The 288,358-nt window shown below is 45.4% G+C and overlaps 5 protein-coding genes across 6 annotated transcripts; 3 read left to right on the forward strand and 2 right to left on the reverse strand.

Annotated features, from left to right (window-relative positions):
• The first annotated feature begins 15,726 nt into the window (after nucleotides 1-15,726).
• Nucleotides 15,727-187,643, forward strand: LOC141198613 (uncharacterized). Its single transcript, XM_073663046.1, is given in 7 exon segments — nucleotides 15,727-15,787; nucleotides 36,617-36,766; nucleotides 36,896-37,075; nucleotides 180,511-180,634; nucleotides 180,718-180,815; nucleotides 180,962-181,052; nucleotides 185,211-187,643. Coding segments are annotated over 6 exon segments (2,034 nt in total). The 5' UTR covers nucleotides 15,727-15,787; nucleotides 36,617-36,688; the 3' UTR covers nucleotides 186,674-187,643.
• Nucleotides 38,240-52,400, forward strand: LOC141198627 (uncharacterized). Of its 2 annotated transcripts, none has more exons than XM_073663065.1 (2): nucleotides 38,240-38,575; nucleotides 47,818-52,400. In XM_073663065.1, exon 2 carries the CDS (start codon nucleotides 47,847-47,849, stop codon nucleotides 48,927-48,929), a length of 1,083 nt encoding a protein of 360 aa, XP_073519166.1. In that variant the 5' UTR covers nucleotides 38,240-38,575; nucleotides 47,818-47,846; the 3' UTR covers nucleotides 48,930-52,400. The 2 variants fall into 2 exon arrangements, with proteins under 2 accessions (XP_073519166.1, XP_073519167.1); XM_073663066.1 differs by having other exon boundaries at nucleotides 47,821-52,400.
• On the reverse strand, nucleotides 82,107-103,267 carry LOC141198602 (uncharacterized). The gene is made up of 8 exons (XM_073663026.1): nucleotides 103,182-103,267; nucleotides 94,972-95,068; nucleotides 92,636-92,785; nucleotides 92,327-92,506; nucleotides 92,121-92,244; nucleotides 91,940-92,037; nucleotides 91,651-91,741; nucleotides 82,107-86,424 (listed from the first exon to the last, which is right to left on the reverse strand). Exons 3-8 carry the CDS (start codon nucleotides 92,711-92,713, stop codon nucleotides 85,163-85,165), a joined length of 1,833 nt encoding a protein of 610 aa, XP_073519127.1. The 5' UTR covers nucleotides 92,714-92,785; nucleotides 94,972-95,068; nucleotides 103,182-103,267; the 3' UTR covers nucleotides 82,107-85,162.
• LOC141198563 (uncharacterized) lies at nucleotides 92,742-115,834 on the reverse strand. The gene is made up of 4 exons (XM_073662991.1): nucleotides 115,740-115,834; nucleotides 115,409-115,623; nucleotides 114,633-115,007; nucleotides 92,742-92,785 (listed from the first exon to the last, which is right to left on the reverse strand). The coding sequence occupies exons 2-4, from the start codon at nucleotides 115,602-115,604 to the stop codon at nucleotides 92,742-92,744; spliced, it is 615 nt and encodes a 204-aa protein (XP_073519092.1). The 5' UTR covers nucleotides 115,605-115,623; nucleotides 115,740-115,834.
• Nucleotides 187,644-240,240: 52,597 nt separating the features above from the next.
• LOC141198615 (uncharacterized) lies at nucleotides 240,241-263,280 on the forward strand. Its single transcript, XM_073663048.1, has 7 exons — nucleotides 240,241-240,299; nucleotides 249,241-249,381; nucleotides 249,511-249,615; nucleotides 249,705-249,828; nucleotides 249,912-250,000; nucleotides 250,197-250,287; nucleotides 260,764-263,280. The coding sequence occupies exons 2-7, from the start codon at nucleotides 249,313-249,315 to the stop codon at nucleotides 262,290-262,292; spliced, it is 2,007 nt and encodes a 668-aa protein (XP_073519149.1). The 5' UTR covers nucleotides 240,241-240,299; nucleotides 249,241-249,312; the 3' UTR covers nucleotides 262,293-263,280.
• Nucleotides 263,281-288,358: the final 25,078 nt, after the last annotated feature.

A 288,358-nucleotide genomic window follows, 5' to 3' on the forward strand; every position in this document is an offset into this window, starting at 1 on the left:
CCTAAAAGTGTGCCCATCAGAAGTGATCCTTGCCGCATCAGAAGATGCAGCCTTGCAACTATCCCCGTGCAAGTCCTTGTTCCAGGGCAGTGTTCAATTGTACCTCCCCCATTCCTTGCAATGCAAGCGTAAATATGCAGCCAACCACCCACCCAACCGCAGGCTGCAATACTATACTGCTAGCTTGCACTTGAAAAGGGGCCTTTTAGTTTGGAGGAGGCCAAAGCTGGCCACTTCCTCATGGCTGCGTCGGCGGCAAGGTCTCCATACTCAGTCCCCAGCCACCACTATTTGTCCCGGGAACCTTCCCCACACTTTTCTTAGCCTGGCCTGCTTTAGGGCAGCTTTGGACGAGCCCACCAGACAACCAGAGACTCCTCCGGTGGGCCCTAACTTCTCCATCAGGGGAGTTGAGAGTGCCAAGGTGAGGAGCATGATGATGATGAAAGTTAGCATCTGCTTTGTTTTCTTGGAATGCAAGCATAAGTGTGCAGCCTAACACCAACCCACCCCCAGGCTGCAATACCATACTGCTAGCTTGCACTTGAAATGGGGCCTTTTCACAGCTGTCCACAACTCACAAGCAGGTGAGGTTTATCACCTAAGCTTATGAGTTTCAGCACAATCTGTTGCCGCTTGGCGGAGGAAGTACTGCAGTGCTTCCAGCTTATAACTGATGTGGTTATATGAGATAGAGGCTGAACACGAGGAGGAGGATGATGCTCAGGAGCTGTACACTGTGGGGGCAACTCTGACTGACATAGGGCCTGCAATCCTCGGTGTGGGGAGGATGTGTTCCGTCCCAAGGTCCGACTGGGTCCCGGCTTCCACTATGTTTACCCAGTGTGCCGTCAGGGAGATGTACCGTCCCTGGCCACTAGCACTTGTCCACGTGTCCATTGTCAGGTGGACTCTCCCAGTAACTGCATTGTTGAGGGCACAGATGTTTTGGAACATGTGCTTGTGTAGTGCGGGGATGGCACACCGGGCAAAATAGTGTCTGAGTACCGAGGGACGGCCACCGCCATAAGGTTGCGGAAGGATTCCGTCTCCACCAGCCTAAAAGGCAGCATTTCCAACGCAAGCAGTCATGAAATGTGCGAATTGAGGACTGTGGCCTGTGGGGCGTTGGCTGCGAATTTGCGCTTTCGTTCAAAGGTCTGGGATATGGACAACTGAACGCTGTGGTGGGATGTGGACGTTGATGCTGTTTCTTGAGAAACTGCCATAACAAGTGAAGACTGAGAAGAGGGGGCATTTTTGCATGCAGTATGGACAGGGGATTGCCTTGCACGCACAACCGGGGGTTCTCTTACACGCACAACAGCGGAAGAAGCAGTGGTGACACCCGCTGACACTGGTCGTGGACCCTGGGGTTCGCCCCACAAAGTCGGGTGCTTTGCTGACATGTGCCTGATCATGCTGGTGGTGGTCAGGCTGGTAGTTTTGTCACCCCTGCTGATGCTGGCCTGGCAGGTGGTACAAATGGCCTTTTTGGGGTTATCAGCAGAGTCTTTAAAAAAATTCCAGACTCTGGAAGACCTACCGCTTGTACTGGCAACGTCCCTCGTGTTGGTGTTACGGAGAGCTGTTGCCCGCCTTCTGTCTGCGGCCACCACACTGCTTCTTCCTGCTGGTTGGAGTGCTCTGCCTCCCTCCCCCTGGGTGCTGCTGGCCTCGCTCTGCGTGTCCTCCTGCCACGTTGGGTCAGTTACTAGATCATCCACCACCTCCTCCTCTTCCGCACCACGGTCCTCCTCCTCACTTCGTGGCAATTGTGTCTCGTCATCGTCCACCTCTTGTGACAAATTGCCAGCGTCGCCTTCCTGTGGCCGTGGCTGTTCAAATATTTGGCCATCGCTACATGGGATCTCCTCTTCCACCACTTCAAGCGGAACAGGTGAGGGGCCCAAATATGGAAATGGACCAGTGAACAGCTCTTTAGAGTGTCCAACTGTGGGATCAGTTGCTGTCTGATGACACTCGGCATGGTGGGAGGAAGGAGCATCAGGGTGAGGAGGAGTATGCGGTCGAGACTCACGGCTACTAACACTTGACCGTGTGGAAGACAGAGCGGAGGTGGTGGTGCCCAGGTGACTGGAAGTATTATCTGCTATCCCACTGATAACCTGTTCACACTGATCAGTTCGCAATAGTGGTGCTGTTGTGTGCTTCCCAAGTAATTCGGTCAAGAACTGGGAGCAGAGCAGGCGAGGGGCCCAAATATGGAAATGGACCAGTGAACAGCTCTTCAGAGTGTCCAACTGTGGGATCAGTTGCTGTCTGACGACACTCGGCATAGTGGGAGGAAGGAGCATCAGGGTGAGGAGGAGTATGCGGTCGAGACTCACGGCTACTAACACTTGACCATGTGGAAGACAGAGAGGAGGGTGTGGTGCCCAGGTGACTGGAAGTATTATCTGCTATCCAACTGATAACCTGTTCACACTGATAGTTCGCAATGGTGGTGCTGTTGTGTGCTTCCCTAGTAATTCGGTCAAGAACTGGGTTTGAGAACATGTGGCTGTTGGTTGTGGCACATTTTCACCTTGGCCACGGCCCCGTCCTCTGCACGCACCATCACCAGAACGTCCAGTTCCACGTCCCTTGCCACGCGCCTTGTCCATTGTAAATGAAGTAAAATAGCTTACACTCGCACTATCAATGGCAAAAGGGTAATAAAAAGGAGATTAGAACCGTGGAAGAGGAAAACCACAGTTCTAATTTCCTGGCCTACACCAGACTTTTTTAAATAGATATATTTGTGTCTGAACAGTCAGTGAGACACTCAAACGTTTTTTTTTTATGGAAAAAAGGCAAAAAAGTGGATAATGCAGAGATTTGAACCGTGGAACTGCAAAACCACAATTCTAGTTATCGGGCCGAAACCAGACTCTTTTAAACAGATATATTTGTGTCTGAACGCTCACAGACACACTCAATTTTTTTTTTGGGGGGGGAATACCAAAAGGTTAATAAGACTGGTTTCTGTACAGTCTGACTGAGGGAAAAAAAAAAAAAAAAGGATTTAGATGAAAAAAAAAAGGATTTTTCCTGAGACCTGGGGCTAAGTCTAGCAATTTGAGCAGCAGCAGCACCCAGGACTGTAATGGAGTGTTTGTTGGCATAACCACTGCGTTTCCTATACAGCCTGCCTGATATCTGGGCTGGATATTGGTCCTCAGAATTACTATTTGCTTGATTTTGCAGGGTTTAGAGACCCTACACTACCTATTTCGCAGTATAAATCTTTCCGTAGCTCAGCAGCACTCTCCTTACACTGTCTGATATGGAGCGACTGTGTCCAAGATGGCGGCGCCCGGTTTTAAATACTCGAGGTGACGCTGTGCGGCCAGCCAATCACTGTAATGCCCACAACCAACATGGCTGCTGCATTACAGTGACAGGCTGGCAATCCCTGCATGTTCATTGGCTCTGTAAAGAGCGGCAAACATGCAGGGCGGAGACCCGAGCTCCCGCCCTAGTAACCCGAAAATGCTCGGTGCTCGCTGAACATCCCGAGTAGTGAGATGCTCGGGCGAGTATTGAGCAGTGTCGAGCATGCTCGCTCAACACTAGAAACAACATATTTTCTACATTAAATATGGTGGGGTCAGTGCAAATAGCTGGAATGTAAGGGGTCTTTCTTTTAGTGTTAAAAGACAGGTGATCTTTCAGTATCTTTAAAAGGAAAAACCTGCTCTTATTTGTCTGCAAGAAACACATCTAAACTCTGAGAAACTTCATCTACTAAACAAGAAGAGGTTACAGTTGACCATCACTCCACGCACTCTCCATACTCTCGGGGAGTCAGAATATTAGTACACCCTAGTGCACAATGTGAGCGTCTTACAGTGATAATAGATACAGAGGGTCACTAGATATGTTTGATCTGTAAGTTAATTACTAAATCTCTATTAATAATCTATTTGCATACCACCACCATATTCCAGTAGAGTCATACATAAAATTCTCACTATTATTTCCGGCTTTTCACAAATCCCCTATAATATACCTGACTCTCACTGGGATAGAGGAAGGTATGAGGCTAACAGAGCAGAAGGCAATTGTATGGCTTCCTGCATGAATGCCCACATTCATGCAGGAAGCCATTATTATGGTGTTACTTAAACAAGGCAAGGACCCTAGCTTGCCGGCATCCTATAGACCCATCTCTCTTTTAACAGTAAAGTCAACTTCTTCCCAAGCTGCTAACCATGGCCGGCGTCAGCCCTGAGCCAGCGGGGCGGGCCCACTCACAGTCAGGGACATTGGCGCTCTATGGGGCCAGTGAGTCGGGGGAGCCCAGTGCCAATGCCCGCGAGTCGGCCCCCGCGCTTGCTCGGGGTGCCGGCACTTGGCTTACCTTTCCCTGTTCCCCGCAGCTCTTGCTTCTTCCGCGTCTGCTGACTTGTGACGTCTCAAGTCAGAGGGAGCAATGACATCAGCGCACCCTCTGCTATGAGCATCACAGGGCAGAGAGTAGGAAGATGGCGACGCTGAAGAGTCCGGAGCTGCAGCCAGCAAGGAATGAGGAGAGGGAAGTATTTGATTTTTTTTTCATGTACACAGCATTATATGGGGCCCATCTTGCATGGAACATTATATGGGGCCCATCATGTATATAGCATTATATTGTGCCTATCTTGTATGGAGCATGATATGGGGCCCATCATGTAGGGAGCATTATATGGGGCCTATTCTGTATGGAGCATTATATGGGGCCAATTTTTCTGTATGGAGCAATATATGTGGCCCATTATTCTGTATTTAGTATTATATAGGGTTCATTATTCTGTATGGAGCATTATATGGGGTCCATTATTCTGTATGGAGCATTATATTATGCCCATTATTCCGTATGGAGCAATACATGGGGTCCATTATTCTGTATGGGGCATTATATGGGGTCCATTATTCTGTATGGAGCAATATATGGGGTCCATTATTCTGTATGGAGCATTATATGAGGTCCATTATTCTGTATGGAGCATTATATGCGCCCATTATTCTGTATGGAGCAATATATGGGGTCCATTATTCTCTATGGAGCATTATATCGGGTCCATTATTCTGTATGGAGCATTATATCGGGTCCATTATTCTGTATGGAGCAATATATGGGGTCCATTATTCTGTATGGAGCAATATATGGGGTACATTATTCTGTATGGAGCATTATATTATGCCCATTATTCTGTATGGAGCAATACATGGGGTCCATTATTCTGTATAGGGCATTATATGGGGTCCATTATTCTGTATGGAGCAATATATGGGGTCCATTATTCCGCATGGAGCAATATATGGGGTCCATTATTCCGCATGGAGCAATATATAGGGTCCGTTATTCTGTTTGGAGCATTATATGAGGCCCATTATTCTGTATGGAGCATTATATGGGTCCATTATTCTGTAAGGAACAATATTTGGGGTCCATTCTGTAAGGAACAATATTTGGGGTCCATTAGTCTGTATGGAGCATTATATGAGCCCCATTATTCTGTATGGAGCATTATATGGGGTACATTATTCTGTATGGAGCATTATATGGGGTACATTATTCTGTATGGAGTATTATGTGGGTCCATTATTCTGCATGGAGCAATATATGGGGTCCATTATTCTGTATGGAGCATTATATGGGGTCCGTTATTCTGTATGGAGCATTATATCAGGCCCATTATTCTGTATGGAGCATTGTGTGGGTCCATTATTGTGTAAGGAGCAATATTTGGGGTCCATTAGTCTGTATGGAGCATTATATGAGGCCCATTATTCTGTATGAAGCATTATATGGGGCTCATTATTCTGTATGGAGCATTATATAAGGCCTATTATTCTGTATGGGGCATTATATGGAGTCCATTATTCTGTATGGAGCATTATATGTAGTCCATTATTCTGTATAGAGCATTATATGGGACCCATTATTCTGTATGGAGTACTATATGGGGCATTATATGGGGGTCCATTATTCTGTATGGAGCATTATATAGGGTCCGTTATTCTGTTTGGAGCATTATATGAGGCCCATTATTCTGTATGGAGCATTATGTGGGTCGATTATTCTGTAAGGAACAATATTTGGGGTCCATTATACTATATGGAGGATTATATTGTCCGGTCTAAAATGAAAACGTTTGACTCCCCCCAGGGCACACACTGTGCGCTACGAGGATTTGCCGGTTTCGAGATATTGTAGAATTTACAATAAATATCACACATGTAATGTAAGAAGTGAAATCTTTGGCAGTGTACTATATTTATATTTCTTATCTGTGTATCATGAATTGTCGTATGTGTTAAAGGGGCCCACCGAGACTCTTGCGCCCCGGGACCCACGAAAACCTGGAGGCGACCCTGGTACTAGCAAACAGACTTTGAAAAGTGATCTCAATAATACATCCGGGTCAGTCTGGGTTTATGCCCAATATGTCCACCACGATCAATCTCGGAAAACTTTATATTAATATGCAAGCAAGGGCTGATAATATTGGTCAAAGGGTGATCCTGTCTTTGGACGCCACTAAGGCCTTTGACAGTGTAGAATGGCAATACTTGTGGGCTACTCTGAGGCAGATGGGCTTTGGTGACAAATTTATATAATGGGTGCAATTGCTTTATTCAGACCCAAAGACCAAAATAAGAGCGAATGGCTCTATCACTAATCAATTTTTGTTGCACAGAGGTACAAGACAAGGATGCCCCCTGTCTTCCTTACTGTTTGCAATAGCAATTGAAGTTCTTGCTGCAGTAATTAGTAAAACGTCTTAGATAAATTTATTTAAATATGGGACCCATTGTATGCCGTTGATCTACTCTTATACCTACGGTATGCTCGGGGGTCTCTGGACAGCACAATGGTGACTATCTCTAGCTGACTTATTCCTTCCAAAGATGCTAAGGACTAGTGGGCACTCATTACGGGTGGCAGGATGATCATTCCGGCAAACAGGAAAGGGCTCTTTATAGTTAGAGCAGTCAGACTGTGGAACGCTTTACTATAAGAGGTGGTAATGGCAGACACTATAACAACATTTAAAAAAGAGCTGGATGATTTCCTCAGTACACATAACATTGTGGGTTATAGATAATTTAGTGACAACATATGTATAATTGGTGGAAAAAGGTTGAGCTTGATGGACTTAGGTCTTTTTTCAACATACAGCACAGACCAAAAGTTTTGACACACCTTCTCATTTAAAGATTTTTCTGTATTTTCATGACTATGAAAATTGTACATTCACACTGAAGGCATCAAAACTGTTGAATTAACACATGTGGAATTATATACTTAACAAAAATGTGTGAAACAACTGAAAATATGTCTTATATTCTAGGTTCCTCAAAGTAGCCACCTTTTGCTTTGATGACTGCTTTGCACACTCTCGGCATTCTCTTGATGAGCTTCAAGAGGTAGTCACCGGAAATGGTTTTCACTTCACAGGTGTGCCCTGTCAGGTTTAATAAGTGGGATTTCTTGCCTTATAAATGGGGTTGGGACCATCAGTTGTGTTGTGCAGAAGCCTGGTGGATACACAGCTGATAGTCCTACTGAATAGACTGTTAGAATTTGTATTATGGCAAGAAAAAAGCAGCTAAGTAAAGAAAAACGAGTGGCCATCATTACTTTAAGAAATGAAGGCCAGTAGTTCGAAAAATTGGGCAAACTTTGAAAGTGTCCCCAAGTGGAGTTGCAAAAACCATCAAGCGCTACAAAGAAACTTGCTCACATGAGGACCGCCCCAGGAAAGGAAGACTAAGAGTCACCCCTGCTTCTGAGGATAAGTTTATCCGAGTCACCAGCCTCAGAAATTGCAGGTTAACAGCAGCTCAGATTAGAGACCAGGTCAATGCCACACAGAGTTCTAGCAGCAGACTCATCTCTACAACAACTGTTAAGAGGAGACTTTGTGCAGCAGGCCTTCATGGTAAAATAGCTGCTAGGAAACCACTGCTAAGGACAGGCAACAAGCAGAAGAGACTTGTTTGGGCCAAAGAACACAAGGAATGGACATTAGACCAGTGGAAATCTGTGCTTTGGTCTGATGAGTCCAAATTTGAGATCTTTGGTTCCAACCACCGTGTCTTTGTGAGACGCAGAAAAGGTGAATGGATGGACTCTACATGCCTGGTTCCCACCGTGAAGCATGGAGGAGGAGGTGTGATCGTGTGGGGGTGCTTTGCTGGTGACACTGTTGGGGATTTATTCAAAATTGAAGGCATACTGAACCAGCATGGCTACCGCAGCATCTTGCAGCGGCATGCTATTCCATCCGGTTTGCGTTTAGTTGGACCATCATTTATTTTTCAACAGGACAATAACCCCAAACACACCTTCAGGCTGTGTAAGGGCTATTTGACCAAGAAGGAGAGTGATGGGGTGCTACGCCAGATGACCTGGCCTCGACAGTCACCAGACCTGAACCCAATCGAGATGGTTTGGGGTGAGCTGGACCGCAGAGTGAAGGCAAAAGGGCCAACAAGTGCTAAGCATCTCTGGGAACTCCTTCAAGATTGTTGGAAGACCATTTCCGGTGACTACTTCTTGAAGCTCATGAAGAGAAGGCCAAGAGTGTGCAAAGAAGTCATCAAAGCAAAAGGTGGCTACTTTGAAGAACTTAGAATATAAAACATATTTTCAGTTGTTTCACACTTTTTTGTTAAGTATATAATTCCACATGTGTTAATTCATAGTTTTGATGCCTTCAGTGTGATTGTACAATTTTCATAGTCAAGAAAATACAGAAAAATCTTTAAATGAGAAGGTGTGTCCAAACTTTTGGTCTGTACTGTATGTAACATCCCCAACTTTCTGTATAGCGATCTCCACCGTAGGACATTCAGAACTTATCTTATAAAATACACCAAAATGGGGATGAAAACCATAATTGCAAAAAACAGTGAGGTTTCAATGGACTGATTGATCTGACTCTTAAAGGCGAAATCAGCAATAGGTAAGAATGAAGACCAGTCCTCCTGCCGAGCCGCAACAAAACACCTTAAAATTTGTTCCAAAGATTGATTTATCCTTTCTGTCTGACCATTGGTTTTAGGGTGGTAGGCACAGGAACATGACAAGTCGATCCCCAGTGTTTTACAAAACGCTCTCCAGAATTTGGAAGAAAATTGCACTCCCCTATCAGAAACAATGTTAAGAGGAATGCCATGCAATCTCACAACATGACGAATAAACAACCTGGAGAGGGTCTCAGCATTAGGTAACCCTGACAAAGGAACAAAATGAGCCTGTTTACTGAATCAGTCAACCACCACCCAAATAACAGTCTTCTCACCACACAGAGGCAAATCCATGATGAAATCCATGGACAGATGAGTTCACTGTCTTCCAGGAATTAGCAATGGAGCCAATTACCGGCCGGCCAGTTATGACAGACTTTAGCGTGTGCACAAACTTCACAAGCGGATACAAAACCTTTAATATCATTATTCATAGATAGCCACCTGTAAGGCAGCGCTCGTCATCATACTGGGGGTAACTCGCTTCGCTGCGTCAATCAATGCACACGTGCAATGTCTTTACGTTTTTCACACAGTGTTGCAGTTTATTATGGCACTTCATAAACCGCTGTTCACACACAGTTCATCTTAGTCCGCCACCGGCAGGTTTACACACAAACAATTCATGAGCCAAGTGGCACACCGGCCCACTTGCTCCAGGGTACAGCTTACGGCAAGGTAATAAAGTAGCAATGTTCATATCACAATGTCCATATAGCACCGGGTATTACCTTTGCTGTCTCAGTCCGTTACTCTGCCACCACTGTGGCTCTGCGGCTTCCCAGGTGGGGGTCTCCAGCCGTCGTTCCCTCAAAGGCCACTGACATCCACACAGGATCCAGGCTCTGCCTTTCAGGACTCTTACTCAAGCCGGCTCTCCCTCAAAGGCCACTGACATCCACACAGGATCCAGGCTCGACCTTTCAGGTACCAGGCTTCACTTCAAAGCCGCTGCCTTGCAAGGCCACTAGCATCCACACAGGATCAAGTCTCGACCTTTCAGGCTGCCAGGCTTCACGGTATCACGGTATCCCACACACATGGGGAACAGGCCTCACGCCTCTCACACCTGTCTCAAATTAAGCAGGGTTTATATATGCCGTGCACAGACAGCCACATACTGACAAGACCTTGCTGATGTCACAGTCATGTGATCAGTCAGCTGTGTGTATAGGTCCTGTGTGCTGTCCCAGTCACGTGTACAGAGCATTACTGTGCATAAAGGACCTATGTGATGTCACAGTCATGTGACCAGTCAGTTAAAGGGGAAGATATATGGTCCGGTAAACACATCCTGGACCATTTACAGTAATGCTAGCCAGCTGCTGCATTACATATCCCCCCCCTCTGTTCAAACTTGTGGGGGGTTGAACACATAATATACACCATAACATTATAACCCCCAGCTCACAGAGACCATGAACTTTACAATTGTGCTACTCAGCCCCTGTAACCTTAGTCAATGACATTAGCCCATTCCTTAGGGACCTACCATTTGTCACTGTCACTGAATTCGTCAGGTCACCTTTCCAGGTCGTAACTTTGTCAGGTCTCCTCCGCTCCCAGCGGTCAGTTGTAACCTTGTCAGGTCTTCCCCGCTCCCAGCTGTCAATACAGCAGCGTGACTCACATGCCCTGGTATCTAAGGTCCGGTTCGACTCCGTACTGTCCCGTCCTCTATTGGGTCGTTTGTATGGGCTGCTCAAACCTGAGTTACTGGAGGTCTCACTACCTCTAAACCCACGCCCACTACTCTCAGGACATCTTGAAAGGTCCCTAACTTCAGCTGTAGCTGTTCTGTTATTTAGGGGGCCCTTTCTCTGTCGGGTCTCACTATTTCTAGACGGCTTCCATCTTCTGCTGCTCAGATGATGCGGTCTATCTACTCGCAGTCTAGCGAGATTCAATTGTTCTACCTCCTGCAGGTAGGTCACTCGGTACTCAATCAGCATGCGTATATATTCTAGGCTTTCTTCTGTTCCTACAGTGGAGAAGGACACCATGCCGTCTTCGTCTGGTATCCAGTCCCGATGATCACGTGGACTGCTTACTTTCACCACACCAGACTTCTTGACCATCATCTGCATGGCTCGACCGCTTCTCCCAATGAGCTTTCTCACCAGAACATGAGGCACCCGGATGACCTCTTCACGCATACTGTGAGCTTTTCTCCTAAGCTCCAGTTGCCTAACGGCTTGTTCCGTCTTCAACCGGAGAAACCGCTTCGTGCGAATACATCGCCAGTGCATGTCACTTAGGATAGCCACCCTCTTCACTGTGACTTCGGTCGTGGACAGGACCACCAGCTGTTTAGCTTCTGAGGTCAGGTACACCTTACAGGCTCCCACGGCTTTCTTAAACTCCTCATCCACGAACTCACGGGTGCATTCTTCCCTCAAGTCTTCGGGTACATCTACGAGGCACTTGTACCGAGACGTTTCGGTCTCACCAGTGGTTTCCAGACGATCAACCAGCTCAGGTTTCAGGGACAACTGATTTCCAGCTTCTTCACCCTGGATGCTTCCCCTGAGCTGACTTACAGCTACCACTTCACAACTTTTCATCTTGACCACCTCCACTTCACCTTTATCTTCCAACACCATACTCTTAGCTCTCCTCAGGTCCACCTTCTCATGGTCTAAGGGAGTAAGTGCAACTTGTTTGCCTTTTCCCTTCTCCAAGGAGACCTCGTTCACCATGTGACACTTTTCCAGGCAACCTTTGAGCTCTAAAACTTCTCCTTCCAGCTCAGTTACTCGCCTCTCAGCGGCCCGTCTCTGAAGCTCTTCCTGCTTCAAATGCTCTTCCAGCAGCAGAGCTCTCTCAGACCTCTCCATCTCCAATGTGCCCACTCGGCTCTCAATAGCCAGTCTCTCACGCTTCTCTTGCATCCACTGGGTTTGTAGAAACTCCTTGAGCTCCCTGATCTCGGCTCTTACTTCCACCGAATCATCCAAGCTCGCATCACTCGAGGAGGTATCTGCTTCACACCTCCCCTCACCAGCGGCCAACTCCTGGCCCCGGTCTGTGGCTTCTCCGACGGACTCCTCCATCTTTTCCCGCTCAGCTTCCATCTTGCTGACTGTTTCTTTAAGGCACGTCTCCGCTCTCTGGAGAGTATCACAGGAGATCTGTAGCTCCTTCACCTGAGCTTCCAGATCTAGGGTCTTTCCCCGAGACCATCATTCTCCTCACGGGTGTCTTGCAAAGTGGTCTCAACCACTTGGCGCACTTGCTCTGCACCCGCCTTATCCTCCTCTAATTTTTCCTTCACCTTGAGGAGATCCTCATAATCTCTCTTACTCTGTTGCAGTTCCCTACTGCGTTCAAACACACACCTTCTTGGAGTCACACAGCTCCTGGTTGAGCTGTTTGCGCAGTCGTTCTAAGATTTGTTCGCGTTCAGAAACACCATTCTGCCGCGCCTCCTTCTCAAGCTTCAACTGCAAAACCTCTTCCTGGATTTTGCGGCGGTCCTCCTTAATTGCGTAGAACATTTCCTTCCACTGGTTAATTTCCTCGTTGTAAGTTCTTCACAAGCTGGAGTATTTTCTGCTGTTCAGACTCCAGGATCAACTGGTCTGAGGAGGACACGTTCCCCAGGTTTCTACATAATTGCTGCCCGTCACTCTGACCCTGCTGGCCGATAGGTTCCAGCTCTTGGTCACGATTGGCCGCCTCCCCTTTCAGGGCTGTCAGATCCTTCTGACTCTGTACCGTACCGGAAGTTGCTACTGGCAACGTCACCTCCTCTTCCACCTCTAATGGAGGATCCACACAGTACTACCCTCTCTTTATTTTTATTTTCAGTTTTCTACACTCCACACTCTTGTGAAAACCTGCCTTTTTTAGACTCCGCCCCCTTTTTAACAACCACAGCGGCAGGGTAATTTTTACACAAAAAATCAGCAGTAGTCTTAGGACTCAGTTCACAACATCTCTTACCACCTCCCCGGGCACTCTGGGACAACACTGGCGCCCCCGGAGAGTCCATAGAATGGTCCACTGCCACCATTCCATATGGTGCCCACAGCTCCTGCGGTTCCTGCACCATGTCCAGTAAAAGTTTCCCAAATACCTGCTCCGGTCCCAACCGGCCCTTCAACCGCTCAACAGCTCCAGACAGATCTGCTGCTTTGCTCACAGCCATCGCGGTACGCTGTTCACACTAGCACTTCACCGCTCTCCCGGAAAAATTTTCGTGGCCCCACCAAGCCCCCGCAAAAACCGGATTTGAGTGCGATGAGAATCTTCACAACCCCGCCGAGTTGCCGCAAGATGCTTTATACTTCGTGAGCCCCGCCGAGCCACAGCAAACCAGGTTCGAGTGCGACGCCAATCTTCACAACCCCGCCAAGTTGCCGCAAGATGCTTTATCCACACTCGTCATCCTGTGCCGTTGCCCTTAGCAACCGGGGTGTCGTTGCCGCTAGCAACCGGGCTGCCATTGCCCGCATTCTCCACCATATGTAAGGCAGCGCTCGTCATCATACTGGGGGTAACTCGCTTCGCTGCGTCAATCAATGCACACGTGCAATGTCTTTACGTTTTTCACACAGTGTTGCAGTTTATTATGGCACTTCATAAACCGCTGTTCACACACAGTTCATCTTAGTCCGCCACCGGCAGGTTTACACACAAACAATTCATGAGCCAAGTGGCACACCGGCCCACTTGCTCCAGTGTACAGCTTACGGCAAGGTAATAAAGTAGCAATGTTCATATCACAATGTCCATATAGCACCGGGTATTACCTTTGCTGTCTCAGTCCGTTACTCTGCCACCACTGTGGCTCTGCGGCTTCCCAGGTGGGGGTCTCCAGCCGTCGTTCCCTCAAAGGCCACTGACATCCACACAGGATCCAGGCTCTGCCTTTCAGGACTCTTACTCAAACCGGCTCTCCCTCAAAGGCCACTCACATCCACACAGGATCCAGGCTCGACCTTTCAGGTACCAGGCTTCACTACAAAGCCGCTGCCTTCCAAGGCCACTAGCATCCACACAGGATCAAGTCTCGACCTTTCAGGCTGCCAGGCTTCACGGTATCACACACACATGGGGAACAGGCCTCACGCCTCTCACACCTGTCTCAAATTAAGCAGGGTTTATATATGCCGTGCACAGACAGCCACATACTGACAGGACCTTGCTGATGTCACAGTCATGTGATCAGTCAGCTGTGTGTATAGGTCCTGTCTGCTGTCCCAGTCACGTGTACAGAGCTTTACTGTGCATACAGGACCTGTATGATGTCACAGTCATGTGACCAGTCAGTTAAAGGGGAAGATACATGGTCCGGTAAACACATCCTGGACCATTTACAGTAATGCTAGCCAGCTGCTGCATTACACCACCAAAAAGCCTAGCAATAACTTTCTGCATAGCTGTGACCCCAGGATGATCACTCAAGATGGAATCATGAAACTACTGCAACAGACGCAATCTTAGATACACAGCTACAAATAATTTGGACCCAGAAGTGGTGGAAGGAGCCAACAACAGGACTTTATGGATCTCAGTTTCCAACTCCAAGGATACGACAGAAACCACAATGCCTTTAGGTAGAATGGAGGATATAAGTTCTGGAGGAGAAACACGGACATGTTCCTGGTGAGAATCCAAATCACGAGAAAAAAATATATATAATCAAGATAAATCACAAGAAATCTCCCAATGTAATCAGAGAAATATCATTCAGAGAGTTGTGAAATCCTGTTGGTGCATTGGAGAATCCGAATGGCAGAACAAGATTATCGAATATAGCCCCAGACGATAAAAACGCTGTTTTCCACTCATCACCCTTCTTGGTACAAATCAAATTGTAATAAGCCCCTCTAAGGTGAAGGTTAGTAAACCATTTAGCCCCCAAAAGCTGATTATAATCACGGCTCCACTCCGCACACACACAGCTCCGCTCCATACACCTCGTACACACGCGGCTCCGTACACACACTGCTCCGCTCCGTACACACATGGCTACGCTCCGCACGCCTCGTACACACACGACTCTGCTCCGTACGCCTCGTACACACACGGCTCTTCTCCGTACACACAGGGCTACGCTCCATACACCTCGTACACACACGGCTCCTCTCCGTACACAAACGGCAACGCTCCGCACGCCTCGTACACACACGACTCTGCTCCGTACGCCTCGTACACGCGCAGCTCCTCTCCGTACGCCTCGTACACGCGCGGCTCCGCTCCGTACGCCTCGTACACGCGTGGCTCCGCTCCGTACGCCTCGTACACGCGCGGCTCCGCTCCGTACACCTAGTACATGCGCGGCTTCGCTCCGTACACCTCCTACACACGCGGCTCCGCTCCGTACGCCTCGTACACACACGGCTCTGCTCCGTACACCTCGTACACACACGGCTCCGCTCCGTACGCCTCATACACACACAGCTCCGCTCTGTACGCCTCGTACACACACGGCTCTGTTCCGTACACCTCGTACACACACGGCTCTGCTTCGTACACCTCGTACACAAACGGCTCTGCTCCGTACACCTCGTACACACACGGCTCTGCTCCGTACACTTCGTACACACGCGGCTCTGCTACATCCACACTGTAAACCCCTCCTGACCCCACACATAAACTTCAGCTCATCCAGCACCATGACAACCAGCACAGCAGAGTCCTGCATCCACTGAGGCCCCTGATCATGTGACCCCTGACTCCTCCCCTCCTGTGACCTCATCACAGGTCCTGTGCGCACAGAGCAGCCATATATGTGGTGGCGGCTCTGCAGGTGGAGGTATGTGGAGACCCCATTACATAAGGTTGTTGTTCTGTTTCCTGTAATAGATACAGACGACCCAACTATGGAGACAGGAAGGGAGGAAACGTATTGTTCTCATAGTACAGGACCCCTTTACTGCCCCACAGTGTAATGCCCCCATTATGCCCCTTATGCAGGATGTATGATGCCCCCACAGTGTAATGCCCCCATTATGCCCCTTTGCAGGATGTATGATGCCCCCACAGTGTAATGCCCCCATTATGCCCCTTATGCAGGATGTATGATGCCCCCCACACAGTGTAATGCCCCCATTATGCCCCTTATGCAGGATGTATGATGCCCCCACAGTGTAATGCCCCCATTATGCCCCTTATGCAGGATGTATGATGCCCCCACACAGTGTAATGCCCCCATTATGCCTCTAATGTAGGATGTATGATGCCCCCACACATTGTAATGCCCCCATTATGCCTCTAATGCAGGATGTATGATGCCCCCACAGTGTAATGCCCCCATTATACCCCTTATGCAGGATGTATGATGCCCCCACACACAGTGTAATGCCCCCATTATGCCTCTAATGCAGGATGTATGATGCCCCCACAGTGTAATGCCCCCATTATGCCTCTAATGCAGGATGTATGATGCCCCCACAGTGTTATGCCTCTAATGCAGGATGTATGATGCCCCCACACAGTGTAATGCTCCCATTATGCCCCTTATGCAGTATGTATGATGCCCCCACACAGTGTAATGCCCCCATTATGCCCCTTATGTTGTATGTATGATACCCCCACACAGTGTAATGCCCCCATTATGCCCCTTATGTTGTATGTATGATGCCCCCACACAGTGTAATGCCCCCATTATGCCCCTTATGCAGTATGTATGATGCCCCCACACAGTGTAATGCCCCTTATGCAGTATGTATGATGCCCCCACACAGTGTAATGCCCCCATTATGCCTCTTATGCAGTATGTATGATGCCCCCACACAGTGTAATGCACCCATTGGGACCCTTATGCAGGATGTATGATGCCCCCACACAGTGTAATGCCCCTTATGCAGTATGTATGATTCCCCCCACAGTGTAATGCCCCTTATGCAGTATGTATGAGACTCTCCTCCAGACCCGGGTACCATAGAACCTGTAAAAAAAAGAATAAAATAAATGTTATATTTACCTTCTGACGGCCCCCGCTGCGCTCGTCCTCCCTTGCCGAAAGATTGCGGTGGACTGAAGGACCTGCGCTGACGTCATAGTCATGTGACGGGTCACGCGATGCTGACGTTTGCATGGATTTATATAGTGTGACCAAGTTGACAAGCACTTTCCAAGTGATGCACCTGAGGAAACAGAGGAATGGAAGCATGTGACCCACAGAAGCAGGAGGATCGAGAGGCAGTCAGCACCCATACTGCTCAGGAACCAGTACCAGGCTCTCTCGCAGGAGAACCATGAAGAAATACAGCAAGATATGACTTTGCCAGCAATGAATAACCTTGTAAGCCCTCAGAATCCTCCTGGATGGAGAAAGAAGAATGTTGTGAAGAAAAAACGGAGAGTGGTGGTCATGGGGGATTCCCTGTTAAGAGGAACAGAGGCCGCTATCTGCAGACCAGACATAACCTCAAGAGAAATGTGCTGTCTTCTAGGAGCAAAAATTAAAGATGTGTCTGACAGGATATCAAGACTTTTCAGACCTACAGATCACTACCCATTCCTGCTAATCCATGTGGGGACAAATGACACCGCAGGAAAGGACCTGGAAACCATCTGCAGTGACTTTGAAGACTTAGGCAAGAAAGTGAAAGAATTGGGAGCGCAGGTGGTCTTCTCATCCATCCTCCCAGTGGATGGCCATGGAACAATGAGGTGGAATAAGATTCTACAGGTGAACAACTGGCTACGTCGATGGTGCCGTCAAGGATTTGGATTTCTGGATCACGGAATGAATTACCTATACGATGGACTACTTGCTAGAGATGGGGTGCACCTTACGAAGACTGGAAAACGTATTTGGAAGTCGCCTTGCTACACTCATCAGGAGAGCTTTAAACTAGAACAATGTGGGAAGGGAAGCAAAAGGCCAGAAAAAGCCATACAGCTGACAAATACTATTGAGATCTCTGCTACTGGAAGTGGAAAGGAAGAACAAAGACAAAACAATTTAAATAATAAAAATATGGGAGGAAGAGAAGCCAATCACAAACTAAAATGTTTTTATACAAATGCACAAAGCATGGGCAACAAACAAGGAGAATTGGAACTACTAACGCAGGAAAAGGAATATGATGTCATTGGAATCACTGAAACTTGGTGGGACGATACACATGATTGGAATAAAAGGCTAAAAGGATACAACTTATTTGCAAGAAACAGACTTGATAAACGAGGAGGAGGTGTCACATTGTATGTTAGAAAAGCGTATATCTGCACAGAGATTGAAGCTTCAGAGACTGGGAGTTCTGTGGAAACTGTTTGGGTAAGAATACAAGGAGAGAACAACGGAAAGGACACCATTGTAGGCATTTACTACAGGCCACCTGGGCAAGCTGAAGATATGGATGAACTCCTTATGCATCAAATGACCAAGTTCTCCAAAAAATATGACGTAGTGGTCATGGGAGATTTCAACTATCCAGACATTTGTTGGGAATCTCTCTCAAGTAAAACTAACAGGTCAAGCAAATTCTTATCCTCTCTTGCTGACAACTTTATCTTCCAAAAGGTAGGGGAGAAAACAAGGGGATCTGCTATTTTGGATCTAATCCTTATAAACAGGGAGGAAATGGTTGAGGAGGTAAAGGTGGCTGGGACCCTAGGAGGCAGCGATCATACTATTATAGAATTTTGGATAACTAGAGGAGGAAGACATGTGAAGACTCAAACTTCAAGGTTAGATTTTAGAAAGGCAGATTTTAAGAGACTCAGAAAGAGAATAGGAGGGATCCAATGGCTGGATGTCCTTAAGGACAAAAATGTCCAGGAAGGATGGGAAATTTTTAAAAATGAGATTCTCAAAGCACAATCGTTAACAATCCCGAAAAGTAGGAAGAATGGGAAGCATTTAAGGAAACCAGGATGGATGAACACAGAACTTAAACACATGCTAAAAAGAAAGAAAGAAATGTTTATTAAATGGAAAGAGGGAGGCATATCTAAAGAAGATTATAATGCAGTCTGCAGATCCTGCAGGGCACGTATCAGGTTAGCTAAAGCTGACAATGAATTAAGGCTTGCAAGAGATGTCAAAAGCAATAAAAAAGGATTTTGGGGGTATGTCAAAAGTAAAAGAAAAGTCAAAGATGCTATAGGATTTTTACAGGATGAAAATGGAGAAATGGTAAGAGAGGATGTTGAGAAGGCCGAACTTTTTAATTCCTATTTTGCATCTGTTTTCTCTCAGAAAGAAAATGTAACATCAACTGATCTTCACTGTCCTTTTAAAGGAATAGAAGAATCCAAGTTATCTGTAAACAGAAAGATTGTGAGGGAATATTTAGCTAACATAAATGAGTTCAAGTCTCCAGGTCCAGATGAATTACACCCCAGAGTACTGAAGGAGATCGTAGAAGAAATTTTAGAACCACTCTCCATAATCTTTGAAAATTCTTGGAGAACAGGAGAAGTCCCAGAAGACTGGAGAAGAGCAAATGTTGTTCCTATCTTCAAAAAGGGGAAGAAGGTGGACCCAGGGAACTATAGGCCGGTGAGTCTGACTTCTATACCAGGAAAGATCTTTGAACAAATTATTAAACAACATGTATGTAAGTACATGGATAAGAATGAAGTGATTAACCAGAGTCAGCATGGGTTTGTAACTAACAAGTCATGTCAGACTAACTTAATTTCCTTCTATGACAGAATCACTGACTGGGTGGATCAGGGAAATGCTGTAGATATAGTATATCTTGACTTCAGCAAAGCATTTTACAAAGTATCTCACACCATCCTTATTGAAAAAATGACCAAGTATGCAATGGACCAGGCAACTGTTAGGTGGATTCATAACTGGCTTAGTGATCGGACTCAAAGGGTGGTTGTAAATGGCTTCACATCCAGCTGGATGAATGTCTCAAGTGGGGTACCACAGGGCTCCGTCCTGGGATCAGTATTGTTCAACATCTTTATCAATGATTTAGATGAAGGAATTGAGGGTAAACTGATTAAATTTGCTGATGACACAAAGCTAGGAGGGATAGCTAATACTAGAGAAGAGAGAGAGAGGATTCAAAAAGACCTAAATAAACTGGAGCAGTGGGCAGCAACCAACAGAATGGTTTTTAACAGGGAAAAATGCAAAGTACTACATCTGGGCAATAAAAATGAAAAAAACATATACAGAATGGGAGAAATAGAGCTAAGCAACAGTATATGTGAAAAAGACTTAGGTATACTAATAGATCATAGACTGAACATGAGTCAACAGTGTGATGCAGCAGCAAAAAAGGCAAATACAATTCTGGGATGTATTAACAGAAGCATACAGTCTAGATCACGTGAAGTCATTATCGGTCTTTACTCCTCTTTGGTCAGACCTCATCTGGAATACTGTGTACAGTTTTGGGCACCACATTTTAAAAAAGACATAGACAAACTGGAGCAAGTTCAGAGAAGAGCGACCAGAGTGGTGACTGGTCTGCAAACCATGTCCTATGAGGAACGGTTGCAGGATTTGGGAATGTTTAGCTTGCAAAAAAGAAGACTGAGAGGAGACTTAATAGCTGTCTACAAATATCTCAAGGGCTGTCACATTGTAGAAGGATCATCTTTATTCTCAGTTGCACAAGGAAAGACTAGAAGCAATGGGATGAAACTAAATGGGAGGAGACACAGATTAGATATTAGAAAAAACTTTTTGACAGTTAGGGTGATTAATGAGTGGAACAGGCTGCCACGAGAGGTGGTGAGTTCCCCTTCAATGGACGTCTTCAAACAGAGGCTGGACAGACATCTGTCTGAGATGATTTAGTGAATCCTGCTTTGAGCAGGGGGTTGGACCAGATGACCCAGGAGGTCCCTTCCAACTCTAGCATTCTATGATTCTATGATGCTAAAATCGCTTGGAAAGCGCTTGTCAACCCGCATGCGGAAATGCATGTAAAGAACGCTTCACATGCACATGTCCCTGGGAGGAAAAACGCATGTACAATCCGCATGCTTTTTTTCTGCCAGGGGAGATGCAGAAACACTCAGGAAAAATCCTTAGCATTTCTGCATCGTGGTCACATAGCCTTACTCATAACTTCTTCCTTTTTGACAGGAAGTACTTCCCCCGAGCTCAGCGGTACTGTGATGGGGTGCCCCTGTGTACCCTCGTATGCTAACCTATTTCTGGGCTGGTGGGAGGAAACCACAATATTCAGGGATGATCATAAGTGGTGGCATCCATATACTGGGGCATAGTATAGATATATTGACGACATTTTTATCATCTGGTCAGAGACGAGTGAAAAGTTTCTTGAATTTGTCAGAGAACTCAACATCAATAGAGTGGGCCTGAGATTTATATCAGAGTTTAATTATGACAGTTGCCTTTCCTGGATGTTCTAATTAAGAAAGAAGGGGATGGGACCCTAGGGACACTCATCTACAAAAAACCTACAAGCACTAATAAACTATTGAAGTGGGAAAGCCACAACCCCATCCTCCAAATAAAAAAATTAAAAAAAACATATCCACGGGCCAATTTTTATGGTTGAGAAAAAACTGCTCTAATGTCTCAGATTTTAATATACCGTAAATAGACATGAACACCAGATTCATGGAAAAAGTATACAGACACTCCTTCATACCTAACCAAGAGACCAAGAAAAAGCTGGGATAACACAAGTAATAGGAACTTAGGACAATCAGAATGACCATATCTTTAATATCCTCAGAAAACACTAGGGTGTACTTGTAGTCAACCCGGACCTGGGGGTGCTGTGTGATCTACTCACACAATAACTTTCAGAAAGGGTCGGTCAGTTAGGGACCGTTTAGTGCAAGGGGACTTGGTTGGATAGAAGAATCTGCTGTTTCTTTAAATGTGGAGGATATTGTACATAGATTTACATGGTCTCATCCAATTTCATCTCGAGTTCCTCTACAGGTAAAACCTTTTTCCAGAGCTAGAGGGATTATTTCAACTGAAAAACTTCAGGACTTGTATATGTGGCCACATGCACCTGCCCCCTAGATTATGTATGCATGACCAAGAGGCAATCTAGGAGGAGGGTGGGGAGCACTTGGGAGATATACTCCATGGTCTAGACACCCCATTAGTGAGACACATAAACAGTGCACATTGAGGTAAAACCAGAGACCTCTCCATTTGTATCATTGAGTTTAAACCCAATGTGAGAGGAGGTGATCTCAATAGATGTGTCCTCAAAAAGGAAAGTAAGTGAATTTCCAGACTTGATTCATAAACCCCTAAGGGACTCAATAAACAAATTTCCTGTGCCTGTTTTGTGTGAATACAGTCCCATTCTGGATTACATTTTTGGGTTTTATACTCTAACCATTGCTACTCCGTTCCCTGTGAATGGGGTTTACATATTGTTGTACTTCATCGAGATATCTGAGCTTCTATATCAGAATTATTTCTCATCAGTTATATCCTATATATACTATTTAGTAATTAACAAGTGTGGTGATCCTTGTAGATCTCTAATTATGCAATAGGGGTCAAATTTGACCATTTAGGAATATACTGTGGGCTATCATCATCTCATATTTTGTGTAGTGATGAAATAGATCTACATGCCTATTGCATGATGGGAGAATGTGCAATACTTGTGTGACGATACAGCGTAAAATCTTAATTAGCCAGACGATTAGATTTGTTAATCCAAGACAAATACATTATTGTGTTTTATTAGAGATTGCTGGCTGTGTTTTACTAATGTTCTGCTTGCTCGTCAGTTTATGTACACTAATTTAACTTGTAAAGTGTCCAGTATTCCACTAATCTTATTATTATCTCAGTAGCCTCTAACCATTGTTCAAGAAATTGTCCAGGCCCATTGTGTAAGTGTTGAAAGAAGATCCGGTGGAGCCTTTACCTCAGGGAGTCTCACATGTAGACCCAGTTGATGAGGTCACCTGAGAAAGATACCTCCACTAATACACACTTAGCTTGGGGGGGGGGGGGAGGGTGAGAGCAGTTCTGCCATTCAGGGGGCTGAGCCCAGAGAAGCAGAAGGGACATGTGTTTCTGTAGCAGTCACACTTGAAACAGAGATTGGAGAAAGACTTTACAAAGAGAATGAGAGACATCCTTCAGGACAGCAGATGGGTTGCATGGCATTATCCAAAGAGGCACAGCGTTCTATTCTAAATGATTCTATTCTAACGGTATCGGCCCTGACTGGAAAGATACAGATCTCCTCCATTTGACCATCAGAGAGACCATGGATACGTTTTGGGGAGACCAGGAGAGGACAAAGAAATCACCTGGCCCCATGGATATATTGTTTGGGGTTGGCAGGAGGGACCCACCAGTGTCTTCGCAACTTGTTTTTAGTCTCCCATGATGCTGATCTCAGAGAGAGGATTTTTCAGAGATGGAATACAGTCCAATACCATATGTGCTCCGGTGTGGAACGCAGACATCCGGGCATACGCAATCGCAGACAATGATCCTAGATATGTTCCGGCGTAGAACGCATAACTATGGGAATGCGCAGTCACAGATACCAGTGGGGCGGTGGCAATCAGTTTATTTGGTGTTTCAGTGTAAAGCACGTCACTTCCCGACATGCACACTAGGGGATGGACATTATCGGACCTCTAGTGCATGAGAAGTAGCGCAGGCGCAGTACATTATTGTTGCCAGACTCCATTCTATATATCCTATGACAATTCACCTCTAGGAATGGGAATGGGTCTCCTAGTCTGGGAGGTGTTTTGGATGAATTGGGATATTTATACATGGACACCTGGCTATTAGGCACACTATGCTGAACATCATGAATTATCATCCCTGTATTAAGCCTCCTGATGAACCTGTTGGGGAAACGCGTTGAGGCGGATTATTGAAACATTCTGTGTACCATACCATTTCCTTTATATATACCTTGATACGTATCTGGTTCTATTTAATGTATCAGTGTATTATATACAGTTGAAACCACAAGTTTACATACACTATATAAAAAGACACATCTGCATGTTTTTCTCAATATCTGACATGAAATCAGAATAAACCTTTCCCGTTTTAGGTCAATTAGGATTATCATAATTTTTAATATTTGCCAAATGCCAAAATAATGAGAGAGAGAGAATGTTTTAAGGCATCTTTATTACTTACTGCAAAGTCAAAAGTTTACATACATTTAATTAGTATTTGGTACCATTGCCGTTAACCCCTTTGTAGCCCAAGGTATACTAATACGTATCTGTGCCCTGGGACTTAAGAGCCTAATACATATTAGTATGTCCTAGCTTTAATGCGGTCCCTCGACCAAAGTCGCGGTGATCGCATTAAATCTCCGGCGCCATCTTACTTCAGGGTATATGGCGCCGTCATCCCGGGGTGTTTGCGCCGCCCCCCCCCCCACCCACACACGATCGCTGTGATTGGCTGTTCAGAATTGAACAGCCAATCACAGCATTTCTCACTGTTTCCGGCAATCAGATTGCTGGAAACAGTGATGTGCAGCCTAGGATCGGTGTTCATAAGAGCATCGATCCTAGGCTGTTGCTAAGAGACCCCAGCCCTCTCCCCAACCCGCTATGATCGGTGTGATCGCCAGTCACATCGATCGCACCGATCATACCGCGACCGTGCGGTGACTGGGCGGTCACGGGGCGGTGACCAGCTTGTGATCTACCTGTCACCGCCCCATGACCCCTTGTGATGTCAGCAGAGGCCCCAGAGAGCTCTGATTGGAGCGATCGATGATGACATCGATCGCTTCAATCAGAGTACCTGAACACAGGTGAAAAGGCGGTCACAGGGCGGTGACCGGCTTGTCACCTGCCTGTCACCTCCCTGTGACCCCCTGTGATGCTGCCCAGGCCTTAGCCATCTCTGATTGGTGCGATCAATGTCATCATCGATCGCGCCAACCAGAGTGCCTGACCCGGAGGTGACCGGCTGGTGACATACAGAGCGGTCACGTTTGATCACCTCTGTGCTGGGCCTTGTGTTACCACAGGAGCACCTGTGACACCACAAGACCTTCTTCTCACCTGCTCCAGTTGCAGCTGCTCCGGCGTTCTGCTGCGGTCTCCTGGGTCCTGGGTCTCCTGCGTCCTGGGTCTCCTGCTGCTGCAGATCTTGCTCCAGAACCTGCTGCTGAAAGAAGAACAGAGAAGACTTTGGTAAGTCCATCCCTGTTCTCCCCTCATCCACCCCAACCCCCCTCCCCCTTTTTACCCACCCTGCCCCCTTTTTTTTTATTTTTTGTGCGTTCTGCAGCGGCCGAGCGCTGACCAGTGACTACGTCACTGATCAATGTCGTGCTTGCTGCTTTTCAATTAATTTTTTTCATCCCTGTCAATTCTTTCTCCGCCCCCCCCCCTCCCCTCACTTTGTACCACCTCTGTGCGTACATCCAGCAGCCACCGAGAGTTGATCGGTGACGCAATTCACTGATCAGCACTCGTGCTCCCTACTTTGCCTTTTTTTCAACTAACCTTTTTTCTTTTCTAGAGGGCGGTCGCACTGTCCGATTTTGCGCCGTGCTGGGCCACAGAAGCCTGTGACACCACAATCGCCGCTCCTGCTCCAGAAGACATCTTACAGAAGACATCTGATAGACGACATCTGAAAGTCGACAACTGTAAGTAGGATTTTTTGATCCCTTCTCATCCACCCCAATCCCCCTGTCACCCTTCCCATCCCCCTTTCTGCCACCAAGTGCTGATCATCACTTCATCGCTCGACTGTTGTCCGTTTTTGTTTTTTTTGCGCTTCCTGCAGCAGCCGAGCGCTGATCAGTGACCACAGATCACTGATCAGCACTCGTGCTCGGTGTTTTACGCAACCTCGTCCTTTGCACCACATCCGCGCGCACACCCAGCAGCTGCCGAGAGTTGATTGGTGACATAGTTCACCGATCCACACTAGTGCTCGCTGTTTGCACCACCTACGGTAGTTCCTTTTTTCTCTTTTTTTTTTCAGAAAAAAAAGTTCACACCAAGCACATTGACACACATACACACACTCTAAATAAAGTACTGACACACAGGCACCACATACATAACTAAAAAAAAAATGTCCCGCTCATCCCAAACTCACTATTCAGCGGAGGAGGCATACCCTTTTCTTGCCTCCGACACTGACAGCGAGGGCGAGGATCCCACCTTTCTTTATTTTTCTGACTCCTCATTATCCTCCTCTTCCTCCTCCTCTTCCACTTCCTTCTCAGGTCAAATAAATAGAAAATGAAAAACCAGCACTTATTCCAATCGCATACCTTTGTGCAGTCCAGTGAGCGTCAGTCACAAATAGCCAGGGATCGCTAATCATCAGGTGCTCTGCCCAAAGAAAGATTTTTCCTTTGATATCCTGTTATCAGATAGAAGGTGGCACTCCAGCCAGCCATTGAATATGAAGATCCTTTATTCTTTATTCACAATTTTAAAACATGGAGTCGGGAAAGCGGGAGTCCTTCAGGTTCTGCTGAACCGCCACTCAGACGACCCAGGAGAAAAGATGAACCAGTGCCCCCCCCACTACTGACCCCATGTGGATCTCGGCCCCCAAAAATTATGAGCCACTGATTCCTGATTTTGTGGCGGAATCAGGAATCAAGTTTGACACCACCGGCCTCACAGAACTAGACTTTTTCAAAGTCTTTTTCTCTGAGGATCTTGTAAACCTCTTGGTGGGCCAAACTAAATATACACTCATCAATTTTTGGAACAAAACCCCTCTTCATCATTTTCTAACTGGTCTCCTGTAGATGCAGTAGAAATAATGACGTTTTGGGGCCTGGTCTTCATATGGGGATCCTGAAGAAGCCAGAACTTTGGCGATATTGGAGTTTGACGTTTTCTATAACACTCCAGTGTTACAAATGATCATGACCCGGAAACGTTTTCAGGCCATCCACAAGTTCTTGCATTACATCGATAATGCAAGGTGTCCGGCACGCAATGACCCGAACTTTGATCATCTTTTCAAAGTTCGACCGGTCATCGTCCACTTCAACAACAAGTTTGCTTGGGACATCTGCGTGGATGAGTCCTTAATGGCTTTTATGGAGCGGCTTGGATTCCGGCAGTACCTGCCCAGTAAGAAGGCCAGGTATGGAATCAAGCTGTATAAACTTTGTGAGAGTACCTCAGGGTACACTCACAAGTTTAGCGTTTATGAACGGAAGGACTCTCGGATTGAATCCCCTGAATGCCCCCCTGTTCTGGGAGTGAGTGGGAAAATTGTGTGGGACTTGGTGCACCCACTGCTGGATAAAGGTTATCACTTGTACGTGGATAACTTTTATACCAGTGTCCCTCTCTTCAAGTCCCTCTCTGCACGACGTACCGCAGCCTCCAATACTGTCTGCAAAAATAGAGAGGCCTCCCAAAGATGCTAATTGGGAAGCTGCTCAGAAGGGGTGAGAGCAGTTCCCAATGTTTCGACCAACCTCTGGTGGTCAAGGACAAGAGGGATGTCCTTTTCTTGACCACCATACATGGTGATGGCAGCACCCTCAGCACTGTACAAGGTTCCACTACACAGGTCATCAAACCAGACTGTGTAGTGGGGTACAACAAGTACATGGGGGGGAGTTGATCTCTCTGATCAAGTCCTCCAGCCGTACAGTAGTACTTTAAGAAAGGCCAAGGTGTGGTACAGGAAGTTGGCCGTGCACATTGTACAGATGGCAATGCACAACGCTTTCCTTCTGTCACAATGTGCAGGCCAGACTTCTACGTTGTACCTTCAGTTCCAGGAGGTAGTTATCAAGGCCCTGATATTTTGCACTGGTGACGGAGCGGGCCCCAGTACTTCCGGAACTGAAGGTCCTAGAATTGTATCAGACCAGCATTTCCCTGGGCAGATACCTTTTTTTCCTCTGTGAGGGAAGTAAAAAAAGAAGTGCTGAGTGTGTTTATAAAAGGTGAATACGCAAGGACACCATTTATCAATGTGACACCTTCCCCGACAAACCTGGCCTGTGCATGAAAAAATGCTTCAAAAGGTACCATACTTCCATGGACTACTAAATTAATTTCTGACGTATGACAACCTGACGAACACTACACAACTGACAGAGTTCGTCAGGTTGTCATACATCAGTTGTGTAGTGTTCGTCAGGTTGTCCTACACAACTGACGTATGACACTACATTATAACATTCACAAATCGGGTATCCGTTCCAAAAGGGGGCACTTGTTGGCCATTTCCACTGTTTAGGCACATCAGGGGCTCTGAGAACGTGACATGACGCCCTCAGACCATTCCATCAAAGTCTGCATTCCAAAGTGTCACTCCTTCCCTTCCGAGCCCTGCAGTGCACCCAAACAGTAGTTTTCTCCAACACATGGGGTATCAGCGTACTCGGGAGAAATTGCACAATAACTTTTGGTTTCCAATTTCTCCTGGTACACGTGTGAAAATAAAAAAAAATTGGGGGTTAAACTAAAATTTTAGTGAAAAGGAGTTAAATGTTCATTTTTTCCTTTCACGTTCAATTAATTGCTGTGAAGCACGTGAAGGGTTAATAAAGTTCTTGAATGTGGTTTTGAGCACCTTGAGGGATGTAGTTTTTAGAATGGTGTCACTTTTGGGTATTTTCTGTCATAAAGACCCCTCGAAGTGACTTCAAATGTGATGTGGCCCCTAAAAAATGGTTTTGTAAATTTTATTGTAAAAATGAGAAATCGCTGGTCAACTTTTAACCCTTATAGCTCCCTAACAAAAAAAAAAAATTGTTTCCAAAATCGTGCTGATGTAAAGTAGACATATGGGAAATGTTATTTATTAACTATTTTGTGTAACATATTTCTCTGATGTAAGGGCATGAAAATTCAAAGTTTGAAAATTGTGAAATTTTCAAAACTTTCCCCAAATTTCCATTTTTTTTCACAAATAAACGCAAGTGATATAGAAGAAATTTTACCACTGTCATGAAGTACAATATGTCATGAAAAAACAATCTCTTAATCAGGGAGTTCTTACCTCATAAAGTGACAGTGGTCAGAATTGTAAAAATTGGCCTGGTCATTAACGTGCAAACCACCCTGGAAGGTATAGGGGTTAAACTGAATGATTTGGGTCAAGCATTTGGGATATCCTTGCACAAGCTTCTTACATTAGTTCGGTTGGAATTTGGGCCCTTTCCTCCTGACAAAACTGGTGTAACTGATCCAGGTTTGTAGGTCGCCTTGCTCGCACCTGCCTTTTCAGCTTTGCCCATAAATTTTCAATAGGATTGAGATCAGGGTTTGTGATGGCTACTCCAAAACATTGACTTTGGCAGCCACTTTGTTACCATTTTGGCAGTATGCTTCGGGTCATTGTCCATTTGGAAGACCCTTTTTCGCCCAAGCTTTAACTTCCTGGCTAATGTCTTGAGATGTTGCTTCAGTATTGTCAAATTATATTTTGTTCTCATGATGCCATCTATTTTGTGATGTGCATCAGTCCATCCTGCAGCAAAACAACTCCACAACATGATGCTGTCACCCCCGTGTTTCACAGTTGGGATGGTGTTCTTAGGCTTCTCAGCTTCTCCCTTTTTCCTCCAAATGTAACAATGGTAATTATGCCCAAATTTTAGTTTAATCAAACCACAGGACATGCCTCCAAAAATTAAGGTATTTGTTCCTGTGTGCATTTGCCAACATTAATATGTCTTTTTTATGTTTCTTTTGGAGTAATGGCTTCTTCCTGGCAGAGTGGCCTTTCAGCCAATGTTGATACAGCACTCGTTTCACTGTGGATATTGACACAGTCATACCAGCTTCCGCCATCATCTTCACAAGGTCGCTTGCTTTTGTCCTTTGGTTGATATGCACATATCAGACCAAAAGCACGTTCATCTCTGGGACACAGAACCCGCCTACTTCCTGAGCGGTATGATGGCTGGACATTCCCATCTTGTTTGTACTTGCGTATATTTGTTTGTACAGATGAACGAGGCACCCTCAGGTATCTTGAAATTGTACCCAAGGATGAGCTGGACTTGTGCAAGTCCACAATTCTCTTCCTGATATCTTGGCTCATGATGCTACACAAAGAAGCAGTGTGTTTCAGGTGTGCATTAAAATACATCCACGGGTGTGTCTCTAAATAACTAAGATGTTGCCAAAAAACCTATTGGAAGCTTCCAAACACATGATATATGTAGCATCGGCATCTCTGGTTCCTGCCCGGCAGAGACGTCGATCCACTCACCACCGCGGCTACAGTCCGGTGCCCCCTGCTCCCTCCCTCTGAAAGGGGCCGCATGCCCCGTCCTAAAAAGTCCCCGGCCAATGGCCAGAAGACTGCCCCTATTTAAGGCACCTCCTCCAAAATGGACGTGCCTGTGCAAAGTTGTGGTTTGTGTTCTAAACACTCTCTCCAGCCCTCAGATCCCAGTGCTGCCTGCCTATCAGCCGTGTCCGCCTGTCAGTCTGCCAGCCAAGCCTGCCCATTTACCTGCATTGTATGTCAGCCATGCTCCTCTCTCGTGCCTGTCGGCTTTGGCTATCAGTCCCGTGCGAGTTGCCTGCTCTCACTCGAGGTCGGTCCCAGTGTGGCACCTGGTCCACCTTCCTGGTCCCTCCTTGGTTCACGGAGTCGATTAAGCCACCGTGTAGCCAGGGTCGGTCCGGTTAGGCACTTAGTTACGCCCCTCTGGTCCCTCCTCGTATCTCAGCACAGAGGTTCCACCACCTGGACCCGTAACAATATGATCATATGGGCAGTCCAGAATTGTTTAAAGGCATAGTAATATTAGTGTATGTAAACTTTTGACTTTGCAGCAAGTAATAATTATGCCTTAAAACATTCTCTCTCATTATTCTGGCATTTGACAAATATTAAAAATTATGGTAATACTAATTGACCTAAAACAGGAAAGGTTTATTCTGATTTCATTTCAGATATTGAGAAAAACATGCATACAGAGAAGGAAATAATTATTTGATCCCTTGCTGTTTTTGTAAGTTTGCCCACTGACAAAGACATGAACAGTCTGTAATTTTAAGGGTAGGTTAATTTTAACATTGAGAGATAGAATATCCAATAAAAATCACATTGTATAAATTAGAAACATTTATTTTCATTTTGTAGTGACAAATAAGTATTTGGTTCCTCTTGCAAACAACACTTAGTACTTGGTGGCAAAACCCTTGTTGGCAAGCACAGCAGTCATACTTTTTTTGTAGTTGATGATGAGGTTTGCGCACATGTAAGGAGGAATTTTGGTCCACTCCTCTTTCTAGATCATCTCTAAATCATTCAGATTTTGAGGCTGTCACTTGGCAACTCGGAGCGTCAACTCCCTCCATAAGTTCTCAATGAGATTAAGGTCTGGAGACTGGCTAGGCCACTCCATGACCTTAATGTGCTTCTTTTTAAGCCACTCCTTTGTTGCCTTGGCTGTATGTTTTGGGTCATTGTCTTGATGGAAGACCCAGCCACGACCCATTTTTAATGTCCTGGCAGAGGGAAAGAGGTTGTCACTCAGGATTTTATGGCACATGGCTTCATCCATTCTCCCATTGATGCGGTGAAGTCGTCCTGTGCCCTTAGCAGAGAAACACCCCCAAAACACCTCCATGCTTGACAGTGGGGACGGTGTTCTTTGGGTCATAGGCAGAATTTCTCTTCCTCCAAACACACCGAGTTGAGTTAATGCCAAGGAGCTCAATTTTTGTCTCATCTGACCACAGCACCTTCTCCCAATAACTCAGAATCATCCAGGTGTTCATTGTGCAGGCCTGTCTGAAGTTTGCCATGTGCCTCCTTGAGCAGGGGGACCTTGCGGGCGCTGCTAGATTTTAAACCTTTAAGGCGTAATGTGTTACCAATGGTTTTCTTGGAGATCATTAACAAGTTCACCTGTGTAGTTTTAGGATGATTTCTCACCTTCCTCATGATCAAGGATACCCCACGAGGTGAGATTTTGAATGGTGCCCCAGATAGATGTCGATTGAGAGTCATTTTGTATTTCTTCCATTTTCTTACTATTGCACCAACAGTTGTCTCCTTCTCACCCAGCATCTTACTTACGGTTTTGTAGCCCATTCCAGCTTTCTGCAGGTCTATGATCTTGTCCCTGACATCCTTAGAAAGCTCGTTGGTCTTGCCCATGTTGTAGAGGTTAGAGTCTGACTGATTGAGTCTGTGGACAGGAGTCTTTTATACATGTGACTATGTTAGACAGCTGTTTTTAATGCAGGTAACGAGTTGATTAGGAGCGTCTAACTGGCCTGTAGGAGCCAGAACTCATAATGGTTTGTAGGGGATCAAATACTTATTTCTCACTGCAAAATGCAAATAAATTTATCTAATTTATACAATGTGATTTTCTTGACTTTTTTTTGGATATTCTATCTGTCAATGTTAAAATTAACCTACCCTTAAAATTATAGACTGTTCATGTCTTTGTCAGTGGGCAAACTTACAAAAACAGCAAGTGATCACAAGGGCTTCTGTGGTACAGTCACCAGTGAGCGGGGTCACCATTGTTGAGGGTGCCAACCTCGTCAGCTAGGCAGTATAAGCTTAGTTTAGGTACAGGATAGGGTTAGGTAGTGACTGTATCAATTATTCAGCAGCATCATTGTTTAGATCTGTTTATATACATCCACAACAAGCCATTCAGCTTGTAATTTTGCTAGTTTTAAGAACATATGTGCTGTTAGTCCAGTTTTTAATGAATATATTTAATAAATGTTTAAGATTTTACTTTAGGGAGGTTTTCCCATAGTACTGCCCCCTACACCCACAATATTGTTTCATCCACTCCACCGACTACCCCAGGGCTGATTAATAAATATTCACTTAGCCCCATTCTTGGTGCAGATACTAATAAATCCAGAACCTTTGAGATTTTTACTACATCGTAGTTGTATAGTTAGAGGCGTATTATCCATAGCGGCAGCCCACCCGGCCACTATGGTGCCCATGAGAAAAACAAGAATTTGAGCTTGGTTTAAATTGGTATACATGCAGCACATAAAAAATGCATGTTTACAATAGACATTAATCAGAAAAAAACTACAAGAAGAAAAATGATCATAAACCCTGCTGTAAAGAAATAAATAAATAAAAAGCAAAAGTGCATTTAAATAAAATAGGGTTCTTAGTAACACTGTTTTTGATGATCAAAAATAGCATGAAAGCTACCATGGCAAGGTGAACCTATTCGGGATAGTCCTACTTTGTCTAATATTAAAAACTTTACCATGTGTCAAAGCCTCAAACTTCTGTGTGTGAATCATACGTGAGATCTAATGTGATGGAAGATTACAGTGCAGGGAAGACGGGAAACATTCATATAGACGACCGGTGGTGATGTAGTCAGTGAAGCACTCTGGCTAAATATGTTTCTAGAGCTGTAGCAGAAGATGAAGATGTCATCCTCATCATGAAGTAGTTATTTCTCATGTCACGTGTAATGAATATCTCCTGCAGTATTGATAATGTCCATTCCAGTGTCGGTAAATGAGACGAGAATTAGCTTTATGGAAGATGAGTCTTTGAGAAACGTGTTCAGCTGCAGACTCCGAGGAAGAAACTACTTGTTGTCTGTGGCCTAAAATATATAGGTTTTTTTACTAGACGTAAAGAAGAAAACTAAATACCGTATTTTTCGGACTATAAGATGCACTTTTTTCCTCCAAAGTTTTGGAGGAAAATGAAAGGTGCGTCTTATAGTCCGAATGTTGGGGGATGAGGGGGGCATATATATGATGTGTGGGGGGGAGCGGTAGCGGCGGAGGAGTGGGGCACAGGAGGCAGCAGCCGCCTGCTGCAGCCTACACTGTCCCCGCTGCTAAAGAAAATGAATATTCAGTGCTCCCCACGCCCATGGGAGCATGAATGAATATTTAACCTCTCTCTATGCTCATGGTCGTGGGGAGGGGGTGAATATTCATGCCCTTTAATAGTGGGCACTCGCGATCTCCCAGCAGGAGCCGCGCTGCAGCTGTGTGCCGGCTATTAAGGAGCATGAAGTCACTGCTCCTCGCTCACACAGTCCTGGCATGGGGAGCAGTGACTTCCGGCAGCTGATGTCTCCTTGTGAGCCGCGCATGGTAGTGATGGCAGGCGTGGCTCACATGGTAAGATCAGTGGGGCAGACAGGACACAGCGCTGGAGGAGAGAAGAAAGGTGAGTAGGAGTGTTTATTTTATTTTTTTATGTGCAGCATGATGGGGATTAGGGGGACCATGCATACCAGGATAAGGATGAGGGGGCCATACATACCAGGATAAGGATGAGGGGGCCATACATACCAGGATAAGGATGAGGGGGCCATACATACCAGGATAAGGATGAGGGGGCCATACATACCAGGATAAGGATGAGGGGGCCATACATAACAGGATAAAGATGAGGGGGCCATACATAACAGGATAAAGATGAGGGGGCCATACATAACAGGATAAAGATGAGTTGGCCATACATAACAGGATAAAGATGAGGGGGCCATACATAACAGGATTAAGATGAGGGAGCCATACATAACAGGATTAAGATGAGGGGGCCATACATAACAGGATTAAGATGAGGGGGCCATACATAACAGGATTAAGATGAGGGGGCCATACATAACAAGATAAGGCTGAGAGGGCCATACATACCAGGATAAGGATGAGGGGGCCATACATACCAGGATAAGGATGAGGGGGCCATACTTACCAGGATAAGGATGAGGGGGCCATACTTACCAGGATAAGGATGAGGGGCTATACATTCCAGGATAAGGATGAGGGGTGCCATGCATGGCAGGAAAGGAATGGAGGGTGCCATGCATGGCAGGACAGGGATGAGTGGTGCCATGCATATCAGGACAGGGATGAGGGGTGCCATGCATACCAGGACAGGGATGAGGGGGGTACCATTCATACCAGGACAGGGATGAGGGGGGTGCCATGCATACCAGGACAGGGATGGGGGGTGCCATGCATGCCAGGACAGGGATGGGGGATGCCATGCATGCCAGAATAGGGATGGGGGGTATCATGCATGCCAGGACAGGGATGGAGGGTGCCATGCATGCCAGGACAGGGATGGGGGGTGCCATGCATGCCAGGACAGGGATGGCGGGTGCCATGCATGCCAGGATAGGGATGAGGGGTGCCATGCATACCAGGACAGGGATGGGGGATGCCATGCATGCCAGAATAGGGATGGGGGGTATCATGCATGCCAGGACAGGGATGGAGGGTGCCATGCATGCCAGGACAGGGATGGGGGGTGCCATGCATGCCAGGACAGGGATGGGGGGTGCCATGCATGCCAGGATAGGGATGAGGGGTGCCATGCATACCAGGATGGAGGGGTGCCATGCATACCAGGATGTGGATGGGGGCCACGTATAAAAGGAAGGGGGGCATATATACCAAGATGGGGGATATTGTTAGAATTGGGGGACATTACCCCTATACCAGTGTCAGCAATGTCAACACATTTTTTGCTTACATTTTTTTTCTATTTTCTTCCTCTAAAACTTAGGTGCATCTTATAGTCCGAAAAATACGGTACTGTAAAATAATATATCTCCTCATATGTTTCTGTGGCATCCCGGTACACGTTCTGCTGCTAAATGAGACAGTTGTAGTGCGATAGTAGACTTGTTCCAGTGTGGGCACTGTGAGTTAGCAGATATAATACATTGCATTGTAAATTGGACTTTCCTGCCATCTACTGGCCAATGTGTGTATATGAAAGTTAAGTGATTCTCCTCACAATAAGCTGCCATAGAAATGGCTGTGAGGAGTCTCCCAGCTCAGGGCTCACACACTGACTGAGCACTGGTACAAATCAGTAGTGGGGGGTTCAAGCTGCCTAATGAAGATACAGGAGACAGACACTATTTCTCACAGAAGAGTTTCCATGCCAGTCCACGCTGGGGGGACATTTTTCTCCACATAATCTCCTTCACAAAAGACAAGCCTCTTCCAGTCAGGAGAGATAACGCTGTTTGTGTGCTCTCTCTCCTGTACGCTGGTTATCCTGTTTGCTTCTAGCCGGGACTAGATCCACGTGGCTGCCACACCACCGACTTTTTGTTTAAACCTACCCCCTGCGAAAGGGAACGGTGGGCTAAAAACTGTGAGCACACCCAGACTTTAGTGTGTTTCCACGGAGAGCCAATCTGTGAAGGTCCCTCCATCAGTGTAATATTTCTTAGACTGCGCATAGCATTTCCTCTACTAGCAAGTGAAGAGGACTCTGCTCCAGCCGCCCTGAGAGGCCATAACCTCGCTTGTCTCATGAGGAGAGAACCATTACTTTCATATGCACAAAATACTGTAAACTTTGCCTTCAAGAGAGACTGTACCCCGTTACCTCCTTCAGTAAAATTGTTATGTTTACAAGTTCACCTGCGTGTCTGGCTGCTTTTGATTGCACAAACATCACGGGCACTCCAAACTTACACCCAGACACCACAACTACAGGAGTGCCCCCTGGGGGTCCTATCCCATCCACAAGTGCCACCTCCCGCTTTTGACAATTTTTGTGGACACTAGGGAAGTGTTTAGGGGTCCAGCGACCCCCTTCAACTACTGTGACATCATTATCTGCTGCCTTTGAGACTACATACCCCAGCTGGCCCTTCTGCAACATCTGGCGCCTCCCCAGTGGCCCACCACATTTCCACTTATTATCTCCAGTAATTGTATTATTACACAGGATTTTTATGATGTTACATCGGCTCATCATCTTCTCATTCAGGTCCCTACAATATCGGATCCTCTCAGTGAAGATCTTCTATATAAGAGAATTATCCTTATTGACCCATCAAAGATGGATATGGACAGAGACAAGATGGCAGAGAGGATATTACACCTCACCCTAGAGATCCTCTTCCGGATTACTGGAGAGGTGAGAGATTCTGATGACGTCCCATTACATCATTCTTATCTATGGGAATAACAGATGGACAGAACTGGAGAGGTGAGGACTCTGGAAATGTCTGGAGGGAGATTTATTAATGTGTCTCTCCATAACCAGGATTACACAGTAGTGAAGAAGACCTCTAGTGAGCGCTGTCAGGACCCTGTGTCTGAGGGATGGAAAAGACCCCTGAGCCCAATCACAGGACCTCCATCTCACCCCCTGATACATGAGGACATCAATGACCAGAAGATCCTAGAACTCGCCTACAAGATGATTGAGCTGCTGACTGGAGAGGTGACACTGCTGGGAATGCTGGGACATTATACAGTAACAATATGAAGGGATCGGGGGATGACATTATCATTGTATGTGTCAGGTTCCTTTAAGATGTCAGGATGTCGCTGTCTATTTTTCCATGGAGGAGTGGGAGTATTTAGAAGGACACAAAGATCTGTACAAGGACGTCATGATGGAGGTTCCCCAGCCCCTCACATCACCAGGTAATAGACAGGACTAAATACACACGGCCTATAATTATCTGTATGTAAAGAATGAATTCAGTCCCTGTATGTGTTTCCTCCAGATTTATCCAGTAAGAGAACAACACCAGAGAGATGTCCCCGTCCTCTTCTTCCACAGGACTGTAAACAAGAAGACCCCAATGTTCCTCAGGATCATCAGGTAGATGGAGAGAAGGTGTCATGAGATCTCCCCTATGATGTGTAGACTGCTGTGAAGGTCTTGTGCTCAGTCTTGTTTTATCCACCAGTATTATATGTTTTATACTAGCTATTGAACCCATTCTACGCCCAGGTGGTGAGCATTTTTATTGGTATATGGTCTCCCATGCTGGTATGTGCTGCCCCCCTCTTGGTATTTGTGCTGCCCCCATCCTGTCCCCACCATCCTATCCTGGTATGCATGGCACCCCTCACCCACAAATCCTTGTATGCATGGCACCCCTCACCCCCACATCCTGGGCGTGATACCCCTCACCCCCCAATCCTGGTATGCATGGTCCCCTCACCCTGCAATCCTGGTATGTGTGGTACCCCTCATCCTGGTATGCAAGGTCCCCTCACCCCCCAATCCTGATATGTGTGGCCCCCTCACCCCCCAATCCTGATATGTGTGGCCCCCTCATTCCTTTCACACTGTACACACATACAAAAAAATAAACAGTTATACTCACCTTTCTTCTCTGTGCTCCAGCTCTTCTGCGCCCTGTTCTGCCGGAGGCCGGGGGAGGAGTGTGTCACCGGAGCACTGCGTTGTCTGGCGCCATTTTGCTGAACGCACACTGTAAATGTGTCTTCAGTAAAATGGCGCCGGATAGCACTACGCTCATGCGCCAATCCGACGCCTCACTCCAGCCCCATCTCCAAAGAAGAGAGGCGCTGCAGCAACGCTCCTCCCGATCAGGTAAGTATGGCGCCGGAGATTGTGGTATGTGTTCAGTGCCTACGCATATCGCGATCTCCGGAGCCATACACTCCTCTTACCTGTAACGGCTGGATGCCTGATTCTGTCTGGAGCCAGACTGCGCGTCGCGCATGCGCAGTCTATCGAGGCTTAAGACAGAGATACGCATCCCCGGTTATATTATAGACTATTGTAATGAGAACGGTGGAGATGGCAGGATTAGAGCTAATCATAGATGGGACTTCTCCATCTGTCTGTGACTTTTCCAATATTTGTTTCAGGGTGAAGATCTGACCCATATTAATACTACAGAGACATATGTGAGGGGTGATGAGCGGTGTAAAGAGGAGATTCCTACATATGACTACCCAGGTGAGTAGTAACCACTAAATGCAGAGAAGTCACAGATTCTTCTCAGTCACCGGCTGTGGCTGCTTTATCGGTGGTGTAGTCCGGCCGTATCACAATCGTGTGATCACCATTTTGCCTCTAGGCCACAACATTCTCCTCCACCCTAAACTGTTCAAATCATTTTGGACATTGAAAGCCCTTTTCTATAGAACTTACAACCTCGACAATCCACCTACCCCCTGGGATTAGGAGACGCTGACCGTGACCTGCGCAGATCTGTAAACTACAAAAAATAAATAAATAAAAAGATTATTATTATTAACTACAAAGCCAAATGACAGCATATGAAGAATGTGCTGACAAGTTAGAAAATCACTTGAAGAAAAATATTATGATGGGCCTGTAAGAGAAAGTGGAGGGTAATGATGGTGTTGGCTTCCTAGATCCCTGATATCTTATTGGATGAATCTACCTTCTCTCCCTTCTGTCCTGCTGAATGTCCTCATATGGTTCCTACAAGACCAGGTCCAGTCTTTCTGGCCAAACGTCACTTTTATGATCTACAACATTAAATGTGCAGTGAGGGCCAAGTGTGAATTTCTGTACAATAACAGTAGAGTCTCCCTTTATATTGAGTTTTCAATTTCTTCTAAAACGGACTAACTTCAAACAGGATTGTGATAAACTATACAGAAAACATTACATCTGTGCATGATATATCTCTAAGCTGTGTGTGGCTGATGGCTGTAATATACATTTATTCCCGCCTGCAGGAGATATGTTGGCTCGAGTCCTGGTTTCATGGATTCACTCCACGTCATAAATTACATTATATTTTCAATCCTAAGGAATTCAGATTACTGCACAATCTCTCCTGAAATTGGGGCGCTAATACTTTCTCTACTCTTCTGGTCAGGACTCATAGTAGCTCCAATGGTCCACCACAAATGAGTGCAACTCCAGTTTAGTTTGTAGTTCTCCTCTCATACATACATTGTTGTTGAGGATGTAACATAGAATAAAAAAATAAGTTATTTTTTTCCAGGTTCATTCTGTATGATAGTTTGATTGTGGTGGGATCGTCCGGCCTCACTTACTTCAGTCTGTAACTCCTTGGTAGCCTTTAAAAAAAAGGTCTCCATTGACTCTCCCAGATGCCCGAGATCTAAAATTAAGACATTTTCAGCTCTGCACTATTATAAATAGTTCTCTTTAATAAAAGTATATTTTTTTCTTTAATCTCATGTGATAGAAAATATTTATTAGACCTTACAATAATTTAGATGGCCAAGAGCCACCAAGCCGCATACTATAATTACCCCAGAGAGGTTTCACCATTAGTTACTCATTTTTTACTGATGAAGACTCTTGAGTTTGATCATTTCAGGAGATGTGTTATTGTCTATACTCACAGTTTTGCTCATCACCCTTTAACCCCCTCTACATGGATCTGGCGTTACACAGAGACCCCTAGGCTTGGGCCACAGTGTTACCTGCTGTTCTGTGGAGTGAGATGGGATGAAGAATAGTCAGGTAGCCGGGTCAGAACCAGGAGAGCAGAGAAAATACAAAATCAGAAGACACAAGAGTAGTCAGTAAACGGGCCGAGGTCACAACAGGAAACAAATACACAAGCTGGGAGCTGAGCACAGAGGACTGAACCAGAGGAGAACAAGGCTGTATCTGGCAGCTTCCGGCAATATGCTTCCAGCTTTAGTAGGGTGCGGTGCTTTCCAGTTGGCTGAAGCAGGGAGCAGATTACTCCAGCTGGACAGCACACACTCATACTGCCAGACTGGATGGTACTACAGGTCCCAGGCACCCTAATCTTAGTGGCTGGACAGAGCCTTCGCCATACAGAGCTTCTGGTTCTGACGTCTCCTCCATCACCAGCGCCGCCTGCAGGATGAATAAGGCGGCTTCTGGTGAGAGAAGCAGACGTCGGGGAGCAGATCCCAGAGGAGATGGGACACACCATTTGCAGAAGCCCTAATATGACGTAATAACAGAAAACCAGAGCAGTAATAATCTTTATTTTCTTTATATATATATATATATATAGCGCCAACATATTCCTCAGCGATTTACATACATTATCATCGCTGTCCCCATTGGGGCTCACAATCTAAATTCCCTATCAGTAGTATGTCTTTGAAGTGTGGGAGGAAACCAGAGAAACACGGGGAGAACATACAAACTCCTTGCAGATGTTGTCCTTGGTGGCATTTGAGCCCAGGACCCCAGGCTGCAGTACGAAGCACTGAGCTATCGTGCTGCCCTAAGCAGGGCAGCACAGTGAAATCCACATAAAGTGACTCCATTGCTCCATTGTGTAATTTTTAATCCTCAGGGAATTAATCTAAAGGGGTAGTGACTATTTTGATTCTACTGGCACTTTCCGGATATTAGAATGCAGTGGATGTTGGAGAGTGAAAATTGCAATTATGCCATTTTATTGCCCAACACATAGTGCCCAGATTGTGCTCCAGGAGACACACACCGTAAATTAAGTGGGTTCTTCTCACTATAGTAATGTCAAATACATAGATGCTAAATGTGGTTTGGGCGCACTGCAAGGCTCAGAAGCAAGGGGGAGATTTGACTTTGGGAGATCGGATATTGCTGGATTGGGTTATGGAAGCCATGTTGCTTTTCAAGAGCCTTTATGGAAACCTCTGTTTTTTTTCCCTTTTTCACCACCTGAGAGAGGGTATCCGCCCACCAAGGGTACACGCGGGAGTGCAGTGGTATTATGCACCCTGTGGCTAAGCGCGCTGGCAAGTGGGACTTCCGGGGTTGTGCACATGCAGGGCACGTGTCAAGAGGTTCCGGGGCGCCCTGCTAACGTAGCGTGCCGGGACCAGGACTACACACACGCAGAGCGCATGTTAGTTTCCGGCGCACCCTGCTGACGTTGCGCGCCGGAATGCTGGTCCATGGGGCTGCGCACACGCAGGGCGTGTGTCAGGAAGTGAAGCGCCCTGCGGCAAGAGCCGCAGTCACCAGAGCAGAAGCAGCAGAAGCCACCAAAGCAGCCTCAGCAGCAACAGCAGCTCCATCAAGGCCACAGCAGTGTCAGTCAGACAAGCGGCAGCAAGACCAGCCAGAGGAGCAGGGCAGGTCGCGAGTCCACCACCTCCAGCCGGGAGCGATCATATGAATTGATCCAGCCTCAATCTCCGGTACCCTGAACGGCAGAGTAGTGAGTGATCTATGTGAAAGTTCACCATAGTAGATGGGTCCCTTTTTTCTATGTATTTTTTCTACTAGGAAAAACCCAAAAAGTGTAGTGCCAAGAGGAATAACATGGAGTGTGCGCTGTGCAGGGTTAATTTTCCCAACACTTATACTAAAAAGCTTAGCCCGAGTTGTATCCAAGAAACCATATCAGAGGAAACACCTAATTTTGCTATGGATTTAAAATCTTTAATCCAGACGGAGGTTAGGGACTCCCTAAAGACGTTGGTTATACGTAAAAAGAGTAGGAAGCTGAGATGTCATACATCAGACTCAGAAATTCTGTAGTATTCCAGGGCAAGGGGAAGTCTGTTTCCTCTCCTACCTACTCGTCATCCTCATCATCATCATCTTCCTCAGATAGCAATACAGGAGGTAGGCCATGTTTTCCAGTGCAAACCACGGATAAGCTGATTAAAGCCATCAGAACAACTATGGGCATAGCCGATACCAAGACCCCTAGTACTGTTCAGGACATCATGATTGGGGGTCTGGATCAGAAGAAGAGGCGCACATTCCCTGTCAATGAGAGGATCGTTTATCGACAGGGAATAGAAAAGACCTGATGGGAGAGGGCAGTTACCATCACCTTCAAAGAGAAGATACCCGTTTGAGGAAGAAGAATCAACCAGGTGAGATAAAACCCCAAAAATTGACGTGACAGTATCAAAATTCTCTAAAAAAAATCCACCCTGCCGTTTGAGGATTTAGGAGCTTTCAAGGATCCTCTTGATAAAAAAAGCGGAAACCTTATTAAAACAAACCTGGGAGGGACCAGCGGGAGCATTGAAACCGGAAGTCGCAGCCACTTGCACAGCCAGGTCAATGATGGTCTGGTTTCAGCATCTAGAAGACCAGATTAAAGGGGACATTCCAAGGGAAAAAATCCTGGCCAGTCTTCCGCTAATGCAGGGGGCGGCTGCTTTCCTCGCGGACGCGTCGGCAGATTCAGTAAGGCTGGCCGCCAGATCAGCGAATTTATCCATCGCAGCTCGCAGAGCTCTGTGGCTCAAGAGCTGGTCAGGTGATGTACAGTCTAAGATGAAACTGTTCAATCTCGTGTGAAGGGGAGTTTCTTTTTGGCAAAGCTCTGGATGACATACTGGATAAAGCCACAGATAAGAAACACAGGTTTTCCAGTGTGTTGATGCCTCAGTACAAGACTTCCTTTTGTAAAAGGAGGTATAGCATAGGTAAATTTTTCAGAGACCAGGGCAGATGAAAGGACAAGGAGTGAAGGCTTCATGTTCGGAGGTCCTTCCTCTGAGAACAGAAAAACCCCTAAGTGATGGGCCTCCCCAGGTAGGAGGAAGACTGTCCCACTTCTGCCTACCTGGGAAAAAATTACATTCAGTGCCTGGATATTAGGGATTATAAAGACAGGACTGAGACTGGAATTCAGATCCATTCCCCTGCAGACCTTCAGGATTTCGTCTCCCAGGAGGCCCAGAGAGCAAACATCCCTGGAGCAAGAGGTATTAAAACCAGTGGAAAAGAAGGTTCTGAGAGAGACTGATAAGCAAGCAGGGCAAAGGATTCTATTCGCCCCTGTTTCTGATAAAGAAGCCGGATGGCTCCTTTAGAACCATAATCAACTTGAAGGGCCTAAACAACTTTCTAATCTACAGACCCTTCAAAATGGAATCTATAATATTAGCCATAAAGGTGTTGTTCCCGGGTTGTTATGAGTGTCCTCGACCTGAAGGACGCCTATTACCACTTCCCAATCCATACAGGATACCAGCAGTATCTGAGAGTAGCTGTATATATCATCAATCGTGTGAGGCAATTTCAGTTCACAGCTCTGCCCTTTGGCCTCTCCATGGCGCCGAGAATCTTTACGAAGATCATTCTGGAGGTCATGGCGCATGACCTCCAGAATGTCCCTTATCTGGACGACTTCCTGGTAGTATGCAGATCAAGAGAGCATTGAAAACTCGCATTGACAAGAGTCAGAGCCAGCCTGATCAATCTTGGATGGATACTGAATCTAGAGAAGTCAAGCCTGGAGCGTCGGAAGGTTCCGTCTTTTTTAGGGCTTATCTTGGACTCAGAGGGATAGACTTGTCTGCTACCAGAAGACAAGAAAAACAGAATTATGTCCTTAGACTAAGGAGTAGTCAGGAATCCATCCATGACCCTAAGGAAAGCAATGTCTCTTTTAGGTACAATGACATCATGTATCCCAGCAGTCCAGTGGGCTCAGATACACTCCCGATATCTGCAGCAAGATATCCTAGCAGCGGAGAAACAACTCAGGGGACACTTGGACAGGAAGATGACACTTTCCAATACAGCCATCAGCTCAATCGCATGGTGGCTGGATCGGGAGAACCTGTCACAGAGAGTTCCCTGGTCGTATCAGGTCAGGGACATAATTACAGCGGACTCAAGCTCAGATGACTGGGAGCACATCTGGGAGATCGTGTAATACAAGGAATCTGGTCGGACAGTGAGAAAGCCTTCTCAAAACATGAAGTAGCTGTCGGCGATAAAGAATGCAGTGATGAAGTTCAGTTCCCAACTACAGGGACAACACATCCTAATTATGTCAGACAACAGTACAACAGTCGCTTATGTAAATCATCAGGGGGGCACGAGATCCTGACCTCTCCTGTTAGTGAAAGAGCAGATTCTGTAGTTTGCAGAACAACATCAATTTATGCTCTCGGCTCTGCATATAAGAGGCAAAGAAAACTAAAGATCAGATTTTCTGAGTCAGAATATACTGAATCAGGGCGAATGGGAGCTGAATCCAACAGTATTCCAGCAAATTGTGGATCGCTGGGGTCAATCAGAAATAGATCTTTTCGCAAACAAACGAAACAGAAAAACAAGGATCTTCTGCTCCTTAAATCCAAAAGAAAGACCCTATGCATTAGATGCATTACAAATACCCTGGAGCTTTGGCCTAGCCTATGCTTTCCCCCCACTAATGTTAATGCCAACGATTTTGAGGAAGATCCGAGAGGAGCAGGCAAGGGTCATACTAATCGCCCCATTCTGGCCCAAGAGACCCTGGTTCACCTGGATAAAGAGGATGTCCCAGTCAGATCCATGGGTCCTTCCAGATACTCCAGATCTCCTCAAGCAAGGCCCAGGCTTCCATCATCAGAGGTTGGGCATTTGATGGCCTGGAGTTTGAAAGGTCGTTACTAATCCAGGAAGGTTTTCCCTAGGTCTAGTAACTACTCTGCTCAAAAGCAGTGTGACGACTAAGATCTATTGTAGGACATGGTCAAAATTCCTATCTATTTCGGCGCAGTGAGCTAAGGTTAAAATTCCTATAAAGCTATTCTGGAATTTCTTCAAAGGGTCTTAGATATGGGGTTGGCTACCAGTACCCTTTAGGTGCAAGTATCAGCGCTTAGAGCTTTATATAACTATAATTTGGCAGCAGGCGTGCAATAGATCCAGACCTATTGCTACCCCGAGAATGCCTCCCTGGGATCTAAACCTGGTCCTGGAAGCCCTGACTAAGTCTCCTTTTTGAGCACTTAGGAAGCGTGACAGAAAGAACTCTCACTCTGAACACAGTGATACTGATAGCGCTAACATCAGCCCGTAGAGTTAGTGACTTACAAGCTCTGTCAGTAAATCATCCTTTTACACAGGTCACTGTAGATGGAGTTACATTAATACCAGACCCAGCCTATTTTCCGAAGGTGGCCTCCAAATTCCACAGAACACAGGAGATCATTCTCCCCTCATTGTATCCTAACCCAACAGATTTAGGGGAACAGAGGCTTCATACTCTAGATGTTAGACTGGTTTTGGTTCAGTATTTGGAGGTAACAAGGCCTTGGAGAAGTGATGCCTTATTTGTCTCCTTCCAGGGAGCTTAAAGTTACAAGGGGAACTATAGTTAGCTGGATCAGGGACGCCGTTAGCTTAGCATATTTCCCTAGTAATGTGCCAGTTTCAGAGAACCTGAAGGGCCATTCCACAGAGCTAGTGCAGCTTCATGGGCTGAGAAGGCAGAAGTGTCCATTGATAACATATGTAAGGCAGCAACATGGTAATCTCCTTCTACCTTTTATAACCATTACCGGCTTGATCTTTCTTCATCTGCTGATCTATCCTTTGGGAGAAAGGTGTTGCAAGTGGTGATCCATCCCTAAGGTGTCTGTTCTATATAAATCTCTCAGGTGGTGCTATCATAGGAGAAGGGGAAAAAAATCATAGTTACCTACCGGTAACGGGATTTTACAGAGCCCATAACAGCACCCTTATATGCCCCCCCTTTTTTATCACTTATGGTGTTCTCTATATATGGGTGTATAGTGAGAAATGTTTTATTGGTGGTAGTTGTGTACTAACATACTGTCTGGAGGTTCTCTCATGCTCTAAAACAAAACTGATGTGGAGGAGAGATACCGCCTTTTTTATTCAGCAGGTTTCCTGTCCTGGGTGGGCGGATACCATCTCTCAGGTGGTGCTATCATGGGCTCTGTAAAATCCTGTTACCGGTATCTATGATTTTTTTTCCATTTACAGACGATGGACCTGAGTGGGGCTTGTTGTTTGTGAGATGAGTAGAAGTTTTAATTGGTATTATTGTTGCCTACATAACTTGGTGGCTTTTTATTCCATATTTGAGAGGCAGAATGAACAGTTGAAAACCACGCTCTACTGGTTCATCCTATGAGGTTTTCTATTAGATTTTGAAATGTCAGTGTCTTGGTGAATAATTAATTCAATGTATTTTTCGGACTATAAGACGCACTTTTTTCCTCCTTTTTTTCTCCTATGCCCGCTGTTAAAGGGCATGAATATTCAACCTCTCTCCACGCCCATGGGCATGGGGAAGGGGTTAATATTCATTCCCTTTAATGAGCGGGCACAGGAGATAGCCAGCAGCCGCAGCGCGGCTCCGCTATGTGCCGGCTATGAAGGAGAGTGAATTCACTGCTCCCCGCGCACACAGTCCCGGCGTGGGAAGCAGTGACTTCCAGCAGCTAATCTCTCCTTGTGAGCCGTGCATGGCAGTGACGTCATGCACGGCTCACATGGAGAGATCAGTGCAGGCAGACAGGACGCAGCGCTGGAGGAGAGAGAAGAGAGGTGAGTAGGAGTGTTTATTTTTTTTTAATGTGCAGCATGATGGGGATTAGGGGTGCCATGCATATTTGGGCAGGGATTAAGGGTGCCATGCATACCTGGACAGGGATTGGGGGTGCCATGCATACCAGGACAGGGATGAGGGGTGCCATGCATACCAGGACAGGGATGAGGGGTGCCATGCATACCAGGATAGGGATTAGGGGTGCCATGCATACCAGGACAGGGATGAGGGGTTCCATGCATACTAGGACAGGGATGAGGGGTGCCATGCATGCCAAGACAGGGATGAGGGGTGCCATGCATACCAGGACAGGGATGAGGGGTGCCATGCATACCAGGACCGGGATGAAGGGTGCCATGCATACCAGGATAGGGATGATGGGTGCCATGCATACCAGGATAGGGATGATGGGTGCCATGCATACCAGGACAGGGATGAAGGGTGCCTTGCATACCAGGACAGGGATGAGGGGTGCCTTGCATACCAGGACAGGGATGAGGGGTACCATGCATACTAGGACAGGGATGAGGGGTGCCATGCATATCAGGATAGGGATGAGGGGTGCCATGCATACCAGGATAAGGATGAGGGGTGCCATGCATACCAGGATGGAGGGATGCCAGGCATACCAGGATGGGGATGGGGACCACGTATAAAAGGAAGGGGCGGCATATATACCAGGATGGGGGATATTGTCAGAATTGGGGGACATTACCCCTGTACCAGTGTCAGCAGAAGACCCCCCCTCCCCCTTAAAAGTGCATCATGACCACATTTTATGCTTAAATTTTTATTTTTTTATTTTCCTCCTTAAAACCTAGGTGCGTCTTATGGTCCGTTGCGTCTTATAGTCCGAAAAATACGGTACATAACTTGCCATTATTATAGACAGTTTAAGTAGAAATGTAAAAAAATAAAATCCAAGGATATTTTATTGAAAAATAATAGATTTTTATCTTAGCAGATAACTGTACCTGGAGATCAGAGGTAATGCTGACATCTTCAATTTTTAAATCAGAAGATCTAGAGATCCCACAGGATACAATTGAATTGAATGCCATTACTCCAGATATACCATCATCCCTTCACAGCAAAGATTTGTCATCTGATCCTTTGAAACAGGTCCTGTCTTCTGATTCATTACCAACTACTAAGGAAAATTATAGTCACAAATTAAGCATTAAAAAACAAACTGCTCCTAAAGCAAAGAAGACATTTTTAGAATATGGAAATAGTTTTCCTCTCGAAAAATCTTTTCCTAACCATCAAAAAATTCACACAGCCGAGAATAGATTTTCTTGTTCCAAGTGTGGGAAATATTTTAACAAGAAATCAGATCTTGTTAAACACCAGGGAACCCACACAGGGGAGAAGCCTTTTTCATGTTCAGAATGTGGGAAATGTTTTACACGAAAAGCAGCTCTTAATAAACATCAGAGAAGTCACACAGGGGAGAAGCCTTTTTCATGTTCAGAATGTGGTAAACATTTTAAACAGAAATACGGTCTTGTTATACACCAGATAACTCATACAGAGGAGAAGCCTTTTTCATGTTCAGAATGTGGGAAATATTTTACACGAAAATCAGCTCTTAATAAACATCAGAGAAGTCACACAGGGGAGAAGCCTTTTTCATGTTCAGAATGTGGTAAACATTTTAAACAGAAATACAGTCTTGTTATACACCTGAGAACTCACACAGGGGAGAAGCCTTTTTCATGTTCAGAATGTGGTAAACATTTTAAATTGAAATACAGTCTTGTTATACACCAGAGAACTCACACAGGGGAGAAGCCTTTTTCATGTTCAGAATGTGGTAAACATTTTAAATTGAAATACAGTCTTGTTATACACCAGAGAACTCACACATGGGAGAAGCCTTTTTCATGTTCAGAATGTGGTAAACATTTTAAACAGAAATGCAATCTTGTTGAACACTACAGAACTCACACAGGGGAGAAGCCTTTTTCATGTTCAGAATGTGGGAAATATTTTACGCGGAAAGTAACTCTTAATAAACATCAGAGAAGTCACACAGGGGAGAAGCCTTTTTCAAAATTCAATTTTTATTGAAAGGTTAAATAATTTTCAATTACAAAAATACAAAAAAAAAATAAAAAATGAATAACCAGGACAATATCAGCATCAATATATCATAGAATATAAGTATAACGTCCAATAAAACATCAAGTTATAGCAAGAAAAAGGAAGGAAGAAAACATTTTAGGCCATCAGTATTACAATTATGAAGTTACTAAAATCCCATGGAAACCATACGTAGTGCAGCCAGGCCCGAACCAATGCAGAGCACAATCCGGACAGAGAAGAAACGCACCAGAGAAAAGGGTGGGTCACATCAGTGTGATGTAAGACTGTAGGCATCGGATTCCTGGAATTCAATCCAGTCTCTCCAAGACTCACAATCAGTGGGGGATCGGGCAATCAAATGTTCCATCCTATTTAGAAGAGCTATGTCACAGAACCACTCCTCCAGAGTAGGTGGAGAAGTACTTTTCCATTGACGAGGAATGATATTCTTAGCAGCCTGTATAAGGTAGCTTACTAAAGACCTTTTGTAATTGGTGAGACTAGTTGGGATCATAAAGAGCAAAAGAGATTCAGGAGAGTCGGGCAGAGAAGCCATTTTCATGTTCAAAATTTGGGAAATCTTTTAACCAGAAAGCGCATCTTGATAGCCACCAGAGTACCCACACAGGGAAGAATGCCGCAACTACACCCAATTGGTCTCTGTACAGACAGGTCCTAGCTAACTAAAAATAACACCTCAGACCTAACTCCCTAATAGGCAGTTGAGGAGTTTCTCTTACCTCCTGAGGAATCAGAGGGGGGGGGGGGGCAGCAATACACTGTCAACAAGGGGAAAGAAAAGTGTGAAGATATGAAAACCCTGAGTGAGAAACTAAGACACATTCATATAGGGCAAAGAAGGCAAGCTAATGAGAACCAAAAATAAAAGGAACAAGTATAACTTCCCAGAAACCTAAGCGTGGTAGAAAGAAAAGGTACCGGGAGGGAAAGTAAACAGACAAGGAGGATTGTTTCACCTTTGTGGTGAAACTTACAAAATTCATCCTCACCCACAATTATTTGAATTTGATAACATTTATCTACAGGAGACTGGTACAGAAATGGGAAGTAAAATGGCTCCACAGTACGCAAATCTTTTTGTGGCCAAGCTTTATAGTGACTTCTTGTCCTCATGTCCCATCAGGCCTCTTGCCTACTACCGTTACATTGACGATATCTTAATCATCTGGACAGAATCTCAGCAACAGCTTAAGACGTTCCATGAACACTTTAATCAATTTCATCCCACCATCAACTTAACACTCAACTACTCCTGTACTGAAATCAACACCTTGGTGGCCTCAGAAAGGCCTTTTTGAACGAGGACTACCATACAAGAACAATTGTAAACCAGATTGCAAGAGCCACCAGAATATTATGGAATCATCTCCTACATTTCAAAACTAAACAAGAAAGCAATCTGGAGTCTCTAGTAGCCACCTACAATCCAAATCTGGAGATGCTAATGGGAGCTGCATGGAAATTACAACCATTATTACAAAAAGATGCTGATTACAATCTATATTTCCAGACCCCCCACTTCTGTGATTTAGGCAGCCCCCAAATCTAAGAAGCATCATTATCAGAAACTCCCTGTCCTTTCCAACAGCTACAGGAACTTTTCCCTGCAGCCAGAAAAAATGTAAAACCTGTCTATTTATAATGACCACTGGCAAGATAAAGATTCCCAACTCACATCAGGACCACAAGATCCCAAGTACTTTCAGCTGCATCACATCTAATGTAGTGTACTTAATTATATGTACCAAATGTCCAGCTGGGGGTCTGTACATAGGGGAGACAGGGCAAAAACTTAGAACAAGGATGAATTCTCATCGCCACACAATAAAAGAAAAAAGAATAGATCTACCTGTGGCCAAACATTTTTTATCCCTGATCACAGCATCATGGACATGAAATTACTTGTATTAAAAGGTAACTTCAAATTTCAGAGGGACAGAAAAATGTGGAATTACAAACTTATGACAATCTTTGACACACTCACAGATCAGGAGTTAATGTGTCGCATGGATTTATGTCTTTCTACATTAACTAAGGAATGTTCTCCTCAGACCGTTTGGGGGCATCACAATCATGGACCAGACCTCAATCACAGGACAATAAAACTTTCACACTCCTTATCAATGAACTGTTCCAATATTCATGGCCACAACTGCTTCTCCCTCTCCCATACTAATAGTTCTGCTTCACGCCACTTGTCTTATCTATTGCATTATTCCTGTGCCCTGTTGTGTATAAATATGTGACACGTCAGATTTTGTGTTATACTATGTCTAAAGAAGAGACCTGAGTAGTCTCGAAAGCTTGTAATTTGTTACCATCTTTTCAGTTAGCCAAAGGTATCAACCACTGAAGACTCTCATATTTTTCTCCAAACAGCAATTTTAAGATTTCTCCACAGGTGTTCAATGGGATTTAGATCCGAGCTCATTGGCGGTCACTTCACAACTCTGCAGCACTTTGTTTCCATACATTTCTGGGTGCTTCTTGATGTATGTTTGGGGTCATTGCCATGCTGGCAACCCATGACCTAGAACGCAAACCCAGCTTTCTGACACTAGGCACTACATTGCCACACAAAATCCTTTGGTAATCTTCAGATTTCATGATGCCTTGCACACAGTGAAGGCACCCAATACCAGAGGCCTCAAAACAACTCCAAAACATCTTTGAACCTCCACCATATTCCACTGTAGTTACTGTGATTTTTTCTTGGTAGGCTTCATTCTGTTTAAACAGTAGAACGATTTGCTTTACCGAAAAGCTCTATATTGGTCTCCTCTGTCCACAAGGCGCTTCCCCAGAAGGGTTTTAGCTTACTCATGTGCATCTTGGCAAACTGCAGTGTAGCTTTTTTATGCCTCTGTGTCAGCAGTGGGGTCCGCCTTATTCTCCTGACATAGCGTTTCATTTAATTCAAATGTTGACGGATGGTTCACGCTGGCACTGATGCACCCTGAGCATTCAAGACAGCTTGAATTTCTTTGGAACTTTGGTGGGGCTACTTATTCACCATCTGGACTACACTTTCGTCAATTTTTCCCTTCTGTCCACATCCAGGGAGATTAGCTACAGTGACATGGGTTGTAAATGTATTGATTATGTTGTGCACCATGGACAAAGGAACATTCGGATCTCTGGAGATGGACTTGAAAAATATCAAGAATTTCAAGATTAGAACAATTTTGGTTCTCAAGTCCTCAAACAGTTCTTTTCTTCTCTTTCTGTTCTCCATGCTTAGTGTGGCACAAGCATGCACACAATGCAAAGATTGAATCAACTTCTCCCTTTTTATCTGGTTTCAGGTGTGATTTTCATGTTGCTCACACCTGTTACTTGCCACAATTGAGTTTGAATGAGTTTCACATGCTTGAAACGAAGTTGTTTACCCACACCCCACAATTTTGACAAAAAGTGCCAACAATTTTGACCTGCCCAGTTTTGGTGGTTTTGTGTGAAATTATGTTCACTTTGCCTCTTTTTATCTGTTTTTTTTTTATGTTGTTCCCATATATATATAAAGGAAATAAACATTTATAACAAAATATGTGTAATTGCAATAATTTTCTGGGAGAATTACTTCATTTTCTGGAACAATTTCAAGGGAGCCAACACTTTAACCATGACTTGTTTTTGTTACAGCATTTCATCCTCTACATGTTCAGCTTTATTAGAAGGCAAACTCCAATTAGCAGCGTTACATTATTGGCATTTCCATGTACGTTTACCCATACTGATTCTACACTGTCGAAGCTCCCCTCCAATGTCGTCAGTGAGCACAGGTCTTAAGTTGGATTTAATGAAAATACCCACCCCTCTACCTTTTTTTCTTTCCTAACCGTTTGAATGTAGTGTAACCCTCTATGTTTGTCACTCAGTCATGGCTTTCCAGCCAGGTTTCCGTAATGCCCACCACATCGTAATCTGTGGCTGACATTAGTCTCTTAATTCATTAATTTTGTTTGCAAGACCTCTTGCATTTGCCAGCAGACGTTTAATACTATTAATTATTTATTACTCCTTCTTGCCTCCTTACTTTTCTTGAATGTCCCAGCCCCCTAAATTCTCATTGACCCCTACTCTCTCTCTCTCTCTGTCTACTCTATCCCCTTATTTGTACAACTAACCTCCCTCCCCCCAGATCCTAGTTTAAAAGCTCCTCCATCCATCTGACCATTTTTCACTGCAGCACATCTGCACCCTCCCAGTTGAGGTGCAGTCTGTCCCTATCGTAGAGCCTGTAGCCGACAGAAGTAGGCCCAGTTGCTGGAAAACGGGAAAAATTTCCAAGTGCGGTGAAATTGCAAAAAAAATGCAATTCCACAGTTTTTTTGGGGTCCTTTTTTTACCATGTTCAGTTAATGCTAAAACTAACCTGCCATCATTATTCTCCAGGTCATTACGAGTTCGAAGACACCAAACATGTATAGGTTCTTTTTTATTTAAGTGGTGAAAAAAAAATCCAAAGTTTGCTAAAAAAAAAAAAAAAAATGACGCCATTTTCCAAGACCCGTAGTGTCTCTATTTTTTGGGATCTGGGGCCAGGTGAGGGCTTATTTTTTGCACGCCGGGCTGACGTTTATATTGATACTATTTTGGGGTAGATCCGATGCTTTGATCACCCGTTATTGCATTTTATTGCAATGTTGCAGCAACCAAAAAATTGTAAATCTGGCGTTTAGAATTTTTTTCTCATTACGTCGTTTACCGATCGGATTAATTCTTCCACTAGCAACAGGCTGGCTGTCACAGGAATCCAGTGATGACAGACACAGGGATCTTCAGTGATCAAGTCACGGGTGCGCCAATGAAGAGATGGAATGGCGCACCCCCTGCTGGCGCACATTAAATGCCGCTGTCACAGACTGATAGCAAGATTTAATAGGCTAACTGTCGTGGGCAGAGCTCCGCTCAACCTGCGACTGTTAGAGGCATATGATTACTGAATAACACAGCCATCATCTGCCGAGAAAGATGCAGACTCGGCATGTGAGCCTGCAAGAAATGCTTGGAGCAGAATTATGACGGATATAGTCCTTCATAAGTTAAGATGCATTTCTTAGTTAAAGAGTGACCGTCATTAACTGTATTTTCTAGACTATATGACGCACTTTTTAACAACAAAAAATCTTGCTCAGTATTGTGTGCGTCCTATAGACCAGAAGCAGCGTCCTATCAAGTATGCTTATCATGTGTCTGGTACCTGCCGGAGCAGATTTCAGCTGATCGTGGGGGTGCCAGGTGTCAGACCCTCCGATCTCATACTGATGAGCGATCTTACAGGTAGGTCATCAATTCTTAAGTCCCAAATAACCCTTTAAGGGGACTAGAAATGAAATCACCACCAAGGCACCAACAGAATAATAAATATGTCCTTGTATAAACTGTTGGTTCATTATAAGCTCATTTTCTACACAATGCAGAAATGAATGATTTATACAGGGGCATCTTTATAAACTCATTACACAGTGGTATTTCACAATGATGGTGGTTTAGGGGCCTGAAATGAAGTGATGGGTTACCTTTAATACATCCATGAACATTCACACACATACACACTCACCTCAACACACACATACATACACACAGACACAAATACACACTCACCTCTATACACATACAATAAACACACGTGCACACACCCTTTCAGTGCTGCAGTGCTCGGTAGACAAACACACAGACCAGGGACACACAAACCATCACACAGCCACCCCGTTATTGATGGGGTCACAGACACACACATCTTCAGTGCTGGGGTCACAGACACACATCCCTTTGGTGCTGAGGTCACACAAACAGACACAGACAAACACCTTCAGTGCTGGAGCCACACACACAGCCCTTCAGTGCTGCATTTCAGGGGACATGTACACATGTGCCAAACACACGTGCACACACCCCTTCAGTGTTGCAGTGATGAGGAAACAAGCACACACCCCATTAGTGCAGGGACACGCAAACCATCACACAGCCTCCCCGTTATTGATGGGGCCATAGAGACACACATCTTTATTGCTGGGGTCACAGACACACATCCCTTTGGTGCTGAGGTCACACAAACAGACACAGGCGCACACCTTCAGTGCTGGGGCCACACACACAGCCCTTCATTGCTGCATTTCAGGGAACAAGTACACGAGTGCCAAACACACGTGCACACACCCCTTCAGTGTTGCAGTGATGAGGAAACAAGCACACACCCCATTAGTGCAGGGACTCGCAAACCATCACACAGCCTCCCCGTTATTGATGGGGCCATAGAGACACACATTTTTATTGCTGGGGTCACAGACACACATCCCTTTGGTGCTGAGGTCACACAAACTGACACAGACACACACCGTCAGTGCTGGGGCCACACACACAGCCCTTCAGTGCTGCATTTCAGGGCACATGTACACGTGTGCCAAACACGCGAGCACAAACCCCTTCAGTGCTGCAGTGTTGAGGAAACAAGCACACACCCCATTAGTGCAGGGACACGCAAACCATCACACAGCCACCCCTTTATTGATGGGGCCATAGAGACACAACTCCTTCATTGCTGGGTCACAGACACATCCCTTTGGTGCTGAGGTCACACAAACAGACACACACCTTCAGTGCTGGGGCCACACACACAGCCCTTCAGTGCTGCATTTCAGGGGACATGTACACATGTGCCAAACACACGTGCACACACCCCTTCAGTGCTGCAGTGTTGAGGACACAAACACACACCCCATTAGTGCAGGGACACACAAACCATCACACAACCACCCCTTTATTGATGGGGCCATAGAGACACAGCCCTTCATTGCTGGGGTCACAGACACACATCCCTTTGGTGCTGAGGTCACACAAACTGACACAGACACACACCGTCAGTGCTGGGGCCACACACACAGCCCTTCAGTGCTGCATTTCAGGGGACATGTACACGTGTGCCAAACACGAGAGCACAAACCCCTTCAGTGCTGCAGTGTTGAGGACACAAACACACACCCCATTAGTGCAGGTACACGCAAACCATCACACAGCCTCCCCGATATTGATGGGGCCATAGAGACACACATCTTTACTGCTGGGGTCACAGACACACATCCCTTTGGTGCTGAGGTCACACAAACAGACACAGACACACACCTTCAGTGCTGGGGCCACACACACAGCCCTTCAGTGCTGCATTTCAGGGGAAATGTGCACGTGTGCCAAACACACGTGCACACATCCCTTCAGTGCTGCAGTGTTGAGGACACAAACACACACCCCATTAGTGCAGGGACACACAAACCATCACACAGCCACCCCTTTATTGATGGGGCCATAGAGACACAGCCCTTCATTGCTGGGGTCACAGACACACATCCCTTTGGTGCTGAGGTCACACAAACAGACACAGACACACACCTTCAGTGCTGAGGCCACACACACAGCCCTTCAGTGCTGCATTTCAGGGGACATGTACACGTGTACCAAACACATGTGTACACACCCCTTCAGTGTTGCAGTGTTGAGGACACAAACACACACCCCATTAGTGCAGGGACACGCAAACCATCACACAGCCTCCCCGATATTGATGGGGCCATAGAGACACACATCTTTACTGCTGGGGTCACAGACACACATCCCTTTGGTGCTGAGGTCACACAAACAGACACAGACACACACCTTCAGTGCTGGAGCCACACACACAGCCCTTCAGTGCTGCATTTCAGAGGACATGTACATGTGTGCCAAACACACGTGCACACACCCCTTCAGTGTTGCAGTGATGAGGAAACAAGCACACACCCCATTAGTGCAGGGACACGCAGACCATCAGACAGCCTCCCCGTTATTGATGGGGCCATAGAGACACACATCTTTATTGCTGGGGTCAAAGACACACATCCCTTTGGTGCTGAGGTCACACAGACACACACCTTCAGTGCTGGGGCCACACACACAGCCCTTCAGCGCTGCATTTCATGAGACATGTACACTTGTGCCAAACACACGTGCACACACCCCTTCTGTGCTGCAGTGTTGAGGAAACAAGCACACACCCCATTAGTGCAGGGACACGCAAACCATCACACATCCACCCCTTTATTGATGGGGTCACAGAGACACCCCTTCATTTCTGGGATCACAGACACACATCCCTTTGGTGCTGAGGTCACACAAACAGACACAGACACACACTTTCAGTGCTGGGGCCACACACACAGCCCTTCAGTGTTGCATTTCTGGAGACATGTACATGTGTGCCAAACACACGTGCACACACCCCTTCAGTGCTGCAGTGTTGAGGACACAAACACACACCCCATTAGTGCAGGGACACACAAACCATCACACAGCCACCCCTTTATTGATGGGGCCATAGAGACACAGCCCTTCATTGCTGGAGTCACAGACACACATCCCTTTGGTGCTGAGGTCACACAAACAGACACAGACAAACACCTTCAGTGCTGGGGCCACACACACAGCCCTTCAGCGCTGCATTTCAGGGGAAATGTACACTTGTGCCAAACACACGTGCACACACCCCTTCAGTGCTGCAGTGTTGAGGACACAAACACACACCCCATTAGTGCAGGGACACACAAACCATCACACAACCACCCCTTTTATTGATGGGGCCATAGAGACACACCCCTTCATTGCTGGGGTCACAGATACACATCCCTTTGGTGCTGAGGTCACACAAACAGACACAGACACACACCTTCAGTGCTGGAGCCACACACACAGCCCTTCAGTGCTGCATTTCAGGGGACATGTAGACGTGTGCCAAACACACGTGCACACACCCCTTCAGTGTTGCAGTGATGAGGAAACAAGCACACACCCCATTAGTGCAGGGACACGCAAACCATCACACAGCCTCCCCGTAATTGATGGGGCCATAGAGACACACATCTTTATTGCTGGGGTCACAGACACACATCCCTTTGGTGCTGAGGTCACACAAACAGACACAGACACACACCTTCAGTGCTGGGGCCACACACACAGCCCTTCAGCGCTGCATTTCATGAGACATGTACACTTGTGCCAAACACACGTGCACACACCCCTTCAGTGCTGCAGTGTTGAGGACACAAACACCCACCCCATTAGTGCAGGGACACACAAACAAGACTAGAGGAGGAAGACATGTGAAGACTCAAACTTCAAGGTTAGATTTCAGAAAGGCAGATTTTAAGCGACTCAGAAAGAGAATATGAGGGATCCAATGGCTGGATGTCCTTAAGGACAAAAATGTCCAGGAAGGATGGGAAATTTTTAAAAATGAGATTCTCAAAGCACAATCGTTAACAATCCCGAAAAGTAGGAAGAATGGGAAGCATTTAAGGAAACCAGGATGGATGAACACAGAACTTAAACATATGCTAAAAAGAAAGAAAGAAATGTTTATCAAAGTTTATCAAATGGAAAGAGGGAGGCATATCTAAAGAAGATTATAATGCAGTCTGCAGAACCTGTAGGGCACGTATCAGGTTAGCTAAAGCTGACAATGAATTAAGGCTTGCAAGAGATGTCAAAAGCAATAAAAAGGGATTTTGGGGGTATGTCAAAAGTAAAAGAAAAGTCAAAGATGCTATAGGATTTTTACAGGATGAAAATGGTGAAATAGTAAGAAAGGATGTTGAGAAGGTCAAACTTTTTAATTCATATTTTGCATCTGTTTTCTCTCAGAAAGAAAATGTAACATCAACTGATCTTCACTGTCCTATTAAAGGAATAGAAGAATCCAGGTTATCTGTAAACAGAAAGATTGTGAGGGAATATTTAGCTAACATAAATGAGTTCAAGTCTCCAGGTCCAGATGAATTACACCCCAGAGTACTGAAGGAGATCGTAGAAGAAATTTTAGAACCACTCTCCATAATCTTTGAAAATTCTTGGAGAACAGGAGAAGTCCCAGACGACTGGAGAAGAGCAAATGTTGTTCCTATCTTCAAAAAGGGGAAGGATGTGGACCCAGGGAACTATAATACCAGGAAAGATCTTTGAACAAATTATTAAACAACAGGTATGTAAATACCTGGATAAGAATGAAGTGATTAACCAGAGTCAGCATGGGTTTGTAACTAACAAGTCATGTCAGACTAACTTAATTTCCTTCTATGACAGAATCACTAACTGGGTGGATCAGGGAAATGCTGTAGAAATAGTATATCTTGACTTCAGCAAAGCATTTGACAAAGTATCTCACGCCATCCTTATTGAAAAAATGACCAAGTATGGAATGGACAAGGCAACTGTTAGGTGGATTCATAACTGGTTTAGTGATCGGATTCAAAGAGTGGTCGTAAATGTCTCAAGTGGGGTACCACAGGGCTCTGTCCTGGGACCTGTATTGCTCAACATCTTTATCAATGATTTAGATGAAGGAATTGAGGGTAAACTGATTAAATTTGCTGATGACACAAAGCTAGGAGGGATAGCTAATACTAGAGAAGAGAGAGAGAGGAGTCAAAAAGACCTAAATAAACTGGAGCAGTGGGAAGCAACTAACAGAATGGTTTTTAACAGGGAAAAATGCAAAGTACTACATCTGGGCAATAAAAATGAAAAAAGCATATACAAAATGGGAGGAATAGAGCTAAGCAACAGTACATGTGAAAAAGACTTAGGTATACTAATAGATCACTGACTGAACAGGTGTCATCAGTGTGATGCAGCTGCAAAAAAGGCAAATACAATTCTGGGATGTATTAACAGAAGCATACAGTCTAGATCACGTGAAGTCATTATCAGACTTTACTCCTCTTTGGTCAGACCTCATTTGGAATACTGTGTACAGTTTTGGGCACCACATTTTAAAAAAGACATCGACAAACTAGAGCAAGTTCAGAGAAGAGCGACCAGAATGGTGACCGGTCTGCAAACCATGTCCTATGAGGAACGGTTGCAGGATTTGGGAATGTTTAGCTTGCAAAAAAGAAGACTGAGAGGAGACTTAATAGCTGTCTACAAATATGTCAAGGGCTGTCACATTGTAGAAGGATCATCTTTATTCTCATTTGCACAAGGAAAGACTAGAAGCAATGGGATGAAACTGAATGGGAGGAGACACAGATTAGATATTAGAAAAAACTTTTTCACTGTTAGGGTGATCAATGAGTGGAACAGGCAGCTACGAGAGGTGGTGAGTTCCCCTTCAATGGATGTCTTCAAACAGAGGCTGGACAGACATCTGACTGAGATGATTTAGTGAATCCTGCTTTGAGCAGGGGGTTGGACCAGATGACCCAGGAGGTCCCCTCCAACTCTACCATTCTATGATTATGATTCTATGATTATGATACTATGATAGGTTTGTTAACAAAACAACTAAAAGAAGCTGAGATTGTATTTAGACATGAACAAGGTCATTTAAATGATATTGAACATGAATGGACAAGTATGTCAGCCTCATCTTGTTGGAGGAATCTAGGATGATCAGTAACTAGTTGGTCACAGTCTTCAGTGAAAATGGCAGCAGGAAATGTATTAACAAATCCAATTATAATCATATTTATTTTGATCTTGCTGTATATCATTTATCGGATTTTAATAATGTGTAAAATTAAGAAAATATAAAAAAAGATAATGACAGAAATGAAAAAGGAGGATGATATTTTAAGAGAAATGCTAAAAAGAAAAAAATGTACTTTTTGAGTGAATTTTTATTTTTATTTTTTAATTTAGAAGTTTTTGAGAACTCAGATGACGTTCAATACAGATGTTGATACAAGGTTTTCAGAATAAAGAATGAATGTGATACGAATGGTGAGAGAATGAGTTTAGGATTGATTATGATATTTCTTAAATCATAATCAGGGGGGACTGTAAAATATTAATCTCTTATGATAAAAATAATACATAATAAGAAACTTTGAAGCTCTGGTTCGAACCACATTTAGTTTTAAATATTTTTAGAGAAAGACTGAGGGGTTATTTTGAAGATCTTGGCAGGGACCCCTGTTCTGTACGTCAAACCTATAGGGCCTTTGTCAATATGGGTTATTTGGAGATAACTAATGATCCTTTTTAAGGTCATTAGACATATGCCAACATGAGGTAATTGTGCACGTAGTCAAAATACATATTCCATTACTAGGTCTACCTTAATATGGAGAAGCTACGAATATATTAGCAAGTCGCCATATTGGGTTATGAAACTGTTAAAATAATCTTCAATGTATGTGTTAGGCGTTGGTCTGGTGCTGGATTCAAAATGGGTCCAGGACCTTCTGTGGTCTCCCATTTCAGTCCAGCCAGGGATGATGCTGCTCAGCATCACCATCAGCCCCAACGCCAAGCTGGTCCGCAAGCCCTGTTTGTCTCCCAGGTAGTTGTGCCTAGCAATGTTAAGCCTGGGTTGAAGAGTGAGACAGGGCTTGTGGGATCTAAGTCCAGGATTTGCCGCACTGAGCATGTCCGTGACCTAGCGGATCATGATTGGTGGGTTGGCACCCACCTGACCCGGTGACCTGGCACCGCCTGATTGGTTCACGGGTAACGTCACCAATAGCGCGTCGGTGGGCAGGGCTTAATCTTTAAAAGGCCCGCCCACAAAGATGGCGACGCACTCAGATCATTTGAGCTGGCTGCATGTGGTGTGCACGCTTACTCTTGGGCTCCTCGAAGAGCCATAGCTTTAGATAGGCAGATTAGAAAAAGTAGGCAGGTAGCTTCTCCTTGCAGACTGGCTCTAACCAGGGGGTTCGCCTTACACCCCGAGCCGCCTGTGAGCTATATAGAGCGGGTTTGCTCAGTCCGGTAGCACGCCAGCTGAGTGCTCGAATACCCGGCGGGAATCACACCCGCACGCTAGCGCCGTCTCCTATAGCGTAGCGCCTGTATCGAAGACAGGGCTACTGCTCCTAGTCTGGTCACACATCTCCCTGCGGTTCTTAGAGACTGTGTGAACCGCTTTAGCACCAATCCCCATAGCGTAGCGCCTGTATCAAAGACAGGGCTACTGCTTTTCCCACGGTCGCACGTCTCCCTGCGGTTCTTGGAGATTGTGCGAACCGTCTTACTCTTCCGTGTGCTTTAACACGAAGGGCTAAGATTGTTGTTAGGTGTGTCGCCAGTCGCTCTCCCTCCGTGCAGCTAACGGAGATAGAGCGTACCGCTTTACCCGTTCCTGTGTGAAGTAATACGGAAGGGTTTTACATTTAAGTTGTCGTTTGCCTTTCCACCTGGAAAGTGTTCGGCAGCAGTCCTCTAGGCAGCATCGCGGACCCCGGGGTCGGTTGTGTTCCATTAAATAAAGTTGTCTGCAACCGCCCTCCTAACAGTTTGCCTATGGGGCAAGATGGTATTTAAGCAGAGACAGTTGTATGGAGAGGAGATATCTCATACCTTGAGAATCTCCACCATGGATCATCTCATGCTTCTAAGACTGGATACATAAGAACTTATAATTGTTTCTTTTCTCTTTTGAACCTGATACTTCTTTTTGTGTGTTCTGAACTATTTTTTCCATTTTTGTAATCACTTTTGAATGAACATTAAATAAGCTTTTGTTTTATCCACACAACTCAAGATTGCTTTTCTTCTATCTTCACCGTGTCCTTACCTAGAGAAAGGAAGTGTTAATTTTTCTAACAAACCGAAGCTTATATTGGACGGGCTTGACCTTAAGGTGAAGTTATCGAGAAGTAAGGATGCTTTCTGTCTCATGTCCGCAGAAGCCGACTCGTTCAAGGTGCAAATCTTACAGGCCGCTCTCTATGTAAAGAGGGTGCAAGTCTCACCGGCTGTCCATATAGGCCACAGCCAGGCACTACTAGCGGCCACTGCCAAATATGCACTTGATCGGGCTTGTTTAAAAGTTTACAGTATTCCAGCTGGTACGAGCGTAAGAAATCACGAAAATATCTTCCTCAGGCAGCTACCTAAAACCGTTATATTAGGTTTTGTCAATAATGAAGCATTTAGCGGCACAAGTAATAAAAATTCATTGCTGTTCCATCATCATAATGTGAACCACGCCACGCTATACCTGGACGGACAACATATCCATGCAAGGCCCTTTCAGCCTTATTTTAATGTCAATTTAGCAGTCAGGGAGTATATGGCACTTGCGCACATATCTGGTAAGTACAAGTCTAATAGCGGACTGTCAATAGACTGTGAAGAATTTATGGACTGGTTCACCTTGTTTGCGTTTGATTTATCACCCGATCAAGAACTGGGAGGTCATTTCTCCTTCATTAAAACAGGTAACCTGCGTGCTGAAGTATGTTTTGCCCTACCGACACCCCACACGGTTAGCATGATTGTAGATTTGACCAGTACGGCCATCTTGGAATTAAATCATCAAAGAGAGGTCTTGTACGATTTTAACTGATAATGGATACTCTAGAACTCACAGCCCTGCTGAAGGCCGACCGCTATACAGAGCGCATATTTGCAGGTGTGCCGCCGTGTGACTTGCTGCTGTCTGAGAGAGTGAACAATAGACCCGCCGCCTTCATTATCAACACGGATCCCTTAGGTCGTCCCAGTCGGCACTGAATATTAATAGTGCTTTGCAATGATAAAAAGACCATATTTTTCGACAGTTATGGATGTGAGCCAAATAATATTTTATTTCCCCGTGATTTTGCAACATTCTTGAATAGGAACTATGCAACATATGCCTATCAAAATCGGCAGTTGCATGATACATTTAGTAGTGTGTGCGGACATTTCTGTGTATTTTTTCTGAATCATTTTGCCCGGGGGCTGACCTATAAAAAGATATTGAGCTTCTTCAATACTAATTTAAATCAAATTGGGCAAATAGTGACCCCGTTTCTGAAGAATAATCTATGTCCTGCACATTCAACCTATAGAACAAGCTACCTTTATAAGCAGCGTTGTTTGGCCCTTTGTGATAACAGCTAAAATTCTCGTTATAGTTGCTAATGCGATAATGAATTCTTTGATTGCAGACATCAATTAGGTTTATTTTCTAGTGAGTAAAAATATACTTTTTCTGTGTTACGCCTAGTATGGCGATGTTTAGCTGACAATGTGATGTGGAATTGCTTTGAGCTGACCAGCATGCTGCATCACGCTATCAGATGATAACACTGGACACTATCTGGTCAGGACAAGGCGTTGCTGGGTTAGTGGTCATTTTATCTGGTAGCCAGGGCACCTAGCTGGTAATCGCTCTAAAAACAGTCTCTGACCATGCTGAAAATGATGCTGGCCCTGCGACATCCTCAATGTGTAGAGGTCAGCGGTCTGAGACGCGCTTGTAAAATGCCTGTGCTACTACATATTATGAAATACTTTTTATATTATTCTGAACACTTGTAAAACATATTTTTTTAAATTAAACACCTTATGTTATTGTAATGCTTTACATCACTCTGTAATTTGGCTGAAATGTGATGTGTCTGATACATTCTATTTTTTAATAAAATCATTAAAACTTATAAAGTGCCTTTCATATTCACTGTGCAGTACAACAACATACACTGTGTGCAGAATTATTAGGCAAGTTGTATTTTAGAGGATTATTTTTATTATTGATCAAAAACTATGTTCTCAATCAACCCAAAAGACTCATAAATATCAAAGCTTAATATTTTTGGAAGTTGGAGTGTTTTTTTTTTAGATTTGGCTATCTTAGGAGGATATCTGTTTGTGCAGGTAACTATTACTGTGCAGAATTATTAGGCAACTGAATAAAAACCAAATATAATCTCATCTCACTTGTTTCTTTTCACCAGGTAAACCAATATCAGTGCACAAATTTACAAATAAACATTTCTGACATGCAAAAACAAAAACCAAAAAAATTAGTGATCAATATAGCCACCTTTCTTTATGATGACACTCAACAGCCTTCCATCCATAGATTCTGTCAGTTGCTTGATCTGATTTCCATCAACATTTCGTGCAGCAGCCACCACAGCCTCCCAGACACTGTTCCCAGAGGTGTACTGTTTTCCCTCCCTGTAGATCTCACATTTTATGATGGACCACAGGTTCTCTATGGGGTTCAGATCAGGTGAACAAGGGGGCCATGTCATTATTTTTTCTTCTTTTAGACCTTTACTGGCCAGCCACCCTGTGGAGTAGTTGGATGCATGTGATGGAGCATTGTCCTGCATGAAAATCATGTTTTTCTTGAACGATACCGACTTCTTCCTGTACCACTGCTTGAAGAAGTTGTCTTCCATAAACTTAAAGTAGGTCTGGGAGTTGAGCTTCACTCCATCCTCAACCAGAAAAGGTCCCACAAGTTCATCTTTGATGATACCAGCCCATACCAGTACCCCACCTCCACCTTGCTGGCGTCTGAGTCGGAGTGGAGCTCTCTGCCCTTTACTGATCCAGCCTCTGGCCCATCCATCTGGCCCATCAAGAGTCACTCTCATTTCATCAGTCTATAAAACCTTTGAAAAATCAGTCTTAACATATTTCTTGGCCCATTCTTGACGTTTTATCTTATGTTTCTTGTTCAAAGGTGGTCGTTTTTCAGCCTTCCTTACCTTGGCCATGTCCCTGAGTATCGCACACCTTGTGCTTTTTGATACTCCAGTAATGTTGCAGCTCTGAAATATGGCAAAACTGGTGGCGAATGGCATCTTGGCAGCTTCACGCTTGATTTTCCTCAATTCATGGGCAGTTATTTTGCGCCTTTTTTGGCCAACACGCTTCTTGCGACCTTGTTGGCTATTTGCCATGAAACGCTTGATTGTTCGGTGATCACGCTTCAAAAGTTTGGAAATTTCAAGACTGTTGCATCCCTCTGCAAGACATCTCACAATTTTGGACTTTTCACAGCCCGTCAAATCTCTCTTCTGACCCATTTTGCCAAAGGAAAGGAAGTTGCCTAATAATTAAGCACACCTTATATAGGGTGTTGATGTCATTAGTCAACACCCCTCCTCATTACAGAGATGCACATCACCAGATTTACTTAATTGGTAGTTGGCTCTCCAGCCTATGCAGCTTGGAGTAGGACAACATGTATAAAAAGTATCATGTGATCAAAATACTCATTTGCCTAATAATTCTGCACACAGTGTAATAATAATAGTGAATTTGATAGTGACATACATAATATGCCACGATCAAATTCAACCAAATTCAAACAACATAATAATAATAATAATAGTAATAGCCCCCGGACATTTAATTGATAGTAACACTATCGAATCTATTTTAATAGTGTCACTATCAATTTCATTGTGCAGCACAGACCCAAAAATAATAATAAACCCCGGAAATTGATAGTAACATTATCAAATCAATTAATTTAATCAAAATTAAATAATTTGATAATGACCCTATCCATTTTAATTGATACACTAATAACACTATCAATTTCATAGTGTCAAAGGGGAGGGGTCAAGCTCTGCAAAAAGGGGAGGGGTTAGACAGTTTGATACACTTTGATGGGGACGGGGCACCTGTCAGATTGAGTTTGATGGATTATATGAATTCTTTACTACTAGTATTTTAACTCAGGAGTGGGAGCCAAAACCAGATGAGGAACAATCAGAGAAACGGTCTAATAGAAACAAGTCACCAATTCTGCATTTATCACGCACTCCTGAGAAAAAATACTCACCAAATACTGATAGTGGGGTCGTAGCCTCATATATAGCCATCCACCTCTCCAGTCGCCTTGGCAGGTTTTCTTGTTAAAAAAGGTTGGAGGGTTGCATTTGTGCTTGGATTTTAGAGAGATTAATAAAATAACGGTTCACAATCCCTATCCTTTATCCCTTATATTATCTGGAGCTACATGGTTTTCTAAACGTTTCTTGAGAGGGGCATATAACCTTATACTCGTACGTCAGGGTGACGAATGGAAGACCGCATTCAATACCAGGGCTGTGGAGTCGATACGCTAAGCCTCTGACTCAGACTCCGCAATTTCCATGACACCTACTCCGACTCCCTCATACATGGCTCATGTTTAATTTACTGTCGCACAGATTCATCTCAACTAAAAGTCTAGACCCTTAGATCAGGAATAGGACAGACATTAATAGGACATTTCATAACTTTCCCAAATTCTTATGAAAAATATATTCCCCACAAACTGCATTGAACTACTGTACCCAATTTATTATATATTTTAGGAGTTGGAGTCGGTCTATTTTATACCGACTCCATCAAAATGGACACTGACTCTGACTCTACAGCCCTGTTCAATATTCCTCAGTGTCATTTTGAAAATTTGGTGATGTAATTTGGGTTAACCAATGCTCCCGCCGTCTTTCTAAATTTCATACACTTTTTGCTCACTGGTGGGTAGCTTTGTGGTGATTTACCCAGATGACATTGATTAATTCACATACTCTGGAGGAGCATCGTGAGCATGTCAGACAGTTTCTCCAGGTTCCACATGACAACCTTTATTTGCTAAACTGGAGAAATGTCAATTTGAGATCCAGCAGGTCCAGCACATAAGGTGACTGTCTTGACCGATCATAACAACCTGTTGTATATTGACGGTGCTAACGATGTTCCGTCACAACCCTGGACCTACGTCCATGTACTTTGTCACCGATTTGCTTAACACTGGTGGTAATACTGTAGTGTTGTTGGTGGTGTACCGTTTTAGCAAAATGGTTCTTTTGGTCCCTCTTCAAAAGCTGCTTGGGTATCAAGCTGTCTTTTCTCTCAGTCTATCATGACAGTTAAGTTGCAGCTTCCTTTTGCCTGGAAAATCAATAATTCTTTCCATTCTTCTCTTTTAAAAAAAGTTTGAGGGGACCTCAAGACATAATTGAGGTGGATTTGGAAGGGTATCGGGAGTATGAGGTAGGGAGAGTTCTTGGTTCCAGGTGGGTCAGGTGCTGTCTGTATTATCTCATTAAGTAAAAAGATAATGGTCCTTAAGATAATTCCTAAGTTAATTCAGTGGATCTTCATGCGATCAGATAAACTGATTATTGGGTGGGGCTGAGGAAAACCTAGCGGTCATGGTACACATTGGTACCAATGACAGAGTTAGAGGGAGGTGGAAGGTCTTTAAAAATGATTACAGGAAATTAGGAGAGAAGCTGAAGTATAGGACCTCCATGGCGGTGTTCTCAAGAATACTGCTGATTCCACTAGCATCACTAGAAAGTCAGGGGGAGCTTAAGGAGATAATTAAGTAGCAGGAAGAAAGGGTTTGGGTTCATGGAGAACTGGGCTGACTTTTCTGTCAGCTACAGGCTCTACGATAGAGACAGGCTACAGTTCTAATGGGGAGGGTGCAGCTGTGCTGGGGGAAAAAATGGTTAGATGGATGGAGGAGCTGTCAAACTAGGATGTGGGGGAGGGAGGGTAGCTGTCCAAATAAGGGAGTAGAGTAGACAGAGTGACACAGTAGGGGTCAATGAGGATTTAGGGGGGCTGGAACATTCAAGGAAAGAAAGAAGGCGAGTAGCAGTAATAAATGTGCTAATAGTATTAAATGTCTGCAGACAAATGCAAGAAGTCTTGAAAACAAAATGAATGAATTAGAGACTCTTATGTCAGCCACAGATTACGATGTAGTGGCCATTACTGAAACCTGGCTGGATAAAAGCCATGACTGGGTGACAAAGAAGGTAGAGGGGTGGGTAATTTTGTTAAATCCAACTTAAGACCTTGAGCTCAATGACCACATAGGGGGAAGCTTCAACAATGTAGAGCAGACATGCCCGATTTTGGGTGATTATATTTGGCATGCGACACCAGAACCACCACACCTATGTGGGGCTATTATTCTGCATAGAGGACTTTGTGGGGCCCATTATACTGTATGGAAAGCTATACAGGGCCCACTAAACTGTATGGAGGACTATGTGGGGCTCATTATACAGTATACTGGTTGGCCCACGACTTTGTTCAAGTTTTTCATTTTGGCCCTCTGCGTGTTTTTAAGTTTTACATCCCTGATGTAGAGTCAGTATGGGTAAATGTACAGTACAGACCAAAAGTTTGGACACACTTTCTCATTTAAAGATTTTTCTGTATTTTCATGACTATGAAAATTGTACATTCACACTGAAGGCATCAAAACTATGAATTAACACATGTGGAATTATATACTTAACAAAAAAGTGTGAAACAACTGAAAATATGTCTTATATTCTAGGTTCTTCAAAGTAGCCACCTTTTGCTTTGATGACTGCTTTGCACACTCTTGGCATTCTTTAAATGAGAAGGTGCGTCCAAACTTTTGGTCTGTACTGTATTGAATAGCATAATGATGTGAATTCATGTTATGGTAAGCCGTAACTAATATTCATATAAAATGTATAATTATACTTCCCTAAATCTAAATCGAAGCAATCACAGGTCCAATCGTCATCCTCTGATGTCATCGGGTCTTCGTCTCGTCTTCTTCTTGGTTCTTTTACAACAGTCTTTAGAAAAAAACTCCTTTGAAATAAATTATAGCGTGTAGCTATTGTACAGTCCATAATTGTATTCATTATTGTTCAGTCCATAAACTGTACTATGTGTCATGTGTCAATCAAAGTCCATAAATTAAATGTTGATAAGAAAACAAAGTCCATAGATTATATGTAGCTTTAATATCTGTGCAGTGTCACCTGGACTTACATTGGATTGTCATTGGATAATTCTGGAATCCGCACTGGTCTCGTGTCCTTTGTGACTTTTGGAACAGATGTGACATCTTTGGTCAGCATAGCAAGGGTTAATTTGACACTTCCCTGCTTTATATAGCAACATAACCAGTACTTAATCCTTAATGTACAGGACACATATGTCAGGATGATAGCTTTCTGACAATCACCTTTCATTTTTACCAGCTTTCATTGAAGCGTTGCAGGTGATAAGAATAGTGTTGAGCGATACCTTCCGATATCGGGAAATATCGGATCGGATTGGATCGGACCGATACCCAAAAAGTATCGGATATCGCTGATCTGATACCGGAAACCAATTCAAGTCAATGGGACAGAAATATCGGAATAAAAATAAACCCTTTCTTTCCTTGTAGGTTAATTCTACATGAAGGAAAACAACTAAGAATAATGTAGAATGTATTGGGGGAGATGGGGGAGACAATAAAGGCATAGAGGTTTAGCCCAATCAAATGGAATATCAGGAATTAATATATTTTTTAAGACGTTCTGAGTTACAGAAGTATTGACTATGTTAAATATTTTTATATTTTGTCAGATATTTATGTTTCACTACTTCCATGCTGTTCACCTTCTTTTTTACTTCTCCCACACTTTCTCCTTCATCACCCTCAGCATCAGCATCTTTTTCATCAACTTCTTCTTCACCTACTTCATCTTCTTCTTCTTCACCTTCTTCGTATTATTCTTTTTTTTTACATTCTTCATATTCTTCTTATTCAACTATTCTTCTTCTTCATATTCTACTTCTTCATCTTCTTCATCTTCTTCATATTCTTATTTGTGACAGGCATTCCTGTAGTTGTTATCTATAAAAGTTTGAACATTACACCTTTCGTTCTGCCCATCACAAAAGAATTACAACAGGATTTGTCTGCGTTCAGTTTGGCCTGCAGCAGCAGGTCTTTTCCAGGGGCACCACGAGGAGGAACGGACTCACCCCCATACACTGCTTAGTCTTCTTCTGCTTATAATTTAGATAATATCTTTTGCTCTGATTTTTAGTCTTATGCTTAATGTTCTTCTGCTTTTTGTTCTGCAGCTTCTTGTACTTCTGCTTCTTGGTTTTCTGTCTCTTGTTCTTCTGTATCTTGGTGGTTGTCTTCTTGTTCTTTGTCCACTTGGTCATCTTCTTCAGGGTCATCTTTTTGGTCTTTTTCGGGGTGGTCTTCAGGGTCGTCGTCTTCAGGGTCGTCGTCTTCGGGGTCCTCGTCTTCTTCGGGGTGGTCTTCAGGGTCCTCGTGTTCAGGGTCGTCATCTTCGGGGTCCTCATCTTCTTCGGGGTGGTGTTCAAGGTCCTTGTCTTCAGGGTCGTCGTCTTTGGGGTCCTCGTCTTCTTCGGGGTGGTCTTCAGGGTCCTCGTCTTCAGGGTCATCGTCTTCGGGCTTCTTGTCTTCTTAGGGGTGGTCTTCAGGGTCCTCGTCTTCAGGGTCCTCGTCTTCATGGTCCTCGTCTTCTTTGGGGTGGTCTTCAGGGTCTTCGTGTTCAGGGTCGTCATTTTGGGGGTCCTCGTCTTCTTCGGGGTGGTCTTCAGGGTCGTCGTCTTCAGGGTCCTCGTCTTCTTCGGGGTGGTCTTCAGGGTCCTAGTGTTCAGGGTCGTCGTCTTCGGAGTCCTCGTCTTCTTCGGGGTGGTCTTCAGGGTCGTCATCTTCGGGGTCCTCGTCTTCTTCGGGTTGGTCTTCAGAGTCCTCGTCTTCGGAGTCCTCGTCTTCTTCGGGGTGGTCTTCAGGGTCCTCGTCTTCAGGGTCCTCGTCGGGGAGATCCAGAGTGATTACCAAGAACCATTTTAAAAAGCTTGAACTTGGAAATGTAGCAGAAGGTACAAGAAGGCTGAGGAACTGCCGAGAACCAGCTGATGGTACTGGAACTCGGATGGGTAGCAGAAGGTACAAGAGCCAATGGAACTACCGAGGACCAGCTGACGGTACTGGAACTCGGTTACTAAGCAGGAGGTACCTGTGCCAGAAAGCACTACCAAGGACCAGCAGACGTTGGTGGAACTTGGATACCGAGAAGGAGGCACCTAAGCCAAAGGCACTGCCGAGAACCAGCTAACGGTACTGGAACCCGGATGGGTAGCAGAAGGTACCCATGTAAAAAAAAAGTTGCAAGGCCACGAGCCGGCCGCAGTTACCGAAACCCACAGTCCTACAGGGGGTGCTTGTCTTATTGGCACTATGGAACCAGCCTTCATTGCCAGATCCCGCAGCCCACATAGGAGTCACCTAAACTGCAGGCACCATAGAGTCGGCTAACCCGACCGCAACACGACAGGACAACGCATTGGAGGCAAAGTGTCGTTGACACTACCCGGAAACAGCTGGCGTGCTGGAACCAGGCTGGGCAGGAGTGAGTACCCGTGCCAAAGACACTGCCGAGAACCAGCTGACGGTACTGGAACTCGGATGGGTAGCAGAAGGTACAAGAGCCAATGGAACTACCGAGGACCAGCTGACGGTACTGGAATTCGGTTACTAAGCAGGAGGTACCTGTGCCAGAAAGCACTATCAAGGACCAGCAGACGTTGGTGGAACTCGGATACCGAGAAGGAGGCACCTAAGCCAAAGGCACTGCCGAGAACCAGCTGACGGTACTGGAACCCGGATGGGTAGCAGAAGGTAGAAGAGCAAATGGAACTACCGAGGATCAGCTGACAGTACTGAAACCCGGATGGGTAGCAGAAGGTACAAGAGCCAATGGAACTACCGAGAACCAACTGACGGTACTGGAACTTGGTTACTAAGCAGGAGGTACCTGTGCCAGAAAGCACTACCAAGGACCAGCAGACGTTGGTGGAACTTGGATACCGAGAAGGAGGCACCTAAGCCAAAGGCACTGCCGAGAACCAGCTGACGGTACAGGAACCCGGATGGGTAGCAGAATGTACCCATGTAAAAAAAGTTGCAAGGCCGCGAGCCGGCCGCAGTTACCGAAACCCACAGTCCTACAGGGGGTGCTTGTCTTATTGGCACTATGGAACCAGCCTTCATTGCCAGATCCCGCAGCCCACATAGGAGTCACCTAAACTGCAGGCACCATAGAGTCGGCTAACCCGACCGCAACACGACAGGACAACGCATTGGAGGCAAAGTGACGTTGACACTACCTGGAAACAGCTGGCGTGCTGGAACTAAGCTGGGCAGGAGGGAGTACCCATGCCAAAGACACAGCTGGGAAACAGCTGGCGGTGCTGGAACCCAGGGTAAATACTAAAAACAGAGTGGAGCCAGAGGCCTAATTGGAGCAAGTTTAAAATCTGTAGTAGTGTGAATGTGGACAGAGCAGGAGAAATTGACGTACGCACAGCAGGGGAACAGCTGACGTTACTGAACCCCAATAACACGGCAGCCAGTGTTGACTGTGCAGACGGCACTTCTGAGCGCCAACTGGCGGTGTTGAAGCTCATGGATAATACTGAAAACAGAGGAGCCAGAGGTGTAATTGGAGCAACTTTAAAATCTGTAGTAGTGTGAATGTGGATAGAGCAGGAGAAATTGACGTACGCACAGCAGGGGAACAGCTGACGTTACTGAACCCCAATAACACGGCAGCCAGTGTTGACTGTGCAGACGGCACTTCTGAGCGCCAACTGGCGGTGTTGGAGCTCAGGGATAATGCTGAAAACAGAGGAGCCAGAGGTGTAATTGGAGCAACTTTAAAATCTGTAGTAGTGTGAATGTGGACAGAGCAGAAGAAATTGACGTACGCACAGCAGGGGAACAGCTGACGTTACTGAACCCCAATAACACGGCAGCCAGTGTTGACTGTGCAGATGGCACTTCTGAGCGCCAACTGGCGGTGTTGGAGCTCAGGGATAATGCTGAAAACAGAGGAGCCAGAGGTGTAATTGGAGCAACTTTAAAATCTGTAGTAGTGTGAATGTGGACAGAGCAGAAGAAATTGACGTACGCACAGCAGGGGAACAGCTGACGTTACTGAACCCCAATAACACGGCAGCCAGTGTTGACTGTGCAGACGGCACTTCTGAGCGCCAACTGGCGGTGTTGGAGCTCAGGGATAATGCTGAAAACAGAGGAGCCAGAGGTGTAATTGGAGCAACTTTAAAATCTGTAGTAGTGTGAATGTGGACAGAGCAGGAGAAATTGACGTACGCACAGCAGGGGAACAGCTGACGTTACTGAACCCCAATAACACGGCAGCCAGTGTTGACTGTGCAGACGACACTTCTGAGCGCCAACTGGCGGTGCTGGAGCTCAGGGATAATGCTGAAAACAGAGGAGCCAGAGGTGTAATTGGAGCAACTTTAAAATCTGTAGTAGTGTGAATGTGGACAGAGCAGAAGAAATTGACGTACGCACAGAAGGGGAACAGCTGACGTTACTGAACCCCAATAACACGGCAGCCAGTGTTGACTGTGCAGATGGCACTTCTGAGCGCCAACTGGCGGTGTTGGAGCTCAGGGATAATACTGAAAACAGAGGAGCCAGAGGTGTAATTAGAGCAACTTTAAAATCTATAGTAGTGTGAATGTGGACAGAGCAGGAGAAATTGACGTACGCACAGCAGGGGAACAGCTGACGTTACTGAACCCCAATAACACGGCAACAAGTGTTGACTGTGCAGACTGCACTTCTGAGCAGCAACTAGCGGTGTTGGAGCCCAGGGTAAATACTAAAAGCAGAGGAGCCAGAGGTGTAATTGGAGCAAGTTTTAAATCTGTAGTACAGTGGATGTGGACAGAGCAGGAGAATTTGCCGGACACACAGTTGGGGATCAGCTGACATTACTGAACCCCAATAACACGGCAGCAAGCGTTGACTGTGCAGACGGCACTTCTGAGCAGCAACTAGCGGTGTTGTCGCTCAGGGATTACAGTTCAGGTGGTAGAAACATTAACACAACAGGAGACCTGGATACTGTTGCCAACCAATTATTTATTCCGGAAGAGAACTGGCAAATTCATGCGAGATCCAGGCCTTGTTCATTTTCAGAAAAGTAAGCCAGTCAACGTTATCGGAGGATAGTCGCATGCGACGGTCTGTTAGTACACCACCTGCGGCACTAAAGACGCGTTCCGATTATACACTAGCAGCAGGGCAAGCTAGCACCTCCAATGCATACTGGCTAAGCTCTGGCCATGTATCCAGCTTAGAGACCCAAAACTTGAAGGGGGCAGAGCCGTCTGGGAGTACACTGAGAGGGCAAGACATGTAGTCTGTCACCATCTGACGGAAACGTTGCCTCCTGCTGACTGGAGCCGTCTGTGATGGTGTAGACATTTGTGGCGGCGGGGACACAAAACTTTGCCACACTTGGGCCATACTGGTCTTGCCTTGTGCTGAGGCGCTGCTTCTGCTCCCTCTTTGTGCAGAGCTTCCTCCACTGCCTCGACGCACTGAGCTGCTTTGTAAAGCACTAGCAGCACTGCTCTCGGTTGGAATGGAGAACATGATGGAATGCACCAGTGCGTTTTGGTACTCCCGCATTTTACGCTCCCGGTTCAACGGTGTTATGAGGCTTTGTAAGTTGTCCCGGTAGCGAGGATCTAGGAGGGTGGACACCCAATAATCAGCCGTGTTGAGAATGTGGGCGATGCGGCGGTCGTTTCTCAGGCACTGCAGCATGAAATCAACCATGTGCTGCAGACTGCCAACTGGCCAAGAAACGCTGTCCCCTGCTTGAGGCGTGATCTCTGCCTGCTCTGCATCACCCCACCCTCGCTCTAGATACTAACTACTAGAGCATTGTGTACCTCCCTCCTCTGGACAGATGTCTTCCTCCTCCATTGACTCCTCCTCATCCTCCTCACAAAGTGTCCCCTGCCTAGGCCTTTGTGAGGAACTACGTTGCGCAGACTGTGCAGAAGCAGATGGCATTTGTGACTCCTCATCCTCCACCTCTTCCAAAACCTCGTCCCTTAGTGCTTGCAGTGTTTTTTCAAGCAGGCAGATAAGGGGGATAGTCATGCTGACTAGTGCATCATCTGCACTCGCCATCCGCGTGGAATAATCGAAGGCACGCAAAACGTGGCAAATGTCCTTCATAGAGGCCCACTCAGTGGTGGTGAAGTGTGAACGGCGCGCACTGCGACTTGTTTGCGCCTGCTGCAGCTGGTACTCCATTACTGCTGCCTGCTGCTCACACAACCTCTCCAACATATGTAACGTTGAATTCCACCTGGTGGGTAGGTCACATATGATGCGATGTTCCGGAAGACGTAATCGGCGCTGCAGAGCTGCAATGCGCGATCTTGCGTTGCTGGAACGCCGCAAGTGAGCGCACTCTATGCGGACCTTGTGAAGCAGTGCATCAAGATCCGGATAGTCCCTCAAAATACTCTGCACGACCAAGTTGAGCACATGTGCCAGACATGGGATGTGAGTGAGGTTGCCTAGGCCCAGAGCTGCCACCAGATTTTGGCCATTGTCACACAGTACCATGCCTGGCTGGAGATTCGCTGGCACAAACCACACGTCGCTCTGCTGCTTGATGGCATTCCAGAGCTCCTGCGCTGTGTGGCTTCGATTCCCGAAAGAAATTAATTTTAATACGGCCTGTTGACGTTTGGCCACGGCTGTGCTCATATCGGTCATCATAACAGGTAACCGTTCACGGGTCGATGTGGAAGTAGACCGTGACGGCTCCTGCAGCGCTGATTCAGAGGAACTGGAGTATGAGGAGGAGTCAATGTGTACAGACTGGATTCCTGCAATCCTTGGAGTTGGCAGAACACGTACAACGCCACTCTCAAGATCTGTACCCGACTCCACAACATTTACCCAATGGGCAGTGAGGGAAAGGTATCGTCCCTGTCCATGCTTACTGGTCCACGCATCGGTGGTCAGGTGGACCTTGCTACTGACGGCGTTTTGTAGCGCATGTTTAATTTTTCCCTCCACATGCTGTTGCAGGGCAGGGTCGACTTGCCTGCTGAAATAAAAGCGGCTGGGCACGTTGTATTGTGGGACTGCCAATGCCATTAAGTTATGGAAGGTGTCAGTCTCCACCAGCCTGAATGATAGCATTTCAAGGGCCAGTAGTTTAGCAATGCCAGCATTCAGAGCCTGTGCTCGGGGGTGGTTTGCAAAGTATGGGCGCCTTTTCTCCCGTGCCTGTGCTAACGATGGAGGTAGACTGGCCTGGGAGTGTGAGGATGACAGGGAAAGTGGTGCTGTGGGTGGAATTACACTGTGTCTCTGTACAACAGTGCCAGAGGTTCTTCCATGGCGATCCTGTGAGGAAGCCGAACCAGCTGTGTGTAAGCTGGAGGAAGAGGCTACAACACGAGTTGAAGAGGTGGTAGGTGGCGCTGTTGGTTGGCCTAGGTCTTCAGTGTGTTTTTGTAACTCCACCACGTGCTTGGTCCGCACATGTTTCCACATATTTGTGTTATTGAGGTTGCTGACACTTTTCCCTCTTTTCACCTTCTGATTACACAGCTTGCATTTGACAAAACAAATGTCATCTGCAACTGTGTCAAAAAAGGACCAGGCACTGCAAGTCTTGGGAGCGCCCGCTTTGGATTTTGGAAGAGCCATGCTCCTAATGGGTGCCGAAGTGGAGGCTACAGGGAACCAAGTCTGCCCGCTCCCTCTCCCTCCTTTTTGGGCCATTCGGGGAATCTCTTCCTCAGAGCTGCTCCCACCACCTTCCTGTCCCTCATGCCATGATGGGTCAAGGACCTCATCATCTACACCACCCTTTTCAAACAACTGCTTCTCCTGAGTAGTCTCGACAGCACAGTATGCACCAGAAAGTGGCACCTGAGTCTCATCATCAGATGCGTACTGAGGTGTGCTGCTGACTATAGGCACTGGCCCACCTGCCTCTTCAGATTCAGAGAGACAAAACGGTTGCGCATCACTGCATACTATCTCTTCTTCAAATTCTCGAATTCTGCTTGGCTGGCCCCCTCTTTCCAAGCCAAGAGATTCAGAGAACAGAAGTAGAGATGGCTCCTGTCCAGGGCTCTCTGACTGCCTGGGCAGTTTGGCAGGTGGTGAAGAGACAGATGGCTGCTCTTCAGTGCTCAGGACCTGAGAGGATCTGGAACTAATTGAAGTCGATGTGTTAGCTGCCATCCATCCGACAACGGCTTCAATTTGGTCCTCCCGCAGCAGTGGGGTACGGCTAGCTCCTACAAAGCTGCGCATAAAGGACTGTTCCCTGGTAAAACTGGGGGATGCTGAGTCACTGGTGCCCGCAGCAGGCACAGAATCCCCACGTCCTCTCCCTGCAGGCACAGAATCCTCACATCCTCTCCCTGCAGAAACTCCACGCCCACAAGCCTTACTCCCTGCCTTCTTCATCTTGGTAGACTGATAAAGATAGGCAGAAAAGTACTAAGGGCTTAGTGTGCTTATTCCTGAACAGCTGCTAACAGGTATAAGAAACACTAATTTAATAAAGTGTGGACTAGACTTTAATATAAGCTAATGTGGCCTACACAACTGTAAAGTGAAGTGTTTGGTGAACTTTATTTTTTTGTCACAAAAAGACACTGGATGTGCCCAAAGATGTAATACCGATAGTATCACAAACTTTTTGCAGCTATTACAATGCAGGAAGGTAACCTACAATGCAATAGATGAGGCTACAAAAAATAGGCTAATACTAATCTGGCTGGGGCTGCACGGCACAATGCTGCAGAAAGGCTCCTCTATCTACTCCTATATAGTGTGTTTGGAACCAACGTAGCTGAATACGGATGGAACCACCACACTAATAGGAGAAATCAGGAAAAATGATCAATTAGCAAAAAAGGATAATGTATGAGGCAGTGACACACGCTGAGCGCACTACAACCAGACGTGGCTGAAGCACACACTACAGCGTGAGCTGCACTCACACACACAGACCTTGCAGACAGCGGTGAACAGTACAGATGCAGAGCACTGTGCACTAGCGCTGCAAGACAAAAAAAAATTCTCTATCTACTCCTATATAGTGTGTTTGGAACTAATTCAGCTGAATACAGATGGAACCACCACACTAATAGGAGAAATCAGGAAAAATGATCAATTAGCAAAAAAGGACAATGTATGAGGCAGTGACACACGCTGAGCGCACTACAACCAGACGTGGCTGAAGCACACACTACAGCGTGAGCTGCACTCACACACACAGACCTTGCAGACAGCGGTGAACAGCACAGAGAACTGTGCACTAGCGCTGCAAGGCACAGCGATTTATAAAGTAGCTTGGGTAAAGCAGAATAGAGCAGATAGGTAGCTAAAACTGTCCCTCAGAACAACAGCGTCCTATCCCTAACTGAATTCACAGCAGAGTGAGCTCAAAATGGCGGCGGAGGCTTTTATAGTGCATCATGACATCATTTCAGCAGCCAATCACAGCCATGCCATTAGTCAACATGCCTACATGCCTAACAGGATGTGCCCACACTTCTTAGGATCCTCATTGGCTGAATAAAATGAAACTGGCTCATTGCATTCCGGTATACGATATGCTAAAAGTATCGGAATTAAGTATCGGAATTTCGATACCGCGAATATCGGCCGATACCCGATATTTCAGTATCTGAATGCTCAACACTAGATAAGAAACCACTGGAACTTGATGAAAACTTGAACACAACACAGTTCATTTAGGATCATCGTCCTCTGTAATCCTGGTGGTCAGTGGTGTGAATGTATTGAATTGACACATCTATCATCACTCAGCATTCAGCAATTTTACCTTCTGATACTTCTGGATAGCGTCTGTTTCTTCTTGTAACTTTTGAGAATCTCTTTAGATTTATAAATATGGAAAGTCTTTATTAAGATAAAATTAATAATTGCAGTATTTTGATTGAAGTCTTCATTCCCTAATCTAATACCAAATCTGGCAATTTCCTAACCTATAATATCACAGCATACCATAGCAATCAGTAATATTCATCTAATTATTTTCAAAATATTAATATCAATGATGTTTGGAATAATAAAACAATAATAGAAAATAATTATTAATCAGGTTCTTCATGTGATAGAACATTTTTTCATATCATAGGTGTAATTACCTCCTTTTCCAACCCATAGGTGTCAGTGTGTTTTGATGTAACAAGTGTTTATATCTTTATTAACTAGAGATATTGATTAAACCAGTAATACCAAAGAATGTATACTCTTGAACCAAAATGAATAAATATATGAATGAATGAATGACTTGTATTTACTCAAAAAATTGAAATATTTTCTTTTAGTGGAACCATATCATTATATTTAATGAAGCAATATTCTTGTACTAGACATTACTTTATCAAATATTGATGGGCATGGAGAGGGGGTGAAAATTCATGCTCTTTAACAGTGGGCACACGCGATCGCCCGGCCGCAGCAGGAGCCGCGCTGCTGATACACTGTGTGCCGCTATTAAGGAGCATGAACTGCGACTACGCTGTGTGCCGGCTATTAAGGAGCTTTAAGTCACTGCTCCCCACGCACACAGTCCCGACGTGGGGAGCAGTGACTTCCGGCAGCTGATCTCTCCTTGTGAGCCGCGCATGACGTCACATGTTGAGATCAGTGCGGGCAGACAGGATGCAGTGCTGGAGGAAAGAGAAGAAAGGTGAGTAGGAGTGTTTATTTTTTATGTGCAGCCTGATGGGGATTAGGGGGACCATGCATACTAGGATAAGGATGAGGGGGCCATACATACCAGGATAGGGATTAGGGGTGCCATGCATACCAGGATAAGAATGAGGGGGCCATGCATACCAGGATAAGGATGAGGTGTGCCATGCATACCAGGATAGGGATGAGGGGTGCCATGCATACCAGGATAGGGATGAGGGGTGCCATGCATACCAGGATAGGGATGAGGGGTGCCATGCATACCAGGATATGGATGAGGGGTGCCATGCATATCAAGATGGGGATGGGAGCCACGTATAAAAGGAAGGGGGGCATATCTACCAGGATGGGGGATATTATCAGAATTGGGGGACATTGCCCCTATTCCAGTGTCAGCAGCAGACCCACTCTCCCTTAACAGTGCATCGTGACCACATTTTTAGCTTACATTTTTTTTTCTATTTTCCTTCTCTAAAACCTAGGTGTGTCTTATAGTCCGAAAACTACGGTAAGTTATGCAACTTCGCATGTAATACCCTTCTTAGTTATACCATTGTACCTTATTAATATTTCTTCTTTATTAAAATGTGTGAAAAATAAGTATTGATCAAAAGTGATTATATAAATCAGGATCAAAAACACATTTTCCCCCTTAATGCCCAAAAAATATTATTTTATAAAATAATTCACCAAAATTAAAAATAATTATTTTATAAATATTTTGCATACATTTCATATCAATGTGTAGCATATATTTGTCTGAAGATGTGTGTACTCATCTAGGTAACCATTAAAAAATATTAACCTTGAATACTATAAAATTATAATGTGGAAAATTATTCTAAATTATTCTAAATGTAAATTTCCTTTATAAATCATTTTGATGTGTGCTTGCACTTATCCACTATAAACTAAATCAAGAAATAATAATTACTAAAGATATATATATATATATATATATATATATATATATATATATATATAATGTGGATAATACTTAATTATGTATCATAATATTCTCAGAATGAAATGTATTTCTATTACTTCACATAAAAACTTTTTTTTGGGGGGGGGGGATTTTGCAGCTGCTCATGTACTCATCTGTCATTTCACTCTGTCCTAGATCTATTCAAACCATACATTCAACATGCAAAGGTATGAATACATATGTTTTTAACACAAAATTATTATATCCTAATTATCAATGAGCATTGTAAACTATTAAATTTAATATCTTAATATTTCTTTGAATATTCCCCACATACATATAACTATTTCCTTTACTTGTAAAGATAGAAATGTCTTGGAAATTCTCTCTACTCGGCTTACAAGCTTTAAGTTACACCAACAGAAAATAGGAATTCACATATAGTAAAAGGTAAGCCAGCTCACCCAATACTTATAATCTAGCTTGCACGGAACCAGGTGATTCCACACCAGAATATGCTAAAAAAAGGGATAGTTGTTCCAGAGTCTGGTAAAATAATTCTTTCTTTATTTTTCGTCCATTAAAAACTTGCAAAAATTACAAAGGTTGCATAGACAGGGAAGGGGAGCAAGACGCGTTTCGAACGCTCACTTGCGTTCTTTATCACTGCATAGCTACACAATGAACAGGATTTTCTAAAATAATAAAAATGTGCCAATGAAAACAGTTGGAACAAATCACATAATATAATTACCACATTAAGCAACAGTCGTGTATGTTATCAAGCCAAAATCACCAGGGTATGTGAACTTTTGATCAGGGTCATTTGGATGTTTTTGGTTGTCATTAAGATTTAAAAAGAGAAAACACAGTAGTTTGACAATAAATGGCTTCACCCAACCAATAACCATGAGTGGAGAAAAGGTTTTTTTTGTTATCATTCATATTCTCTGAAACAAGGCCAAGAAAGGAAAAATTCTGCCGGGGTATGTAAACTTTTGATCACAACTGTATATACAGGGTGGGCCATTTATATGGATACACCTAAATAAAATGGGAATGGTTGGTTATATCAACTTCCTGTTTGTGGCACATTAATATATGAGAGGAGGAAAACTGTTCCAGATGGGTGGTGACCATGGTGGCCATTTTGAAGTCGGCCATTTTGGATCCAACTTTATTTTTTTCAATTGGAAGAGGGTCATGTGACATCAAACTTATTGAGAATTTCATAAGAAAAACAATGGTGAGCTTGGTTTTAACATAAAACTTTATTCTTTCATGAGTTATTTACAAGTTTATGACCTCTTATAAAATGTGTTCAAAGTGCTGCCCATTGTGTTGGATTGTCAATGCAACCCTCTTCTCCCACTCTTGACACACTGATAGCAACACCCCAGAAGAAATGCAAGCACAGGCATCCAGTATCATTTGTTTCAGATGCTGCACATCTCATATCTTCACAGCATAGACAATTGCCTTCAGATGACCCCAAAGATAAAAGTCTAAGGGGGTCAGATCAGGAGACCTTGGTGGCCATTCAACTGGCCCATGATGACCAATCCACTTTCCAGGAAACTGTTCATGTAGGAATGCTTGGACCTGACACCCATAATGTGGTGGTGGCACCATCTTGGTGGAAAAACTCAGGGAACGTGCCATCTTCAGTGCATAAAGAAAGCAACACATCATCATGTAGCAATTTCAGATATCCAGTGCCATTGAGGTTTCCATTGATGAAGAATGGCCCCACTATCTTTGTACCCCATATACCACACCATACTATCATTTTTTGTGTTCCAACAGTCTTGGAGGGATCTATCCACTGTGGGTTAGTGTCAGACAAATAGCGGTGTTTTTGTTTGTTAACTTCACCATTCACAAAAAGTTTGCCTCATCACTGAATATAATGTTCTGTGTAAACTGAGGATGCTGTTCCAATTTTTGTTTTGCCCATTCTGCAAATTCAGTGCGTTGATCTGGGTCATCCTCGTTGAGATGCTGCAGCAGCTGGATTTTGCAAGGGTGCCATTTGTGAGTAGCTAATATCCGCTGAAGGGATGTTCACTGAACCTGTTTTACGAAATTTGGCAAGCAGTTTGGTAACTGTAGCATGGGAGATGGGTGGTCTCATAGGGTGTCTTGCATTGAATCTGCTGCAATGACCTGAGTACTGCGCGTTCACCAGACATCAACACAATTTCTATCCACTCCTCAAGTGTTAACCTCTGTGACATATCAATGGCTGTAAACAAAGAGAAACTTGTAAAAAACTCATGAAAGAATAGAGTTACGTTAAAACCAAGCACACCATTGTTTTTCTTATGAAATTGTCAATAAATTTGATGTGTCACATGACCCTCTTCCCATGGAAAAAATAAAGTTGGATCCAAAATGGCAGACTTCAAAATGGCCACCATGGTCACCACCCATCTGGAAAAGTTTTCCCCCTCCCATATATTAATATGCCACAAACCGGAAGCTAATATCACCAACCATTCCCATTTTATTTAGGTGTATCCATATAAATGGCCCACCCTGTACAGACATGGATTTTGGCATGATTTTTTATAATTTTAACAAATTTTTCCTAACTTTAATTTGGAATTTGGCCTGTGTAGCTTTTAAGTTTTCTTCTAGTTTTAATGGTCTTTGTACATAAGCTCCTGCTACATCACTTGAGTCAATTATCATGTCTCCTCCTACATCACTTAATATGTCAGTTTCTCTTTTGTCCGTTCCCATGTCAGTCTCTTTGTCACCAGACGGTCACCTTCAGTAGCTGTTATCCTGTTCAATTTCCACATTACAGTCAGAATCAGTAACATCATTAGTATCCTTTACACTATTACACAGTCATGCTTTGACTTTTCTGACACAAGTTTGTGAAATGTCAACCAATTGTAAAATATTTTTCAACTTCTCTTTGTCTCTATAAAAGGACACCAGCTTAGAATCTAATTTTAAATTCTCCATTTCACATTCTGCGCATAAGCTAAGCCACAAAACGTCTAAGTCAGTCTCGTCAGTAGCCTTTAATTTTAGTTTACTTTGCTTAGAAAAGAAGAAATAATATCCATATTTTTCCTTAACTTCAGATTTCTCAGATTCTCCTTTACACTGGGGTTTGGTCATCAGTGTACTTCTGATCCTTGTAGTACTTCTGGTGCCTGTCAATCCATCTGGAGAATATATCAGTCCTCAATCATCTGTAGGTTCTTTCTGATTCTTGTGACAAAGTTAGTGGATTTCCCGACACTTGGACAACAGGTGTTCAGCAAAAGCTTTCCTCCTCTCCCCCACCTTGTTCAAGGAGAAGGAAGCCACTTGAAAGCACAAAAAAACTCAGGACTGGGGACTCGCCAAAATGTTAAATATAATTATTTTTGTATATTTATATATAGATAGGACTGTTTATCAGATGCGATTGTTCAAAGAATATATTATTTATTCTTGGGTTGTCCATTAAAAAGAATAATTCCAGCAGTTACATAAAATAGGTGAAATAGTTACAAAGTGATTTTCCATTTGTCCATAATTAGCCTATTAGTTGAAATTCACCTATCTTTTCCTGGGATCCTGAATGGTAGGTTGCGTCTGTCTGTGTCCAGCACGTGTGTCAGGGCCTACATGTCAGCTGTCTCTTCAGCTCTTAGATCCTAGGACTGAGCCATGTAATGTAGAATGGAAAAGAGACCCCGAGACCCCCACCCTGTGTGGGTTATATTGGCCCCTCACAGCACCTGTTGTTCTGCTTATGGCACTAACTTACACTGAGCTAAAAAGACACGAATAGCCTGAATGTCTTGTCAGCAAAACCTAGCTCGAAGCTGATCTATATAGAATTCAGATTAAAAAATGAATATCCATAATTCATATTTAACAGTAATATAGCACACCTATAAGTGTATAGGATTATAATGTTTATTACAATATTATGGTTATATAAGAAATTTCAAGAATGTGGAATGTTAATTGTAAGATATAGTGACTGCAAGTTATCAGACGGTAATGGGCAAGCTGAAAGGATATATAGGAGAGATGCATGTATGTCATCCTATGGTATGTTATTTTATTACTGTATGTACTGGTTTCTTGGTTTGTAAAAAAAAACCTAATAAAAAAATATCTATAAAAATGTATTGGATTAAAAAAAAAAGATTAGGAAAAAGGCTTCTCCCCTGTGTGAGTTCTCATGTGTCTATCCAAAGCTGATTTCTGGTTAAAACTTTTCCCACATTCAGAACATGAAAAAGGCTTCTCCCCTGTGTGAGTTCTCTGGTGATTAACCAAAGCTGATTTCTGGTTAAAACCTTTCCCACATTCTAAACATGAAAAAGGCTTCTCCCCTGTGTGAGTTCTCTTGTGATTAACCAAAGCTGATTTATGGTTAAAACATTTCCCACATTCTGAACACAAAAAAGGCTTCTCCCCTGTGTGGGTTCTCTGGTGCTTAATCAAAGCTGATTTCTGGTTAAAACATTTGCCACATTCTGAACAGGAAAAAGGCTTCTCTCCTGTGTGAGTTCTCTGGTGACTAACCAAAGTGGATTTCTGGTTAAAACATTTCCCACATTCTGAACATGAAAAAGGCTTCTCCCCTGTGTGGGTTCTCTGGTGCTTAATCAAATCTGATTTCTGGTTAAAACATTTGCCACATTCTGAACATGAAAAAGGCTTCTCCCCCGTGTGAGTTCTCTTGTGGATATTAAGAAGTGATTTCTGGTTGAAATATTTCCCACATTCTGAACAGGAAAAAGGCTTCTCCTTACTGTGAGTTCTCTGGTGTCTAACAAAAACTGATTTCCAGTTAAAACATTTCCCACATTCCGAACATGAAAAAGGCTTCTCCCCCGTGTGAGTTCTCTTGTGGATATTAAGAAGTGATTTCCAGTTAAAATATTTCCCACATTCTGAACATGAAAAAGGCTTCTCCCCCGTGTGAGTTCTCTTGTGGATATTAAGAAGTGATTTCCGGTTAAAACATTTCCCACATTCTGAACATGAAAAAGGCTTCTCCGCTGTGTGAGTTCGCTGGTGCGCAGCAAAAACTGATTTCTGGTTAAAACTTCGGCCACATTTGGAACAAAACAATCTATTATCCGCTGTGTGTATTTTTTGATGTTTAAGAATAGACTTTTCGAGGGTAAAACTATTTCCATTTTCTGAAAGTGAAAATGACCTCTTTCCTTTAGGAGCAGTTCGTTTTTTAATGCTTATTTTTTTATTTTGATTTTTTTCTTTCATAGTCGGTAATGAATCAGAAGACAGGACCTGTTCCATAGGCTTAGATGATAGATCTTTGCTTTGAAGGGAAGATGGGATATCTGGAGAAATGGCATTCACTTCAATTGTATCCTGTGGGATCTCAAGATCATCCGATTTAAAAATCTCCTGTCTCTCTGATCTCCAGGTACAGTCATCTGCCAAGAAAAAAAACAATTAATAATTTTGAATGAAATATCCTTGAGTTTACATTTTTGAACATTTCTACTTAAATGTCTGTAGAAATGGCAAGTTATTGACAGAATGACAGTGAAAAGTGAAAACCTCATAGAATGAACCAGTAGAGCGTAGTGTTCAACTGTTTGTTCATTCTGTCTCCAAAATATGGAATAAGAAGCCATCAAAAAATGTTATGTAGGCAAAAATAATACCAATAAAAACTTCTACTCATCCATAAACCAATGCAGCAAAATACGGTCTCCCAAAGTCAAATCTCCCCCTTCCTTCTGAGCCTTGAAGTGTGCCTAAACAATATTTAGCAACCATGTATTTGGCATTACTATAGTGAGAAGAACCCACTTAATTTACGGTGTGTGTCTCCTAGAGCACAATCTGGGAACCAGTAAAATGGCAAATGTGTAATTTTCACCCTCCAACATCCACTGTGTGCTAATTTCTGGAAAGTGATTGTGGAGTCAAAATATTCACTTCTCCTATAGATTAATTCACTGAAGGTTATAATTTTCAAAATGAAGCTACTTTATGGTGATTTCTACTGCTCTGGTTTTCTGTCATTTTATTATATTAAGGCTTCTGTAAATGGTGTGTCCCATCTCCTCTGGGGATAAGCAAGGCAGTCCCTGGGATCTGGAAAATGGATTATATAGCACCAAGCCTGTTAGTGGTGGCCATCTTTTGAGCTGTCAGGTGACCATGAACAGTGCCCCCAATACATTGTGTCTGCAAACTATTCCAGCAAGATCTGCAATACAATAGCTAAATGTCGCTCCTTCCCTTCTTAACCTGCCATGTGCCCAGACAGTAGTGTACAGCTGTATATAGGGTATTGTCAAATTCAAGAGAAGTTGGAACATAATTTGTAAGGTCCATTTGTTTCCTATTATCCTTTGTGAAGAATTCCAAAGTTATCACCACATAAAGTGACACACGTCAGATTTGAAAATGGACCCTGATTAGGAACACAAAACTGGCTGCAGGAAGGGGTTAAATCAGAGGATCACTGAAGTCAAAAACTGTGACTATACACAATAACACATCTACTGAAATGATCAAACTCAATAGTCTCCATCAGTTAAAAACGAGTAACTAGTGGTGAAACCTCTCTGGGGTAATTGGAGTATGGGGCTCGGTGGCTCTTCGTAATCTAAACTATGATAAGGGACAATATATTTTCTGTCAGAGGAGTTTCAAGAAGAAATATTAGACATTTAAAGAGAACTTTTTATAATAGTGCAGAGCTGAGGTGTCTTAAATTTAGACCTCGGGCATTGGGAAGACATAATGGAGACCTTCTTTTAAAGACAACGAGGGAGTTACAGAGTCACATAAGTGAGTCAGGCCGATTCCACCACACTCAAACTATCATACAAAATGAACCTGTAAAAAAAGACAGAATAAAAGATATGTTACATCCCCAACAACAATATATGTATCAGGGGAGAACTACAACACTAAACCGGAATTGCAGTCGTTTATGGTGGACCATTGGAGCTACTATGAGTCCTGATGAGAAGAGTAGAGAAAGTATTAGTGCTCCTGTCAGGCAAAATGTATTTTTGGTCATAGTTTTAAAAAATGAGAGCTGTCTCAAATCTCCACCCCCCTGTCCATTTGTAAGAGTTTTACATAGAACTCACTGTTGCTTTTCCCCCAAACCTCAGGAATTTTTATGAGCGTCATAAAGCCTCAGCCCAGAGCAAGCACTGGTATACCCTGGATTTTTCCCTCCAATCCTATTGTTTAGCTGCACAAACATTTAATGTCGATTTTAATAATGCACATGACTGTCAGAAACACAGGGACCACATTTTTGAGATGGTCATCTTTTTCCAATTGTGATGGTGTGGTTTTCGTGACGAGGAGACCACCGGAAGCCCGGGAAATGGGTTCTGAGCATCATAGAGATTTCATATTTGATATCCGTCTTCATGAATAGTGGTGACGGCAAACATGATGTCTCCATCTTGGATGTGGGACCCCCCCCCACACCAAGATATGAAATCTGAAGGAGTTTTAGGTCTTCTGCAGCTGGGTGGGGTCACAAAGCCGAGTCCCCGTGTGAGGTAAGCACCATGGGTGTCTCCTAATGTTTTGGCCCCTTTGCTAAAAACCAGAACGGCCATTTTTTAAGTCATTCTTGCCCCGGGACGTCAGACGCATGCACACCACGCTGCGTGGAAGAATCAAATCTAATTTCCGGGGAGCCGTCCCCCCCACAGAATCTGAGACCATCACAACGTGGCACAGGTTTTGCTATTACTTATCCCTTTTATTTTAATAACTGTTTATTCATATATGTACATTGTCTCTTTTATAATATCTTGTATATCTTTTGTAAACACTGCCCACTTTCGGGAGTAAATCATTATTATTTACCAGCTTCGTTCTTCTTGTCCTATGTTGAGCAAACACGTTCCTCACCCGCTAATTCACATTACCTAATGGGTACCCAATCCACCTGTTAAGCGATTGGTGGTGGCAGTATACCAGTATTTATGTGATATTGTGGTTTGAGGGTGGCTGGTCAGAGGTATATATACAGTGCTGGCCAAAAGTATTGGCACCCCTGCAATTCTGTCAGATAATACTCAGTTTCTTCCTGAAAATTATTGCAATCTCAAATTCTTTGGTATTATTCCCTTCATTTAATTTGCTTGCAAGGAAAAAACACAAAAGAGAATGAAGCAAAAATCAAATCATTGATCATTTCACACAAACTCCAAAAAAGGGCCGGACAAAAGTATTGGCACCCTCAGCCTAATACTTGGTTGCACAACCTTTAGACAAAATAACTGCGAACAACCGCTTCCGGTAACCATCAATGAGTTTCTTACAATGCTCTGCTGGAATTGTAGACCATTCTTCTTTGGCAAACTGCTCCAGGTCCCTGATATTTGAAGGGTGCCTTCTCCAAACTGCCATTTTGAGATCTCTCCACAGGTGTTCTATGGGATTCAGGTCTGGACTCATTGCTGGCCACCTTAGAAGTCTCCAGTGCTTTCTCTAAAACCATTTTATAGTGCTTTTGGAAGTGTGTTTTGGGTCATTGTCCAGCTGGAAGACCCATGACCTCTGAGGGAGACCCAGCTTTCTCACACTGGGCCCTACATTATGCTGCAAAATTTGTTGGTAGTCTTCAGACTTCATAATGCCATGCACACGGTCAAGCAGTCCAGTGGCAGAGGCAGCAAAGCAACCCCAAAACATCAGGGAACCTCGGCCATGTTTGACTGTAGGGACAGTGTTCTTTTCTTTGAATGCCTCTTTTTTTTTCCTGTACACTCTATGTTGATGCTTTTTCCCAAAATGCTCTACTTTTGTCTCATCTGACCAGAGAACATTCTTCCAAAACGTTTTAGGCTTTCTCAGGTAAGTTTTGGCAAACTCCAGCCTGGCTTTTTTATGTCTCGGGGTAAGAAGTGGGGTCTTCCTGGGTTTCCTACCATACAGTCCCTTTTCATTCAGACGCCAACGGATAGTACGGGTTGACACTGTTGTACCCTTGAACTGCAGGGCAGTTTGAACTTGTTTGGATGTTAGTCGAGGTTCTTTATCCACCATCCGCACAATCTTGCGTTGAAATCTCTCGTCAATTTTTCTTTTCCGTCCTCATCTAGGGAGGTTAGCCACAGTATCATGGGCTTTAAACTTCTTGATGACACTGCGCACGGAAGACACAGGAACATTCAGGTCTCTGGAGATGGACTTGTAGCCTTGAGATTGCTCATGCTTCCTCACAATGTGGTTTCTCAAGTCCTCAGACAGTTCTTTGGTCTTCTTTCTTTTCTCCATGCTCAATGTGGTACACACAAGGACACAGGACAGAGGTTGAGTCAACTTTAATCCATGTTAACTGGCTGCAAGTGTGATTTAGTTATTGCCAACACCTGTTAGGTGCCACAGGTAAGTTACAGGTGCTGTTAATTACACGAATTAGAGAAGCATCACATGATTTTTCAAATGGTGCCAATACTTTTGTCCACCCCGTTTTTTAGGTTTGGTGTGGAATTATATCCAATTTGGCTTTAGGACAAGTCTTTTTGTGTTTTTTTCATTGAAGACAAATTAAATGAAGAGAATAATACCAAAGAATTTTTGATTGCAATCATTTTCAGGAAGAAACTGAGTATTATCTGACAGAATTGTAGCGGTGCCAATACTTTTGGCCAGCACTGTACGTTCCTGGAAGGAACTGGTGGTATATATACGTCCTGTCACATCACGTGCCCCAATAGTCGACATAAATTAGAGCAGCTGCGCCCGTGCTTATCCTCGGTCAATACCGTGTTTGACCAGCAGGATAAGGGGGCGCCAGAGAGCTGCAAGGTCTGACCAATTGGTGTTTTCGTGACAGCTCCCCATTTCAGGAGAGATTGTGCAGTAATCTGAATTCCTTAGGATCGAAAACATAATGGAATTTATGACGTGGAGTGACTCCATGAAACCAGGGCTGGAGCCAACACATCTCCTGCAGGCGTGAATAAATGTATATTACAGCCATCAGCCACGCACAGCTTAGAGATATATCATGGCACAGGTGTAATGTTTTCTGTATAGTTTATCACAATCCTGTTTGAAGTTAGTTGGTTTAAAAAGAAATTGAAAAGTCAGGATAAAGGGAAACTCTGCTGTTATTGTACAGAAATTCACACTTGGCCTCACTGCACATTTAATGTTGTCAATAATAAAAGTGAAGTTTGGCCAGAAAGACTGGACCTGGTCTTGTAGGGACCATATGAGCACATTCAGCAGCACAGAAGGGAGAGAAGGTAGATTCATCCAATAAGATATCAGGGTTCTAGGAAGCCAACAGCATCATTACCCTCCGCTTTCTCTTACAAGCCCATCATAATGTTTTTCTTCAAGTGATTTTCTAACTTGTCAGCACATTCTACGTACGCTGTCATTTGGCTTTACAGTTTACAGATCTGGGCAGGTAACGGACAGCGTCTCCTAATCCCAGGGGGTAGGTGGATCCTCCAGGTTGTAAGTTCTCTAGAAAAGGGCTTTCCCAATTCACAAAGTAATTTGAATATTTTCGGATGGAGGAGAATGTTGTGATCGAGCGGCAAAATGGTGATCACACGATTGTGATACGACCGGACTGCACTACCAATAAAGCAGCCACAGCTGGTGACTGAGAAGAATCTGTGACTTCTCTGCATTTAGTGGTTACTACTCACCTGGGTAGTCATATGTAGGAATCTCCTCCTCACACCGCTCATCACCCCTTACATATGCCTCTATAGTATTAATATGGGTCAGATCTTCACCCTGAAACAAATATTGTAAAAGTCACAGACAGATGAAGAAGTCACATCTATGATCAGCTTTAATCCTGCCATCTCCACCATTCTCATTTCACAAGTATAAAACATATAATACTGGTGGATAAAACAAAATTGAGCACAAGACCCTCACAGCCGTCTACACATCATAGGGGAGATCTCATGACACCTTCTCTTCATCTACCTGATGATCCTGAGGAACACTGGGATCTTCTTGTTTACAGTCTTGTGAAAGAAGAGGACGGGGACATCTCTCTGGTGTTGTTCTCTTACTGGATAGGTCTGGAGGAAACACATACAGGGACTGAATTCATCCTTTACATACAGATAATTATAGGCCATGTGTATTTAGTCCTGTCTATTACCTGGTGATGTGAGGGGCTGGGGAACCTCCATCATGACGTTCTTGTACAGATCTTTGTGTCCTTCTAAATACTCCCACTCCTCCATGGAGAAATAGACGGTGACGTCCTGACATCTTATAGGAACCTGACACATACAATGATACAGTCATCCCCTGATCTCTTCATAGCATTACTGTATAATGTCCCAGCATTCCCAGCAGTGTCACCTCTCCAGTCAGCAGCTCAATCATCTTGTAGGTGAGGTCTAGGATCTTCTGGTCATTGATGTCCTCATGTATCAGGGTGTAAGGTGGAGGCCCCGTGATTGGGCTCAGGGGTCTTCTCCATCCCTCAGACACAGGGTCCTGACAGCGCTCACTAGAGGTCTTCTTCACTACTATGTAATCCTGGTAATGGAGAAACTCATTAATAAATCTCACTACAGACATTTCCAGAGGCCTCACCTATCCAGTTGTGTCCATCTGTTATTCCCATAGATAAGAATGATGTAATGTGACATCATCAGAATCTCTCACCTCTCCAGTAAGCTGGAAGAGGATCTCCAGGGTGAGGTGTAATATCCTCTCCGCCATCTTGTCTCTGTCCATATCCATCTTTGATGGGTAAATCAAGAAAATTCTCTTATCTAGAAGATCTTCTCTGAGAGGATCTGATATTGTAGAAACCTGAATAAGAAGATGAGACTATGTAACATCATAAAAATCCTGTGTAATAATACAATTACTGGAGATAATAAGGGAAACATATGAGGAGATTTATTATTTTACAGTATTTCGTTTTCTTCTTCACATCTACTAATAAAACCTATATATTTTATGCCACAGAAAACAAGCATTTTCTTCCTCTCCAGTTGAATGCGTTTCTCATAGACTCATCTTCCATAACACTAATTGTCGTCTCATTTACCGACACTGGAATTGGCATTATCAATACTGCAGGAGATATTCATTACACGTGACATGAGAAATAACTACTTCATGATGAGGATGACATATTCATTTCTACTACAGCTCTAGAAACATTTTTGGCCAGAGTCCGTCACTGACTACATCTCCACCGGCCGTCTATATGAATGTTTCCCGTCTTCCCCGGGCTCTACCATGTTAGATCTCATGACTGATTTACACACAGAAGTTTGAGGCTTTTATAAAAGCTTTTTTGTTTGCACAAACACCGCAGATAGAAATGATTTGATACCAAAGTCTCCATATACAGTTTTTTATGGGGTTTATTTCTGGCCTCAGGCTTTCCTATATTACAAAAAATACACCAGAAAAAAATCAGATATTAAAATGTTTCAAAAGAAAACTGGCACCAACAATTCTTGTAAAAAGAAAGAAACTTGCAAAACGTATTAGGCCCATTGTTATTTCTTAAGAGGTTAAACATTTGTTTTTTAAAAAAAAATAACTCTTTAGGGCACCAGAACATAGATGTACACTGCAGGGATGGCACAGGTGCGGCTGCAACAGAAATCTTGGCAGTTTAACCACTTGCTGCTGTCAAAAGGAAACATGGCATCTAAGAAGGTTTGACAATGTTCGGCTCAATTCCCCTCCTCACCCAAGTACTCGATAGTAATAAGTTACCTTTTAACACCCCCAAACACATTAGACTAAAGTTTCATTAAAGCACTGATTTCAGTGGGGTTTAGTCGACTATACAATGTATTCGGGGCCTACCGGCAGATGATGTCAGGGCAGGGAGGGATCTGGCATCCTGAATTTCAGAGGCTATTCCATTTGTTCTTCCTGTAGATAATCCTCCGCTAGAAGAGTCTGGAGGCGACTCTCTCATACAGACCACAGGAAAGCTGGAACATTTGTGTGTACGGTAGAGTTGGGAGAGATAGCCGGCTGCCAAATGACCATTTAGGCAACACTTATCTCTTGTGTATGGGGCTGTTAGTATTACACTGACAGGCAGTGATAATACACAGCACTACAGTAGTACAGTGCATCACCGGAGCAATCAGAGGTTTGTATGTTGTATGATCGCACTAATCAGTGTTGTTTAAAAAAAAGTTTAAAGTGAAAAAAATATTACAGTTTTATCAACAAGAAATATCAGTCACTATAGTGAAAACAGATTCATTGCGCAATGTTAGGTAAGTCACGTCCATAGCAACAATAGCTATAATTTGGCCCCCGAACCTCAAAAGGAAAAAAATATATATATAGAGAACTCATATCTCCCGACTCTGCAAGCCTGGACCAGATGATGTGGAGATGAACGAGGAAGAACAATGTCCAAGGGTACGTGCCCACAATCAGGAATACCAGCGTTTTGGATGCAGCTCACCTGCGCTGCGTATAAAACGCTACATTCCACATTACAAGCACAGTGGAAGGGATTTATAGAAATCCCATGCCCACTGTGCTTCTATTTGACGTTGCGTAAACTCACCAGAGGTGCGGTTTTATGAGCCACAGCATGTTAATTTCTGTTGTTAAGACACTAGTCTCCGCAAACAGAAATTTCCACATAGAATGTATTAGATATGGTAAATCCGCATTGTTCAATGAACACATGCAGATTTAACTGCGTGATTGAATGCAGCGCATGAATGCATAATGCAGAAGAAGCAGTCCGGAACTTTCTGGTTACATGTAGCAGTACATAACTTTTGTTACAAGCCACAACAGTCCAGCAAACCATTATGAGAAGGCTCATCATCCCCTGTGTCACTACGGCCCCTGAGAGCTACTCTAAGCTCCCAGTTGATTTGTGAGGACCTCACTGGCTGAGGTCCATCGGTACAACTTCTCAGTAGTACTCTCTATGTCCATTCGATGACTGGCTTCCTCAGGGGGCTGGGGTTATAATGCAATAAAAAAATGGAGTCACTTACCTTTTAAAGCCTTTGCTTTAGCACCATAGGTCCAATAGGTACCAATAAATTGGCCACTTCTATGTCCAAAATCTTAATTGCTTCTTGCTCTTTCTTCCTGCAGTCATAGTGGAGATAATATGGCGAAATTTTAAATTGATATACCACTTTTAAAGATAAATCATGTTTTAATGCTTTTAACCCCTTAATAACATCTGACGTACTAATACGCGTCTGTGCCCTGGGACTTAAGAGCCAGACCCGTATTAGTACGTCATGGGGATCGCGCGCGCACACAGGCTGTGTGGGCGCGATCGCCGCCGGGTGTCAGCTGATTGTCACAGCTGACACCCGGTACTATGTGCAGGGAGCGGTCCTGCACCGCTCCCAGCACATTAACCCCTGCGATGCTGCGATCGAAGTCGATCGCGGCATTGCGGGGGCAAGGGGAGGTGATCGGCGATACTCACCTCCTCTTCCGGCTTCCAGCGCAGTCTGCAAAGGATTCCCGGGTGTTGCCATAACGACCCGATGTCGTCATGACAACATCCGGGTCACCAGAGAGCAGGAAGATTGCTTGGGCATGCGCAGTGCATCTCCAAGCAATCTTCACACTGTGCACTTCTGACAGCCTTCATGGCATAGGGATGGTGCTTCATTCCTGTGCCATGCAGGCGATCAGAAAAAAAAAAGTGAAAGTCCCAGAGTGGGACAAAGTAATAAAGTGTATAAACTGTGTGAAAGTGGAAAAAAAAAAAAAATGTGCAAAAATATTATAAAAAAATAAAAAAAATAATACACCAAAAATAAAAATATAATGTACCCATCAATAAATATTATTATAAAAAAAAAAAAAAAAAAAACAATAAAAGTACACATATTTGGTATCGCCGCGTCCGGAACAACCTGACCTATAAAGCTGTCCCACTAGTTAACCCCTTCAGTGAACACGGTAAAAAAAAAAAAAACGAAGCAAAAAACAATGCTTTATCACCATACCGCCAAACAAAAAGTGGAATAACACGCGATCAAAAAGACGCATATAAATAAAAATGATACCGCTGAAAACGTCATCTCGTCCCGCAAAAAACAAGCCGCCATACAGCTCCATCAGCCGAAAAATAAAAAAGTTATAGCTCTCAGAATAAAGCTATGCTAAAAAATTTTTTTTTCTATAAAATAGCTTTTATTGTGTACAAGCGCCAAAACATAGAAAAATGATACAAATGTGGTACCGCTGTAAACGTACTGACCCGAAGAATAAAGCTACCTCATCAATTTTACCACACGCGGAACAGAATAAAAAAAAAAAAAAATTCCTGAATTGTTGGTTTTTGTTTATTCTGCCTCCCAAAAATCGGAATAGAAAGCGATCAAAAAATGTCACGTGCCTGAAAATGGCACCAATAACAACGTCAAGTCATCCCGCAAAAAACGAGCCGTCACATGACTGTCTGCCAAAATCTGTAAAAATTATAGCTCTCAAAATATGGCGATGCAAAAACTAGATTTTACAAAAAATGCGTCTTTTAGTGTGTGACAGCTGTCAGTCATAAAAACCCCATATGATTCTGGCATTGCTGTAATCACACCGACCCGAAGAATAAAGTCGTCTAATCACTTATACCGCACAAGGAACGGCGTCAAAAATAAACTCTTGGGTTAGGATTGGGCTAGGGTTAGGGCTGGGTTTGGGGCTAGGGTTGTGCTGGGGCTAGGGTTGTGCTGGGGCTAGGATTGTGCTGGGGCTAGGGTTGTGCTGGGGCTAGGATTGTGCTGGGGCTAGGGTTGTGCTGGGGCTAGGGTTGTGCTGGGGCTAGGGTTGTGCTAGGGCTAGGGTTGTGCTAGGGCTAGGGTTGTGCTAGGGCTAGGGTTGTGCTAGGGCTATGGCTGGGGTTGGGATTTTTTTCAAAAGTAAGAAAAAGATGACGATATGGCGACTAGTGTTGAGAGCAAGTGCTCGCTACTTGAGTTTGCATCGGGTGCTCTGGTATGCATTGAGTATCGTGGGTATTTGAGTGACATGCTCGAGTCTCTGCCCCATATGCTTCGCGGCCAAAAAACTTTACGGGGATTGCCTGCCATGCACGAGCGATCCCCGCATGTTTTTTTTTGGGTGTCTAATAACCGTGAAACATGCGGAGCAGGGACTTGAGCATGTCACTCGAGCACACGCTGTACATGGTGCATACCTGAGTACCCGATGCAAACTCAAGTAGCGAGCACTTGTGCTCAAGAATAATGACAACATATTCAATATGATGACCTAATGTAAACAAATTCTGTGCCGTACCTCTGGGTTCAAAATGTTCACTATACACCTTAATAAAATCCTTGAGGGGTATAGTTTCCAAAATGGGGACACTTGTGGGGGAGCTCCACTGTTTAGGCACATCACGGGCTCTCCAAACGCGACATGGTGTCTGCTAACAAATTGAATGGAAAATCGGCTCAAATTGTTAGCGGACGCCATGTTGCGTTTGGAGAGCCCCTGTGTGCCCAAACATTGGAGCTCCCCCACAAGTGACCCCATTTTGGAAACTAGACCCCCCAAGGCACCTATCTAGATGCATAGTGAGCACTTGGAACCCCCAGGTGCTTCACAAACTGATTCATAAAAATGAAAAAGTGTTTTTTTTTTCACTTTTTCATTTTTACGAATCAATTTGTGAAGCACCTGGGGGTTCCAAGTGCTCACTATGCATCTAGATAGGTGCCTTGGGGGGTCTCGTTTCCAAAATGGGGTCACTTGTGGGGGAGCTCCAAAGTTTGGGCACACAGGGGCTCTCCAAACACAACATGGCGTCCGCTAATTATTCAAGCAAATTTTACAATCAAAAAGTCAAATGGCGCTCTTTCCCTTCCGAGCCCTGCCGTGCGCCCAAACAGTGTTTTTTCCCCAAATATTGGGTATCTGCGTGCCCAGGGGAAATTGCACAACAAATTTTGGGGTCCATTTTTTCTTGTTACCCCTGTGAAAATAAAAAAAATTGGGTCTAAAGTAACATTTTTGTGAAAAAAGTTAAATGTTCATTTTTTTCTTCCACATTCAAAAAATTCCTGTGAAGCACCTGAAGGGTTAATAAAGTTCTTGAATGTGGTTTTGAGCACCTTGAAGGGTGCAGTTTTTAGAATGGTGTCACTTTTGGGTATTTTCTGTCAAAAAGACCTCTCCAAGTGACTTCAAATGTGATGTGGTCCCTAATAAAATGGTTTTGTAAATTTTGTTGGAAAAATGAGAAATCGCTGGTCAACTTTTAACCCTTATAGCTCCCTAACAAAAAAAAAATTTGGTTCCAAAATTGTGCTGATGTAAAGTAGACATGTGGGAAATGTTATTTATTAACTCTTTTGTGTGACATATCGCTCTGATTTCAGGGTTTAAAAAAATTCAAATTTTGAAAATTGCAAAATTTTCAAAATTTTCGCCAAATTTCTGTTTTTTTCACAAATAAACGCAAGTGATATCGAAGAAATTTTTCCACAATCATGAAGTACAATATGTCACGAAAAAACAATCTCAGAATCAGGGGGATCCGTTGAAGCGTTCCAGAGTAATTACCTCATAAAGTGACAGTGGTCAGAATTGTAAAAATTGGCCCGGTCATTAACGTGCAAACCACCCGCAGGGCTTAAGGGGTTAATCCTTTAATTAGGGTTTATTACCAAATTACCGTAGCGGTAAATATGTAAATATCTCATAGGTCCTGGGTTTATTAGCATCTGCACCAAGAATGGGGCTAAGTGAGAATTTATTAATTAGCCATGGGGTAGATAGTACCATTTTGTGTATGTAGGAGGCAGTACTGTGGGAAAATTTTACTGTGTGTGGGGAGGTGGCAGTACTGTGGGAACATTACACTGTTAGTGGGGGATGGCAGTACTCTGGAAACATTATAATGTGCATGGAAGGATGGTGGTATTGTGGGAACATTAAACTTTGTGCTAGGGGAATGCTAGTACTGTGGGAACATTACACTGTGTGTGGTGGGAATGGTGGTACAGTGGGAATATTATAATGTGTGTGAGGGATGGTGGTACAGTGGAAACATTATACTGTGTTTGAGGGGAGGATGGTGGAACTGTGGAAATATCTTTTGTATGAGAGATGGCAGTACTGTAGGAACATTATACTGTGTGAGGGGCATCATACATACTGCATAAGGGGTGTAAGATTGTGCGCCATAAAGCGCCATAAAAAGCGAAAATCCTCAGTGTTATGCAGCATTTGTATAAGAAGATTGCCATCTGTCATCCAAGCGGAACCCTCCAGAACCAATGGGAAGAGGTAGAGTTTCAGGAAGGAGTCTAGATGGTTCACCTGGTAAGGTGACTTTGATGACCCAGTTTCTTGACATAAAAGGCCAGCTCCCTAAAATGGGAGCAGATCTGTTGCCAAGCAAAGAATCAAGCACGATATGTGCAGGGGAATCTGAAGCTGAGGAACCAGGCCGTGGTAAAGAGCCCAAGGCAGTGCGTTGTGGTGCGCCGGGCACCAGAACCCGGCCGGTGCCAGATGAGTCCCAGAATCCAGTCTATGCTAGCTAAAGCCCGAGAACCAGACCTGCGCCGGTCAAGAGCTGAAGTCTCAACTACACCAGTCAAGGCCAGAGAACTAGACCCCAGTACTTCGGGAATGAGAAATGCCCACAGTTGGATAAGCACCGAAGATCCGCGAGGAGATTCCTCTCGGGAGTATACGCCTATGGTGAAGAGTGGGAGGCGCAAGTGAGCCAGGCTGCTGCTTCCAGCACTGACGTATGGTACAGGGGTTGGTCCAGGCTACTACAACAAGCAGGGCAAGGCTGGTTGAAGTGATGGCGGCCCAGCGAGCCTTGATAAACTTTGTCAGGAGGACTTGCATCCTAGGGGGAAGAACCGGAAACCCCCGCTAGGGAAAATAATATATACTGTGGGTACAGAAAGTATTCAGACCCCTTTAAATTTTTCACTCTGTTTCATTGCAGCCATTTGGTAAATTCTAAAAACTTCATTTTTTTCTCATTAAAGTACACTCTGCACCCCATCTTGACTGAAAAAAAAAACAGAAATGTAGAAATTTTTGCAAATTGATTAAAAAAGAAAAACTGAAATATCACATGGTCATAAGTATTCAGACCCTTTGCTCAGACAACCATATTTAAGTCACATGCTGTCCATTTCCTTGTGATCCTCCTTGAGATGGTTCTACTCCTTCATTGGAGTCCAGCTGTGTTTAATTAAACTGATAGGACTTGATTTGGAAAGGCACACACCTGTCTATATAAGACCTCACAGCTCACAGTGCATGTCAGACCAAATGAGAATCATGAGCTCAAAGGAACAGCCCAAGGAGCTCAGAGACAGAATTGTGACAAGGCACAGACCTGGCCAAGGTTACAAAAGAATTTATGTAATACTCAAGGTTCCTAAGAGCACAGTGGCCTCCATATTCCTTAAATGGAAGAAGTTTGGGACCACCAGAAGTCTTCCTAGACCTTGCCGTCCAGCCAAACTGAGCCTTGGTGAGAGAGGTAAAGAAGAACCCCAAGATCACTGTGCTGAGTTCCAGAGATGCAGTAGGGAGATGGGAAAAAGTTCCACAAAGTCTATCAATGCAGCCCTCCACCAGTCGGGCCTTTATGGCAGAGTGGCCCGACGGATCCTCTCCTCAGTGTAAGACATATGAAAGCCTGCATAGAGTTTGCTCAAAAACACATGAAGGACTCCCAGACTATGAGAAATAAGATTCTCTGGTCTGAGACGAAGATAGAACTTTTTGGTGATAATTCTAAGAAGTATGTGTGGAGAAAACCAGGCACTGCTCATCACCTGCCCAATACAATCCCAACAGTGAAACATGGTGGTGGCAGCATCATGCTATGGGGGTGTTTGTCAGCAGCAGGGACAGGACGACTGGTTGCAATTGAAGGAAACATGAATGCGGCCAAGTGCAGAGATATCCTGGATGAAAACCTCTTCCAGAGTGCTCTGGACCTCAGACTTGGCCGAAGGTTCACTTTCCAACAAGACAATGACCCTAAGCACACAGATAAATCAACAAAGCAGTGCCTTCAGAACAACTCTGTGACCATTCTTGACTGGCACAGCCAGAGCCCTGCCCTAAACCCAATTGAGCATCTCTGGAGAGACCTGAAAATGGCTGTCCACCAATGTTCACCATCCAACCTGACGGAACTGGAGAGGATCTGCCAGGAAGAATGGCAGAGGATCCCCAAATCCAGGTGTGAAAAACTTGTTGCATCATTCCCAAGAAGACTCATGGATGTACTAGCTCAAAAGGGTGCTTCTACTCAATACTGAGAAAAGGGTTTAAATACTTATGACCATGTGATATTTCAGTTTTTCTTTTTAATAAATTTGCAAAAATTTCTACATTTCTTTTTTTTTTTTCAGTCAAGATGGGGTGCAGAGTGTACATTAATGAGAAAAAAATGAACTTTTTAGAATTTACCAAATGGCTGCAATGAAACAAAGAGAGAAAAATTTAAAGGGGTCTGAATACTTTCCGTACCCACTGTATATAATATATATATTTGTCGGGACCATCACCCTTGTCAATAGCTAAAGTAACATACGGTTAGAGGCGGCTATTAGGCTGAGTTCACACGATGCGTATTTAATGCGTTTCCGCGGCGTTTTTGCAGTTGCGTAAACGCATGAAAAACGCATGGTAGAAGGGCAGCAATGTTCCCCAATTGAAATCCGCATGTGCTGTGCCCATGATGCGGATTTGCGCTCAAAAATCCGCAGCATGTCAATTAATTTTGCATAAACGCGGCGTTTTCGCCGCCATTGACTTGCATTAGAACGCGCCAATTCCGCAAGACTGCATCTGTACTTGCGTTATTGGCGCGTTCTAATGTGCGGATGGTACCCGGGTGTGGAGAAGAGGAGACTCTCCTCCGGACCCAGGTACCATTTAAAAAGCTGTAAAACAAGAATAAAATAAAAAAAATATATATACTTACCATCTGTCGGCCCGCGCAGCGCTCCTGCTTGGTTCCCGGCACTTACAGTAAGTTGTAGGACTTGCGCTGACGTCAGAGTCATGTGACGGGTCACGTGACGCTGACGTCGGCAGGTCTTTCAATTCAAAGTTGCCGGCAGCCGGGAGAACGGAGTGAGCAGGACAGTGCGGGCCATCGGAGGTAAATATATACACTCTCTCGGGTCACACTATATAAATCCATGCCGTTTGCATGGATTTATACAGTGTGACCTAGTTGTCAAGCACTTTCCAGGTGATGCTAAAAATCGCCTGGAAAGCGCTTGTCAATCTGCATACAGAAACGCATGTGAATCCGCATGTGGATCCGCATGTATTCTGCAGGAAAAACGCATGCACAATCTGCATGCGTTTTTTCTGCCAGGGAGATGCAGAAATTTTCTGCTTCATTTCTGCATCGTGTGCACATACCCTTACAGTTAGTGAGCCGGAGAATTCATTGTATATCTGATATTGTAGATTTCACCTTGTAATCTCCCTGTTCTGCATTATTCACTGTTGCTATAGTTATCACAATTCCCCCATATTAGGGACATAAATAATTATATTGGTTACTCCCACATTGTCTATGTCTGTGCGTTGTACCCAGTCACCTGATTACAGGGGCATAATGGGGGCATCATACATCCTGCATAAGGGCATAATGGGGGCATCATACATCCTGCATAAGGGGCATAATGGGGGCATTATACTGTGTGGGGGCATAATACATCCTGCATAAGGGGCATAATGGGGGCATTACACTGTGGGGGGCATCATACATACTGCATAAGGGGCATAATGGGGGCATTACACTGTGTGGGGGCATCATACATACTGCATAAGGGGCATAATGGGGGCATTACACTGTGTGGGGGCATCATACATACTGCATAAGGGGCATAATGGGGGCATTACACTGTGTGGGGGCATCATACATCCTGCATAAGGGGCATAATGGGGTCATTACTGTGTGGAGGCATCATACATCCTGCATAAGGGGTATAATGGGGGCATCGTACATACTGCATAAGGGGCATAATGGGGGCATTACACTGTGTGGGGGCATCATATATCCTGCATAAGGGGCATAATGACTCCATAGTTGGGTCGTATGTATCTATTACAGGAAACAGAACAAAAACCTTATGATTCTTATAAAGGGGCAACACAAGACCCCAAAAGAGTCTCCGTGCTGAAGGGGTTAATGCCCCCTGCGCCCAGTAATGGGGTCTCCACATACCTCCACCTGCAGAGCCGCCACCACATATATGGCTGCTCTGTGCGCACAGGAGCTGTGATGAGGTCACAGGAGGGGAGGAGTCAGGGGTCACATGATCAGGGGCCTCAGTGGATGCAGGACTCTGCTGTGCTGGTTGTCATGGTGCTGGATGAGCTGAAGTTTATGTGTGGGGTCAGGAGGGGTTTACAGTGTGGATGTAGCAGAGCCGCGAGTGTACGAGGTGTACAATGCGGAGCCGCGCGTATCCGAGGTGTACGGAGCGGAGCCGCGTGTGTATGAGGTGTACGGAGCGGAGCCGCGTTTGTACGAGGTGTACGGAGCGGTGTATGTACAGAGTGGAGCCGTGTGTGTACGAGGTGTATGGAGCAGAGCCGCGCGTTTACAAGGAGTACGGGGCGGAGCCGTGTGTGTACGAGGTGTACGGAGCGGAGCCGCGCGTGCGAGACGTGCGGAGCGGATCCGCGCGTGTACAAGGCATATGGAGCGGAGCCGCGCATGTACGAGGCGTACGGAGTGGAGACGCGTCTGTACGAAGTGTACGGAGCGGAGCCTCGCGTGTACGAGGTGTACGAAACTTTGGCCATGCCCCTGGCCACACCCCAATCAACGCCCATTTACCATTTCTTTCTCCACTGGCAAGAGGTGTTGTCAGAGGGGCGCTAGTAATGAGGGCCATTCAGCAGACGCAGGGTGCAGACCCAAATCCAGGACTGTCCACTGTATCTGGGACCATTGGGACGACTGGACAGGAGGCCGTGAATTTCTAATATTCCGGTGTCCCTGGCGGTTTTTGATCACCAGGGCAACGCAACATCATCTGTGCGTCCTGCTCATCTCTAGTTGGGACCTGAGGATTATTTTTTGTTCCTTAATTCTCAGTCGGAGCCGCCAGAACTTTGTCATCTTTATGTAGCTTCACTACGACATCTTGCTTATTTGTGTCTGTAAGGCCATGTTCACATGTCCCAATCCTGGTATGCATGGCCCCCTCATCCCCAATCCTGGTAAGCATGGCTCCCTCATCCCCAATCCTGGTAAGCATGGCCCCCTCATCCCCAATCCTGGTATGCATGGCCCCCTCATCCTCAATCCTGGTATGCATGGCCCCCTCATCCTCAATCCTGGTATGCATGGCCCCCTCATCCTCAATCCTGGTATGCATGGCCCCCTCATCCTCAATCCTGGTATGCATGGCCCCCCCATCCCCAATCCTGGTATGCATGGCCCCCTCATCCCAATTCTGGTATGCATGGCTCCCTCATCCCAAATCCTGGTATGCATGGCCCCTTCATCCCCAATCCTGGTATGCATGGCCCCCTCATTTCGAATCCTGGTATGCATGGCCCCCTCATTTCCAATCCTGGTATGCATGGCCCCCTCATTTCCAATCCTGGTATGCATGGCCCCCTCATTTCCAATCCTGGTATGCATGGCCCCCTCATCCCCAATCCTAGTATGCATGGCCCCCCCATCCCCAATCCTGGTATGCATGGTCCCCTCATCCCCAATCCTGGTATACATGTCTCCCCTGTCACTGCACACATAAAAAAAATAAACACTCATACTCAGATTCCTTCCCTCTGTTCTAGCGCTGCGTCCTGTTCTGCCAGCAGCAGCTCACATCAGCATCTGAGCAGCGCATGACATCACTGCCATGTGCCCTAAGACGCTGGTGTGAGCTGCGGGGATATTCTCTCTTCTCCATGCCGGGAATATGGGCGTGGAGTGGAGTGAATATTTATTCTCCTTATTAGCGCACACTTTTAGCAGCGGTTGCAGCTCCTGCTGCGGCTCAGTGATTTTCTATGCCTACTACTAAAGAGAATGAATATTCACTCTTCTCCACGCCCATGGTAAGGTAATGATAAAAGGAACTGAACTAGTATGTACTAAAATGCTGCCTGCAAAAGAGACAATCCATCGTGTCTGCTCCTCAGGGTCCCCCCAGCAGCAGCCACAGCCTGTGTGCTCCCTTTTGTAGCTGCACTCTGAGTCCCTGTGTATGCCTGCTTCTTCAGTGCTATGGGGTTGCTGCAGGCACACAGGAACTAAGAAACCAAACACAATGGAGCACACAGGAGCTGCTGCTACTGAAGAGGATTGCAGTTTTGCTGCTGAAATTATTACCTTAGACTAGTCCAGGAGAACGCCGGAATCAGGATATGCTGTGTGCTTGCTCTCTGAACCACCGGTAGAAGAGGAGATAGAAAGGGCGTAGTCTGATACATGGAGGGGGGTATGTCAGGCTATTGTCTGCTTCTCACTGCGTGGAAGAAGTAAGGTCCTGGCTGGGACGACTGCATGACAGAGTCTTAAAATCAGGACGGTCCCACAATATGCGGGACGGTTGGGAGCTATGCGCTGGGTTTCCTCCTTTGTGAGGCTGTGCCACCTTTACTGCGGTGACTTCAGTTGTAGTTTGTCTGTGGGTCTTTCTGCCTTAAATTTTGTGATCAGCTTGTGAAATGCAGCTCGGTGGGGTTGAGATCTGGTGACTGACTCGGCCATGGCAGAGTATTCCATTTCTTTACAGTAAAAAACTCCTGGGTTCCTTTTGCACTATGTTTTGTGTCATTGTCCATCTGTATTGTGAAGCTATCTTGTGCTTACCAGTATCGTGACTCCTATGGGAATACAGGTGTCTCCTGCGCCTTGTTTTCAGTGGGCGGTCCACCTGAGGAAAGCGTCTGAAGCCACTACCGCTTCTTCGATGATGTCCCATTCATTTTGTATGTGCAGCAATCCACCTGTGTTACAACTGTTTTGATTGGCTCCTACATGTGTAAATAGCCTGGTTGTTTAGTCCACCATCACCCATTGACAAAGCTAGGTGCCAAACGCACGTTTTTTCCTTTTGATCGGTGTGGTTACTTTATGCCACTGGGCATTTCTTATACTTAAGTAAATATATACAGTTGAAACCAGAAGTTTCCATACACTATATTAAAAAACATGTTTATCTCAATATCTGACATGAAATTAGAATAAACCTTTCCCGTTTTAGGTCAATTAGGATTACCATAATTTTTAATATTTGCCAAATGCCAGTATAATGAGAGAGAGAGAATGTTTTAAGGCATTTTTATTACTTACTGCAAAGTCAAAAGTTTACATAAAGTAAGATTACTATGCCTTTAAACAATTCTGAACTGCCTATATGATGATTGTAACATACCTGGTGGCGGGCTTGCATGGTGCACCATCTCTCACTATGCAAGATCGCAAACTTGATCATCAGTCCAATCTGCTAGCCTGGCTTCTATTCATGCTGTCTGTTTGTCTCTGTTCTGACTGCTTAGGGCGGCGGCCCGGTTACTTCCTGTTTCTTGTAGCTGCTGTGGGCACACCCCTAATGCGTCCTCAGCCTATTGCTGTCTGTCACTGGATATTTAAACCAGCTTCACCTGGAAGCTGGTGCCTGAGCAACTTTAACATTCAGTGTGCTCCTTGTCTCTGAATGTGCCAGGTCCTGTTCTTCCCTGCCTGTCCGCCTTCTTGGAGGCTGTATTCCCAGGCCTGTCTGAACACGCTCCTAGCCTGTTCGTTTCTGCCTCTGGGGGCCGTATACCCAGGCTCGTTCCTGTATTTCGCAGCAATAACAGTTCCTGTCTGAACTGTCTCTTAACCTATTACTTGTTTTGTTTCTATGTCCGTTTCCTCCCTTTTGCTGCAGTGTCTGAACCAGCTTTTGGCTATACCTAGGCTCGTTCCTGTATTTCCTTGCAGTACCGTTCCTGTCTGAACTGTCTCCTAACCTGTTATCTGTTTTGTCTCTTTGTCCGTTTCCTCTCTTTTTCTGCAGAGTCTGAACCTGCACCTAACTCCTACTCGTTGTCGCTGTACTTCTGTTTGTGAGTTTGGAGTCCACTCGCTACTTCTTTGCAAGTACCTTGTGTGTATCTGGTTCTGCCTTTCCCTTCCAGTCTGTTCCGTGTGAAAAGAGTCCTGTCCCCTCTGCTCTGTCTTTGCTCACCGCTTTGGCGGTTTATCTCTGCTCTGCTTTACTTACCGCTCTGGCGGTGTCTGCCCGCTCTGCTTTGTCTACCGCACTTGCGGTTTCGCTCTGCTTAGCCTTGTCCACCGCGCCTGCGGTTTCGCTTTGCTCAGCCTTGTCCACCGCACCTGCGGTTTCGCTCTGCTCAGCCTTGTCCACCGCATCTGCGGTTTTGCTCTGCTCAGCCTTGTCCACCGCATCTGCGGTTTTGCTCTGCTCAGCCTTGTCCACCGCATCTGTGGTTTCGCTCTGCTCAGCCCTGTCCACCGTACCTGCGGTTTCGCTCTGCTCAGCCTTGTCCACCGCACCTGCGGTTTCGCTCTGCTCAGCCCTGTCCACCGCATCTGCGGTTTCGCTCTGGTCAGCCCTGTCCACCGCACCTGCGGTTTCGCTCTGCTCAGCCCTGTCCACCTCACTTGCGGTTTCGCTCTGCTCTGCCTTGTCCACCGCATCTGCGGTTTCGCTCTGCTCAGCCCTGTCCACCGCATCTGTGGCTTCGCTCTGCTCAGCCCTGTCCACCGCATCTGTGGCTTCGCTCTGCTCAGCCTTGTCCACCGCATCTGCGGTTTCGCTCTGCTCAGCGTTGTCCACCGCATCTGCGGTTTCGCTCTGCTCAGCGTTGTCCACCGCATCTGCGGTTTCGCTCTGCTCAGCCTTGTCCACCGCATCTGCGGTTTCGCTCTGCTCAGCCTTGTCCACCGCATCTGCGGTTTCGCTCTGCTCTGCCTTGTCCACCGCATCTGCGGTTTCGCTCTGCCTTGTCCACCGCATCTGCGGTTTCGCTCTGCCTTGTCCACCGCATCTGCGGTTTCGCTCTGCTCTGCCTTGTCCACCGCATCTGCGGTTTCGCTCTGCTCTGCCTTGTCCACCGCATCTGCGGTTTCGCTCTGCTCAGCCTTGTCCACCGCATCTGCGGTTTCGCTCTGCTCAGCCTTGTCCACCGCATCTGCGGTTTCGCTCTGCTCAGCCTTGTCCACCGCATCTGCGGTTTCGCTCTGCTCAGCCTTGTCCACCGCATCTGCGGTTTCGCTCTGCTCAGCCTTGTCCATCGCATCTGCGGTTTAGCTCTGCTCAGCCTTGTCCACCGCATCTGCGGTTTAGCTCTGCTCAGCCTTGTCCACCGCATCTGCGGTTTCGCTCGCTCAGCCTTGTCCACCGCATCTGCGGTTTCGCTCTGCTCAGCCTTGTCCACCGCATCTGCGGTTTCGCTCTGCTCAGCCTTGTCCACCGCATCTGCGGTTTCGCTCGCTCAGCCTTGTCCACCGCATCTGCGGTTTCGCTCTGCTCAGCCTTGTCCACCGCATCTGCGGTTTCGCTCTGCTCAGCCTTGTCCACCGCATCTGCGGTTTCGCTCTGCTCAGCCTTGTCCACCGCATCTGCGGTTTCGCTCGCTCAGCCTTGTCCACCGCATCTGCGGTTTCGCTCTGCTCAGCCTTGTCCACCGCATCTGCGGTTTCGCTCTGCTCAGCCTTGTCCACAGCATCTGCGGTTTCGTTCTGCTCAGCCTTGTCCACCGCATCTGTGGTTTCGCTCTGCTCAGCCTTGTCCACCGCATCTGCGGTTTCGCTCTGCTCAGCCTTGTCCACCGCATCTGCGGTTTCGCTCTGCTCTGCCTTGTCCACCGCATCTGCGGTTTCACTCTGCTCTGCCTTGTCCGCCGCATCTGCGACCTTGGTCGGATCGGGTAGATACTTAGTTACGCCCCTCCAGGCACTCTCCGGTCCATGGTCCAGTGGGATCACTAAACATGCACACGCCAGTCAGTCCGGCGTGTGCATAACAATGATGTCATGTGTTTGGAAGCTTCTGAGACACACCGGTGGATGTATTTTAATGCACATCTGAAACACACTGCTTCTTTGTGCAGCATCATGGGAAAGTCTAAAGAAATCAGCCAAGATATCAGAAAGAGAATTCTGGACTTACACTTGTCTGGCTCATCCTTGGGTACAATTTCAAGATACCTGAAGGTGCCTCGTTCATCTGTACAAACAATTATACGCAAGTACAAACAAGATTGGAATGTCCAGCCATCATACTGCTCAGAAAGGAGACGGTTCTGTGTCCCAGAGATGAACTTGCTTTATTCCAAAATGTGCATATCAACCCAAGGACCAAAGCAAAAGACCTTGTGAAGATGATGGCAGAAGCTGGTAAGATTGTGTCAATATCCACAGTGAAACGAGTACTATATCAACATGGGCTGAAAGGCCACTCTGCCAGGAAGAAGCCATTACTCCAAAAGAAACATAAAAAAGTCAGATTAATGTTTGCAAATGCACACAGGAATAAAGACCTTAATTTTTGGAGACGTCCTGTGGTCTGATGAAACTAAAGTTCAACCTTTTGGGCATAATGACTATTGTTACATTGGGAGGAAAAAGGGAGAAGCTTGGAAGCCAAAGAACACTATCCCAACTGTGAAACATAGGGGGGCAGCATCATGTTGTGGGGTTTTGCTGCAGTAGGGACTGGTGCACTTCACAAAATAGATGGCATCATTAGCAAAGAAGATTGTGGCAATACTGAAGCAACATCTCAAGACATCAGCCAGGAAGTTAAAGCTTGGACGGAAATGGGTCTTCCAAATGGACAATAACCCGAAGCATGCTGCCAAAATGGTAACAAAGTGGCTTAAGGATAACAAAGTCAATGTTTTGGAGTGGTCATCACAAAGCCCTGATCTCAATCCTATTGAAAATTTATGGGCAAAGCTGAAAAGGCAGGGGCGAGCAAGGCGACCTACAAACCTGGATCAGTTACACCAGTTTTGTTAGGAGGAATGGGGTCAAATTCCGACCAACTATTGTGAGAAGCTTGTGGAAGTATATACCAAATGTTTGACCCAAGTCATTCAGTTTAAGGGCAGTGGTACCAAATACTAATGAAATGTATGTAAACTTTTGACTTTGCAGTAAGTTATAAAAATGCCTTATACATTCTCTTTCTCTCATTATTCTGGCATTTGGCAAATATAAAAAATAATCCTAATTGACCTAAAACGGGAAAGGTTTATTCTGATTTCATGTCAGATATTGAGAAAAACATGCAGATGTGTCTTTTTATATAGTGTATGTAAACTTCTGATTTCAACTGTATATATTGTATCATGTGCCCCAAAAAATCTGCACTTTTATTCCTCATTGGTTTTGAGTTAGTTACTCAAATCTATACCCCTGATGTCAATACAATGCAGTTTTTTATTCTAAGGCCCCGGTCCCACTATCAGTATTCGGTCAGTATTTTTTATCAGGAATGGGGGATAAATGCAGAATTGGTGCACGTGTTTCTATTATACCTTTTCTCTGATTGTTCCTCACCTGGCTTTGGCTCCCACTCCTGAGAAAAAATACTGACCGAATACTGACCAAATACTGATAGTGTGACCGTGGCCTAAGATCGCTAGTGTTTCTAGTTAGGTAAGGATGAGGTTGCTTTATTATTTAACTTTCATTGCAGGGGACATTGGCTTCAGCTGGAATGGGCATTATGGTAAGTAGGGTTTAATTTAGAACAATAAAAGGTCTCTGTGTTTATTTCAAATAAAATATTTTATTCATGGTGTTGTTTTTATTTCACATTTCACTTTCACTATGGGGTTAGTAATGGGGGTGTCTTATAGACGCCTCTCCATTACTAACCTGGGCTTGATGTCAGGTGGCCTTATAAGCTGACATCAACCCCAGCCCTATAACCCCACTGCCACCGCTACAGGGCAGTGGGCAGAGCGGAGGCTAAGTGCCAGACTTGGTGCATCCTATGGATGCGCCACTTCTGGGGCGGCTGAGGGCTGCTGTTTCTAGCCTCGGAGGGGGCCATTATTTATGGCCCCTTTCTAGGCTATTAATATCAGTCCCCAACTGTCTACATAGCCTTTGCTAGCTGTTAAAAGAGGAGGACCCAATGTCATTATTTGGGGGGTGCCCCGTTTTAATAGCCTGTAAAGGCTAAGTATTCAGCTGGAGGGGCTGATATTAGTAGCCTGGGAAGCTCCGTGGGTATTACCCCTTTACCAGGCTTCAAAAATCTGCCCCAGCTGTCTGCTTAACCTCTGCTAGACTATAAAATTACGGGGGACCGCACACCAATATTTAAGAAATCATTTAATTTAACAATAAATGACAAGTACAGTAACCAACAGTCACTGTACTAATTATATACATGACTGACACCTTTCTATCTATTCTATGTGTATAGCTATTCTTTCTATTCTAAATTGTTGGGCACCGATGTATTGTAACTGTATGCGGCTGATGAATTGCCGGCTTTTAAAGAGACGGGTTAGTGAAAATCGGACGCCACTCGCATGGTCCGAGTGATGTGCGTGCAATTTTTTTCACGTACCCGTTGACTGGCACTGGCGAGTCTCGTCCGAGATACGTGGCAAATCGCTGCATGCTGTGAATTTTTTCTCAGCCCGATTTCAGCGGAGAAAAAAAAAAATCGCAGATGAGATGTCACTCATTCATTAACATTGGTCCGAGTGCAATTCAATTTTTTATTGCTCTTTCCCAACTAAAGCAGAGAGGGAAAGCGCACGGTGGATCTGGGCTGTGCTGTGCGGTGAAACCCCGACCACAGCCCATCAATCAAGGGGGAGGGCGTCACTTGCTCGCGTCCGACTGCAGCCGGAACTTGACGTGACATCAGAGGATGTTGGAGTCGGCAGCAGCCGGGGTCACGTGATGCCTGGTGAGTGGCCAGCAATAGCGCCGCTCACAGGCAATAAAGAACAAGCAAGATATTTACAAAAAGACTTGTTGGCACAATTTAAATCCATGGGGGCATTGTTAATAGTAGTGGACAACCTCTTTAAGGCCTGGAGGGAGGTCGAAATGTATCTTTTGGTAGATAGTGACTGGGCGAAATGAGTTGCTAACCGCAGACGTAGGAAGGCTCCTGTCTTTAGGGTGAGGGATTTCGTGTGGTTGTCCTCAAAAAATCTGCGCTTAAAGATCACATCTAGAAAATTTGCACCTAAATTTGTAGGTCCTTATAAAATTATTACAATTTTAAATCCTGTGACAGTTAAGTTGCAGCTTCCTATTGCCTGGAAAATCAATAATCATTTCCATTCTTCTCTTTTAAAAAAATTTGAGGGGACCTCAAGACATAATTGTGGTGGATGTGGAAGGGTATCGGGAGTATGAAGTAAGGCGAATTCTTGGTTCCAGGTGGGTCAGGCACGGTTTGCATTATCTCGTCAACTGGAAAGATTATGGTCCTTAAGATAATTCCTAAGTTAATTTGGGGTGTTATGGATAAATATATGTATGATTATGGAAGTTATATGAAAATAGTATGTATTAAGAATTACTGACAATCCAAAATTCCCTCCTCCTGCCCGTACCACATTGTACCAATAACCTCATATTGATCAAAGATCCACATACTACGTGGAACATAGTATGACAGAATCACTGACTGGGTGGATCAGGGAAATGCTGTAGATATAGTATATGTTGACTTCAGCAAAGCATTTGACAAAGTATCTCACACCATCCTTATTGAAAAAATGACCAAGTATGGAATGGACAAGGCAACTGTTAAGTGGATTCATAATTGGCTTATTGATCGGACTCAAAGGGTGGTCGTAAATTGCTTCACATCCAGCTGGATGAATGTCTCAAGTGGGGTACCACAGGGCTCTGTCCTGGGACCTGTATTATTTAACATCTTTATCAATGATTTAGATGAAGGAATTGAGGGTAAACTGATTAAATTTGCTGATGACACAAAGCTAGGAGGGATAGCTAATACTAGAGAAGAGAGAGAGAGGATTCAAAAAGACCTAAATAAAGTGGAGCAGTGGGCAGCAACTAACAGAATGGTTTTTAACACCAGGACTACTGGACTCGTGACCCCACCTAGAACTACTGAAAGGAGTCATTTTGACTCCTTGCTTGTTTTCGTTTATTTTTAGAGTTTCATTTGTGGTTATTTATTAATAATTATATTTTTTGTAATGTATTATTATTGTGAGATCCAACAGTAATGCTTTTGATTGTTTTTTTTCTGCTTTTCTTATTTTTCTACAGAAAATAACAATAATTATAATAGACGTTTTTCAAACATTTTTTTTTATTCAAGTGCACACATATAAACAACAACTGAAGAACAAAAAGCAGAGAAAATGTAGGTGGAGGAGCATAAAAATGAAAATATGGTGCAGAATTCACCTTCTAAACATTTGGTGTTTCGCATTTTAGGCATTGCCTTTGATTTATGGCAGTACATTGCCCACACAAAGACTTACCACAAGTCTTACAATTTCCGACAGATCTATTTTTCTTGCACTTTTCTTTGATCTGGCAAAATTTTGTTTGAACCATCACTTCTGAGCATGTAGAAACTTGGGACGTGGAACCCTTTTCCCTATCTGTAACATAAGGACCACTCAACTCTCTCACAAGCGTTTGCAAAAATGCCTTGCGTGACATTTTTTGGTGGGTAATCTCCTTGAATATTATCCATGCATTTATACCCGCAAAGTCTAAGGCATTTTCAAATGCATGAACAGGCCATCTCCTTGTGCATGTTCGTGTGGTATATTTTCGTGCCATCTGATCCACTACATCTACTCCATATTTTGTTTCATTGTAAAACTGTACCGTTTCTGGAGTTTTTTTAGCGGAATCAGACGCAACAACAACATCTGGATGGACGGAACTCAAAATGACAACATTTTTGTTGGGCTTTCCTTGATATACTGTAAGTGTAAAATTGTCTTCATTTCTAAACACTTTAGTGTTGTACAATTCCTCTTTCATGGATTTTATTTCTTTAGGCACTTCTCGTCTTATCTTGTTCAGTGTTCCCACGATGGTTGTTCCTTTGCTTTTTAGCTGTTTAGTTAATTTTACTGAAGTAAATATAATTATCGGTTGTAACATTGCGACCTTTTTTCAAAAACGGGTCCAATAACTTCATTACCACATGGTCAGCTAAACGGTCCTCAGCACGGCGTGTGTCATCTTTCCCTAGATAAGGGAAGCCATTTGCCAGATATTTGCTCCTCTTATCAACAGCTAGCCAATATTTGTGGCCATATTTATCTGGTTTGGAAGGCATGTACTGCGTGAATGGACACCTAGTTTTGCTTGGGAAAAGTTGCTCATCCACCGTTATGTATGGGCCAGGTTTGTAACACGCAATACAATTTTCAATAAACCTGTCCCACACAGTAGAAAATAGAGCAAACTTGTCCGTTTGCAGTCTCTCCGATCGAGTAGATTTCTCATCAAATCTGAGAAACCTCATAATTTCAACAAAGCGGTCCCTAGACATTGTCGCTTTGCAAAACGGTATTCCCCAGTCATTACACCAAATACTGCTAATCGAGTGACGGTTCGTGCCAGATATTCCACGAGCATAGAATATCGCAATGAATGCATCTAGCTCCTCATCAGATAGAGTAAACTGTAAATTATTGTTCCTGCATGCTTCTGCAAGCGTACAGTTCTTTATATGTGTCAATATATATGAATCAAAAAATAAACGCCATGCGCTCAAAGGACTATCGATAATGATATTTCTTCTGGCGTATCCTGTAGGGCCAGGTGCTTCTCGAAGAATATTTTGGCTGTCACGCCTACCAGGCAAGTGTTCTCCAATTTCAACAGGTTTCCATTGAATACCATCCGCTGAAACTAGTATTCCTTCAGATTCGCCTTCTCTGGTGTTTGTTGTTGCATTACCTTCGCCGCCATCGTTATCTGTTGTTCTTTCATTTCTGGGACGTTTTGCTGATTTTTTCTGTCCACGACCAGGAGGATGGTCACGAGGCAACATAACTGCATGAGCCCGATCCCCAGTTGATGTGCTTGGAATATCTGTAAAAAAGTTGATGAATATTTAGAATTTTTGTTTTGTAAAGGTCCGTGCACACTGGCTGGATTAGCGGCGGAATATCCGACCGGATATTCTCACCACAATCCGGCCCGTACCTGCCCGCTCAGGTACAGAGCGGAGTTTCATACCTGAAGCTCCGCTCCGAACCCCGGGCTGGAGCCGCTGTCTGGGACGGAGCCGTGCTCGCGCGTAAGCAAGCGCTGCTCTGTCCCTGACAGCGGCTCCAACCCGGGGTTCGGAGCGGAGCTTCAGGCATGAGCGGGCAGGTACGGCCTGTATTGCGGCAAGAATATCCAGATGGCTATTCAGCCAGAATTCTGCTAGTGTGCACAGGCCCTAACTCAGTGTGTGGAAGAACAAATAAATACACATAACTACTTACCTTCTGGATTTGTTCCTTCTGAGTCTTCAGATTCACTTGATATGTTCTGAGGAATGAAATCTTCATCACTGTCAGAATCAAATACATGTTCCTGCAATTCGGATTCCGATTCATCCTCCGGTATGGATTGCAAAGTAGCCAGAATATCCTGAGGCTTTATCAAACGTCTTCTCTCCATATTCCTCACAAATTCCATAATTCTATATAGTTCCCTGCTGAAAAATAGAAATGAAATGAAAACTAAAAGAAATAATAACTGTTCTGCCACCTTCAAAAGTAGGTGGGCTGAATCAGTTGACAGACAGCTAAACTATTTCATAACAATTCATACCTGTATGAGTCTTCAGAGCTCGTATGTCTGCGTCTGTTCTCTTTGTCTCTTCAGCTGAACTGAAAGTAAAGTTACTATCCAGAATACTGTCTCCTGCTAGGACCTTAGAAAAACACCACCCTTCATTAGCATAAGATAAGAGCCTAGAGTAAACAAGCTATTTTGTTCAGCATTACACAGTAATACAAGCAGGTAAAACACAAGGAAAATGTGAAAAGTTGACATGTAAATTGAACTACATCTATATGAACATCAGGGTAAATAAGACAGAGTGAAAAAATTATGCACAAAACTTTATAGCAACATTTAGTGACAAAAGGACCTCAAAATATAGTAGGGAGTCAAAATGACTCCCTTCAGTAGTTCTTGGTAAATTTTGAAAAAAACGCGCAAATTTTTCACCAAAATTATTTATTCTCACAAAATCTTTTTTCACATCATATTTGAGGAGAAGTCACCGAGTTTCAAGCCGGAATTCTGAAAAATGTAGTCACAGAAGAGAAATAAAAAACGAAAGGAGTCAAAATGACTCCATCAGTAGTTCTAGAGTTAACAGGGAAAAATGCAAAGTACTACATCTGGGTAATAAAAATTAAAAAAGCATATACAGAATGGGAGGAATAGAGCTAAGCAACAGTACATGTGAAAAACATAGTAACATAGTAACATAGTTTGTAAAGCCGAATAAAGACTTGCATCCATCAAGTTCGACCTGTTAGTTCTGTAATTGCTAAAGTTGATCCAGAGGAGGGCAAAAACCCCAAATGATTTAGCCAATCTTCACCTGAGGAAAAATTCCCTCCCGACTCTGAAACCAGCAGTCAGAATAAATCCCTGTATCAACCTACTATTTTATTTTATTTTTAAGTATATGCTGAAATCTGCCTGGTATCTAGAAATGCATCCAGTCCCTGCTTGAACTGGTGTAGTGAATCCAACATTACAGTCTCCTCACTCAGTGAATTCCATATTCTCACTGCTCTTACCGTAAAGAACCCCTTCCTATGCTGGTGCTGAAACCTTTTCTCTTCCAGTCTTAGTGAATGCCCTCTTGTTAACGTAATATCCCTCCTTTTGAACAAATCCCGGGCAAGATCTCTATACTGTCCCCTAACATATTTGTACACATTTATTATGTCCCCCCTCAACCTTCTCTTTTCCAGGCTGAATAGTTTTGCCAACCTCTCTGGGTATTGCAGTCCCTCCATTCCCTTTATTAATTTTGTTGCCCTCCTTTGTACCTTTTCAAGCTCATTTATATCCTTTCTATATATTGGGGCCCATAACTGAGCACAGTATTCCAAGTGTGGTCTGACCAGTGCTTTGTACAGTGGAAGAACAATGTTCTCATCCTTTGCAGCTATACCTCTTCTGATACATCCCATTACCCTGTTTGCCCTTACAGCAGCGGCCTGACTTTGGGCACTCCAATTTAGTTTGCTATCAATCAAGATGCCCAAGTCCTTCTCCATCTCTGAATTCCCCAATGATTTCCCATTCAGTGAGTACTGGTGACTTCCATTTTTCCTTCCCATATGTATGACCTTACATTTCTCCTCGTTAAACCTCATTTGCCATTTAATGCTCCACCTACCCAGCTTATCCAAATCCCTCTGTAGGTCTGCACTGTCCTCTTTTGTATTAATTGTTTTACATAACTTTGTGTCATCTGCAAATATTGATATTTTACTATTTATCCCGTTGACTATGTCTTTAATAAAGATATTAAATAACATTGGGCCTAGTACAGACCCCTATGGTACCCCACTAGTGACGCTTACCCAATCTGAGTATATTCCATTTATAACCACCCTCTGCCTTCTATCCTTTAGCCAGTTAGCTACCCACTTGCAGACATTTTCCCCCCAGCCCCATCATTCTCATTTTGTATACCAACCTATTATGTGGCACGCTATCGAACGCTTTTGAGAAGTCGAGATACACGACATCCACTGGTTCCCCCTGATCTAATCGAGAGCTAACCTCCTCGTAGAAGTCAATCAGGTTTGTTTGGCAGGAGCGATTCCTCATGAATCCATGTTGGTTCGGGATTAAAAGATTATTAGCATCAAGATGCTCCGTAATTGCCTCTTTAATGAAGCTTTCAAAAATTTTGCCCACAACGGACGTCAGACTCACCGGCCGATAGTTTCCGGCGTCACTTTTCGCTCCCTTTTTGAATATTGGCACTACATTCGCCTGTCGCCAATCAAGTGGCACAGACCCAGTCTCAACAGAGTCCTTAAATATAAGATATAACGGTCTGTCTATCACATTACTTAGTTCCCTTAGTACCCGTGGGTGTATGCCATCAGGTCCTGGTGATTTGTTTATTTTAATGTTACTGAGGCGTTTCTGTACCTCAACTTGGGTTAGATTTGTCATACTTAGTGGAGGATTAAGCTTGTCACTTCTCATTTCTCCTGTTAGTTCTATTTCCTTTGTGAAAGTTGTCGAAAAAAAATTACTTAATAGATTAGCTTTATCCTCATCTTTCTCTATGATTTTGCCTTCCTCACTTTTTATCGGTCCAATATTATCCGATTTAATCCTTTTACTATTTATATACGTAAAGAACAGTTTGGGATTTGATCTACTTTCCCTAGCAATACGTTTCTCTGTTTCCCCCTTCGCTATTTTTATTTGTTTTTTACAGGTTCTCGTTTTTTCCTTGTAACACATTAGTGCCTCCTTACTGTTTTCCTGTTTTAATCTCTTGAATGCCTCTTTTTTGCTATTTAACGCCCCTTTTACGTTCTTGTTCAACCATATTGGTTTCCTCTTATTTCTGGCCCTTTTATTCCCATACGGTATATACCTCTCGCACTGAGTATTCAGAATTCTTTTGAAGGTTTCCCATTTACTATTCGTATTCCATTGATTAAGTACTTTGTCCCAGTCAATAAGTTGAAGGTTTTCTATCAGCTGATCAAACTTCGCCCTCCTAAAGTTTAATGTTTTTGTTGTTCCCTTATTGATAACCCTACTGAAGGGCATTTTTAAGTCGATAATATTATGATCGCTATTACCTAGGTGCCCCCCTATCTGTACCTCAGTTATTCTATCAGGCCTATTAGTCAATATTAAGTCCAACACGGCCTTCCCTCTCGTTGGTTCCTGCAGTAGTTGGGAGAGATAATTATCCTTAATATTTGTCAAGAACCTTTTTCCTTTCTGAGATCTACAGGTTTCTGTTTCCCAGTCAATATCCGGGTAGTTGAAATCCCCCATTACAATCACTTCATTATGTTTTGCTACTTTGTCTATTTGTCCTAATAGCAGATTCTCATTCTCCTCTGTTATATTTGGTGGCTTATAGCAGACCCCCAGTAATATTTTATTATTATTTTTTGCCCCCTCTATCTCTACCCACATGGACTCGACCCCCTCTTCTCCCTCTCCTATATCTTCCCTTAGTCTGGGTTTTAGACATGACTTTACATATAAGCAGACTCCTCCGCCTTTCCCCTGTTTCCGGTCCCTTCTAAATAAACTATAATCTAATAAATTTACCGCCCAGTCGTAGCTATCGTCTAGCCAAGTCTCTGTTATACCTACAATGTCATACCTCTCCTCCGACATAAGTGCCCGCAGCTCATCCGCCTTATTGGTCAGGCTTCTTGCGTTGGTCAGCATGCAAGATAAAACTTTGGGGTTATTTAGCATCCTATTCTTCTCTAACGATCTAACTGTACTATCCCCACCCCCCTCTCCACCCTCATTATATTCACTTCTCCCCTTCCCCCTTGCTTGCCTCACATCCCACCTATTTCCTTGGTTTCCCCCCCGTCTCTAGTTTAAAAACTCCTCCAACCTATTAGCCATCTTCTTCCCCAGCACTGCTGCACCCTCCCCATTGAGGTGCAGCCCGTCCCTACGGTAGAGCCTGTAGCCGACCGCGAAGTCGGCCCAGTTCTCCATGAACCCAAACCCTTCTGCCTTGCACCAACTCTTTAGCCACTTATTCACCTCCCTAACTTCCCGTTGGCGCTCCTGTGTGGCTCGCGGGATAGGTAGTATTTCTGAGAAAACTACCTTGGAGGTCCTTGCCCTAAGCTTCCTACCTAGGTCCCTGAAATAATTTTTAAGGACCCTCCATCTACCACTCACTTTGTCATTGGTGCCGATGTGGACCATGACCACTGGGTCTTCGCCAGCCCCACCCAGTAACCTGTCAACCCGATCCGCGATGTGCCGGACTCGAGCGCCAGGGAGGCAGCACACCGTTCGGCGATCCCGGTCTTTGTGATAGATTGCCCTGTCTGTCCCCCTAATAATAGAGTCACTCACTACCAGAACCTGTCTTGCCTGCTCTACACTTCCCCCCTCCCCCTCATTACTGGAGCATACACTCCCCCGGTGGTCAGAGGATCTGTCGTGCTCCAATAATGCCGGTTCTGAACCAGCCTTCCTATACTTCTTCCCTCTATCCCTCCTGTTATCCAGCTCCCTGCCTGTTCAGCCTGCACTTCCCCTCTATGCTCCACCCCTAGTATTGACCCATTGAGTGTCTGCTCGGTGAGCAGCAAACTCCGTTCCATGTTGTCGATGCTCCTCAGTATCGCAATCTGAGCACTTAGATCCAGAATTTGTGCTTCCAAGTGCACGATATGCTCACATCTCTCGCAGCAGTATGGATCCTCGAGCGGTTGCTCACGGAATGCATACATTGCGCAAGATGTACACTGCACGGCTCCGGCCAACATGGACGTCATTCTAAATATGGGGATACAGTCAGTATATATATACAAGTACAAAACACAATTATTTATATATAGGTGTATGGACGGGGATCAATTAGGGATGTGCAAGTGTATCAGTTAGATATCGGCGGGGGATCAGTTAAGTATGGACGGGGGATCAATTAAGTATCAAGTATGGACGGGGGAATCAGCTAAGTAGGTCAGGTGGATTAATTAAGTAAAAAGTAAAGTAAAGAAAGATTGAAATACAGTCAGCAATTCAGTCCTAAGTCCTCCCTTCCAAACTCCCTGAATCCAAAGTCACTGAAAAACAAGTCACACGCTTACTTTCGTTCGCACTTACGCTCCGGACACACGCAGCTCGTTCACACTCGCAAACTAAGAGATTTAAAGAGTTTTTTTTTTTTTTTCCTTTTCCAGCAATGTACCCTTCACCTCAATGCACTTCCAAAGGACTTGATGCCCAACCAGCTGCCCCTTATAAACCCTTAATTAAGACTTAGGTATACTAATAGATCATAGACTGAACATGAGTCAACAGTGTGATTAAGCAGCAAAAAAGCCAAATACAATTCTTGGATGTATTAACAGAAGCATACAGTCTAGATCATGTGAAGTTATTATCGGACTTTACTCCTCTTTGGTCAGACCTCATTTGGAATACTGTGTCCAGTTTTGGGCACCACATTTTAAAAAAGACATCGACAAACTAGAGCAAGTTCAGAGAAGAGCGACCAGAATGGTGACCGGTCTGCAAACCATGTCCTATGAGGGACGGTTGCAGGATTTGGGAATGTTTAGCTTGCAAAAAAGAAGACTGAGAGGAGACTTAATACCTGTCTACAAATATCTCAAGGGCTGTCACATTGTAGAAGGATCATCTTTATTCTCATTTGCACAAGGAAAGACTAGAAGCAATGGGATGAAACTGAATGAAAGGAGACACAAATTAGATATTAGAAAAAACTTTTTGACAGTTAGGGTGATCAATGAGTGGAACAGGCTGCCACGAGAGGTGGCGAGTTCTCCTTCAATGGACGTCTTCAAACAGAGGCTGGACAGACATCTGTCTGAGATGATTTAGTGAATCCTCCTTTGAGCAGGGGGTTGGACCAGATGACCCAGGAGGTCCCCTCCAACTCTACCATTCTATGAATCTATAACATGGAATTATGGAAAATCCCTAATGATTATTGACTAACATATTAATCTAATAATAAGAGCTTGCTAATGATCTTTATTACTTTTAGGGAAATTACAGAATAATAAAAGATAAGTGAGTATACAGATTGACCTTTGAACCTTACGTGCAAGATGGACTTAATTGAGAGTCAGCTTGACTTAATTGTTTACATACTAAAATAATGACTCATTAGCGACAGATGTCAGCCATAATTCTGAGATAAGGCAATGAGGTAATGTGTGGAAACATTCCTGATTTTTCCTATAAAAAGCCTATTTGAGACACTACTCAGTGTTAATTTGTGATTTCTCCGACCGTATAGATCCTATACACAATTCGGCGGCAGACAACTAAGACGAGAACACACACATTTTGTGTGCCCCTAACGGGGATCTTCATGCGATCCGATAGACAGATTATTGGGTGGGGCTGGGGAAAACCCAGCAGTCATGGTACACGTTGGTACCAATGACAAAGTTAGAGAGAGGTGAAAGGTCTTTAAAAATGATTACAGGGAATTAGGAGAGAAGCTGAAGTACAGGTGGTGTCTTCAGAAATACTGCTGATTCCACTACGTCACTAGAAAGTCAGCAGGAACTTAAGGAGATAATTGTCAGGAAGAAAGGGTTTAGGTTCATGGAGAACTGCGCTGACTTCTCTGTCGGCTACAGGCTTTACGATAGGGACAGGCTGCACCTCAATGGGGAGAATGCAGATGTGCTGGGGGAAAAAATGGTCAGATGGATGGAGGAGCTTTCAAACTAGGATCTGGGGAGAGGGAGGGTTGATGTGCAAATAAGGGGATAGAGTAGACAGAGAGAGTGAGACATTCAAGGAAAGTAAGGAGGCGAGTAGCCGTAATAAATGTGCTAATAGTATTAAATGTCTGCAGGCAAATGCAAGAAGTCTTGAAAACAAAATGAATGAATCAGAGACTCTTAGGTCAGCCACAGATTATGATGTGGTGGGCATTACAGAAACCTGGATGGATGAAAGCCATGACTGGGTGACAAACACAGAGGGTTACACTACATTGAAACGGATAGGAAAGAAAAATAGGTAAAGGGGTGGGTATTTTCGTTAAAACCAATTTAAGACCTCAAGCTCAATGACGACATGGGGGGCAGGTTCGACAATGTACTGCACACATGCCCTACTTTTGATTATATTTGACCCACGACACCTATGTGAGGCCATTATTCTGCATGGAGGACTTTGTGGGGCCCATTATACTGGATGGAAAGCTATGTGGGGCCCATTATACTGGATGGAAAGTTATGCGGGGCCAATCATACTGTATGGAGGACTATGTGGGGCCCATTATTCTGTATGGAGGACTATGTGGGGCCCATTATACTGTATACTGGTTGGTCCATGACTTTGTCCAAGTTTTTCATTTTGGCCCTTTGCATGTTTTGAGCTTTACATCCCTGATGTAAAATCAGTCTGGGTAAATGTACATGGAAATGGCAATAATGGAAAGCTGCTAATTGGACTTTGCCACAAGCCTCCTAATATAGCTGAACATAAAGAGGATGATATGCTGCAACAAATTAAAAAGGCAACAAAAACAAGTCATGGTCAAAAGTGTTGGCTCCCTTGAAATTGTTCCAGAAAATGAAGTAATTCTCCCAGAAAATTATTGCCATTACACGTTTTGTTATACACGTTTATTTCCTTTGTGTGTATTGGAAAAACACAAGAAAACAGAGAAAAAAAGGCAAATTGAACATAATTTCACACAAAATAGGTCGGACAAAATTGTTGACACCTTGCCAAAATTGTGGGTAAACAACTTTGTTTCAAGCAAGTGAAGCTTGTTCAAATGCAATTGTGGCAAGTAACAGGTGTGGGCAATATGAAAATCACAACTAAAACCAGATAAAAAAGGGAGAAGTTGATTCAATCTTTGCATGAGTCTGAGGACTTGAAAACCAAAATTGTTGAAAAATATCAATAATTTCAAGGTTATAAGTCCATCTTTAGAGATCCGGATGTTCTTCTGTCCAAGGTGCGCAACATAATCAATAAATTTACAACACATACAGTCAAATATGGTGGAACTTCAAAAATGTTTTGGGGTTTTTTGCTGCCTCTGGTCAGGTATCTTAACTGTGTGCAAGGCCTCATGAAATCTGAAGATTAGCAAAGGATTTTGGGGCACAATGTAGTGCCTAGTGTCAGAAAGCTGGGTTTGCTTGCTAGGTCATGGATCAATGACAGCATGACAATGACCCCAAACATATTTCAAGAAGCACCCAGAAAATGGATGGAAACAAAGTGCTGGAGAGTTCTGACCAGCAATGAATCCGGATCTAAATCCCATTGAACACCTGTGGAGCGATCTTAAAATTGCTGTTTGGAGAAAAATATAAAAATCTGAAAGTCCTCAGTGGCTGATACAATCTTTTCAGTTAGCCATTAGTCAGTAAGCTTTCGAGACTACTCAGGTCTCTTCATCAGACATAGTATAACACAAAACAAAAAAACCAAGCAATGTGAACATTGCTTGTTTTTTTGTCTTGTTTGCATTCTGTGCAAATTAGGGGTGTGGCATCCCCCTTGTTGAGCTGGTTAGTATATATGTAGCTTACCACGGGCTTAGGTGGTCTGATATTGGGACCCGGTTCTATTTGTCTACCATTTTATATGCATCACTTCAACTTTGATATACAGTAAGGTTTTTAATATAGACAGTGTAGGACCGTCCCAATTAGGGTCACCTTGTCGCTGGTGGGACGGCTTGTATACTTTTTTTGATCAAAAATCGTTCACTAAGTACCCTATATTTCATTTGCAACTTTGCTTTACATTTATATATAATGATGGTAGGGTATGTGATATATTTTTTGTCTTTTGTAGGTTTTGTATAGTATAACACAAAATCTGAATAGTCACATATTAATACACAACAGGGCACAGGAATAATGCAATAGATAAGACAAGTGGCGTGAAGCAGAACTATTAGTATGGGCGAGGGAGAAGCAGTTGTGGCCGTAAAAAGGTTTGGCCACAAGTAGATCTATTCTTTTTTTCTTTTATTGTGTGGCGATGAGAATTCATCCTTGTTCTAAGTTTTTGCCCTGTCTCCCCTACATACAGACTCCCAGTTGGACATTTGGTACATATAATTAAGTACACTACATTAGATGTGATGCAGCTGAAAGTACCTGGGATCTTGTGGTCCTGATGTGAGTTGGGAATCTTTATCTTGTCCGTGGTCATTATAAACGGACAGGTTTACATTTACAGTTGGTGAGGATGAATTTTATAAGTTTCACCACAAAGGTGAAACTATCCTCCCGGTCAGTTTGCTTTCCCTCCCAGTACCTTTTAATTCTAACAATGTTAGGTTTCTGGGAGATTATAGTCGTTCCTTTTATTTTTGGTTCTCCTTAGCTTGCCTTCTTTGCCCTATATGAATGTGTTTTTGTTTCTCACTCAGAGTTTTCATATTTTACTTCATACTTTCCTTTCCCCTTGTTGACAGTCTGTTGCAGCCTCCCCTCTGGTTCCTCAGGAGGTATGAGAAACTCCTCAACAGCTTATTAGTTAGTTGGGTGTGTGGTGGAGTTTTTAGTTGTGCAGCTAGGGCCTTTCTAATCTCTACAGAGACTAGTTGGGTGTAGTTGCGGCATTCTCCCCTGTGTGGATTCTCCGGTGCTTATCAAGATCCAATTTCCGGTTAAAACATTTCCTACATTCTGGACATGAAAAAGGCTTCTCCCCTGTGTGAGTTCTCTGATGTTTATAAAGATATGATTTGTGTCCAAAACATTTTCCACAATCTGAGCATGAAAAAGGCTTCTCCCCTGTGTGAGTTCTCTGATGTTTGATAAGATTTGATTTCTTTGCAAAAGATTTCCCACATTCTGAACATGAAAATGGCTTCTCCCCTGTGTGAGTTCTATGATGTCTGATAAGATTTGATTTCTCTGTAAAACATTTCCCACATTCTGAACAGGAAAATGGCTTTTCTCCCGTGCAAGTTCTCTGATGGTTGATAAGAGTTGATTTCACTGTAAAACATTTCCCACATTCTGAACAGGAAAATGGTTTCTCCTCTGTGTGGTTTCTCTGGTGCTTAAGAAAACTAGATTTCTGGTTAAAACATTTTCCACATTCTGAACATGGAAAAGGCTTCTCCCCTGTGTGGGTTCTCTGGTGGTTAACCAAAGCTGATTTATGGTTAAAACATTTTCCACATTCTGAACATGGAAAATGCTTCTCCCCTGTGTGAGTTCTCTGATGTATATTAAGATATGATTTCTGTACAAAACATTTCCCACAATCTGAACATGAAAAAGGCTTCTCCTCTGTGTGGTTTGTCTGGTGCTTAAGAAAACTAGATTTCCGGTTAAAACATTTTCCACATTCTGAACATGGAAAAGACTTCTCCCCTGTGTGGGTTCTCTGGTGGTTAACCAAAGCTGATTTATGGTTAAAACATTTTCCACATTCTGAACACAGAAAAGGCTTCTCCCCTGTGTGAGTTCTCTGATGTATATTAAGATATGATTTGTGTCCAAAACATTTTCCACAATCTGAGCATGAAAAAGGCTTCTCCCCTGTGTGAGTTCCCTGATGTTTGATAAGATTTGATTTCTTTGTAAAACATTTCCCACATTCTGAACAGGAAAATGGCTTCTCTCCTGTGTGAGTTCTCTGGTGCCTAACAAAATCTGATTTCTGATTAAAACATCTCCCACACTCGGAACAAGAAAATCTATTCTGTGCTGTGTGAATTTTTTGAGGTTTAAGAAAAGACTTTTTGGGAGGAAAACTATTTCTATATTCTGAACGTGAAAATGGCTTCGTTGCATTAGGAGCAGTTCATTTTTTAATGCTTATTTTGTGAATTTGATTTTCCTTTGTAGTCGGTAATGAATCAGAAGACAGGATTTGTTTCGAAGGATCAGATGACAGATCATTGCAGTGAAGGGATGATGGGATATCTGGAGAAATGGCATTCATTTCAATTGTATCCTGTTGGATCTGAAAATTATCTGATTTGAAAATTGAAGATGTCAGCTGCCCCTCTGATCTCCTGGTACAGACATCTGCCAAGAATAAAACCAATTATTATTTTTTAATTAAAAATCCTTGAATTTTATATTTTTGAACATTTCTACTTAAACTGTCCATAAAAAAGGCAAGTTATATAAAAAATTCACTTATTCACCAGGTCAATGACTGTCTAATAGAAAACCTCATAGCATGAACCAGTGTAATGTGGTGTTCAACTGTTTGTTCATTCTGCCTCCAAATATGGAATAAAAAGCCACCAAACAATGTTATGTAGGCGAAAATAATACCAATAAAACCTTCTACTCATCTCACAAAAAACAAGTCCCCACTCAGGTCCATCATCTGTCAATGGAAAACCAGAGGTTTCCACATTATTAGTGGCTCAAAGGCTCTTGAAAAGCAACATGGCTTCCATAAACCAATCCAGCAATATCCACTCTCAAATCTCACCCTCGCTTATGAGCTTTGCAGTAGTTTATGTGCCTAAATCACATTTAGCCTCCATGTAAGAACCCACTTAATTTATGGTGTGTGTCTCCTGGAGCACAATCTGGGCACTATGTGTTGGGTAATAAAATGGCATATTTGTAATTTTCACTCTCCAACATCCACTGCGTGCTAATTTCTGGAAAGTGACTGTGGAGTCAAAATAGTCACTACTCCTATAGATTAATTCACTGAGGGTTATAATTTCCAAAATGGAGTCACTTTATGGGGATTTCTACTGATCTGGTTTTCTACCATTTTGTTATATTAGGGCTTCTGCAAATGGTGTGTCCCATCTCCTCTGGGATCTGCTCCTGTAATATCTGCTTCTCTCACCAGGCGCCGCCTTATTCATCCTGCAGGTGGCGCTGGTGATGGAGGAGACGTCAGAACCAGAAGCTCTGGGCGGCGCAGGCTCTGTGCAGCCACTAAGATTAGGGTTGCTAGGACCAGTAGTACCATCCAGTCTGGCAGTATGGGTGTGTGTGCTGTCCAGCTGGAGTAATCTGCTCCCTGCTTCAGCCATATGGAAAGCACCACACCCTACTAAAGCTGGAAGCATATTGCCGGAAGCTGCCAGATACAGCCTTGTTCTCCTCTGGTTCAGTCCTCTGTGCTCAGCTCCCGGCTTGTGGATTTGTTCCTGTTGTGACCTCGGCCCGTTTACTGACTACTCTTGTGTCTTCTGATTTTGTATTTTCTCTATCCTCTTGGTTCTGACCCGGCTACCTGACTATTCTTCTCCCCATCTCACTCCACAGAACAGCAGGTAACACCGTGGCCCAAGCCTAGGGGTCTCTGTGTAATTCCAGATCCATGTAGAGGGGTTAAAGGGTGATGGGCAAAGTAATTTGTGAAATCTGTAAATGGGGTAGATAAGACAAGCCTGTTCGTGGTAGCCATCTTTTGAGCTTACAGGTGACCATAAACAGTGCCCCCAATACATTGTGTCTGCAAACTATTACAGCAAAATCTGCATTCAAATAGCTAAATGTCGCTCCTTCCCTTCTTTACCTGCCATGTGCCCATACAGTAGTGTACAACCGTATATAGGGTATTGTCAGATTCAAGAGAAGATGGAAAATAATTTGTAAGGTCCATTTGTTTCCTATTATCCTTTGCGAAGAATTCCAAATGTATCACCACATAAAGTGACATGTGAGATTTAAAAAATGGCCCTGATTAGGAACAGAAAACTGGCTGCAGGAAGGGGTTAAATTAGAGGATTACTGAAGTCAAAAACTGTGACTATAGACAATAAAACATCTACTGAAATGATCAAACTGAACAGTCTCCATCAGAGAAAAATGAGTAACTAGTGGTGAAACCTCTCTGGGGTAATTAGAGTATGGGACTCAGTGGCTCTTAGCAATCTAAACTATCGTAAGGGACAATATTTGCTGTCAGATGAGAAGAAATATTAGACATTTAAAGTGAACTCTTTTATAATACTGCAGAGCTGAGGTGTCTTAACCACTTCGCACCAGAGCCTGTTTTTGCCTTCGTGACCGGGCCAATTTTTTCAATTCTGACCACTGTCACTTTATGAAGTAATTACTCTGGAACGCTTCAACGTATCCCCCTGATTCTGAGATTGTTTTTCCGTGACATATTGTACTTCAGGATAGTGGTAAAATTTCTTCGATATCACTTGCGTTTATTTGTGAAAAAATTGGAAATTTGGCAAAAATTTTGCAAATTTTGCAATTTTTAAACTTTGAATTTTCATACCCTTAAATCAGAGAGATATGTCACACAAAATAGTTAATAAATAACATTTCCCACATGTCTACTTTACATCAGCACAATTTTGGAACCAAAATTTTTTTTTGTTAGGGAGCTATAAGGGTTAAAAGTTGACCAGCGATTTCTCATTTTTCCAACAAAATTTACAAAAACATTTTTTTAGGGACCACATCATATTTGAAGTCACTTTGAGGGGTCTTTATGACAGAAAATAACCAAAAGTGACACCATTCTAAAAACTGCACCCCTCAAGGTGCTCAAAACCACATTCAAGAACTTTATTAACCCTTCAGGTGCTTCACAGGAATTTTTGGAATGTGGAAGAAAAAAATTAACATTTAACTTTTTTCACAAAAATTTTACTTTAGACCCAATTTTTTTTATTTTCACAGGGGTAACAGGAAAAAATGGACCCCAAAATTTTTTGTGCAATTTCTCTTGAGCGCGCTGATACCCCATATGTGAGGGAAAACCACTGTTTGGGCGCACGGCAGGGTCCGGAAGTTTATAATATTGAGCTGTAAAAATACAATTTTCACATTTTTCCCACAAAAACGTTTTTCATCCCTTAATTTTGCATTATCATAAGGGTAATAGGATAAATTGCACCATGAAGTTTGTTGTGCAATTTCTCCTGAACACGCCGATACCCCATATGTGGAGGCAAACCACTGTTTGGGCGCACGGCAGGGTCCGGAAGGGAAGGAGCGCCATTTGACTTTTTGAATGTAAAATTTGTTTGAATAATTAGCGGACGCCGTGTTGCATTTGGGGGGCCCCTAATGTGCCTAAACAGTGGAAACCCCCCACAAGTGACACCATTTTGGAAACTAGACCCCTTAGGGAACTTATCTAGATGTGTGGTGAGCACCTTGAACCCCAAGGTGCTTCACAGAAGTTTATAATATTGAGCTGTAAAAATAAAATTTTCACATTTTTCCCACAAAAACGTTTTTCATCCCTTAATTTTGCATTATCATAAGGGTAATAGGAAAAATTGCACCATGAAGTTTGTTGTGCAATTTCTCCTGAACACGCCGATACCCCATATGTGGAGGCAAACCACTGTTTGGGCACACGGCAGGGTTCGGAAGGGAAGGAGCGCCATTTGACTTTTTGAATGTAAAATTTGTTTGAATAATTAGCGGACGCCATGTTGCATTTGGGGGGCCCCTAATGTGCCTAAACTGTGGAAACCCCCCACAAGTGACACCATTTTGGAAACTAGACCCCTTAGGGAACTTATCTAGATGTGTGGTGAGCACCTTGCACCCCCAGGTGCTTCACAGAAGTTTATAATATTGAGCCGTAAAAATACAATTTTCACATTTTTCCCACAAAAAATGTTTTTCATTCCCTAATTTTGCATTATCATAAGGGTAACAGGATAAATTGCACCATGAAATTTGTTGTGCAATTTCTCCTGAGTACGCCGATACCCCATATGTGGGGGAAAACCACTGCTTTGGTGTACGGCAGGGTTCGGAAGAGAAAGGAGCGCTATGTTGGCTGGGATAGGTTGCAGACACCATGTCACATTTGAAGAGTCGCTGACATGCCGAAACAGCAGAAACCCCCACAAGTGACCCCATTTTGTAAACTACACCTCTCAAGGAATTCATCTAGGGAAGTAGTGAGTATTTTTTAATTTTTAAATTTATACCATTGGGCAGTGAAAAAAGCATAATTATATTTTTACCACAAAAAAATGTTTTACCCTCAGATTTTACATTTTCACACAGGGCAATGGGTAAAAATGGTGCCGAAATGTGTCACACAATTTCTTCTAAAAGTGGCAATACCCCATATGTGGCTGTATCGTACCGCTTAGCCATACGGCGAGATCTGGGGGGGACGGAGCGCTATTTGACAATTGGAGAACAAATTATTGTAGAATAGGCATTTGGATTTGGGAGCACAAAATTTTCTGAATTTCTTTTGGGGGGCAAGGGCCATTTCGCTTTTCCAGAGCCTTTCTGCTACCAGTAACTTGGAAGTCCCTTATATTTTTAACAGATGACGGACCTGAGTTGGGACTAGCTTTTTTTGAGGACTGAGTTGAAGCTTTTATTGGGAACATTTTAAGTAACATTTATCCGGCGCTCTAGGCTGAGCACTTACATCGGGGTTTCCATCTAAATTTCCAAGTGATGTAATTCAGATGAAACCCCTGCGGGATCCATTCACTGTAATGAGGTAGCAGAGTTACTCTGGACTCCGTCTGGCCTCTGTTTAGCGGAGTCCTTTTTTTCAGAAGTGCACAAAACTGTGGCCAACCGCACTTTTATGCACGCCTAAAACAAATGACACCGTGGGATCCCAGGCTAGACGGCATCCACAGTGGCCTATATCTGCCTCATTACAGGGAATCTTCCGTCATGGGTTCCGTCTGAATCACGTATTTCAGAGATTTACACGGAAACTCTGGCGTAAGTGCTCAGCGCAGAGAGCAGGATAAATGTGAGCAGAGCCTTACTGCGATCTTTCGGAGACATAATAAACAAATCAGTAGCAGGTGAAGAATTGGTTTAATTTATTTTTTACGCTGTTCCTCGTGCAGTATAAGTGATGTGATTACATTATTCTTCGGGTGGGTGCGATTACAGATATACCAGATTTATATCGGGTTTTTATGACTGACAGCTGTCACACACTAAAAGACGCTTTTTTTTGCAAAATCTAGTTTTTGCATCGCCATATTTTGAGAGCTATAATTTTTCCATATTTCGGCCGACAGAGTCATGTGACGGCTTGTTTTTTGCGGGACGAGTTGACCTTTTTATTGGTACCATTTTTGGGTACGTGACATTTTTTGATCGCTTTCTATTCCGTTTTTTGGGAGGTAAAATTAACAAAAACAAACAATTCAGGAATTGTTTTTTGAGGTTTTTTTTTTATGCCGTTCTGCGTGTGGTAAAAGTGATCAGGCAGCGTTATTCTTCGGGTCAGTACGTTTACAGCGATACTACACTTACTGTATATTTTTTTTATGTTTTGGTGCTTTTACACAATAAAACAATTTTATAGAAAAAATATTTTTTTCCATTGCTTTATTCTGAGCGCTATAACTTTTTTATTTTTCGGCTGATGGAGCTGTATGGCGGCTTTTTTTTTGCGGAACAAGATGAAATTTTCAACGGTACCATTTTTATTTCCATTTTGCTTTTTGATCGCATTTTTTTACACTTTTTGTTTGGCGATATGATGAAAAAGCATATTTTTTTGCTCCGTTTTTTATTTATTTTTATTACGGTGTGCACAGAAGGAGCTAATTAGTGTGACAGTTTTATAGATCGGGTTGTTTCGGACGCGGCGATACCAAATATGTGTCCTTTTTTTGGTTTTGCATAAATATACGGATTTATTGGTTTAATATTTTATTTATTTATTTTTATTTATTTTGTGATTTTTTTAACAGTTTAAAAACATTTTTTTTTACTTTTTTTTTACATTTTTACTTAGTCCCTGTATGGGACATTAATTTTTATTTTTCTGATCACTGATCTCATGTAATGTAATAGACATGCATTACATTACATGAGGTCTTCGCTGACTGTTTCACAGTCAGAGTCTCCTGCCAGGCTTCAGCTGCAGGCTGACCCTGGCAGGACACCATATATGGCAGATCTGGAGGCGGTCATGTGACCTCCAGCTGCCATAGCAAAGCCAGGTCCTGGAAGGTATCAGGGGTCGTCGGAGAGGTAAGTAAGACGACCCCCTCTCCTCTGTCTATCTTCAATATGCCGTGATCACTATAGATCACGGCATATAGAACATAGCAAAGGGTTAACATCATTGGGACCTGATCCAATCAGGTCCCGATGATGTTCCATGTCAGAGCTAACGCTCTGCACCGGAATTGCAGCACTTGCAGGACCCTGGGGGTCCTGAGCGCTGCGAGACCACCCACCGTTTTTAAACATCAGCGCTGCACAGAGCCCAGCAAGCGCCGACGTTTATCTACAGTGGGCGGTCGGGAACCGGTTAAACTGTATGATGGCCCCACAGCCCCTTATAAACTGTATTCTGGCACCCACTCCCCATTTTATATAATATGATGGTGACTCGCCCCCTGGGCCCTGGGGCACGCGGATCCGGGCAATAGGGAAACGATGGGGGTAGTAGTGGCGGCCCGGTCCCGCGGCTCAGGGTGGTCAGGCCAATGGTAGTCTGCTATGTACTGGTTGATAATGTCCGACTACGCCACCCGTGGATTGCGGTTATTAGGAACCGCCGCTGCATGCAGACCGCTGGGGCTGATGAGGTGTGCAGCTAGGGTAGTGTGACTCCCCACGGGAAGAGTGCGGCCCCAGGGCAGTATAATCGATGTTGGGAGTGATGGTAGTGAGAGTCCCGGTGCCGATAGTGCTGGAGGAGCAAGGAGCACACAGACAACAAGTTGCAGTCCAGGGTCTTTACTAAAACAAGTAAACTGACCCATAAACAGTCCCGGCTAGGAGGGGACCTGGATGTCTGAGAGCAACGGGGAAATTGGCCCTGGTCAGGGTGAGGGTGTAGGCCTACCGTGCTTTCTGCGCTCCTTCTGGCTATCTCCTCGTTATAGGGTAACAGCCCACGTTTCCGAGCTTTCCGTGTATTCTCGCCTGTATGGCCTGCGACGTGGGTTCCTTTCTGCTCCCAGCCTTGTACGGCTTTACTGGTCCCTTCGGTTGTGGCAGGGCCTCCAGGCTTCTTAGGCCAAGGAATATACAGTCCCTTGCGAACTGGTTATCTGCTGGAGAATGTGGAATCCTCCCAGCCTCAGACACCAAAGTCTGGTAAAGCAAGTCTTTTATCTGCCAAGACAGGCTCTCTTCGCCTCTTGTCTCTGGCTTGTGGCTCTCCTCCTGCCACACTTCCTCTTAGGTGCAGTGCAACTGTCTGTCCCTGCTCTGCTCTGGGACAAGTCTAAGTGCTGAGAAAGGCCATCAAGTTCTCCCTAACCCTGCCCCCAGTACCAGCTTTTATAGGGGCAGCCAGCTCCCCCTACTGGCCTGAGACAGGAGGCATTGCATGCTAATGTTCCCCTGACTAGAGAACCTCCCCCTTGCTCTCAGACACAGCTTTAATTACACTTGTGGCATCCAGGCCAGGGTGACACATTCCCCCCTAGCGAAATTTAGTACTCCGGGACTAAACAGTAAACAAAGACAATATGCATAACCATAAAACAATAACAGACAGACGACGCACAGATTGAGTTCTTAAGGTCACAGTGTGGTCTGTGACCGGGTGTCCATATCACCAGAACAACGGGAGCCTTAACCAGGTGGGGGTCTGTCCTACCCCAAGTCCTTCACAGTCTTAGTTCATTCCTTGGTCAGGCTCCGAACGCAGTCCATACAAGGTCCCGGTTATAAAAAGTCCATAACCTTATAGTCCTTACGGTAGCTGCAAGAAACTGAAACACAGAATTACCAAACATGCATGTAACTTTGCAAACAATTCAACATTTGGCAACAGGGTTATTTACAAGTTTAGTACACTCTATATTCTCCAGCGAGCGGGTATCTGCCCTTTTGTGCTCCTAGTTGATCTACGTAGCCCACTGTCTGGTGGTGGACCAACCTGGCTTTCCCCACTAGCGTTAGGGGTACAGCTACCAGCTGGGTGTACAGGTAGGGCAGGCAGCTGTCTGCGGGTCCTTTGGCTTACCCCAGGCATGGCAGGCTCACTGTCAGCAGAGGGTTGACTCTCTTGGGCTGCTGGTACAGGCTCTTCTGCCTCTGGAACCGCTTGCTCCTCTTCACCTTCCGGCTCTGGTGTTGGTTGTTGCTGTGCTGGTTGCAGGAAATGCAGGACAGGTACCACTATGGCATCATTTATGCGAGTCCAGGACTGAGGGAACTCTCCGAGAACGGTGCTGATCATTTCTTCCTTGTCCTCTGCGGGTTCAAGGTCACTCTGATCCCCTTCTGCACTACGGAGTTGCTCGGGGCACCTTTTGAGGTGGACTCTGGAGACGACACTAGTGGTTTCTCCTCCGTCCTTCGTGATTACGCACACCTTTGGGTTGTCGTGGTCAGACTGCAGTACGGTGTAGGGTTCCCTTTCCCACTGGTCGTCCAACTTAGGTAGCCTTCTCTTCCGCTTCAGGACTTGCTCACCAGGTTCTAGGGGACCAGCAGGGGCGTGTTGATTGAAGAGTTTTTCTTGCCTCTCTCTCACCTGGGCCAGGCTCTTCTCCACACTCTCCTGTACCTTCTTGTACTGCAGTTGCCTTTCCGTATCCCAGTCTGCATCCGGGGAGGTGTCCTCAGGTATTAGGACTGCCATCTCCAGGTCTACGGGCAGCTTACCTGGTCTAGCTCGCATCAGGTAAGCCGGGGTGCAGTTTGTAGCATTCACCGGGATATTGTTGTATAGGTCTATCAGGTCCGGCAGTTTTTCTGGCCACAGGCTGCGTTCCTCCAGGGGCAACGTCTTCAGGAGATCAATGACTATATTGTTCATCTTCTCACACATCCCGTTAGTTTGGGGGTGGTAAGGCGTTGTACGAATCTTCTTACAGCCATAGAGGTTGCAGAACTCCTGGAAGATTTCAGCCTCGAACGCTGGACACTGGTCTGTCAGGACCTGTTCCGGATACCCGTGTGGACGGCAGAAATATTGCTGGAAGGCTCTGGCCGCTGTTTGGGCTGTCAAGTCCTTTACCGGGACCACCACTAGAAAACGGGAATAGTGGTCCACGATTGTCAGGGCATAGATGTATCCAGACCGGCTTGGAGCCAATTTGACGTGGTCCAGAGCTACCAGCTCAAGAGGCTGCGTGGTGACGATGGGCCTCAAGGGTGTCTTCTGGCTGGTGCGGTCCTTCCTCCTCAGGTGACAAGGGCCACAGTCTCTGCACCACTTTTCTACAGCTCCTCTCATGCCGACCCAAAAGAACCTTCCTCTTAGCAGGAACTCCAATTTCTTCCAACCGAAGTGTCCCGCTCTGTCATGGTAAGCCCCCAGGACCATGGCTGCATCCCGTCTTGGGACCACGACTTGCCAGGTCAGCTCGTGCGTCCGGTGGTTAACAATCCTTCTGCACAACTTGCCTTCGTAGAGGAACAGCTTGCTCTTCTCCTTCCATAGCTGCTTGGCTTCCTCTGGGGCATCTGGATCTAAGCGGGCGTCTTCCCGGGTCAGCAGATCTTTCACCAGGCGGATTGCAGGGTCACTATCTTGGGTCTCGGCCCAGCTGTGGTGAGGTAGGGGATTGATCATCACAGTGGTTAGATCCTCCTCCTTCACGCGGTGAGAGTATTGAGCGGCTCCATATCGGTGAAACGCGGGGAGTTCTACCTCCTCCAGCTCTTCTGGGTCTTCGTCACCTTCAGGTAAGTGAGGCATCCTTGATAGGGCGTCCGCGTTGGCATTGGTTTTGCCTGCCCGGTACTTGATCACGAAGTCATAGTTGGAGAGACGGGCCATCCACCGCTGTTCTAGGGCACCCAGTCTTGCATTGTCCAGGTGTGTCAACGGGTTGTTGTCCGTGTACACGGTGAACTTCGCGGAGGCCAGGTAATGCTTGAAGCGTTCCGTCATGGCCCATACCACCGCCAAGAATTCAAGCTTGAAGGAGCTGTAATTCTCCGGGTTCCTCTCGGTGGGCCTCAGCTTCCGACTGGCGTATGCGATCACCCGCTCTCTGCCCTGTTGGTTTTGGGACAGTACGGCTCCCAGTCCCTGGTGCGTTGCAGAGCCCGAAAGGCATACAGTTGAACTCACTCAGTCCCATCGGGGTGGTGAAGGCGGTCTTCTCCTTGTCAGCCTCTGCCACAGGAACCTGCCAGTACCCGCTAGTAAGGTCCAAAGTAGAAAAGAAGTTAGCTGATTTTAGTGCGGCTAAAGACTCCTCTATTCTAGGCAGCGGATATGCGTCTTTGTGAGTGATACGGTTGATTTGCCTATAGTCGACGCACATTCTCATGGTGCCGTCTTTCTTTTTGACCAGAACCAAGGGGGCTACCCAGGGGCTACAGCTGTTTCTAATGACCCCAGCTTCTTTCATCTCTCTTAGCATGCCCTTTGCGTTCTGATAATGTGCAGGGGGTACAGGTCTGTGCCTCTCTTTTATTGGTGGGTGGCTCCCTGTGGGGATGTGGTGTTATATCCCTTTTACTCTGCCAAAGTCTAGTGGGTGCTTACTAAAGACTCTCTCGTACTCCTGTACCACCCGGTAGACTCCTTGTTTTTGGTGCAGGGGAGTGGAGTCAGCACCCACATGGAGTTTCTGGCACCAGTCCTCCTTTTGTTTCTGGGAGCCATTACCCTCCGCCAGTGGAGATGGAGGCAAGGGTTCCACGGCCCTGATAGCTTTGTGTTCGACGACAAACAGTTTGGCGAGTGTAGCGTACCTGGGTAAGTGTACTTCCCTCTCCCCAATGTTGAGGATGCGGACGGGCACCCTCCCATGACGGACATCAACCACCCCCCGTGCTGTCAAAATGGTGGGCCTGCTGTCTGAGAACACGGGTTCTACCATGGCTTGGTAGTCTCTACCTCTCAACCCGATTGCAGTCCGACACCAGATCATCATTTCACTTTTGGGAGGCATGGAAATGGGGAATGGGTCACTGCTCTGGGACAAGTCTCAGTGCTGAGACAGGCCATCAAGTTCTCCCTAACCCTGCCCCCAATACCAGCTTTTATAGGGGCAGCCAGCTCCCCCTACTGGCCTGAGACAGGAGGCATTGCATGCTAATGTTCCCCTGACTAGAGAACCTCCCCCTTGCTCTCAGACACAGCTTTAATTACACTTGTGGCATCCAGGCCAGGGTGACACAATGGCCCCACTGCCCCTTATATATAGCATGATGACTCCCATAGCCCCTTATAGTATGATGGCACACACACCCCTTATACAGTACAGACCAAAAGTTTGGACACACCTTCTCATTTAAAGATTTTTCTGTATTTTCATGACTATGAAAATTGTACATTCACACCGAAGGCATCAAAACGATGAATTAACACATGTGGAATTATACACTTAACAAAAAAGTGTGAAACAACTAAAAAAATGTCTTATATTCTAGGTTCTTCAAAGTAGCCACCTTTTGCTTTGATGACTGCTTTGCACACTCTTGGCATTCTCTTGATGAGGTAGTCACCGGAAATGGTTTTCACTTCACAGGTGTGCCCTGTCAGGTTTAATAAGTGGGATTTCTTGCCTTATAAATGGGGTTGGGACCATCAGTTGTGTTGTGCAGAAGTCAGGTGGATACACAGCTGATAGTCCTACTGAATAGACTGTTAGAATTTGTATTATGGCAAGAAAAAAGCAGCTAAGTAAAGAAAAACGAGTGGCCATCATTACTTTAAGAAATGAAGGTCAGTCAGTCCGAAAAATTGGGCAAACTTTGAAAGTGTCCCCAAGTGCAGTTGCAAAAACCATCAAGCGCTACAAAGAAACTGGCTCACATGAGGACCGCCCCAGGAAAGGAAGACCAAGAGTCACCTCTGCTTCTGAAGATAAGTTTATCCGAGTCACCAGCCTCAGAAATCGCATATTAACAGCAGCTCAGATTAGAGACCAGGTCAATGTCACACAGAGTTCTAGCAGCAGACACATCTCTACAACAACTGTTAAGAGGAGACTTTGTGCAGCAGGCCTTCATGGTAAAATAGCTGCTAGGAAACCACTGCTAAGGACAGGCAACAAGCAGAAGAGACTTGTTTAGGCTAAAGAACACAAGGAATGGACATTAGACCAGTGGAAATCTGTGCTTTGGTCTGATGAGTCCAAATTTGAGATCTTTGGTTCCAGCCACCGTGTCTTTGTGAGACGCAGAAAAAGTGAACGAATGGACTCTACATGCCTGGTTTCCACCGTGAAGCATGGAGGAGGAGGTGTGATGGTGTGGGGGTGCTTTGCTGGTGACACTGTTGGGGATTTATTCAAAATTGAAGGCATACTGAACCAGCATGGCTACCACAGCATCTTCCAGCGGCATGCTATTCCATCCGGTTTGCGTTTAGTTGGACCATCATTTATTTTTCAACAGGACAATGACCCCAAACACACCTCCAGGCAGTGTAAGGGATATTTGACCAAGGAGGAGAGTGATGGGGTGCTACGCCAGATGACCTGGCCTCCACAGTCACCAGACCTGAACCCAATCGAGATGGTTTGGTGTGAGCTGGACCGCAGAGTGAAGGCAAAAGGGCCAACAAGTGCTAAGCATCTCTGGGAACTCCTTCAAGATTGTTGGAAGACCATTTTTGGTGACTACCTCTTGAAGCTCATCAAGAGAATGCCAAGAGTGTGCAAAGCAGTCATCAAAGCAAAAGGTGGCTACTTTGAAGAACCTAGAATATAAGATATTAATTCATACTTTTGATGCCTTCAGTGTGAATGTACAATTTTCATAGTCATGAAAATACAGAAAAATCTTTAAATGAGAAGGTGTGTCCAAACTTTTGGTCTGTACTGTATATTATATAGAGTCATTACAATCAAAGTGATCTATTTCAAGTGTTTATTTCTGTTAATGTTGATGATTATGGCCAGGGGCACACATAGAAATCATGAGGCACCATAGCAGAAGCTCTAAACAGTATAATGGCCCCACACAGCCCTCCAAACAGTATGATGGCCTAAATACAGTATAATGGCCCACACTAGCCGTCCAAACAGTATAATGGCCCCACACAGCCCTCCAAACAGTACGATGGACCCCACACAAACCTTCACACCGTATAATTGCTTTCATACAGTATAACGGCCCCCCACATAGCCCTCAAAATATCATAATGGCCCCACATAGACTTCCATATAGTAAAATATGCCACCCATAATCCTCCATATAGTATAATGCACCCTCCAAAATCCTCCATATAGTATAATACACCCCCCATAATCCTCCATATAGTATAATGAACTTCCCATGGTCCTCAATAGAATATAATGCACTCCCCATAGTCCTCCATACAGTATATTTCACACCCCAAAGGGTAAAATGCAGCCCCCATATAGTATAATGCACCACACAGTCCTGCAGTATTATGGGCACCACGTACTCACTGATTTTAAAATACCATATGTTTTAAATAAGACGACCCGTGTAAAAGCCGAGACGCCTAATTTTACCACAAAAAAACTGGGAAAACGTATTGAGTTGAGTATAAGCCTAGGGTGGGAAATGCAGCAGCTACTGGAAAATTTCACCATCCTGGTATGTATGGCTCCCTCATCACCAATCCTGGTATGTATGGCACCCCTCATCCCCCAATCCTGGTACACATGGCACCCCTCATCCCCCAATCCTGGCAAGCGTGGCCCCCTCATCCCCCAATCCTGGTATGTGTGGCCTCCTCATCCCGCAATCCTGGTATGTGTGGCCTCCTCATCCCCCAATCCTGGTATGTGTGGCCTTCTCATCCCCCAATCCCTTGGTATGTGTGGCCTCCTCATCCCCCAATCCTGGTATCTGTGGCCCCCTCATCCTCCAATCCTGGTATGTGGGGCCTCCTCACCCCCCCAATCCTGGTATGTGTGGCCCCATCACTGCACACTGTCTGTCATCACTGTATTCCTGTGACAGCCAGCCTGTTGCTAGTGTTCATAGGAGACCGTGATTTCTGCTATATATAGCAATGCTGTATATAGCACAAGCAATCAGATGATTGCAGGTTCAAGCCCCCTAAAGAGACGAACAAATACAGTGAAAAGTAAAAAAAAATGAAAAAAGTATAAAAGTTCAAATCATCCCAGTTTCCCCCCATTAAAAATTAAGAAATATAAAACATTTAAAAAATACACATATTTGGTATCGCTGCATTTGTAAAAGTCAGATCCATCAAAATCTAAAATAAATTAATCCATTTAGTAAACGGCGTAACTAGAACATTACATAAAATGCCAGAATTACAGATTTTCAGTCGTTGCAACAAGAAAAAAATATATAATAACAGACAATCAAAACATTGTATATACCCCAAAATGATATCAATATAACCATCAGTTTGTGGTGCAAAAAACTAGCCCTCACGCAGCCCCATTCCCGAAACATGAAAACGCCGCGGCTTTCGGATCTCGGAAAGTGGCGACACAAGCAAATTATTTTTATTATTTTTTTTACAAATTTCTGAATTTTTTTTCATCACTTAAATATAAATCCTATAAATCGTCACTTAAGTAGAACAGATGAAGCTTTACTACCTCCTGCTCCAGCTCCAGCACTTCACCGCTGCCGCTGATCTTTACTCACTGGCTTCAAGGGTGACATCATGACTGCAGCTCTGCAGCCAATCACTTGGCTCAGTGGGCCATGCTGACAGAGCTTCTAAGCTCAGTGATTGGCTGCAGCAATGATGTGTGCTGAAGTTGAGCCATCACCCCTGCAGCCAGTCACAATAGAGCACAGGAAGCGCTGAAGATCCAGAGCTGGAGCAGCAGGAGAAAGTAAAGCTCTGTGTGTTTTCTCTACCACTGGGAACCTCCTATATATTACATAAAAACATTCCTGAAAACCCCTTTAATCTGACTTTATAGAAAAAGTCTATATCCGGCTACTGTCCTCCCCTCATGAATCACAAAATATGCCAAGTGTGAACAACTCCTGTCCCCAAATGAGGACTTGCAGGCGATCAGTTGATAGTCGGGGGTCTGGCAGTGACCACCCTCAGCAATCAGCTGTGTTTTGCTGGACGTAGCGGCCTCTTCAGGACACATGTGGTATTACATGGTGCTCTTTCAGAATAATATGTAATATGTAATACATGATATCTTGAAGTCTTCCAGAAGAAGATATTGGCAGACAGGTAATGACTTATTACCTACCAGCCATTGTCTCTTTATCACTCGCTAGTTCTTATACACATTTGGATGATGTCACATCTTCGTTGGAAGCCGTATTAGGAACCTCCATCGCAGATTTTATCATACAGGACGAGTTCTCAGCCAACAGCTATTTGGCCATTGTTCACATGACGTAAGCCTATGTTATATACAGCAATATGCAGCAGGATACACGAGATCCAGGGAAATATCCGATCGCCAGAAATGGGGTCAGGAAGGAATTTTTTTCCCCCCTGAATCAGAATTCTTTTGGGGGGGGTTTCTTTGCCTTCTTCTGGATCTTTGGGTCCCAATGACTCTCAGGTGGTCCCCAATGACCGCAGCTCGTTTTGTGGTCTCCACCGGGGCCAATCTGAGAGTGACTGTGACCATAGTTTAATTTCTTAAAGGACCAGTAATATTTTCATTACAATGTTGCTTATTGCTATTTCAATAAAATAATTAATTATATATATATATTGTTTTGTGTGTTTTTTTCCTGGATTTCACCTTACACAGTGAGAATGATAAGAGTAATCACAAAATATGGGGGCTCCATACACAGAGAGAACTCTGGTACCAAATCCCATGACAATTGTTCTGGGGTTCAGTCTGTGATGGAGCAGTAACATTGTATCCAGGACGTCGTACACACCATGCTACAGAAAGAAGACTGAAGAACGGGACGCAGCCGCAGAATACAGGAGACACAGGGTCTTGTGTAACAGTAAAAAACAGGAAAGATGTTCAACAAGTGGCCGGGGGGCTCCAGGACCAAACCAGGAGGGAGGCCTCAGTCATCAGTGGCCAATATTCCCATGAAGTGGCCACATTTACCAACCGTTCTGCAGCCACTCGTTTACCTTTCTCCAACACCTCCGTCGGTCCTTGCAGTTATTAGGCCACCACTGAAATTCTTTTCTGACTACACACAGACACGTTCATAGAAACCGTGCATGCCGCCATCACCGTCCACAACCAGAGTCCTGGTCCAGACCAGTGGCCTTTCCAATTCAAGTCTACTTGGGTTTAAACAAGGGTCCTGTCTCTAAGAGAACCATGTGCTTGCCACTTGGAACAGCAGTAATACAGTAACACCAGGTTAATATTCTTCGGGCACAGAGATGCACAGACAGTGAACCCTCTTAAAAAGAAGAATTGGACTGACATTTCCTAAGCAATAAGTACCCACACAATTGGAGGGACAGATTGCTAGCCCTTGCTGCACCATGGTGTATGCCCAGTGGTGGCCACTCTTAGTCTAAGTTGGCTCTTCAGATTGCATGGTGACAAAGAACCTGAGGGCCATATACCTTCAAGAAAAAGATCTCATAAGGACACGTTGCCTTGAATTGTGAAGAACACAATAATGTTTCCATACAATTCTATTGTGTTCTATTCAGGATATATTAAAAAAAAGTCTGGTCCTTAGAAGTTATAAAATGAGGTCAATACAACCTCAGGTGAAGAACAACACATCACAAATTACACCAGGTCACCGAATATTTACCAAAAAAATAGACTTAAATGCAGAAACAGTGTGTGAAAAATTAAAGGGGTTGTCCAATGAAAACAAGCTGCAATCTACAGGAACCTTCATCCCCTTTAGATTGGAACGGTGGTCCGCATGCTAAAATGCTGCTCCATTCATTCTATATGAGGCGGCCATGAAGTGCGCCTGACTTTTTTGGACCGATGAGACAGAGTGGCCTTACAGAGAAGGGTCCTTGGATTGGACGCCGAGTTACGGACCCCAAAGCAGCACTGAATATGATGTACTAGTGGGAGTCACGAGTGCAAGGGTTCAAGGGCGCCAGTAGTGGAAGACATAGTGCGCGAAACCGAAGAACAAGTAAGCAGACCTGCTGATCAGCACTGCAGTGCTGAGGCCGAGTTATGGGGAAATAGGGAGCGACAGTGCGCCTCACCAGTCCTGGAGTATATTACAGAGGAAGGATACTGTGTGGAAAATGCTTCATACTGTAAAGGAAACCTCCAGAACACTTTGTGCCCCCCGATATCCCTTGTATGCCGGGACGTTGCTAGGGTCCTAAAAGATCAGGGGCCAAAGCCCCAAAGTAGGTGCTTCCCCATACAACCTCCCCGCCACTTAAAAGAGGACCTATACATATATAATTACAGTATACCATTGTTGCTAACCTAAAATACACAACTGAAAGACCAATATTCCCAAAATTACTTCTATACAAGGCAGTAATAATCCCGCTACACAATGCCCTCTACCATCAACACTACACAGTGAGTACATAGTATTATGATATGACCATTACCTCTACATAAAAAAACACACTGTACAAAGACCATCTGACTTCTCACATTTCCAGCACTGTCCCTATCTATTCCCACCCTGCACAACCTCCCCATGCTGCCTGCTCTTCCCACGTGGAATAGGAACCTCAATACTTCAAAAATTATGTCATTACTATGATTACCCTCCACCAATTAATGCTACAAAGACTGTGTGCCAGATAGAGGGGACCTATCAAAATAATAGCGTCCCATAGAAAGTAGTAAAGACCCCACTGTGCTACCTAGCAAGTAATAATGCCAGATATGCTCTTATGAAAGTCTCAATATCTGAAGTGTTCCCTCCAAGCAACAAATACCGTTGAGAATCCCCTTTAAGTAATAATGCCCCCTTAAAGCCACAATCAAACTACACCCAACTACAAAGTTCTTCTTCAAGTCTATGGAAGATGATTTCGGGGTGGTGAAAGAAGAAATTTCTGATGATGCACCCATTTAAAAGAAATAATGTCCTGAGTGCCCCCATAGCACCCTGTATATGGTATGATAGTCCCACAGCTCACTACACACTGTATGATGGTCCCCACAGCTCCCTATGCACTGTATGATGGTCCCCACAGCTCCTTATGCACTGTATGATGGTACCCACAGCTCCATATGCACTGGTAACATGGTCCCCACAGCTCCCTACGCTCTGTATGATGGTCCCCTCAGCTCCCTATACACTGTATGATGGTCCCCACAGCTCCCTACACACTGTATGATGGTCCCCACAGCTCCTTAGATACTGTACGATGGTCCCCACAGCTCCCTAGACACTATATGATGGTCCCCACAGCTTCATACACACTGTATGATTGTCCCCACAGCTCCTTAGATACTGGATGAGGGTCCCCACAGCTCCCTAGACACTGTATGATGATCCCCACAGCTCCCCCATGCACTGTATGATGGTCCCCACAGCTCACTATGCATTGCATAATGGTCCCCACAGCTCTCTATGCTCTGTATGATGGTCCCCATAGCTCCCTATGCTATGTATGATGGAACCCACAGCTCCCTATGCACTGTATGATGGTCCCCACAGCTATCTACGCTCTGTATGATGGAACCCACAGCTCTCTACGCTCCGTATGATGGAACCCACAGCTCACTATGCACTGTATGATGGTCCCCACAGCTCCCTACACACTGTATGATGGTCCCCACAGCTCCCTAGACACTGTATGATGGTCCCCACAGCTCCCTATGCTCTGTATGATGGTCCCCACAGCTCCCTATGCTCTGTATGATGGTCCCCTCAGCTCCCTACGCTCTGTATGATGGTCCCCACAGTGCCCTATGCACTGTATGATGGTCTTCACAGCTCCCTATGCATTGTATGATGGTCTCCACAGCTCCCTATGCATTGTATGATGGTCCTCATAGCTCTCTACGCACTGTATGAAGGTCCCCGCAGCTCCTTATGCACTGAATGATGGTCCCCACGGCTCCTTATACACTGTATGACGGTCCCCACGGCTCCTTATGTACTGTATGATGGTCCCCGCAGCTCCCTACGCTCGGTATGATGGTCCCCACAGCTCCCTATACACTGCATAATGGTCCCCACAGCTCCCTATGCCCTGTATGATGGTCCCCACATCTCCCTATGCACTGTATGATGGTCCCCACAGCTCTCTACGCTCTGTATGATAGTTCCCACGGCTCCTTATACACTGTATGATGGTCCCCTCAGCTCCTTATACACAGTATGATGGTCCCCACAGCTCCTTATGTACTGTATGATAGTCCCCACAACTCCCTATGCACTGTATGATGGTCCCCACAACTCCCTATGCACTGTATAATGGTCCCCACAGCTCCCTACGCACTGCATAATGGTCCCCACAGCTCCCTATGCCCTGTATGATGGTCCCCACATATCCCTATGCACTGTATGATGGTCCCCACAGCTCCCTATGCACTGTATGATGGTCTCCACAGCTCCCTATGCACTGTATGATGGTCTCCACAGCTCCCTATAAATTGTCTGATGGTCCCCACAGCTCCCTATGCACTGTATGATGGTCTCTACAACTCCTTATAACTGGCATGATGGTCCCTACAACTCCCTATATCCTGTATAATGGCCCTCACAGCCCTATATATACAGTACTGTATGATGGCCCCCGCAGCCCAATATATATTGTATGATGGCCCCCACACCCACTTGTACACTATATTATGGCCCCTACAGCTCCCTTTATACTGTATGATGGCCCCACAGACCCTTATAAACTGTATTCTGGCACCCACTCCCCATTTTATATAATATGATGGCCCCACTGCCCCTTATATATAGCATGATGACTCTCATAGCCCCTTATAGTATGATGGCACCCACACCCCTTATATATACAGGTGCATCTCACTAAATTAGAATATCATCAAAAAGTTTATTTATTTTAGTTCTTCAATGCTGAAAATGAAACTCATATATTCTATAAAGTCATTACAATGAAAGTGATCTATTTCAAGTGTTTATTTCTGTTAATGTTGATGATTATGGCCAGGGGCGCACATAGAAATCATGAGGCCCCATAGCAGAAGTTCTAATTGGACCCCCCCACCAAAAAAATAAAGAAATATTTGTCTGTGTCACAGAAGAGCCGATCTCACAACTTTCCAGCCTTTACTTCGTTTTTCTAATGTTCCTCCTACTGAAGTCCTAGATCCCTCTTTCATTGCCCCCATGAAGTATGATGCCAATAAAAGTGCCCCCCAAACACAGTATGATACCCCCATGGTGCATTCCTCCACATTAGCCTCTACATGAACAGTATAATGACCTTATTGTACCCCACTTCAACTCCCAAGGCAAAGTATGGTGACCCCAACACAGTATGATTCCCCCAACTGTGACTCCCACACAGCCCTCCATACAGTATACTGGGCCTACATACAGTATAATGGCCCACACTAGCCCTCCAAACAGTATAATGGCCCCACACAGCCCTTCAAACAGTATAATGGCCCACACTAGCCCTCCAAACAGTATAATGGCCCCACACAGCCCTCCATACAGTATGATGGACCCCACACAGCCCTACAAACAGTATGATGGACCCCACACAAACCTTCACCCCGTATAATTGCTCTCATACAGTATAACGGCCCCCCACATAGCCCTCAAAATATCATAATGGCCCCACATAGACTTCCATATAGCATAATATGCCACCCATAATCCTCCATATAGTATAATGCACCCTCCAAAATCCTCCATATAGTATAATGCACACCCCATAATCCTCCATATAGTATAATGCATCCCCCATAATCCTCCATATAGTATAATGAACTTCCCATGGTCCTCGATAGAATATAATGCACTCACCATAGTCCTCCATACAGTATATTTCACACCCCAAAGGGCAAAATGCAGCCCCCATATAGTATAATGCACCACACAGTCCTGCAGTATTATGGGCACCACGTACTCACTGATTTTAAAATACCGTATGTTTTAAATAAGACGACCCGAGTATAAGCCGAGGCCCCTAATTTTACCACAAAAAACTGGGAAAATGTATTGAGTTGAGTATAAGCCTAGGGTGGGAAATGCAGAAGCTACTGGAAAATTTCACCATTCTGGTATGAATGGCTCCCTCATCACCAATCCTGGTATGTGTGGCCTCCTCATCACCAATCCTGGTATGCGTGGCCCCCTCATCCCCCAATCCTGGTATGTGTGGCCTCCTCATCCCCCAATCCTGGTATGTGTGGCCCCATCACTGCACACTGTCTGTCATCACTGTATTCCTGTGACAGCCAGCCTGTTGCTAGTGTTCATAGGAGACCGTGATTTCTGCTATATATAGCAATGCTGTATATAGCACAAGCAATCAGATGATTGCAGGTTCAAGCCCCCTAAAGAGACTAACAAATACAGTGAAAAGTAAAACAAAAAATCAAAAAAGTATAAAAGTTCAAATCATCCCAGTTTTCCCCCATTAAAAATTAAGAATTATAAAACATTTTAAAAAATACACATATTTGGTATCGCTGCGTTTGTAAAAGTCAGATCCATCAAAATATAAAATAAATTAATCCATTTAGTAAACGGCGTAACTAGAACATTACATAAAATGCCAGAATTACAGATTTTCAGTCGTTGCAACAAGAAAAAAATAAATAATAACAGACAATCAAAACATTGTATATACCCCAAAATGATATCAATATAACCATCAGTCTGTGGTGCAAAAAACCAGCCCTCACGCAGCCCCATTCCCGAAACATGAAAACGCCGCGGCTTTCAGATCTCGGAAAGTGGCGACACAAGCAAATTATTTTTATTATTTTTTTTACAAATTTCAGAATTATTTTTCATCACTTAAATATAAATCCTATAAATCGTCACTTAAGTAGAAGAGATAAAGCTTTACTACCTCCTGCTCCAGCTCCAGCACTTCACCGCTGCCGCTGATCTTTAGTCACTGGCTTCAAGGGTGACATCATGACTGCAGCTCTGCAGCCAATCACTTGGCTCAGTGGGCCACGCTGACAGAGCTTCTAAGCTCAGTGATTGGCTGCAGCAATGATGTGTGCTGAAGTTGAGCCATCACCCCTGCAGCCTGTCACAATAGAGCACAGGAAGCGCTGAAGATCCAGAGCTGGAGCAGCAGGAGAAAGTAAAGCTCTGTGTGTTTTCTCCACCACTGGGAACCTCCTATATATTACATAAAAACATTCCTGAAAACCCCTTTAATCTGACTTTATAGAAAAAGTCTATATCCGGCTACTGTCCTCCCCTCATGAATCACAAAATATGCCAAGTGTGAACAACTCCTGACCCCAAATGAGGACTTGCAGGCGATCAGTTGATAGTCGGGGGTCCGGCAGTGAACACCCTCAGCAATCAGCTGTGTTTTGCTGGACGTAGCGGCCTCTCCAGGACACATGTGGTATTACATGGTGCTCTTTCAGAATAATATGTAATATGTAATACATGATATCTTGAAGTCTTCCAGAAGAAGATATTGGCAGACAGGTAATGACTTATTACCTACCAGCCATTGTCTCCTTTATCACTCGCTAGTTCTTATACACATTTGGATGATGTCTCATCTTCGTTGGAAGCCGTATTAGGAACCTCCATCGCAGATTTTATCATACAGGACGAGTTCTCAACCAACAGCTATTTGGCCATTGTTCACATAAAGTAAACCTATGTTATATACAGCAATATGCAGCAGGATACATGAGATCCAGGGAAATATCCAATCACCAGAAATGGGGTCAGGAATGGTATGTGTGGCCCCCTCATCCCCCCAATCCTGGTATGCATGGCCCCCTCATCCCCCAATCCTGGTATGCATAGCGCCCTCATCCCCCAATCTTGGTATGTATGGCCTCCTCACTCCCCAATCCTGGTATGTGTGGCCCCATCACTGCATACACAAAAAATAAACACTTATACTCGCCTTCCTTCCTCACCTCTGCTCCAGAGCTGCTGTGTTCTGTCTGCCAGCAGCTCATGTTGGTATCTGAGCAGCGCGCGCTCTCAGTTGTCGGGGTGAGCTGCTGCTGCTGCCGGCATATTCACTCCTCTCCACGCCGGGACTATGAGCGTTGACAAGCGTGAATATGCATTCTCTTTGGTAGCGGGCACTGTAAGCAGGAGTCACGGCTCAGCGCTCCTCCGTGCCCGCTACTAAAGAGAATGAATATTCCCTCTTCTCCACGCCCATGGAAGTGGAGAAGAGGGAATATTCATGTCCCTTTAGCAGCGGGCACACGTGGTAGCTACAGCAGCCGCTACTGCGTGTGCCCGCTCCTCCGCCGCCGCAACCTCCCACCCCCCCAATACTCACCTATCCTCCTCGCTCCCCCGAGGCTCACGGGCCCCATAGCAGTGGTGGGGCCTGCCACCATTGGCGGTACGCCACTGATTATGGCTTACAGCCAATGAAATCACAAAAGTCATTATCTCAGTAAATTAAAATACTTTATAACATCAGCTTGAAAAATGTTTTTAAAATCCGAAATGTTGTCCTACTGAAATGTATGTTCAGTAAATGCACTCAATACTTGGTCAGGGCTCCTTTTGCATCAATTACTACATAGTGCGGCGTGGCATGGAGGCGATCAGCCTGTGGCACTGCTGAGGTGTTATGGAAGCCCAGGTGGCTTTGATAGCAGCCTTCAGCTCGACAGCATTGTTGGGTCTGGTGTCTCATCTTCCTCTTGACAATACCCCATAGTTTCTCTATGGGGTTAAGTTCAGGTGAATTTGCTGGCCAATTAAGCAGAGTGATGCTGTTGTCTTTAAACCAGGTATTGGTACTTTTAGCAGTGTGGACAGGGGCCAAGCCCTGCTGGAGAATGAAATTTCCATCTCCAAAAAGCTTGCCGGCAGAGGGAAGCATGAAGTGCTGTAAAATTTCCTGGTAGACGGCTGCGCTGACTTTGGTCTTGATAAAACACAGTGGACCTACACCAGCAGATGACATGGCTCCCCAAACCATCACTGATAGTGGAAACTTCACACTAGACCTCAAGCAGCTTGGACTGTGGCCTCTCCACTCTTCCTCCAGACTCTGGGACCTTGATTTCCAAAGGAAAATTGGAACTCTGGGACCTTGCGGATGGTGTCAATGACTGCCTTCTTGGCATTTGTAAAGTCAGCAGTCTTCCCCATGATTGTGGAGCCTACTGAAACAGACTATGGGACATTTTTAAAAACTTAGGAAGCCGTTGCAGGTGCTTTTTGTTAATTATTCTAATTTACTGAGATATTGACTTTAGTGTTTTCATTGGCTGTAAGCCATAATCGTCAACATTAACAGAAATAAACACTTGAAATAGATCTCTCTGTCTGTAATGACTCTATATAATATATGAGTTTCACTTTTTGTATTGAAGAACTGAAATAAATTAACTTTTTGATGATATTCTAATTTAGTGAGATGCACCTGCATATGATGACTGTTGCCCCCAGTGGAATATATGCGGTGTCTATTTTGGGATATTTTAGTATACCTATGAATATACTATAGACAGCCATTATACCTGGAATGGCCCCTTCCTTGCGTGCCTTGCTTTTTTTGGCTTACATGTCTAACAATCACATATGTGTTGCGTCTCTTCCCCCATCATCCTATTCTTCTATTGCTGAATAGATATGATAGATTTTATACTCCCTGGACTCCTTTGATGGTCTTTTACCCTGCGGGGTTTTCTTTCATATATGGGACTCACTGTGTGGTGGTGATGGTAGAGGACATTGTGTAGCAGGATCATTTTGGCCTTGTATAGTAGTAATTTGGGGAATATTGGTCTTTGTATAGTGTATTTTAGATTAGTAACAGTGGTATACTGTAATTATATATGTATAAATCCTCTTTTAAGTGGCAGGGAGGTTATATGGGGAAACATGTACTTTGGGGCTGGGGTCCCTGATCTCTTAGGACCCCAGCAACGCTCCTGCACTGGGGAAAAGCAGGGTCTGGAGGCCACTTTAATATCATCATTTTACGGATATGACGCCAAAGAAACTAATGAAGTGCTTTGCAAAGTGCCATAATTAAAAAATAAAATGGAACCATTTTACAAGACCCGTAGCGTCTCCATTTTTCGGGATCTGGGGCCGGGTTTATTTTTTGCACGCCGAGCTGAAGTTTTTATTGATACCATTTTGGGGTAGATCCGATGTATTGATCGCCCGTTATTGCATTTTATTGCAATGTTGCGGCGACCAAAAAACATAATTCTGGCGTTTAGAATTTTTTTCTCGCTACGCCGTTTACCGATTGGATTAATTATTTTTTTATATTGATAGATTGGGCGATTCTGAGCACGGCAATAGCAAATATGTGTATGTGGGTGGTATTTTTAGACGTTTATTTGGAATGGGGCGAAAGGGGGGTGATTTAAACTTTTATATATTTTTAATTTTTTTTTATATTTTTAAAAACATTTTTTTTTTTTACACTTTTTGCTTGCTTCTATAGTCTCATTAGGAGGCTAGAAGCAGCAACTGTCCAATCACCTCTGCTACATACAGGGGATGAGCAGATCAGCTCTATGTAGCAGAAATGCTCATGTGCTATGAGCGCCGACCACTAGGTGGCGCTCATAGAGTCAGTACATGACAATCACTGGGGTCTGCTGCAGTCCCAGGGTTGTCATGCCCACCCATCAGTGACCCGCGATTACGTGACGGGGTCACAGATGGGCGGGGTAAGTGACGCGCTTCCGGCGCGGCGCTGTTAAATGCCGCTGTCAGAGATTGACAGTGTAACGGGTCTGGGAGGTGGAACCTCAGAGCAACTATACAAAGGGGCAGTCCTTGTAAGGAAGCGGGTGGCTCCCAGGGAAGGCGGGCAGGTAGTCACGGCAAGTGACAGGGACAGTCTCTGGGTAGAATGCAGGAGGTCACGGCAAGTGACGGGGACAGTCTCTTGACAGGCGGATGGTCACGGCAAGTGACAGCAGGGTAAGAGTCTCTAGACAGGCAGGTGATCACGGCAAGTGACAGCAGGATAAGAGTCTCTAGATAGGCTAGCAGGCAGGTAGCAGGTGAGCGCTCCCAGGTGAGCGGGCAAGAGTCTCTGGACAGGCAGGTGGTCACAGCAAGTGACAGCAGGATAAGAGTCTCTAGATAGGCTAGCAGGCAGGTAGCAGGTGAGCGCTCCCAGGTGAGCGGGCAAGAGTCTCTGGACAGGCAGGTGGTCACGGCAAGTGACAGCAGGATAAGAGTCTCTAGATAGGCTAGCAGGCAGGTAGCAGGTGAGCGCTCCTAGGTGAGCGGGCAAGAGTCTCTGGACAGGCAGGTGGTCACGGCAAGTGACGGCAGAGCCTCCAGATAGGCTAGCAGGCAGGTAGCAGGTGAACGCTCCCAGGTGAGCGGGCAAGAGTCTCTGGACAGGCAGGTGGTTACGGCAAGTGACGGCAGAGCCTCCAGATAGGCTAGCAGGCAGGTAGCAGGTGAGCGCTCCCAGGTGAGCGGGCAAGAGTCTCTGGACAGGCAGGTGGTCACGGCAAGTGACGGCAGAGCCTCCAGATAGGCTAGCAGGCAGGTAGCAGGTGAGCGCTCCCAGGTGAGCGGGCAGGAGTCTCTGGACAGGCAGGTGGTCACGGCAACTGACGGCAGAGCCTCCAGATAGGCTAGTAGGCAGGTAGCAGGTGAGCGCTCCCAGGTGAGCGGGCAAGAGTCTCTGGACAGGCAGGTGGTCACGGCAAGTGACGGCAGAGCCTCCAGGTACGCTAGCAGGCAGGTAGCAGGTGAGCGCTCCCAGGTGAGCGGGCAGGAGTCTCTGGACAGGCAGGTGGTCACGGCAAGTGATGGCAGAGCCTCCAGATAGGCTAGTAGGCAGGTAGCAGGTGAGCGCTCCCAGGTGAGCGGGCAAGAGTCTCTGGACAGGCAGGTGGTCACGGCAAGTGACGGCAGAGCCTCCAGGTAGGCTAGCAGGCAGGTAGCAGGTGAGCGTTACCAGGTGAGCGGGCAGGAGTCTCTGGACAGGCAGGTGGTCACGGCAAGTGACGGCAGAGCCTCCAGGTAGGCTAGCAGGCAGGTAGCAGGTGAGCGCTCCCAGGTGAGCGGGCAGGAGTCTCTGGACAGGCAGGTGGTCACGGCAAGTGACGGTAGAGCCTCCAGGTAGGCTAGCAGGCAGGTAGCTGGTGAGCGCTCCCAGGTGAGCGGGCGGGCAGATCCATAGACAGACTGACAGGTGTTGGAAGGCAGACTGACTGACCTCAGGAATGCAAGCAGATAGACAGGAATCAGGTAGGTATCAAGCAGAGATCTGGCAGGTAACTGGCAGGTATCTGGTAACGGGACTTGAGGGCTGAAGCACAGTTGAAAGGCTTTGCAACAACATTGCTCGGGCACCTCCATTTTGGAGGAGGTGCCTTATATATGGTGAGGTCCTCCGGCCATTGCCCGGGGACTCCTTAGGACGGTGGGCGCGGCCCCTTTAAGAGAGGGAGAGCGCGCGCGCGCGTGCCCTAAGCGCAGAGGCCGGGAAGCAGCGCGCGCTGCCAGCAGAGCGGGAGGAAGCTGCCGGGCACGGAGCGGAGAGGTGAGGGGAACGGCGTCCCTGCCTAGCAGGAGGCAGGGACGCCGAAGCTACAGACAGCAGCATTTAACATGTTAACAGCCACAAGTGGATCGCGATTCCACCCGCGGCTGTTGGGGGCACATGTCAGCTGTATAAATCACGGTTTTAGGCACTGGCCTTGTAGTGTGGTATTGGTCTGCGACCAAGTGTGAATAGGTTCAACAAAACACAGCTGGCAGACTTTAAATGGAGGGTAATATTTGGCACGCTCCACAAAATGTCACGATTATTAGGTAAGGTGTGTATAGGAAAATGTTATTTAAGGAAATAAAATGTACATTTTATTGGGGAATCCACCGCAGTCAGTGATTTTAGTCCAGTGTTTTCCTGTAACTCACATAGCAGTAGAAGACAAAGACAGAAACACAATACACAAATAACGGTAAAGTTTTAAATATTAGAGTTAGGACTGTCCCATAAGGGTCACCGTTACGAGGCGGGATGGCTTTCGCATTATTTAGATCAAAATTATGTTAACTAAGTACGCTTTATTATTTTCATGCACTATTGCGATTTATTTATTTACTGCAGGGTGTTTGAGTATTGTATTTCTGTCTTAGTTTTTTTCTGGTTAGTGGCCATGTGTGAACATGCTCTTACATGCTGCATGCACGACAATTTAAATTCCAGTTCATGTCTCGAGGTTTTTTCATATAGCAGTAGGTTATATGGATTAAAATAAAGGTTCATTTAAATAGCTGTCATGAATTATAACATGGGGCTGTGGGATATTTGCAGTCTGTGACTTTTTTGTTTAGTAATTTATTTCCTGAAGTGTAAATTTGATACATAAAACAGCAGTGTCCGTTATGATGACATCACAAATCACATGACAGCACCGAGAACATGACATCATAGACCTCACATGACATCATAACTGCTACAGAATGTACAAAGTTCTATTCCTGAGCCATCTTGTGTCACAGCTTGAAGAGGACCAGTCCAGGTAAGTAGCTCATCACTGAACGCTGGGGATCGGGTCACATCGGAAAGGGAGGAGGACTGGCTGCACAGCATTGTGTCACAGCACAAACAGCAGAGTAGGATCAGGAAGAGATCTGCAGTGTGTGCTGTATGGACTGTGTCCTCATCCCCATGATATTTCCAGATGATTATTAGCTGCATTGTTTTCTTTCTTCTTGACCTTCCTCAAGGCTGTTCTGAGATCTGTGGAGTAACTATCATACGTCCGGCAATTATCAACTGAGAAGACTTTTTGGGATTCAGCAAGAAGGTAGGTGTGCGTGCATGTGAGTGTGTGTGTAGGCACAGCATTGAAGGTTTGTGTGACCCCAGATCTAAAGGGAAGTGTGTCTGTGACCCCAGCACTACAAGGATGTGTGTCTGTGACCCCACCAATAAAGGGATGTGTGTCTGTGACCCCACCAATAAAGGGATGTGTGTCTGTGACCCCACCAATAAAGGGATGTGTGCCTGTGACCCCACCAATAAAGGGGTGGCAGTGTGATGGTTTGTGTGTCCCTGCACTAATGGGGTGTGTGTTTGTGTCCTCAACACCGCAGCACTGAAGGGGTGTGTGCACGTGTGTTTGGCACACATGGACATGTCTCCAGAAATGCAGCACTGAAGGGCTGTGTGTGTGGCCCCAGCACTGAAAGTGTGTGTCTGTGTCTGTTTGTGTGACCTCAGCACCAAAGGGATGTGTGTCTGTGACCCCAGAAATGAAGGGGTGTCTCTGTGACCCCATCAATAAAGGGGTGGATGTGTGATGGTTTGCATGTCCCTGCACTAATGGGGTGTGTGTTTGTGTCCTCAACACTGCAGCACTGAAGGGGTGTGTGCACGTGTGTTTGGCACACGTGTACATGACCCCTGAAATGCAGCACTGAAGGGCTGTGTGTGTGGCCCCAGCACTGAAGGTGTGTGTCTGTGTCTGTTTGTGTGACCTCAGCACCAAAGGGATGTGTGTCTGTGACCCCGGCAATAAAGATGTGTGTCTCTATGGCTCCATCAATAACGGGGAGGCTGTCTGATGGTCTGCGTGTCCCTGCACTAATGGGGTGTGTGCTTGTTTCCTCATCACTGCAACACTGAAGGGGTGTGTGCACGTGTGTTTGGCACACGTGTACATGTCCCCTGAAATGCAGCACTGAAGGGCTGTGTGTGTGGCTCCAGCACTGAAGGTGTGTGTCTGTGTCTGTTTGTGTGACCTCAGCACCAAAGGGACGTGTGTCTGTGACCCCAGCAATGAAGGGCTGTGTCTCTATGGCCCCATCAATAAAGGGGTGGCTGTGTGATGGTTTGTCTGTCCCTGCACTAATGGGGTGTGTGTTTGTGTCCTCAACACTGCAGCACTGAAGGGGTGTGTGCACGTGTGTTTGGCACACATGTACATGTCTCCAGAAATTCAACACTGAAGGGCTGTGTGTGTGGCCCCAGCACTGAAAGTGTGTGTCTGTGTCTGTTTGTGTGACCTCAGCACCAAAGGGATGTGTGTCTGTGATCCCAGAAATGAAGGGGTGTCTCTGTGACCCCATCAATAAAGGGGTGGATGTGTGATGGTTTGCGTGTCCCTGCACTAATGGGGTGTGTGCTTGTTTCCTCAACACTGCAGCACAGAAGGGGTGTGTGAAAGTGTGTTTGGCACACGTGTACATGTCCCATGAAATGCAGCACTGAAGGGCTGTGTATGTGGCCCCAGCACTGAAGGTGTGTGTCTGTGTCTGTTTGTGTGACCTCAGCACCAAAGGGATGTGTGTCTGTGACCCCAGCAATAAAGATGTGTGTCCCTATGGCCCCATCAATTACGGGGAGGCTGTGTGATGGTTTGCGTGTCCCTGCACTAATGGGGTGTGTGCTTGTTTCCTCATCACTGCAACACTGAAGGGGTGTGTGCACGTGTGTTTGGCACACGTCTACATGTCCCCTGAAATGCAGCACTGAAGGGCTGTGTGTGTGGCCCCAGCACTGAAGGTGTGTGTCTGTGTCTGTTTGTGTGACCTCAGCACCAAAGGGATGTGTGTCTGTGACCCCAGCAATGAAGGGGTGTGTCTCTATGGCCCCATCAATAAAAGGGGTGGTTGTGTGATGGTTTGTGTGTCCCTGCACTAATGGGGTGTGTGTTTGTGTCCTCAACACTGCAGCACTGAAGGGGTGTGTGCACGTGTGTTTGGCACAAGTGTATATGTCCCCGGAAATGCAGCACTGAAGGGCTATGTGTGTGGCCCCAGCACTGAAGGTGTGTGTCTGTGTCTGTTTGTGTGACCTCAGCACCAAAGGGATGTGTGTCTGTGACCCCGGCAATAAAGATGTGTGTCTCTATGGCTCCATCAATAACGGGGAGGCTGTGTGATGGTTTGCGTGTCCCTGCACTAATGGGGTGTGTGCTTGTTTCCTCATCACTGCAACACTTAAGAGGTGTGTGCACGTGTGTTTGGCACATGTGTACATGTCCCCTGAAATGCAGCACTGAAGGGCTGTGTGTGTGGCTCCAGCACTGAAGGTGTGTGTCTGTGTCTGTTTGTGTGACCTCAGCACCAAAGGGATGTGTGTCTGTGACCCCAGCAATGAAGGGCTGTGTCTCTATGGCCCCATCAATAAAGGGGTGGCTGTGTGATGGTTTGTGTGTCCCTGCACTAATGGGGTGTGTGTTTGTGTCCTCAACACTGCAGCACTGAAGGGGTGTGTGCACGTGTGTTTGGCACACATGTACATGTCTCCAGAAATGCAACACTGAAGGGCTGTGTGTGTGGCCCCAGCACTGAAAGTGTGTGTCTGTGTCTGTTTGTGTGACCTCAGCACCAAAGGGATGTGTGTCTGTGATCCCAGAAATGAAGGGGTGTCTCTGTGACCCCATCAATAAAGGGGTGGATGTGTGATGGTTTGCGTGTCCCTGCACTAATGGGGTGTGTGCTTGTTTCCTCAACACTGCAGCACAGAAGGGGTGTGTGAACGTGTGTTTGGCACACGTGTACATGTCCATTGAAATGCAGCACTGAAGGGCTGTGTGTGTGGCCCCAGCACTGAAGGTGTGTGTCTGTGTCTGTTTGTGTGACCTCAGCACCAAAGGGATGTGTGTCTGTGACCCCAGCAATGAAGGAGTGTGTCTCTATGGCCCCATCAATAAAAGGGATGGTTGTGTGATGGTTTGTGTGTCCCTGCACTAATGGGGTGGGTGTTTGTGTCCTCAACACTGCAGCACTGAAGGGGTGTGTGCACGTGTGTTTGGCACAAGTGTACATGTCTCATGAAATGCAGCGCTGAAGGGCTGTGTGTGTGGCCCCAGCACTGAAGGTGTGTGTCTGTGTCTGTTTGTGTGACCTCAGCACCAAAGGGATGTGTGTCTGTGACCCCAGCAATAAAGATGTGTGTCCCTATGGCCCCATCAATAACGGGGAGGCTGTCTGATGGTCTGCGTGTCCCTGCACTAATGGGGTGTGTGCTTGTTTCCTCATCACTGCAACACTGAAGGGGTGTGTGCACGTGTGTTTGGCACACGTCTACATGTCCCCTGAAATGCAGCACTGAAGGGCTGTGTGTGTGGCCCCAGCACTGAAGGTGTGTGTCTGTGTCTGTTTGTGTGACCTCAGCACCAAAGGGATGTGTGTCTGTGACCCCAGCAATAAAGATGTGTGTCCCTATGGCCCCATCAATAACGGGGAGGCTGTCTGATGGTCTGCGTGTCCCTGCACTAATGGGGTGTGTGCTTGTTTCCTCATCACTGCAACACTGAAGGGGTGTGTGCACGTGTGTTTGGCACATGTGTACATTTCCCCTGAAATGCAGCACTGAAGGGCTGTGTGTGTGGCTCCAGCACTGAGGGTGTGTGTCTGTGTCTGTTTGTGTGACCTCAGCACCAAAGGGATGTGTGTCTGTGACCACAGCAATGAAGGGCTGTGTCTCTATGGCCCCATCAATAAAGGGGTGGCTGTGTGATGGTTTGTGTGTCCCTGCACTAATGGGGTGTGTGTTTGTGTCCTCAACACTGCAGCACTGAAGGGGTGTGTGCACGTGTGTTTGGCACACGTGTACATGTCCCCTGAAATGCAGCACTGAAGGGGTGTGTGTGTGGCCCCAGCACTAAAGGTGTGTGTCTGTTTGTGTGACCTAAGCACCAAAGGGATATGTGTCTGTGACCCCAGCAATGAAGGGGTGTGTCTCTACGGCCCCATCAATAAAGGGGTGGTTGTGTGATGGTTTGTGTGTCCCTGTACTAATGGGGTGGGTGTTTGTGTCCTCAACACTGCAGCACTGAAGGGGTGTGTGTACGTGTGTTTGGCACAAGTGTACATGTCTCATGAAATGCAGGGCTGAAGGGCTGTGTGTGTGGCTCCAGCACTGAGGGTGTGTGTCTGTGTCTGTTTGTGTGACCTCAGCACCAAAGGGATGTGTGTCTGTGACCCCAGCAGTAAAGATGTGTGTCTCTATGGCCCCATCAATATCGGGGAGGCTGTGTGATGGTTTGCGTGTCCCTGCACTAATGGGGTGTGTGTTTGTGTCCTCAACACTGCAACACTGAAGGGGTGTGTACACGTGTGTTTGGTACACGTGTACATGTCCCCTGAAATGCAGCACTGAAGGGCTGTGTGTGTGGCCTCAGCACTGAAGGTGTGTGTCTGTGTCTGTTTGTGTGACCTCAACACCAAAGGGATGTGTGTCTGTGACCCCAGCAATGAAGGGCTGTGTCTCTATGGCCCCATCAATAAAGGGGTGGCTGTGTGATGGTTTGTGTGTCCCTGCACTAATGGGGTGTGTGTTTGTGTCCTCAACACTGCAGCACTGAAGGGGTGTGTGCACGTGTGTTTGGCACACATGTACATGTCTCCAGAAATGCAGCACTGAAGGGCTGTGTGTGTGGCCCCAGCACTGAAAGTTTGTGTCTGTGTCTGTTTGTGTGACCTCAGCACCAAAGGGATGTGTGTCTGTGACCCCAGAAATGAAAGGGTGTCTCTTTGACCACATCAATAAAGGGGTGGATGTGTGATGGTTTGTGTGTCCCTGCACTAATGGGGTGTGTGTTTGTGTCCTCAACACTGCAGCACTGAAGGGATGTGTGCACGTGTGTTTGGCACACGTGTACATTTCTCCTGAAATGCAGCACTGAAGGGCTGTGTGTGTGGCACCAGCACTGAAAGTGTGTGTCTGTTTGTGTGACCTCAGCACCAAAGGGATGTGTCTGTGACCCCAGCAATGAAGGGGTTTTGTCTCTATGGCCCCATCAATAAAGGGGTGGCTGTGTGATGGTTTGCGTGTCCCTGCACTAATGGGGTGTGTGCTTGTTTCCTCAACACTGCAGCACTGAAGGGGTTTGTGCTCGCGTGTTTGGCACACATGTACATGTCCCCTGAAATGCAGCACTGAAGGGCTGTGTGTGTGGCCCCAGCACTGACGGTGTGTGTCTGTGTCAGTTTGTGTGACCTCAGCACCAAAGGGATGTGTGTCTGTGACCCCAGCAATAAAGATGTGTGTCTCTATGGCCCCATCAATAACGGGGAGGCTGTGTGATGGTTTGCGAGTCCCTGCACTAATGGGGTGTGTGCTTGTTTCCTCATCACTGCAACACTGAAGGGGTGTGTGCACGTGTGTTTGGCACACGTGTACTTGTTCCCTGAAATGCAGCAATGAAGGGCTGTGTGTGTGGCCCCAGCACTGAAGGTGTGTGTCTGTGTTTGTTTGTGTGACCTCAGCACCAAAGGGATGTGTGTCTGTGACCCCAGCAATAAAGATGTGTGTCTCTATGGCCCCATCAATAACGGGGAGGCTGTGTGATGGTTTGCGTGTCCCTGCACTAATGGGGTGTGTGCTTGTTTCCTCATCACTGCAACACTGAAGGGGTGTGTGCACGTGTGTTTGGCACACGTGTACATGTCCCCTGAAATGCAGCACTGAAGGGTTGTGTGTGTGGCTCCATCACTGAAGGTGTGTGTCTGTGTCTGTTTGTGTGACCTCAGCACCAAAGGGATGTGTGTCTGTGACCCCAGCACTGAAGATGTGTGTGTCTGTGACCCCATTAATAACGGGGTGGCTGTGTGATGGTTTGTGTGTCCCTGGTCTGTGTGTTTGTCTACCGAGCACTGCAGCACTGAAGGGTTGTGTGCCTGTGTGTTTATTGTATATGTATAGAGGTGAGTGTGTATTTGTGTCTGTGTGTGTACGTATGTGTGTGTTGAGGTGAGTGTGTATGTGTGTGAATGTTCATGGATGTATTAAAGGTAACCCATCACTTCATTTCAGGCCCCTAAACCACCACCATTGTGAAATACCACTGTGTAATGAGTTTATAAAGATGCCCCTGTATAAATCATTCATTTCTGCATTGTGTAGACAATGAGCTTATAATGAACCAACAGTTTATACAAGGACATATTTATTATTCTGTTGGTGCCTTGGTGGTGATTTCATTCCCAGTCCCCTTAAAGGGTTATTTGGGACTTATGAATTGATGACCTATCTGTAAGATAGCTGATCAGTATGAGATCGGAGGGTCTGACACCTGGCACCCCCACGATCAGCTGAAATCTGCTCCGGCAGTTGCCAGACACATGATAAGCATACTTGATAGGACGCTGCTTCTGGTCTATAGGATGCACACAATACTGAGCAAGATTTTTTGTTGTTAAAAAGTGCGTCATATAGTCTAGAAAATACAGTTAATGACGGTCACTCTTTAACTAAGAAATGTATCTTAACTTATGAAGGACTATATCCGTCATAATTCTGCTCCCCGCATTTCTTGCAGGCTCACACGCCGAGTCTGCATCTTTCTCGGCAGATGATGGCTGTGTTATTCAGCAATCATATGCCTCTAACAGTCGCAGGTTGAGCGGAGCTCTGCCCACGACAGTTAGCCTATTAAATCTTGCTATCAGTCTGTGACAGCGGCATTTAATGTGCGCCAGCAGGGGGTGCACCATTCCATCTCTTCATTGGCGCACCCGTGACTTGATCACTGAAGATCCCTGTGTCTGTCATCACTGTATTCCTGTGACATCCAGCCTGTTGCTGGTGTTCATAGGAGACCGTGATCTCTGCTATATATAGCAATGCTGTATATAGCACAAGCAATCAGATGATTGCAGGTTCAAGCCCCCTAAAGAGACGAACAAATACAGTGAAAAGTAACAAAAAATGAAAAAGTATAAAAGTTCAAATCATCCCAGTTTTCCCCCCATTAAAAATTAAGAAATATAAAACATTTAAAAAATACATATATTTGGTATCGCTGCATCTGTAAAAGTCAGATCCATCAAAATATAAAATAAATTAATCCATTTAGTAAACGGCGTAACTAGAAGGAGGAGTTTCTCAGTGGAATCGCTTCAGGATAGCGTGTGGCATAGTTCAGGATAATCAATATATATTGATGCCCACAAGCAGATTCAACCAGGGACCGACCAAGTCCATAGCAATTCTTTCAAACGGCACTTCAATAATGGGCAATGGCACGAGGGGACTTCGAAAGTGAGAGGTGGGGGCGGTTAACTGGCACGTATGGCAAGACCTGCAATGCTTTAAATATTTCCTGGTGACATCCAGGCCAATAGAACCTTTGCAAGATCCGTTCCTGCATTTTTTTTCCACTCCCAGATGTCCCCCCAAGACATGTGAATGGGCCATGTCCAACACTTTCCGTCTAAACGGGCCCGACACTATTAACTGCTCCACACGCTGCTCCCTCACTTTCTTGACCCGGTACAACAACTCACCACTCATCATAAAATGGGGAAACCTTGTGTTAGCCTCGGCTCCTGTGCAACGCCATTTAGAACAGTGACATTATTAAAGGCTTCCTTCAGAGTTAGGCAGACCCAAAACTCTCGCTGGTCACCCCTAACTCTGGAATGGCAGACACAGGGGGCACTACCTCCTCATCCCTCACAAGGACACAAAAGGGAAACCTGTCTGACTCTGGGTGTGGTGATACCTCATTAGGGTTAACTGTTTTCTTATCTGATCCAGCAAACCCAGAACCCTTCCCCCACAGATCCCAAAACAAACAAAAGTCCCAGCCTATAATAATAGGGTGCAACAAGTCCAGAATGATGCCGACCTTAGTAGTGCCATTACCTCCCGTCCGTTCATCTTCACGGGACATGCTTGTGGCCCCTCACTGGGTGGACAGTTCACACTGCAGGCCGGATAAGCATAATATGAACAACGGTGTCCTATACTGCAGTCCATCGGCTCAAGGGTCAGGGGACAACAGGCGGCTATATGGCCTGGGCCGTGGCACCTCCAGCAAACAACATCACCCGTATGGACCTTGGGCACCACCTCCCTCGTCCCTTTGGACCTTGGAAGTCCCACCACCTTTTGGGCCTCCTCCCCCTGTTGGGACCCCCAGTATGGAGTGGGCAGCCTTCCCAAGGAACTTTCAACCCCCTGGTATCTCTCGACCAGTCCGACCAGTTCATCCGCATTCCGGGGATCACCCTGGGCAACCCAAGGCTGTATGGGCCTCGGCAGGGAGTGCACAAAACGGTCCATCACCATCCACTCTACCATCTGCGCAGGCATTGAGGACTCCACTTGAAGCCACTTCTGGACCAGGTGCAACAGGTCAAATATTTGTATCTATCACAAGAGGTCAATGGTTTACAACTTCCAATTCATACAATATCCACAAAGAAACTCTAGCTACATGAGCCCTTTTTTAAAGGAAGATATGAGTACAATTATTTGTTAAAATTAAATCATTTTTATTTCAATAATTAAAAGAATTTTTTTGTAAAAAACAGGTACCTTCAAAATTCACAAAATGAAATTTCCATTAGAGGCTTATATTATTACAGTAAGCTACCTCCTCTGATGTATCAAGAAATTCTATTCCGTTTTTATTGCACCCTTTCCCTAATAATAAGGTGCTGAAAAAGTTGAACCCCTTTATTCAAAAAAATCCAGAGACATAAAGTGCAAAAAGGTATTTTCCTCTCTGTATTGAAAGATGTATAAATATAAATATACTTGTGAGTATATAAATAAGTGAATTTTTGTTATGTTTTACATTATATCTTTCAGACAAAGTAATGACTGAAAGATAGGGAAATAAAGCCAGCACCAATTGATTTAATACCCTAAACAGGGAACTGTGCATATAGGGACAGATTCATTCAGGATTCACAGTTAACAGACGCAAGGTCCTAAGGAGAGTACTTACATATTTCAGTATCCAGCCTATGGAGATGAGATTGCGGTCTACCCTGACGCCGCCGTTTCGCCTTAGGCTTCTTCAATGGGGGGCGTTAGTTTGTGTGCACAGTGTACCGTTTATGTATTCCTCCCACCAGCTGTATGTAATTAATCTTATAGACCAGAGTGATTATGGCGCATGCGTTAGTTACGTAGGTGCCCCGTAAACAAAAAGGACTTCCGGAGTCACTGCGGCTGACACGCATGCGGTGGAACGCATGAAGTGTCTCTTGCGCAGGACCGGAAGTCCGACGGGCCCGTTCACGTGCGCATGCGCACTCTCTGTTGGGAATCTCCATATAGTAGTAGCGGAGCTTGGAAGGGGCGTGTCAATGTAACGGAGATCGTAAATACATTTAGGCATATAGATACTCGCCTTCATTACATTCTTTTGCGTTTTCTATATAATAATTAGTTGAACCCCAATCATCCATTAGGGAATGCTTCTGATACTTGATAAGTATAAACTTCTTGATTTAAGAGATATCTAATGGGTATATGTTTTATATAGTAAAATTGATGTAAGAGTGCAAGGAATGTGTTGGAAATATGTGAAAATTTAATGTGAAAAGATTCATGAAAAAAATATAAAATATCATAGTAAGCATATATGGTGTGAAAATGTGTATAATGGGGCACACACTAATTTTGATATATATTGTGTGTCTCATATTTTAAAGGAGTGAATAAATAGCTTAAGATAATAACTAATACACTACAATTGTGTATAGTACGTGAAACATAATAATTTCCAAGGTGCACAATATAAAATTAGAAAGAAAACTATTCTTTTCCCAAAAATGCACCACAGTAATAAATTGTCCAAACCCACAAAAAAAAACCACATACAGTATGATTACATCAATAATTGTCACTATATATTATTAATTTGATATATTAATATAAGGCCACCAGAAGTCCATAATTATCATTCTTCTTATCTCATTTTGTTTCTTTCTTTTTAGGGTCCTCAATTAACGCGGTCCACATCTGGCAGTCACTACCTCTCAGGATCTCCCTCCAATAGATGCAGCCCTCCAAACTCCACCAACCATCCTGATGTCCAACAAATACCAGCGGGTAGGAACTAGGCATAATAAAACCATAATTAAAATCACTAATAAAACGGAATTAAAAACATGCGCCACAGGATATAGAGAGAAAAAAATTGGCTATCACCAAAGGTGTATACTTTTTATACCAGGACAGGTATTCCAGTGAATTAGAAAATATTGTTTGACAGGAGGAAGATAGTACAGCTCAACGAAAGATAAGAGGCTTCAAGGGTATGGATACACCCCCCCCCCCAAAAAAGGACTAGCACCCAGATTTTATAAAAAGGCACCAAATCCAAAATGTTCATTCAATCCTTGAGGGGACAATGTACCAAGTCTAAATATCCACTTACTTTCTAGTTGCGCTAGTGCTTTACTCAAATCTCCACCCCTGATGCCCATATCGATTTGATCGATCCCTTTTATTTTCAACCCCCTAGGGTCACTATTGTGATGGAGTTTAAAGTGCCTAGGTAGAGTTCTCAGGCTAGCCACTTCATCTACTGTAACCGATTTTTCTATATCCAATACATGCTCTCTTGTTCTCACCCTAAGTTCCCGGGCTGTCAAGCCTATGTAAATTTTGGTACACGGGCATTGGGCGTAATATATTACGCCTTTTGAATTACAAGAGAGAGTTTTTCTAATTTCAAATACTTTGCTGTTATAATTACTGAAATTTTTTCCTTTGATCAGATTTTTGCAAGCCTTACATTTACCACATGTAAAGAAACCAAATTTGGATTTATCAATTACTTGTGGATATGGTCTTTTCTCATAATGACTGTGTACTAGGGAGTCCTTCAAATTTTTGGATCGTCTGGCAACCATTGAGGGATTTTGAGGTAGAATTTTTTGGTAGTGTTGAATCTGCTAACAACACACCCCAATGTTTTTTGATAATTTCAGTAAGTTCTGGCCATTGATCGTTGTAATTGGATATAAATCTTATGAAACATTGATTGTCTTCATTTTTTTCTTTTTTGCCATACAGCAGCTGTTCCCTGCTGGTATGCATTGCTCTCTTAAATCCGGTTTTTATGTTTCTATTACTGTAACCCCGGTCCTTGAAACGTCTCGTGAGATCTTGAGCCTGTTGATGGAATGATTCATTACTGGTATATATCTTTTTCAATCTCAGAAATTGCCCCGTAGGGATTCCTCTAATTGTAGAGGGGAGGTGGGAAGAGGTGCCATGTAGTAATGCAGAGGTCCCTAACCGCCGGTCCGCGGACCAGGACCGGGCCGTTGGGGTTTTTCAGCCGGTCCGTGGCACCGCCACAGACAATCACTAAACATTGACAGTGTGCTCTGGTCTGCGGTGGCTCAGAGCACACTGTGTGGGGTGGATGCTGCCCGCTGTTCTAGACTCCCGCAGGGTAGACCTGTAGAGGACCTGTGATGACATCAAGGTACATAACTGTGATGTCACCACAGGTCCTGAAGCAGGATGAAGCAGGGGCGGAACTACCGCCCGTGCAGCCGGTTCATTGAACGGGGACCCCGAGGGAGAGGGGGCCCCTCCAGCCTCCAGCAGGGCCGCCATCAGGGCATGACTGCCCTGACTCCAGTATGGGGCCCGGCCGGTAGGAGCCCCCTCTTGTGCGTCTCTCTCCTCATGGGGCCCCCGGCCCCATGCAAAGCGCCGGGTCCAGGACATCTCATAATTCCTCTGACTTCCGGTCATGTGACGGCACCGTCACATGACCGGAAGGCAGGAGAACCTGGTGTCAGCGATTTGGACGAGCGCCAGGATTCTGCAGGGATCGCATGGGGGTAAGTATAACAAGTTTTTTTTTTTTTTTTAAATACAATTAACTAGGAGTGGGGGGAATGGGAGATGCACATGGGGGGAGGGGAGAGATGAGAGATCCACATGGGGGGGAGAGGAGAGATGAGAGATGCACATGGGGGGGAGAGGAGAGATGAGAGATGCACATGGGGGAGGGGAGAGATGAGAGATGCACATGGGGGAGGGGAGAGATGAGAGATGCACATGGGGGAGGGGAGAGATGAGAGATGCACATGGGGGGAGGGGAGAGATGAGAGATGCACATGGGGGGAGGGGAGAGATGAGAGATGCACATGGGGGGAGGGGAGAGATGGGAGAGATGAGAGATGCACATGGGGGGAGGGGAGAGATGAGAGATGCACATGGGGGGAGGGGAGAGATGAGAGATGCACATGGGGGGAGGGGAGAGATGAGAGATGCACATGGGGGGAGGGGAGAGATGAGAGATGCACATGGGGGGAGGGGAGAGATGAGAGATGCACATGGGGGGAGGGGAGAGATGGGAGAGATGAGAGATGCACATGGGGGGAGGGGAGAGATGAGAGATGCACATGGGGGGAGGGGAGAGATGAGAGATGCACATGGGGGGAGGGGAGAGATGAGAGATGCACATGGGGGGGAGGGGAGAGATGAGAGATGCACATGGGGGGGAGGGGAGAGATGAGAGATGCACATGGGGGGCAGGGGAGAGATGAGAGATGCACATGGGGGGGAGGGGAGAGATGAGAGATTCACATGGGGGGCAGGGGAGAGATGCACATGGGGGGGAGGGGAGATATGAGAGATGCACATGGGGGGCAGGGGAGAGGTGAGAGATGCACATGGGGGGGAGGGGAGAGATGAGAGATGCACATGGGGGGCAGGGGAGAGATGAGAGATGCACATGGGGGGGCAGGGGAGAGTTGAGAGATGCACATGGGGGGAGGGGAGATATGAGAGATGCACATGGGGGGAGGGGAGAGATGAGAGATGCACGGGGGGGATGAGAGATGCACGGGGGGGGGGATGAGAGATGCACGGGGGGGGATGAGAGATGCATGGGGGGGGGATGAGAGATGCACGGGGGGGTGAGAGATGCACGGAGGGGGATGAGAGATGCACGGAGGGGGATGAGAGATGCACGGGGGGTGAGCTGCACATGGGGGGGTGAGAGATGCACATGGGGGGGGTTATGTTTACATAACTTTGTTGCCTTATGAAGGGCGGGGGGGGCCCCCAAAAATTTCTTGCACAGGGGCCCACTACAGTCTGTGTCCGCCCCTGAGATGAAGTAAATGCAGCTGAACAGCAGCTGTCAGGACAGCTGCCCTGTCCTGCTGCAGGCGTGATGGGGCCTCAGTGATGCGGCTCCTGGCACAACACATTATGTGGGGCTCCTGGCATAGCTCCTGGCGGGGACCTGGTCTACACTATATGATAAGTATGCACTAAACTCCAAATCCCTCCATTACCCCGCCCCCATATGACCAAAGCCCCGCCCACCCCCTCCTTGCTGGGCCATGGAAAAATTATCTTGCTTCAAGCCGGTCCCTGGTGCAAAAAAGGTTGGGGACCACTGTAGTAATGTATTTGTGGCAGTCGTTTTCCCATACATATCAGTCATGATGTAGCCACTAGAAGTGGCAGTAATGTGCAAATCCAAAAAGTTAACCTCTTTCCCATACTGGTAAGTAAGCTTAATGTTGAGGTCGTTCTTATTCAATTGATCCATGAACCTCTCCAATCGCTTTATTGGTCCCTCCCAGATGAACCAGATATCATCGATGAACCTCATCCACCCCTGTACGAGGTGGATGTCATCGACTTCATCCCAAAAACAGGTTTGCGTATGCTGGGGCACATGAGGCCTGGTATAAAAAGTATACACCTTTGGTGATAGACAATTTTTTTCTCTCTATATCCTGTGGCGCATGTTTTTAATTCCGTTTTATTAGTGATTTTAATTATGGTTTTATTATGCCTAGTTCCTACCCGCTGGTATTTGTTGGACATCAGGATGGTTGGTGGAGTTTGGGGGGCTGCATCTATTGGAGGGAGATCCTGAGAGGTAGTGACTGCCAGATGTGGACCGCGTTAATTGAGGACCCTAAAAAGAAAGAAACAAAATGAGATAAGAAGAATGATAATTATGGACTTCCTGTGGCCTTATATTAATATATCAAATTAATAATATATAGTGACAATTATTGATGTAATCATACTGTATGTGGTTTTTTTTTGTGGGTTTGGACAATTTATTATTGTGGTGCATTTTTGGGAAAAGAATAGTTTTCTTTCTAATTTTATATTGTGCATCTTGGAAATTATTATGTTTCACGTACTATACACAATTGTAGTGTATTAGTTATTATCTTAAGCTATATATTCACTCCTTTAAAATATGAGACACACAATATATATCAAAATTAGTGTGCCCCATTATACACATTTTCACACCATATATGCTTACTATGATATTTTATATTTTTTTCATGAATCTTTTCACATTAAATTTTCACATATTTCCAACACATTCCTTGCACTCTTACATCAATTTTACTATATAAAACATATACCCATTAGATATCTCTTAAATCAAGAAGTTTATACTTATCAAGTATCAGAAGCATTCCCTAATGGATGATTGGGGTTCAACTAATTATTATATAGAAAACGCAAAAGAATGTAATGAAGGCGAGTATCTATATGCCTAAATGTATTTACAATCTCCGTTACATTGACACGCCCCTTCCAAGCTCCGCTACTACTATATGGAGATTCCCAACAGAGAGTGCGCATGCGCACGTGAACGGGCCTGTCGGACTTCCGGTCCTGCGCAAGAGACACTTCATGCGTTCCACCGCATGCGTGTCAGCCGCAGTGACTCCGGAAGTCCTTTTTGTTTACGGGGCACCTACGTAACTAACGCATGCGCCATAATCACTCTGGTCTATCAGATTAATTACATACAGCTGGTGGGAGGAATACATAAACGGTACACTGTGCACACAAACTAACACCCCCCATTGAAGAAGCCCAAGGCGAAACGGCGACGTCGGGGTAGACCGCAATCTCATCTCCATAGGCTGGATACTGAAATATGTAAGTACTCTCCTTAGGACCTTGTGTCTGTTAACTGTGAATCCTGAATGAATCTGTCCCTATATGCACAGTTCCCTGTTTAGGGTATTAAATCAATTGGTGCTGGCTTTATTTCCCTATCTTTCAGTCATTACTTTGTCTCAAAGATATAATGTAAAACATAACAAAAATTCACTTATTTATATACTCACAAGTATATTTATATTTATACATCTTTCAATACAGAGAGGAAAATACCTTTTTGCACTTTGTCTCTGGATTTTTTTGAATAAAGGGGTTCAACTTTTTCAGCACCTTATTATTAGGTAAAGGGTGCAATAAAGACGGAATATAATTTCTTGATACATCAGAGGAGGTAGTTTACTGTAATAATATAAGCCTCTAATGGAGATTTCATTTTGTGAATTTTGAAGGTACCTGTTTTTTACAAAAGAATTCTTTTAATTATTGAAATAAAAATGATTTAATTTTAACAAATAATTGTACTCATATCTTCCTTAAAACCGGGCTCATGTAGCTTGAGTTTGTTTGTGGATAAGGTCAAATATTTGGTAGCGAGGTGGTTTGTTCCGGTGATACGAACCCGCTGTTCCCTGATAGTCATTGTCACCCCCAAGCGCGCGAGAATCTCAGTTTTTAGCTTGCCATACTCTTTGGCATCCTGCAAAGCTAAATCATAGTACACCTTTTGGGCGTACTATGCAAAGCTAAATAGGACGTACTATGCAAAGCTAAATAGGGCGTCCTGCAAAGCAAAATCTTAGTACGCCTACTAGACGTACTTCTGGGGCTCTCCCGTCAAGTATTGCGCCAGTACCTTTGTCCACTGCTCTTGCGAAAATTCCTCCCTCTCGGCGACCCTTTCAAACACCGTCAGGAAGGCCTCAACGTCAACCCCCGGGGTCATTTTCTGCAAAGCCCGTCTTACCGCCTTCTGGACATGGGAGTCATCAGTCGGGCCTGGGGTTGGAGCACTCATCCTTCCCTGGATGGCGGTTGCGAGAAGCTGCATCTGCTGCCATTGTTCCTGCAGGTGCTGCTGGATCTGCTGTAACAGCCTGTTGGCGATGCTTGCTGGCTTGCGACAGACTTCACCCAGGGCATGCAGTCCATCCTGTAGCAGTCACACGTCTCTGCTGGGATCACTGCTCGCACGTCTAACACCAATTGTATAGGTTTTACTCACTTGGGTGCGACGGGAGGAAAACAAGAGGCATGTTCCTTTAAAAGTTCTTGTGGGTTTATTGATTCATAAACCCAGAAGCCAAACAAAAAAGCAAATAGCCTTTAGATCAGGCAAACAAAGTAAATGTCTTTAGCAGGTCTCTGCTCAGCCAGGCCTGTGTGGCACACAAGCTGGGGTAGCGTCTAGTGTCCTGGCTTGGTCTGAAGACAAACATACACAGGAGGCCTTCTCCCTCCAAACACACAGACCATGTGCCAAACAACAGCCTCCATTTTATAGGCTGTTAACCACACCCAGAGGTGAGGTATGTGGGGGGTAGCTGGACACGCCCATTATCTCCTAGCCTACCCGTAACCCGGCTCCCAGGTGCACCAACCGATCCTCTTAGTGCTTATCTGCTCTAGAGAAACACTCCGGGTTACATCACAGAGACCAGCCATCTCTGTGACACATACCTCCCATCAACTACGCGACCATTAGCCCCCTTAGAATACCTTGATACATATCTGGTTTTATGATTACCCCACGGCTGATGAAAGGGAATCTGTCACCCCCTGGGACTTATCTGACCTCTAATATTGGCATACAGGTGATAGAAATGTGAATCTATACATACCTGCATGCCTCATATTAGAGGTCTGTTTGCTGTGAAATGGCTTTTTATTCAGTGAAGATTCTGATGCTTGCTGGCCGTGGGGTTGTCGGTGGAGTGGATTCCCTTTAATAAATACTCACTTAGCCCCATTCTTCATGCAGATACTAATAAATACAGGACCTATGAGATTTTTACCATATGATAGTTGGATAGTTAGGGGTGTATCATCCATAGCAGCAGCCTATAGGGCCACTATGGTGCCCGTGAAAAAACACAGAATTTGAGCTTGGTTTAAGTTGGTATCCATGCAGCACATAAATGCTTGTTTACTATGGCCATAAATCAGAAAAAAACTATAAGAAGAAAAATGATCATAAACCCTGCTGTAAATAAATAAATAAAAAGCAAAAGTGCTTTAAACTCCTTTACCCCCGAGGGTGGTTTGCACGTTAATGACCCGGACAATTTTTACAATTCTGACCACTGTCACTTTATGAGGTAATTACTCTGGAACGCTTCAACGGATCCCCCTGATTCTGAGATTGTTTTTTTTTTACATATTGTACTTCATGATTGTGGTAAAATTTCTTCGATATCACTTGCGTTTATTTGTGAAAAAATCGGAAATTTGGCGACAATTTTGAAAATTTTGCAATGTAATTTTTATGCCCTTAAATCAAAGAGATGTCACGCAAAATAGTTAATAAATAACATTTCCAACATGTCTACTTTACATCTGCACAATTTTGGAACAAAAATTTTTTTTTTAGTAGGGAGCTATAAGGGTTAAAAGTTGACCAGCGATTTCTCATTTTAACAACAAAATTTACAAAACCATTTTTTTAGAGACCACATCACATTTGACGTGACTTTGAGGGGCCTTTATGACAGAAAATACCCAAAAGTGACACCATTCTAAAAACTGCACTCCTCAAGGTGCTCAAAACCACATTCAAGAAGTTTATTAACCCTTCAGGTGCTTCACAGGAATTTTTGGAATGTGGAAGAAAAAAATGAACATTTAAATTTTTTCACAAAAATGTTACTTTAGACCCAAATTTTTTTTATTTTCGCAGGGGTAACTGGAAAAAATGGACCCCAAAGTTTTTTGTGCAATTTCCCCTGAACACGCAGATACCCCATATCTGAGGAAAAAACACTGTTTGGGCGCACAGCAGGGTTTGGAAGGGAAGGAGCGCCATTTGACTCTTTGTAAAATTTGCTTGAATAATTAGCGGACACCATGTTTCGTTTGGGGAGCCCCTGATGTGCCTAAACAGTGGAAACCCCCCACAAGTGACACCATTTTGGAAACTAGACCCCTTAGGGAACTTATCTAGATGCGTGGTGTGCACCTTGAACCCCCAGGTGCTTCACAGAAGTTTATAACATTGAGCCGTAAAAATAAAATTTTCACATTTTTCCAACAAAAATGTTTTTCAGCCCCCAATTTTGCATTTTCATAAGGGTAACAGGAGAAATTGCACCATGCATTTTGTTGTGCAGTTTCTCCTGAGTAAGCCGATACCCCATATGTGGGGGAAAACCACTGTTTGGACGCACGGCAGGGTTCAGAAGGGAAGGAGCACCATTTGACTTTTTGAATGTAAAATTTGCTTGAATAATTAGCGCATGTGCCTCTGATGTGCCTAAACAGTGGAAACCCCCCACAAGTGACACCATTTTGGAAGCTAGACCCCTTAGGGTACTTATCTAGATGTGTGGTGAGCACCCTGAACCCCCAGGTGCTTCACAGAAGTTTATAACATTGAACCGTAGAAATAAAATTTTCACATTTTTTCAGCAAAAATGTTTTTCAGCCCCCAATTTTGCATTTTCACAAGGGTAACAGGTTGCGTTTGGGGAGTCCCTGATGTGCCTAAATAGTGGAAACCACCTCCCCCTCCCCCCAGTGACTCCATTTTGGAAGCTACACCCCTCCAGGATTTTATCAAGGGGTATAGTGAACATTTTGAACCCAGAGGTACGACACAGAATTTGATAACATTAGGTCATCATATTGAATAAGTTGTCATTAGTCTTGAGTGCAAGTGCTCGCTACTTGAGTTTTCTTCAGGTACTAGGGTATGCACCAAGTATCGCGGGTGCTCAAGTGACATGCTTGAGTCCCTGCCCCGCATGTTTTTTTATTAGACACCCAAAAAATAAAACATGCGGGGATCGCTCGTGCTTGGCAGGCAATCCCCACAAGGTTTTTTTGGCTGTATAACAGCTGCAAAACATTTGAGGAGGAGACTCGAGCATGTCACTCGAGCACCTGCCATACTCTGTGCATACCCAAGCACCCGATGCAAACTCAAGTAGCGAGCACTTGCACTCACTAGTCGCCATATCGTCATTTTCTTTTTCTTTACTTCTGAAAAAATCCCAAACCTAACCCTAGCCTAACCCTAACCCTAGCACAACCCTAACCCTAAAGTTTATTTTTTACGCCGTTCCTCGTGTGGTATAAGTGATTAGATGACTTCATTCTTCGGGTCGGTGCAATTACAGTGATACCAGAATCTTATCGGGTTTTTATGATTGACAGCTGTCGCACACTAAAAGACACATTTTTTTGCAAAGACTAGTTTTTGCATCGCTATATTTTGGAGAGCTATAATTTTTCCAGATTTCGGCCGACAGAGTCATGTGATGGTTTGTTTTTATCGGTATCATTTTCGGGCAAATGACATTTTTTGATCGCTTTCTATTCCGATTTTTGGGAGGCAGGATAAACAAAAGCCAACAATTCAGGAATTGTTTTTTTGGGTTTTTATATGCCTTTCTGCGTGTGGTAAAATTGATAAGGCAGCTTTATTCTTTGGGTCAGTACGTTTACAGCGGTACCGCATTTTTTTTTTTTTTTTTAGATTTTGGCTCTTTTACACAATAAAAACTATTTTATAGAGAAAAGAATTGTTTTTGCATCGCTTTATTCTGAGAACTATAACTTTTTTATTTCTCTGTTGTTGGAGCTGTATTGCGGCTTGTTTTTTGCGGGACAAGATGACGTTTTCAGCGGTACCATTTTTATTTACATTCGTCTTTTTGATCGCATTTTATTCCATTTTTTGTTTGGCGGTGTGATGATAAAACATCATTTTATGTTTCTTTTTTTTTTTACCGTGTTCACTAAAGCGGTTAAGTAGTGGGACAGTTTTATAGGTCAGGTTGTTCCGGACGTTTTGATACCAAATATGTGTACTTTTATTGGTTTATTATTTTTTTTCATAAGATTATTTATTTATGGGTACAATATATATATTTTTTAATTATTTTTTTAATTTTTTAAAAAAATATTTTTGCAATTTTTTTTTTGACTTTCTGACATTTTTATTACTTGTTCACATTGTTCCACTATGGCACTTTCACTTTTTGCAGCCTGATCGCCTGCATGGCATAGAGAGCAGCAGCTCCCTATGCCATGCAGCCTGTCAGCGCTGCACAGGGAGAAAGTTACTTTGGTCGTGCACTGCACATGACCAAAACAACTTCCTGCCTCCTGGTGACCCAGATGTTGTCATGATGACGTCGGGTCACCATGGCAACATCCGGGACCGGATTTGGATGCCGGCAGAGAAAGTAAGTATCGCGCTTACCTCCTCTTGCCACCGGAATGCTGCAATCGATTTCGATCGCAGCATTTCGGGGGCTAATGTGTCGGGAGCGGTGCCGGACCGCTCCTTGCACATAACACCGGGTGTCAGCTGTGACACCCGGCGGCGATCTCGCCCGCACCGCTTGTGCGCGGGCGAAAACGCCAGGGCGTATTAATGCGTATCAGGCCCATAAGGCCCAGGGCACAGATACGTACTAATATGCCCTGGGTCAGAAAGGGGTTAAATAAAATAGGATTCTTAGCAACACTGTTTTTGATCAAAAATAGCATGAAAGCTATCCCACCATGGCAAGATGAACCCATTCGGGATAGTCCTACTCTGTATAATATTAACTCCTTTAAAGCCCATGATGTACTAATACGCGTCTGTGCCCTGGGACTTAAGAGCCTGACCCGTATTAGTACGTCATCGCGATCGCGCGCACACAGGCGGTGCGGGCGCGATCGCCGCCGGGTGTCAGCTGATTGTCACAGCTGACACCCGGTACTATGTGCAGGGAGCAGTCCCACACCGCTCCCGGCACATTAACCCCCGCAATGCTGCGATCGAAGTCGATCGCAGCATTGCAGTGGCTAAGGGGAGGTGATCGCAATACTCACCTCCTCTTCCGGCCTCCAGCGCTGTCTGCCGCGGCTTCCCGGGTGTTGCCATGACGACCCGATGTCGTCATGACAACATCCGGGTCACCAGACAGCAGGAAGATTTTTTGGTCATGCGCAGTGAATGACCAAACAATCTTCTCACTGTGCAGCACTGACTGCCTGCATGGCACAGGGATGGTGCTCCATCCCTATGCTATGCAGGCGATCAGAATAAAAAAAGTGAAAGTCCCAGAGTGGGACAAAGTAAAAAAAACTCTCAGAAAGTGAAAAAAAAAAAAAAAAAAAAAAATTGTAAAAATATAAAAAAAAAATTAAAAAATAATCCACCAAAAATAAAAATATAATGTACCCATCAATAAATATTATTATGAAAAAAAACACCAAACAATAAAAGTACACATATTTGGTATCGCCGCGTCCGTAACGACCTGACCTATAAAACTGTCCCATTAGTTAACCCCTAAAAAAAACGAAGCAAAAAGCAATGCTTTATCATCATACCGCCAAACAAAAAATGGAATAACATGCGATCAAAAAGACGAATATAAACAAAAATGGTACAGCTGAAAACGTCATCTTGTCCCGCAAAAAACAAGCCGCCATACAGCTCCATCATCCTAAAAATCAAAAAGTTATAGCTCTCAGAATAAAGCGATGCAAAAAAATATTTTTTTCTATAAAATAGCTTTTATTGTGTAAAAGCGCCAAAACATAGAAAAACGATATAAATGTGGTACCGCTGTAAACGTACTGACCCAAAGAATAAAGCTACCTTATCAATTTTACCACGCGCGGAGTAGAATAAAAATTTTTTTTAAAAAAACAACAATTCCTAAATTGTTGTTTTTTGTTTATTCTGCCTCCCAAAAGCTGAAATAGAAAGCGATCAAAAAATGTCATGTGCCTGAAAATGGCACCAATAAAAACGTCAACTCATCCCGCAAAAAAGAAGCCGTCACATGACTCTGTCGGCCAAAATATGGAAAAATTATAGCTCTTAAAATATGGCGATGCAAAAACTAGATTTTACAAAATATGTGTCTTTTAGTGTGTGACAGCTGTCAATCATAAAAACCCGATATCATTCTGGTTTCTCTGTAGTCGCACCGACCCGAAGAATAAGGTCGTCTAATCACTTATACCGCACTAGGAACGGCGTAAAAAATAAACTCTAGGGCTGGGGCTGGGGTTGGGGTTAGGGTTGTGCTAATGTTAGGGTTGGGGTTAGGGTTGTTGTTTTTTTCAAAAGTAAAGAAAAAACCGATGACGATCTGGCAACTAGTGTTGAACGCAAGTGCTCGCTACTTGAGTTTGCATCGGGTGCTCGGGTATGCATTGAGTATCGCGGGTGCTCGAGTCTCCGCCCCATATGCTTCGTGGCCAAAAAAAACCTCGCGGGGATTGCCTGCCATTCACGAGCGATCCCCGCATGTTTTTTTTGGGGTGTCTAATAACCGTGAAACATGCGGGTGGGGACTCGAGAATTTCGCTTGAGCACCCGTGATACATGGTGTATACCTGAATACCCGATGCAAACTCAAGTAGCGAGCACTTGCGCTCAAGACTAATGACAACTTATTCAATATGGTGACCTAATGTCATCAAATTCTGTGTCGTACCTCTGTGTTCAAAATGTTCACTATACCCCTTGATAAAATCCTTGAGGGGTGTAGTTTCCAAAATGGGGTCACTTGTGGGGGGTTTCAACTATTTAGGCACATCAGGGGCTCTCCAAACGCGACATGGCGTCCGCTCTCGATTCCAGACGATTTTGCGTTCAAAAAGTCACACAGTGCTCCTTCCCTTCTGAACTCTGCCGTGCGCCCAAACACTGTATTTTCCCCACATATGGAGTATTTGCGTACTCAGGAGAAATTGCACAAAAGTTTTTGGGGTCCATTTTCTCCTCTAACCCTTGTGAAAATAAAAAATTTGGGGTAAAACATCATTTTTGTGGAAAAAGTTAGATTTTTTATTTTCACGGCTCCATGTTATAAACTTCTGTAAGGGACGTGGGGGTTCAAGGTGCTCACCACACATCTAGATAAGTTCCCTAAGGGGTCTAGTTTCCAAAATGGTGTCACTTGTGGGGGGTTTCCACTGTTTAGGCACATCAGGGGCTCCCCAAATGCAACATGGCGTCCGCTAATTATTCAAGCAAATTTTACATTCAAAAAGTCAAATGGCGATCCTTCCCTTCCGAACCCTGCCGTGCGCCAAAACAGTGGTTTTCCCCCACATATGGGGTATCTGCTTACTCAGGAGAAATTGCACAACAAACTGCATGGTGCAATTTCTCCTGTTACCCTTATGAAAATGCAAAAGTGGGGGCTGAAAAACATTTTTGTGGGAAAAATGTGAAAATTTTATTTTTACGGCTCAATGTTATAAACTTCTGTGAAGCACCTGGGGGTTCAAGGTGCTCACCACACATCTAGATAAGTTCCCTGAGGGGTCTAGTTTCCAAAATGGTGTCACTTGTGGGGGGTTTCTACTGTTTAGGCACATCAGGGGCTCCACAAATGCAACATGGCGTCCGCTAATTATTCAAGCAAATTTTATATTCAAAAAGTCAAATGGCGCTCCTTCCCTTCCGAGCCCTGCTATGCGCCCAAACAGTGGTTTTCCCGCACATATGGGGTATCTACTTACTCAGGAGAAATTGCACAACAAATTTTGGGGTCCACTTTTTCCTGTTAACCCTGCGAAAAAAAAAAAATTGGGTCTAAAGTAACATTTTTGTGAAAAAAGTTAAATGTTAATTTTTTTCTTCCACATTCCAAAAATTCCTGTGAAGCACCTGAAGAGTTAATAAAGTTCTTGAATGTGGTTTTGAGCACCTTGAGGGGTGCAATTTTTTTAGAATGGTGTCACTTTTGGGTATTTTCTGTCATAAAGACCCCTCAAAGTGACTTTAAATATGATGTGGTCCCTAAAAAAAATGGTTTTGTAAATTTTGTTGGAAAAATGAGAAATCGCTGGTCAACTTTTAACCCTTATAGCTCCCCAATAAAAAAAATGTTGGTTCCAAAATTGTGCTGATGTAAAGTAGACATGTGGGAAATGTTATTTATTAACTATTTTGTGTGACATATCTCTCTGATTTAAGGGCATGGAAATTCAAATTTTGAAAATTGCAAAATTTTCGCCAAATTTCCATTTTTTTCACAAATAAACGCAAGTGATATCGAAGAAATTTTACCACAATCATGAAGTATAATATGTCACGAAAAAACAATCTCTGAATCTGGGGGATCCGTTGAAGCGTTCCAGAGTAATTACCTCATAAAGTGACAGTGGTCAGAATTGTAAAAATTGGCAAGGTTATTTACGTGCAAACCACCTTGGGTTGTAAAGGGGTTAAAAACCTTACCGTGTATCAAAGCCACAAACTTCTGTGTGTGAATCAGACATGAGATCTAATGTGATAGAAGATTAGAGACCGGGGAAGACGGGAAACATTCATATAGACGGCCGTTGGAGATGTAGTCAGTGAGAAATCTGGCTAAATATGTTTCTAGAGCCGTAGTAGAAGATGAAGATGTCGTCCTCATCATGAAGTAGTTATTTCTCATGTTACGTGTAATTAATATCTCCTGCAGTATTGCTAATGCCGATTGCAGTGTCGGTAAATGAGACGAGAATTAGCTTTATGGAAGATGAGTCTTTGAAAAACGTATTCAGCTGCAGACTCCAAGGAAGAAACTGCTTGTTGTCTGTGGCCTAAAATATATAGGTTTTATTACTAGATGTAAAGCAGAAAACTAAATACTGTAAAATAATAAATCTCCTCCTATGTTTCCCTTATTATTCCCAGTAATTGTATTATTACACAGGATTTTTATGATGTTACATAGGCTCATCATCTTCTCATTCAGGTCTCTACAATATCAGATCCTCTCAGTGAAGATCTTCTATTTAAGAGAATTTTCCTTATGGACCCATCAAAGATGGATATGGACAGAGACAAGATGGCGGAGAGGATATTACACCTCACCCTAGAGATCCTCTTCCGTCTTACTGGAGAGGTGAGAGATTCTGATGACGTCACATTACATCATTCTTATCTATGGGAATAACAGATGGACAGAACTGGAGAGGTGAGGACTCTGGAAATGTCTGTAATGAGATTTATTAATGTCTCTCTCCATAACCAGGATTACACAGTAGTGAAGTGCTGTCAGGACCCTATGTCTGAGGGATGGGAGAGACCCCTGAGCCCAATCACAGGGCCTCCATCTCACCTCTTCATACATGAGGACATCAATGACCAGAAGATCATAGAACTCGCCTACAAGATGATTGAGCTGCTGACTGGAGAGGTGATGCTGCTAGGAATGCTGGGACATTATGCAGTATGAAAGGATCAGGGGGATGACTGTATCATTGTATGTGTCAGGTTCCTATAAGATGTCAAGATGTCACTGTCTATTTCTCCATGGAAGAGTGGGAGTATTTAGAAGAACACAAAGATCTGTACAAGGACGTCATGATGGAGGTTCCCCAGTCCCTCACATCACCAGGTAATAGACAGGACTAAACACACATGGCCTATAATTATCTGTATGTAAAGAATGAATTCAGTCCCTGTATGTGTTTCCCCCAGATCTATCCAGTAAGAGAACAACACCAGAGAGATGTCCCCGTCCTCTTCTTCCACTGGACTGTAAACAAGAAGATCCCAATGTTCCTCAGGATCATCAGGTAGATGGAGAGAAGGTGTCATGAGATCTCCCCTATAATGTATAAATGACTGTGAAGGTCTTGTGTGAGAACTGTGGAGATGGATTAGAGCTGATCATAGATGGGACTTCTCCATCTGTCTGTGACTTTTACAATATTTGTTTCAGGGTGAAGATCTGCCCCATATTAATACTACAGAGACATATGTGAGGGGTGATGAGCGGTGTAAAGAAGAGATTCCTACATATGACTACCGAGGTGAGTAGTAATAGCCACTAAGTACTGAGAAGTGACAGATTCTTCTCTGTCACCGGCTGTGGCTGCTTTATCGGTGATGTAGTCCGACTGTATCAGTCGTGTGATCACCATTTTACCGCTAGACCACAACATTCTCCTCCATCCGAAAATGTTCAAATTACTTTGTGAATTGGGAAAGCCCTTTTCTAGAGAACTTACAACCTGGAGGATCCACCTACTCCCTGGGATTAGATGACCCTGACCGTTACCTTCCCAGATCTGTAAAATGCAAAGCCAAATGACAGCGTACGTAGAATGTGCTGCCAAGTGAGAAAATCACTTGAAGAAAAATTATAATGGGCCTCTGAGAGAAAGCGAAGGGTGATAATGCTGTTGGCTTCCTAGATCCGTGATATCTTATTGGATGAATCTACCTTCTCTCCCTTCTGTGTTGCTGAATGTCCTCATATGGTCCCTACAAGACCAGGTCCAGTCTTTCTGGCCAAACGTCACTTTTATGATTAACAACATTAAATGTGCAGTGAGGGCCAAGTGTGAATTTCTGTACAATAACAGCAGAGTTTCCCTTTATCCTGAATTTTAAATATTTTTAAAACCAACTAACTTCAAACAGGATCGTGATAAACTATACAAAAAAAAATTACACCTGTACCATGATATATCTCTAAGCTGTGCGTGGCTGATGGCTGTAATATACATTTATTCACGCCTGCAGGAGATGTGTTGGCTCCAGCCCTGGTTTCATGGATTCACTCCACGTCATAAATTCCATTATGTTTTCAATCCTAAGGAATTCAGATTGTGCAGTAATCTCTCCTGAAATGGGGGCACTAATACTTTCTCTACTCTTCTGGTCAGGACTCATAGTAGCTCCAATGGTCCACCATAAATGAGTGCAACTCCCATTTAGTCTTGATGCTCTCATACATAAGTTCTTATTGCAGATGTAGCATATTTTTTTTTATTCTGTCTATTTGTTTTGTGGGATTATCCTGCCTCACTTATGTGAGTCTGCAACTCCCTGGTAGTCTTTAAAAGAAGGTCTCCATTGTCTCTTCCAAATGCCCGAGGTCTAACTTTACAGGCTGTTCTGTGGTGTTAGATGGGAAGAAGAATAATCAGGTAGCCGGGTCAGAACCAGGAGGGCAGAGAAAATACAAAATCAGAAGACACAGGAGTAGTCAGTAAACTGTCCGAGATCACAACAGGAAACAAATCCACAAGCCGGGAGCTGAGCACAGAGGACTGAACCAGAGGAGAACAAGGCTGTATCTGGCAGCTTCCGGCAATATGCTTCCAGCTTTAGTAGGGTGCGGTGCTTTCCAGTTGGCTGAATCAGAGAGCAGACTACTTCAGATGGACAGCACACAACCCATACTGCCAGACTGGATGGTACTACAGGTCCCAGGCACCCTGACCAGAGTCTGTACCGCCCACAGCTTCTGGTTCCGACATCTCCTCCATTACCAGCGCCGCCTGCTGAATGAATAAGGCGGCTCCTGGTGAGAGAAGCAGACGTTGCAGGAGCAGATCCCAAAGGAGATGGGACACACCATTTGCAGAAGCCCTAATGTGACAAAATGTCAGAAAACCAGAGCAGTAGAAATCCCCATAAAGCGACTCCATTTTGGAAATTGTAACCCTCAGTGAATTAATCTATAGGAGCAGTGACTACTTTGACTCCACATACTCTTACTATAAATTAGCATACAGTGGATGTTGGAGAGTGAAAATTGCACATTTGCCATTTTATTGCCCAACACATAGTGCCCAGATTGTGCTCCAGGAGACACACAGCATAAATTAAGTGGGATCTCCTCACTATACAACCCCTGGCAAAAATTATGGAATCACCGTGCTCGGAGGATGTTCATTCAGTTGTTTAATGTTTTTTGAAAAAAAGCAGATCACAGACATGGCACAAAACTAAAGTCATTTCAAATGGCAACTTTAGAGCTTTAAGATACATTAAAAGAAATCAAGATTAAAAATGTGGTACTCAGTAAGGGTAATTTTTTTCAGACCAAGCAGAGGGAAAAAAATATGGAATCACTCAATTCTGAGGAAAAAAATCTGGAATCATGAAAAACAAACACACAAAAAAGCACTCCAATACATCACTAGTATTTTATTGCACCACCTCTGGCTTTAATAACAGCTTGCAGTCTCTGAGGCATGGACTTAATGAGTAACAAACAGTACTCTTCATCAATCTGGCTCCAACTTTCTCTGATTGCTGTTGCCAGATCAGCTTTGCAGGTTGGAGCCTTGTCATGGACTATTTTCTTCAACTTCCACCAAAGATTTTCAATTGGATTGAGATCCGGACTATTTGCAGGCCATGACATTGACCTTATGTGTCTTCTTTCAAGGAATGTTTTCACAGTTTTTGCTCTATGGCAGGATGCATTATCATCTTGCAAAATGATGTCATCATCCCCAAACATCCTTTCAATTGATGAGATAAGAAAACTGTCCAAAATATCAATGTAAACTTGGGCATTTATTGAAGCTGTAATGACAGCCATCTCCCCAGTGCCTTTACCTGACATGCAGCCCCATATCATCAATGACAAACAACAACCTTGCACAGGCACCTCCATTTTGGAGGAGGTGCCTTATATAGGGGAAGTCCTCCTGCCATTGGCCGGGGACTCTTTAGGACTGCGCGCGAGGCCCCTTTAAGAGGGATGGAGCGTGCGCGCCCTAAGCTCAGTGCCCAGGAAGCTGCGCGCACCAGCAGCAGCAGGGGAGCAGGAGGACGCCGGACCGGGACCGCGGCGGTAAGGGGGTGCTACAATCACCTTGCCCAATGCAGATTCGTGATTCATCACTGAATATGACTGTCATCCAGTCATCTACAGTCCACGATTGCTTTTCCTTACCCCATTGTAACCTTGTTTTTTTCTTTTTAGGTGTTAATGATGGCTTATGTTTAGCTTTTCTGTATGTAAATCCCATTTCCTTTAGGCAGTTTCTTACAGTTCGGTCACAGACATTGACTCCAGTTTCCTCCCATTCGTTCCTCATTTGTTTTGTTGTGCATTTCCTGTTTTGGAGAAATATTGCTTTAAGTTTCTGGTCTTGACGCTTTGATGTCTTCCTTGGTCTACCAGTATGTTTGCCTTAACAACCTTCCCATGTTTGTATTTCGTCCAGATTTTAGACACAGCTGACTGTGAGCAACCAACATCTTTTGCAACATTGCGTGATGATTTAACTTCTTTTAAGAGTTTGATAATCCTCTCCTTTATTTTAATTGACATCTCTCGTGTTGGAGCCATGATTCATGTCAGTCCACTTGGTGCAACAGCTCTCCAAGGTGTGATCACTCCTTTTTAGATGCAAACTAACGAGCAGATCTAATTTGATGCAGGTGTTAGTTATGGAAATGGAAATTGACAGCGTGATTCCATAATTTTTTCCTCAGAATTGAGTGATTCCATAATTTTTTCCCTCTGCTTGGTCTGAAAAAAATGACCCTTACTGAGTACCACATTTTTAATCTTGATTTCTTTTAGTGTTTCTTAAAGCCCTAAAGTTGCCATTTGAAATGACTTTAGTTTGCCATGTCTGTGATCTGCTTTTTTTCAACAACATTAAACAACTGAATGAACATCCTCCGAGCCCGGTGATTCCATAATTTTTGCCAGGGGTTGTAGTAATGCCAAATACATGGATGCTAAATGTGGTTTGGGCACACTGCAAGGCTCAGAAGTGAGAGGGAGATTTGACTTTGGGAGGGTGGATATTACTGTATTGGTTTATGGAAGCCATGTTGCTTTTCAAGAGCCTTTGAGACACTAATAATGTGGAAACCTCTGTTTTTCCACTGACAGATGATGGACCTGAGTGGGGGCTTGTTTTTTTGTGAGATGAGTAGAAGTTTTTATTGGTATTATTTTCACCTACATAACATTGTTTGGTGACTTTTTATTCCATATTTGGGAGGCAGAATGAACAAACAGTTGGACACCACGGTCTACTGGTTCATCCTATGAGGTTTTATTAGACTGTGACCTGTCATTGTCTTGGTGAATAGTTCAGTTTTTTACATACTGTAGCTTGCAATTTTTACAGACAGTTTAAGTAGAAATGCTCAAAAATATAAAACTCAAGGATATTTTATTCAAAAGTAATAATTGGTTTTATTCTTAGCAGATGACTGTACCAGGAAATCAGAGGGACAGCTGACATCTTCAATTTTTAAATCAGATGATCTTGAGATCCCACAGGATACAATTGAAATGAATGCCATTACTCCAGATATACCATCATCCCTTCACAGCAAAGATCTGTCATCTGATCCTTTGAAACAGGTCCTGTCTTCTGATTCATTACCGACTACTAAGGAATGTCAAAGTCACAAAATAAGCATTAAAAAGCGAACTGCTTCTAAAGCAAAGAAGCCATTATCACATTCAGAATATGGAAATAGTTTTCCCCTTGAAAAATCTTTTCTTAAACATCAAAAAATCCACACAGAAGAGAATAGATTTTCTTTTTCCAAGTGTAGGAAAAGTCTTAACCAGAAATCAGATCTTGTTAGTCACCAGAGAACTCACACAGTGGAGAAGCCATTTTCATGTTCAGAATGTGGGAAATGTTTTAACCGGAAAGCGCATCTTGATAGCCACCAGAGAACCCACACAGGGGAGAAGCCTTTTTCCTGTTCAGAATGTGGGAAATGTTTTAACCGGAAAGCGCATCTTGATAGCCACCAGAGAACCCACACAGGGGAGAAGCCTTTTTCCTGTTCAGAATGTGGGAAACGTTTTAAACAGAAATCCGATCTTGCTATTCACCAGAGAACGCACACAGGGGAGAAGCCTTTTTCTTGTTCAGAATGTGGGAAATGTTTTAACCGGAAATCAGTTTTTGTTAGTCACCAGAGAACCCACACAGGGGAGAAGCCTTTTTCCTGTTCAGAATGTGGGAAACGTTTTAAACAGAAATCAGATCTTGCTATTCACCAGAGAACGCACACAGGGGAGAAGCCTTTTTCTTGTTCAGAATGTGGGAAATGTTTTAACCAGAAATCAGATTTGGTTAAGCACCAGAGAACCCACACAGAGACAAAGCCTTTTTCCTGTTCAGAATGTGGGAAATATTTTAACTATAAATGGAATCTTATGATACACCAAAGAAGTCACACAGGGGAGAAGCCTTTTTCATGTTCAGAATGTGCAAAATGTTTTAACCAGAAATCAGATTTGGTTAAGCACCAGAGAAACCACACAGGGGAGAAGCCTTTTTCCTGTTCAGAATGTGGGAAATATTTTAACCATAAATGGAATCTTATGATACACCAAAGAACTCACACTGGGGAGAAGCCGTATTCATGTTCAGAATGTGGGAAATGTTTTAGCCAGAAATCAGATTTGGTTAAGCACAAGAGAACTCACACAGGGGAGAAGCCTTTTTCCTGTTCAGAATGTGGAAAATGTTTTGTGAAGAGATCCTCTCTTCTTAGTCACCAGAGCAGTCACGCAGGAGAGAAGCCTTTTTCATGTACTTAATGTGGAAAATGTTTTACACTATAATCAACTCTTAATAAACATCAGCTTAATAAACATCAGAGTGTCACGATTCCTCCGCTCAGAGTGTCTTGGACGCTGTGACTGATACCTCAGTCGTTCATTCTGGTGCGGGGTGTGCTCAGCTGTCGGTGCTTTGATGGACAGCTCAGCTGTCCAATCTGAGTTTGAGAGGTGCTGAGCTTCCTTCAGGTGTTCACTGTTCCAGGTGATTACCCAATTACTTAGCTGAGCTCTCTTTCTCAGACCTCTGCCAGACTTACCATATGCTCAGTGGTTTGTCTTGTATTTCAATGCTATGATTGTTTATCCTTTGCTGTCTGACCTTGGACGTAGTTCTGACAATTTCTTTGTCTAGCCTATTTGCTCTGATCCGCTATCTTCCTGGTATTCTGACCTCAGATCATGACTTGACTTCACCTTTGTCTTTTCACTTTAGTTTTCTATGTGCTTTCTTGGTATTTGACCTCAGAATGTTTGACTACCCTGCCTCACTGCCTGTCCATGAGTGACATTACGTCTGGCCGATACTTTTTTTCCCACCAATGGATCCAGTTCGTACACTCTGTGATCACTTGGAAAATTTGACCCAGATGGTCCAGGAACTGGCACAAACCGATAGTATGTGGAAAGGAAAGAAAAGTTGAAAATCTGTGCTGCTAGTAGATAACAGTAAATCCAGTTCCACACTAGAATAATATGCTTTTTTTTTATTGTCTAAGCATTTTGAAGAAGCATACTAACGACTCATGACAAATAAACATATGCCAAGTGACAGAACGCAGCCATATACAGTATATACACTGGTGAATTTGAAAAAATGTGTAGCCAAAAAAGAACACATGATATGTGAAAGTTCATCTTGGACAGTTTAACATTGTAAATAATTTAAGAAGAAATGATAAAAGATTTCAAAATATATAATTACATATTGTTTATAAGATGAATGAAATTGAGAAAATAATAATAAAATGCACGTTTGTGGTGATAAGTTTCATCCAAAAATAAATATAGCATGATGTAAAAATATCAGTAAGTAGGTCGGACTAGAAGTCACAGAATCAAAGTATCAAAATCGGTGTGAGTGTTGTGATGTTGGCGTGCCACGGAGAAGAGTGAATGAACCAGAGGATTAAAAAAGAAGGGGGGTTGGGATAGAGCCTATTGATGGGTGAGCATTAAAATGCTTGGGTGCTCATTGCTCGGATCGAGCAAATCATAATGCTCGGGCACTCGACCCGAGCAACGAGCCCAATATAAGTCAATGGGAAACTCGAGTATTTTTTAGGCGGTCCCCCCTCCCCCAGAGGTCTGGAGGGGGCCTAAAAATTGGCCAAATCTATGGGAACAGTGCTCAAATGATATGGGAACAGCATGGGCAAGACCCCTGGAAGCATCTCTGACTCCCAGGCCACTGCTGTGAACAATGTTGTCAGAGTATTACGCTACTTTTACAGACTCACAATAAAACATACAAAAATGAATCCAAAATGAATTTTCCTGGAAAAAATGTTAAGGAACATTCTTTCTAGGGTAATGACTTGTATATAATGCAAAATAAATAACCAAAAACAAAAATGCTCCTCAACACCTTGGGCTATGTTTACACGTACTGTTTTTGATGCGTTTTTCACTTTTGCATTGCCTTCAACGGTGAAAACTATATTCACCGGTAAATGTCATTTTAACATTTTACTACCTTATCTGGTCATGTGGTTTTGAGACTTGATCAGACACATCCTGTTTTATTTATGAAGGAGGGACTGTGAAAGTCACAAAGCCTATTTTTACAAGGCCATCAGCCGGCCTTTACTATTGTTAGAGGGCCAGCAGTCGTCCCTCACTATTGTTAGAGGGCCGTCAGCCGGCTATGCTTTGTTGTTCCCATTATTGAGGAGTGGGTCTGCTATAGTGCTAATACCCATGCAGTGACTGCAAGGGCTGTCAAAAAATTGGACGCACTCCAATACCCCTTTAAAGAGACATAGAGGAGGTCCTCATTAAAAAAATTGTTCCTATGGGCATCATAAACAACACTCTTAAGAAAAATTATGAGGGTGTTGCATCACGTTCACCCTGGTGATATGGTGGTGGAGAAGGAGGAGGATAACATAAAATGGACAAAATCAGGAAGCGAATACCCATGTCTGGGTGTGAAGAGGTGCATGGAAGTAGACCCCCCCAAATAAACGCTGGGTTTGACTTTATGTTCCACTGCTATCATCCGGTGGTGTTGAGAAGTCCGGCCCAATCCAGCTTTTGTTCATTTTTATAAGAGTTAGCCTGTCAGCATTTTCAGTTGACAAACGGATGCACCTATCAGTTATAATGCCCCCGGCGGCACTTAAAACCCGCTCTGACAAAACGCTAGCGGCAGGGCAGGCCAGGACCTCCAAGGCGTAGAGAGCCAGTTCATGTCACATGTCCAGCTTGGATACCCAATATTAATAAGGCACAGAGGAATCACGGAGGAGGTTGGTATGGTCGGCAAGGTACTCCTTCAGCATCTTCCAAAAATGTTCCCTCATTTGTCAGAGTACTCCGTGCATTAGGACCTGGGCGCTGGGAGGGTCTGAGAAAACTGTCCCACACCTTTGACAGTGTTCCCCTGCCTCTGCTGGATTGGATTTGTGTCTCTCTCTCCTGTACTCCTTGGTTGTCCAACGAACTGTGACCTCTGGCCCCAGCGTTTTCAGATAGGAATTTTTTTAATAATTCCTAAACAAGGGCCTTCTGGTACTGCAACATTTTATTACACCTCTCCGCCACAGGAAGGAGAGTTAGCAAGTTCTCCTTGTAGCGTGGGTCTTGAAGTGTGGCCAACCTGTAATTACTGTCATCCAAAATGCATACAACGCAAAGGGTCACGGGAAAGGCCGCGGAACATAAACTCAGCCATGTGTGCCAGACTGCCAACATGCAAGACTTCCCTGTTCTGACCAAAAGGACAACTGTCCATGCTCTCCTCCTCCTCCTGGTCCTCCTCCTCGTTCTCCCTCTCCTCAGGCCATCCACGCTGAACAGACTATATGAATGTTGTATGGGTATTACCATCTGTAGCGCAGGAAACCAGCTCCTGTTCCTCCTCCTTTTCCTCCTCATTATCACCCAATCCGCATTGAGATGAGATGAGGCTGGGCTGTGCGGCATCAGCCTGCACAGTTCTTTGCTCCATCTCATCATGCTCCGCCTGCAATGCCTATCCATCGCCCCTTCCCTGGCTATTAATATCGGCCCACAGCTGTCTGTTTAGCCTTTACTGATTAGATTTTATAGGGGGAGCCTATGTCAATTTTTTTCTGGGGTCCTCCTGTAAACTATGTATCTATTATCCATTTATCTATCAATCTATTATCCATCTAGCAGTCTATCTTTCTAGTAGTCTATATGTCTATCTATCATCTATATATCTATTACTTATCTATCTCTCTATATAACTATCTATCCATCTACCGATAGACTGATAGATAATCGATAGATAGATATATGGATAGATAGATAGATATATAGATATATGGATAGATAGATAAACACAGATACATAGATAATAAATATATATATGGATAAATAGATAGAATAATAGATAATTAGATAGGTCGATAGATAATAGATATATGGATAGATAGATCATAGATAAATAATAGATAGAATGATAGATAATAGATACATATAATAGATTAGATAGGTCGATAGCTAATACATAAATAAATATATACATGGACAGATAGATATATGGATAAATAGATATATGGATAGATAAATAGATTAATAGATATATGGATAGATAGATATATTGATAGATAATAGATATAGGGATAGATAATACATAGATATATGGATAGATAATAGATAATAAATCGATAGATACAGATAGATAAATGGATAGATAAATAGATATATAGCCCCCACACGGTGTAATGCTCCCCTTATGTCATTTATGTAGTATGTATGATGCCCCCCCACAGTGTAATGCCTCCATTATGCCTCTTGTGCAGTATGTATGATGCCCCCACACAGTGTAATGCCCCCATTATGCCCCTTATGCAGGATGTATGATGCCCCCACACAGTGTAATGCCCCCATTATGCCCCTTATGCAGGATGTATGATGCCCCCACACAGTGTAATGCCCCCATTATGCCCCTTATGCAGGATGTATGATGCCCCCCACAGTGTAATGCCCCCATTATGCCCCTTATGCTGGATGTATGATGCCCCCACACAGTGTAATGCCCCCATTATGCCCCTTATGCAGGATGTATGATGCCCCCACACAGTGTAATGCCCCCATTATGCCCCTTATGCAGGATGTATGATGCCCCCACACAGTGTAATGCCCCCATTATGCCCCTTATGCAGTATGTATGATGCCCCCACACAGTGTAATGTTCCCACAGTACTGGGATATTGAGACGTGCTGGCGCCTCTTCTTCTAGAAGTTTTCCAACAAAACTATGAGGGAGATTGTCTCCCAAACTCCTTCTATGAAGCAAATATAATAGTACTTAAAAAAAGAAGGAAAAGATCCGTTAGAGTGTGGGTAAAATTTTCACAAAGATTCTAGTCGTTAGGCTAAACTCAATAATATTGGAAACAATACATTCAGACCAAGCGGGCTTTATGAAAGAGTACGTCCATAAATATTAGAAGAGTTCAATTGGTTTTACAATACAGTTCCATGGTACCTGATAATGAATGGTCTACACTGTGTGCAGAATTATTAGGCAAGTTGTATTTTAGAGGTTTATTTTTATTATTGATCAACAACTATGTTCTCAATCAACCCAAAAGACTCCTAAATATCCAAGCTTAATATTTTTGGAAGTTGGAGTGGGTTTTTTTAGATTTGGCTATCTTAGGAGGATATCTGTTTGTGCAGGTAACTATTACTGTGCAGAATTATTAGGCAACTTAAAAAACTATAATCCCATCTCACTTGTTTATTTTCACCAGGTAAACCAATATCAGTGCACAAAATTTAGAAATAAACATTTCTGACATGCAAAAACAAAAACAAAAAAAATTAGTGATCAATATAGCCACCTTTCTTTATGATGACACTCGACAGGCTTCCATCCATAGATTGTCAGTTGCTTGATCTGTTTTCGATCAACATTGCGTGCAGCAGCCACCACAGCCTCCCAGACACTGCTCCGAGAGGTGTACTGTTTTCCCTCCCTGTAGATCTCACATTTTATGATGGACCACAGGTTCTCCATGGGGTTCAGATCAGGTGAACAAGGGGGCCATGTCATTATTTTTTCTTCTTTTAGACCTTTACTGCCCAGCCACGCTGTGGAGTAGTTGGATGCATGTGATGGAGCATTGTCCTGCATGAAAATCATGTTTTTCTTGAACGATACTGACTTCTTCCTATACCACTGCTTGAAGAAGTTGTCTTCCAGAAACTGGCAGTAGGTCTGGGAGTTGAGCTTCACTCCATCCTCAACCCGAAAAGGTCCCACAAGTTTATCTTTGATGATACCAGCCCATACCAGTACCCCACCTCCACCTTGCTGGCATCTGAGTCGGAGTGGAGCTCTCTGCCCTTTACTGATCCAGCCTCTGGCCCATCCATCTGGCCCATTAAGAGTCACTCTCATTTCATCAGTCCATAAAACCTTTGAAAAATCAGTCTTAAGATATTTCTTGGCCCATTTTTGACGTTTTATGTTTCTTGTTCAAAGGTGGTGGTTTTTCAGCCTTCCTTACCTTGGCCATGTCCCTGAGTATCGCACACCTTGTGGTTTTTGATACTCCAGTAACGTTGCAGCTCTGAAATATGGCAAAACTGGTGGCGAATGGCATCTTGGCAGCTTCACGCTTGATTTTCCTCAATTCATGGGCAGTTATTTTGCGCCTTTTTTGGGCAACCCCCTTCTTGCGACCCTGTTGGCTATTTGCCATGAAACGCTTGATTGTTCGGTGATCACGCTTCAAAAGTTTGGAAATTTCAAGACTGTGCATCCCTCTGCAAGACATCTCACAATTTTGGACTTTTCAGAGCCTGTCAAATCTCTCTTTTGACCCATTTATCCAAAGGAAAGGAAGTTGCCTAATAATTAAGCACACCTTATATAGGGTGTTGATGTCATTAGTCAACACCGCTCCTCATTACTGAGATGCACATCACCAGACTTAATTGGTAGTTGGCTCTCAAGCCTATGCAGCTTGGAGTAGGACAACATGTATAAAAAGTATCGTGATCAAAATACTCATTTGCCTAATAATTCTGCACACAGTGGATTCATGTAGGGGAGCAGGCCTTACTAGATATTGAGGCCTGCCGCATAAAATACCGCATGAGGATGGTATCAGAGGAGTAAGACATTTCTTGAAATCGAGATCAATAGTGTAGTAGACATAATGACTTCATGGAGGATCTTCTAAAATTCACTCTTACTCATAACTACTTTCTTTTTGATAAGAAGTACTTCCACCAGCTCAGGGGTACTGCGATGGGGAGCCCCTGTGCCCCCTCATATGCTAACCTCTCCCTGGACTGGTGGGAGGAATCCACAATATTCAGGGATGATCATAAGTGGTGGCATCCATATATTGGGGTATGGTATAGATATATTGACAACATTGTTATCATCTGGTCAGAGACGAGTGAACAATTTCTTGAATTGGTCAGGGAACTCAACATCAATAGAGTGGGCCTTAGATTTACATCGGAGTTTAATTATTACCAGTTGCCTTTCCTGGATGTACTAATCAAGAAAGATACACAGGGGCCAATTTTTATGTTTGAGAAGGAACTTTTCTAATGTCATAGATTTTAATATACAGGCAATAGACGTGAACACCAGATTCAGGGAAGAAGGGTACGCACAGTACATTTTGAATTCCGCACGATCATTTGTAGAAAAACGGGAGAGACAGACACTCCTCCCATACCTAACCAAGAGACCAAAAAAAGGTAAGATAAAACAAGTAATAAGAACTTAAGGCAATCAGAGTGACTGTATCTTTAATATCCTCAAAAAGCACCTGGATATACTTGTGGCCGACTCGGACCAGAGAGGGCTGTGGAATCTACTCCCACAATAACTTTCAGAAAGAGTCGGTCAATTAGGGACCATTTAATGCATAATTTCTATAAAAAGCCTGCACCCAAGGTAGAAGAATGGTTCTCGAGTTAGTCCTCTGGTAAAACCCTTTTCCAGAGGGATTATCCCAACTGTAAAACATCAGGATTTGTATATATGGCCACATGCACCTGCCCCTTAGATTATGTAGGCAAGACCAAGAGACAGTCTAGGAAGAGGGTGCGGGGAGCATTTGGGCGATATAGGCTATGATCGAGACACCCCATTAGCAAGACTCATGAACAGTGTACATCAAGGTGAAACCGGAGACATCTCCTTTTGTATTATTGAGGTAGTTAAATCCAATGTGAGAGGAGGTGATCATAATAGATGTATCCTCAAAAAGGAAAGTGAGTGAATACAGCCCCATTCTGGATTACATTTTTGGATTTTATTCTCTACCCATTGCTACTCAGTTCCCTGTGAACGCACACATCCGGGCATGCGCAATCACGGACAATTACCCTAGATGCACTCCGGTGTGGAGTGCATAACTACTGATATGCGCAGTCATGGGTACAAGTGGCGTGGCGGCAATCACTTTATCTGGCGTTTCAGTCTAAAGCGCGTCACTTCCGCACATGCACACTAGGGGATGGACATTATCGGACCTCTAGCTCATGAGAAGTAGCGCAGGCGCAGTAGATTATTATACCCAGAATCCATTCTATATGTCCTATGACAATTCACCACTAGCAATGGGAATGGATCTCCTAGTCTGGGGAGGGGTTTTGGATGAAGTGGGATATTTAAACATGGACACCTGGCTATTAGGCATACTATGCTGAACATTATGAATTATCATCCCTGTATCAAGCCTCCTGATGAACCTGTTGGGGAAACACATTGAGGTGGAATATTGAAACATTCTCTGATGAGTACCAAACCATTTCCTTTATAGATTGAGACATACCTGGTCCAATTTAATGTATCAGTGTGTTTGTGTGGGTACGGAAAGTATTCAGACCCCTTTCAATTTTTCACTCTGTTTCATTGCAGCCATTTGGTAAATTTTAAAAAGTTCATTTTTTTCTCATTAAAGTACACTCTACATCCCATCTTGACTGAAAATAAACAGAAATGTAGAAATTTTTGCACCTATGAGATATTTTCCACATGATAACTAGATAGGCAGGGGTGTATTATCCAACCAAGTGGTCATGATTTGAGAGGGCTCATGTAGCTCGGCATCGGTCACCCTCTTATTCCCTATCATCACAACTCACAAATCACAACCTCAGACTCCTGATACCCTTTCAAATTTATTTTTTATTTTTTTTACTCATTTATATAGTGCCATTAATTCCACAGCGCTTCACAGACCAACCTCAACAATGTTTTGAGGACCAGGTGTCCCTTCAAATTTTTTTAAACGAGAAGAATGGAAAGAATATGATTTTCCAGCCAATAGCAAGTTGCAACTTAACTGTCACAGGATTTAACATTTTAATAATTTCATTAGGACCTACATATTTTAGGTGCTACCTTTCTAGATTTGACCTTTAAGCGCAGATTTTTTGAGGACAACCACACAAAATCCCCCCACCTCAAAGACTTCCGATGTCTGCGATTAGCATCTCTTTTGTCCCAGTCACTAGGTATCAAAGATCCCTTTCGACCTCCCATCAGACCTTAATTAATTGGGGAAAAAATCTCACCTCTTGCATGGAGGATTGTAATCCTGAAAAATTCCCAAACATTGGATGAAAACTACTGCAGCTAAAACAGGCAAGGTCCCGGTAGCCTTAGAAGAATGCTTATTTATAGGAAACTCGGTAACTGGCAGAAATTCCGCCCAGTCTTTCTGTTTAGAGGAGACAAAACATCCCTAACACTGCTCTATTTCCTGGTTCATCTCTCAGTTTGACCATCAGTTTCAGGATGATAGACTGAGAGAAAAGACAGCTTGATACCCAATCTGGAGTAAAACCTATGCCAAAAACTAGCCAGAAATTGAACCCATCAACCAGAAATTATGTTTTTGGGAGCACCATAAACTTTAATGATATGAGAAATGAATAAAGTTCCTAAGCTCCTAGCAGTTGCAATTTTTGAAGTGGGACGAAAAGAACCATTTTGCTAAAATGGTCCACCCCCCACATGACAGTATTACCACCAGAGTTAAGCAAATCATTGACAAAGTCCATGGACAAGTGGGTCCAGGGCTGCGACGGAACATCATTAGGAAAGAGATAACCCACTGAGCTTGAAGAGAGACTTTACCCTGGCACAGACTTTGCATTTACAGACACACTTTTCCCAAATCAGGTTAATTTTTATTAAATATTTTCATTTTACATTAACAAAACAACATTGATAGATGTAACAACATAGATGGACACCGAAAATAAAATGAACAAAATGTACATTTGCCAATTACAAACACTAGCATGTCTTGATAATAAGAAGTTGAACCTCAAAATCAATTTCCATTATTATTATTATTTATTTATATAACGCCATTGATTCCATGGTGCTGTACATGAGAAGGGGTTACATACCAAATACAGATATCACTTACAGTAAACTAACTAACAATGATAGACTGGTACAGAGGGAAGAGCACCCTGCCCCTCCGGGCTTACATTCTACAGGATGGTGGAGGAGTCAGTAGGTTGGGGGGTTGCAGTAGCTCCGGTGTTGTTGAGGAAGCAGCGGGGTCATGGCAGGCTATAAGCTTGTTTGATGAGATGGGTTTTCAGGTTTTGTCTGAAGGATCGAGATGAGGCTAATCGGACGTGTTGAGGTACAGAATTACAGAGGATGGGGGATATTTTAAATTACCACCCCTACCTTTCGTCATATCACAAAAATTCTATCCAACTCACTGGGGGGATATGAGAGGCAGGAGTGGGAAGTCATCTCGTTCCATGATACCAAAGTGCCATATAACTAATGTGAACTAGACTATGATGAGTAAGAACTGGTCCAACCCACTATCCTGTAGTATACCTGGTGAGGGAAGACCCCTTCACATTCACCAATTGTTTCCAAATTTTATAGAACCTATGTGATGCATTTCTTTTCAGATATACACCCCTCTCCAACCGTATTATATTATTTATTTTATTCTTTTTTTTTTTAAATCAAATGTTTTTTATTGATTTTTATAAAGATTTACATAAAGGAAAAAAAAAAGGAAAAAAAACAACAACAACCAGACAAACATTGGAGAAACACAGTTTTCCACCCCACAACCTTAAGAAGCATAAAGCATGAGTTATTTATACATCTTGGCTCTGCAAAACCAGCATAAGTAGATGAACAAATATTTGAACATAGTAACAATAGTCAATCCAATTACATATAATTTGTGGAAGTACTAATAACATTTTAATACATTTTCAAAGAAGTTTAATTTGAGGCATCATATAAACGTAACTCAAAGCAAGACGAGGCGAAATCTCAGTTTCCTAGATGTCAAAGCAGAGCCATCAATCCATAGACCCCATATCTTGTCAAACTTAGAGTTAGCATTTCTTTTTAGATATTGTATATGCCTTTTTCCAAATTTACTAGCCAGTTAACTTTATCAATAAATTCTGATGTCATAGGCTCCTGATCTGCTATCCATTTTTGGGCTATCAATTTTCTTGCCATATATAACATACGTGCCGCCGCAATTTTGCCATATTCATCAATAGTCAGATCTTCAACATATCTCAGTATACATACTAATGGTGAAAGCTCTACGTCAATTGAATAAACCCTGTTAATCATTGCTACAACACTCTTCCAAAAGGACAATTCTACATCATATGAAGCATATCTGCTACGTTAATTTTGCATCTAGGACAGTGGGGACTTGAACGAAATCCTATGTTAAATAAGAATTGAGGTTTCCTGTATACCTGGTGTATCACATATACCGCTCTGGCAAAAATTTTCAGTTTCTCTGATTTTTCTCTTTATAGGTATATTTTTGAGTAAAATGTACATTGTTATTTTAGTCTATAAACTACTGACAACTTGTCTCCGAAATTCAAAGCTAAAAATTTTGTATTTATTTGCAGCAAATGATAAAGCGTCAAAATACTAAAAAAGAAACAATGCTTTCAGACCTCAAATTACTCATGTTTTAACTCAGGAACAGTTCAGAAATTAATATTTGGTGGACTAAGGCTATGTGCACACGATGCTGAAATGCTCCGGATTTTTCCTGAGCGTTTCTGCATCTCCCTGGCAGAAAAAACGCATGCGGATTGTACATGCGGATTGTACATGCGTTTTTCCTGCCAGGGACATGCGGAAGTGAAGCATTCCTTCACTGGCATTTCCGCATGCTGGTTGACAAGCTCTTTCCAAGCGATTTTAGCATCACTTGGAAAGTGCTTGACAACTTGGTCACACTATATAAATCCATGCAAACGGCATGGATTTATATACTGTGACCGTAAAGAATGTTTAAAAATCAAAAAATAAATCTATACTTACCTTCTGATGGCCCCCGGAGTCTTGCTTCGGTCCGTTCTCCCTTGCCGGCAGCTCGCGGTACACTGAAGGACCTGCCGTCACATGACTGACGTCAGCACAGGTCCTTCAGTCCATCGAGATCTGCCGGCATGGGAGGACGAGCGCAGCGTGGGCCATCAGAAGGTAAGTATAATATATATTTTTTTTTTTATCTTTTTTTACAGGTACTATGGTACCTGGGTCCGGAGGAGAGTCTCCTCTTCTCCAAACCCGGGTACCATCCGCACATTGGAACGCATGGATTCTGCATCTACATATACAGTGATGCGGAATCCATGCGTTTCAATGCAAGTCTATGGCGGCAAAAATGCAGCACTTCCACAAAATAATTGGTAGTGCTGCGTTTTTTTACGCAATGATAACCCGCAGCGGAAATTTCCGCAGCATGTGCACAGCACATGCGGATTATCATTGGGGACCATGGCAGACCTTCTACCATGCGTTTTTTAAGCGTTCCTGCAGCGTTTTTGCTGCTGCGGAAACGCTCAAAAAACGTATCGTGGGCACACAGCCTAACCATGATTTTTAATCACAGCTTTCATGCGTCTTGGCATGCTTTCCATCAGTCTTTCCATGCTTTCCAACAGAAAACTGTTCCGTGGTCTCTTAATTTTTGCCAGAGCTGTATATGGGATAGTCTATGGGATTTATTAAACAGTTGTGGAACTCTTTCCAGTATATCTGAACAGTGATTTCCTCTATGGGTCCCATTACACTCTCCCATTTCTCTTTTGATCGCATCGGCTGGTTTGTCAACATAATGTGTAAGAGAATGTTATAAAGTAATGAGATCAGTCCACGAGACAGTGTAGATTAGCTATTCTCTGTATTATTGAGTTTCGGGGTACCCCTCCTTCCAAAACAATGCTTTCCGCCCAATATGCGTGCCTAAATTGTAAGTATTTATAGAATTCAGATGGAGGTAACCCATATTCACTTTGCAGCTGCGAGAATTCCTTAATCACATCACCTATCAGCACCTTATTAAGTCTGTTTAAACCCTTGTCGCTCCAGGAGCCAAATCCCACCAGTTGGTATAGATTTGGAAGCCATGGAGTGTTCCATAATGAAGTAAATTGTGAAACACCTTCTATTCCTTGTAATTTTTTCACCGTCCCCCAAAGTTTGTGACATAACAGCATAGTCGGTATTTTGCCTCCAAGTGTCCCAAACTCATGTGCCTCCAATACCTCATAGAGTTTATCTGATTGAAAATAATGTTGTAGCAACATACGCTGAGCTCCCCCTCCCCCAGGGTCGTCCCATCCCCGGATATGTTGAAGCTGAGATGCCACATAATATACCCATGGGTTAGGAACTGCAAGCCCTCCCATTGATTTGTTTCTTTGCAATGTTTCCAGTTTAATTCTCGGAGTCTGTTTGCTCCATATTAATTTTCTAAACTCCTGACTGACTTTAAAGAAAAACCTCTGATTTATCCATATTGGGGAGTTGTGTAGAACATACAGTAATTGTGGCATCCAGATCATTTTGACCAGGTTAGCACGGCCCACAACCGATAACGGTAACTTAGTCCAGGCGCTAAGTTTACCTCTAAATTTAATTAAGACTGGATCAAGTTTCAACTTCTCATAATCATTTATTTTTGCCGATATATTGATGCCTAAATGTTTAAACTCAGATACCACTTGTAAACCCGAATTAATGTAGTGGGAAGCATTCTCATCTGTATTATCCAATGGAAGTATGACTGATTTGCTCCAATTTATCTTCAGACCAGAGTATTTTCCAAATGTTTCTATCGTTTCTATTGCTATAGGAAGGGACTCAGAAGTTTTAGCCAGAAACTGCGTATAATGCGACCTTCTCTTCACTATTCCCTCTACGAAACCCAACTATTCCTGGATGCTCCCTGATAACCGATGCCAGGGGTTCAATGGCCAATGCAAAGAGCAGGGGGGACAATGGGCATCCCTGCCACTTACCTCTACTCAGTCCAAGAGCCGGGAAGAGGTGTCCATTTACCCGTATTCTAGCCATACTATATAGCAATTTAACCCATGAAATAAAACTAGGTCCTATACCAAACTTTTCCAACACCGCCCATAAATATTCCCACTCAACAGAATCGAATGCCTTAGCCGGCGTACAGAGAACATACAGCCCTGTCCCCATCACCATCCACCGGCAATTGAAGATTAAGAAACAATCTCTGGATATTAACAGCTGTGGATCTAGCAGGCATGAAGCCTGACTGGTCAGTATGGATAACTGTAGAAATTACTGTATTCAATCTAGACACCAGAACCTTTGCAATAATTTTAACATCAGTTAACTATAAAGATATGGGCCTGTATGAGTCCAGAACTAAAGGGTCTTTACCTGGCTTAGGTATGACTACTATCACCACCTCTTGCATTGAATGGGGTAGGGTCCCCCCCCTCACTGCCTCCTCGAAGGTAGCCAGTAAGTGGGGAAGTAGAATTTTTCCAAATTTCTTTGGGAAGCCCGTCTAGTCCTTGCGATTTGTTATTAGCTATAGAGGCTACTGCCATTTGTAACTCCTCAAGCTGTAGTGGTCTATTTAAAAAATTTTGATCTTTACTGCTGAATGTCGGTAGTTTGATTTCCCTCAAGGAGGAAAAGATTTGCAGTTTGGATGTATATAGATCTTTATAAAATTCTAGCAGAGTGTTTGAGATCTGGTCAGTCTGGTTTACTACCATTCCTTCCCTGTCCTTCAAAGCACCAATAAAAGAACTCCACATCTGGGCTCTTGCCATCACGGCCAGTAAGTGTCCTGCCTTCTCCCCCTCCTCAAAGAAGTGTGTCTGGGCAAACATGCATTTATTTTTAGCTTTTTCCTTGATATGTGTGGTGTCCTCTTTTACACCGGTTAGTACAAATTTCTCTTCTGTAGATCTAACTATCCCGTAAACCTCCCCGAACTGTTTTGTCTTAGTTTTGGATCTGTTAATGGCCTGTATTAGGACTCCTCGTAAGCACACTTTCATGGCATCCCATAATGTGTTTTGCGACACTTGTTTGTCGTTTTCCTTAAATTAATGTTCTAAGGTCGATGTGATCAGTGTAATATCTATAATTTGAAGCCAGAAGGGATTCATGGCCCACATAGTCAGAGAATCCAGCGGCCTGGGTGAAAAACAAAAAGTAGTCAGCAAGGGTGAATGATCTGATAGCGTCGGGGGAAATATTCCACTGTTCTTACCAAGGGGGAAATATGTTCTCTTCTCAATACCATATCTGTAAGCGACAATGTTTTTTGTGTCTTAGAATATCAGGAAAATTGTCTAGTGTTAGGATATTTGAGACGCCATATGTCCACTAATGATAGTTCTGATAGTATTTCTCCAAACATAGTTATGGGGGCAGTTTTTGTAGCAGGTTCTGATTTATATCTATCCCAATATGGATGAACAACCTTATTGAAATCTCCCATGAAAAGGACTGGAACTCCCGGTATCTTATTCATTAGTGAAGCAATATTTTTCAGAGTAATGTTATATGAAGGAGGAACATAGACTGCCACAAGAAGAATTTCTTTTGTGAATATTTTACAGTGGATGCCCACAAATCTGCCTTCTCCATCTATCCTGAAATCAATTAATTCAAAAGGGATAGTCCTATGTACTAGGATGCTAACCCCCCCCTAGAATATGTAGAGAAGGTAGAGTGAAAGCTGTGGCCAATCCATGAATATTTAATGTCCACAACACTGTTTTTTCCAAAGTGCGTTTCTTGCAGACACACCACTGCAGGCAGGTGATCCCGGATATGCTCCATGACCGCCACTCTCTTTAAGGAGTCCCCCAGACCTCTGACATTCCATGAGAGGAATTTTATTTTATCAGCCATTATATCTAGTTATATATGGATTGAAATATACAGGTGACTTGTGCGGTATCCCACCTTTCTCTTCCCTTTATAACCCGCTTTACAGTATTTCCACTTCTTCGGCTTGACCGCTAGTATTTGCAGAAGTAGAAAACAAGTTATAGAAACAAAAACCCCACAAACACATTTAAACAAGTAAACATTAATCCATTCAATCTGGATGAAGAAAGTCACCAGTCCACCGTGTAGCCGTATACAAGGCAAGCGAACAATCAACCTAAAACGAACAGGGTTAAACACTTCCTGGGGGCCTGCAATATTCGGATATAGCTCAGGATAGTTGTGTCCACTGGGCCGTGGGCTAGGCAGTAAAGGATATGACCCCAACAGTCAATTGGGAAACTCCGATGGTATATATTGTGGTGTAGCAGACATCCCTTTAATGGTTCAGTGTGTTTTGAATGACCATGTACCTTCCCCTTTAACTGACTGGTCACATGACCGTGACATCACACAGATCCTTATGCACACAGGTAAGGTCCTATCGGTGTGAGTGTGTGCGTGTGCTGCAGTATATATAAAACCTGTGTGATTTGTGACAGGTGTGTTCCGGTGTGTAGGAGTTCCTGGTTGTTGGGAGCTCCCGTGTGGGCACCGTGTGAGAGGCACGAGGCTGTTCCCTGTGTGTGTGGGGGAACACCGCTCGTGTGAGGCCTGGAGTGGCCTGGTGGACTCTGGTGGAGGTGAAGCCTGGATCCCTGTGTGAGAGTGTGGGGGATGCCAGTAAGCCTCGGAGTGCCACACAAGAGGCCTGGTGGACTCCGGTGGAGGTGAAGCCTGGATCCCTCTGTGAGCGTGTGGGGGATGCCAGTAAGCCTCGGAGTGCCACACAAGCGTCCGGGAGGGTGAAGCCTGAGTATGATATATGTAATACGCCAGTAAGCCTTGGACGGGAGTAACGGCTGGAGACCATGTGTGGGAAGCCGTAGTGCCACAGCGTAAGCAAATGGACTAAAAGCAGCTGAAAGCCGATAAAGGTAATACTCTTTATGTTATGGACATTTATATGGACATTGTTTTAGTATTACCTTGCGAAGGCTGTAATTAGAGCCAAGTGGGCCGGTTTGGCACTTGGGCTTGTTTGATATTATGTGTGTGAAATGCTGTTTATGAAGTGTAATAAACTGTGGACTGTGAAACATGGCAAAGTAGTTGCTGGTGTGCATTGATTGACGCAGCAAAGCGAGTATCCTGCAGGATAATGACAAGTGCTGCCTTACATGTGGTTTGAGAGTGCGGGCAGCTGCAGTCTGGTTGCTGGGAGCAATTGCAGTCTGGTTGCTGGGAGCAACTGTACAGGTCGACGAGTGTGGTGGAGCATCTGGCTGCAACTCGGCGGGGTTGTGAAGGTCGTCGTCGCACTCAAACCTGGTTTGCTGTGGCTCAGCGGAGCTCACGAAGTTCAAAGCATCTTGCTGCAACTCGGCGGGGTTGCAAAGATTGACATCGCACTTAAATCCTGTTTTGCGGTGGCTCGGCGGGGCCACGAAAATTTTTTCGGGAGAGCGGTGAAGTTCAAGTGTGAACAGTGTACCGTGATGGCTGTGAGCAAAGCAGCAGAGGTGTCTGGAGCTATTGAGCGTTTGAAGGGCCAGTTGGGACCGGAGCAGGTATTTGAGAAACTCTTACAAGACATGGTGTGGGAACCGCAGGAGCTGTGGGCACCGTATAGAATGGCGGCAGTGGACCATTCTATGGACTCTCCGGGGGCGCTCATGTTGTCCCAGAGTGCCCGGGGAGGTGGTAAGAGATCTTGTGAACTGAGTCCAAAGACTGTCGCTGATGTTTTTTGTAAAAATTCCCTTACAGGTGTGGTTGTTAAAAAGGGGGCGGAGTCTAAAAAGGGGGCGGGTTTTCACAAGTGTGGAGTGTAGAAAACTGGAAATTGTTGATGATTGTGGGTGGGTACCTCCTAAAAATGACAAGGTGACCGTTAATAACTGGGTAGCTCCAGTGGAAGGGGGTGAAGTCAAAGTGGGAGGTGACCTGGTAGTCCACAACACCATGGGAAGTGATACAGACCACATAGCTGACGGTGACACTACGGAAGTAGAAGGAGAGGTCAGTCAGTAGGGGCTAGACGAGGGGAGAGAGTCCACCTCTCGTCGTAGACAGCGCAGGGGCCACAAAAAGGTTGCTCCTGTACTCTTTGCTGAAAGTGAAAGTAAAGAAAATGTAATGGTGTGTGCCATTGTTTCAAGTGTGGATCCTCCTTCAGAGGCAGAAGAGGAGGTGACGGACCTGGAGAACGTGTCCTCAGACCAGCGGAGCCTGGAGTCTGAACGGCAGAGGGTATACCAGGTTGTGAAGAACTTACAGCGAGATCTAAAGGGAAGCAACAAGGAAGTTGTCCAGTGGAAGGAGATGTTCCACGCAATTAAGGAGGACCACCGCAAAATCAAGGAAGAGGTTTTGCAGTTGAAACTTGAGAAGGAGGCGCGGCAGGATGGAGGTTCTGGAAGAGATCCAGGCCTGGTACGACTGCGCGAACAGTTCAACCGGGAACTGTCTGACTCCAAGAAGGAGTGTGGTGAACGCAGTAGGGAACTGCAACAGAGTAAGAGAGATTATGAGGATCTCCTCAAGGTGAAGGGAAAACTAGAGAAGGATAAGGCGGATGCAGAGCGAGTGCGCCAAGTGGTTGAGACCACTCTGCAAGATATCCGTGAGGAGAATGATGATCTCCGGGGAAAGACCCTAGATCTGGAAGCTCAGGTGAAGGAGCTACAGATGTCCTGTGATACGCTCCAGAAGGCGGAGACGTACCTTAAGGAAACAGTCAGCTAGATGGAAGCTGAGCGAGAGAAGATGGAGGAGTCCATCAGAAAAGCCACAGACCAGGGCCAGGAGTTGACCGCTGGTGATGGGAGGTATGAAGCAGATACCTCCTCGAGTGATGTGGGCTCGGAGGATTCGGTGGATGTCGGAGCCGAGATCAAGCAGCTCAAGGAGTTGCTACAAGCCCAGTGGGCGCAAGAGAAACGTGAGAGACTGGCTATTGAGAGCCGAGTGGGCGCATTGGAGACGGAGAGGTCTGAGAGAGCTCTGCTGCTGGAAGAGCAGTTGAAGCAGGAAGAGCTTCAGAGATGGACTGCTGAGAGGCGAGTAACTGAGCTGGAAGGAGAAGTCTTAGAGCTCAAAGGTCACCTAGCAAAGTGACACGTGGTGAACGAGGTCTCCCTGGAGAAGGGAAAAGGCAAACAAGTTGCATTTACTCCCTTAGACCATGAGAAGGTGGACCTGAGGAGAGCTAAGAGTATGGTGTTGGAAGATAAAGGTGAAGTGGAGGTGGTCAAGACGAAAAGTTGTGAAGTTGTAGCTGTGAGTCAGCTCAGGGGAAGCTTCTAGGGTGAAGAAGCTGGAAGTCAGTTGTCCCTGAAACCTGAGCTGGTTGATCGTCTGGAAACCACTGGTGAGACCGAAACGTCTCGGTACAAGTGCCTCGTAGATGTACCCGAGGACTTGAGGGAAGAATGCACTCGTGAGTTCGTGCATGAGGAGTTTAAGAAGGCCGTGGGAGCCTGTAAGGTGTACTTGACCTCAGAGGCTAGACAGCTGGTGGTCCTGTCCACGACTGAAGTCACAGTGAAGAGGGTGGCGATCCTGAGTGACATACATTGACGATGTATTCGCACGTAGCGGTTTCTCCGGTTGAAGACGGAGCAAGCCGCTAGACAACTGGAGCTGATGAGAAAGGCTCACAGTCTGCGAGAAGAGGTCATCCGGGTGCCTCGTGTTCTGGTGAGAGAGCTCATTGGGAGAAATGGCCGAGCCATGCAGATGATGGTGAAGAAGTCTGGTGTGGTAAAAGTAAGCAGTCCACGTGATCGTCGGGACTAGATGCCGGATGAAGACGGCATGGTGTCGTTCTACGCTGTAGGAACGAAAGAAAGTCTTGCAGATATGAGCATGCTGGTGGAGTACCGAGTGACCTACCTGCGAGAGGTGGAAAAGTTGAATCTCGCTAGACTGCGAGTGGATAGACAGCATCATCTGAGCAGCAGAAGATGGCAGCCGTCTAGAAAGTGTGAGACCAGACAGAGAAAGGGCTCCCTAAATATCAGAGCAGCTGAGGTTAGGGACCTTTCAAGATGTCCTGGGAGTGGGTTTGGAGGTTGTGAGACCTCCAGTGACTCAGGGTTGAGTGGCCCATACAATCGACCCAATAGAGGATGGAACTATGTAGAGTCGCACTGTTGTATTGACCGCTGGGAGCGGGGGAGACCTGGTAGGGTTTCGACTGGGAGCGGGGGAGACCTGACAAGGTTACAACTGACCGCTGGGAGCGGGGAAAGTCTGACAAGTTTACGACCCGGAAATGTGACTTGACGGAGTCGATGACATTGACAGATGGTAGGTCCCTAAGGAGTGGGCTAATGTCAATGACTAATGTTCCAGGGGCTGGACAACGCAAGGGTCAAGTGCATGGTCTCAGTGTGAACTGTAGGATATAGACTGTTTGTGTATATTATGTGTTCAACCCCACAAGTTTGAACAGAGGGGGGGAATATGTGGTGTAGCAGACATCCCTTTAATGGTTCAGTGTGTTTTGAATGACCATGTACCTTCCCCTTTAACTGACTGGTCACGTGACCGTGACATCACACAGGTCCTTATGCACACAGTTAAGGTCCTATCGGTGTGGGTGTGTGCGTGTGCAGCAGTATATATAAACCCTGTGTGATTTGTGACAGGTGTGTTCCGGTGTGTAGGAGTTCCTGGTTGTTGGGAGCTCCTGTGTGGGCACCGTGTGAGAGGCACGAGGCTGTTCCCTGTGTGTGTGGGGGAACACCGCTCGTGTGAGGCCTGGAGTGGCCTGGTGGACTCCGGTGGAGCTGAAGCCTGGATCCCTGTGTGAGAGTGTGGGGGATGCCAGTAAGCCTCGGAGTGCCACACAAGAGGCCTGGTGGACTCCGGTGGATGTGAAGCCTGGATCCCTCTGTGAGCGTGTGGGGGATGCCAGTAAGCCTCGGAGTGCCACACAAGCGTCCTGGAGGGTGAAGCCTGGGTATGATATATGTAATACGCCAGTAAGCCTTGGACGGGAGTAACGGCTGGAGACCACATGTGGGAAGCCGTAGTGCCACAGCGGTGGCGTAAGCAAATGGACTAAAAGCAGCTGAAAGCCGATAAAGGTAATACTCTTTATGTTATAGACATTTATATGGACATTGTTTTAGTATTACCTTGCGAAAACTGTAATTAGAGCCAAGTGGGCCGGTTTGCCACTTGGGCTTGTTTGACATTATGTGTGTGAAATGCGGTTTATGAAGTGTAATAAACTGTGGACTGTGAAACACGGCAAAGTAGTTGCTGGTGTGCATTGATTGACGCAGCAAGGCGAGTATCCCCCAGGATAATGACAAGTGCTGCCTTACAATATCTTTAATTATCCAGGTTCAAAGTTACTTATTTTGACGGATCCTCTGCTCATTCAGATCAATCCAACGGAGTTCGTCTTTCGGATGTTCAAAAAAGAAAGTCTCTCCCAGAGCCGCCACTCTAAGTTTCACAGGGTAAATCATAGAGTATGAGGTTTGCAGACTGCGCAGCCTTCGTTTTACATCAAGAAACTGCGCCCTACGTTTTGAAACTTCAGTGGAGTAATCCAGAAAAAAGGAAATTCTTTGGCCGTTAATAGAAATGTCCCCTTTATCATGGGCAGCCTTAAGGATTGCATCTCTGTCTTTGTAGTGCAGCAGCTTTATTAATACTGGACGTTGAGGGGCCCCTGGTGGCAGTGACTGGGTTGGCACCCTGTGCGCCCTTTCCACAGCAAAGACAGCAGACAGGCAATCAGTCCCAAACAAAGAATGTAACCATGTCTCAAAGTACTCATTCGGATTATTGCTCTCCGTTTTTTCAGGTTATAGTAATTATTAGATCTCTTTTGGTGTTACAAGTGTATGAATCTATAATGTGGTGGTATGAGTAAGTTGTGCGGAGTACATCAGATTATAAAAGTGTGTTGTGTCAACAGCGTTTTATTAACTTGTGGACATGTGGTATGCTTTGAATCAATCCGTAATGCAAAGGTCAGGTTTCTCAGGGCAGTTTCACAATGGTAAATTATGTCTTTTCGGATTCCACTCTAGGAGCATACTACTTTGGGGAATCTCTCCCGGTAAAGTTTCAGAAGTACTAGAACCCTCACCTTCCTGAGTGCCAAACATAAGAGCCTTGATGACTACCTTCTGAAACTGAAGGAAGGTCTCTGTCTTGCCTGCAGATCAAAATAGCACAGACACCTTGTACAGTGCCATCTGTCGGACAATTTTTTGTAACGTACTTTAGCTTTTCATATGGCACTGTATGGTTTGAAGACCATATCTGAGAGATCTACATCCCTATGTGCTTATTATAATCCAACATACAATCTGGCTTTGGGACTTGTGTTGTGGTACCTCGAACAGTGACATTGGAGCTGTTGTCACGGTGTATGGTGGTCCAGATAAGGACATCCCTCTTTTTCTTACACTTCACCACCAGCATGTTGTCACTGCATTGGGCTCTGCTTTTGCCCTTTTTGAGCAGTTGCCCAATTAGCAGCTTAGGAAGGCGTTGTTAGAACCCTCCTGTTTGTTTTTGTTTCTATCTTGTGTTTTGCGGTCACGTGACCATCTTCCTATATATTCCAGCTCCGCCCTTCTGGCTTTGCTGGACTTCAGTGTTATTTTGACTGTCTCTCTAGCCAGGTGCTTTTGTGCCTATCTATCTCTAGTTTGCTTGGTCCTCTGGGACCTCTAGTACTTTTGTCAGTTTATCTTTTGCTCTGCAACAACTTCTGTTAGGAGGTGTCCCATTTTTGTCCCAGTCCTTAGTTCTTTTAGGGACCCCTCCCTTTCTCTATAGGTCTCCGTTCAGACTAGCCGAGGATGAAGGCGGGTCTGTTCACAAGGAACAGGTTGCCCGCTACAACGTAGGAACTCAGCTTAGTCTTACTGTAGGGACAGCTCTCCCCTTCTTTCTCTAGTTTATGTTGCAGATCATAACCGTAAGTCCAGCCCAAACAAAAAAAAAAAAACTTTAAGGAAAGAAATCCGGGGATCAGTATGGTTTCTGTTCAAGATTTGGCTCAACGCCTGCAGGGATTGTCTTTGGAGGTGTCCGAGCTCCGGCAACACGTGAGTAGCTGTTCTGGAGCGCATTTTGTCAAACGCAAGGTAGGACTCCCTGATATTTTTTATGGTAAGCAACAAGATTTTTTTTCCTTTAAAAATGCTTGTTTATTATATTTTCATTTGAGACCAAGGTCCTCTGGGAATGAATCACAGCGCATTGGGTTTATCATGTCACTTTTGCGCAAGGAACCACAGGGGTGGGCCTTTTCTCTCCAACCTAATGATCCGTGTTTTAGGTCAGTGGAGGATTTTTTTTCTGCTATGGGGCTATTGTATGACGATCCTGATTGAGTCTCATCTGCTGAGACAGAACTGAGGCGTTTGAATCAGGGGGTCAGGTGATGTTGAAAATTATTGTACACACTTCAGAAGGTGGTCCTCAGAAGTGAAATGGAATGATTCGGCGTTAAAATGTTTTTTTCTTGCTGGTCTAAGTGAATGGGTTAAGGATCTGCTGATTGCATTTCCTGCACCTGAGACCTTGCAGGAAGCCATGGAATTAGCTATACGTGTGGACAAGAGACTGCGTGCCAGGGTTAATGATGAAAAAATTCCTGCAATGGCAGCTCCTAGTCCCCAGAGGGTCTGCTCGGACGGCGGAGAACCGATGGAGGTTGGGGCGATGTCACTCCGCTCTCAGGAAAGAGACCGCAGGTTTTCCAAGGGATTGTGTTTTTATTGTGGTAAAACTGACCATTTGATTAAGAACTGTGAGCTTCGTTTAAGTAAAGAAAAAAAAAAGGTCAGTTACGCCCATATTGCTTGTTTGAGCTCTAAGGGAGTATTTCTTTCAGGGAGTACCTCATTGCAGGAAGATTTGATTGAATTTCAGGTATTTGTGGATTGTGGTTCAACACTTAATGTGATTGATAAGGGTTTTTTGGAAAAACTTAAATTGGAATCCAAACCTTTGTCATCACCTATTTCTGTGATTGCAATTGATAACACTCCTTTGAAATGTATTAATCACAAGGTTGCTGCATTTCCCCTCACTATCAATGGCATTCACCAAGAAAATTTGGATTTGTTGGTATTAAATAATTTACCCTCTCCAGTCGTTTTAGGTTTGCCTTGGTTAAAACTGCACAATCCTTTACTGGACTAGTCTACTAATGAGATTAAGTCTTGGAGTCCAAAGTGCTATGATAAATGTTGTAATGGTCGCATTGCGACTGTGGAAAAAGGGGAATTACCTGTACCTATTCAGGATTTTTGGAATTTTTTTTCAGAGGAGGAGTCACAAGTTTTACCTCCTCATAGGGACTATGATTGCACCATTGAGTTTGTTCCTGGAGCTACTCTTCCCAAGAGTCGCTTATTTAATCTGACTATCCCTGAAAGAAAGGCCTTGGAGGAATACATACAGACGAGCTTGGCTGCTGGTCCCATTAGACCTTCTAAGTCGCCTGTGTCTGTTGGATTTTTCTTTGTTAAAAAAAAGGACGGTGGTTTACGTCCATGTCTGGACTTTCGTGAAATTAATAAGATTACCATACGCAATTCCTACCCATTGCCGTTAATTCCGGACTTGTTTAACCAGTTAGTGGGGGCCAAGTGGTTCTCTAAAATTGATCTCCGGGGAGAATACAATTTGTTACGAATGAAGGAGGGTGATGAATGGAAAACTGCTTTTAACACTCCGGTAGGTCATTTTGAGAATCTGGTGATGCCTTTTGGTCTTACCAATGCACCCGCGTTTTTTCAGAACCTTATTAATGACATCCTGAGACCTTTGATTGGTAAGAATGTGGTTGTGTATTTGGATGACATTCTGATTTATTCACCAGATCTGGAGTCCCATTGGCAGAGCGTACGTGAGGTGTTGCAGTTATTGAGTGATAATTCACTTTTTGCTAAGCTGGAGAAATGTGAGTTCGCTGTGCAGAGAATTCGTTTTTAGGGCTACATTATCTCCAGCGAGGGCTTTGAGATGGACCCGGTGAAGGTTCAGGCTGTGCAGGAATGGCCTAGGCCTATTGGTTTGAAATCGATACAGAGATTTTTGGGTTTCGCCAATTATTACAGGAAATTCATTAAGAATTTTTCTAGAATTGTTAAGCCGCTGACCGATCTCATCAGGAAAGGTGCGAATACGGTCCAGTGGACTACTGAGGCCATTGAAGCTTTTGTGTATCTCAAGGAGAGGTTCAGTTCTGCCCCTATGCTTATGCAGCCTGATGAGACCAAGCCTTTTTTGGTTGAGGTTGATGCTTCTTCGGTGGCGGTCGGTGCAGTTTTGTCTCAGGAGAACAAGGATGGAGTACATCCCTGTGCTTTTTTTTCAAAAAATTTTTCAGAAACCGAACTTAATTACGATGTTGGTAATCGGGAATTGCTGGCTATTAAACTTGCGTTTGAACATTGGCGTCATTTCTTGGAAGGTGCTAAATTTCCTATTCAGGTTTTCACAGATCATAAGAATTTGATCTATCTGGATGCTGCCAAACACTTGAATGCCCGTCAAGCTAGGTGGGCACTTTTTTTTTCTCGGTTTAATTTTTCTGTTACCTATATCCCTGGTACTAAGAATGTTAAAGCCGATGCTTTATCTCGCAGCTTTTCTCCCATGGTTGGTACCGAGGAGGAGGAGAGCATTTTACAGGAAGCAGTTGTGGTAGCAGCATTGGACTCCGTTTTGGAAGATGGGATTCTGAAAGCCCAAGAGGATGCCCCATCTAACACTCCTCATGGGAGGTTGTTTGTGCCTAGAACCTCTAGGAGAGATTTGTTTGTGGAGTATCATGAGTCTCGGGTTGGCAGGTCATCCAGGAATTTCTGAGACTAAGAGACTTATCAGTCGCAGTTTTTGGTGGCCTGGGTGGCAGAAGGAAGCCATCAAGTGGGTACGTCAATGTACGGTGTGTGCTAGGTCAAAGGCTTCACATACCACTGCGGCGGGGTCGCTTTGCCCTCTGGAGGTTCCTAGTGCGCCTTGGAAGCATCTGACAATGGATTTTATTACTGAACTTCCTGTGTCCGAGGGTTTCACTGTCATCTGGGTGGTCGTGGACCGTTTTAGCAAGATGTGTCATTTGGTTCCATTCATTAAGCTACCCTGCGCTAAGACACTCGCTAAGGCGTTTGTTAAGGAAATTGTCAGGCTCCATGGCGTTCCCACCGACATTGTTTCTGATAGACCACTTCAGTTTGTGGCTCGCTTTTGGCGTGCTTTTTGTGACAGGTTGGGAGTCCATTTGTCATTTTCGTCTGGTTATCATCCTAAGTCTAATGGACAGACTGAAAGAAAGAACCAGGATGTTGAACAGTTTTTGCGTTGTTTTGTGGCAGACAATCAAGAGGGGTGGTCTGAGTTTCTGCCTCTCGCTGAATTTGCTCTTAACAACCATACATCCTTCTCTGCTGGGTGTTCTCCTTTTTTTTGTTGTACTGGGAGACATCCGTCTTTTGGTTCGTTCTCCAAATTGGGGTCGGCGGTGCCGGAGGAGAATTTTTCAGGTGATTTGGAGAGAGTTTGGTCTAATGTACGTTGTAACCTTCAAGAGGCTAACAAAAAGTCCAAGAAGTATTTTAACAGGAAACGTAAAGAGGTTTTGTTTACTGTGGGTGACATGGTTTGGTTGTCCTCAAAGAATCTGCGGTTGAGGATTCCCTCTAAAAAATTGGGTCCGAAATTTGTGGGGCCATTTAAGGTGCTTCAGGGGGTTAACCAGTCTGCTGTTAGGTTGGAGGTTCCCTCCTCCTGGAAGATTAATTCTGTGTTTCATGTTTCCTTGTTAAAAAAGGCTGATGTATCGGATAAGGAGGCCACTGTCACAGTTCCTCCGGTGGTGGAAGACGGCAAATATGAAATTTCTCGTATCATGAATTCCAGAGAGCATAAAGGGAGATTGCAGTATCTCGTCGCTTTGAAAGGTTTCGGTCCTGAGGATAACTCCTGGGTAAAGGCGGATGATGTCTCTGCCCCTAGACTTGTCAGAGCTTTCCACAGGAGATTTCCGGATAGGCCTGGGCCTGGAGGATCCGGAGGATCCTCATAAAAGAGGGGGTACTGTTAGAACCCTCCTGTTTGTTTTTGTTTCTATCTTGTGTTTTGTGGTCACGTGACCATCTTCCTATATATTCCTGCTCTGCTCTTCTGGCTTTGCTGGACTACAGTGTTGTTTTGACTGTCTCTCTAGCCTGGTGCTTTTGTGCCTTTCTATCTCTACTTTGCTTGGTCCTCTGGGACCTCTAGTACTTTTGTCAGTTTATCTTTTGCTCTGCAACAACTTCTGTTAGGAGGTGTTCCATTTTTGTCCCAGTCCTTCGTTCTTTTAGGGACCCCTCCCTTTCTCTATAGGTCTCCGTTCAGACTAGCCGAGAATGAAGGCGGGTCTGTTCACAAGGAACAGGTTGCCCGCTACAACGTAGGGACTCAGCTTAGTCTTACTGTAGGGACAGCTCTCCCCTTCTTTCCCTAGTTTATGTTGCAGATCATAACAGGCGTCTCTGATTTTTTTGCATGGTCCCACATGCAACTGTACCTCCGATAGAGAGGGTCTTGAAGAGCGGGATGATGGTGTAAAAGTTATCAATGTAGAGGTGGTGATAACCCTTATCCAGCAGTGGTTGTGGAAATGTCACACAATTTTTCCACTCACCCCCATGACAGGGGGGCATTCAGGGGGTCAGTCTGGGTGTCCTTCCCTTCGTAGACCCTAAATCTGTGGGTGTACTCTGAGGTACTCTCGCACAGCTTGTACAGTTTAATTCCGTACCTGGCCCTCTTATTGGGCAAGTATTGTCGGAATTTTAGCCTCCCTTTGAAATGAACCAGAGATTCATCTATAGCGATGAATCTCTGGTTTATCTGGGGGTTGTACGCCTCAGCAAATTTTCTGCAGAAGTGGTCAACTACTGGCCGAATTTTATATAGATGCTCAAAGTTAGGATTGTCCCTGGGAGGACACAGCGCATTATCATTATAAGGCAAAAATGTTTGGATTGCTTCAAATCGTGTCCTTGTCATGGCCATACGGAATACCGGTGTGCTGTAGAGAATATCAGTACTCCAGTATTGCCGAAGCTCTGTTATTTTGATTATGCCCATATGCAGCACAATGCCTCACAATGTCATAACTTCTGCTGCATTTACAGGGGTCCATCTGGCGTATAATGACGTGGGATTTTGGGTGAAAAATGTGTGGGTATAGTATACAAATTTGTCTGCTCAATCATAAGATTTATTATTTCCTCGCTGAAAAAGAATTTAAAAAAGTCAATTTCAGTGAAGCCTGTAATGTAAAATTGGATTCCTGAGCTGCCGATGAAATCTGGAATAACAGGCTGATAATTTTCGGGGGGTGCAGTCCATATGGGATCGATTGCTGAAGAGGTTACCTGGGTCCTTGCTGGGGGTCCCTCCTCCGCCCTGGGGAATGTGGGATCTTCTTCACTGCCTTAATCCATGTCGGAGGCAAAGAACGCATAAGCCTCCTCTGGTGAATACCGTCTTCAAGACGAATGGGCCATTTTTATTTTATTCTTCAAAACACTGGAGATGTGGGTGTAAGTGGAGCTTTTTCATATGTATTATGTGGGGATTGTGTAAAGGATACTATTTATTATAAAAAGCAGAGAGAAAAAACGTAAAGAAAAAAGAAGTAGAGAAAAAAATTTAAAGGAAACATTCTGAAGAAAAAAAAATGAAAAATCAGTAGAATTGAAAAAAGCTTGGAAAACGCTACCTCCCTACTTATAAAGCAAATCTGTACTAACTTTTTTGTTTCTAAAAGAAAATCGGACGTCACTTAAACTGCGACGTCCGCTACTCTAACTATCTAAAAATGAAAAAGTCCCGGGAAGACTCTAATCAGTACGATACTATGCAAGCGCTGCAGCCATAGGAAAAGCACGAATGCTCTGCGCAGGATGCCACACACATAAAAAAAAAAAAGCACAAAAAGTGTGCGAAAAATACAATTGTGAGTGGGGGGATCTGGAACAGGGATTGGGGAACTGCTGCTGCTGTGATCACAGATCGTTCACACAGCACAAGAGATCGCAGCGCAGGAGACAGATCACAGGAGGCAGGAAATCACAGAAGGATCGCACTGGCTACCAATGATGTTTTCTTTCAATCAGGTAACACTGGAGAGTATACAACCACCTACTCGCCAACTCTGAGGTAAAGATGGCGTACAGAGTGGTGATTACTATTTTAGATTTACCCCTTTGGCTGGACAATAGTTACAGACCAATCAGCACTAAAGGGGTTAATCAGCTGAGGTGACATTGCAATCATCTCAACTATTGCTACTGCTGTGATGTTTTTTTTTTTAAACTTTATTGTAACATTGCTGTGTTTAGCTGGTCAGAATTGATCAGCCAATCACAGCGATAGCAGTACAGCCCCCCGGGGCGACGTGCAGGGATCGCCTGCTGTCGAGACAGCAGCCATTTTATCTCGATCACCGTGCGATGCAGCGCTGTGACTGGAAATAGCGGCGCCGCAGAACAGTATATATACGGCGGATGTTGGCAAGGGGTTAATGAGTAATCTTGTTATCTATATGATGGAATGTCCATGTGGCAAACAATACGTGGGTCTCATGGTACAACCACTACGCAAAAGACTGAATTCTCACAGATTTAATATAAGGTTTTGATCACCATGGATTATCCCAGCAATAGTCTGAAAAATACTAAAGATCACAATATGATCCAGATCTGCCCTATTGAATTTGTCCTGTTGTTGACCCAAAATCGTATTCAAAATCTGAATAGAAAAAAAATCTTTTGGATTTACCAGTTGAACACCTTAAAACCAAATGGTCTAAATGAGATCACAGACGTCTTTTTATGAAATCCTTTTAAAGAAGGTGTCCACTACTTTTTGATTGATGCCCTATCCATAGGATAGGGCATCAATGTTTGATCGGCCGGGGTCCAGAACCCGGCACCCCCGGGTGGCCGCAAGTGCTTACCTGTGGAGCTTGGTCGTCCATCTGTAGTGGCCGCCCCGAGTTACTGCACATCCGCCTCTCATTGAATGGAATAGGAGGCGGATGTGTAGTACCCCACCGCGGCCACTACAGATGGACGGCCAAGCACCGCAGGTAAGCACTTCCGGCCGCGCGGCACCAATAACAGCTGATCAGCGGGGATACAAGGTGCAGGACCCCGGCCGATCAAACATTGATGCCCTAGCCTATGGGTAGGGTATCAATTAAAAAGTAGTGGACAACTTCTTTAATATTTCATCTAATGAACTACTCATATGAAGAATGATTGTTTAACAATCACCATTTTTATCATTATATATATTTCTTAAATATTTTTAAAAATTATATTTTGTGTATGGTATAATCTCTTTTAATATTTGCACAATAATAGGTTAACTTAATTTGTTATTTCAGGATGGAATTGAACTCGCTCCCACTTCATTATTTATTTTGCCACTCATTTTGCTTGAAGACCTCTTCTTTATTCCTCTTTCACAGCTTCTCTCAAGGCTTGTAGTAAAATTTTTCCACGTTACGTCACAATTTCACCAAGCTTTTCAGCTGGGTTATCCCCGAATGCTTAGTTCATCTAAGTTCAGTGATGGGTGTGAAGAATGGCACCGGAGAGATGATGCAGAATCCCATCGCTGCCACCACATGTGAAGGATCCACACCTCACCACCTGCCTGTCGTCACAACTACGTTAGACGGATCACGGGATACAGATCTGCACTTTGCACCAATGTGACATGCCGCACCCCCTCGGGGACACAGAAGGTCAGATTGGTACAGTTCTACACAGACATCCTCTGTCTGCATGGCTACAGAAAGGTACCGGGAGTGAGAAGAGGTTGCCCACTCAGTCACTGACATGGCACCATACTCGCTCACACCCCTTACAAGCTGAGAGGTCCCTCTCACTGACGCCAGTGAGACAGAACCCTGTCAACCTGGTAGAGCTACCACCAGTTCCTATTAGATAACAGACCAGGGGCTTATAACGGGAATTATATCGGGCCAGAAACCAGCCCCGGTAGCATGGGAATTAACAACGGCCCTGTGGATTCGTGGATCGAGACAAAAGAGCAGCCCAAGGTTTAAATATATATTTAATTTCCTTAAGGGCACACTAGACAATACACTATATACATAAGGGTTATAGCAGGACAGGAGCCTGCACTCTGCAGACTACATTAGAAGGGCCCCCTTTCTCTCCTCTTAGTTCACACTGCCGCTGGCTCTATGATGCAAGAGGAGCACAGATTTCCGGGACACGCCCGACTCCTCAGCGTTCAGACACAAGCAGGATGAAGCAGGCCTGGTAAGTATGGCTGCTGTTGTCAGCCAATCCTGTCTCCTGCCTCATCACTGCCTCTGGCTGCTGCTCTGAACAGCCTCTGAACAGTGAGAACATCTGACAACTCTCCTTCCTTCTGAGCAGTTCTGACAACTGAACTACCTGACCAATATTCGCATGAGCTATTACATCAATCCCCCCTGAAGCTTCCTCCTGTACTGAGGGGGCTTTATTGGAAAACCGCTGCACTGGTCCATTCACAAGCAGTAGCTACAGTGTGAATGCTGCCTGAAAGGCCAGTGCAGCCGTTCCCCAAGAAAGCCCTCAGTACAGGGGTGGTAAGTGGCTACAGGAGGTGGGGGGATTGATGTGATGGCCGATGTTAATATGGGTCAGGCAAATGTCAGAACTTCTCACGAGGAAGGAGAAGTGTCAGATTCACTGTCTGCTTGGAGGCTGTTCCCTGCAGCTATGAGAGGTATCAAGGAGGCCAGAGAAAGGACTGGCTGACAGCTGCAGATCTGGCCTGTAGTGATGATGGATCGACAGAAGACCACCAGGATGGAGCTGCTGAAGATGGGAGAATGAACCTGCCCGAAGGACTTCATATGTAAATAATAAAATGTGTAGATTTACTATTATCTATGTGTATTAGCATGTTTGTGTGCACCTGTTTGTAAAAGTGTATACATACAGTTATATGAAAAAGTTTGGGCACCCCTATTAATCTTAAGCTTAATGTTTTATAAAAATTGGTGTTTTTGCAACAGCTATTTCAGTTTGATATATGTAATAACTGTTGGACACAGTAATGTTTCTGCCTTGAAATGAGGTTTATTGTACAGAAAATGTGCAATCTGCATTCAAACAAAATTTGACAGGTGCATAAGTATGGGCACCTCACCAGAAAAGTGACATTAATATATAGTAGATCCTCCTTTTGCAAAAATAACAGCCTCTAGTCGCTTCCTGTAGCTTTTAATGATTTCCTGGATGAAGGTATTTTTGACCATTCCTCTTTACAAAACAATTCCAGTTCAGTTAAGTTTGATGGTCGCCAAGCATGGACAGCCCTCTTCAAATAATCCCACAGATGTTCAATGATATTCAGGTCTGGGGACTGGGATGGCCATTCCAGAACATTGTAACTGTTCCTCTGCATGAATGCCTGAGTAGATTTGGAGCTGTGTTTTGGATCATTGTCTTGCTGAAAGATCCATCCCCTGCGTAACTTCAACTTTGTCACTGATTCTTGAACATTATTGTCAAGAATCTGCTTATACTGAGTGGAATCCATGCGTCCCTCAACTTTAACAAGATTCCCGGTGCCGGCATTGGCCACACAGCCCCAAAGCATGATGGAAGCTCCACCAAATTTTACTGTGGGTAGAAAGTGTTTTTCTTGGAATGCTGTGTTTTTTTGCCGCCATGCATAACGCCTTTTTGTATGACCAAACAACTCAATCTTGGTTTCATCAGTCCACAGGACCTTCTTCCAAAAAGAAATTGGCTTCTCCAAATGTGCTTTTGCATACCTCAGCCGACTCTGTTTGTGGCGTGCTTGCAGAAACTGCTTCTTTCGTATCACTCTCCCATACAGCTTCTCCTTGTGCAAAGTGCGTTGTATAGTTGACCGATGCACAGTGACACCATCTGCAGCAAGTTGATGCTGCAGCTCTCTGGAGGTGGTCTGAGGATTGTCCTTGACTGATCTCACCATTCTTCTTCTCTGCCTTTCTGATGTTTTTCTTGGCCTGCCACTTCTGGCCTTAACAAGAACTGTTCCTGTGTTCTTCCATTTCCTTACTATGTTCCTCACAGTGGAAACTGACAGGTTAAATCGCTGAGACAGCTTTTTGTATCCTTCCCCTGAACAACTATGTTGAATAATCTTTGTTTTCAGATCATTTGACAGTTGTTTTGAGGAGCCCATGATGCCACTCTTCAGAGGAGATTTAAAAAGGAGACCAACTTGCAAGTGGCCACTTTAAGTAGCTTTTCTCATGATTGCATACACCTGGCTATGAAGTTCAAAGCTCAATGAGGTTAAAAAACCCAAAAAAGTGCTTTAGTAAGTCAGTAAAAAGTAGGTAGGAGTATTTAAAACAAGAAAATGATAAGGGTGCCCATACTTATGCACCTGTCAAATTTTGTTTGAATGCAGATTGCACATTTTCTGTTAGTACAATAAACCTCATTTCAAGGCAGAAACATTACTGTGTCCAACAGTTATTACATATATCAAACTGAAATAGCTGTTGCAAAACACCAATTTTTATAAAACATTAAGCTTAAGATTAATAGGGGTGCCCAAACTTTTTCATATAACTGTATCTGGCAGCTTCCGGCAATATGCTTCCAGCTTTAGTAGGGTGTGGTGCTTTCCAATTGGCTGAAGCAGGGAGCAGATTACTACAGCTGGACAGCACACACACCCGTACTGCCAGACTGGATGGTACTACTGGTCCCAGGCTCCCTAATTTTAGTGGCTGGACAGAGACTGCGCCGCCCAGAGCTTCTGACGTCTCCTCCATCACCAGCGCCGCCTGCAGGATGAATAAGGCGGCTTCTTGTGAGAGAAGCAGATGTCACAGGAGCAGATCCCAGAGGAGATTAGACCCACCATTTGCAGAAGCCCTAATGTGGCCAAATTGCAGAAAACCAGAGCAGTAGAAATCCCCATAAAGTGACTCCATTTTGTAAATTATAACCCTCAGTGAATTAATCTATAGGAGTAGAGACTATTTTGACTCCACAGGCACTTTCCGGAAATTAGCACACAGTGGATGTTGGAGAGTGAAAATTACAAATATATAATTTCATTACCCAACACATGGTGCCCAGATTGTGCTCCAGGAGACACACACCGTAAATTAAGTGGGTTCTTCTCACTATAGTAATGTCAAATACATGGATGCTAAATGTGCAAGGCTTTCAAGTGAGGGTGAGATTTGACTTTGGGAGGGTGGATATTACTGTATTGGTTTATGGAAGCCATGTTGCTTTTGCAAGAGCCTTTGAGTCACTAATAATGTGGAAACCTCTGGTTTTCCATTGACAGATGATGGACCTGAGTGGGGACTTGTTTTTTGTGAGATGAGTAGAAGTTTTTATTAGTATTATTTCACCTACATAACATTGTTTGGTGGCTTTTTATTCCATATTTCGGAGGCAGAATTAACAAACAGTTGGACACTATGATCCACTGGTTCATCCTATGAGGTTTTCTATTAGATTGTGAACTGTTATTGTCTTGGTGAATAATGACGGCTAACAGAGGGCAAAATGTAAAAAAAATCACAGAAAAAGATACAGCCTTACCAACACCAAATCATATAAGAAATGCACTACCAGGATGCCGCAGACCCCCATAATAAAGGGGGGGGCAGCGGAGGTGCAAAATACTTATGGAGCAACCACTCACAATCATACCAATTCATGGAGGGTGTGGTTGCCTAGTATTAAAGATGCACACAGATGAAGCTTGCATAGGACGCCAGTCACACAGGTAGGTTTGATGCACAGTGTCTGGCTTAGGATAGTGATGATGCCCATACTATTACATCAGGAGGGCTGCCCAGCACTATATAAGTGCACCCCACATGGACAGACACCCCAGTACACCCAACCAACAGTAAAAGGCTAATGCATTTGTTATCTGATTTGGTGTTGGTAAGGCTGATTTTTTCTGCGATATGTTTTCTTGGTAGATAATGATACTTTTACATAAAGTACATTTTTACGGGGAGTTTAAGAAGAAATATTCAACAATATAAATTTTAAGGATATGTTATTCATAAATAATAATTGGTTTTATTCTTGTCAGATGACTGCACCAGGAGATCAGAGGAACAGCTGACATCTTCAATTTTTAAATCAGATGATCTTGAGATCACACAAGACACAATTGAAGTGAATGCCATTACTCCAGATATACCATCATCCCTTCACAGCAAAGATCTGTCATCTGATCATTTGAAACAGGTCCTGTCTTCTGATTCATTACCGACTACTGAGGAAAATCAAAGTCACAAAATAAGCATTAAAAAACAAATTGCTCCTGAAGCAAATAAGCCATTTTCATGTTCAGAATATGGAAATAGTTTTTCCCTCGAAAAGTCTTTTCTTAAACATCATAGCATTCACACAGCAGAGAATAGATTTTTTTGTTTCAAGTGTGGGAAATGTTTTAACCAGAAATCAAATCTTGTTAATCACCAGAGAAGTCACACAGAGGAGAAGCCATTTTCTTGTTCAGAAAGTGGAAAATGTTTTACAGAGAAATCAAGTTTTATCAGCCATCCGAGAACTCACACAGGGGAGAAGCCTTTTTCCTGTTCAGAATGTGGGAAATGTTTTAGCCGGAAATCAGGTTTGGTTAATCACCAGAATACTCACACAGAGGAGAAACCTTTTTCCTGTTCAGAATGTGGAAAATGTTTTAGCTGGAAATCAGGTTTCGTTAAGCACCAGAGAATTCACACAGCGGAGAAGCCTTTTTCCTGTTCAGAATGTGGAAAATGTTTTAGCTGGAAATCAGGTTTGGTTGAGCACAAGAGAATTCACACAGGGGAGAAGCCTTTTTCCTGTTCAGAATGTGGAAAATGTTTTAGCTGGAAATCCTATTTGGTTAAGCACCAGAGAACTCACACAGGGGAGAAGCCTTTTTGCTGTTCAGAATGTGGAAAATATTTTAGCTGGAAATCAGGTTTGGTTGAGCACAAGAGAATTCACACAGGGGAGAAGCCTTTTTCCTGTTCAGAATGTGGAAAATGTTTTAGCTGGAAATCATATTTGGTTAGTCACAAGAGAATTCACACAGGGGTAAAGCCTTTTTGCTGTTCAGAATGCGGGAAATGTTTTAGCCGGAAATCATATTTGGTTAATCACAAGAGAATTCACACAGGAGAGAAGCCTTTTTTCTGTTCCGAATGTGGGAAATGTTTTGTGAAGAAATCATCACTTCTTAGTCACCAAAGTACTCACATAGACGAGAAGCCATTTTCATGTTCTTAATGTGGGAAATGTATTACACGGAAATCAACTCTTAATAAACTTCAGAGAAGTCACACTGGGTAGAAGCCTTTTACAATTTTCGGATAAAAATGAAAAAGGCATCTTCATAAAGGGGTTGTCCACTACTAGGACAACTCCTTCTCATTCCTCATGTTTGGCTTTGTTAAAATAAATGCACTCATGCGAACTTCCTGTTCTGGCGCCGTTCCATTGGTGTCACAACTCGCGTTTCGGTAAGGATGTTACATCACACAATATTGTTACATCACACAATCCTGCTTCCAATCAACGCCACCTTCAGACGTATTGTACATCAACAGGAAGGACATGGCCTGGACATAGCACCAAGAGAACGCACACACTGAGAGCACTCTCTTCAGACCGTGTTCTTGGGGGAATTATAAGCAATTTACAGCCTCAAACATGACTTTTGATATGGGAAAGAAAGAAGAGATCCGAGGTTAATCTGAGGTCCTCCACCTCTGTCAGCATATCTTGGTATGCAGCGTTTCTTATGGAAGGTCTTATCTTCCTGCGCCGGAGCTATTACTGCCTCACCTCAGCGTGGAAAAAGAAGCAGTCTTAACCCTCATGATGCCAGACAGCTCCAGCCTGTAAGTCCTGCACCAACTTCTCTCTTAATGTCGGCCGCACAAGAAAACATCTCCACAAATCTCCCTGTACTCTCACCAAAGCCCCCATGCTGAGCAGTGCTTGCTTCACAGGGAAATTTACCCCCCAGCCACAGGTTATTCTGATATGGGGAACAACATAACTTATTTGTATATCAGATTGCGTCTATCCCTACTAAAGAAGATATGGAGCAATATATTCAGAGGCTGGAGACCACATACGATACTGAAATACGTCCCCTCACTTCTATCCTGTCACAGCTTACTGACAAGGTACAGAGATTAGAGGATAATGTCGTCCAAGTTAGAGGCCATCATAATGCTCAGAAACTAACACTGGATCTTCACAGCCAGTAAATAAACCATCTGTTTAATATGGTTGATGATCAAGAAAATCGCAATAATATCTGGATAAAGGGTATACCTGAAAGCATCAATGCACAAGTGATTATGCCAACACTGCGATCATTATTCAATAATATCCTTGGTGATCCTATTGATAAGGAGGTGGAGATTTTAAAGGCTCACCGTACAATAGGCAATCATGGCCCAGATCCTGAGCGTCCAAGGGACATTATGTGTCGCATACATATTTTCAATGTAAAAGAGGCCATTGTGAGGAAAGCAGAGCAGTTGGATCCTGGTGATTTCAATGGAAAACGCATATAATTGCTCACATATCTATCCTGAATGACACTTGCTAAAAGAAGGGTATTGAAACCACTACTTGATGCCATCTGGGAAAATGGCCTGATTTACTCCTGGGGGTACCCATTCCAGCTGTATATTTTCAAAGATCCAAGCAACATGAGACCTTTCTGTGATGCCCTGGACATTCCATATATCTGACTGGCCACCTGCTCCACCATTGCCACAGAGAGTTCCAGCTCGTCACAGAAGGCGTTCAATGGATCAAGAACTTGATGGTGACGCAGACAGATGGGAAAGGAACCTGCCAATCATATTAGCTTCTGAAATGAATCTTGTCTTCCCTGATGAGACAGTTTGCAGATTCTTACTTATTTCTTTAAGCATATAATTAGATATATCTAAATAGAGCATTAGGTGGCACTCTTCCACTATATAGAATGTCTAAGTTCATATAAGATCTTAGACCACCATATAAGTTGAGTTCACATGATACTACTGTTATATCAGGCTGTATTACATTACTTGTTTTATATTCCATGGTTCCCCCTAATAGGAATCCTAGAACTGAAAGTTTGACTTACGCCTGTAAAGACAACCCCCAGTTAGGGACTTGCATTGGGATCTGCTTGTTTCGCAATTTCCTACTGTTTTGATATATTTATAATCTATACTTCTTAGACACTGAGCGGTAGACGTTACTATCTACCGTCTATACTTCCTCTTTTCTCTTTACCTTTCTCTCTTCCATTTCTCCTTTTTTTCATATAATATGGCACAACTCAAAACTTGCTCATTGAATGTCAGAGACTTAATGTTCCAGAGAAAGGAGCTCAAGTGTTTTATCGTAGGCATAAACAGCACGTACATTTTCTTTCTTCAGGAGTCACACTTTAGAGGCGATCATATACTTTACCTCAGATTACTAATAGATATTATTCATCTTGGTGTCCCAGAAAAATGCTGTTTTGAAGTCTAAGGTGCTGAGTATAGGCCGCCACAGATCACTGCCGCATACTATTGTAGAAACCCTGTCTGAGACGGAGAGGAGGTATGTGTTTGTTAAGAAACTCCATCTACTCCAAAATTTTGACTTTGGCAAACTTCTATCTCCCTAATTGTGACCAAATTAAGACATGCTGTCATTACTTAAACAAACTAAAATATTTTGCGGAGGACCTTATCATCATTGGAGGTGACATTAATTTTGTCTTGGATCCTTCTTTAGATGCGTCCCTGGGCTGGAGTCACCAATCTAGAACACAAACAAAAGCTTTGCTAATTGTGGTTTGGTCTCAACCGGGCGATGTATGGAGGATTCTACATCCAGACGTAAAGGATTATACCTATTATTCTCCTTTACACAATATGCATAGCCGTATAGTCCTTTTCTTAATTAGCCGTCACTTGCCTACATGGCAACCTACATCTCAGGTAGGAACTGCTGTATGGTCAGATCATGCTCCTGTACATTGTAACTAGCTATTGAACCCGTTCTACGCCTGGGTGGCGAGCATTTTTATTGGTATATGGTCTCCCATGCTGGTATGTGCTGCCCCCATCCTGTCCCCACCATCCTATCCTGGTATGCATGGCACCCCTCATCCCCATCCTGGTATGCATGGCACCCCTCACCCCCATCCTGGTATGCATGGCACGCCTCATCCCCAATCCTGGTATGCATGGAACCCCTCATCCCCAATCCTGGTATGCATGGCACCCCTCATCCCTATTCTGGCATGCATGGTACCCCTCATCCTGGTATGCATGGTACCCCGCATTCCTATCCTGGTATGTATGGTACCTCTCATCCCTATCCTGGTATGCATGGTACCCCGCATTCCTATCCTGGTATGCATGGCACCCCATTACTCATCCTGGTATGCATGGTATCCCCAATTCCTAACCTGGTATGTATGGTACTCCTCATCCCTCATCCTGGTATGCATGGCACCCCTCATCCCTATACTGGTATGCATGGTACCCCTCATCCTTATTCTGGTATGCATGGTACCCTTCATCTTGGTATGCATGGTACCCCACATTCCTATCCTGGTATGTATCATACCCCTCATCCTTATCCTGGTATGTATGGTACCACTCATCCCTATCCTGGTATTCATGGTACCCCATCCCTATCCTGGTATGCATGGTACCCCGCATTCCTATCCTGGTATGCATGGCACCCCATCCCTCATCCTGGTATGCATGGTACCCCGCATTCCTATCCTGGTATGTAGGGTACCCCTCATGCCTATTTTGGTATGCATGGTACCCCATCCCTATCCTGGTATGTATGGTACCCTTCATCCCTATTCTGGTATGCATGGCACCCCTCACCCCCCAATCCTGGTATGCATGGTCCCCTCACCCCCCCAATCCTTGTATGCATGGCACTTCTCATCCCTATCCTGGTATGTATGGCACCCCTCATCCCCCCAATCCTGGTATGTGTGGTACCTCTCATCCTGGTATGCATGGCACCCAATTCCTCATCCTGGTATGCATGGTACCCCTCATCCCCCAATCCTGGTATACATGGTACCCCTCATCCCCCAATCCTGGTATGCTTGGTACCCCTCATCCCCCAATCCTGATGTGTGGCCCCCTCGCCCCCCAATCCTGGTATGTATAGCACCCCTCATTCCTTTCACTCTGCACACATACAAAAAAAATAAACACTTATACTCACCTTTCTTCCCTGTGCTCCAGCGCTGTGGTGTTCTGTTCTGCCAGAGGCCGGGGGAGGAGTGCGGCGCCGGAGTAGCGCGTGCCCATACCACGCTGTCCGGCGCCATTTTGCTGAAGACACACTGCAAATGTGTCTTCAGCAAATGGCGCCAGATAGCGCTATGCGCATGTGCTGACTCTGACGCCTTCACTTCTGCCCCGGTCTCCAGCGAAGAGAGGCGCCGCGGCAACGCTCCTCCCGGTCAGGTAAGTATGGCGCCGGAGATTGTGGTATGCGTTCAGTGTCTACGCATACCGTGATCTCCGGCGCCATAAACACTCCTCTTACCTGTAACGGCTCCATGCCTGCTTCTCTCTGGAGCCGGACTGCGCTGGCGTGTTGCGCTTGCGCAGTCTATAAAGGCTTCAGACAGAGACACTCATCTCCCGTTATATTATAGATCTGACTATGCCGGACTCCACCAAGGCTTCAGATGTTGGAACCTAAATGATAATCTGCTGAAAGACTCACTCTGTGTCTCAGACCTTCTTGAGACTATAGACTCCTTCAAATATATGAGCATGATGAAACTGCCTTACCATTTAAATGGGAAGCACTCACATGCGTCCTCAGAGGGATAATAATAAAACATAGACAAAAGCTAAAAAAAGGAGAGAACAGCTAAAGTCTCTCATTTGCTTGAGCGGATTGATCTCCTTGACAAACAACATAAACAATCTGCTTCCCTCCAGGTATACGCAGACCTGCTTAATGCTAGCATGGAGCTAAAGTAGTTTCATGGATGGGATAAATATTGTGTAATTTCAGGGCATCTACTTATGGAAGGAACCAAGTGGAAGCTTCCATTCTCGGTACTAGATATAGGGCCTCCTCGAGAAAATTACTTAAAATGTCATACACTAAAGTTAATATATAAGGTGTGGGATAGGGGTAAAAATATTCTGGGGATTGGAAAGTACACAAATTATACTCCTTTATGGCACAACTATAACTTACCAGAGCTACAGAAGCTAAATAATATTAGTGAGTGGGAGGATAGGGGTACTAGAATAAACGCCATACTGATTGATAGATATCACCCAATAGATACCATTGCTAAAGCAGTGGATACAAAAGGTCTAATATCCCTTATTTATAGACAGTTACTGGCCCTACATTTGGATAATATTGATAGTTAAGACAAAATGGGAGGAGGAGGTGGGTCCGTTATCTGAGGAGCAATGGGGGAAATACTGGATTTGACACAGAATCTGTCATTGTCAGAGTCACAAAGATTGTCCCGAATTCTTCTCATTCATAAGAGTATATAGATCCCCAAGTACTTTATTTAAAATTGAAATACAAACTGATGACACATGTCCTAGATGTGGTCAAAATGACGCGCACCTGATGCATATGACGTGGGAATGTGTAAATATTGGCGACTACTGGAAGGGGGTGATCGCTCTTGTACTATCTGTATCTGGGATACAACTTCAGTTGGAACCTAAAATCTGTATCCTAGGACTCCTGGGAGAGGACGTAGATCCAGACTCCCATATGGCAATAGCTACCTCAAGAATATTATTCCCAGCCATAAAGTTGATGGCCTTACATTGGATAGACAATTCTAATAATAATTGTCTCCGTCCACACAATTGTCCCTTCTTAGATATATTCTTTTTCTTTTGATGTCTCAATAGGAAAAAAAATAAGCCGTCAGGAAGTATTCAGATATTTATGTACAAATGTAAAATTACTATTCCAAAACATTGTACTATAGAGCAATATTGGGATTTATATCATTGTATACCGGTTCTTGTATTGTTTACTGGTTTTTATTTTTTATTTTTTTTGTCACAAAGTTTATTTAAAAAAAGAAAATGTTGGTCTTTCTTTGTTTTGTTAAATAAAAATAATCTGATTGAGAAAAAGAAAGGAGCGAAGGTCTTTACTAGATCAAACGTATACAAAATGCCAAGATCACATGTGAAGATACTCATACTAATTCACAGATAAATGTGGTTGCTCATTTGCAAGAAGGTTACATCCACACGTGTAAAGGACATAAGTATCCAAAATAAAAGGGGCACCCGGGCCAGAAATTCAGAACCCCATTGACATAGCGGAAGCATTTAGTTTCTTTTATAGTTCGCTATATAATATTCATGGACAATACCACGACATGCCACCTAATATTCTTGAAACTAAAAATGACAAATATATTAAGGACACTGCCGTTCCTTCCTTACAGACCCCTGAGCAGGAGATACTAGACAAAGCTTTCACTGAACAAGAGATAGGACAGGCCAATAAATCATTCCCTATCGGGAAGAGCCCTGGGGCAGATGGATTCAATAATAGATTTTATAAGATGTTTTCCCCCCAGTTATTACCATTTTTAGCCAAAGTGTTCAATAATATCTCAGAAGACTCCCCCTTTTGCCCCCCAATCACTTAAGGCTCATATAATGGTTCCATCAAAGCCTGGAAAAGAACCAAATACCTGCCCTAATATTCGTCCAATATCATTAAATAATGTAAAATATTCTCTAAAGTGGTTACAACACGGCTCTCCCACTATCTACCCTCAATTGTCAGCAATGATCAGGTTGGCTTCATTAAGGGCAGAGAAGCTCGTGATAATAAAAATAAAACGTTAATTTCACATGCAAAAAAACAGGGGATCCCAATGTGCCTTGTTTCTGCCTACGCTAAAAAAGTGTTTGACACAGTGCATTGGACTTTCTTGAAGAGCACCCTACCACAAATTAGGTTGGACTCTTTCTTGTTATCTAAAATTTTATCCTTCTACACTGACCCTAAAGCGATAGGGTAAATGGCCTTCTATCTGACACATTTTCTATTAAAAAGGGGACGAGACAAGGGTGTCCCTTATCACCTCTCCTATACACATTGGTGATGGAACATTTAGCGGTAGCATTACACACAAATCCAGATATTAGTGGAGTTACTATAGACTCACATCACTATAAACTAGCTCTACATGCAGACGACCTGTTGCTCTATGTTTCAAACCCAATGATCTCATTTCCCTCTATAATAAAGGAATTCGAATAACTCTGCCATGTAAGCAATTTTAAAGTCAACTACTCTAAAACAGAAGCCATGAACATAACTTTTAACCCTGAACTGACACAATAACTAATTTCTAACTTCCCCTTTAAGTGGCAGAAAGACACAATTAAGTACCTGGGTATACAAATTCTGGGGAACTTGGATGATCTGTATCTTTTAAATTATATCCCCCATCCTTGAACAAATGGTTAAAAATCAAATGAATTATAACTTGAAACCCTTGTCCTGGTTTGGTCGTATTAGTGTGATCAAAATGGACATTTTACCAGATCTTCTTTATATATTTCAGACCTTTTTCTCCAGTCTTAACAATTCTAACAGCAAGTTTGTATGGAGAACATCGAGGCCTAGGATACGTGTTAAAATATTGTGAAGAAACAGGAGGGAGGGTTAGGGAGCTGCAACGCTGAATCCAAACAGGGTGAAGATAGTCCACTGAAGGGTGCCAGTCCGGCTGGTGAGCACAGACATATGAAGAAAACGAAAAGGAGAAAATCAGCGCTCCAACAGGTAAAATATGAAAAAAATGTATTGGATCATTTAAAAAAAAAATAATAATTAAAATTCTTATGTGTTTCTGGCGCTAGGGTTGTACCCATAGTTATAGCAGATGAGAAAAGGACAATGAAGTCATATATATATATATATATATATATATATATATATATATATATATATATATATATATATATATATATATATATATATACAAGCACAATGGAGTCACATGACACAAAATGAGAAATCAATTAGACATGCAAAAGGTGTGAAGAAAATCCCGGCCACAGTTCACATTGAAGGCAACGAGATCAAATACAGACAAGATGATCATTACAAGCGTCACACAACAAGCCAGAAATGCAAAACACCATGATGGTGAAAAATAAGATAGAATTAGACCTCATACTCTTGTTCATGCATATCCGTATCCCCCTCTGTATATAAACTGTTTATTGCAGGACATTTGTGTGAAGACCACCGGTGTTAGCTGCCAGGGGATTATCCCATATAGGAACACAACACCGGGATTAAGTGTACAGGTGTGAGATCACAGGGTCAGAACATCACAAATGCCATCAACTATAGCAACGGAAGGTGGGAGGATATACTGATTATAGAGGGACAGGAACATGTATACATGAGATGGATGATAGATTCAGTATAGAGCATCGCAATAACAATGTCCAATAAACAGATAAAACGCATCAATGTCTAAATTGTGAATAGAAATATTGTTCTTATCGATCTGACACACGTAAAAATATAATATAAAATAATATGCACAATAACCAATATGGAGAAACTATAAACCTATAACAATGAACATATAAAGGGGAAAAAATTATGCAAATCAAAATTGAGGAAATCCACCCGCATCTGATCTGGTGCAAAGTATAATATCCTGGCAAAGGATCATAGAGCCGCAGATATACCGAGCATTATCTGTCATATCACTGGGAGGCAAATAGATGCATCATTGTAAAACAGACGAGAACAAGTACAGAACACTGGTGAGATTACTGTGGAGCATTGTAATGGCGAATCAGATTACTGTGGAGCATTGTAATGGCGAATCAGATTACTGTGGAGCATTGTAATGGCGAATCAGATTACTGTGGAGCATTGTAATGGCGAATCAGATTACTGTGGAGCATTGTAATGGTGAATCAGATTAGATGGAGCGTACAAATCCATGATATCCAAGAGCTGAATGTATAACAGATCAATGGCAATGGGAGACGTCTGCATAGAGTCTGATGTAAAACCTGATCGTGAGGCTATAGATGGAGCAAGCATTTTTATCTGTATCAACGAAAAACAGGTAATTACATTATAATAAAACTGACAAAAACAAATATCTGATGCAGAACTGAATCGTGAAGCTGTGGATGTAGCAGGAATTTCTATCTGTATCAACGAAAAACAAATCATTGAATTATATTGCGAAAAAACTGACAAAAATAAATGTATGAGAAATGGAAGATAAATAAGCTGCAGAACATTGCAATGGAAATACTCCGTCATTGCTGAAAATCTTTAAGATATTTGCATCATTTATGTGCGTTCTGCGAAGATGAATCTGCAATGATAGCGCAATATACAGAAAGGGAAATAAGTACACCAGCAAATAATAACCGGAAAAACACAAAATAAATTCAGAAAACCTGGAATGTCACCATATAGATGTCTGCTGGGAATAAACCAGTATGAATTTCATCAATAGATGTAAAACAGGTCATTGCGGAAATTCATTACCCGAAGGTTATTTAGTATTTACACGTCAGATCCAGAAGGCTTCACACATATTAAGGTGTTTCTGTCTGTTCCACCCCTTACCGGATAATTTACCATTACAAGACCAAAGAAAGAAAAATGTGTGAGATCATTATTATGTATGGACAACATGTTTTGATGCCCCGGAGTATGTGCTATTAGAATTGTTGATATATGAAATCTGCTCCGGTGCTCTCTATGAATCCTACCAATTTGTATAAAACAATGTTGTCCACTATTCTGGAGGAAGGCATTTATTTGTCGGTGTTTAATAACAAAATTCAGCGCTGGCTGTTACCTGATTATCCCATTTTTCATGGTCTCCCCAAAACACACAAGGGTATCCCCCCACCCTTCGCCCTATTATCTCGGGTATGGGTTCATTGAATGAGAATTTAACCAATGGCTAGTGAACATTTGTATCCTCTGGTTATTCAAACACCAGGCCATGTGAAAGATACTACGTCTGTCCTGATGGTTTTTGACAGGTTCGTGTGGCAGGAAGAATATAGGTTTGTCACCAGCAATGTTGTAAACCTGCATTCCTCCATCCCTCACGCATTGGCCATCATTGCCGTTCAACACCATTTAAATAAATATAGTGGATATTCTGTGAATTTACAAAGGTTCATTATAACATAAAATATTTGTTGTCCCGCAACAATTTTATGTTTGATTCTAAATATTATTTACAAGTACTTGGAGCCCTCATGGACTCCAAATTCTCACCATCTTTGGCTATGCTGTACATGTCGTGGTGGGAAGAAATTTACATTTTTTCTGATGATAATCCATTTTTTTAGCACATTTTTTGGTTTGGTAGATATGTTGATGATGTACTTTTGGTATGGAGAGGTGACCCCCAGTTAGTGTCACAATTTGTTTTGTATTTGAATTCCTATTCCTTAAATTTAAAATTCAATGTCAGTGAACCTTTGATTTCCACTCCATTTCTGGATATTTTCCTGACAGGGATAGTAACATCTCATAAAGTGGACACCACACGCTATAGAAAACCTTTGTCAGGCAACACATTACTGTTGTCTTCCAATTCTCAACTTACTCTATACTGTTCGCAGGGACGACTCAGTATAGGTGGAGGGAAGCACTCCGATGCCGTTCAGCGAATGTGACCCGTGCTACACAAAATATGTAACTTCCAACATAAGTGCTGATTCATCCTCCGTGGATTCTTTTATGCCTAAAGGGAGACCTGCCCACATACCCCCTGTGATGACATCACGGGGGCTAGTCTCCAGCCTTCATATTTTTATTAGATATGTTTTTTGCAATAACTTATCATGGGTTGATCGTAGAGGCCCAAAAGTGATACCATATTTTCCGTTATGATTTTACCTTTCTCCAGAGACCACACACGGTATAGCTGCCGTCTGCTATTTTGTTACTTTTGCGCCACAACTCCCCAGAGGGGCTTACAGTGACTGTTAAATATCCATATTGTTCCTTAGCTGACCCTGCCACCCAAAATATAGGCCCCATTATTATCGGACATATGGAACTTTAGTTATTCCATATTGGCTTCGGGCCGTCTGCAGGCCTTTGTTACATTCCCTTTGAAGCACTGGGAATGCAACCTTCTCAGTTAGCCAGTTAGCTGTAAATCTATCACAAGCCTGTGTTAATTGAGTTTGGTAGCAGCTTTTTGGCCAGCATTTGCTTACAAGGCCCTTCTCATATGTGTGTTGATTTGCATAGAGGCCACTGGCCAAAGTGTCAGCTCTTCTCCCGTGGACAATTACTATAGGGGAGGAGGGAAGAGGAGTCTGAGAGAGACTTCTTAATATCTATGACAGGGGAGAAGAAAAGATTTTCAATATTTCCATTACAATCTGTTTTTCATTGATACAGATAGAAATGCTTGCTATACCTATAGCCTCACGATCAGGTTTTGCATCAGACTCTATGCAGACGTATCCCATTGCAATTGATCTGTTATACATCCAACTCCTGGATAGCATGGATTTGTACATTCCATCTAATCTGATTCACCATTGCAATGTTCTACAGTAATCTCACCAGTGTTTTGTACATACTTGTTTTTGTCTGTTTTACAATGATGCATCTATTTGCCTCCCGTTGATATGATTGATAATGCTTGGAATATCTGCGGCTCTATGATCCTTTGCCAGAATATTATGCTTTGCACCAGATCAGATGCGGGTGTATTTAGTAACATCGGTGGTTTTCACACAAATTTCCTGCAATAAACAGTTTATATACAGGGTGGGATACAAATATGCATGAACAAGAGTATGAGGTTTAATTCTATGTTCCTTGTATGTAGTATTATTTGGTCATTATCTGGTGGTAATATGTGGTCTGGTCATGGTGTGGTGGTACTTGTTCCTTGTATGTGGTGTTGTTCGGTCACTATGTGGTGGTAAAATGTGGTCCGGCCATGGTGTGGTGGTATTTGCTCCTTGTATGTAGTATTATTTGGTCACTATGTGGTGATATGTGGTCTAGTCATCGTGTGTCAGTATTCTTTGTATGTGGTATTATTTGGTCACTATGTGGTGGTAATGTGCAGTCCGGCCATGGTGTGACGGTTTTTGTCCCTTTGTATGTGATATTATATGAAAAAATGTATGTGACACATTCCCTTAAAGAAAAATATACCTAAATAGAGTACTGGATATTTTAAGAAATGTTTAATAGGTTAGAGTAGAGTAGGGCCCTGCCAGAAGAGTCTACCTTGTCGTGGTGGCGGCTTACAAAATCTTTTGGCCAAAACAAAAGCTGCTGCTATGTATGTGATATGGTGTTCTATGGGAACTGTTAGGGTATGTGCACATGGTCAGGAGCAGCTGTGGGTTTGACACTGCGTGCTTATGCAGCTTCAAACCTGCAGCAGTCTGGTGTTACAGCATGCATGCGTTTCACATGCGTTTCTGACAAGCACTTTCCAGGCGATTTTAGCATCACTTGGAAAGTGCTTGACAACTAGGTCACAGTATATAAATCCATGCAAACAGCATGGATTTATACAGTGTGACCGTAAGAATGTTTAAAAATAAAAAAATAAACCTATACTTACCCTCCGATGGCCCGGCGTGTGTTGCAGCGCTGGTTCCTGGCTGCCAGCTGTTCGCGGGACACTGCACTGAAAGGCCTGCGGTCACATGACTGTGACGTCACCGCAGGTCCTTCAGTCCTGCCCGCAAACACAGAGGAGGAGACCAGGGGCTGTCAGAAGGTGAATATAAACTTTATTTTATTCTTTTTTTACAGGTACAATGGTACCCAGGTCTGGATGAGAGTCTCCTCTCCTCCAGAACTGGGTACCATCCGCACATTGAAACGCATATAATCTGTGAGTACAAATGTACTGACACCGATTATATGAGTCTCAATGCAAGTCAATGGCGGCGATTACGCCGCGCTTCCGCAAAATTAATGGACATGCTGCGGATTTTTGAGCGCAGCATAAAAGCTGCGGAAAAATCCGCAGCATGGGCATTGACAGTGCGGAATCCCCTTGGGGACCATGGGGGGCGGATTACCTAGCGTTTAACAAGCGTTTACGCTTGAAAAACGCTACGTGGGCACTTAGCCTAAGTCCCTGCAGGAGGACAGACACAGCAGTCAATGAGCGCTCTCAATAGTCTGATGGGAAAGCATTCATTGGCCAGCGGCCTCTCTCCTGCATGACATGCCCCATTTTTCAATGCCCGCACTCTGCCCAGGGTATCAAAAATCATTACAGGTGGGAGTGGACGGGATTAAGCAGCATCAGCCCTCAGTCAAGGGCACTATAGCAGCTGCGTGGTCTACTGCCTGGGTGCGGCTGCATCGGCGGTGTGTCCGCCCCTGGCTGAACCCCTCGCTGTGGCTCTGAGCAAATGTAATATTATTTACACACAACCGAGTGGTAAAGAAATCAGTGAGACACCTGTGGCATAAGAACGTAAGAACCATTACACCCTCAGATGACTTCCCTTGTGGGTACAGTGTCCGAAATGGGGTCACTTTAGGGGGTCGTATGTTCTTCACACCTCGAGGGCTTTGCTTTTGGCCGCTCCGTACACCTCGTACACACATGGCTCCGCTCTGTACACAAAGCTCCGCTCTGTACACCTCGTAAACACGCGGCTCTGCTCCCTACAACTTGTACACGTGCGTCTCTGCTCAGCACGTCTCCGCTCCGTACACCTCGTACACACGGCTCCGCTCCGTACACCTCGTACACACAGCTCCACTCCGTACACCTGGTACACGTGCAGCTCCGCTCCCTACGCCTTGTACACGTGCGGCTCCGCTCCCTACGCCTCGTACACGTGCGGCTCCGCTCCCTACGCCTCGTATACGCACGGCTCCGCTCCCTACGCCTCGTACACGCGCGGCTCCGCTCCGCACACCTCGTACACACGCGGCTCCACTCCGTACGCCTCGTACACGCGCGGCTCCGCTCCGTACGCCTCGTACACGCGCGGCTCCGCTCCGTACGCCTCGTACACGCGCCACTCCGCTCCGTACGCCTCGTACACGCGCGGCTCCGCTCCGTACGCCTCGTTCACGCGCGGCTCCGCTCCGTACGCCTCGTACACGCGCCGCTCTGCCCCGTACACGCGCCGCTCCGTACAAATCGTACACGCGCCGCTCCGCTCCGTACACCTCGCACACGCGCGGCTCCGCTCCGTACACCTCGTACACGCACGGCTCCGCTCCGTACACACGCGGCTCCGCTCCATACGCCTCGTACACGCGCGGCTCCGCTCCGTACGCCTAGTACACGCGCGGCTCCGCTCCGTACGCCTCGTACACGCGCGGCTCCGCTCCGTACGCCTCGTACACGCGCGGCTCCGCTCCGTACGCCTCGTACACGCGCGGCTCCGCTCCGTACGCCTCACACACGCGGCTCCGCACGCCTCGCACACGCGCGGCTCCGCTCCGTACGCCTCACACACGCGGCTCCGCACGCCTTGCACACGCGCGGCTCCGCTCCGTACGCCTCGCACACGCGCGGCTCCACTCCGTACGCCTCGCACACGCGCGGCTCCGCTCCATACGCCTCGCACACGCGGCTCCGCACGCCTCGCACACGCGCGGCTCCGCTCCGTACGCCTCACACACGCGGCTCCGCACGCCTTGCACACGCGCGGCTCCGCTCCGTACGCCTCGCACACGCGCGGCTCCGCTCCGTACACCTCGCACACGCGCGGCTCCGCTCCGTACGCCTCGCACACGCGCGGCTCCGCTCCGTACGCCTCGCACACGCGCGGCTCCACTCCGTACGCCTCGCAGACGCGCGGCTCCGCTCCATACGCCTCGCACACGTGCGGCTCCGCTCCGTACGCCTCGTACACGCGCGGCTCCGCTCCGTACGCCTCGTACACGCGCGGCTCCGCTCCGTACGCCTCACACACGCGGCTCCGCACGCCTCGCACACGCGCGGCTCTGCTCCGTACGCCTCACACACGCGGCTCCGCACGCCTTGCACACGCGCGGCTCCGCTCCGTACGCCTCGCACACGCGCGGCTCCACTCCGTACGCCTCGCACACGCGCGGCTCCGCTCCATACGCCTCGCACACGCGGCTCCGCACGCCTCGCACACGCGCGGCTCCGCTCCGTACGCCTCACACACGCGGCTCCGTACGCCTCGCACACGCGGCTCTGCACGCCTTGCACACGCGCGGCTCCGCTCCGTACGCCTCGCACACGCGCGGCTCCGCTCCGTACACCTCGCACACGCGCGGCTCCGCTCCGTACGCCTCGCACACGCGCGGCTCCGCTCCGTACGCCTCGCACACGCGCGGCTCCACTCCGTACGCCTCGCAGACGCGCGGCTCCGCTCCATACGCCTCGCACACGTGCGGCTCCGCTCCGTAAGCCTCGTACACACGCGGCTCCACTACATACACATTGTATACACACCCTCTGCTCCGCACACCTCGTACACACGCGGCTCCACTCCGTACGCCTCGCGCGCGCGCGGCTCGGCTCCGTACGCCTCGTACACGCGCGGCTCCGCTCCGTACGCCTCGTACACGCGCCGCTCCGCTCCGTACGCCTCGTACACGCGCGGCTCCGCTCCGTACGCCTCGTTCACGCGCGGCTCCGCTCCGTACGCCTCGTACACGCGCCGCTCTGCCCCGTACACGCGCCGCTCCGTACAAATCGTACACGCGCCGCTCCGCTCCGTACACCTCGCACACGCGCGGCTCCGCTCCGTACACCTCGTACACGCACGGCTCCGCTCCGTACACACGCGGCTCCGCTCCATACGCCTCGTACACGCGCGGCTCCGCTCCGTACGCCTAGTACACGCGCGGCTCCGCTCCGTACGCCTCGTACACGCGCGGCTCCGCTCCGTACGCCTCGTACACGCGCGGCTCCGCTCCGTACGCCTCGTACACGCGCGGCTCCGCTCCGTACGCCTCACACACGCGGCTCCGCACGCCTCGCACACGCGCGGCTCCGCTCCGTACGCCTCACACACGCGGCTCCGCACGCCTTGCACACGCGCGGCTCCGCTCCGTACGCCTCGCACACGCGCGGCTCCACTCCGTACGCCTCGCACACGCGCGGCTCCGCTCCATACGCCTCGCACACGCGGCTCCGCACGCCTCGCACACGCGCGGCTCCGCTCCGTACGCCTCACACACGCGGCTCCGCACGCCTTGCACACGCGCGGCTCCGCTCCGTACGCCTCGCACACGCGCGGCTCCGCTCCGTACACCTCGCACACGCGCGGCTCCGCTCCGTACGCCTCGCACACGCGCGGCTCCGCTCCGTACGCCTCGCACACGCGCGGCTCCACTCCGTACGCCTCGCAGACGCGCGGCTCCGCTCCATACGCCTCGCACACGTGCGGCTCCGCTCCGTACGCCTCGTACACGCGCGGCTCCGCTCCGTACGCCTCGTACACGCGCGGCTCCGCTCCGTACGCCTCGTACACGCGCGGCTCCGCTCCGTACGCCTCGTACACGCGGCTCCGCACGCCTCGCACACGCGCGGCTCTGCTCCGTACGCCTCACACACGCGGCTCCGCTCCGTACGCCTCGCACACGCGCGGCTCCACTCCGTACGCCTCGCACACGCGCGGCTCCGCTCCATACGCCTCGCACACGCGGCTCCGCACGCCTCGCACACGCGCGGCTCCGCTCCGTACGCCTCACACACGCGGCTCCGTACGCCTCGCACACGCGGCTCTGCACGCCTTGCACACGCGCGGCTCCGCTCCGTACACCTCGCACACGCGCGGCTCCGCTCCGTACGCCTCGCACACGCGCGGCTCCGCTCCATACGCCTCGCACACGTGCGGCTCCGCTCCGTAAGCCTCGTACACACGCGGCTCCACTACATACACATTGTATACACACCCTCTGCTCCGTACGCCTCGTACGCGCGCGGCTCGGCTCCGTACGCCTCGCGCGCGCGGCTCCGCTCCGTACGCCTCGCACGCGCGCGGCTCCGCTCCGTACGCCTCGTACACACGCGGCTCCGCTCCGTACGCCTCGTACACACGCGGCTCCGCTCCGTACGCCTCGCACACACGCGGCTCCGCTCCGTACGCCTCGTACACACGCGGCTCCGCTCCGTACGCCTCGCACACGCGCGGCTCCGCTCCGTACGCCTCGTACACGCGCGGCTCCGCTCCGTACGCCTCGCACACGCGCGGCTCCGCTCCGTACGCCTCGCACACGCGCGGCTCCGCTCCGTACGCCTCGCACACGCGCGGCTCCGCTCCGTACGCCTCGCACACGCGCGGCTCCGCTCCGTACGCCTCGCAGACGCGCGGCTCCGCTCCGTACGCCTCGCACACGTGCGGCTCCGCTCCGTAAGCCTCGTACACACGCGGCTCCACTACATACACATTGTATACACACCCTCTGCTCCGTACGCCTCGTACGCGCGCGGCTCGGCTCCGTACGCCTCGCACACACGCGGCTCCGCTCCGTACGCCTCGCACACACGCGGCTCCGCTCCGTACACCTCGTACACACGCGGCTCCGCTCCGTACACCTCGCACACACGCGGCTCCGCTCCGTACACCTCGTACACACGCGGCTCTGCTCCGTACGCCTCGTACACACGCGGCTCCGCTCCGTACACCTCGTACACACGCGGCTCTGCTCCGTACACCTCGTACACACGCGGCTCTGCTCCGTACGCCTCGTACACACGCGGCTCCGCTCCGTACGCCTCGTACACACACACGGCTCTGCTCCGTACGCCTCGTACACACGCGGCTCCGCTCCGTACACCTCGTACACACGCGGCTCCGCTCCGTACACCTCGTACACACACGGTTCCGCTCCGTACACCTCGTACACACGCGGCTCTGCTCCGTACACCTCGTACACACACGGCTCTGCTCCGTACACCTCGTACACACACGGCTCTGCTACATCCACACTGTAAACCCCTCCTGACCCCACACATAAACTTCAGCTCATCCAGCACCATGACAACCAGCACAGCAGAGTCCTGCATCCACTGAGGCCCCTGATCATGTGACCCCTGACTCCTCCCCTCCTGTGACCTCATCACAGCTCCTGTGCGCACAGAGCAGCCATATATGTGGTGGCGGCTCTGCAGGTGGAGGTATGTGGAGACCCCATTACTGGGCGCAGGGGGCATTAACCCCTTCATAAGGTTTTTGTTCTGTTTCCTGTAATAGATACATACGACCCAACTATGGAGACAGGAAGGGAGGAAACGTATTGTTCTCATAGTACAGGACCCCTTTACTGCCCCCCACAGTGTAATGCCCCTTATACAGTATGTATGATGCCCCCACACAGTGTAATGCCCCCATTATGCCCCTTATGCTGGATGTATGATGCCCCCCACACAGTGTAATGCCCCCATTATGCCCCTTATGCAGGATGTATGATGCCCCAAACAGTGTAATGCCCCCATTATGCCCCTTATGCAGGATGTATGATGCCCCCACACAGTGTAATGCCCCCATTATGCCCCTTATGCAGGATGTATGATGCCCCAAACAGTGTAATGCCCCCATTATGCCCCTTATGCAGGATGTATGATGCCCCCCACAGTGTAATGCCCCTTATACAGTATGTATGATGCCCCCCACAGTGTAATGCCCCCATTATACCCCTTATGCAGGATGTATGATGCCCCCACACAGTGTAATGCCCCCATTATGCCCCTTATGCAGGATGTATGATGCCCCCCACACAGTGTAATGCCCCCATTATGCCCCTTATGCAGGATGTATGATGCCCCAAACAGTGTAATGCCCCCATTATGCCCCTTATGCAGGATGTATGATGCCCCCCACAGTGTAATGCCCCTTATACAGTATGTATGATGCCCCCCACAGTGTAATGCCCCCATTATACCCCTTATGCAGGATGTATGATGCCCCCACACAGTGTAATGCCCCCATTATGCCCCTTATGCAGGATGTATGATGCCCCAAACAGTGTAATGCCTCCATTATGCCCCTTATGCAGTATGTATGATGCCCCCCACAGTGTAATGCCCCCATTATACCCCTTATACAGGATGTATGATGCCCCCACACAGTGTAATGCCCCTTAAGCAGATTGTATGATGCCCCCACACAGTGTAATGCCCCCATTATGCCCCTTATGCAGTATGTATGATGCCCCCACACAGTGTAATGCCCCATTATGCCCCTTATGCAGGATGTATGATGCCCCCACACAGTGTAATGCCCCCATTATACCCCTTATGGAGGATGTGTGATGCCCCCACACAGTGTAATGCCCCCATTATGCCCCTTATGCTGGATGCATGATGCCCCCACACAGTGTAATGCCCCCATTATGCCCCTTATGCTGTATGTATGATGCCCCCCACAGTGTAATGCCCCCATTATACCCCTTATGCAGGATGTATGATGCCCCCACACAGTGCAATGCCCCCATTATACCCCTTATGGAGGATGTATGATGCCCCCACACAGTGTAATGCCCCCATTGTACTCCTTATGCAGGATGTATGATGCCCCCATTATACCCCCTTATGCAGTATGTATGATGCCCCCACATAATGTAATGTCCCCATTATGCCCCTTATGCAGTATGTATGATGCCCCCACACAGTGTAATGTCCCCATTATGCCCCTTATGCAGGATGTATGATGCCCCCACACAGTGTAATGCCCCCATTGTGCCCCTTATGCAGGATGTATGATGCCCCCATTATGCCCCTTATGCAGTATGTGTGATGCCCCCACACACTGTAATGTCCCCATTATGCCCCTTATGAAGTATGTATGATGCCCCCATACAGTGTAATGCCCCCATTGTGCCCCTTATGCAGGATGTGTAATGCCCCCATTATGCCCCTTATGCAGGATGTATGATGCCCCTACACAGTGTAATGCCCCCATTGTACTCCTTATGCAGGATGTATGATGCCCCCATTATACCCCCTTATGCAGTATGTATGATGCCCCCACACAATGTAATGTCCCCCTTATGCAGTATGTATGATGCCCCCCACAGTATAATGTTCCCCCAGTACCACCTGAGATTTTACAGTTGAAATAATCCGTCTGGAAAATGGTTTTCCCTTTGCCTGCTCCCCTGTAGACCCTCGAGCATGTATACATGCATGTAGGGGAGCAGGCCTTACTAGATATCGAGGCTTTGTACAGTAATATACTGCATGAGGATGATATTAGAGGAGTAAGACATTTCTTGAAATCGAGATCAATAGAGTGTAGCAGACATAATGACTTCATGGAGGATCTTCTAAAATTCACTCTTACTCATAACTTCTTTCTTTTTGACATGAAGTACTTCCACCAGCTCAGGGGTACTGCAATGGGGAGCCGCTGTGTTCCCTCATATGCTAACTTATCCCTGGACTGGTGGGAGGAATCCACAATATTCAGACATGATTATAAGTGGTGGCAGACATATATTGGGGTATGGTACAAATATATTGACTACATTTTTATCATCTGGTCAGGGACGAGTGAACAATCTTTTTAATTTGTCGGGGAACTCAACATCAATAGAGTGGACCTTAGATTTACATCTGAATTTATTATAATAATTTTTATTTTTATAGCGACAACATATTCCACAGCACTTTACAATTTTAGGGGGGACTTATACAGACAATACAGACTTTCCAGAATAAGCATAACTCAGATATTAAAAGGAGTGAGGGCCCTGCTCACAAGCTTACAGTCTATAAGGAAATAGGGGAGACACAAAAGGTAAAATGTACATATATTGTATAATACTGCCTTAATATACTAAATATGGTAAGTACATAACACTACATGAACTGATAGCCAGCCAATATGTGTACAGTACAGAGGCTATTCAGTGCATGGATGGTATGAACATGATTTTGAAGAAAATTTTAATATGGGCCAAACTGGGACAGTTAGATAAGTATGTTGAGGTGATAGGCCAGTCTAAAGTAATGGGTTTTTAGGGCACGCTTAAAACTGTGAGTATTGGGAATTAATCGAATTGTCCTGGGTAGTGCATTCCAAAGAATTGGTGCAGCATGCGAGAAATCTTGGAGACGGGAGTGGGAGGTTCGGATTACGGAGGATTTTAGTTTTAAGTCATTAGCAGAACGGAGGGCACGGGTAGGGTGGTAGACTGAGACGAGGGAGGAGATGTAGGGCGGTGCTGAATCATCAAGAGCTTTGTGGGTAAGAGTGATAAGTTTATATTGAACTCTGTATTGGATGGGCAATCAGTGCAATGACTGGCACAGGGAAGAGGCATCGTTGTGTCGGTTGGCAAGGAATATGACCCTGACTGCTGCGTTCACGACGGATTGGAGAGGGGAAAGTTTAGAAAGAGGGAGACCGATAAGTAAAGAGTTGCAATAGTCCAGACGAGAATGAATAAGAGCTACATAAGAGTTTTTACAGAGTCAAAGGTAAGAAAATTTCTAATTCTAGAGATGCTTTTAAGGTGTAGATGACACGAGCGAGCGAGTGATTTGATGTGAGGAGTGAAGGAAAGATCTGAATCAAGTATGACCCCAAGACAGCGGGCATGTTGCTGGCGAGTAATGATGGAGCCACAAACTTAAATGGCAATATCGGGCATAGATAGGTTAGTGGAGGGAGGAAATAGGAGTAGTTTAGTTTTTGACAGATTCAATTTTAGATAGAGGGAGGACATAGTGTTAGAGACAGCGGAACGACAATCACTGGTATTTTGTAATAATGCAGGGGTGATGTCCGGAGAAGAGGTGTATAATTGGGTGTCATCAGCATAGAGATGGTACTGAAAACCGAATCTGCTGATTGTTTGTCCAATAGGAGTGGTATATAATTAGAAAAGAAGGGCGTCTAGGACTGATCCTTGAGGAACCCCGACAATAAGGGGGAGGGGAGAAGAAGGGGAGCCAGCAAAAGACACAGTGAAGGAGCAGTCAGAGAGGTAGATCTGTGGCGCCCTGAGGGTTCGGTCGCCACATGGGTACTGCATCTCTTTAATGAGGTGTGGTATCTCCCCTTCGAGGTAAGGATGGTGTAACTGTCAGGACCCCACCTCTGCATCCAACACTACACCTCACCCACCTAAGGGGGGGGCTCATATGCACCAGGGTGCTGCCCCACCCGGGATAAGTGGAGATGGGGGGGGGGGGGGGGACAAAAGATAGGGGGAACCTAGTAGTGGGTGAGGGTGGAGGACGCACATTTAGGTTACACAACAAAATTCATATTTAATAAACAGCCATCTTTGGCTTATGGTCTTTTGATTGTGATCTTCATCACTGAACGTGGCTTTCTGTGTGAACCTGCAGTTGATGGGGACACGGTCCTCGTACTCTGGCCTTGAGTCGAGGAGCGGGTTAGAGTTAACGGCTGTCTCTACCCGGTCAAGGTCCCTACCCAAGAATGCCTGGAGTGGAGCAGAGGAGACAAGCTCTGCAGGCAAAAGTATCCCAGGGGGATGCAGACGGAGCGGTATACGCCACCTGTCCTCACTATTCTGGCCTAGTCAGAGGGATTCCTGCTGCAAAAGGGGTACCGGCCCCCGATATCTGACTCTGTCACTTTAAGTCTTAGTCGGAGAAGCCCGGAGGCTCAGTGGATCCCACCGGGTAACGGACGGAGCGGAGTTGCCACCCGTACCCTTGTTCTGTGCATAGTCCAGAGGGAGACCCGGCCTTAGTACACGTACCACACACAGACAGGAGAGGACCTAGTGGGAAAAGTCTAGGAACACTCTGGTGCGGGGTCCTGACCAAAGCACCTGAACTACTCGGAGGTTGTCGACCCCCGGTCCTGGTGGCTGCAGCGCGCCGTGAGGAGCAGGGAGAAGCCTTGGGGCTGTGCATTCTACCGTAAGTAAAGCTTGGAAGACTACCCCTATGGCCTCCGGTTTCTTATTGCAACGCGGCACTGCACGACACCGCACCACATCTCCCACTACAATTCCCATCCTCCTGCTTCCTCTGCCCTGAGGCCCTGCTCCTCCTGTGGGGAGTAGTACCATCTGCTGCTGCCACTACATCCTGCCTCAGAGGACTGAATGCAGCGTTGGTGGAGGATCACCAGAAACCACAGGTGGCGTAGTCTTTCACACCACTCGAATCACTGTCACCGTCCCTCCTAGCCCTTAACTTTTTAATGTGACAACCCTGGGCACTGACCGGGCCTAGGCCGCAACTACATCCACCCTGCACAGTCGCCCGGCTTCCGAGTACCCCAACTCTCAGGGTGGGCTAGCGAGCGGGGAGGGGAAGGAGAGACGTCCCCTAGTCCAACCGTCTCGGACATATTATTAGCATATACTGGACACCGGGTCCGAGTATACGTGGATCTTCATGACCAGTAGAAAACAACCGGAACCCCATCCACAGTGTCGAATGCTGCAGAGAGATCCAGGAGAATCAGTGTAACATACCTGGCGGCGACCTTGCATAGTGGTCCATCTCCCACTGTGCAAGAGCGCGCACTTGGTCTCCAGTCCAGAATGTCTCTCTGGCTTCCCTCCATGCTGTCTGTTTGTGTCTGTTTCTGCTGCTTAAGGGCGGCGCCCGATCACTTCCTGCTTTTTGTACCTGCTGTGGGTCACACCCCTTGTGCGTCCTCAGCCTATTGCTGTCTGTCACCTGGTATATAACTCAGCTGCTCCAATCAATCCCTGCCTGAGCATTGTGTTTCATTCAGTGTGTGCTTGCACTCTGAAGGTGCCAGGTCCCGTTCTGTGTTCTCTTGTCTGCCTTTCCTGGAGGCTGTATTTCCAGGCCTGTCTGAACACGCTCCTAGCCTGTTCCTCCCGCCTTCTAGGGGCCGATTACCTAGACCCGCTCCTGTATCTTGTCTGTCCTGTCTGAACACACTCCTAGCCTGTTCCTCCCGCCTTCTTGGGGCCGATTACCTAGACCCGCTCCTGTATCTTGTCTGTCCTGTCTGAACACGCTCCTAGCCTGTTCCTCCCGCCTTCTAGGGGCCAATTACCTAGACCCGCTCCTGTATCTTGTCTGTCCTGTCTGAACACGCTCCTTGCCTGTTCGTCCCGCCTCTCTGGGGGCCGTATTCCCAGACCCGCTCCTGTATCCCGCTGCAGTGTCGGTCTCTTCCGTACACTTAGTTCCAGTCTGAACTCTCTCCTATCCTTTACCTGTTTTGCCTCTATGTCCGTTCCTTTCCTTTTTCTGCAGAGTCTGTACTCGTACCTTGCTCCTGCTTGTTGTCTCTGTACTCCCGTTTGTGAGTTTGTGGTCCACTCGCTACTTCACTGCAAGTACCCTGTGGGTATCTGTGCAAGTACCCTGTGGGTATCTGGCTCTGCCTTTCCCTTCCTGTCTGTTCCGTGTGAACAGAGCCCTGTCCTAGCCTGCTCTGACTCCTTTGCTCACCGATCTGGCGGTTCTAGCCTGCTCTGACTCCTTTGCTCACCGCTCCGGCGGTTCTAGCCCGCTCTGCTCCCTCTTTCTCACTGCTCCGGCAGTCTCGTTCTGCTCTCTTCCTTTACCTCACTGCTCCGGCAGTCTCGCTCAGCTCCCTCTTTCTCACTGCTCCGGCAGTCTCGTTCTGCTCTCTTCCTTTACCTCACTGCTCCGGCAGTCTCGCTCCGCTCTGACTCCTTTGCTCACTGCTCCGGCAGTCTCGCTCCGCTCTGACTCCTTTGCTCACTGCTCCCGCCGGTCTCGTCCTGCTCTGACTCCTTGCTCACTGCTCCGGCAGTCTCGCTCAGCTCAGACCCTTTGCTCACCGCTCCAGGCGGCCTTGTCCTGCTTTACTCTTGCTCACCGCTCCAGGCGGTCTTGTCCTGCCCTGCTCTCGCTCACCTCTCTGGGCGGCCTCACTCTGCTGTGTTTGTCCGCCACATCTGTGGTTCTGTTCCTGAGTCCCAATGTGTACTGGGTTCTATCCCGCCTGTGTTCCTACCTGCTAGTGCCTCCCTGTCTGCACTCTAGCCGTGCTTGCCTGTACCCCCCTGCCTGCATACCCGCCTGCCTGCATACCAGTCGTGCCTGCCTTTTCCCGCCAGTCTGTGTGCCAGCCTACCAGTCTGTTCCTGTATTCCCCTGTGTGGGTCAACAGCCGTGTCCGGGGTCTGTCCTGGAGTAGCACCTGGTCCCTCTGCTCGGTTCCTCCTTGGTGCACTGGCGTCGTATGCCGTCGTGCGACCCTGGTCGGATCGGGTGAATACCTAGTTACGCCCCTCCAGGCATTCACTCTCCGGCACGGTCCAGTGGAATCACACGCACACGCCGCTCAGCCCGGGCGTGTGCATTACAGCATTACAATCAGCAGGGAGTAGTGACCATTAGATTTGGCTGTTAGTAGATCATTAGAAACTTTAGTGAGTTCAGTTTCAGTAGAATGTAAAGAGCGGAAACCAGATTGTAAAGAGTCAAGAAGGGAGTTATCTGAGAGATAGCGTATTAGACAGGAGTGGACCAGTCGTCCCAGGAGTTTAGATATAAAGGGAAGATTGGAAACAGGTCTGTAGTTAACAGCACAGTTCTGGTCGAGGGGTGTTTTTTTAAGAAATGGATGTATGCTGGAGTGTTTAAAAAAGGAGGGAAAAATACAAAATGAGAGGTAGAGGTTGAATATTTTAGTTAGGTGAGTGGTGACAGCTGGAGAAAGGGACTGAAGGAGATGTGAAGGAATAGGATCACTGGTGCAGGTGGTAGAGCGAGAGGAAGCAAGGAGCCTTGTCACGTCTTCCGTGACTTGTTCGAAGTCAGAAAATGAGCAAGATACAGTGTGGGAGGGAGGAGCATGCATAACATTTGGGGATTGAGAGAAAATTTCCTGTCGGATATGGTCAATTTTTTCTTTGAAATAATTGGCCAGATCGTCAGTGCTGAGGTTGGTGGTTGGGGCCTGTGCTGTTTGATTAAGGAGAGAGTGAAAAGTGTCAAACAGGTGTTAAGGATTATTGGGCCATGAGATGATGAGGTTGTTAAAGTAGGTTTGTTTGGAGAGGTGAAGGGCGGAGTTATAGGTTTTAAGCATAAATTTATAATGGAGGAAATCTTCAGCCAGATTAGATTTTGTCCACAGCCGTTCGGCACACCTGGAGCCCCACTGGAGAAAACGTGTTTGCAGCGTGTTCCAGGGTTGTCGCCGTCTGTGCCGAGTTGTTCTCTGTGTAGGAGGTGCAGCTTCATCCAGGGCGCATTGCAATGTTTCGTTATAATGCTTCAGTGCAGAGTCAGGGCATGAGAGGGAGGAGATTGGGGCCAATGATGATTGCAACGTTTTCATAAATTTCTTGGTGTTAATGGCATGTATATTTCTATAAGTGTGGAAAGTGGGGGTGTCTTGAGCAGGGTGACAGTTCTTGACAGAGAATGAAAGAAGGTTGTGATCAGAGAGCGGAAGAGGAGAGTTAGTAAAGTCATGTATTGAACAGAGCCGGGCGAAGATCAGGTCAAAGAGTATTTCCATCTTCATGTGTAGGAGAATTAGTAAGCTGTGAAAGGCCGAAGGAGGAAGTTAGCGATAAAAGATGAGCGGCAGATGGGGAGAGGGAATTGCCTATTGGGATGTTAAAGTCTCCCATTATGAGGGTGGGGATGTCATAGGATAGAAAGTTTGGAAGCCAAGTGGCAAAGTGATCCACAAACTGATGGGAGGGGCCCGCAGGGCGATACACACCCGCCACTCGCAGGGAGAAGGGCCAGTAGAGTCTGACTGTGTGGACCTCAAAAGAAGGGATGAAAAGTGAGGGTACTGAGAATATAACCTGAAAAGTACATTTTGTTTAAAGGAGCCGACCAACACCAATTATTACCAGTTGCCTTTCCTGCATGTACTGATCAAGAAGGATTGTAATGGGCCACTCATCTACCATAAACCTTCAATGACTAATAAACTATTGAAGAGGGATAACCACCACCCCCATCCCCATAAAAAGAGGAAAACCCAAGGGACAATTTTTACGGTTGAGAAGGTACTGCTCGAATGTCACAGATTTTAGTATACAGGCAATAGACCTGAACACCAGATTAAGGGATAAAGGGTACTCGTGGTACATTTTGGATTCCGCATCATCGTTTGCAGAAAAATGGTCAATCAGCTTATCTTTTCCTCATTCAGATCTCTAAAATACTGGATCCTCTCAGTGAAGATCGTCTATATAAGAACATTTTTGCTGATTTATCCAGGAAAATGATGGACAAGATGGTGGAGAGGATATTACACCTCACCCTAGAGATCCTCTTCCGGCTTACTGGAGAGGTGAGAGATTCTGATGAAGTCACATTACATCATTCTTATCTATGGGAATAACAGATGGACAGAACTGGAGAGGTGAGGACTCTGGAAATGTCTGTAGTGAGATTTATTAATGTTTCTCTCCATAACCAGAGATTAATCATGGGGCCTCCATCTCACCCCCTGATACATGAGGACATCAATGACCAGAAGATCCTAGAACTCGCCTACAAAATGATTGAGCTGCTGACTGGAGAGGTGACACTGCTAGGAATGAGGAATGCTGGGACATTTCATAGTAAAGCTATGAAGGGATTGGGGGATGACGGTATCATTGTATGTGTCAGGTTCCTATAAGGTGTCAGGATGTCGCTGTCTATTTCTCCATGGAGGAGTGGGAGTATTTAGAAGGACACAAAGATCTGTACAGGGACATCGTGATGGAGGTTCCCCAGCCCCTCACATCACCAGGTAATAGACAGGACTAAATACACACGGCCTATAATTATCTGTATGTAAAGAATGAATTCAGTCCCTGTATGTCTTTCCTCCAGATCTATCCAGTAAGAGGACAACACCAGAGAGATGTCCCCGTCCTCTTCTTCCACAGGACTGTAAACAAGAAGATCCCAATGTTCCTCAGGTAGATACAGAGAAGATATCATGAGATTTCCCCTATGATGTGTAGACAGCTGTAAAGGTCTTGTCTTCAGTTCTGTTTTATCCACCATTATTATGTTTTATATTTGTGTAATGAGAACGGTGGAGATGGCAGGATTAGAGCTGATCATAGATGTGACTTCTCCATCTGTCTTTGACTTTTATCATATTTGTTTCAGGGTGAAGATCTGACCCATATTAATACTACAGAGACATATGTGAGGGGTGATGAGCGGTGTAAAGAGGAGATTCCTACATATGACTACACAGGTGAGTAGTAACCACTGAATACAGAGAAGTCACAGATTCTTCTCAGTCCCTGTCTGTGGCTACTTTATCGGTGGTGTAGTCCGGCCGTATCACAATCGTGTGATCACCATTTTGCCGCTTGACCACAACATTCTCCTCCGTCCGAAAATATTCAAATTACTTTGTGTAATTGTGAAAGCCCTTTTCTATAGAACTTACAACCTGGAGGATCTACCTACCCCTGGGATTAGGAGACGCTGACCGTTACCTGCCCAGGTCTGTAAACTATAAAGCCAAATGACAGCGTATGTAGAATGTGCTGACAAATTAGAAAATCACTTGAAGAAAAATATTATGATGGGCCTGTAAGAGAAAGCGGAGGGTAATGATGCTGTTGGCTTCCTGGAACCCTGATATCTTATTGGATGAATCTACCTTCTCTCCCTTCTGTGCTGCTGAATGTTCTCATATGGTTCCTACAAGACCAGGTCCAGTCTTTCTGGCCAAACTTCGCTTTTTTGATTGATAACATTAAATGTCCAGTGAGGGACACGTGTGAATTTCTGTACAATAACAGCAGAGTTTCCCTTTATCCTGACTGTTCAATTTCTTTTAAAACCAACTAACTTCAAACAGGATTGTGATAAACTACATAAAAAACATTCCACCTGTGCCATGATATATCTCTAAGCTGTGCGTGGCTGATGGCTGTAATATACATTTATTCACGCCTGCAGGAGATGTGTTGGCTCCAGCCCTGGTTTCATGGATTCACTCCACATCATAAATAGTATTGAGTGAATTTGTTCGGCATTTCAAATTCAGGTTCGTGTTCGGGGTTCCGGCTTGTTCGCGCCAAATGGTCAACCATAAATGAGTGCAACTCCAGTTTAGTGTTGGATTTCTCCCTTCATACATACGTTGTTGTTGGGGATGTTACATGTTTATATATTCTTTCTTTTTTTTACAAGTTCATTTTCTATGATAGTTTGATTGTGGTGGGATCGGCCGGCCTCACTTATGTGAGTCTGTAACTCCCTTGTAGTCTTTCAAAAAGGTCTCCATTGCCTCTTCCAAATGCCCAAGATCTAAATTTAAGACACCTCAGCTCTGCAGTATTATAAAAAAGTTCACTTTAACGTCTAATATTTCTTGTTGACACTCATCTGCCAGAAAATATTGGCCCTTATGATAGTTTAGATTGCCAAGAGCCACCGAGCCCCATACTCCAATTACCCCAGAGAGGTTTCACCACTAGTTACTCATTTTTCTCTGATGAAGACTGTTGAGTTTGATCATTTCAGTAGATGTGTTATTGTCTGTAGACACAGTTTTTGACTTCAGTAATCCTCTGATTTAACCACTTCCCACAGTTTTATGTTTCTAATCAGGCCCCATTTTTCAAATCTGATGTGTGTCACTTTATGTGGTGATAACTTCGGAATTCTTCACAAAGGATAATAGGAAACAAATGGACCTTACAAATTATTTTCCAACTTCTTTTGAATCTGACAATCCCCTATATACGGTTGTACACTACTGTTTGGGCACATGGCAGGTTAAGAAAGAAAGGTGCGCTGTGATGAAAGCCGGCCGGTGGGTGCAGCTCTCTGGCGCCCCCTTACCTCTCAGGTCAGTCAAGGTACTGCACCTAGAGAAAGTAGTGCCAGGTAGCTGCAACCAGCGCAGGGAACACGGTAGTGTGTTATCCCTTCAACGTCACTACACAGCACAACTCGCTAGCGCCCTCTTAGCCTCAGGTCAGTCAAGGAACTGCACCTAGGATAAGCGGTCGCCAGAGAGACTGTCCTGTAACCTACTGGGTATCGGGGCCCTCTGTAGTGAGGGCGGTATATATATCTTCCTTGGCCGCGCCAGGAATATATATATCTGAACCTCCGACCGTCACTACCAGCCTTCCCCAATCCCCAGTTGGTATGCTGCCACCAGTCCCTATTTTAGATATACGCCCAGTCCGTGAATGGGCCTATATCGGGTCAGGAACCAACCCTGGGTAGCGTTTTTGGCTTGAGCCGAGCTCACACGGACGTGCGTTCGTTATGCAGAATAAAAGGCAGGCCCACAATTACTTGAGGTAATTGATTATAATAATACACTAGATACACGATATACAACTAAATATACACAGGTATAAGGTCAGGCTAAACTATACAACAATGGAATACAACACACAGAATCACCACAGCATATCAGTTACCGGTTTCTTGATTTTCTTGTGACGCAGGGAGAGGATTCTGCGGTCGCAGGCACGGTTCTTTGTTACAGGCTGAGGCCTACCACCGCATGGTCAAACTGCTCCTCCCCTTGGTGGCCTCAGCTGGTGCTCAGATGTTCAGCACACCACTCTTGGGTCAAGACTGACTTGTCTCTTGTCTGTCCTGCTATCTTACCTGCCCCGTCCCGCCCACTGCTGGTGAGGTCAGCTGGCTCAGTCTCCACCCTCAGGTCTAACTTCGATCAGAAGCCCAAATTCTATGGAACCCAATAACTTCTTCTGGGATGGTCTCATGATACCCCCAGGGGTTCCCATGGATTCGGGCCGCCGTAACCGACCTTTTGATATCAATTATGATACCATACGGTCCTCAGGAATGGCTCCGCGCTATATCTTGGCTTCCAGAGCACGTACAAACGTCTACCGCGGAGGCTTGTGTGCGCAATGGCTCCGGGACGCCGTGATATTTTTTTATTGGCCCATCCCACGCAACATGCGTGTACTATTCATGTTTCTATATCTTATGCCTCCATGCTTGTGACAGACAAAGAAACTAGTCCTATGGGACAAATGGTCAGGTACAGATAGACGAAGCACCCCCCCCTGCTGGCTGTCTTTCCTCTCGAAGTCTTTGAAGCTCCTAGCATTCAAGTGTTAAGTAGGCTTCTTATCTTACAGGAGCCTGGATGGGGGGAAACTATCTAGTTGACGTTTTAACAGAAGGTCCCAAGGGTGGGGGCTGCTGAAGTGTGGCCATCCCTGGATATGATTTATCATTACCAAGATGGCGGCTACAGGTTCATCACACCTCCCCCTATACGAGGGCGCGAGGGGGTAGCACATTCCTGTGTTCCCCCGTGCGTCCTTCTGCACCCTCCCCTTGCCGGGATAACCCGTCAGCGTTACCGTGGTCACGGCCTCTTCTGTGGCGAATGGAGAAGTGGTACTGCTGGAGAGCGAGGCTCCAGCGTAGCAACCTGCCATTCGACCCAGAGACCGTGTGTAACCAGCTGAGGGGGTTGTGGTCCGTCTCCACGGTGAAATGGCTCCCGTACAAGTAGGGCTGCAGACGCTGCAGGGCCCATACAATTGCCAGGCATTCTTTTTCCACCGTGGAGTAAGCCACCTCCCGGGGCAGTAGCTTCCTGCTCAGGTACAAGACAGGATGTTCCTGGCCTGTCGTGTTGACCTGACTTAGCACAGCACCGAGGCCAAAGTCACTGGCGTCGGTCTGTACCACAAACGGCCGGTCGAAGTCGGCAGCTTGCAGTACAGGGGAGCTACTTAGGGCGGCCTTGAGTGCCCCGAAAGCTGTCTCGCAGGCGACTGTCCAGTCGACTGCGACGGGCAGCTTCTTCTTGGTGAGGTCCGTCAGGGGCTTGGCCAGGGTGCTATAGTGTGGGACGAACCTCCTATAGTACCCGGCGGTCCCCAAGAAGGACATCACCTGCTTTTTGGTCCTAGGAGTGGGCCAGGATGCGATGGCATCCACTTTCCCAGGTTCTGGCTTCAGAACCCCCCCGCCTACCCGGTGACCCAGGTAGAGGACCTCACTCATGCCCAGCTGGCACTTTTCCGGCTTGATGGTCAAGCCTGCCCGGTGGATCCGACCGAGCACCTGCCGCAGGTGCTCTAGGTGATCCTCCCAAGTGGGACTGAAGACTGCAATATCGTCCAAGTACGCAGCCGCGTACCCTTCAAGTCCCTCAAGCAGCGTATTGACCATCCGCTGAAAAGTGGCAGGGGCATTCTTCATGCCGAATGGCATCACTGTGGACTCGTACAGTCCAAAAGGGGTGATAAAGGCAGAGCGTTCCCTTGCCGCGGGGGTCAGAGGAATCTGCCAGTACCCCCGGCTCAGATCCATGATGGTCAGGTACTTAGCCCCGGCCATCCGATCGAGCAGGTCATCGATGCGTGGTATGGGGAACGCATCGGTGGCCGTTACAGCGTTGAGCCCCCGGTAGTCCACGCAGAACCGTGTAGTTCGGTCCTTCTTTGGTACGAGGACTACAGGCGAGGCCCACGCGCTGCTGGATGCCTGGATCACCCCCAGCTTCAGCATCTCGTCTATCTCTTGGCGCATGTTTCCCTGCACCTCGAAAGAGACCCGATATGCTGAACGCCGGATCGGCGGGTGATCGCCAGTGTCCACGTCGTGGACAGCCATCTCAGTCCTTCCGGGCAGGCTGCTGAACAGCCCCCGGAAGGGGTGCAGGGTGGTCCCCAGCTGGGACCGTTGGTCCTCCGTGAGCTGGTGGCCAACCCCCACATCCTCGATGGACCCACCCGCCTTGGCTTGGGTGAGCAGATCCAGGAGGGTTTCTACCTCTCCTTCCTCGGGAAGGTTGCACACTGGGTGGGCAGTCGCTTCCCGCTCATGATGAGCCTTCATCATGTTCACGTGGAAGGCCTTCCTCCTTCCACGGGCGTGATCCAGGGTGACCAGATAGGTGACGGCATTGAGTTTCTGGTGCACGAAGTAGGGACCTTCCCAGGCTGCCTGAAGCTTGTTCTGTGGTACGGGGACCAGTACCCACACCTTTTGACCCACCTGGTAGGTCCTCTCACAAGCATTCTGGTCGTACCACCGCTTCTGGTCGGCCTGGGCCTGGGCCATATTGTCCTGCACCAGCTTTGCCAAGGCCATCATCCTGTCCCGGTGGCGCACGACATACTCGATGACCGACACCTCGGGGGTGGCCAAATCCCCTTCCCATGCTTCCTTCACCAGAGCCAGGGGGCCCCGTACCCGTCGCCCGTACAGGAGCTCAAAGGGGGAGAACCCCGTTGAGGCCTGCGGAACCTCCCGGTAAGCAAATAGGAGGTGTGGGAGGTAACGCTCCCAGTCTCTCCCGTGGGAGTCGACCAACATCTTAAGCATCTGCTTTAAGGTGCCATTGAACCGCTCACACAGGCCATTAGTCTGTGGGTGATACGGGCTGGCCACCAGATGTTGCACCTGCATTTGCTTACAGAGGGACTCCATCAGCCGCGACATGAACTGGGTCCCTCGGTCGGTGAGCATTTCTTGGGGGAAACCCACTCTGGAGAAGATCTCCAGTAAGGCGGTAGCCACCTTGTCGGCCCGAATGGACGACAAAGCTACCGCTTCCGGGTACCGGGTGGCATAGTCCACTACCGTGAGTATGAAGCATTTCCCGGAGTGGCTGGGAGTGGACAGAGGTCCAATAAGATCCACAGCAACCCTCGAGAAAGGCTCTTCGATGATTGGCAGAGTTACCAGTGGGGCTTTGGGGCGCGGCCCCGCCTTCCCCACCCTCTGACAGGTGTCACACGAACGGCAGTAGGCACCCACCGCGGCTCCCATCCCAGGCCAGTAGAAATGCTGAGCTATCCTGGCCTTGGTTTTAGCGATCCCTAGGTGTCCGGCCATCGGAATCTCGTGTGCGATCCGCAACAATTCCGCCCTGAACGGATAGGGTACCACTAACTGTCGGTCCCTGGGCCACGCCTCCGGTGAACCCTGCTGGACCGTTACCCGGTACAGCCGTCCCTGGTCCCAGACCACCCGCTCGCAGTCTGACTCCATGGGAGGCTGTGCCGCCTGTTCCTTGAGAGCTTTCAGGCTGTCGTCTGCTTCCAACGCAGCCTGAAATTCCTGACTTGATGTGGCCAGAATCGACGAAACTGCCACATCCTCTGTCAGCCCCTCCGGGCATGTCACCTGGCCGCTGTCTGACCCGGCAGACACTTGGTCAGAAGTGGGGAAGCCGTCGGACCTCTGCAAGGCTCCTTGGGCTCCGGCGCTCCCACTCCTGGTGACAGCGGCTATGACCGCTGTGACCGTGGGTAGTGCCTGCTTCCCCTCTGTTTCTGACCAAGCCGCCCGATCAGGCAGGCTTCCTAGGCCTTTGGACATCTCGGATGTGGGGAACTCCTGCCCTGGGGTCTTACCTGGCGGCTCCTCTCTTGGGACACCCCCACCTCCCATGGCCTGTTCCTCCCCCTGCAGTGGGCCTATACTCAGCAGCCTGGATACCCCTGGGAGCCCTACACTGCCGGTAGCTGCCCCCCTCTCCATCCCTGAGCTTCCCTCTACAGAATCCTGCCCGCCCCCTCCCTCACCGGAGGACAAGAGGTCACGGCACGCCGGCTGAGCACCTCTGCGGGCATCCCCACACTCCCCACCTGCTTTCACTAACCCTGTTTGTGTTGTGTCTGTGCAGGTGTTACCCTCAGGTTTCACTCCCTCCTCCTCAGCAGGACACACACTACATACAACATGGTTGGCATTAGCAGCAGACAAATCAATACACTCTTGGGGGGCCGAACTTGGGGGTTCAGAGGGTACATACTGCGATACTAGACGCCCCAAGTCGGTCCCTAATAAAACATTTGCGGGAATATTTGGCGTTACTCCCACCTCCCGCATCCCCCTTCCGGCACCCCAGTCCAAATACACCATGGCAACGGGAAGTGCCGGCTCCACGCCTCCAACCCCGGAGACGGAAAGAGTCTTTCCTGGGGGGACACCACCTCAGGCCGTACCAGTGTTCGTTCAGCGCCCGTGTCCCGCAGTCCCATGACCGCAGAACGGCCTATGGTGACGGGTTGGATGTTGTCCAGGGACCTACCACCACCCCCTCCCACACACAAAACATTGGGCGCTCTCTGGGACTGGGATGGGGTCTTTTGGCGCTGGGGACACTCAGCCCTAAAGTGTCCTGGTTTGTTGCATAGATGACAACGTCTTACGTCTGGTCCTTGCCTGGAGAGGGCAACAGGGGGATACACCCCTTGTGTTCTAGGGGCCGGGGAAACAGGGGCATGACTGGGCTTACCCCCTCTCCAGGTGCTGCTGGCAGACTTCTTCAGCTCAGGCGCCCTGTTATTGGCATACTCGTCTGCCAGGGCGGCTGTAGCAGAAGCCCCTGTTGGTTTTCGGTCACGGAGGAACTGTCGGAGGTCCTCTGGGCAGTTCCACAAGAACTGCTCCGTGACGAACAGTTCCTGGACCTCCTGGCGGGTAGTAAGCGCTAGACCCGAGGTCCAGTGCTCTGCGGCTCTCAACAGCGCCCGCATATGATCGGTCCAGGTGTCCTTGGGGCCACGCAGCAGGCTCCGGAACTTCTGGCGGTACGACTCGGGAGTGAGGTTGTACTGCCGGATCAGGGCCCGCTTGATGCAGTCGTAGTTCTGTACCTCCCCGGCAGGTAAGTCCCCCAAGGCATCCAGGGACTTACCCCTCAAACGGGGGGTCAGGTATCTGGCCCACTGATCCCGGGCCAGATGGTGCTGAAGACAGGTCCGTTCAAATGCCACCAGAAAGGAGTCCAGGTCCCCATCCTTCTCCAGTAGAGGGAAGTCCTCAGCTCGGACTTTGGACGACTTGGTCTCCTGATGGGTTGGTTGCTCTAGCGGAAGCCCCCGCTGGGCCAGGTCCAGTTGGTGCTGGCGCTCCGCAGCTCGCTCTGCACGCTCCGCAACCTCCCGGCGCTCTGCAGCTTCACGCTCCGCAGCCTCCCGGCGCTCTGCAGCTTCACGCTCCGCAGCCTCCCGGCGCTCTGCAGCTTCACGCTCCGCAGCCCGCTCCGCAGCCCGCTCTGCACGCTCCTCCTCCGCTGCCTTCTCTGATGCTGCCAGGAGGGTTTTGTAGACGGCATCGCCATGAGACTGGAGACTTGCCATAGCCGCTTGTAAAAGGGCTTGTGATCTGGACAGGCTGGGCTGGGTAGGTGGTGGGCAGCCCACTGCGGGACCGTATACTGGGGACTGGCTCCCTGAGGTGCCCGGGCTGGACTCCTCCTCGCCATGAGTAACAATGTCCTCCCCTCCTGCCACACGGACCGTAGCATTAGCCTCTTGCAGGGTCTTGCTCCTGGTGCCGTCTGCCATCTTGGTAACCGACACCGCTGCAACCCTGAGTTTGCACACACCTTGTTATACTTTTAGCCTGACCGTCTAACGTTGGGCTGACCTTAAGACTCCAGCAGTGGAAGTTACCACTGGCAGTCTTTAGTGCCTGGGAGTAGGGGTCCCACAACACTATTATTCTGCAATCCCACCGCTCTGCCACCAATGTGATGAAAGCCGGCCGGTGGGTGCAGCTCTCTGGCGCCCCCTTACCTCTCAGGTCAGTCAAGGTACTGCACCTAGAGAAAGTAGTGCCAGGTAGCTGCAACCAGCGCAGGGAACACGGTAGTGTGTTATCCCTTCAACGTCACTACACAGCACAACTCGCTAGCGCCCTCTTAGCCTCAGGTCAGTCAAGGAACTGCACCTAGGATAAGCGGTCGCCAGAGAGACTGTCCTGTAACCTACTGGGTATCGGGGCCCTCTGTAGTGAGGGCGGTATATATATCTTCCTTGGCCGCGCCAGGAATATATATATCTGAACCTCCGACCGTCACTACCAGCCTTCCCCAATCCCCAGTTGGTATGCTGCCACCAGTCCCTATTTTAGATATACGCCCAGTCCGTGAATGGGCCTATATCGGGTCAGGAACCAACCCTGGGTAGCGTTTTTGGCTTGAGCCGAGCTCACACGGACGTGCGTTCGTTATGCAGAATAAAAGGCAGGCCCACAATTACTTGAGGTAATTGATTATAATAATACACTAGATACACGATATACAACTAAATATACACAGGTATAAGGTCAGGCTAAACTATACAACAATGGAATACAACACACAGAATCACCACAGCATATCAGTTACCGGTTTCTTGATTTTCTTGTGACGCAGGGAGAGGATTCTGCGGTCGCAGGCACGGTTCTTTGTTACAGGCTGAGGCCTACCACCGCATGGTCAAACTGCTCCTCCCCTTGGTGGCCTCAGCTGGTGCTCAGATGTTCAGCACACCACTCTTGGGTCAAGACTGACTTGTCTCTTGTCTGTCCTGCTATCTTACCTGCCCCGTCCCGCCCACTGCTGGTGAGGTCAGCTGGCTCAGTCTCCACCCTCAGGTCTAACTTCGATCAGAAGCCCAAATTCTATGGAACCCAATAACTTCTTCTGGGATGGTCTCATGATACCCCCAGGGGTTCCCATGGATTCGGGCCGCCGTAACCGACCTTTTGATATCAATTATGATACCATACGGTCCTCAGGAATGGCTCCGCGCTATATCTTGGCTTCCAGAGCACGTACAAACGTCTACCGCGGAGGCTTGTGTGCGCAATGGCTCCGGGACGCCGTGATATTTTTTTATTGGCCCATCCCACGCAACATGCGTGTACTATTCATGTTTCTATATCTTATGCCTCCATGCTTGTGACAGACAAAGAAACTAGTCCTATGGGACAAATGGTCAGGTACAGATAGACGAAGCACCCCCCCCTGCTGGCTGTGTTTCCTCTCGAAGTCTTTGAAGCTCCTAGCATTCAAGTGTTAAGTAGGCTTCTTATCTTACAGGAGCCTGGATGGGGGGAAACTATCTAGTTGACGTTTTAACAGAAGGTCCCAAGGGTGGGGGCTGCTGAAGTGTGGCCATCCCTGGATATGATTTATCATTACCAAGATGGCGGCTACAGGTTCATCACATGCGCCATTTAGCTATTAGGAATGCTCAAAAGATGGCCACCACGCACAGGCTTGTCACTATCTACCCTGTTTACAGATTTCACAAATTACTTTGCTCATCACCCTTTAACACCTCTACATGGATCTGAACCTACACAGAGACCCCTAGGCTTGGGCCACGGTGTTACCTGCTATTCGGTGGAGTGAGATGGGAAGAAGAATAGTCAGGTAGCTGGGTCAGAACCAAGAGGATAGAGAAAATACAAAATCAGAAGACACAAGAGTAGTCAGTAAACGGGCCGAGGTCACAGCTGGAAACAAATACACAAGCCGGGAGATGAGCACAGAGGACTGAACCAGAGGAGAACAAGGCTGTATCTGGCAGCTTCCGGCAATATGCTTCCAGCTTTAGTAGGGTGCGGTGCTTTCCAAATTGCTGAAGCAGGGAGCAGATTACTCCACCTGGACAGCACACACACCTATACTGCAAGACTGGATAGTACTACTGGTCCCAGGCACCCTAATCTTAGTGGCTGGACAGAGCCTGCGCCTTTTACTCCATATTTGGGAGCCAGAATGAACAAACAGTTGAACACCACGCTCCACTGCTTCATCCTATGAGGTTTTCTATTAGATGGTCATTGTCCTGGTGAATAAGTGATTTTTTTTTTATATAACTTGCCTTTTTTACAGACAATTTAAGTAGAAATGTTCAAAAATATAAAATTCAAGGATTCTTTATTAAAAAATAATAATTGGTTTTCTTCTTGGCAGATGTCTGTACCAGGAGATCAGAGGGACAGCTGACATCTTCAATTTTTAAATCAGATGACCTTGAGATCCCACAGGATACAACTGAAATGAATGCCATTACTCCAGATTTACCATCATCCCTTCACTGCAATGATCTGTCATCTGATCCTTTGAAACAGATCCTGTTTTCTGATTCATTACCGACTACTATGGAAAATCAAAGTCACAAAATAAGCATTAAAAAACGAACTGCTCCTAATGCAAAGAAGCCATTTTCACATTCAGAATATAGAAATAGTTTTCCTCTCAAAAAGTCTTTTCTTAAACATCAAAAAATTCACACAGCGAAGAATATATTTTCTTGCTCCAAGTGTGGGAGATGTTTTAATCAGAAATCAAGTCTTGTTAGGCACCAGGTAACTCACACAGGAGAGAAGCCATTTTCCTGTTCAGAATGTGGGAATTTTTTTGCAGAGAAATCAAATCTTATCGCACATCAGAGAACGCACACAGGGGAGAAGCCTTTTCCATGTTCAGAATGTGGGAAATGTTTTAACCAGAAATCTAGTTTTCTTAAACACCAGAGAACCCACACAGAGGAGAAGCCTTTTTCATGTTCAGATTGTGGGAAAAGTTTTGTACAGAAATCAACTCTTATCAACCATCAGAGAACACACACAGGAGAGAAGCCATTTTCATGTTCAGAATGTGGGAAATATTTTACAGCGAAATCAAATCTTATCAAACATCACAAAACTCACACAGTTGAGAAGCCTTTTTCATGTTCAGAATGTGGGAAATGTTTTACAGAGAAATCTACTCTTATCAAACATCAGAGAACTCACACAGGGGAGAAGCCTTTTCCATGTTCAGAATGTGGAAAATGTTTTAACCATAAATCTAGTTTTCTTAAGCACCAGAGAACCCACACAGTGGAGAAGCCTTTTTCATGTTCAGATTGTGGGAAAGGTTTTGTACTGAAATCATATCTTAATATACATCAGAGAACTCACACAGGGGAGAAGCCATTTTCATGTTCAGATTGTGGGAAATGTTTTGTACAAAAATCATGTCTTAATATACATCAGAGAACTCACACAGGGGAGAAGCCATTTTCATGTTCAGAATGTGGGAAATGTTTTGCAAAGAAATCAAATCTTTTCAAACATCAGAGAACTCACACAGGGGAGAAGCCTTTTCCATGTTCAGAATGTGGAAAATGTTTTTCAGAGAAATCAACTCTTATCAACCATCAGAGAACTCACACAGGAGAGAAGCCATTTTCATGTTCAGAATGTGGGAAATATTTTACAGAGAAATCAACTCTTATCAACCATCAGAGAACCCACACAGGGGCAAAGCCTTTTTCATGTTCAGATTGTGGTAAATGTTTTGGACAGAAATCACATCTTAATAAACATCAGAGAATTCACACAGGGAAGAAGCCTTTTTCATGTTCAGAATGTGGGAAATGTTTTAAACAGAAAGCGCATCTTGATAACCACCGGAGAACCCACACAGGAGAGAATGCCGCAACTACACCCAACTAGTCTCTGTACAGACAAGAAAGCCCCTAGCTGTACAACTAAAAACGCCACCACAGACCTAACTCCCTAATAAGTCGGTGAGGAGTTTCTCATACCTCCTGAGGAACCAGAGGGGAGGCCACAACACATTGTCAACAAGGGGAATGGAAAGTATGAAGTAAAATCCGAAAACCCTGAATGAAAAACAAAAACACATTCATATATGGCAAAGAAGGCAAGCTAAGGAGAACCAAAAATAAAAGGAACAAGTATAATCTCCCAGAAACCTAACATTGTTAGAATTAGAAGGTACCGGGAGGATAGTTTCACCTTTGTGGTGAAACTTATACAATTCATCCTCACCAACTGTAAATGTAAACCTGTCCATTTATAATGACCACGGACAAGATAAAGATTCCCAGCTCACATCAGGACCACAAGATCCCAGGTACTTTCAGCTGCATCACATCTAATGTAGTGTACTTAATTATATGTACCAAATGTCCAACTGGGGGTCTGTATGTAGGGGAGACAAGGCAAAAACTTAAAACAAGGATGAATTCTAATCGCCACAAAGAAAAAAAGAATAGATCTACTTGTGTCCACACATTTTTACGGCCACAACTGCTTATCCTTTTCCGAAACTGATAGTTCTGCTTCACGTCACTTGTCTTATCTATTGCATTATTCCTGTGCCCTGTTGTGCATAAATATGTGACTATTCGGATTTTGTATTATACTATGTCTCATGAAGAGACCTGAGTAGTCTCGAAAGCTTACTGACTAATGGCTAACTGAAAAGATGGTATCAACCACTGAGGACTCTCAAATTTTAATATTTTTCTCCATACAGCAATTTTAAGATCTCTCCACAGGTGTTCAATGAGATTTAGATCCAGACTCATTGCTGGGCAGAACTCTCCAGCACTTTGTTTCTATCCATTTTCTAGGTGCTTCTTGAAGTATGTTTGGGCTCATTGTCATGCTGGAAGACCCATGACCTAGGACTAATGTTGAGTGAGTATTTTCTGTTCCAAGCATGCTCGGGCGAGCTCCGAGTATTTATAGCTGCTCGGTGATATGGTTGAATCGCTCCCGTGTGCATGATTTGTGACTGTTTGACAGCTTTATTACATGTGAGGAATATGTAAGAAATAGACATTCCTCACATGTAATAAAGCTGTCAAACAGTTGCAAATCATGCACATGGGAGTGATTCAAACATATCACTGAGAAGCTGTAAATACTTGGAGCTCAGCCCGAGCATACTTGGTACTTGGCGAAAGGGTTAATGGAACATACTTACTCAACACTACCTAGGACGCAAACCCAGCTTTCTGACACTAGGCACTATATTGTGAACCAAAATCCTTTGCTAATCTTCAGATTTCATGATGCCTTGCACACAGTCAGAGGCAGCAAAGCAACCCCAAAACACCTTTGAACCTCCACCATATTTGACTGTATGGGTTGTAAATATATTGATTATCTGTGCACCTTGGACAAAGGAACATGTGGATCTCTAAAGATGGACTTATAACCTTGAAATTGTTGATATTTTTCAACAATTTTGGTTCTTAAGTCCTCAGACAGTTCTCTTCTCCTTTTTCTGTTTTCTCCAAAATTAGTGTGGCACACATATGCACACAATGCAAAGATTGAATCAACTTCTCCCTTTTTTATTTGGTTTTAGTTGTGACTTTCATATTGTCCACAACTGTTACTTGCCAAAATTGTGTTTGAACAAGCTTCACATGCTTGAAACAAAGTTGTTTACCCACAATTTTTGCAAGGTGTCAACAATTTTTTTCAGCCTATTTTGTGTGAAATTATGTTCAATTTGCCTTTTTTTCTCTGTTTTCTTGTGTTGTTCCAATACATGTAAAGGAAATAAACGTGTATAACAAAACTTGTAATTTCAATAATTTTCTGGGAGAATGACTTCATTTTCTGGAACAATTTCAATGGATCCAACACTTTTGACCATGACTTGATTTTGTTGCCTTTCTAATATGTTGCAGCATATCATCCTCTACGTGTTCAGCTATATTAGGAGGCTTGTAGCAAAGTCCAATTAGCAGCTTTCCATTATTGCCATTTCCATGTACATTACCCATACTGATTTTACATCAGGGATGTAAAACACAAAACATGCAGAGGGCCAAAATGAAAAACTTTGACAAAGTCGTGGGCCAACCAGTGTACAGTATAATGGGCCCCACATAGTCCTCCATACAGTATAATGGGCCCCACATAGTCCTTCATACAGTATAATGGGCCCCACATAGTCCTCCATACAGAATAATGGGCCCCACATAGTCCTTCATACAGTATAATGGGCCCCACATAGTTCTCCATGCAGAATAATGGGCCCCACATAGTCCTCCATACAGAATAATGGGCCCCACATAGTCCTCCATACATAAGAAACAAGAGGAAAAAAACTTCAAGTCAGAGTCCTATATAATAGTGAAAAAATTACAAAATTGTATTAATTATAATTTATACAGGAAAAAAATATGAATCACAGAGACAGTTAATAGTAAAACAATGGAGGAGCACTAATGAGGAGCATGAGACAAATAAACATGATTCTTTTCTGATGTAAATACATAATTGGGCTGCCAAAAAATAAGATTATATTGTTAAAATGCAGTGAAGCATTCAATAAAAGTGCAGGTGCTTATGAGGTAGGTCAGAAGTAGTTGCTATATAAGAGGTTAGTCATACCGCTGTCTATATATAGGTACTAATATAGATAGCTCATACCGAGGGTAGCAGATCTTTATAAGTGGTATCAGTGCCCTGACCTCTTAGGCTACAGGGTAAAAGTATATCCTAATAGATATAAAAGCCTAGAAAATGCACCTAAGTAGGAAAAAAGATTAAAGAACGGCACCAAAAAGAGTGTAGCATGAATCCTATAGAATACTTACAGCCACAGTGGATGTGAACACGCTCCTCAATGGCACTCACCCTGGTGCGCGTTTCAGCACGGCTGCCTTCGTCAGGAGGTGGCGTCAATGAAGGTGGGTAGGGTTTAGAAACCCTTGAGCCAATAGAAAAGGAGGGGTGTAGTCTCTCCGCCAATGGGTGTAGGGAGGGCGTGGCATGACACATGGCAATCACCGCTACACTGCGGCATCCATGGCTACCGCGTCATATGATCCATGATGCCGCAAGCACGTGGGGAACCACGTGACCGGGCGTCATGGAGCACATATTGATACGACCAGCAAGGACACCACAGAGAACAGTGAAGCCATGCGTACCGCCCAGTCCACAGACATATATAGTCAAATACAACCGGAGAGAAAAAAAGCATAATGGGGTAAACTGTCAATAATAGCATATCCCAAATGTATATATATATCTAAGGGGTATAGGCGATAGCCAATTATATATAAGTCAGAGAAGTTAATTGGCCATGACAAAACAAATAAAGTATATCTTTAAGAAAAGCATGAAGTATAACATGATTATATGCGATCATAGTATAAATGCATAATAAGATATAAGAAAATATCTCTCAAAATATTGATCTATAAAGCGAAAGATATACAATAATAACTGTATGGACAAAAAATGCGCACACAGAAAAAAGTTACAGATCTTGAGAGACCATACAGCGCCAGCAATTATGTCCATGTTATCCAATAGCAGAATGGAAGTCCTCAACATCATTCACAGATATAAATTTAGATATCACGTATACAAACATGCCAATCACCATGTAATGCCTAAAGAAATACAAAAATAGCTAAAACAATGTGGATATAGGTGATCAGAGAAATGGGGCATAACTAATATTTTCGTTCAAGCCCAATGGATGGAGTGTTTTTAAAGTCCAAATCCATCTGCTCTCTTTCTGGGCCAATAGTTGACTCACTCTACCTTCCCTAATATTAGTGGTGATCATGTCAATACCCAGAAGTTTAAGTTTAGATGCGTCACACTTATGGTGTATTCTAAAATGCTTGGGAATAGTTTTTAACGTAGAAATATCAGTTTCATTTACCTCCGCTTCAATACCTAGGACGTGTTCACGTATTCTTGTCTTAAGTTGTCTTGTTGTGAGCCTTACATAGATTTTAGGACACCGGCATATCGCGTAATAGACCACCGCTTTAGAAGTACAAGTTATCGGTTTGGTGATGTAATAGGTCCTAGAGCCCTGGGAATCTGTGAAAGAGTTAGCATGTTCGACATTAGGACACGCCACACATCTACCACATGGTACACATACATTTGAGATTTTTTACCTTTCTGAAGGTGATTTGCTGTCTCTCTGGTAGATATTTTGCCAATATGGGGTCAGCCATTAAGATGGGCCATGATTTGATAAGACAGTCACGTAATTCTGTCGCTTTAGAGTGGAATGTTGTAATGAACCGTAACTAGTGATGAGCGAGCATGCTCGCTACTGCTCGGTGCATGCCCGAGCATCTCACTGCTCTTGTGACACTTTCCGGGGTTGCTCGGCGGGAGCTCGAGTCCCCTCCCTGCATGTTTGGCGCTCTTTATATTGCCAATCAACATGCAGGGATTTTCTGCCACACACTGTAATGCCGCAGCCATGTTGGTTGTTGCATTACAGTGATTGGCTGGCCGCACAGCGTCATCAGGTCTGTATCAGACCTGGCACCGCCATGCTAAGCAGGCAGGCAGGGTATATAGCAGACTGCAGTGCACATAGCAAGAGGGTCCATTCCAGTTCTGTCTGCTGGTGCTTTTACAGATATTTGTAGAAATAGGCCCAGGTATCAGGGGCCAGGAATAATTTATTTTTTATCTTAATCCTAATTATTTGCTTAAAAAGCAATCCAGAGAACACCGTTTATCTGCGCCATTTGCTTGTTGGCACTGCAGAATACAGCCAGGTCCTTTCCATATTAAAGCGCTAAAAATCCAGCTATTTAAAACTGTGGTTTGTCCGTCACACGGATCACATATAATTGTGCTGAAAATACTGCCATTTTTGGCCTCCATTGAAATTTTGTTGCAGTGTGTCAGTGAACTTATTGACACGAGGTCGACGCTGTTAAAAATAGTTACCTACAGGCCAGCAATTTAAAACTGTGGTTTGTCCATCACACAGATCACATATAAGTTTGCTCCAAATTCAGCCATTTGTAGTGAGCGTGGAAGATATTGTCCTCCATTTAAAATGGGCAAGGCACGTGAGAAGGGACGGGGAACTGGACGTGATGGTGCATGCCGAGGCCATGGGCAACGTGAAATTGTGCCACAACAAACACCCACATCTTCTCGCTCGACCTTCCTGTCCCAATTAATAGGGGACCGCAATACACCACTATTGAACACAGAGCAGTTTGAAAAGGCTATTGGTTGGATAGCAAATAATGCTTCCTTCACTAAGCCACCACTACCACCCTGTCTTTCACACGGTCAAGTCTCAGTAGCTGTGAGTCTGGACCGCATATTCCTCACCCTGAACCTCCTTCCTCCCACCATGCCGAGTGCCCAGAGACAACTGATCCCACACTTGGACACGCCGAAGAGCTGTTCACTTTTCCATTTATAGATTCGGACGTCTCACCTGGTCCTCTTTAAGCGGGGCAAAAGGAGATCGCATGTAGCAATGCCCAAATATTTGAGCAGGCACGGTCATACGAAGGTGACTGTGGGAAAGTGTCACAAGAGGTGAATGATGATGAGACACAATTGCCAGAAAGTCAGGAGGAAGACCAGGGTGCGGAAGTGGAAGACAAGGTGGTGAATGATATAGTAACTGACCTAACCTGGCAGGAGGACATGCAGAGCAAGGACAGCAGCACACAGGAGGAGGGAGGCAGAGCACCCCAACAGGCAGGAAAAAGCAGTGTGGTGACCACAGACAGAAGGCGAGCAACCGTTCCCCGTAACACCAACACTACTGAAGTTGCCAGTACAACTGTTAAGTCTTCCCGAGACTGGTTGTTTTTTAAATACTCTGCCGATAACCCCAAAAAGGCCATTTGCACCACCTGCCTGGCCAGCATCAGCAGGGGTAGCAAAACTACCAGCCTGACCACCACCAGCATGATCAGGCACATGGCAGCAAAGCACCCGACATTGTGGACCGAATCCCAGGGTCCAGGAACAGTGTCTGCAGGTGACACCACTGCTTCTGCTGTTGTGCGTGCAAGCCAATCCCCTGCCCATGGCGCATGCCATGCGAAGATGCCTCCTGCGCTGCACCTGTCGTTGCACACTCTCAACTAGCACCATCAGCAAGTATGTCCTTGTCCCAGCGCAGCGTTCAGTTGTCCATACCCCAGTCCTTGGTATGTAAGCGCAAATACGCAGCCAACTAAATTCCCACATTTCACGATTGCTTGCACTCGAAATGTTGCCTTTTAGGCTCATGGAGATGGAAGCTTTCCGCAACCTGATTGCAGTGGCAGTCCCTCGGTACTCAGTCCCCAGCCGCCACTATTTTTCCCAGTGTGCAGTCCCCACAAGCACGTGTCCCACAACATTAGCAGTGCCCTCAACAATGCAGATACAGGGAAAGTCCACCTAACCACGGACACGTGGAAAAGTGCTTGTGGGCAGGGACAGTACATGTCGCTGACGGCACACTGGGTTAACATAGTGGAAGTCAGGACCCAGCCAGACCTTGGGAGGGAACACATCCGACACCGAGGATTGTGGGCCCTAGGTCAATCAGGGTTGCCCCCACAGTCTACTGCTCCTGCACCTCATCCTCCTCAGCCTCCTCCTACTCTTCAGCCTCCATCTCCGAAATGACCACATCAGTCACAAGCTGGAAGCACTGCCTCGGCCAAGCGGCAACAGGCTGTGCTGAAGCTAATATGCTTAGGTGACAAACCGCACAATGCTGAAGAGTTGTGGACAGCTCTGAAAGAGCAGGCAGATCTGTGGCTGACACCGCTGAACCTACAGCCAGGCATGGTCGTGTGTGACAATGGCCGGAACCTGGTGGCGGCTCTGAGGCGAGGCAATGTACCATTCCTGGCCCATGTGCTTAACCTCGTGTTTCAGCGGTTTCTCAAAAGCTACCCGGAGCTGCCGGATCTGCTTGTCAAAGTACGCCGCCTGTGTGCCCATTTTAGAAAGTCGGCTACAGCTTCCGCCGCCCTTGCTGTGCTTCAGCAGTGTTTGCAGCTTCCGGCTCACTTATTGGTGTGTGATGTCCCAACGCATTGGAACTCTACACTGCAGATGTTGGGAAAGATTTGTGAGGAAAAGAGGGCAGTTGTTGACTACCTGCATCAACAAGGCCGTCGGTATTCAGTTCAGACTCCACGCATAAGACCTCAGGAGTGGACAAGGATGTCAGACATCTATACCATCCTCCAAAACTTTGAGGACTCCACCAAGATGGTGAGCGCAATGATGCCATAATTAGCTTCACCATCCCACTTCTCTGTCTTCTGAAACGCTCTCTGCTCACAATCAAAGAGGATGCATTGCAGGCGAAGCACGATAAGATGGAGCAAGGAACCATACAGGGTGATTACACACAGCCCAGCCTCATCTCGTCCCAACGTCGATTGGGTGACAATGAGGAAAAGGAGGAGGAAGAACAGGAGCTAGTTTCATGCGCTATAGACGGTACTACCTTTACAACTGTCATACCGTCTGTTCAGCATGCATGGCCTGAGGACAGGGAGGAGGAGGAGGAGAGCATGGTCAGTCATCCTCTTGGTGAGGACATGGAAGTCTTGCCTGTTAGCAATCTGGCACGCATGGCTGAGTTTATGTTATGCTGCCTTTCCCGTGACCCTCGCGTTCTCAAAATTTTGGGTGACAGTGATTACTGGTTGGTGACACTTCCAGACCCACGCTACAAGGAGAACTTTATATCTCTTATTCCTGAGGCGGACAGGTCTACAAAAATGGGACAGTACCAGAAGGCCCTTGTTGCGGAACTATTAAAAAAATTCCGATCTGAAAACGCTTGCGGCAGAGGTCACAGTTCGTTGGACAACCAAGGAGTACAGTCGAGAGAGACACAACTCCAACAGAGGCAGGGGAACACTTTCAAAGTTCTGGGAGAGTTTTCTCAGCCCCTCCCATCGCACAGGCCCTGAGGCGCTGGTTACTATCAGAAGGAGTGCAAAGTTTGGGAAGATGCTGAGGAAGTACCTTGCCGACTGTACCAACGTCCTCCGTGATTCCTCTGTGCCTTATAATTATTGAGTATCCAAGCTGGACACGTGGAATGAACTGGCTCTCTACGCCTTGGAGGTCCTGGCCTGCCTGCCGCTATGTAGCATACCTGGCGGCGTTCTTGCATGGTGTTCCATCTCTCATCATGCAAGATCGCAAACTTCATCTCCTGCCCAGCTTCCTGGTCTGGCTTCTTTCCTTGTGCTCTGCTCTGCTCCACTTTGGCTGCATAGGGCGACGCCCGCTGAACTTCCTGTTTCTTGTACCTGCTGCGGACACGCCCCTGTTGCACCTTCAGCCTATTGCTGTCCATCTTTGGGTATTTATACCACCTTCTTCCTCAAGATGGCGCCTGAGCATTGTTTCTTGTCAGTTGCCTTTTTGTCTCTGACATGCCAGGTCCTATCCTGTTTTCCTGCCTGTTTTCCAGTTCTGTGTCTGAACTGTGGTCTGTTCTTGTGAACACGCTTCTTGCCTGTTCTTTCGCCTTCTAGGGGCCGTATTCCTAGATCTGCCTGTCTGTGCCTTGCGGTATCTGTTCCCGTCTGAACAGAGTCCTGTTTGTGTCTCTGCGTTGCGGTATCTGTTCCCGTCTGAACAGAGTCCTGTTTGTGTCCCTGCCTTGCGGTATCTGTTCCCGTCTGAACAGAGTCCTGTTTGTGTCCCTGCCTTGCGGTATCTGTTCCCGTCTGAACAGAGTCCTGTTTGTGTTCCTACCTTGCGGTATCTGTTCCCGTCTGAACAGAGTCCTGTTTGTGTTCCTGCCTTGCTGTCTCTGTTCCCGTTCCTCTGTTCCCTGTTGTCTGTGCCACGTTTCTACTTTAACCTTGTCTCCCTTTTCCCTCTATGTCTGTTTTCTGCGTCTTTCTGCAGAATCTGAACCCGCTCCTAAATTCCTTCTCGTCGTCTCTGTACCTCTGTTGTGAATTTAGTGTACGCTCGCTACTTCTATGTAAGTACTGTGCGTGCTTCTGGTTCTGCCTTTCCTTCTCCGTCTGTTCTTTGTGAACAGAGTCCTATCCCCTTGCCTTGTTTACCGCTCTGCGGTGTCCGCTCTGCTCCTGCTTAGCTTGCCGCTCTTGCGGTTTCTGCTCTGCTCCTGCCTTGTTTACCGCTCTGCGGTGTCCGCTCTGCTCCTGCTTAGCTTGCCGCTCTTGCGGTTTCTGCTCTGCTCCTGCCTTGTTTACCGCTCTGCGGTGTCCGCTCTGCTCCTGCTTAGCTTGCCGCTCTTGCGGTTTCTGCTCTGCTCCTGCCTTGTTTACCGCTCTGCTCCTGCTTAGCTTGCCGCTCTTGCGGTTTCTGCTCTGCTCCTGCCTTGTTTACCGCTCTGCGGTGTCCGCTCTGCTCCTGCTTAGCTTGCCGCTCTTGCGGTTTCTGCTCTGCTCCTGCCTTGTTTACCACTCTGCGGTGTCCGCTCTGCTCCTGCTTAGCTTGCCGCCCTTGCGGTTTCTACTCTGCTCCTGCCTTGTTTACCGCTCTGCGGTGTCCGCTCTGCTCCTGCTTAGCTTGCCGCTCTTGCGGTTTCTGCTCTGCTCCTGCCTTGTTTACCGCTCTGCGGTGTCCGCTCTGCTCCTGCTTAGCTTGCCGCTCTTGCGGTTTTCACTCTGCTCTTGCCTTGCTTGCCGCTCCTGCGGTTTCTGCTCTGCTCTTATCTTACTTACTGCTTCTGCGGTTTCCGCCCTGCCCTGCTTCTGCCCGCTGCTCCGGCAGTCCTGTCCTGCCCTGCTTGTGCTCGCTGCTCCTGCAGCCCCGTCCTGCTCTGTTCTTGCCCACCGCTTCGGGCGTTCCCTCTCTGCTGTGGTTGTCTACCGCATCTGCGGTTCTGTGACCCAGTCTGTACTGGGTCTTAACCTCTCTGTGCTCCAGCCCGTCCTTTCGGCCAGTACCTCCCTGCCTGCATACTCGCCTGTATCCACCCATCTGCATACCTGCCGTGTTTGCTTACATCCACCAGTCTGTGCCAGCCTAACCTGCCTGTTCCAGTAATCCCAGTGTGGGTCAACCCCCGTGTCCGGAGTTTGACCTGGAGTAGCACCTGGTCCCTCTGCCCGGTTTCTCCCTGGTGCACTGGCGTCGTATGCCGTCGTGCCACCTTGGTCGGATCGGCCAGATACTTAGTCACGCCCCTCCAGGCACTCTCCGGTCCATGGTCCAGTGGAACCACAACACCCGCACACGCCAGTCAGTCCGGGCGTGTGCATAACAGCATGCTCAGGCCATGGTTCCCGTTGAGCCCCACGGCCTTCGCTCTCTGAGACGTTTTCCAGCTAATACGTGCATTAAAAATAAATAAATATATATATATATTTTTTTTCTCTAGCTGAGTTCCAGGCTAATTTCGCACCCGTCCAGATGGAGCTTTCTGCACCCGTTCCTGCGGATCCGCCCCAGTACTATGGGGATCCAAAACAAAGTCGTGCATTTGTGGAGCAATGCATGCTGCACTTCAAGTTCTACCCTCTTTCTTTTCCTTCTGATTGGTCTAAAGTGGCATTTATAATTGACTACCTAGCGGGGGATGCCTTGAAGTGGGTCACCCCCCTATGGGAAGCTTGGGATCCTATCGTCCTTGACCTGCAGGCCTTCCTGGTGGCCTTCCTAATGGTCTTCGATGACCCCAACCCTGGAGTCCCTGCTGAAGCTGCACCTGCTCCCGCGGATCCACCACGGTACTACGGTGATCCAAAACAATGCCGTGCGTTTGTGTGGCAATGCTTGCTGCAGTTCCGGTTCTATGCTAATGCTTATTCTTCTGATCGGGTTAAGGTGGGATTTATAATGTCCAACCTAGCGGGTGATGCCTTGGAATGGATCAACCCCCTATGGGAAGCACAGGATCCTATCGTTCTTGACCTACAGGCCTTCCTGGTGGCCTTCCTTTTGGCTTTCGATGATCCTAACCCTGAAGCCCGTGCTGAAGCTTCACTTCCCTGTATCCCGGAGCAGCCCCGACGGGTAATGTGTATAGGTAGCGCACAAGTTCTCCTGCCCGAAAAGACTGTTGCTTGCCCTGAATCCACTCAGGATGACTACACTCTCCGGAATACTGCTCCCAACCTCAAGAGGCAGTCCAGACGTGCTGGACGCAGAGGCAAGCCGTCACGCCAGGGTCTGTCCTCCCTGAGACCTCCTGACCCCAACCTTGAAGTCCCTACTGAAGCTTCATCTTTCTGTATCCCGGAGAAGCCCCAGCGGGTGATGTGCGTGGGTGGTGCACAAGTTCTCCAGCCAGAAGAGACTGCTACCCATCCAGAGTCCACACAGGAGAGCTTCCTGCACCTGGCATCAGATTCTACACCCACTTTAACCAGTGTGCATGTCCAAGGATGCTCCGAAGCTGTGTTTACCTCCGAGTCTGTACACCTCTACTACCTGGCGGAGGACCCCTTGTTACCTCCTGAAGCCTCCGGGATACCACTCGATGACAATTGGAGAGAGACTTCCCTACACCCGGTACCCGATACTTCGTCCGCTCAGTCCTGTGGGCCTGACAATGGGTGCCTCAAAGTGGTAGTTACTCCCGAGTCTCTACACCCCTCTGACCAGGCGGAGGACCTCCAGTTGTCTCCAGAACCCTTCGGGGTGCTACCTGGTAGCGAAAGGACAGAGACTCTCCTATTCTCTGTACCTGATACCTCGCCCGCTTCTTCCAGTGAGTCCGACCTAGTGTACTCCGAAGCAGAGGTTACCCCCGAGTTTCTACACCCCTCCGACCAGGCGGAGGACCTCCAGTCGTCTCCTGAACCCTCCGGGGTGCTACCTGATAGCGAATGGACAGAGACTCTCCTTTACTCGGTACCTGATACCTCACCCACTTCTTCCAGTGAGTCTGACCTTGTGTACTCCGAAGCAGAGGTTACCCTCGAGTCTCGGTATCCCTCCAGCCTGGCGGAGGACCCCCAGTTGTTTCCTGAATCCTCCGGGGTACCACCACATAACAAAGAGGCAGTGTCTTCTCTACACCTTGTACCTGATACTTTGCCCATTTCATCCTGTGAGCTTGACAAGATGTACCCCGAAGCAGAGGCTACCCCCGAGTCTCTGCACCCCTCCAACCCGGCAGAGGACCTCCAGTTGTCTCCTGAACTTTTTGGGGTGCTGCCTAAAAATAAATGTAGAGAGACTTTTTTGTGTGCTGTTTCTGGTACTTCACCCGTTTCATCTGTTGCTGAAGATGGCTGGATGGGAAGTCGCATCCTAGCCATCCAGATTATAAGACCAGTTTTGTCTCCTCCTGTGGACAATAGAAGTAATCTCCTTGAAGAGAGGGATTGGCCCCCAAATTCCCTGCGGAAGATCCTTGCAGGCCTGAAGAAGAGGGGGCGTAAGGGGGGGGGGTACTGTAGCATACCTGGCGGCGTTCTTGCATGGTGTTCCATCTCTCATCATGCAAGATCGCAAACTTCATCTCCCGCCCAGCTTCCTGGTCTGGCTTCTTTCCTTGTGCTCTGCTCTGGTCCACTTTGGCTGCATAGGGCGACGCCCGCTGAACTTCCTGTTTCTTGTACCTGCTGCGGACACGCCCCTGTTGCACCTTCAGCCTATTGCTGTCCATCTTTGGGTATTTATACCACCTTCTTCCTCAAGATGGCGCCTGAGCATTGTTTCTTGTCAATTGCCTTTTTGTCTCTGACATGCCAGGTCCTATCCTGTTTTCCTGCCTGTTTTCCAGTTCTGTGTCTGAACTGTGGTCTGTTCTTGTGAACACGCTTCTTGCCTGTTCTTTCGCCTTCTAGGGGCCGTATTCCTAGATCTGCCTGTCTGTGCCTTGCGGTATCTGTTCCCGTCTGAACAGAGTCCTGTTTGGGTCTCTGCCTTGCGGTATCTGTTCCCGTCTGAACAGAGTCCTGTTTGTGTCCCTGCCTTGCGGTATCTGTTCCCGTCTGAACAGAGTCCTGTTTGTGTCCCTGCCTTGCGGTATCTGTTCCCGTCTGAACAGAGTCCTGTTTGTGTTCCTGCCTTGCGGTATCTGTTCCCGTCTGAACAGAGTCCTGTTTGTGTTCCTGCCTTGCTGTCTCTGTTCCCGTTCCTCTGTTCCCTGTTGTCTGTGCCACGTTTCTACTTTAACCTTGTCTCCCTTTTCCCTCTATGTCTGTTTTCTGCGTCTTTCTGCAGAATCTGAACCCGCTCCTAAATTCCTTCTCGTCGTCTCTGTACCTCTGTTGTGAATTTAGTGTACGCTCGCTACTTCTATGTAAGTACTGTGCGTGCTTCTGGTTCTGCCTTTCCTTCTCCGTCTGTTCTTTGTGAACAGAGTCCTATCCCCTTGCCTTGTTTACCGCTCTGCGGTGTCCGCTCTGCTCCTGCTTAGCTTGCCGCTCTTGCGGTTTCTGCTCTGCTCCTGCCTTGTTTACCGCTCTGCGGTGTCCGCTCTGCTCCTGCTTAGCTTGCCGCTCTTGCGGTTTCTGCTCTGCTCCTGCCTTGTTTACCGCTCTGCGGTGTCCGCTCTGCTCCTGCTTAGCTTGCCGCTCTTGCGGTTTCTGCTCTGCTCCTGCCTTGTTTACCGCTCTGCGGTGTCCGCTCTGCTCCTGCTTAGCTTGCCGCTCTTGCGGTTTCTGCTCTGCTCCTGCCTTGTTTACCGCTCTGCGGTGTCCGCTCTACTCCTGCTTAGCTTGCCGCTCTTGCGGTTTCTGCTCTGCTCCTGCCTTGTTTACCGCTCTGCGGTGTCCGCTCTGCTCCTGCTTAGCTTGCCGCTCTTGCGGTTTCTACTCTGCTCCTGCCTTGTTTACCGCTCTGCGGTGTCCGCTCTGCTCCTGCTTAGCTTGCCGCTCTTGCGGTTTCTGCTCTGCTCCTGCCTTGTTTACCGCTCTGCGGTGTCCGCTCTGCTCCTGATTAGCTTGCCGCTCTTGCGGTTTTCACTCTGCTCTTGCCTTGCTTGCCGCTCCTGCGGTTTCTGCTCTGCTCTTATCTTACTTACTGCTTCTGCGGTTTCCGCCCTGCCCTGCTTCTGCCCGCTGCTCCGGCAGTCCTGTCCTGCCCTGCTTGTGCTCGCTGCTCCTGCAGCCCCGTCCTGCTCTGTTCTTGCCCACCGCTTCGGGCGTTCCCTCTCTGCTGTGGTTGTCTACCGCATCTGCGGTTCTGTGACCCAGTCTGTACTGGGTCTTAACCTCTCTGCCTGCATACTCGCCTGTATCCACCCATCTGCATACCTGCCGTGTTTGCTTACATCCACCAGTCTGTGCCAGCCTAACCTGCCTGTTCCAGTAATCCCAGTGTGGGTGAACCCCCGTGTCCGGAGTTAGACCTGCAGTAGCACCTGGTCCCTCTGCCCGGTTTCTCCCTGGTGCACTGGCGTCGTATGCCGTCGTGCCACCTTGGTCGGATCGGCCAGATACTTAGTCACGCCCCTCCAGGCACTCTCCGGTCCATGGTCCAGTGGAACCACAACACCCGCACACGCCAGTCAGTCCAGGCGTGTGCATAACACGCTAGCGTTTTATCAGAGCGTGTTTTTAGTGCCTCTGGTGGAATTATAACTGATAAGCGCATCCGCCTGTCAACTGAAAATGCTGACAGGCTGACTCTTATAAAAATGAACAAGGGCTGGATTGGACCAGACTTCTCAACATCACCGAATGATAGCAGCGTAACATAAACTCAAATCCAGTGTCTTTTTTTGGTAGGTGGATTCCCATGCACCTTTTCACACCCACACATGGGTATACGCTTCCTGATTTTGGCTATTTGCTCTTGTTCTCCTCCTTCTCCACCACATATCACCTGGGTGACCGTGGTCCGTGATGCAACACCCACCCAATTTTTTTAAAGGGTGTTTATGATGCCTGTAAAAAAAAAAATGTTCATGTATACCCCCCAGGGGTAAATGTTTGTCAGCCCATACACTCATACACTTAGTACATGGGCATTACAAGTATAGGAGACCCGCTCCATTCTAATGGGAACATTTTGTATGAGGCCCTCCTCCGCGTCTCTTTCAAGAGGCATTGGAGTGCTTCCCAATTTTTGGCAGCCCTTGCATTCACTGCATAGGCAAACACAATGGGAAACCCACTTCCTAATAATGGGAACATTGTTTTGAGGAGGCCCTCTGACCTCCATGTCTCTTCCAAGGGGCATTGGAGTGCCTCCAAATTTTTGACAACCCTTGCATTCACTGCATAGGTAAACAGTATGGGAGACACACTTCCTAATAATGGGAACATTGTTTTCAGGAGGCCCTCCTCTAAGTTGCTTCAAAGGGGTATTGGGGTGCATCCAAATTTTCAAAGGGGTATTGGTGTGCGTCCAAATTTTAGGCAGCCCTGCCACTCACTGCATATGCAATAACATTATAGGAGACCCACTCTTTAGTAATGGGAAAAACAAAGCATAGCCGGCTGATGGCTCTCTAAGAATAGTGAGGGCCGACTGCTGGCCCTTTAAGAATAGTAAAGGCCGCCTGATGGCCCTATAAAAATAGGTTTTGTGACTTTCAGAGTCCCTCCTTCTTAAATGAAACAGGATGTGTCTGATCATGTCTCACACACCACATGGCCAGATAATGTTGTAAAATGTTAAAATGACATTTACTGGTGAATGCATATGTCAAGGTTGAAAGCAATACAAAAGTGCAAAAACGCATCAAAAACGCTACGTGTGAACATAGCCTATGGTGTGGAGGAGTATTTTTGTTTATGGTTATTTATTTTGCCTTATATACAAGTCATTACCCTGGAAAGGATGTTCCTTAACATATTTCCCAGGAAAATCCATTTGGTTTCGTTTTTATATGTTTTATTGTGAGTCCATAAAAGTGGCGTAATACCTTCTGACAACATTGTTGACAGCAGTGACATGGGAGTCAGAAGTGCTTCCAGGGGTCTTCTCCATGCTGTTCCCTTGTTATTTGAGCACTGTTCCCATCGATTTGGGCAATTTTTAGGCCCTCTGCAGACCGTTGGGGGGAGCCGCCTAAAAAATGCTCAAGTTTCCCATAGACTTACATTGGGCTCATTGCTCGGGTCGAGCACCCGAGTATTCCAATGTGCTCGACCCGAGCAACGAGTACCCGAGCATTTTAGTGCTTGCCCATCACTATTATTCATGTCTATTAATTTCCAAGAAATTTTAACTTTAAAGGGAATCGGTCAGGATCTCCAATCTGTAACCATGTATTTATTGATACCTTTATACCTTTCTTACAAGGTTTTTTTTGGGGCTTATTAATTGCTGCCTATGCATAAAATCAATTTTTTAACAGGGCTTGCAATTTGATAAGTAGTGGGGGACTAGTTGTGGGGGTGTTGTTTTCCCAGACTAATTGTCCCACTAATCACGTTATACCCCTGTGAGCATGAGTCACATTATTTAGAAGAGCGTTGTTACCACTGGCTCTTTGACATTGCGCAGTCAGCCAGGCGTATGCACCCCAACTTTATCAGGCCACTGTGTATTAACTGCAGGCAATGATGACAGGACACAGCCAGCCTTCACAGATGGTTCTCTGCAAATTCCGCAGCTGGCTGTGTCCTGCGTCCGTGCTGCATACCCGGCATGCTCAGTGTTCCGATGAAGCCAAGGTAGACACCTGGCTTATTGTGCATTATCAGGGATGCTGACATTTACAAAGAGCTGTTAGTGGCACCGCTCTTGCAAATAATGTCACTCAAACCCACAGGGCATGGTAACATGATTAGTGGAACTGTGCAACAATTAGTCTAAGGAAAACAACGCCCACCAGACCACTCACCCACTAGTTATCATATTGCCCAGTTACAAAACTGATTTCTTGAGTATGCTGCAACAGATAAAAGATATAAAGTTGTTGTAACGGGGCCGTGAGGTGGAACCTCTGAGCTGCAATACAAAGGGGAAGTCCTTGTAAGGAAGCGGGTGACTCCCAGGGAAGGCAGGCAGGTAGCCACAGCAAGTGACAGGGACAGTCTCTGGGTAAGCAGGCAGGTGGTCACGGCAAGTGACGGGGACAGTCTCTGGGTAGACAGGCAGGTGGTCACGACAAGTGACGGGGACAGTCTCTGGGTAGACAGGCAGGTGGTCACGGCAAGTGACGGGGACAGTCTCTGGGTAGACAGGCAGGTGGTCACGGCAAGTGACGGGGACAGTCTCTGGGTAGACAGGCAGGAGGTCACGGCAAGTGACGGCAGGATCTCCAGGCAGGCTGGCAGAAAGCAAGCAGGTGCTCCTAGGAGAGCGGGCAGACAGACGAGGCAGATACCTGTCAGGTAACTGGCGGGCGCTCCCAGGTGAGCGGGCTGACGGAGACAGCAGGTAACAGGCAGGTAACTGGTGGACGCTCCCAGGTGAGCGGTCTGACAGACGAGGCAGGTGACAGGCAGGTAACTGGTGGACGCTCCCAGGTGAGCGGTCTGACAGGCAAGGCAGGTAACAGGCAGGTAACTGATGGATAACAGGCTGGCAGGCAGGACGAGTAGTCAGGCTAGCAGCGGGACCTGAGGGCTGAAGCACAGGAAGACACAGTGCAAACAACTTGCTCGGGCACCTCCATTTTGGAGAAGGTGACTTATATATGGGAGATCCTCCGGCAATTGGCCGGGGACTCCTTAGGACGGCGCGCGCGGCCCCTTTAAGAGAGAGGGAGCGCGCGCGCCCTAAGCACAGTGCCTGGGAAGCAGCGCGCGCTGCCAGCAGCGCGGGAGGAGGACGCCGAGCACGGAGCAGAGAGGTGAGGGGAACGGCGTCGCTGCCTAGCAAGGGGCAGAGACGCTGATGCTACAGTTGTCATTGGATTTAGGTTTCAAGGATCTGCATGTCTATATATGTGGTTTGAGCCAGGTTCATATTATTAAACGATTCCCTTTAAAGAGGAACTAGTTACTTTACATTCAAGTGTCTGAAGATATGAATAATACATGGTTTCTTTTATTTCTCATCTCCATTGCAGAGATATTAACTTGTAAACTTTATGCCAATTTCCCCTTCAACTAAGGGGGCGTTTACTTTTCCCCTGGATGACGTTGTCCAATAATATGCAGGAGGTGTCATGCAGAGGATAAGGAGCACACCCCCAGAGAATATCAGAACTGGCTTTCTCTGTATCTGATATAATACACGTCTAACTAGTTAAAAAAAATCTCACTTCCAGCGATTACTATGCAGAGATGTGAGATTCCATATACTGCTCCGCATCCGTCCCAGGCTTTGGGGAATAACTTCCCGGTACCTGGGATAAATGCTGATCGCTCACTGCAGCTCTAGTCTCACAGCGGCAGGACAGGACTGAGATGAGAGCTGCAGTGTCCGATCAGCACGTGTCACATACAGCGCTCAGCGTTTACCCCAGGTCCCAGGACATTACTCCACACAGCCTGGGATAGATACAGAGCAGTACATGGAATCACACTCCTCCGCTCTCCTCCCCTGCACAGTAATCACCGCTAGTGAGAGTTTTGTGACCTGGTTAAAGCTACGGTCTAGTGTTTTGGTTTTTTATTATTTCAGTGCTGGAATGGTGCAACTAAACGAAGTTCCTGGAGTGGTGCTTCAAACACAAGTCTTCTATTACACAGAAAAGGTCAGGTCTTACCTAATCTGGGGGTGTTTTCTTCTTTTCCCTCCATGTTGCCTCCAGTTTATGATTGGTCAGCATCATACAGGGGAAAAGGGTAACGCGTCCAGAGACAAATCTCTACTAAGTCCCTTTGGTTGAAGGTCAAATTAACCTATAAAATGTAACAAGCAACAAACCCCAAACTATCTGCTGTGCTTGAGCTTAGGCTTAGTGAGAGGACACTTTCTACAGTTTATGGTCCTGGCAGCTTTATGAAATATATATAGATTTATTTTACATTATACATTTGACACTTTATTATTGATATAATGACTGATGTTTCTATTGTAATGGAAATGTGATAGTGTAAATGTTTTCTACAGTATTCTGTGTTTGTGCTGCACTATCGATATGAAAAGCTTGTGACAATTGGAAAGAGACTTGTTACATATTACAATTGGTCTGTTCAATACTATGGCTTAAACAATCTTTTAACTGTAGGTAAATTTTATATTAATTGATGTTTTTTTTGGTTATAGTTTCACTCAGCAGCTATTTTTTTCAGAAATAATCTGTTTCAGGTATATGATGACCCGTCACGTGACCCGTCGGGGGTCCACACAGTCTGAACTGCCCGGGGTCTGGCTATCCTTAACCCACCCCTGGATATATACATTTGAAACCAGAAGTTTCCAGACACTATGTAAAAAGACACATCTGCATGTTTTACTCAATATCTGACATGAAATCAGAATAAACCTTTCCAGTTTTAGGTCAATTAGGATTATCATCATTTTTAACCCCTTTACAACCCGAGGTGGTTTGCACGTTAATGACCTGGCCAATTTTTACAATTCGGACCACTGTCACTTTATGAGGTAATTACTCTGGAACGCTTCAAAGGATCCCCCTGATTCTGAGATTATTTTTTCGTGACATATTGTACTTCATGATTGTGGTAAAAATTTCTTCGATATCACTTGTGTTTATTTGTGAAAAAAACGGAAATTTGGTGAAAATTTAGAAAATTTTGCAATTTTCAAAATTTGAATTTTTATGCCCTTAAATAAGAGAGATATGTCACACAAAATAATTAATAAATAACATTTCCCACATGTCTACTTTACATCAGCACAATTTTGGAACCAAAAAGAAGGGTTAAAAGTTGACCAGAGATTTCTGATTTTTCCAACAAAATTTACAAAACCATTTTTTTAGGGACCACATCATATGTAAAGTCATTTTGAGGGGTCTTTATGACAGAAAATACCCAAAAGTGACACCATTCTAAAAACTGCACCCCTCAAGGTGCTCAAAACCACATTCAAAAACTTTATTATCCCTTCAGGTGCTTCACAGGAATATTTAACTTTTTTCTCAAAAATGTTACTTTAGACCCATTTTTTTTTTTTATTTTTGCAGGAGTAACAGGAAAAAATGGACCCCAAAATTTGTTGTGCAATTTACCCTGAGCATGCAGATACCCCATATGTGGGGAAAAACCACTGTTTGGGCGCACGGCAGGGTTCGGAAGGGAAGGAGCGTCATTTGACTTTTTGAATGTAAAATTTGCTTGAATAATTAGCAGACGCCATGTTGCATTTGGGGAGCCCCTGATGTGCCTAAACAAGTGACAGCATTTTGGAAACTAGACCCCTCAGGGAACTTATCTAGATGTGTGGTGAGCACCTTGAACGCCCAGGTGCTTCACAGAAGTTTATAATATTGAGCCGTAAAAATAAAATTTTCACATTTTTCCCACAAAAATGTTTTCTCAGCCCCCACTTTTGCATTTTCATAAGGGTAACAGGAGAAATTGCACCATGCAGTTTGTTGTGCAATTTCTCCTGAGTTAGAAGATACCCCCATATGTTGGGGAAAACCACTGTTTGGGCGCGCGGCAGGGTTCGGAAGGGAAGGAGCGCCATTTGACTTTTTGATTGTAAAATTTGCTTGAATAATTAGCGGAAGTGCCCCTGATGTGCCTAAACAGTGGAAACCCCCCGCAAGTGACACCATTTTGGAAACTATACAGCTCAGGTAACTTATCTAGTTGTGTGGTGAGTACCTTGAACCCCCAGGTGCTTCACAGAAGTTTATAACATGGAGCCGTGAAAATAAAAAAATCTAACTTTTTCCGCAAAAATGATGTTTTAGCCCCAATTTTTTTATTTTCACAAGGGTAACAGGAAAAAATAGACCCCAAAAACTTTTGTGCAATTTCTCCTGAGTACGCCAATACCCCATATGTGGGGAAAATACAGTGTTTGGGCGCACGGCAGAGTTCAGAAGGGAAGGAGCACTGTGTAACTTTTTGAACGCAAAATCGGCTGGAATCGAGAGCGGATGCCATGTCGCGTTTGGAGAGCCCCTGATGTGCCTAAATAGTGGAAACACCCAACAAGTGACCCCATTTTGGAAACTACACCCCTCAAGGATTTTATCAAGGGGTATAGTGAACATTTTGAACCCAGAGGTACAACACAGAATTTGATGACATTAGGTCATCATATTGAATAAGTTGTCATTAGTCTTGAGCGCAAGTGCTCACTACTTGAGTCTACATCAGGTACATGGGTATGCACCATGTATCGTGCATGCTCGAGTGACATGCTCGAGTCCCCGCTCGCATGCTTCACGGTTATTAGACACTCCAAAAAAAACATGCGGGGATCGCTCGTGCATGGCAGGCAATCCCCGCGAGGTTTTTTTGGCCGCGAAGCATATGGGGCGGAGACTCGAGCACCCGCAATACTCAATGCATACCCGAGCACCCGATGCAAACTCAAGTAGCGAGCACTTGCGTTCAACACTAGTAACCATATCATCATCTCTTTTTTTTTTTTTTTTTTAAAAAAAAACAACCCTAACCCCAACATTAGCACAACCCTAACCCCAACCCCAGCCCTAGCGTTTATTTTTTACGCCGTTCCTAGTGCGGTATAAGTGATTAGACAACCTTATTCTTCGGGTCGGTGCGACTATAGAGATACCAGAATCATATCGGGTTTTTATGATTGACAGCTGTCACACACTAAAAGACACATATTTTGTAAAATCTAGTATTTGCATCGCCATATTTTGAGAGCTATAATTTTTCCATATTTTGGCAGACAGTCATGTAACAGCTTGATTTTTGCGGGATGAGTTGACGTTGTTATTGGTGCCATTTTCAGGCATGTGACATGTTTTGATCGCTTTCTATTCCAGCTTTTGGGAGGCAGAATAAACAAAAACCAACAATTCAGGAATTGTTTTTTTTTTTTTTTTTTTTTTTATTCTACGCCGCGTGTGGTAAAATTGATGAGGTAGCTTTATTCTTCGGGTCAGTACGTTTACAGCGGAACCACATTTATATCATTTTTCTATGTTTTGGCGCTTTTACACAATAAAAGCTATTTTATAGAAAAAAAATATTTTTTTGCATCGCTTTATTCTGAGAGCCATAACTTTTTGATTTTTCGGATGATGGAGCTGTATGGTGGCTTGTTTTTTGCAGGACAAGATGACGTTTTCAGCGGTACCATTTTTATTTATATTCGTCTTTTTGATCGCGTGTTATTCCATTTTTTGTTTGGCGGTATGATAATAAAAAATGAAGCAAAAAACAATGCTTTATTTATTTTTTTTACCGTGTTCACTGAAGGGGTTAACTAGTGGGACAATTTTATAGGTCAGGTCGTTCCGGACGCGGCGATACAAAATATGTGTACTTTTATTGTTTTTTTTTATTTTCATAATAATATTTATTGATGGGTACATTATATTTTTTATTTTTGGTGGATTATTATTATTATTTTTTTTTTATATTTTTACAATTTTTTAAAAAAAATTTTTCACTTTCTGACAGTTTTTTTATTTGTTTACTTTGCCCCACTATGAGACTTTCACTTTTTTTATTCTGATCGCCAGCATAGCACAGGAATGGAGCACCATCCCTGTTCTATACAGGCTGTCAGCGCTGCACAGTGAGAAGATAGTTTGGTCATGTACTGAGCATGACCAAAAAATCTTCCTGCTGTCTGGTGACCCGGATGTTGTCAGACCAAGCAGAGGGAAAAAAAATTATGGAATCACTCAATTCTGAGGAAAAAATTATGGAATCATGAAAAACAAACACACAAAAGAACACTCCAATACATCACTAGTATTTTGTTGCACCACCTCTGGCTTTAATAACAGCTTGCAGTCTCTGAGGCATGGACTTAATGAGTGACAAACAGTACTCTTCATCAATCTGGCTCCAACTTTCTCTGATTGCTCTTGCCAGATCAGCTTTGCAGGTTGGAGCCTTGTCATGGACCATTTTCTTCAACTTCCACCAAAGATTTTCAATTGGATTGAGATCCGGACTATTTGCAGGATATGACATTGACCTTATGTGTCTTCTTTCAAGGAATGTTTTCACAGTTTTTGCTCTATGGCAGGATGCATTATCATCTTGAAAAATGTTCTATCAAGACACCCTCAATAAAGGAGCCCGGCCAGTACACCAGGAGACATGGAGGGGGCCGTAGGAGGGCAACAACCCAGCAGCAGGACCACTACCCCCACCTTTGTGCAAGGAGGAACAGGAGGAGCACTGCCAGAGCCCTGCAAAATGACCTCCAGCAGGCCACAAATGTGCATGTGTCTGCACAAACGGTTAGAAACTGACTCCATGAGGGTGGTATGAGGGCCCGACGTCCACAGATGGGGATTGTGCTCACAGCCCAAAACCGTGCAGGACACTTGGCATTTGCCACAGAACACCAGGATTGGCAAAGTCGCCACTGGCGCCCTGCGCTCTTCACAGATGAAAGCAGGTTCACACTGAGTACATGTGACAGACGTGACAGAGTCTGGAGACGCCGCGGAGAGCGATCTGCTGCCTGCAACATCCTTCACCATGACCGTTTTGGCAGTGGGTCAGTAATGGTGTGGGGGTGGCATTTCTTTGGAGGGCCGCACAGCCCTCCATATGCTCGCCAGAGGTAGCCTGACTGCCATTAGGTACCGAGATGAGATCCTCAGACCCCTTGTGAGACCATATGCTGGTGCGGTTGGCCCTGGGTTCCTCCTAATGCAGGACAATGCCAGACCTCATGTGGCTGGAGTGTGTCAGCAGTTCCTGCAAGATGAAGGCATTGAAGCTATGGACTGGCCCGCCCGTTCCCCAGACCTGAATCCGATTGTGCATATCTGGGACATCATGTCTCGCTCCATCCACCAACGTCACGTTGCACCACAGACTGTACAGGAGTTGGCGGATGCTTTAGTCCAGCTCTGGGAGGAGATCCCACCATCCGCAACCTTATTAGGAGCATGCCCAGGCATTGTAGGGAGGTCATACAGGCACGTGGAGGCCACACACAATACTGAACCTCATTTTGACTTGTTTTAAGGACATTACATCAAAGTTGGATCAGCCTGTAGTGTGTTTTTTCACATTAATTTTGGGGGTGACTCCAAATCCAGGCCTCCATTGGTTAATAAATTTGATTTCCATTGATGATTTTTGTGTGATTTTGTTGTCAGCACATTCAACTTTATACAGAACAAAGTATTCAATGAGAATATTTCATTCATTCAGATCTAGGATGTGTTATTTGAGTGTTCCCTTTATTTTTTTGAGCAGTGTATATACACAGACACACACACACATATATATTTGTCATATCTCCAACTCTGCAGACCGCATGCTGCTTTTGTACCTGGCAGGCCCTGACCAGACAGTATGGAGATGAATGAGGGAGACCAAAGTTCAAAACTAAACTTTTCAACACTTTATGAATGCTTCTTCTGCATTATGCAGAGTCAGGAACTTTACGGTTACATGTAGCGGTACATAACTTTGTTATGTAGCACCCTGAGGATTCGGCTGCTACAGGGGTATTACACCTCATGCCAGAGGTGTGGTATTCCACTCCCGGGTAAGGATGGAGTGTGGAACTGAGCTAGTAGGCTGCATGCACTACATACATCCCATTTCCGGGGGACAGAACGACGGTACTCCCACCAGTTTATGTGCAGGTACGACAGCGTCTGTCCCTGGCTGGAGTGGGAGGGGGGGTGGAACATCCCAGTAGTGTAGGGGCAGATAGGGGGAGTAGTCTGGGTAAAGATAGGAGCTCATTGGGTGCTGGTCACCTGAGCTCACACATAGAGGGAGTATATAAGGTGGGCACCATCTTAGAACAGGGTCAGTCAGTCAGTGAGTCTTTAGCCTGAGGAGCAGAGCAGAGGAGCTCAGCCAGGAGGGCTGACAGGGAGCTGTGGCTCCGGCTGGGCCCAGCTCCAGAACAGAGCCTGCTGAGAGAGAGAGAGAGGAGTCAGAAGGACCCAGAGAGGAAACAAGAAGGAACCCCAAGATCCCAGAATAAGGACAGAAGGGTGAAGGGTTGGCGCACAAGGGTACCGGAACCCAAGCTGGCAGAGGCCAAAACGAACCTTAACCAGGAACCGGAGGTTGTGGGCAGGATCTGCCACGACCCTCACCAAATCCACTAGAAAGGCACACCGAGCATAGGGTCAGGGAGCCCAGAGGAGGCTTGACCACCAAGAGACCCGAGGGAGCCGGCCAAAAGTGGATCCCTGGTGGGAACGGCCAGAGGAAGGGAGAGTCAGAAAGGAGCTCAGGACCACGCTCCAGAATTGCCTGGGGGTTGGCCGAGTCCAGGACCTGGTGGACGCAGCACGGCTCGGGTGGTCACTCAAGGCCAGAGTGACCAAAAGAACACCAGTAAGTAAAAGCCCTGAACTGCATCTCCTGACTCTGAGTCTTCCCTTCTGCATCTTCACAACCCCCATCATCTACACCTTCTGCCCTGAGGCCATACCCCTCCCGTTGGGGGTTATACCATCACTGCTGCACATATACCACCGGCCTCAGTGGACTGCTCTGCAGCGGCGGCTTCAAAGCCGCACTCAACGGGTGGCGTAGTCGACAATCAAGTTAACATCTGTTGCCATAGACTGCCACTTAGTTTGACACCCTGGGCACGGACCGGGTCACCGCCACAAGGACTACTACCCCCATCGAGATCCGGCTCCGGGTATCCCCTACAGCACTGGCCCAGGGGGCGCGTCAGTTACAAGCTACAACAGTCCAGTAAACTATTATGGGAAGGCCCATCACCCTTGTGGGGACCATACAGGTTGAGATGTGTCGCTATGGGCCCTCAGACCTACTCTCAGCTCCCAGTTGATTTGTGAGGACCTCACTGGCTGAGGTGAATCGGTACGACTCCTCACTAGTAATGTGAAAGTCCATTCGATGAGGGACACACACTCCTTTCTAGGTCACTGGATCTTCAGTTCTCCATACTGTGGCTTCCTCTCTAGTATAGACAATTGTTTGCTTAAGATATGGAATCCTTCCTTAACTTAATCTTCTTTAAATAGGCCTACTGTCCACTCAGGGCAAAGTTCTGTACCATCTAAGTCGGCCTCCTGGCCCGAGTTAAGGACCTTATCTGGCTCTTTGCCTCCACTATGCTCCCTG

The sequence above is a fragment of the Phyllobates terribilis genome, unplaced genomic scaffold (genome assembly GCF_046119375.1).
Source record: "Phyllobates terribilis strain yellow unplaced genomic scaffold, ASM4611937v1 Scaffold_98__1_contigs__length_5973952, whole genome shotgun sequence".
NCBI classification, from domain to species: domain Eukaryota; kingdom Metazoa; phylum Chordata; class Amphibia; order Anura; family Dendrobatidae; genus Phyllobates; species Phyllobates terribilis.

What these genes read in the sequence shown, in the direction of transcription:
- LOC141198627 (XM_073663065.1), top strand. Translation starts at nt 47,847, where the DNA reads ATGCTGACATCTTCAATTTTTAAATCAGAAGATCTAGAGATCCCACAG.
- LOC141198602 (XM_073663026.1), bottom strand. Translation starts at nt 92,713, where the DNA reads ATGGATATGGACAGAGACAAGATGGCGGAGAGGATATTACACCTCACC. An exon ending in TTGAGCTGCTGACTGGAGAG is followed by an intron (nt 92,245 to 92,326) that starts GTGACACTGCTG and finishes TGTATGTGTCAG; the next exon opens with GTTCCTATAAGATGTCAGGA. An exon ending in TCCTACATATGACTACCCAG is followed by an intron (nt 86,425 to 91,650) that starts GTGAGTAGTAAC and finishes TTTTCTTGGCAG; the next exon opens with ATGACTGTACCTGGAGATCA.
- LOC141198563 (XM_073662991.1), bottom strand. Translation starts at nt 115,604, where the DNA reads ATGGAATTTGTGAGGAATATGGAGAGAAGACGTTTGATAAAGCCTCAG. An exon ending in AGAAGGAACAAATCCAGAAG is followed by an intron (nt 115,008 to 115,408) that starts GTAAGTAGTTAT and finishes ACTTTTTTACAG; the next exon opens with ATATTCCAAGCACATCAACT. An exon ending in ATTGACACATATAAAGAACT is followed by an intron (nt 92,786 to 114,632) that starts GTACGCTTGCAG and finishes CTTCTTATTCAG; the next exon opens with GTTTCTACAATATCAGATCC.
- LOC141198615 (XM_073663048.1), top strand. Translation starts at nt 249,313, where the DNA reads ATGATGGACAAGATGGTGGAGAGGATATTACACCTCACCCTAGAGATC. An exon ending in TTGAGCTGCTGACTGGAGAG is followed by an intron (nt 249,616 to 249,704) that starts GTGACACTGCTA and finishes TGTATGTGTCAG; the next exon opens with GTTCCTATAAGGTGTCAGGA. An exon ending in AAGATCCCAATGTTCCTCAG is followed by an intron (nt 250,001 to 250,196) that starts GTAGATACAGAG and finishes TATTTGTTTCAG; the next exon opens with GGTGAAGATCTGACCCATAT.